Source organism: Peromyscus eremicus, chromosome 14 (genome assembly GCF_949786415.1).
Source record: "Peromyscus eremicus chromosome 14, PerEre_H2_v1, whole genome shotgun sequence".
In the NCBI taxonomy this organism is placed as follows: domain Eukaryota; kingdom Metazoa; phylum Chordata; class Mammalia; order Rodentia; family Cricetidae; genus Peromyscus; species Peromyscus eremicus.
Window position 1 is genome coordinate 48,616,926 of NC_081430.1, and position 244,976 is coordinate 48,861,901.

The 244,976-nt window shown below is 49.3% G+C and overlaps 3 protein-coding genes across 3 annotated transcripts; 1 reads left to right on the plus strand and 2 right to left on the minus strand.

Annotated features, from left to right (window-relative positions):
• The first annotated feature begins 30,461 nt into the window (after window positions 1-30,461).
• On the plus strand, window positions 30,462-69,248 carry Dglucy (D-glutamate cyclase). Its single transcript, XM_059279387.1, has 10 exons — window positions 30,462-30,670; window positions 33,678-33,828; window positions 35,076-35,198; window positions 38,340-38,540; window positions 46,673-46,933; window positions 49,491-49,590; window positions 53,206-53,354; window positions 54,777-54,896; window positions 62,014-62,165; window positions 68,262-69,248. Exons 1-10 carry the CDS (start codon window positions 30,563-30,565, stop codon window positions 68,409-68,411), a joined length of 1,515 nt encoding a protein of 504 aa, XP_059135370.1. The 5' UTR covers window positions 30,462-30,562; the 3' UTR covers window positions 68,412-69,248.
• A 7,684-nt stretch (window positions 69,249-76,932) lies between these two features.
• Gpr68 (G protein-coupled receptor 68) lies at window positions 76,933-78,131 on the minus strand. Its single transcript, XM_059280024.1, has one exon. It carries the CDS (start codon window positions 78,058-78,060, stop codon window positions 76,933-76,935), a length of 1,128 nt encoding a protein of 375 aa, XP_059136007.1. The 5' UTR covers window positions 78,061-78,131.
• A 31,962-nt stretch (window positions 78,132-110,093) lies between these two features.
• Ccdc88c (coiled-coil domain containing 88C) lies at window positions 110,094-237,103 on the minus strand. Its single transcript, XM_059279014.1, is given in 31 exon segments — window positions 110,094-112,284; window positions 116,612-116,901; window positions 118,357-118,425; window positions 121,384-121,452; window positions 123,047-123,194; window positions 123,196-123,236; window positions 128,667-128,905; window positions 129,950-130,039; window positions 132,675-132,820; window positions 134,681-134,867; window positions 136,613-136,756; window positions 140,457-140,734; window positions 141,875-142,036; window positions 143,498-143,686; window positions 144,606-144,747; window positions 145,449-145,576; window positions 148,418-149,479; window positions 150,859-150,996; window positions 154,302-154,486; window positions 159,056-159,200; window positions 159,786-159,932; window positions 169,498-169,656; window positions 169,933-170,014; window positions 170,948-171,132; window positions 171,524-171,664; window positions 173,687-173,770; window positions 174,636-174,694; window positions 186,912-186,981; window positions 229,810-229,918; window positions 236,404-236,504; window positions 237,006-237,103. Coding segments are annotated over 31 exon segments (6,048 nt in total). The 5' UTR covers window positions 237,066-237,103; the 3' UTR covers window positions 110,094-111,285.
• Window positions 237,104-244,976: the final 7,873 nt, after the last annotated feature.

The following is a 244,976-nucleotide window of genomic DNA, read 5'->3' on the forward strand; positions in this document are numbered from 1 at the left end:
TGTAATTTGTTTTATTTGTCATCCATCAGTATTGTTTTCGTTGCTTCTGCCTTTGGGCCCTAGTGAATGATGCTGTTAAGAACACGGGTGAGCCGGGCGGTGGTGGTGCACACCTTTAATCCCAGCACTTGGAAGACAGAGGCAGGTGGATCTCTGAGTTCAAGGCCAGCCTGGTCTACAGAGCGAGTTCCAGGACAGGCTCCAAAGCTACACAGAGAAACCCTGTCTGGAAAAAAAAAAAAAAAAAAAAAAGAACACGGGTGCATAAAAATGTGAATTTCCTGTTCCCCATCCTTTGGGGGCACAGACTTGAAATGGGCTTGCAGCAATCATGGTCATTCATTGTTTAACTTTTTGAGGAAGAGCCATTGGATCTTCAAGGAGGCTCCACCATTTCACACTCACAGCAGGAATGTTCAAAAGTTTACCTTTCCCTAAATCCTGGCCAACTGTATCTCTGCTTTTGCTTTTGTTTTTCTCAGTAGACTCCCAATTGTTTCCTTGCGGTTTGATTTACACTCTGCGATGGTTCGTAGTGCCAGCCTCTTGCAGCAGCTCCTTGATTTGTACATTTCTTTTGGAGGAAGATTTTTTTTTTTTTTTTTGCCCACGGTTTAATTGGGTTATTCATCTGTTGTTGGTGTTGAGTGGTGGGAGTTTATATTGCTCATTCTTAATCACTGTGGTTCCACGAATCTTGAGATCTAGAAGAGGATGTGTCTGGGGTTTTGTTGTTGCTGTTGTTTAGAAATGATATGATATTTCCTGGCCCTTTGCTCTTCCATGTGCATTTTGGAATCAGAGCCAGGCATAGTGGCACACACCTGTAGCCTCACCTACTTAAGAGGCTGAAGAAAGAGAATCACCCAAGTTCATGAGTTTAAGGTCAGCCTAGCAACATAGAAAGACCTCATCTCAAAAATAAATTTGAATTGGTTTGTTGAGTTCTTTTAAAATAAAATAATAAAATATTTCTAAGCTGGGGAGATTGCTCCATTGATAAAATGTTTGTTCTGCAAGCATGAATACCTGAGTTTAAGCCCCAGAACCCATAGGGGGAAAGTGGGTGCATATAATCCCAATTCTGAGAGGGTGGAGACAGGTGGATCTTGGGAGCTCAATGGCCACCAGCCTGGCTACTTGATGAGTGCCAGGCCAGGGAGAGACCCTGCCTCAGTAAAAAGGTAAAGGGGGTTAAAGGTGATACTCAACATTGTCCTCAGGCCTTCGTGGCCACATGTGCCTGCATACATATGTGAATAAACACACATATACAGTACACACACACACACACACACACACACACACACACACACACACTAGGACTTTGGTTGAAAAAACCCAGAATGCATGTGCCAATTTAGAGAAAAGTGACATATTTGTGGTAACAAGTCTTTCTGTCATGAATAGAACTTTGTCTCCAATTATTCTTCTTTGAGTTTTCTTAGTAAAGGTCTCTATAACGGGATCTCACATGTTTGTATCTGTGAATTTGATATTGGCTGTGCTTCAGTGGCCTCAGGCTGTCCCGGCTTAGGGCTCACTCTCATCGCTCACCTCTTTCACAGGCCCACACCTTTGTGTTTCTTCTATGCCTTGTCTTTTCTTTCTGCACAGAAAAAGAGTGTGTGTTGATATAATGACAGGAAGACTCTTGAGATAAGGTCAATGTGGATCAGTTGAGTGGCCTCAAGTCCAAAGGGCAACATCTAGAAAGGTTTAAGACTGTCCCTCCCGTCCCTGCTGGGGCTGTCAGTCTAGGTGGTCAATCAAATAATCCTGCCCCTTCCTCATGAACATCAAGTGTCCCCACCCCCTGCCCAGTACTGGGGGGTTGGACCCAGGGCTTCCTGTGTGCTGAGTAAGTACTCTACCATTGAGCTGTTCAAATAAATATCCCATGTCTTTGAAATTGTTATTTGCAAAGACAATGTAAGCAGGGGCTACCAGTGGTCATTTCTGTCACCTCATGGAAGAAACTATGATTGCAGAGAATACCCATATCATCTACAACTAAGTTATCAAAATTCATAATAGAATTCAGAAAAAAATTTGACATAAAATCAATCCCTACAAGTCAATTGCATGCTCATTTACCACTAATAGTTAGAGAATACAGTTTTGTAAGATACTGAAGCTGGAACATGTCAGAAAGGAATATTCCAGAAGCCTGTAGAGGACTCCTGCCTTCTAGAACTTCTAGCTAACACATTTCTGGTGTTTTTGATGTGACATGTGATGTGTGGCAGTCCAAAGAAGCCATTACATGCCCAGAAGAATTTTTCTTATGTTTTTGATTTATTTATGAGTATGTGGAAGTCAGAGGACAACTTTCGGGAATCTCTCTTTTCAACATGTGGGTCCTAGGGATCAAACTCAGGTTGTCAGGCTTGGTGGCAGGGACCTTTGCTTGATGAACCATCTTGCCAGCCTCACCCAAAAGGTTTGTGACAGGGTCTCTCACTGGACCTGGGACTCTGGCTGGCTGGCCAACAAGTCCAAGGTTATAGAGAGGCTGTGCTGTGGAATAATGCTTTTGTACGCTGGTTTAATAAAACACTGATTGGCCAGTAGCCAGGCAGGAAGTATAGATGAGATAAGCAGACAAGGAGAATTCTGGGAAGAGGAAGGTTGAGTCAGGAGACACCAGCCCGCTGTCCAGGGAGCAGCATGTAATGGCATACAGGTAAAGCCACAGAACACATCGCAACATATAGATTAACAGAAATGGGCTGAGTTTAAGTGTAAGAGCTAGTCAGTAGTGAGTTTGAGCTAATGGCCATGCAGTTTTAATTAATATAAACCTCCGTGTGTTTACTTGGGTCTGAGCAGCTGTTGACCGGGTGGGACACGGGAAAACTTTCAGCTACCAGGCTGAGAAAGTATGACCATCCTATCAGGAGTGAAGAGATACCAACTGTCAGACAGTGAGCCCCAAGGAACTGGGATTTCTCCAGGAGTCTGTCACTGGAGAAGGAAAAGGCTGGGCCCTGATGCCAGTCACAGGGGAGCCTGTGTCCCAGAAAGAGATTTTGCATAGTGCTGACACCTTGCAGGACAGACCACAGACCTTGTGCCAGGAGCCCAGACAGGATCTCCTCAGAACTACTTAGTTATTCACACCCCTTATTACCCCAATTTAAAGTTAAACCTCCTATCAGCACCCAAAGATGGACTTGGAGGGTCACTGGTCCCTTTTATGTGTTCCTCTTTCCACTGTGGCCAATGAACAAATCCCTCCCTGCTTCTCACTATCACTCTCCTCTTCTGTGTCTGACCTAGGGTGGGTCATCAAGCCTTGCTTTTTAGGGCTTCCTCGGCCCAGGCTTTGACCCTAACAACTCCAGTAACAAAGAAATTGAAAGCAGCCAAGGACTTAGCTAAGCCATACCAGAGCAAGAGAGCCAGGAATGAATGCTGAGTTCCTCCAGGTGGCCAGAGAAGGAGCTAGGAGCTCAGTTTCAGAGCTGTCTGGGGAAGGGGCCCCCATGACAGGCAGTTTCTGAAGTGAAGTGTTAAGCAGGGAAGCCATTGCTGACTGTCAGCCTGGACATAGGGTGACAGGTTGGTCAGCGGTGATCTGGTGATGTATGTACCAAGTGGTCTGAGGACTCATTGGTGTGTCCTCCCTTTAGAAATTTCAGGTGAGTAGATTGCACCGTTCATTGATCGGGGTGTAGTTCTTGAGTGTGTGCGTGTGTGTGTGTGTGTGTGTGTGTGTGTATACTTGTTTGTGTGTACACACACATGTTTGTGTGTGCGTACATAGAGATGAAAGCCAATGGACAATGTCAAGTGTCATTCCTCTGGCACTGTACACTTTTTTTTTTTTTCGATAAGATTTGTCACTGAACTGAAACTCTCCAAATAGGCTAGGGTAACTGGTAAGTGAGCCCCCAGGGAATCCTCCTGTTTCTACCTTCCCAGTGCTGAGATTACAAGCATGTGCCACCACACCCAGCTTTCTGTATGTGGGTTTTGGAGGTCAACCTCAAGTTCTCATGCTTGCCAGGCAAGCATGTCACAACTGCGTTATCTCCCTAGCCCCCCCCCCACTCTTATGGTTTTGATAAGTCTGTGTGCTCCTAATTGAATTCAGTAAGTGCAAAGGTCACAGCTTTTTATTAGTACAAATCAGTTATTTATTATCTTGCACCTCGTGGCTGTGCTGGACAGGTGGTGGCTGTGAATTTGCACACATGAGATGAGGAGTTCTGCCTTAGTGCCTACATGCAGGGGGGATAGCCCAGAGGAAATGGCTGCTTTACACAAAATGGAGCGACTGAGCACAGTGATGGACAGCCAGAGTGCCACTGATCTACAGAAAGAGTGCAGCCTGTTCCTCACAGCCGCCTGGGTGCTGCTGGGGAATGCTCTGTATGCTGTGAATGTGTGTGGCTCTGATTGGTTGATAAATGAAACGCTGACTGGCCAGTAGCCAGGCAGGAAGTATAGGCGGGATAAGCAGACAAGGAGAATTCTGGGAAGAGGAAGGCTGAGTCAGCCCGCCGTCTAGGGAGCAGAATGTAATGGCACACAGGTAAAGCTATGGAACATGTGACAACCTGTAGATTAACAGAAATGGACTGAGTTTAAATGTAAGAGCTAGTCAGTAGTGAGTTTGAGCTAATGGCCATGCAGTTTTAATTAATATAAGCCTCTGTGTGTTTACTTGGGTCTGAAAACTTCCAGCTACAGGGTGTCTTCTACCCAGGTGATAAAACTGAGGTCCAAAAAGGTTAATTAACTGAGGTCCGAAAAGGTTAAATAATTAATTAATTATTATGCTTATGCCTAAGGTCCATAAGGGTAATAGCAGATCTGCATCTTGGATTTTAGTCCATATTCATCTTACCTACATGTGTAGGTCTTTTTCTAAACTGAGAGAGAGAGAGAGAGAGAGAGAGAGAGAGAGAGAGAGAGAGAGAGAGAGAAAATGTATGTGTGAGTCTGTGTATATCCATACTTGTGCGTATGTGTGTTTGTGTGAGTGTGTGTCCATGCTTGTGTGTGAGTGTGTGTGTGAGTGTGTATCCATTCTTGTGTGTGTGTCCATTTTTGTGTGTGAATGTGTCCATTTTTGTGTGTGAGTGTGTATCCACTCTTGTGTGTGTATGTGTCCATTCTTGTGGGGGGGGGATACTTGGAGGCCAGCCTCCTTGTTGGTCCTCCCTTGCCCCTATGACTGAGTCAGGGTCTCTCTTTTGTTGTTCGCCATGGTATATGTCAGGCTCTCCAGCTCATGAGCTTTCAGGGATTCTCCCATCTTCATCCTCCAGCTCACTATAGCAGTGGTTCTCAACCTGTGGGTCTTGACCCCATTGAGCTCGAACAACCCTTTCATGGGAGTCACCTAAGACCATCAGAAAACATAGATATTTACATTGCAATTGATAACAAAATTACAGTTATGAAGTAGCAATGGAAATAACTTTATGGTTGGGGGTCACCACAACATGAGGAACTGTATGAAAGGGTCGCAGCATTAGGAAGGTTAAGAAACACTGGCACTACGGGAACTTGGGGATTATAAACACACACTACTGCACTCAACTTTACAGGTAAAAGTTTGGGGGCTCAAAATCAGGCCATCCCTCTTTTACAGGCAGTTCTTTACCCATTGAGCCATCTCCCCAGCCTCTAAACATGCTATTAAATGCTACCCACTTTTCCGTGATTCATGCAGCAAAAATGGCATGAAGCCAGAAATGTGCATGTTTAGCGAGTGCTCCAGGATTCCAATTCGGGCAGAGAGCCACACTTTGAAAACAGTGCTTCTAGTAAAGAGAAATTGAAATGCTTCTCACAGAAAGACGGAAGTATTCAACAACAGAAAACCTCTGGGATGGAAGCCAGGCATGATGGTGTACATACCAATATACCAGCATTCCAAAGCCTGAGGCAGGAGGATCGTGAGTTTGAGGCTAGCCTGAGCTACATAAGGGTAAACCTTGTCTCAAAAACATACACACATAAATATATTTTTTAAAAATCTAAGCTTTACTCTTCATATTTGAGGCTAAAGGGGTTATGAGATGGAAACAAGCCACATTTCTTCCTATCCCTTAGGGCTAGGTATCCTCACCTAAACCCCAGATAAGTGCAGCTCACTGAGCCTGCCCTAAGGAGGCATGGCCTTTCCCCTTGCTAACAAAGACCCTTGAGCAAAACACATACTGATAATTTGATTTTGTGTGTGTGTGTGTGTCCATGTGTGTCCATGATATGTGTGTAGGTATATAAGATGACAACTTTAGTAGACTCATTTCTTTCCTACCTTTGTTTGGATTTCTTGAAAAAACTAAAATCTCAAACTTACAAAGCAAGCATCTTTACCACCTGAGCCATCTTGCCAGCCTGTGGTTTTGGATGTTTTTGAGACAGGGTTTCATGTGTTTTACTCTGGCCTCAAAGGATGACCTTGAATTCCTGACCCTCCTGTCTCTTCCTCCTGAGTGCTGGAATTCTATGACACTCAAGATGCTAGTGAATGTTCCGAGGAACCATTTCATCCCTTGATTGAAAATACATACTGAGCTCCTGGCAAATCCCTTTCTGCTTATTAATAAGTCAAACCTGATGCTCAAGCTGTCAGATCTAGAAGTGTCCATGGCTTGCTAGGCCGAGACCAGAGTAAAAAGACTTAGTTGTCATCTAAACACTGTGAACTTGGACGTGAAACAAAGCGGCTCCAGCCGCAAACACTTACGGAACCTCCATGGCTCTTCAGGAGCGAATCTATGTGTGACAAGGAACAAGATGAAAACTTTCTACCCACCTGGTGGCCAATGTTTTCTTGAGCTTCTGTAGTTTATGTTGGCTCCTGGGAAAGGTTGGCCATCGCCTGTGGGTCAGGGAAGACATATGCATTTGAGGGCCAGCCACATGCCTGTGCTCAGCACAGACATCTAATGGGATAAGGCCATGCCTGGCATTGCTTTTTGGTTGTTTGACTTTGATAACTTAATCTCCTGAAAGCCCAGGGAGATGTTGAGATTATTATATTTATTTGATAAATGAAGAGACTGAGACACAAATATGCAAAGCAGCTTACCCAAGCTAACCCCACATGATGAGAGCCCTTACCTCTTTTCTCTGACCTGTATTCTGGGAGGGCCACTGCTCTCTGAGTTTGGTCTTCTGTGTAGAAATTTCTTCTAGGACCAACAGACTCCACTCATTGACCTTCACAAAATACAAAAACAAAAACCGTAAAAAGAACAAAAACATTGGCCCTTAGGTCTAAAAATAATGTAAATACAATGAACTATTTTGTTAAAAAAAAATTACATATGTCAAACACTTAGCCTGGTGCCTGGTATTTTTTTAAGTACCCAACAGTCAGATCCTTGAGGAAATTTTAGTTATAGTAGCTCCATGTGCCATTTGATATGAAGAGTAATTGAGGAAAATACCAGAAATGATATCTGGTCTCCACACAACATGAACACATGTACATCCCCCCGACCCCTGCACACATGTAAGTAAGAATATACAGCACACATTTAGAAAATATAACTTTGGCCACTGGAAGATCAAAGTAGGAAGAAAAATGGAACCTTGTGGTCAAGAAACATATACTCCAACTGGGGAGATGAAGCAACATAAGATTTTAAAAAGAGGGCCAGGGAGATGGTTCTGTTCTTCAGTTCCATGCTGAGCAAGCATGAGAACCCTAAGTTCAGATCTCCTGCACCTGTGTCAAAGGTAGGTGCAGCAGTCTACTCCTATAACCTAAGGGCTGGGGGTACTGAGACAGGAGGATCCCTAAAGTTCATTGGTCAGTCAGTTTAGCAGAATCAGTGAACCATGGGTTTAGTGAGAAACCCTGTCTCATGATCATGATGATGGTGGTGATGGTGATGGTGATGGTGGTGGTGGTGGTGGTGGTGGTGGTGGTGGTGGTGGTGGTGATGGTGGTGGTGGTGTGATGATGGTGTGGTGGTAGTGGTGGTGGTGTGGTGGTGTGGTAGTGGTGGTGGTAATGATGGTGGTGGGGTAGTAGTGGTATGGTGGTGGTGGTGATGGTGGTGGTGTGATGGTGGTGTGCTGGTAGTGGTATGGTGTGGTGGTGTGTTAGTGGTGATGGTGGTGGTGATGTGGTGGTGGTGTGGTGATGGTGTGGTAGTGGTAGTGGTGATGGTGGTGGGGTAGTGGTGGTATGATGGTGCTGTGGTGGTGGTGGTGGTGGTGTGATGGTTGTGTGGTAGTGGTGTGGTGTGGTGTGGTGGTGTGGTGTGGTGGTGTGGTGTGGTAGTGTGGTAGTCGTTGTCGTCTTTGTTGTGGTGGTACAGAAAGCAATTGAAGAAGACACCAGAAGTGACCTCTGGTCTCCACACAACATGAACACATGTGTGTGTGCACCCCCACCCACATATGCAAATAAACATACAACACACGTTTAGAAAGAGAAGCCTATGAGTCATGAGGGCTGCTTTCCAAATCTGACCTTAACAAATTTTAAATATGTAGCCATAGAGGAAATGTTTCAGTACGTTTGGGGCTTCAGTAGTCTTCCTGAGACAAGTGGAGACTCTACCGATCTCCAGCCTCACTGAGGTGTTTGTGTGTGTGTATACTTGTGTGTGCATGTGGTCAGGAGGGTGTGCACACATGCACAAGCACGTGGCAGCCAGAAGCCACTGTCGAGTGTCTTCTCTATTGTCCTCTACCTTGTTTTCTGAGACAAGGTCTCTCACTGAATCTGGAGCTTTGTTCATTCGGTTAGACTGGTTAACCAGCAAGCCCCTGAGACCTGCATCCCAAAGGTGGGATTGTAAACATGTGCCACCATGCCTGGCTTTTTACTTAGGCACCGGGGATCTGAACTCGGGTCCTCATGCTTGTGTTGCAAGCATTTTACCCACCAAATCATCTCCCAGCTCCTCAATGAGGTTTACTGTTAGGATCAAGTACTTGGAAGGCACTTGTTAACGGCACGTGGATCGTACAGAATGAGGAAGGAAATGAAATGGAGCAAAGCAGCAGAAGGACGGATGTTGGAGTTGGGTTTTAATGTGGCGAGGAGCCTGGACCTGCAGGGAAGAAGCAGTGTCCCACTTGCTTTCAGCATGACGGTACAGAAGAGCCTGCTTGAATTGCTTTAAACATTGAACACGCCCACTCAGGCAGAGAACTAGTCAATTCTGAGGTAGGGCTATCTGGGTACTCACAATGGTGCCATGGCTCCCGCTGCAGCTCTTCCCAAGGTTTCCCTCTACAGGCAGGTTTATGCTTCTGGTTTTGTATAGCATGGTAAATTGGCTGGACCAGATCCATGCCTTGAACCCATAGCCCAAACTCATTTTTTTTCACTTGAGGCATCCTGAGAGTCATTTTAATTCGGTGGTTCTCAATCTTCCTTATGCTGTGACCCTTTAATGTAGTTCTTCATATTGTGGTGACCCCCAACCACAAAATTATTTTTGCTGCTACTTCATAGCTGTAATTTTGCTACTGTTATAAATCATAATGTAAATATTTTTGGAGATCTCTATTTGTCAAGGGGGGTCAAAACCCACAGGTTGAGAACCTCTATTCTAATTGGGCCAGCCTAGACTACATTGACCAACTCCTGCATGCAAGATGAGAGCCTAAGTCACGTTCTGTCCTTAAGTAGAGCCTTAAGTAGAGTCTGGTTCCTTAGAAGCATGTGGATCCCCTACATGGAAATCCAGGCTTCTTGCAGAATTAGCCAGAATGACCACAATATGGGGAGTTGTTTTTTAAGATTTATTATTTTATGTACATGTCTGTGCCTACATGAGTTTATATGCCCCACATATATAGATACAGGACCCCACAGACACCAGAAGAGGGCATCAGATCCCATGGATCTAGAATTACAGATGGTTGTGACCTGCCATGTGGGTGCTGGGAACTGAACCCAGACCTCTGCAAGAGAAGTGAGTATTGACTGCTGAGTCATCTCTTCAGCCCCAGGAATTGCCTTTATAAAATAAAAAGACAGGAAAGAGTGAGCTGCACAAGAGAACAGCCACAGAATGTCCTTTGTTCTTGAGAGTAAGTTGTGAAGTGTGGAGCCTGAGAGACAGGATAGGCATTGAAAGTGCCTGGTGTGAGCTGGGAGTTTCAAGGCAGAGTTTACCAGCACACTCAGGAAGCAGGCCTCTGTTGCTCTGATTGGTTGATCAATAAAATGCTGACTGGCCAGTAGCCAGGCAGGAAGTATAGGTGGGATAAGCAGACAAGGAGAATTCTGGGAAGAGGAAGGCTGAGTCAGGAGATGCCAGCCTGATGTCCAGGGAGTAATATGTAATGGCACACAGGTAAAGCCACAGAACACGTGGGAACATATAGATTAACAGAAATGGGCTGAGTTTAAATGTAAGAGCTAGTCAATGGTAGGCCTGAGCTAATGGCTGAGCAGTTTTAATTAATATAAGCCTCTGTGTGTTTACTTGGGTCTGAGCGGCTGTAGACTGGATGGGACACAGGAAACTTTCAGCTACAGGCCTCTTTCCTCCCATTACAAAGGCCTATTCCTTACTCACTTCTTGCAATGTTTACTCTGCCTTAAACTGTTCAGTGGAGAGATAAAAAGAGAAGGGAGCTCTCTGTCACAGGGAGGCCACTAGGTACTGACTCTGAGCAAGAGGCCTTATCTATGTTTTTTCTCTTGTCATAGACCCCATGTTCCTGAGACAGGAACTGTGACCCATTTCATAGATTGGGGAGATGAGGGAGGAATAGGAAGGGATGTAACTGACTATCCAGAGTCACTCAGTTAGTAAATGAGAAAGAGGGACTGAGATCCCTCATGACTATTGACTCTAAAATCCACACGCAGGTAGCTATGGTGGATTTGACCCAGCCCTTGAGGATTACTTTGTACAGTGTGTCACATCAAGCACCCAGGCTGATGACTCTTCTGCATGTTGTCACCTACTCTGAAGCATGAGTATGTCCTGTGCTACATGTGCTACACACAGACACTGATAAGTCTGGAGGCAGGGAGCAATCATAAACTGGAGCCTCATTTGTACCTGCTCCAGGGGACTAAGGATGGAAGTCAAGTTAGATAGGCAGCCTTTGAGCATCCTGTAATAGCAACACTCATTGCTTCTCACACCCTCGTCTCTAACAGGTATCATCATTGGCAATGCACAAGAGCGCTCTCAGCGCTTGAAGCAATTCCTCCCAGAACTGCCACCAAGCCCCTTTGAGGCGGGTGTTATTATTCTCCCCTTTTTATAGATGAGAATGGCAAGGACTGTGAAAGCTGAGGTCACAGCAGGCAGCTTGTCCCTGTGAGGTGTATTCGCTCATTTCTCTGACAAGGTGCCCAACAATATTGAATAGCTAGCAAGTGGATGAGTTGGGATTCGAACTCTAGTTCTGTCTGATTCTAGACTGTGGGCTAAGTACTTTGTTTCGGAGCAAACTTGAGGAAAACTTTCCAGTGAGTGATTTGGGCCTTGAGTCTCCTTCCCTGAAGAGAAATCCTGTTCCCAGGAAAACTCATGGTCCTCTTTGTTGGAATAAGCACATAAGGTCCTTCTTTGCATATCTGTGCATATTGACATCACGGCTCCTCTCCCCCACGCCTCACTTCTTTCCTGAACAAGCCACTTCATTCGCGTTCTTCTGGGGAGTGTACACCTGCAGCAAGTCTAGTGGGATCTTCTGGACCTCTGCCACATCACCCACATGCTGATGCAGAGGGTGTGAGCCTCTACACACTTAAGGACTCAGACAACAGAAACAGAACCTTGAAATGGAAAGGCCCATGTGAGCAATCACAGGTGTGAGAGCCGCTGCAGGAGAAGGTAGCTGTGGGGAAGTGGTTGCCCCCCTCTTTTTTAATGTTCCGTTTTTAGCTGTGTTTTTCAGAGCAAGTAGGTGCCATGGTGATAGGAGCCATAGAAATAGATGGAGCGCACCTCCCAGCACGGGGCTGCCGAGCCGTTCCCATGGAAATGCACCAGGGAGAGCTGGGGACTTGCCCCTGCAGCTGCCAGCTGCACACTGGGAGTAGGCCCCTGGAGGCTTCTTCCTGTCTTTCTGGGGTTGTCTCAGGGCCTGACGGTGTTCCCTTCCTCCCAGTAAACTGAGACCATCCCTGAGTCTTCCCAGAGAACTCACTTAAGGAACTTGATTTTCTTCGGCATGGCCTTCTTGCTTAACAGTCACCTTAAACAAATCCTATGAGACTTCCTGTTCCCACAGTTGTGAGCATGTGTCTAGGTCCTGCCTGGATATAGAACTGGCACTGGGTTCACACAATGGATAATAACGAGTTTAGGTATGGGGACTGAGTACCGAACACTTGGTGCTCAGGGATACTCATAAAATGAAATCTCAGAAGAGCTAAGCCAGTAAGCCAGGTGGGGTAGGAGTGATCCTACTTGAGACTGGCACTTAGTCTGTGGAGCCTCACTGGAACACAGGGAGGCCTAGACTCAACTGTTTCTGGACGCAGCTTTAGTGGACTCAAAGAGCCTTTGAAACAATAGTGGGAACCCTGGCATCCCACTTATGTAACCGAATCTTCAAGGCTGTGGATGTGTGTAGAGATGAACCTGGTCAGAGCTCTGCTGTCTTTTGTTTGGATTTAGTATATGTCTTCCACAATGTAGCCTGTGGATAAATAGACCATTCAAACATAACTGCCTTATATTGGGTCAAGCATAAAAGGATTAATGTTAGAGTGTGTTATTGCTGTCTGTTTCCATTAGAGGACATTAGAGGACACTATTATATGCATATTATGAACATTTCTTTCCATATATCAGCACTCTCAGGTAGCACACGTCTTCAGGGGCAGGGTAAGTGCAATCCTGGACTAAAGTATGGTTCTGAGACTACATACTTGCCAAGGGAAATTAATTTTACTTTCAATTAAGGAAGCATGTACATGCTCCTAACAAAGGAGGGTTTTTTTTAATTAGTAACATAGTCAATTCACAAACAGTTGCATAAATAGAAACTGTGAAAATTATAGTACTGGAAGATGCTAAGGAAATGTCTGTCCTGGCATGTGTGGCATCTGAGTCCTTGCCACTGAAGTCCTGTCCTAGCAATTGAAGTGTTTGAAGCCTCCAACCCCTTCAATCAAGGAGTGTTGTGTATGGAAGCCTTGGCTTGCAGGGCATACCACTAAAGTACATAGTGCAAAGCTAGCTAGGCTTCATTAAAGCAACTGCCTGGTTTAGCTTAGGACTTCCCCAAGGAACCATGGACTTGGCACTGACCACTGGCAGCATCTACATTCAGACACCATGTGGATTCCTGGGTCATATTTCGTGGTTACAAGAATGTGGCCTGATGGAGCCACACAGAAACTCCATCTTAAATAAGCAAACACGTGTGCTCTAGTTTCACAGGCCAAGTCAGCTCTGATGCAGAAAGATGCTTTTCTTGCCCAGAGCAGTCATACCCCTTGGTTGGGTTACTCTACTTGGCTGGGCAACTCAAAGCAGATTCACTTTGAAGGATGTCCTCTCAGACATTCTACGACTCTAAACATGGACGTTCACAGTCGTGTTGGCAGAGTTACTGCCAGATTTTCAGAGTCATGCAGTGAACATTTGGTCACATGGAATATCCACACAAAACCTTCCCTTCCCAAGATAAGCTCCTTTCCGATAGGGTCGGGACAGGAACCCCAAGGCTAATCAAGACCCACAGGAGTCTGAAGTCGTTCTCCACACCTCTGATTTCAACTGAACAGTTAAAGTGAATGTTTAAGATTATCTATCCCAATTACTATTTTTAAATTTTAAATTTCAAGTTTCTTATAGTAAAATATATATTGCATGAACTTTTACTGTTGTTTACTATTTTTATGTGCATAGATTAGTGTCATTAAGATATCACCACCATCTTTTCCCAAAGCATTTCCATCTTCTCAAACTGAAACTTCAAACCCTATCTGCCCACTCTCCCCACTGCCAGCCCCTGGCAACTCCCATTCTCTGCTGTGTCTGTGAACTAGACTGAGCAGGGTTCCTCAAGTGAGTGGACTCACACAATATCTGTCGTCCTGTGTCTGGCTTACTTCAGTTAACGTAGTGCCTTCAGGCTTTGTCTGTTATAACATGTGTCATTAAAGATGAAAACTATTCCACTGTTTATATACTCCACATTTTGTTCACCCACAATATAATTTTACCATAGTTTATTTCTCTTCATCTTGTTAAGATTTCGAAAGAATCACAAAATGATGGAAATTGCAAGAACAGTAACCTCAGAATCTGTGTTATTTCATAGCATTCTCCAAATTTCAATGAATTTTTAATATCTGCATGAGATACAGATTCCTCTGTTACTGAGTTATAAACTGGTATTATTATTTCTATTTTTATTACATTTGATTGATTGAGTGAGTGAGTGAGTGCATGGCAGGGGCGCACATGGGCCACAGTGTATGTGCAGAGGTCAGAGTTGGTGCTCTTCTTCCACCTTGTGGGTCCTGGGGACCAAGCTCCGATTGTCAGGCTTGGAGGCAAGCGCCCTTACCTGCCAAGCCATATCTCTAGCCCATGTTCCCATCATTATTTTAAATTTTTATTTATTATATATGTATGGGTGTTTTATGTCTGTGCACCACTAGTGGACCTGGTGCCTGTGGAAACCAGAAAACGGTGACAGATCCTCTGGGAACTGGAGTGACAGACATTTGCAAGCCAGCCATTTGAGTGCTGGGAATCGAACCTGGGTCCTCAAGGAGAGCAGGCAGTGCTCTTGACTGTAGTACCACCTCTTCAGCCCCACGTATCATTGTTTTAAGGCTCCTCCTCCCCTCAATGTGACCAGTGAGAGTTCACCCTGTGTCCCTTCTGCATGCCTCACTGTTCTTTGAACACACATTTGCTTTCTGGACAAGATAGTTCAGGGTCATCTTATGGTTTCCTTGCCCCCAGCAATCACAGTGACTGATTGCATTTGTCAAACTTTAATTTCAACAATTTTACTATGGTTTCCTCAGTTTCTTTTCCTGTTATGTGATAAATAGCTTGACAAAGGCCATTGAAGGGGAAAAGGGTTTATTTCAGTCCATGATGGTGGCGAGTCATGGCATCAAGAGCTTAGAGCAGCTGGTCACATCACATCTCCAGCCAGCAACAGCAACAGAGCACAATGAATACAGGTGTTCAGCTGCTTTCTACATGTTACACAGTCTAAGATCCACTGGCCGGAGAATGGTCCTGCCCAGAACTAAAATGAGTCTTTCTACATCAGTTAACACAGTCAAGATACAGACATTCTCTGGGGCTGTCCTTCATCTAGATAGTCCTGACTGGTGTGCCCAGAGGCTTGTCTCATGGATAATTCTAGATTCTGTCAAGTTAGTGATACTGACCATTATAAATAAAACATACATTGAATACATTTTCCCATTTTTGCCATGTTTATATGTATAGAGCTGTGTCATTAAACATCTCTACTTTGTTTTATGTCTGTGTACCATATGTGGACCTGGTGCCAGAAAAGGATGTCAGATCCTCTGGGAACTGGAGTTATAGACTGTTGTGAACCACCATATGTGTGCTAGACATTAAACCTGAGTCCTCTAGAAGAGGTCATCCTTTCTCAGGATGAATTTTCCCAAGAAATCTCAATTCATTTTAACATTAAAAGGTGTTCTGAGCCCAAAAGTCCAGATATCATCAGATGTACTCATTCCTCCTGAGGTACTGCCTGCTCCCAGGCAGAACTAGGAAATACATACCCTCCTACACATACACACACCTACATTCTTTAAAATCTAGTTCTGCCAAGCACTAATCTAATCTCAGCATTTGAGAGGCAGAGGCAGGCAGATCTCTGTGGGTTTGAGGCCAACCTGGTCTATATAGTGAGTTCCAAGCTCACCAGGGCTATAGAAATGAGTCATAAAACAAATATCTAATTCTAGGCAATACTAACCACTATTCACATGATGAGTACCTCCTGAAGCAGTTCAGAAACTCCAGGGTTTGCTACAGTTTTTTCCTTACTACATTGGACCCCCTGGAGAGAAGCAATGTTCTTGGGATACTAACATGTTGACTTTTTAGATACAACCAAAATCTGCCCCCGACCCCGCCACCACCCCCTTCTCCACATAGCTGCTCCCTCGGTCTGCTTGGACCCTCTCCCCTGCAGGCCAGGTCTGGCCAACACCCTATAACCACCTCAGGGACACACTTGGAGCTGAGACACCGCAGCCTAAGCCATCTTCCCTAGACTGGCCCTCTTCAGCCCACTTGGGCTCAGATACGCTGCTTTGGGCCACCACGACTTCCCATCCCCTGCCCTGACCTTTGGCTGCTACCTCTCTCTGTTCCACCCAAAGGGTTTAGGACTGAATCTTTTATCAAAGGGACAGTGAAGAAACCACTGTTTGTCTTGATGGGAAATATTTGTTTGTTAACAATTCTTTTCATACTGGGAGCACTCAAATCTGACCTATTCAATAAACAAATGCTAATTATGACTGCCAGTGTTTCCCTGATCTTTTGTCTCTGTTATTGTCATGACATTTTTAATGAAATGTTTGTACAGTTAGGATGCCTTCTTCCTTACAGCAACATTTATTTTGCAAATTTGCAGTTGTATTTAGGCTACCACCAGCAACTCTCTTGGCAAACACTGAGCAACTCCCACCACAGAAATTAATGAGTAGAGACAAGGTCTGAACACCTACTCGTTCTGTTTGCCTGTTGTCACGTGGAGGGACTCTGGGGAACTGGTCCAGGGGACAGCTATGGAAACCAGATATGGAGTTTTGTAACACTGCAAATTCTTAGTTCTTGTAAACAAGTCTTCTAGGTTAGCCTGAGCATCCAGGAAATGACCTGTGTCTCCTAGTTTTTGCATGGGACCGCTGAGGTCCCAGCTACAGTTCTACATTGATATAAGGGTCCTCTGTGTTTGCTGCTGGCAGAGCATGATGAGGTGGTGTGGGAAAAGAGCATGCTATGACCCAGGGAAGGCGTGCTATGCTTTATAGTCCCTGACCTCTCTGAACCACTGGTTTCTCTGTGAAACACGTGCTGCCTCAGACTGCTCAGCACCATGGCCTCTCTCCTGCCTCTCTGGCTGCCTCCTCTCAGGGGTCCTAGTGAGTGATGCTTTCTGTACCCATTCTCCTTGACAAGAGACACAGAGTAAGTGCTTCCTGTGTGTTGGGTGCTGTTGCTGGTGCCCCTGCTCTTGCCACCCAGCCCCCGCCAGCACATCAAATACAGATGCACAGAAAGCTGGGTCCCTCCATGAACTTCTCTACTACCGTCTCTTCTGTCCACAGGCTGAAAAGGTCTTTCATTTTTATCAAGGAACCCCCTACTCACCATTTTGGACTCAACTTCTTTTCTAGCTCTAGTCCGTGTAGCCTAGGAATGCTAAGCACATCATATTGCAGCTAACTGTTTACTTTTTTTCTCTCCACAGGAGACAGACATGATGGTAATTATGTGTTTAATGTCTGTCTTCTGGGATGGTAAATCCCTATGGGCGTAGGTTGTGGCTGTTGTATTACCACAGTGTCTCCAGCACACTGCACACAGAGTAACAAATGAAGGCAATGCTTCTGCAAGGCTAAATGGGAACCAGGCCAGGAAGTGACCCAAGAACCTTATATGCGCTAACTCATTAGGTCTGAGCACAGCTACTGAAGATCATACTATTAGTAATCCCAGGGAACTGATGATAATACAGATAAGAGAGATCAGTGATTCCCCCGTAAGTGTACAGCTAGGGTCAGAATCCAACCTGCCCTCAGTTTGCAGTTTCACCGTGATAGTTCATGCATGGATGGATGGATGGATGGATGGATGGGTGGGTGAGTGGGTGGATGAGTGAATGAATGGATAGATGAGTGGGTGGATGGATGAGTGTTTGGATAGATGGGTGGACAAGTAGGTGGATGGATAGGTGCATTGATGGATGGATGGATGGATGGATGGATGGATGGATGGATGGATGGATGGCTAGATGTACTATGCTTGAACACTGGCACAATTTGTGTAAATATAGACTGTAGATAGTTTATAAGAAAGAATTTAAGATTGGGTCACAAATATTGCCCATCCAACTTCACTTCAGAGCACACTCTAGGTCACTGTGGTGGTTTGCATAAGAATGACCCTCATAGGCTCATACATTTGAATATTCAGTTACCAGGGAGTGGTACTATTTGAAAGAATTAGGAGGTGTAGCATTGTTGGAGGAAGTGTGTCACTGAGAGTGGCCTTTGAGGTTTCAAAAGCCCACTCTAAGTCCAGAGTCTCTCTCTTTTTGCTGCCTGTGGATCCAGATGTAGAACTCTCAGCTATTTCTCCAGCACCATGTCTGCCTGTGTGCTGCCAAGCTTTCCATCATGACAATAATTGACTAAACTTCTGAAATCACAAGCAAGCTGGTTAGTTTTAAAAATTTTTTTTTTAAAGTTTTATTTATTAATTATGTATACAGTGCTCTGTCTGCGTGTATCCCTGCAGGCCAGAAGAGGGCACCAGATCTCATTACAGATGGTTATGAGCCACCATGTGGTTGCTGGGAATTGAACTCAGGACCTTTGAAAGAGCAGCCAGTGCTCTTAACCTCTGAGCCATCTCCCCAGCCCAAGCTGGTTAGTTTTAAATGTCACTTTATCTAGAATAAACTGGGAAGAGTCCCAGTTGGAGAGTTATTAGATTAGATTGCCCTGTGGGCATGTCTGTGGGGGGTTGCCTGGATCTTTAATAGGCCCAGTTCACTGTGATGGAACCATTCCCTAGGCTAGACCCCAAACTGTACAAATGAAGAAAGCTAGCTGAACAGCAAATAAGCAGCATAAGTGCATTCATTTCTCTCTGCTCTTGATTGTAGACGTGGTTGACCAGATGTCTCAAGCTTCTGCCTCTGTGACTTACCAATGATGGACTATAACATGGAATAACAAGCCCTTTTCTCTCCCTAAATTGCTTCTTGTCAGGGAATTTTATCACAGCAACAAAATGAAACTACATTACCTTCTGAAGTTGACAAACTGAAAATTTAATCTCTCAGATTGTATGTTAATGGTATTTGAAGACAGGACCTTTCTGAAGTTATTAGGCCACCATGGTAGCATTAGTGGCTTCACAAGAAAAGGAAGAAAGGCCTGAGTTAGCACATTTTCTCTGTCTCACCACATCTGTAGTTGATAAGTTTTTCTTCAGGTCCACCAAGCTCCCCCCCCCCCCAGTTCTGCGGCCCACTTATAAAATAATCACTCAGAAGCTCATATTAATTAAAATTGCTCTGCCATTAGCTCAGGCTAACTATTGACTAGCTCTTACACTTAAACTCAGCCCATTTCTGTTAACCTATATGTTGCCACGTGTTCCGTGGCTTTACCTGTGTGCCTGTTACATGCTGCTCCCTGGACGACAGGCTGACATCTCTCACTCAGCCTTCCTCTTCCCAGAATTCTCTTCTCTGCTTGTCCCACCTATACTTCCTGCCTGGCTACTGGCCAATCAGCACTTTATTTATTAACCAATCAGAGCAACGTATTCACAGCATAGAGCGATATCCACAGCACACATCTCTGCCCTGCCATAGGGTAGCCTCTGTCCTGTCAGAGTGCATCAGGAAAGTCCTCAGCAGATGCCATTGCAAGGTCCTGGGCCTCCAGTCAAATAAGCCTAGATTTCATTTTGCTTTTTTTTTTTGTTTTTTTTTTTTTTGACAGAGACAATCTGGCTACACTGTCAAGGCTTGCCTCAAACTCATTATGTAGCCCAGTCTAGCCTTGAATTGGCAACCCTTCTGCCTCAGCCTCTTAAATGCTGAGACTAAAGATATGTGCCAAATTCCTGACTATTAAACTTTATTTTTTTAATAAGCTATTCAGTTTGGGGCATTTTGTTATAACAAAAAAAAAAGACTAGGATAAATGCATACATAATCTCTAATATAACCAGTCCTGGGTGTGTTCAATTAACTTTTACTTAGTTGTCTCTAAATTATTTATATGACAAACTTACTGCCATGTACTCTGGGATTTTATTTGCTATTTGAAAATATCTTAGGATGCATTCCTAGAATTCAATTGCTTGAATAAAGCAAAGGCGTGGCTCTGTGCAGGTGGAATTTCAGTCATCTACCATAGGGGTGGACCAGATATTTTTACTCTGGAGTTTGGATGTGTCAGACCCAGCTGAGAGGATGATTGTCTTTGGGGCCCATTATTGGCATCTTTGATGCCAAGGAATAGTATTTGTTGATTTGATGGTTTGTTCTTCTCTAAAAGGAAAAGAGAGTTCTTGATAGGAAGGTGGCTTCTTGGAACTCAGCCCAGACTCACTGTTTGGATCTTGTCTCCTCTCACTTCTAGAGGAGGATACTGAGAATGGAGACACCTGGGACATCCAGCAGTGAGTTTACCAGAGGTCATGATGGAAAGCCAATGGAGTTCGGTATTCAGTCCTCAAAGAAACACATGGACTCTGGCCCTACAATCATGTTGTGGTTAATAAGGGAATGGTCTGTACTAAGATACACAGATTCTTAGTACCATGGATGGATGGTTGGGTGGGTGAGTGGATGGATGGATGGATGGATGGATGGATGGATGAATGAGGATGGATGGATGATGGGTGGATGGATAGATGGATGGATATGGGTGAATGGATGGATGATTGATGGATGATGGATGGATGGAGGCTGGATAGATGATGGGTAGAAGGATGGATGGATGGATGCATGGATGATGGGTGGATGGATGAATAGATAGGTGGATGGATAGATGGATGGATGATGAATGGATGGATGATTACACAGATACATAAATACATAGATGTGGGTAGGTAGTTATCAATAACTCATGAACTGAAATCTGGTTTGGATTAGGTCTCTACCCGTTAATTATGGGACTTTATGTAACTTCTTGGACCTCCCCTTAGCCTCTGTTTCCTTGTCTACACTGAGTTTAAGAGTACCTTTCTTTGGGGGTTATTGTAAATAGCCAATAGATGGTGCCTGGCACACAGTAGGTGCCCAGGGCAGCTGCTATCATTTGTTGTGAGTGGACAGTCTCTGGCTGTTGAACCTGTTCAGGGAATAACCCATAAGATAGGAAGTTAGTTGCCAGATAGGACACTGCTTTCTTCCTTCTGGCTGAGTGTGCTTTTCACGGGACAGGTTTCTATCTACCCATATTTATTTCTGAGTTGGGAGATCAATCGAGGACCTGCTTATATTTCTATTAACACGATAGAGAAATAAAGAGAAGGAAGGCTGGCTGGGCGGTGGTGGCGCACACCTTTAATCCCAGCACTTGGGAGGCAGAGGCAGGTGAATCTCTGTGAGTTCGAGGCCAGCCTGGTCTACAGAGCGAGTTCCAGGAAAGGCGCAAAGCTACACAAAGAAACCCTGTCATGAAAAAACCAATAATAATAATAATAATAACAATAATAATAATAATAATAATAATAATAATAAAGAGAAGGAAGGCAACATCCCCCAGGAGCTAGACTAAAGCTGTAACTGATTTCTAACCCAGCTTTCACTTGCTGTCAGGTCTCATGGGAGTCTTGCTTCAGGGGGGTTTGATACACAGTCTTTCATCCTCCAGCTACATGGAGCTGAGACCAGAGGCTCTGGCTGCCATCTGCAGTGTGGTAATAAGTCTTTGGCCTTTACTGAGAGCCAGATGGAGGTGTTAAGTCCCCTGCAGTGACTCTGGGAACCACAGACATCTAGGACTTCAGCTGCTGACTGGCTGCTTAGGCTGGAGTCTGGCCTGCCAGCCCAGGAGACAAGCACTGGTTCAGTCTGCCAAAGCAGCTGCCTTAGGCCTCAGCTTTGCCTTGCACTGGGGCCTGGAATTCAACCTCACCTGACCCTTTGGGCTCCCTACCCCAGCCAGGACTGACTGTTCTCTTCTCTGCGTCCTCTTTGTTTGCAGCTATTAAAGCAAAGTACTCAAGTCGGTTTTAAATGCACCTCTCTCCTTCCTAGAGCAATCTTGTTCTTTTGTTTGTTTGGGATTCTATACAAGCCCAAATCTTTCTTAAATTAGACCTGAAGCTTACTTACATGGCTTTCTACCTAGGAGATTGGCTAGAATGGAAAACACAAATTGGTGGTTTTGAATCCCACTGAGTATATCTCTTTTGATAGAAATAGTTGTGGAAAATCAGGCTTATCTAAATTCCTCACTGTAACACTGCTCTCGAGCCGTGGGTTCTTCCATTGTGCACTCAGCCAGTCATCCAACAAACACTGGCTTTTGTGTTCTTATGCCAGGTACTTGGCCTATTTGAATAAAAGGACGTGGGCCAGAGGTCGGTGCTGGTAGTTAATCCATCTGAACACACAGTGCCACATTAGAAATCAACTTACAAGATTTCTTTCTAGGCACGATTTCCTACAGCTTTGAGACCATTTCTATGTTTTTAAAATAATTTTTAAACTTCATATGTGGTGTATGTGTTCGTGTGTATTCACACATGTGTGGGGGTGATGTGTGCACATGGATGCACGTGTGTGCATCAAGGCCAGAGGTTGGGTGTCTTCCTTAATCATTCTCCACCTTGTTTTCCCAGACAAGGTCTCTCACTGAACCTGAGATCACTGATTGGTGAGATTGGCTGGCCAGCAAGCCCCAGGTTCCTCCTCTCTCTACCTCCCGAGTGCTACACACACTTTCAAGCACACTCTGGTGTGCATGGCTTTTTACATGGGTGCTGGAGATCCGAACTCAGGTCCTCATGCTTTCACAGCAAGCGCTTTGCCAACTGAGTAATTGCTCAAGTCCCAAGTTTTAAACTTTTCATTGTAGTTTTAAAACATATTCTATATTTAAATTTTACAACATTTATTCATTTACCAAAACCCAAATAAATCACTGTGGGGAGAGGGAGGCATGAGCAACGCAACACCAAGTTCCCACCTTCTAAGAAGCCTGATCTAAACATCAAAAGTCATAGGTGATAGCGGGCGGAGCTGGAGTTCCATTTGCAGTGGTAAATGCCATTCCCTCATTTACTTGGTCCATGGAGAGAATTTGGGGGTGTACTGCATACTTGGGTTGTCATGGGTGCTCTGGAGACTGTGGAAGGACTCTAGGAGATGTCTCTGCCTACCAGAGTGGAGAGTGGAGTTCAAAGTCAGGTAGAACATTAGGTTGCTGTGGATCCAGTCCCACAAGACTAGTTCAAAGAATGTTCTGAGAGCAAGGAGGCCCTGTCCCAGCCTATTGGGTTCTGAGCTGCTTCTGTGGAACACGAAGCCCTCAGGGTGAGGTAGAAGACACTGCAGGGTGAGGTAGAAGAGCACACAGAAGTCACAGGCATTAGGGATTTTCTCACTGGACACTGAGAACTGATGGAGGCAGGGAGACTTATCCTCAACAGTGCTTGGCCGTAGATAGTCCAGGGCACAGCATCCAACACCAACTCTGCCTATAGGGAAACTGCCTCTAACCTCTTCCTCCATTGTACAGGTTCCCTGCAGCCCATTGGGAATGGTATGGTGCCCTTCTCACTTATCCTGAGGTCCTGTCTTCCCTCTGCCCTAAGGAGTCTACCAACGGCAGCACACATCAGAAACACAGGCAGCATGACTGAAGGTAAGCGGACTGGACACTTGGCTGAGTGCTTGTTTGTTCGGTTGGTTTTATTAAGACAGGGTTTCATGTAGCTAGCCCAGGATGAATTCAAACTCATTATGTAGCTGAGGATGACCTTGAAATTATGATCCTCCTGACTCCACTGCCTGAGTGCTGAGATTACAGATAGTAACCATGCCTGGCTACTCTGTGTGAGAGTGTGTGTGTGTGTGTGTGTGTGTGTGTGTGTGTGTGTGTGTGTGTTTGTGTGCTCGCTCATATGTATGTATGTGTGTATATGTGCACACACACATTCTGTCAGTCAAAAAAAATGTTATTAGGTTATGTCCTATCACTATTTAACTTCCCAGAACTTCCTACCAGTTTGGACTGCATTTGAGGTGTAGAAACCTCATGGAGGGGTCTAGGGCCATCCAGTTCTGCTTGCTTACCCAGCTCCATATCGAGAACTGCCCACAGACTCCAACCATAAAGTGATTTTTTTTATGCTAGGCATGGTGGCTCATGCGTGTAATCCCAGCATCTTGGATACTGGGTGGGAAGATTGCTGAGCGTTTGAGGCCAGCCTTGGCTACATAGTGAGTTCCAGACCAGCCTGGACTGTTTAGTGAGACCCTATCTCAAAACACAAAACAAAACAAAAGTTTGTCCTGCCCTCTCCCAGGGAAAGTACCACAGGCCACAGAGCCTTCTAAGTTGATCTTGATCGGGACCAAATTTCCCTACCCTTGGATGGCCTTATTCTCTGTGTAGTAGTACCTATCTTTCCACTGTCCTATAGGTATGACACCCAGCACTCCCCAAAGTCCTGAAACACACACACACACACACACACACACACACACACAGGCATTTGATACATCACTGACCTAAGTCCTACCAATATTTCACAATACAAACAAACATTTTAGGGCTTAGGATATAGCTCAGTGTGGTAGAGAATTTGCCTACTATGCTCAAGGCCCTGTGTTCTGTCCCTCGCACCACAAAACAAAACAAAATAGTCCATAGACTTCTCTGGTTATGGTACAAACACCAAAGGAAAAACCTATGCATTGTGCTTAGTGTGCTTAAAACAAGAGTTCTTTCTTATTTAGCAGACTGCCAGGCCAGGCCTCTATTGTTATTTGTGGGTGAATGGCTACCTATCATCACACAACAAAACACCCTAAAGAGTAATGGCGTAGAGCCGTAATTTTTACAAGTCTACAACTGAGGCTGGGCTTGGTGGAGTAGTTTCTCTGCCTGCACCGTCGGGCTGGACCATCCAAGACGCCTCCTCCCTCATATTCTGATGACCACTGGGGTGACTGGACCAGAAAGCCTGAAATTTCTTTTCGTGGAGTGTGGAGCCTCTCTCCACTGGTTAGTGTCCATTATCCACTTGACAAAGCTGAGAGTCACCTGGGGACAGGGAACCCTTAGTGGAATAATTTTCTCTATCAGATTTGCCTATGGCCACATCCGGAGAGGCATTTTCTTGATCGTTAATTGAGTTAAGAGACCCCAGCTCACTATGGGCAGCTCCATCCCTAGGTAGGTGGGTCTGGACTATATGAGAAAACTGGCATTCCTCCACAGTTCCTGCTTCAGTTCTTAACTTGGGTTCCCGCCCTGTCCTTCCCTAAATGATGAATTGTAACCTGGAAGTGTAACCCAGATTAAACCCTTTCCTCCTAAGTTGCTTTTGGTCACAGTGTTCACCACAACAAGAGAAAGGTAAACCAGAACGCTCTCCAACATGGTGACCAGGCTTCTTTCTTTGGTAGCTCAGGACTCCAAGAGAAAGCAGTCCACTAAGATAGATATGTAAGCCGTGGCTCAAGACTGTTCACACCACAGATGATGTCCTCTCAGCCAAAAAAAAAAAAAAAAAAAAAAGTCACATGGCCAAGGCCTGAGCCAATGAAGGTGGCCTATTAGTACACGAATGGCAGGAAGCAGAATTTATATAGAAGACTCCCAAGGTCTATCAAAGCCATCGTGCATCTTCAGCAAATGTGTCACCCCAGACAGGGACTGCTTCCTGGGACTTCAAGGAGGCTGTGGGTCTGAACAGCTCAGGCCGTGGGCCCCCAGGGTGGACAGTGAGAGCATGGATTTCCAGATTGGCTCCTCACTAGAGGTCCACTATGAGTCAACTATGTGACCTTACCAGGCTTGTTTCCAAATAAAAAATGGGACAGGCTCCTCCACAGGAGCCTTCTGGAGGGCTATGTGGGCTGGTGAGTTCCTTCCAAGACAACTGCTGCTGTAGAATAATCCATCAGGAGAAGGCGCATGTTCTAGCCTAGAGCCCAGTGTAAAAGGCTTTGTCTCATTAGGAGCACTAAAGGGGTCCCCCCTCTTTCTTCTTCTTGTTAAAAAATTGATTTTTGGTTAAAAGACTCCGAATAAATTACTCAGTTTCTCTTTACAAAGAGAAAGTGTCTTGACCTTCAGTGGAACCTGAGAGCTCCAGGGATGCATGAATCAGCACCCTCACCTAGAAGTGTGGTCTGCCTGACCACCCTCTAAAGAGGGACCTCAAGGCCTCTGTTCATATTGTGTTGCTAATGGGGACAACCCAGGACTTTTCTATTCATCTCCCTCAGTGCAGATGAACAAAACCTAAACTCGGCTCCCGAAGTGCATTTAATTAAAAAGGAAACAAAGGAGCTTTATTCCCTGATTTATTGCATTAAAAATCCAATTTGTCCTCACAATAGGCTTCGGAGGGAAGAGGCAGTGGAGAGCCAGGGAGGCCTTTAAGCTGGCTTTCTTTCTGCCACCTCACCACAGGTGCAGGTCACCATGCAGCCAAGCTAAGCCTGCTTGAAAAGTGCAAGCACACCCTCTTCTTCTGGGCTACTGGGGTGCCCAAGGCATTCTCCCTTGGAAAGCTTGTTGGCAACTCTGGCAGACACTGTGGGTTTTGAGGTGATGAGTGCCAACACCACCTCACCACTTGCTGGTCCTGGGCTTTTCCCAGAAGATGGTCATGTCTACTCCACCCCTCTCCTCTGAGGAAGTCTTGGATCCATCATACAAATGTCCAGAGCTTGTGACCCAGTGGGTACAGTGCCATGATGAAGAGTTCACAAATCACTTAGCACAGAGCAACCTGGACCACCGTAAGCACACAGTAAATGCCTGCTGATCGTGTTCTTGTAGACCAGAAATGTCTACGGGTTCATGGAGCACATCTGGCCATTAGGAAAATTGTTCCGAAGTTATCATCATGGGTGGCTGTGCCAATCACAGAGCCACGATGGGAAGTTGCTGGGCAATGTCCAGTAAAGCTGACTGAGTTTTTCTACTGTAAGCCCTGGTGAATGTCAAATAGGAGAGCACTGTATACTCCCCAAATGCATGCTCTATAACGCTCATGGTGGTGCCATTTGCAATAACCCAAGTTAAAGGTCCCTCCCCAGTAGACAAGGATCAATTCTCATTGTGTGAATTTTACCACACACCATAGCATGTGAACAGACTGTCACTAAATGCAATGATACCGGTCAATTCCTAGATATTAGTGAAAGAATTAGGACTTAAAATAGATATGGTATATGGTTCCATTATACGAAGTCCAATGATGGGTCATGTGTGGGTTAGAAGTTAGAATAATGGTACCATAGATGGGGCAGCCAGAGTGTTGACTCTGAGGCGTGAACTGTGCTGTCTCTCAATCTGGGTGCTTGCTAGGTGGATGTGTTTATTGTGTAAAAAGTCCTAAGCTGTATACTTTTTGTTTGTTTGTTGGTTGGTTGGTTGTTTGGTTGGTTGGTTGGTTAGTTGGTTGGTTGGTTGAGACAGGGTCTCACTATGTAGCCCAGGCTGACCTTAAACTTGTGATCTCCTGCCTCAGCCTCCTGAGTACTAAGATGATAGGTGTGCTCCTCCATATACACAGCTACACTGCATACTTAAGTACACTTTTGTGTGCATCTGAAACAAGTCAATCAAAGGTGGAATTAACAAGGATCTGCAAGCATCAACCAAGTGTGCCTTTGTCCCATCTCCCACCCAACCCAGGACTCCAACCAGCTAGTGTGGTGGTCCTACCCAGATCCCTAGCACCAGCCTTTGAAAGCTTCTGCCAGGCCAATCATGGTCCTCTGCCCCTGCTGGGCCGAAGTGAGCCGGAGAAGATACTGCCGCGCCTTAGCACTGTTCCAGACGGAAGGTAAGGAGCCTATGCTATGGAAGACACAAGTGTGGCAAGATGCTGCAGCTTGGGCCCTTTGTTCTTAGATACATTGATCCAGCCTTAGGGACCACGCAGGTCCCAGCATGGAGCATCACATGGCCACTGCTCAGGAGCAAGCTGCCCTCTCTGTCTTTCCTATTTCATACTCTGTCCTCCAAGTCCACACCTGCCCCTGCCCCTGCCCCAGGCCTGGAGAAACCCTGTGGGCAATGTCTTGTTCCATTTCCTATCGTTGTGATAAAATATGCTGACAAAAGCAACTGAGGGAAAAGGGGTTTATTTTGGGTCACAGTTTCCAGGGAAGTAGGGTGACAGGGGCTTGAAGCAGCCAGTTACATTGTATCCATGCCCAAGAGAAGAGAGCAGTAATTTTTTTTTTTTTTTTTTTGTGTGTGTGTGTGTGTGTGTGTGTGTGTGTGGTGTAATAGGAAGACCCATCTCCTGTGGCTGGCTTGGAACTAGCTGTGTAGACCAAGTTGTCCTTGAACTCATAGAGCTCTGTCTGCCTCTGTCTCCTGCATGCTGGGATTAAAGGTGTGTGCCACCATGCCTGGGCCAAGAACAATAAGCTAATGCATGCATGCCTGTGCTCAGTTCTCTTGCTCTCTCCACTTTCATGCAGCTCAGGATCCCCTTGCCTAGGGAATGGTGCCACCCTCAGGGGATGGGTCTTTCCACTTCAATTAATCAGTATCCTCTCCCAAAGACACTCTTACAGGCCAACCCGAGACTCTCTTCCCACGTGATTTTAGATAGTGTTGAACTGACAATTAAAATTCACTGTGACAGGCGCTGCCACCTGTCACTTTTCCATTCCTACCAGAAAGCCCTTGCACAGGATTAAGAAGAAAAGAACAATGCTTGCATCACTAACCCCCAGAGGAAAACATCATTTATATTGTGCATGTTTGCCCAGACCCTTAAACAGTAGATGTCCCTCTCAGCTCCTGCTCACCCTCCACAGTTTCAGTTACCCACGGGTGACCAGTGTCTAAAAATATTGCATGGAAAATTCCAGGAATAAATAACTCGATGTTTTAAATAACTTTTATGACAGTGTATCATTACAATTACTGCTAATCTGATTTATAAAGTAAACATCAGGTGTAGAGATACAGGGGAAAGAAGATACAGAGGGTTTGGGCCTAGCTGGTGTCAGGCGTCCACTGGGGATACTAGATGTCACAATAAGGGCGTGGCACAGCAAGCCCCATAGGTGGCCCTGGAAACCCTGCCTCAATGCCTCTCCACCATGCCCTAGCTTCCTTTGCGAGTCTAGCTAGGGCTCCACCTTCTCTGACCTTGACTGTTAGACACCGGAACTGCTCATCTTCCTCTCGCTGTCTCCTCCCTCTGTGCCCCCCTTCTGCTCACCCACAAAAGCAGCCTTTTCTAAGTCCACATCTGATCACGGGACTCTACTATTTAAAAGTCTCCCAGGCCTGCCTGTGCCTTGTGCCTCAGCCCCATCTCAAGACTAGTGGTGACCTGGCCCCAGCTCAGCTTCTGATACTCAGGGCACCCCCAGCTCTCTCCCCAGACAGAAGGCTTCCCACTATCATTCTGTAGACCCAAGGATGAGAGGGCCCCTCGAAAATGCTGCTAGGGCCTGAGCCAGTACTTCCTGCGTTACCAGCTTGGAGCCTCCCGGTGCAGACTGCCCATGGTTCCCACACTCAGTGCCTCCACACTTTGTACCCCCTCTGCCTAGGTGTGCTCTCCTCCTTATCCAATGAATAAACTCCTATTTATGCCTCAAGACCCAACACCTCCTCCCCCTTCGTGGGTTGTTAGATTTCCAACACTAGGAGAAAATACCCGAGACAAACATCATAAAGACAGAATGGCTTGTTTGGGTTGACTGCTTTGGAGCTTTGAGTCCATGGTCGACTGGCTAGTGCTTGGGCCTGTGGGCAAGGCAGCACAGCGTAGCGGGGGACATGGGATGGAGCAGAGCTGCTCACAAAGCAGAAAGACAATGGGAAAGCAGCATCCTCTTCTTCAAGGGGGATGTCCCCAATGACCTAACTTCCTCTCACTAGTCTCCTCTTCTAAAGATCCATACCTGCCACTACCACCACAGGCTGGGGTCTTGCATTCAATCCGTGGGCTTCTGGGGGACACTTGAGATCCAGACTAGCATAGTAGAAGAGGAAGGCTTCTCATTGTCCTGTGTCTCTCCACTATCTAGACACTTGCTGCTCCGTGTAGCAGATGTCGGAAGGTGGAGTCACAACATAGCCATCCTGCAATCCCACCCCCTGGCACGTGTGTGGAAAAGAGGGAGGCCTTGATAAATGATGTGGGGTGAGCAGAGGTGGGCCTTGTATCACGTGGGGCTTTCAACCTCACAGGAGAGTTCCCCTATGGAGGCCTTACCCTGTGAACTCTGACCTGTGAACTCTGAGAGGTTCCTTGAGGCCACCATCCTCTGTCTGGGTCGGCTAGCATTCCCTCCATGGCAGAAAGTCCAGCATTTTATTCTTATGGGTCTGACTGATCTCATGTTGAGGTTCAGGAAATTGAAGAAGGTGGGAGCCAGTGTGTGTTATGTACATGCAGATTCAGTAGGTTTGGTTTGGTCATGCTTTGGGGACACTAGCCAAGCCTGTAGGTGGAAACCAAGTTCCCTAGACATGTCAGCCTCAGATATCCTCTCCATTGCCCTTTTAAAAAGTGCATCCTTGGGGCACCACGATAAAGCCAGGGGCCTGTGAGCATTGCTTTCTGTCCCCAGGACCATCTGTCCACAGTTCCAGAAATATGAGTTTGGCACCTGCACAGGCATCCTGGCCTCACTGGAAGAGTACTCAGAGCAGCTGAAGGACATGGTGACCTTCATCATGGACTGTAGCTTCTCCGTAGACAAGGCCTTGGAACAGGCAGGGATCCCCAGAGGAGACCCAGCAGGTCCAAACCACGCAGGAGCATACAAGGTAAGGCCACACCCCTGGACAGAATGGTTTGAAAATGTGGATGGAGTTGTATTTTCCTGTAGTGGAGAGAGCATTGGTACAGGAAGCAGAAACACTAAGGTCAGCAAAGCTCGGTCTGTGTGTGTGTGTGTGTGTGTGTGTGTGTGTGTGTGTGTGTGTGTATGTGTACATATGTTTCATGCACACATGGGTGCACACACGTGTATATGAATGTGTGTTCAGGCCAAAGGTCAACCTGTGTTCTTCAAGGTCAGTACACCGTGTTTTCTGTGAAATTACATATATTTGGAGAAGGGATGATTCGGGTAGTGCAATTCACATGTGGAGGTTGGAGGACAACTTAAAGAAATCAATTCTCTCCTTCCACCATGTGAGTCTTGGTAACCAAATTCAAATCATCAGGCATGGCGGCAGATGCCTTACCTGCTGAGTCATTTCACTGGCCTGAACTTGGTTTTTGAGACAAGGTCTCTTACGGGACCTGGGGCTCACTGGTTAAGGCTGTGTGGCTGGCCAGAGAGCCCTGGAGATGCTCTTGTCTCCATCTCCCTGTGCTAGAACTACAAGCGCAGGGTGTCACCGTGCCCAGTTTTGATGTGGGCACTGAAGATTAACAGAGACAGAAGGGTGGCCTCTCCTGGGACAGGCGTGCTGTTAGGGACTGTCCGCGGCTGAGCTGATAGCGCTCTTCTTCCTGCTGAGACCAGTCAAGTGGGGGAAGACCAGTCCTTGCTCCGCTGTTTCCCTCCCTGGTACTGTTGGGACAAATCTGAGTGCCCACGGTCCATATCAGTAGTCTCCAGGCCTCCTGTGCACAGGACCAGTCTCCAGGCCTCCTGTGCACATGACCAGTCTCCAGGCCTCCTGTGCACAGGACCAGTCTCCAGGCCTCCTGTGCACATGACCAGTCTCCAGACCTCCTGTGCACATGACCAGTCTCCAGGCCTCCCTGTGCACAGGACCAGTCTCCAGGCCTCCTGTGCACAGGACCAGTCTCCAGGCCTCCTGTGCACAGGACCAGTCTCCAGGCCTCCCTGCTTTCAGTGACTGGACATTTCATCTTAGGCACTGTTTATTACAGTGTCCACCTTTGGCTCCTGTCTGAGAGGCCTGGATTGCATCAGGTCAGAAACAAAAGTGTCCACATTCTGCACTGCCCTTCAAGGAGCAATAGCGAAGGGTGAGGGCAGAGCCCTTGGCACTGGCTGGACCCCACTATTATTTGTAGCAGGTTAGAACTGGGATAGCCTCAGACTCATCAGCAAAGCCCCTCATTTGAAATGAAGGAAATAAAACCTAAAGGGTGAGAGATACATGGACTTGCCCAAGTCCCAGAGCCAACTGGAACCACACTCTCGGCTGGTGTGGTGACTGAATAAAGCTTTGCACAGAGGCTCAGGTGTCCACAGGAGATGTTAACAGCCTGTCATTTATCTATGACACCCCACTGCCCCCCTCCCCATGGTTACCATACAGCTCTCAGTCTACAGCAACCCCACCCGACCCCACCCCCCTTAGATCCCGAGAGAGGTGGGTACAGCCAACTTGAATTCCACTGACGACCTGGACAGGCCTAGACAGAGGTATCTCGGTCCCCAGGAGCACTGCCTGGCTTTGCCAGTGGCCTACATGCGGCCCCTCTCTGTCCTAGGTGCTTACATACAGGTTGGCAGCACACCAGAATTTCATCCTACTCTGGCCAGGGTGGCGATGGCAAGCCAGTTAAGTGGCAGCTGAGGCTGTCCCAATGGATCATGATCCCGGCTGTGTCCTACACCTGCCATCCGCCCACTGCAGGGGGAGAAGAAATGTGCCACAAGCCAAAGTCACACAGGTCACCCTGTGCAGACTCTGCCAAGGGAGGGCTGGGGCATCCGGGGACAGGCGCCTCCCCTGTGGAGTCTAGAAGTAGAGCCCACAGCAGCTCCTCCTGGGGTGATCTGCTCCCTTTCGCCTCTGATTCTGTCAGAACTTCACAGACTTATTGAGGTCCAAAACAAACAAACACACACACACACACACACACACACACACACACACACAAAACAACCCAGAGGCCCATGAGACTGGATGGGGAAGTGTGTGTGTGTGTGTGTGTGTGTGTTTGATTTTTCGAGACAGGGTTTCTCTGTATAGCTTTGCGCCTTTCCTGGAACTCACTTGGTAGCCCAGGCTGGCCTCGAACTCACAGAGATCCGCCTGGCTCTGCCTCCCAAGTGCTGGGATTAAAGGCGTGCACCACCACCGCCTGTCGTGTGTGTGTGTGTGTGTGTGTGTGTGTGTGTGTTATAAACCTCTGCAGAAATTTAGTATTTCCTTCAGTTCTGAATGTTGGCAACAGAGGGCTGTTGGATCGACAGATCCTGTAGCATTGTGGCTGACAGAGTATTTCAGACAGATTCGTATCACAGTACAGTTGTCAGACTCTCAAAGACATCCTATACACTGATACTCCAAAACAATGAAGATCTGCCACTCTGTCCTCTTCGCTGTCCCTGGGAAAGCAGACTGTTTTCCCCGTGGAACGCTCTGAACTACATTTGAACATCTGAAATAGTATTGATTTCTTTTGGCACATTTACTTTTCTTCTCTTCCCCTCACCTCTTTGCCCCCCACCATGTGTTTATGTTTTAAGGCAGGCTCTCACTGTGTAACCTAGCTAACCTTAAAACTCCCCATGTAGTCAAGGCTGAAAGTCTCCATTCTCCTGCCTTAGCGCCCCCTCCCCCGATGCTGGGACTACACACACATGCCATACATTTTCTTTTATGTGGTTAAAATACTACTCTGTCCAGCTTAGAAGATGCGTCAAATGTTGACAGATTAAAAAATCAGGATCCCCCCCCTCCCAGTTTTGAGTTACTCATTATCAACCAAGCACCCCATCAGTGTGGCTCCTACAGCAGCTGCTGGAACCTTCATGCAGCTTGAACGGCGAGGCCTGGGGCATGAATCTGGGTTAATTCCTGTTTTTTCTTCCCCTTACATCTTCGCTTGATTTCTCAGACGGCAGTGCCATGTGCCACCATTGCTGGCTTCTGCTGCCCTCTGGTGGTCACAATGAGACCCGTTCCCAAGGACAAGCTGGAAAGGCTGTTCCAGGCCACACACTCCTTGGGAGGACAGCAAGGACAACCCATCCACATTGGTGACCCAGGTCAGTGTCCACCCAAGTTGTGATTCCCACATGGGCCTGAGAAGCACCTAGGAGCTTATGCTGTTATTAGGGAAGCCTCAGAGGCGAGGGCCTGGGGTGAGGACCAGAGTGCCGTACCAGGTGACCTCTAGTCTAAGACACTGCCACCTTGCCCGACCAACAGGCTTCGTCTTGAGGATCTGTGATGCACACAACACTCCTGTGAGCTTCACATGACCCCTGGATCATGTTGCATGGGACTCTTTGTTTCAAGTTGTCCTCTGACCTCAGTATGCGTGTTATGGCACATCTGTTGCTTATAATTATGCACCCCTGTCTGTCTGTCTGCCTGCCTGCCTCTCTCTCTCTCTCTCTCTCTCTCTCTCTCTCTCTCTCTCTCTCTCTCTCTCACACACACACACACACACACACACACACACACACACAGGATAATATTAATAAAACTCAAACTTACATTTGGACTGAAAGCCATGAGTATTAACTTAGCCTGAGAGTGAATGAACAGATCCAAGGGTGAAGGTCAAAAGTCTGGATGCTGCCCAGGCCTCTTGGAGCTCCCAGAGGGCCTGAGGAGAGCTTGGGGTTGGCCTGGGTGAGAGCCAGGATCTGTGTACTTGAACTTGCCCAGCTTTGTAGTCAACAGAATCATCAAAGACCTGACATTCTATGAAAATACTATCAGCACTACTGGCCTTCCTCACCTAAAATGGTGTCAGGGCCACCCAGAGGATGTCTACTGACTTGTCTTATTAATGTGGGTGAACTGGTCCCGACACATCCATCTCTGCTGTCTTCGTTACCACCGTCGGCAGCAAGCCGATGACTGCTAGCCAGGCTAGGGCTGCTGATAGCAATAACAGAGGTTACAGCTGTGTAACTTAACCAGTCTGTATCAAGATGACACACAATGCTGGCTTTGTTAGGAATCTGTGCTACAAGGCCAGTACTGAGCTAGACGCACTGTAGACTCCCTCCAGAAACCACATCGTGCAGTTTGAGATGTCAGGCCTGATTATACCAGCCAATATGAGCCCTAAGTTACAGAACATCCTTATCTGTTAAAACTTCAGCTCCGAGCCATCATTATCTCTTCCTCCTCTTCCTCCTGTCCCTCCTCTTCTTCCTCCTTTTCCATCTAAGATAATGCTACAACCAACTCTCTTTAGGAGAAAGATCCATAAAGTACTTAGTGCATCCATGTGGATAGTACCAACCAGAGGAATCCTGTTTTCTTTTTCCATCTGCAGAGCTCTTGGGAATCAAGGCACTGTCCAAACCTGACTATGGGAATTATGTGGAGTGTCGGCCTGAGGATGTCCCAGTGTTCTGGCCTTCACAGCTGACCGGTCTGGAAGCAGTCATCAACTGCAGTATGTTGGGGCACAAGGGTACAACTACCTTGATCTCAGAAGCAACCCAGTGGGTCTGGAGTTCTTGAAAGCACAGGTTTACAGATGAATGACTTAAAAATAAACTCAGAAAACACAGGCCTTGAGTTGGGGATGTAGCCCAGTGGTAGAGCACTTTCCCAGCATGCCCAAAGCCCTGTGTTTGCCCCCAGCATTGGAAGACAAACACAAACATAGGCTAAGCGTCTACAGTGTCTCTCCACTTTCTCATTTAATCCCAGGACTGTCTGTAGTCTCCCCGTAGCAGCTGGCCTTTAGCACAAGAACCTTTTGATGAAATACTTTTCCATCTGCTGAAGCTTCCCAGCTTAATCTGATGGAAGAACCAATCTTCAGCTTGACCTTTTGAGATTGGTAGAGCCTTGGAAGCAAAATGATGAAGTCAAGAAACACAGTTGAATTTTACAATGAAGTCGTTTCACAGTATCCACTAGGGACCAGTCCCAGCACCTCTCAATCCCAAAGTATAGCTTCTCCCAGAAGAGGGCAGTGTTGACACATTGCCCGCCCTCCTGTACACTTCAACTCATTGCTAGAATGTATGTGATTCTTAATGTAATGTAAGTGATTTGCAAATAGACATTCTGTTGTGTTTTGAAAGATTTACTTATTTTATGTGTATGAATGTTTTGCCTGCATGTGTGTATGTGCAGCATGTGTGTGCCTGATGCCAACAGAGGCTAGGAGAGGGTATCAGATCCCCTGGAACTGAAGTTACAAGCAGCTGTGAGCTGCCATGTGGTGCTGGGAACCAAATCCAAGTCCTCTGCAGGAGCAGCAAATATTTTTAACTGCTGAGCCATCTCTCTGTGCCCATTATATTGTGTTCTTAAGGGTGAATGACAAGAAGAAAAAAACTATTTGTGTTCACCACAGGCACAAATATGCTTCTTTTTAATATTTTCAACCAGTAGTTGAATGGGTACTAAGAATTAAAAGCAGTATCATCAGCACTTCCCCACACCACACAAAAGGACTAGACTAGTGTTACAATGAACAGACATAGGAGGGCAGCCCTTGGTCCCCAGTAACAGGAATGTTATGGAAATACTGATAGTAGTAACCATTGCAGACCATTGTCATAGACACTGGAAAATTCTGGTCAGGTCAGCCATTCCACTACAAAGAATCCAGTTTAGTGCTATTTTATTTTAACAGCATTCATGAGAGCTCAGCTATCAGAATATCTTCCTGATATGGCGACAAGACGTAGATGGCACAATCCATGGGATTCTGCTGTTTAGTTAAAAGTCCATGCACTGAGTACCTACTGTATGCCAGGTATGAGCTCAGATCTTAACAATGCAATGCTGTGTACTCGTGGAGCTTGTAGTCATTTCTAGGTATGGAATAGGGAAAGGGGGCAGGTATGCACACTCCATACACAGGCAGTGTCTAAGTTAGGGTTTTTATTGCTGTGAAGAGACACCAGGACCACGGCAACTCTTACAAAGGAAAACATTTAACTGAGGTGGTGGCTTACAGTTTCAGAGGTTCAGTCCATTATCATCCTGGTGGGGAGCATGGTGGTGGTGTACAGGAAGACATAGTGCTGGCTATATCTTGATCCAAAGGCAATAGGAAGTGAACTATCTCACTGGGCATGGCTTGAGCATATATGAGGCCTCAAAGCTCACCTCCACAGTAACACACTTCCTCCAACACCTACTCCAACAAGGCCACCCCTCCCATTAGTACCACTCCCTTTAGGGGTCATTTTCTTTTAAGCCACCACAGGTAGTAAATATACCCCAGCACAGCAGGATCGCTGCTCTCCTGCCTTCCACCAGGGGATGTGCCTGTAATGTAGATCTCACAGCTGGGAGCATCCCAACACACCCTAGCCCTCTTAAATCTGACGGTGTGTGGATTGTGGATGAGAAGACGCATCATCACCGGTCAGAGACAACAGCGAATCATTCTCACACCTCAGCACATACATTTTATTAGCAATGGAGTCACTGCTGCATATCCCATACAACCGATGAGGGCAAAGCCTTGCACCACATTCTGAGCTGGCTGCTCTTGGGCGTACCGGGCTGCCAAGTGATCACTTTTAGGTGCTGTCTAAGACACACACACACACACACACACACACACACACACACACACACACGTAACCATTTCTCAGAGTCAATAATTGTACCCTTTAGAGGTCACAAGCAAAGCTTATGTATCTATCAGTAGATGCTCCTGTTGAATGTTGGCTGACTCTGCCTTTCTATTAAGTCCAAGAAATTTTACAGTTTCTGTGAAATCTAATTTATCATTTATTCATCTCACATGGACATTTATTTAACACGTACTATGTACAAGGCATTATGTGGGAATCTGCGGTCGAGAACAATGGTGCCTCATCTTGAGGAGCACACAGCTGGGTGGAGGTTAAGTACTCCGATACAACAGTGATACCAAGGGAGGCAGATGGAAGAAAGTCAATGTACCAAGTAGTGAGCACCCAGAAGCCAGGCACAAGGACAAAGATGATTCAGTGCCTGTCTCACTAATGCAAACCATTACTGGGTGCTTACTCAGTACCCAGCACTTTGCTAAGCACTTGTACCTGTACTTCCCAGCTCAGTACTGACCAACAGACAAGGCACAGCCATTATTTGATAACATAACAGATATGCGTAGTGAGGGTAGAATCCCACCTGAAACTTGAATGCATTGTCCATGCTGCAGCCACTTCTGAGGAGGATGCTAGTGTCTGCTTAGGGCTGTAATCCTAGGGAGCGGGTTTTGTTGTTGTGAGGAAATGGAAACTCGGTACATTACCATCTGCTACAAGGGACAGGGAGTGGCTTCACACTGAAGGGTTCAGTCAGTGCTTCCTGATATCTGTAACCGTGATGGACAGAACCTCTGAGCGCTGCTGCTCCAGCTGTGGCTGCACCTCGCTTTTTTTCCATACTCACCTCCACTTTCCTAAAAAGTGGAGGCAATTGTTTAACTAGAACTTGGTCTAGCCATGAGCCAGTGCATTCTGACCTTGGCCTAGCGAATTCTGTGGAGAGGGTTGGTGCCAGGGCCGTCTTCCCTGTCCACTGTGGATTGGGCTTGGTGGGGTGACATCACAGCCCCACCTGTTGTGTGTTCCAGAGGCTCCACTGGCTTTCACCAGCACTCCAGGCTGCACGGTGATGATCCTGAAGGACCCTGTGTCTCCAGCCAGTTGTCAGACTCCTGAGATGGTTCTGGAAGTCCACGCCATTTCCAAAGACCCTTTGCATTACAGTATAGTGTCAGCCGCTGCTGCTCAAAAGATCAGAGAGCTGGAGTCCACAATCGCCATAGACCCAGGTAAGAACAAAGTGTTCAAGGCTGGGGGACGGCTCAGTGGGAAAGTGCCTGCTGCTCAAGCATGAGGATCTGAGTTCAGAACCCGAGAACCCATGCAAAGGTTTGGGCAAGGTAGTACACATCTGTAATCCCAGTACAGGGTGTGTGTGTGTGTGTGTGTGTGTGTGTGCCTATGTGTGTGTGTGCGCATATGTGAGTGTATGTATGATTTTGTGTGTGTGTCTGTGAGTGTGTGTATGTGTGTATATGAGTATGCATGTGCGTATGTGTGAGTGTGTATGTATGTGAGTGTATGTGAGTGTGTGTCTGTATGTGTTTGTATGATTTTGTATGTATGTGTGAGTATGTGACAGTGTGAGTGTGTGTGTGAGTGTGCGTGTCTGTATGTGTGTATGTGAGTGTGCATGTGAGTATGTGTGTGTGAGTGTGTGTATAAGTGTGAGTGTGTGTATGTTTTTGTATGTATGTGTGACTGTGTGTGTGAGTATGTGAGTGTGTGTGTGTGTGTGTGTGTGTGTGTGTGTGTGTGTGCTGGGGCTTATAGGGATAGGTAGATTCCTGAGCTTCTTGCCACCCAGCCTAGCCAAATCAAGGAGGTCAAGGTTCAGTGAAAGACTCATCTCAAAAAATAAGGAGTTGAGTGATTGAGGAGACATCCAACATTGACCTCTGGCCTCCATACATACATTGTACACACATCCATATGTACACCTACATATACCACACACAAAATAAATATATAATGAATAAATAATAAGTAATTAAAACATTTATACCTACTGACTGAAGGCTTCCATGAAAAAGACAAGATATAAACTGTTCAAACTATCCACAGCATAGTGTACTTACACTAGCCTACAAGGTGTCTCAGCTGATTAAGGTCCTTGCAGCCAAGACTGACAGACAACCTGAGTCCCATCCCTAGGACCCACATACTGGAAGGAAAGAACACTTCTACAGGATGCCCTCTGACCTCCATATGCATAGCATGGCATGTGTGAGTACACATGCATGCACACATACAAACACATATATACATTTTTAAACTTAGAAGAGTTTTTTTTTAAAGCTTGCACCATTCCCAAATAGACCAGAAGCAAATTCACCAAAATACTGACTTTGAGGGCCTATCTTAGTCACAGTTCTATTGATATGAAGAGACACCACAACTGAGACAATCCCATAAAAGAAAGAATTTAATTGGGAGCTTGTGTGGTGATGTATTGTATACCCTAATAAAATTTGCCTGAAGATCAGAGAACAGAACAAGCCACTAGATTAAACATAGTGCCAGGCAGTGGTGGCACTCACACCTTTAATCCTAGCACTTGGGGGGTAGAGATCTGTCTGGATCTCTGAGTTCAAAGCCACCCTGGACTACATGAGATTGATTCAGTCTAGGAGAAAAACTAGACAGTGGTGGCACACACCTTTAATCCCAGTACTTGGGAGTCACACACTTTTAATCCCAGCACTAAGAAGGAAGCGATATGGCTGGGTGGAGAAAGGTATATAAGATGTGAGGAGACAGGAACTAAAGCTTTTTCCACTGAAGGCTTTGCAGGCTGAGGAGTCCTAGAGGTGAGACGTGGCAGTGGCTTGTTCCTTTGTCTCTCTGATCTTTCAGCATTTACCCAACATCCGGCCCTGGGTTGTTTATATATATATATAGACCTATTAGATTTCGAGTTACAAGCTGGCTTACAGTTTCAGAGGAATAGTCCATTATCATCATGGTGGGGAGCATGGCATCAGGCATGGCAGGCATGGTACTAGAGAAGTAATTTCGAGGAGGAGGGCTAGCATGGGCTATTGAGACCTCAAAGCCCACCCCTAGGGACACACCTCCTAATCCTTCTAATCCTTTCAAACAGTTCCACTCCCTGGTGACTAAGCATTCAAACACATGAGCCTATGGGGGCCATTCTTATCACACCATCACAGTCTGTAGGTAGGGGGGGCATTATGGGTGACTTTGGTTTTCTTCATGGCCGCCATTTTTCTAAATTTCAATACTAAGCATGTGAACGTTATTAGCTGGGTGAATTGCCACCCAGAATCAAATGGCCACATGAGAGGAAGTAACAAGGGCCTGGGGTATAGTTCAGTGGGGGAGTGCTAGCCTGGAACACACAAGGCCTGACTTCAGTCTCTAGCACCAGAAAAAAAAAAAGGTTGTTAAAGGCAAGAGAGATAACTGATAACTCAGCAATTAAGCATATTTGCTGCTTATGCAGGGGACCAGGGTTCAATTCCCAGCACTCACGTGGTGGCTAATGACCATCTGTAACTCCAATTCCAGGGGATCCAGCACTCCATGGGCACAGCATGCACATGGTACACTTACACACACTGCAGGCAAAACACTTATACACATAGAAGTAAATATATCTTTGAGGGGAATCAGACAGGAAGGTGGGTGTTTCTAAACAAGCAACTACCATTGTTTTCCAGAAGTTGTCAATATAACTGATGCATGTCTGGAATCCCAGTGCTTGGGAGATGGACACAGGGGAATTGGGAGTTTAAGGTCATCCTCAGCTACATAGCAAGTTTGAGGCCAGCCTGGGCTACAGGAGACTCTGTCTCAATAAAACAAACAACAGCAACAAAGTTACAAGTGTATTTATTAATATCCCCAATTCTCTCCTTCAGTGCCAATGCCCTGGGAATATGGATGTGTGTGTGTGTGTGTGTGTGTGTGTGTGTGTGTGTGTGTGCATGTTTTAAACACTGAGTGTCAGGATTGGGGGCATAAGATTACTTTTCCTTTGGGGAGCCCAGTGGTGGGACCAGACAGCTATAACCTCACAGCATGTGTGGCCTGACAGTATACTGTATTTGTATCTCAGGGAAATAACTGCCCTTGCTCTTCTTCAGTTTATAGGGCACCAGTTTCCTTCTTTCCTTCCTTCCTTCCTTCCTTCCTTCCTTCCTTCCTTCCTTCCTTTCGTTCTCTTCTCCTTCTCCTTCATTTTGTTTTTTGTTTTTTGTTTTTTGTTTTTTGTTTTTCAAGATAGAGCTTCTCTGTGTAACAGCCCTGGCTGTCCTGGAACTCGCTTTGTAGACCAGGCAGGTTGTCCTTGAACTTACAGAGATCCATCTGCCTCTGCCTCCTGAGAGCTGGGATTACAGGCATGCGCCACCACCACCACCACCGCCCACTTTAGCCACCAGCTTTCTATAAGCATGGGACAAGGCTGGTGGGACATCCTGGGAGCCTATTGATTCCAGTTAGGAGGTCTATTTCCGGTGGGTCTGCATTTGGGAGATGAAGTTCTAATCCCAGGTAGCCAGTAGAGGGCGCTGTGTCCCCCACTGTGATGCATGGTACAGATAGTTCAGTGGCCCACCCTCATGCGACAATTGCTGTATAGTTCTGCCTCATTTTCCTCGTCAGTGTAACAAGACTACCGACAATCACACCACCCTGCCAGGGTTGTGCTGAAAAGCAAGAACATTAGTTGTGCTACAGTTTCTCCCTGCTGGGTGGGCATCAGTAAATGCATGTTCCATCTTAGAAAATGCTCTAGTGTCTCTATGAGACAGTTTTTAGTAACTTCAGTTAGTAAAAGAAACCAAAGCATATAAGGTTAAGAAATACTCAGTCCACATTCCCAGGAGATGGATGGAGTAGATATTGAACCCTTGTCCACTGACTGTGTTGGCCATGGTTTATACATGCTGTATAAATTAGAATCTTTAAACAAATGGTGTGTCATTTCTCACCCGTGCAGTTAAAAAGTTCTCTAGCATTCCTTAGAATATTCCATTCCTCCTGTATCTTCTCATGAATAATGCTCTTAGATCTGGAGGGTAGCCACACCTCCAATATCTGGCGATGTCTGGGACTTACATGGTCTTTCCCAAAGTCCTACTGATTCCCATTTTCCAACACATGTGGGGATCAGTAAGAGTGGACCCAGGGAGCACAGAGGGGTTAGGCTAGCCTTCAGAGGAGACTCCCTGGGTCAGACTCTCAGGAACCACAGAGCTACCTCTGAAGAGTGTGTAAAGAGAGCAATGACCCTCCCCACGGTGCTGTGAAACAAACCCCTGGGAGTCTGACGACCCCTGCTGGCCAGCCTGAGGACTCAAAGTAGCACACTTTAGAGATGGCTGCTTCTGTCCCCTAGGGCTGGAATAATGATAATTGTCAAGTTTCCTGATAAACTATCCAGCACGGGTTTTTTGGTGTTTTTTGTTGTTGTTGTTGTTGTTTGTTTTTTGCTTCGTTTTTAATTTGGAGAGACTGATATTTACATATAAATACATAGTAAATTCATCACATATGCCTACCACAGAAACACCTCTAAGGACATGCTCATGGCAGGTGCATATAGAGTCCTATGTATTCTTGCCTGGGCAATTAAAAAGAGTGTTCCAGGGTTAGTGAGATGGCTCAGTGGCTAAAGACACTTGCTAGCAAGCTAATGACTTGAATTTCACCCCCAGGCCCCATGTAGTAGGAAAGAATCAACTCCCAAAAGTTGTCCTCTGACCTCCACATGCATGCTACAGCACACACATAGGCACATGCATGTGTGTGCACACACAGACACACACACACAGAGTCACAAGTAAATACATGTAGTTTTGTTTTTTTTTAAAGAGTACTCCCACACTGTCCTGGGTAGATATTTCAATTTTTTTCCATAATAATTTCTCCCTTCCAGACAGTCTTACCCAAGCTGGTGGCGTCCCTACTTAACACGGCGTCATGAGGAAAGATGAATTATTAACTCTGAGATTAGCTCTGAGTTTAAATGAAGGAGTTGACAGTAGATTTACTGCCCCCTCGGTTCACCCATTGCCTAGTATGGGTGAGCAGAAAGGTCAGCTGCAACGCCTCCCATAGGCCCTCCTGCAGACTGGGGTTTGAGGCTTGAAGCGTGAGTCCCAGAGGAGGCAGATTTATGACTGTCTGATGTGCTGATTTCATCTGTGAAAAACCATCTTTAATCTGCAAGAACAATAGATGATTTTGATTCCCACTCAAATAAGCAGATGTAAGATTAATGACGGTGTACTTTGTGCTGGGCATTACTCACTGAGCTTATTAATAGAGCCACTCAGTCATTTTAAAGAGGACATTGACTTGCATTTGAGGTGTCCGGAGGATATGGAGGGTGCAAGATTTATAGTAATGGTTTTTGCACGGGTAGTAAAATCATCATACACACACAGCTTTCAGTTGCCCAAACTCTCTCCTCTTTCTCTTTAGTACTCCTCACACTCCAATAAACATGTTATGCCCAATTTTGTTTTATAAAATGCTGTTATTCTTCTCTATCTTGTCAACAATGTTATTGTAGGAACATCAGAAGACACTTGAAAACAGCCATGATGGTGGTGAATGCCTCTCACCCCTGTGTTTAGGAGGCTGAGGCAGGAGGACCATTAATCTAAGACCGGGGTTTGACCCAGTCTCAAAAATGAATCTAATTAATTAATAAAATTAAGTTATAGAAGGAAAGTGTATGGACGTGAAGAATCAATAAAAATGACCAGAGTCCTGGAGCCCGAGGAGATGGCTCAGTTGGTTAAGGCATGCTGTGTCAGCAGAGGGGGGAGCTGGCTTCAGTCCCAAGCACACGTGTAGGAAGCAGGGACATCAGTGTGGGCTTGGAATCCCAAAAGTAAGGAGGCAGACAGGTAGATCCTTGAGGCCCTGGCCAGTCAGCCTAGCCACATCAGTGAGAGACCCTGCCGAAAGAAAGAAAGAAAGAAAGAAAGAAAGAAAGAAAGAAAGAAAGATAGGAAGGAAGGAAGGAAGGAAGGAAGAGAAAGAAAGAAAGAAAGAAAGAAAGAAAGAAAGAAAGAAAGAAAGAAAGAAAGAAAGAAAGAAAGAAAAGAAAGAAGAAAGAGAAAGAAAGAAAAAAAAAAGAAAGAAGAAAGAGAAAGAAAGAAAGAAAGAAAAGAAAGGAAATGGAGTAAGCAATCAAAGAAGACACATGGCATCAATCTCAGGCCTCCATATGCACATGTAGACAAGCACACATGCACAAGAACACATACAAACACACACACCTACCCACACGCTTTTTAAATACCAGAATCCATCACAATCAATAAATTATTAATAGGCTTGTATTTGCCATTAAAGTCCTTTTCTTTGGTCTCAGATCTTTGCATACAGGAATATATGTAATGGAATCCCACCATGATACTATTTTAGGACTTTTTAATTAACTTTCTGTATCATGAAATGATCTCTACAACATCTACATACTGTCTGTCTGTCTGTCTGTCTGTCTGTTTGTTTGAGACAGAGTCTCACTTTGTAGCCCAGGCTAGCTTTGAACTCTCTGCAATCCACCTGCCTCAGTCTCCCAGGAGGAGAGTTGGGATCACAGGAAAGAGCCACCACATCCAGTTCACGACATTCCTTTGATTGGCTAAAATTTCATTGTGTGAGTATGCCACCATTTGACTAATAATCCATTATTGGATACCATAAACAATACCACAGTTTAATTTTACACATACCTGTGACTACTTTATTAGGGATGCCAGAGGCCAGATGAGAGAATTGTAAAAAGTCTAAGAAAAAAAATCATCTCCCAGGCCCCAACTTCTAGTTCCCACTCCAACAACCAGTGGTTGAGAGTCTCTTTCCCCAGAGTTCCCCCATCTCGCTGCCTGCCTCGTTTTTCATGTAGGAAAACCCAGATAGAGGACGAAGGACACACAGCTATCATGTGCCAGGTCCTGCATTGGAACTGTTCCTGACTCAGTCTGGAGTGGTGCCTCCATAGTGGGGATGCAAACCCAGCATCCTTAATTCTCTCTGTGAACCTCAACTGCAAGCTGATGCCCCTTCCCATCCCTTTGGCCTGCTCTGAGGCAGCTCAGCTCGGGTGGACATGCTGAGTCACACTCTGCCTCCGTATGGCACTCGTAGGGAAGAGACATGATGGTGGACAGAGGCATGCCAGTAGGGACAAGAGTCAGGAAGTGGTGTGGCTCAGCTGGGCCTGGCTGGCCAACCTTAGCACTAGCTGCTGCCCTCATCTTTGTTGCCTTAGACTGAGCTCCTCTACAGGGGCGATGGGTGGCTCCCCATTTGCTTGACTCCTCCACTAGAGGACAGTCTACCTCTCTCTCTATTATAGGAGGCACAGTCCAATGAGTGCAATGAAGTTCCCCCCAACAGGGGACAGAAGCCTGTGAACAAGTGGGTAGCCTCTGGTCCTCTGATAGGGCAGGTCTAGGGTGCATCCTCCAAGGCTTCTTAGTGGCTCTCAAGCAACACAGAGTTCCAGTTGCCTTAGGGTTAACTGGCTCACTCTCAATCCTTTCGTGGTTTTCTGGGTCTCATCTTCTGCTGTGTTTTCTGGAATTACGGTCTCCTGGAATAATAGTACCGCAGACCTTGTCTTGGGCTCGTGGGGAAACCCCTCAATGAATGCATACCATTTCCTGTCCTCTTTATACATTCTTCTGTTTGTTACGTTTTGCTAAACTAGTCTAACAAATGAGCCTCAGCCGGGCGGTGGTGGCGCAGGCCTTTAATCCCAGCACTCGGGAGGCAGAGGCAGGCGGATCTCTGTGATTTCGAGGCCAGCCTGGGCTACCAAGTGAGTCCCAGGAAAGGCGCAAAGCTACACAGAGAAACCCTGTCTCGAAACCCCCCCCCAAAAAAAATAAAATAAAATAAAAACAAATGAGCCTCAACAGGCTACGTTCAAATGCTGTAGAAGGTTGTGCTGCCTCCATGTAACAGCACACAGCAGGTCTTCAGAGAGTTCTGGATCAGTGGAGAGGGTCACTGCTCTACTCAGCCTCTTGGGGGCCCGGAAACTCTGCCATCATATCATGCTGTAGCGATCAACATTTCAGACAAGAAGAGGGCAGGTGTGCTTGGAGAAACACATGGGAAGTACAGAGCCAGGCTCAGCAGGGCACCACTGTCTCCTCGAGCTCCGTGAGACTGAGTCAGTCTTCTGACCACCCTAGCTAAGAGAGAGGTGGGAGGCAGAAAGACCAGAGATGGGAATGCATCCCTATAAACAGTTCAGTCTGCCATAGCCCTCCATATGACTACTTCTGAACCAAAACCAGCCCAAACTATCAGTGTTTCTACCTTAAACACAATCATCTAGCTATTTTGCTTTATTTTTTGATTTCAGGTAACCGAGGGATCGGGCACCTGCTACGTAAGGATGAGCTGCTGCAGGCCGCTCTGTCACTGTCCCATGCCCGCTCAGTACTAGTCACCACTGGATTCCCCACGCATTTCAATCATGAGCCCCCAGAGGAGACAGATGGCCCGCCAGGAGCCATTGCTTTAGCTGCCTTCCTGCAGGCTCTGGGGAAGGAGACCTCCCTGGTGGTAGACCAGAGAGCCTTGAACTTGCACACAAGGCTTGTTGAAGATGCCGTTAAGGAAGGTGAGTAGGACGTGGGCTCAAGCCACTTCCGTGAGCAGGTCTTTATCGGCAGAGGCCTGAGGAAATCAATGTTTGGACCTTCAGCCATGTACCCAGCCACAGGATGTGTCCTTGTGACAGGCTGTTTTATCTTGAAGCTCAGAACAGCTTTGATATGAGCAACAGGGGTCTCATTTTATAGAGTGAGACACTGAGGTTCCTGGAAGTCCTGGATCAAACCAATCACTGTTGTCCACACAGTGACCAGTTCCCACCACCCGTCAGTGCCCTGAAGGATCAAAGCTATGTGAACCCATGCCACCTAGGACAGCGGGGGTAATTGCCCCCATGACACCCTCAGCCTATTAGGGACAGGATCTAGAGGCTAAGTCCCCTGCCTCCTTGGAGATACACATATCTTAGTGAACAGGAGATGCCAATTTTAAAAACAGTGATCCTGAAAACTCACACCCCCCTCCTCACACCCCCTGTGCCTTCCCTCAGCTTCTTGGCACCGTCTCCCAAGCAACCACCTGCACCCCATCTCAGGTCTTGGCTGCAGGGCAACTGGACTGTTATGAGTAGAGGCAGGTGTCTGGTCTATGAAGAAGGAAGTGGAGCCCAGTTACAATGGTGAATTCTACAGTGGAAGCTCTCAGGGAGACCACTGGGGGGATAAGCAGGGACAAAGGAGCCAGGGTTGCACCCTGTGGCCTCTCATCCAGAGGACAAGAAGAAAGGAGACATTAAGGAATCCTAGACGGATCAGAACAGGAAACCGAGGGACAGGCAACCATGTCAACTCTGCTCCAGGGCCAACAGCAGGTGCCATGTGACACTCACCAGGGCTGGGTTTAGCATTTATTCTCCAGAGAGAGAGAGAGAGAGAGAGAGAGAGAGAGAGAGAGAGAGAGAGAGGGAGAGAGAGAGAGAGGGAGGGAGGGAGAGAGAGAGAGAGGGAGGGAGGGAGAGAGAGAGGGAGAGGGAGTTGTGTCTTGTTCCTCTCCTGAGATCTCATCTGGATGCTCTCAGGGACTCGGAACTGTCTGGCCTGCACCATGCCATGGAGGGCATCATTGCGTCATTGCTTTATTGGATTCTGCAGAACTTTTGTTATATTTGGATGAAGCAACTGGACCTGTTTGTGAAACTACTTTAGTCTTTTTGCTGAGGCCTAGGAAATGACCTGGGGGTAGGGGGGAGGCATAGTCCTTTCTCCGCTCTCGTGGACGCGAACCCAGCAAGGTTTGTGCTCCGAAGCTCACAGGAGGGAACAGTGTCTCCCGATCCACCTCAACAGAGGTCTTGTGTGTTCTTTCTCAGACATGTGGCTCAGGTGCCTGCCCGGGCTCCCTGGTGCCCACTCCCCTGACTAGAATCTGGCCCCAGTGCGGCCAGGGAAGCGAGGAGTGCCTTTACTTAGATCCACTTTGCATCAGATCCCAGCCAGGTAATTGACAGGTAACAAGGCCATCATAGTGCCACCCCAGCAAAGTGAGCAGGTGGCCGTTACTTCACAGAGGAGGTGCTCAAGGAGTTCATGTGGCCTAGCCAGAGTCACATGCCTCTCAGTCCTGGGTCCAGGGGCACTGTACAGGGTACTCTGTTGGCCATCCTCCTTCTGCTTGACGATTTGCCCTGGGTCCGTGAATAAGCCAGGATCCTTCCCCAAGGGGATAGATTCATGAAAACCAAATGAATTTCATTTGGGGGATATGTATATATTTTCCACATAACCTACAATAATGTGTATTATTTGTGTAATCATAAAACATTGTTTGAAGAATCAGTTTCAGTTTGTAAACCACTGCCATACAAGAACCTAACCTGAGTCTCTGGACTCTACTTCAGCTGTTATTGGTCTCCCCTGAAGGAATGCTCAAATGCAGAGGGAACTGGTAAGATCTGGGGGTAGGAACTTAATGGCTGGTTTTAATGTCACTTTGCCACAACCTAGAGTCACCTGACAAAGGAGTCTCAATTGAGGACTTATCTAGATCAAGCTGGCCTGTGGACTAGCATTGTCAACTGAACTAACCCTTTCCTCACCTTTGGTGGGTGTTTTATCCCAGTAACAGAAATTAAACTAAGACAGACCTGGAGTTGTGATACCAACATATATACTCTATCTGACCCTGACCAACTTCCTTAGTGTCTCCGAGCATCGGTTTTCCTCTTCTCTAAACTGGAAATAATAATCACTTTATAGAATAGGATTATGAAAATTAAATGAGAGCATACATGTAAAGAGCATGGCACACTGTCCTGTGGGCATCTAAACGAGTACACGACACTCTTGCTGGCAGTGGGCCAGAATTGATCTTCCATTGACATGGTCTCATGGGGCATCTTACACATCACATACCCCAGGTCTATACTGGTCCATTTTAACCCTCCATCCCTTGCCAACTCTGGAGTGTAGTCGGGACTAAAAGTAAACTTACCAACCTCTAATCCTAACAAAGTGTTCTAGGAAGGACACCTCTCAATAATGGTTACACTACTGTCCGAAGATGCTTTCCACAAGCGTGGTGCAACCCTAGCACTGATGTGGCTGCCCTTTGTCTTTATTCTCAAGGTGTTCTGAAGACACCAGTCCCCACACTAACTTACCAGGGTGGATCAATGGAAGATGCTCGGGCATTTTTGTGCAAAGATGGGGACCCCAAGTCTCTGAGGTATGTATATGGTACCCCAGATTGAGTGCATGGGGTTGGGGAAGACCACATCCTTGTAACCTTGCTGACAAGGTTTCCATACAACTCATCCTATGGAAGAAAAGAAAGCCATCAGCCCAGGAATCCAGAGTTCTGTATTAGCCATGAGGCTGGGGATATCAGGGTCTACTTAGGCCTCCATAGACCATGTCTGGAAATATATCCATGCCAGCAGGGAGAGATAGCACTCATATATGACAAAATAAGAAAGTGAGTTAGCAGTCTCTCAACAATGGGGTCATGACAGTAGTCAAACTTTTCAACTGGAGGTAGCCAACACTTTCAGGAAACAAAACAGAAATAGCATTGTAGAGTGATGGAAACTGCCCTCTTAAAATACTTCCTCCCCGCCTCCCTCTGCTTTCCTTATCCACACCCCACCCCAGCCTGTGTGTGTGTGTGTGTGTGTGTGTGTGTGTGTGTGTGTGTGTGTGTGTGTATGTGTGTGTGTTACTGTGTCTTGTGGTCATTTTGAAAACCCCCTTTTGTGGTACGTTTCAGATTTTATAACTTGTACAGTACTTTGCGTACTTTTTAAACAACCCACAACAACACATTTTGCATATCAGTACATGTGTATAACTGAGATAGACATTTAAAAACCAGTGTTGACTCTCAGTGTTACAGGACTCAGATGGGCTCTATGTGCAATGTACTCTGGCACTTTCTCTTCCGTTTTGTTCTACTACAACCCCCCCCCCCCATGTCACCTATTCTGAATAGTGATGCTCAGAACAAGGGCACATAAGCATTTCTTTATGTCCCTGTTTTTAGTTCTTTCCAGTGTGTACCCAGAAGCTGAATTTCTGCATCATATGAGAAGTCTGTTTTTAACATTTTGAAGAATGCCCATGCTAGTCCATCATGGAGTTGAGATTTTGAAGAAATCCACTGTGGGTCTTTTAGAGATGTGAAAGTGCCAGTTTTGTGTTCTCACTTTGGATTGTCAAAACAGCATTTCTGCTAACAGGGCTGTAGAGAAGGCTCTGCAGTTAAGAGAACTTGCTGCTCTTGCACAGGACCTGGGTTCAGCTCCCACCACCCACACTGGCTAGCTCACAACTACCTGTAAATCAAGTCCCAGGGGATCTGACACCCTCTCCTGGCCTCCACAGGCACTGCACACACATGGTTCATATACAGACAAGCAGGCATACACACACATACACAAAAATAAAAGTGAAATAAGATTAAAACATTCCTGATAATAAAAACAGCAACAGCAAGCCCAGCTGACACTTTCTAAGCTCTAAGTAGCTTCAGGTTCCATGACAGGCACCTTCTTTAACCCCATCAATGCTGTAGATGTACCTGTAGATGCATGATGTCCTACAGATGTGTGATGCCCTGCAGATGTGTGATATCCTGCAGATGTGTGATGTCCTACAGATGTGTGATGTCCTGCATAAGTGTGATATCCTGCAGATGCATGATGTGTTGCAGATGGAAAAGGTGATGTGTGGTTAGAAAGACCAAACAACTCACCCAAGGCCAGTGACAGGAAGACCCAGAGTGTGACCTACATGAAAGGACTCCACAACCACTTGACCACCATGTCATTTATGCCCTTATTAATCTATCTCTTTGTCTCCTAAGGAGTTCATGTCATGTTCCATTCATTTTTTTCCCTCCTTTAAATTCATTCCTAGTTGTTCAATGTCTGCGGTGTGAATGAGAAGTGAAAAGGTGTAAAATGGGTCCATAGTAGCCAACACTTAGTTCCTCTCCAACTGGACCCTGCTGGTTACGGGGCATTGGATAGAGTATTAGTGTCTCTCAGGACCCCCAGTTACCCTGACCATCGGCCTCCCGACCTTTCAGCTTCTGACACTGTTAACCTGAAGGAGATCCAAATGTCTGTTTGTTAGAAAGGTTGTTGGGGTAGGATAGAAAGATGGAGAAAATTAAGGGGCATGGGAAAGGAAAGCAGCCCTCATTCCAGAGTCTCCCAGAGAGAAACTGAAAACAAGTGACAGAGCCCAAATGGCTCACACTGGGGCTGAAGGGATGGCTCAGTGGTTAAGAGCATTCGCTGCTCTTGCAAAGGATCCAAAGTTGGTTCCCAGGACCCACATGAGGCAGTCCACAACCGCCTATTCACACACACACACACACACACACACACACACACACACACACACACACAAACACACACATATGTGTGGACACAGATACACATTGATAATAATAAATAAGTAATTTGTAACAGCTCAGGGGCCTGCAAGATGGCTCAACTGGTACGGGTGTTTGCAACCAAGCCTGATGACCTGAGTTTGACCTCTAAAATCCCCATAAGGTGGAAGGAAGCTGTGTTCCCACCTCCACACCATTTGCTGTGGCACGTGTGCATCCACACTTCATCCATACACAATCATGGTAGTAATAAATTTAAAAAAAAACAGTAATGAAACTACAAAGTCATCCTTAGCTGCATAGCAAGTTAGAGGCCACCCTAGGCTACATGAGACCTTGGCTCAAGGAAGAAAAACAAAAACAAACCAAACAAAAGGCTATGCTTACTCAGGGCCAAGATGTTTGTGAACTTGAGTCTATATTAGCAATCCCCTCAACCCTTCAGTTCATCCAAGCAGTATATCTTACAAAACCATCTTACAGTTTTCACTTACCAAAGGAATTTTTAAAAAAATAAGTAAACCAACTCACATCTTTGACTTAACTTTTAAACTTTGCTAATCCTACGGCCTTGCTATAGATTATACTCTTTGAGCTCTATCATTTGGCCACAAAATCATATATATCATATATATCACCACTAAAAACACCTGAATCCTGTTATCCCTCTTGAGAAACCTACATCCATGCCTGGGATATGTACTGTCCTTTTCGTGTGTATGTGTGTATGCATGTGGTCTGCATGTGTGTGTGTGTGTGTGTTCTGCGTGTGTGTGTGTGTGTGTTCTGCATGTGGTGTGGTGTGTGTGTGTATGCATGTGGTCTGCGTGTGTGTGTGTGTGTGTGTGTGTGTGTGTGTGTGTGGTCTGCATGTGGGATGTGTGTGTGTGGTGTGTGGTCTGCATGTGGTGTGTGTGTGTGTGTGTGTGCACCCACACGCACGTGCACATGCACGCGCACACGCACGCACGCATGTATATGAGAGAGAGGTGAGGAGGAGAGGGAGAGTAAATGCTCCTAGTTAAATCTGAAGCATGTACTGTCTCCTGTCCCCGAATAGACACATACACACACACACACCACACTTGGCCTCTTTCTGACTTCTGAAATTCTTTTTGTGATACAGTCAGTGTAGTGAAGGACCCAGCTTTACCTGTGTGGAGGTCCCGGGAACACCTCAGGCTTCTGGCAGCAGAGCTGGGCTGTGTCTCCCCACCACCAACAATGTAGTGAGTTAGTTCCCTGTGATGCCCACCCCCCATACTCACCCCCCCACACACACACCCCTACACACACACCCAGCACAAAGCAGGCCTCAGTCAGGCTCATAGGATTAAAGGAGTCAAGTTAAGAAACCAAGGGTCGTTCACACAGACACACAGGTTAGAGCCAACGAAGCTGCCATTTTCCCCGTGAAGACTTACCACCATTGCTTCCGGGCAGATTTGACCATCTGGTGGCCATCGAGCGTGCAGGAAGGGCTGCTGACGGCAATTACTACAACGCAAGGAAGATGAACATCAAGCACTTAGTTGACCCCATTGATGACCTTTTTCTTGCCGCACAAAAGATTCCTGGAATCTCATCAACTGGTAAGTGGGGCCGCTAAGAATTCAACATGAACACGTTAGTGCTAAGCATCTTTTATTAACCATTGCGCACAGGCCAGGAAAGGGTTACATGCTCAAACTGGGCTTTGTTTATTTCAGCCAGTCTAGACACTAATGACACCATTATTAAGAAATGCAACATTCCCTGAGGAGAAAGGGAAGTGACACACACAGAACATACTCCATTTGCTCAATTCAGAAGTAATTAAACTCATCATGAAATATTAACAAGAATGAAATCGAGACATGGCGTATCGTTTTGATCATACAGGCTGGACTCTGTCGTGTGTCATCTGAAGAAACGCTTCACTTTTTAAGTGTATTAAATATGAGATGGGTAAATTATTATTAATAATAATATACTGTGATAATTTGTTTTGGTACTGAACTTTATACTTTTCCAAGAACTTCCATAACCATTACATTGTCTATCCTGCTCAAAAACCCCTGTGTGATAGGAAAGAAGTAAATGGGGAAATAAGGCCCAGTGAGGTTGAAATGGCCTAGCTAATTAGCATTGCCAGCAAGATTTTGAGCAAAGTGCAGCCCCATCCCTGCCCCACCCCCCTAGTCCCTACTGTTAAAGAATCACCTCACTGTTGTGACTGAGCAGTCCCCCAAGGACACCAGCTCTCCTTCTCCCTGGGAGTCATTAAAGTCTGTCTGTCCTTCTGTGCCTGTTACTCTCCAAGCCTCCAAGTGTTTCCCAGACCCATTAGTCCCCTCTGACTTTTGAGGTTTTAAGGAGTCAATGAAAACCTTCTGGGTTGACTAGAAAGTTTCTGCAAATCCCCAGATTTTCCCAGAAGAGGCTGTGGGTGGGGCACACGCAGTGTGGTCAGCTTGGTTGATTTCTCACTTCCTGTCACTCTGGGCTGGGCAGGTAAAAGACCCACCGCCTGCAGGGAGGTGTCACCCAGCACAAGGAAAGAGTCCAAAGGAGCAATTAGCTGGCAGAGCCTGGGAAGCTGCCAGGGCATCCTTTCCCCCACCGCATGTGTCCTGGCCCTCCCTGGCATCTAACATTCCCTTACACTTGCAGGTGGTTGGATTGTTTTTGTCATTCAATTAGGCTGTCACTAATGTAGAAACTGTTCTGAGAAAAGGGAGCCACTGAGTGTCATTGTACCCTTGTCTCCAGTACACCTGGTGACATGTCAGAACTGAAGACATCCCACCTGTGGTTGGATGTGAGGACCCTAGTAGAAGACAGGATCCCACTCCAGTGAGCTCCAAAATCAGATCCACTCCCAACTACCGAGGTTTCTAGAAGACCAGAAGAAGACTCTGCGTCTGGTTATCAGAACTATTCAGAGCCAATCACTGACATGTGGGGTGGGGCTGTCTTGTTCTCGGTCCCTTTACCCTCATCCTGTGTACTGACTCTGTTTCTCTTCCCTTCAGGAGTGGGTGACGGAGGCAATGAGCTTGGGATGGGCAAGGTCAAGGAGGCCGTGAAGAAGTACATCAGAAACGGAGATGTCATCGCCTGTGATGTGGAAGCTGACTTTGCTATCATTGCTGGTGAGTACCTGCGTGCCTGCGAAGAAGCGCCTGGCTGGCCAGGGTAAGCGACCTGGCCTGAAGCTTGACCAGGCGTGTTAAACAGTTTTTAATCACTGTGACAAGCACCTGAAAGAAACAACTTCAAAAGAGGAAGGATGATTTGGGCTCACGGTCTCAGAGGGTTCAGAACACAGCTGTGGTTTTATTGGTCCTGGGCCTGTAGCAAGGCGGACCGTCATGGTGAAAGGACTGCCTATTCCATAGTGGCCAGGAAACAGAGCAAGAGACCTTGTGTTTGCCTGGCAGACTACTACTTTTGACCTCCCTGGGTTTGTACCCTATTGGACAGTTCTGCTCACACTCAGGTACCATCTTCTTCCCTCGGTTGCTGCCCAGCATGTCAATCTTTTCTGGAAACGCCCTTGTAGACACACCTGTGTTGACTACTCTCCCAGACACCTCTCAATCCAGTCAAATTGACAATCAAGATAACCATCACACCAGAGCAGAAGCTTTTCTTCTCTCCAAGGGGCTCTAGAGGGCCCCAGGGTAGGGCAGGGCCCTGAGTGGGGATTCAGCCATTAAGTTCAAATTTACAGTGTGCCAGGCATTGTTCTGGGTTCTGGGCAACCGCAGAGATGATGTGTGCCAAAGAACCTTCTTTCCTGAGTTGAAAGACAGTGACCCAGATGGATATATATACCAGGTGATATAGTGATGAGAGGTTTGAGGGCAATAGGGCAGGTGACAGATGAGAGAGTGACAGGAGGGCCACTTTGATCAGTGGTCAGTGAGTGCCTAGGACATGGTGAACAGGGGAAGGCTTTCCCACAGCTCCTTTTACCAACTTCTGCCTCAGGCTCCCTGTTCTCCCTCATGGGACCTCAGGACCAGTCTTTCTTGTATGTCCAGATGTTTCAAAGCTTGGCTTTCCCTTAGCCTCACCAGAAGTTTCTGGAAATACTGACACCTGAAAAAGGCTCTCTCCTCTTCATGGTCAGAATCAGCCTGGAAAGGAGCAAACACTCCCCAGGATGGAAAACTTACTGGTGAGTTGCTGGAGGCTCACTGCACAAACCTGTAAGTTCAGCTCCCAGGGAGCCAGGTGTACACCTTTAATCCCAGCACTTGGGGGGCAGAGGTAGTCAGGTCTCTATGTGTTTGAAGCCGGTCTAGACAGTGAGTGCCAGGGTTCCAAGCCAGCCAAGCCTATACAGCAAGACCTTGTCTTAAAAATCCAAAACCCAAATCAAACAAACAAACAAAAACAATTCCAGGGGATCATAGGGGACAACCTTGATTTGGGGGGGGGGGTTTACTTCTGGGCACTCAACTAGGTTCTCAGTGAATATCAGGGGAAAATATCTTCTGCTTGTGGTGGACCTAGGAAGAAGGAACTGTTCAGAAATACACCATCTTGCTCCGTTCTGAATAAGATCTGGCCTCAAAAGAAACCACAGCCTGCTATGGTGTGAGCAAAGCCATACTTGCCTAGGAGAAGGGAAATACCCAGGTCCAGCCCACTGCCACCTCCCAGTGAGGGAAAGGAGATGCCCAGCTCTAGTTCTATGGAGTAAAAGGAAAGAGATTAAGAAACTAAATATAACACTAACCAACACAGAGCAGACTTCAGAACAAAGGAAGTTACCAGGAATAAAAAAGCACATTCATAATACACAAGGAAGATGTAACAATCCTTTGTGTATATGTATCTAACACCAGAATGAGAATAGATATACAAAATATACAGGGGGAAAAGATCTGCAGAAATAGACGATTCAACTATTATAGTTGGATATTTTAACATCCCTGTATCAGAAGTGGACAAATACAGCAGGCATGACATTTGTGAGGACACAGTTGAACTCAACAACGCTGTCAATCAACCAGATTTAGTTGACATCTGTATTAGTTCCTTTTCCATTGCTGTGATAAAACGCTATGACTAGAGCCATGTAGAGAAGAAACTGTTCATTTCGGCTTGTGGTACCAGAGGGTCAGAGTTCATATGACAGGGAGAGTGACAGCAAGCAGCATGGCCGTGGGAACAGAGAACCGGGCGCTCACATCTTGATCCACAAGCACGAAGCTGAGAGAGCCGACTCTCAGTAGACCAGGCTTGTTCCTCTCAAAGCCCACTCCCAGAGATGTACTTCCTCCACCAAGGCCATATCTCCTACACCTCCCTCAAAGAGCACCACCAACTGAGGACCAAGTAGTCACATGCTCGTGACTGTGGGGGATGTCTCATTCAAACCACCACCAAATGCATATATTAGAAAATAAATAACTGACTTCAGTTATCTTAGCTTCCACCTTAAGGAAAGAAAACTATACATAGTTCAATATCTTTCATGAACATGAATATAAAAGTGACAGGGCTGGTGAGATGGCTCAGTGAGTTATAGCATTTGCCACCAAGTCTGATGGCCTGAAGACCCATATGTGCACACACACACACACACACACATGCACAAATATATACTTCATGCATGTACACATACATACATACATACATATATAAACAAATAAATGTAAAAGTCCAAAAATACTCAGCAAATGTTAAGAACAGACTCCAACAATATATAAAAGAAACATATCACTAACAAACTAGGATTTATTTCAAATAAGAAGGAAGATCCAATAATTAAAAATTAATCATATAATCCTAGATATTAGCAAACTAAAGAAGAAAAATTACATGATAAGGCAAGAAATACAGAAAAAGTATTTTTAAGAGCCCCACCAGGAGTGGTATGGTAAGGCTGTCCTTTCTCACCAGCTTTTCAGCATCCTTTTAGAAATCCTAGTTAGTGCAATAAGAAAAAAAGAAGAAGCGATAAAAAGCATATGGGTTGAGAAGAAAGAAAATAATTATCTTTATATATGTCATGTTCATCCTTATGGAAAATCTACAAGAATAAACAAAAGCAAACTCCTGGAACTAATAGATTACAGCAGTCTTTCAAGATACGTCACTTTTCAATACACTAACAGTTTGCAAGAGGAATTTGAAATTAAAAATACGTTACCATTTATATTAGCACTTCCCAAAATGCAATACTTGCCGGGTGGTGGTGGCACACGGCTTTAATCCCAGCACTTGGGAGGCAGAGCCAGGTGGATCTCTGTGAGTTCGAGGCCAGCCTAGTCTACAGAGTGAGATCCAGGACAGGCACCAAAACTACACAGAGAAACCCTGTCTCAAAAAAAAAAAAAAAATGCAATACCTAAATGTACAGCTAGCAACATGTCATTACTATTTATATAAGGAGAAGCATAAAACTTTGACAGAGGATAGCAAGTAGAACTAAATAATTATAGAGCTATCCCATGTTCATGGATGCGAAGACTCAACAGTGTCAGAATGTTAGTTCTCTCAACTGGACCAAAAATTCAATGCAAAATAAATGAATACTCCTGGGAGTTATTTCATGGATACTGTATTAGTTGTTTTTTTCACTGCTGTGACAAAATGCCTGAGAACAGGAATTTAAGGGGGGAAGGTTTATTTTGGCTCACAGCTTGAGCAGATATGGCCATCGTGGTGCAGAAGGCCTGGCAGCCGGAGTGTGAGGCCACCGGTCATATTGTATCTTCAGTCGGGAGGTAGGAGGAGATGAATGTTAATGGTGAACTCATTTTTTTTTCTTTTCTTTCCTTCTTTCCCTTCACTCATTCGTGTATATGGTATAGATCCTCTGACCTCCATCTACAAACCACAAAGGACACAAGGAACTTTAAGAACATATTACTAAAGGAGCAAGCCAGTTTGAAAGGGCTGTGTGATCTGAACCCAGCTATATACAATGTTCTGGAAAACGTAAAATTATGGAGACAGTGAAAAGATCAGTGGTTGCTAGGGACTAGGAGTTCAAAATTTACTGTGTGCTCATCTCACATGGGGCCTCCAGCACATGACCTTAAATTAGCTGCCTTTCATGGTCCCCTCTCATCTCTCCCATCCCCCACCATGTACCCTATGATCCAGGTATGATGGCTATGGCCATTGCTTAAATATAGCATGGGTTTTACGTTTCGTTAATTGAAAAGATGATGTCATAGGGAGACCAAAGGCATTCTTAAAAAGGAGGTAGTACAGGGTGATGATGGGCACGGGCAAAAATGTGCTCTGTCATCCCACCATGACACAGTCAGCAGTTTTAGCTCACATGTCAGCTTCATCCTCAGTGCATAACCATCCTATGTCATTTTAAACTGGTGAACAAGGATTTTAAATTCTGCCTTTTCCTTTGTTACAGCTTCCCAAATATGTTTTTTTTTCCTACGTTTGCACAGAGGTTGAGGATGAGCTCTGAGTTGTACCATGAAAATATACTTAACACTGCTCATCTGTACTCTCACAAATGATGTTATTTTGGATGAATGGATCAATAGATACTTAATGCTATATAATTGTACCTTTAAATATGGTTACGCTGATGAACACAATTCCTATATATCCTTTTTCTTTTCCCCCCAAAGGTCTTACTATGGAGCCTTACTGGTCTGAAATACACTACATGGATATTTTAGATAGACGTGATAACTAGATAAAGAGAGATAAGAATATATTTAACACTACTGACTATACTCTTAAAGATGGCTAAGGTGGTGAATTCTAGCATGATATTTTTAGATAGATAGATAAATAGATAGATAGATGATAGATAGGTAGATAGATAGATAGATAGATAGATAGATAGATAGATAGATAGATAGGCATACAGATAGACAAATGACTGACTGGTAGATAGATAGATAGATAGATAGATAGATAGATAGATAGATAGATAGATAAATAGATAGGTAGATGATGGATGGATGGATGGATGGATGGATGGATGGATGGACAGGTAATTTGCTTGTTTTCATCCATGGATCTAGGTTCATATGGCCCGCTCTCCAAGGCAGACCATAGAAACTAGAATTTCTCTTCCTTGAAGTGAGACTCTACTCCCACTTTTAGACAGCCACACAGAAATTCTCCAATCTGCCCTTGTCTGATAGGTCCTAAGACCAGCCTCGATCCAGAGGAATCCTGCTCCCTACCCAGGAAGAAGGACGTTGCACAGAGTCCAAGAAGAGCCCAAGGAAGCAAGCCACCCTGTCTGTTAACATAGACCTTCACCAAAGCCAAAAAAGACAGAGTTCAGAGCGCTTCCAGATAGATAGACACATGCTGTCCCTGGAGGGCAGAGTATCCAGGGTGAGCTCCAGGCCCCTTCCTGGGTGCCTTGCCCTTATAACTCTTCATCTGGATCTTTCCTAACATCCTCTGTAATAAAACAGTGTGTTCTCCCCTGTGGCTATTGAAGCAAATTAATTCGATCATACAAGAGCTTTCAGGAACCCTGGTATACAGCCAGTCAGTCAGAGGCTAAGGTGAGCCTCCAGGCTAGCCCCTGACATCAGAAGGGAAAGAGGCAGTCTAGGAGATGGAGACCTCAGGCCAGGCCATAGGACCTTACACAGTCACAGTTGATAGCATCAGAACTGAATCAGATTGGAGCGCACTTGGGTTAGGTATCTGCTGCTGCAAGACTGTTAGATTCCTGGCAGAGAAAGACACCCATGCCCTCGGTGATCACAATGACCTCTCTGTTGCTGGTGTGAGGACAGTGAAGGAACCGTTCGTTATTCCCACATTCATGTCATGGAAATTTTAACACAATTAAAACTTAAAAACTAATTCTTAAGAGAAAAGGAATGTAGGCTCTGGAGGGAATAGCCTGAGTTATAACGTATGTCTAATTATTTGCTGTGTGACATTTACCCCTCTGTGTTTGTTTCTAAGTTGCTCACGTGGCGATAATGATACTATGCCTCATAGGCTTGTTTTAAGGACTCCAGGAGCGAAGTCACACAAGAAATTTATAACAGGATGGCAGACTGAAATATTCAACCAAAGCAAGATAGTCTTTTCCCTTGAGTGTACCATTGATGACTCAGGTTGCCACTATTTTGTATAGGACTAATAAAGCAGCCGGTGACCAGCTATCAGCAATGACCACAGACACTTGCCAATTTCAGTTATGCAGATGTAACAAAAAGGTATCTTAGAATCATTGACATACAATCTGGCAGTTATTGTCTGGTCTTCATTGGCTGTGTTTGGCTGTATCCCTTTGTGCTCACTAGGGGTTGTCTGTGACTCTTTCCTGAACCAATCAGAATGACCGGTTTCTCTTCCGTGTTCCCATAATCCTTTGGAAGCATCTCATTGATTGATTGACTGTCTTCCCCTGAGGCTGACGATGTGTACACTTTTCAATTTGATGGCCCTCTTCCTTTATGAGAAATGTTTATTTAGTGCGCTGTGTGTGTGTGTGTGTGTGTGTGTGTGTGTGTGTGTGTGGTCAGAGGACAACTTGCAGGAGTCAGTTCTCTCCGTCCACTGTATAGGTAGGTCTCTCCGTCCACTGTATATGACTGAAATCAGGTCGTCGAGCTTGGCAGCTAGTTTCCATCCACTGAGCTGTCTTACCACCCCCTCTTCCTTGATAATGGTGCAGCGCCTAGAGTTTAACAGTCCTCCATCAGTCTTAGACAGGATGGAGAACTCAAGCAGGTGTTGGAGAAGAGTAGATGAAATCATCTCTAGCCTAGGGAATGGGCCCCGGGGCCTGGCTGACAGAATAGGAAAGGAAGTCTAAAGGTGACTTAGGAATGGTCTTCAACACATAAGGGGTGACAAAACCTCCTGTGATGGGCTGTCCACTATATGCCCCAGGGGACAGGCTTCTGTGTAGCCCAAAGGATGGAGACCAGCCCTTGGGACCGTTCTTCAGTGTGGGGAATTCTGGAATGGCTTTCTAGGTACAGTGCCTATATCTTTTCCTCTAGCGGTCATTAGCAGTATGTAACCCAAATAGCTTCAAGCCCCCAAACTTTAGCTTGAATCAAACTTACCTATGGGGCTCATTAAAACTCACCTGCTCCCTAACAATCTTGCAGAAATTCTGATTCAGGAGGTTTGAGCTGGGGCCCAAGAATTTGTAACAAATCCCCAGGTGATCCCAGTGCCTGCCGTCTGTGCCAACGCTCTGAGATGGCTTCTGTGGCTTGGAGGCAGCCAGTGGACCACAGGCCCTTTACAGTTCTGTGATGGATTTTTTTTTCTTTTGCATTCTAGGTGTTTCTAACTGGGGAGGCTATGCCCTGGCCTGTGTACTATACATTCTGAACTCATGTGAAGTCCATGAGCGTTACCTGAGGAGGGCAACTGGGCCTTCCAGGGTACCTGGGGAACACAGCTGGACTCAGGCCCTGCCATCTGTCACTAAGGTAACACACTGCAGCAGGCCACTGGCCCAGATGCAGCTTTCTTGTTTGATGAGAATTAGGTAGGCCTGAGTGTTCCAAACCACATGACCACATCAACCACCATGCTACCCATGAAGCCAAAGGCAAAGCTACCTTTGAGGGACTATCTCCCTGTTGGGTCAGGCTGGAAGACAAAATCAGACAACTCTTTGATCTACTTCTGGTCCTGGGTCCTAAGTAAAACCCATTTGGAGAGATCCTGTCCTTTCTAGTTCGACTTTCAGCGAGTTGATTTTCCTCTCAGAGATGAGTCTTTGTCTGTGAAGTGGGTACAATCAGCACTGTTGGAAGAAGGGAATGCCTGACTGGTGGAGGCCATCATCTGGGTTGCAGTCAGAGTCGGGGGTGGAGTTCTTACTGTTCTCTTCACAGAACTGATGACTCAGTGAGGGTACTTAAACATCTTGGGTAGCCCACATGCTTACGGGTGGGGGCAGATTAGGTGGGAAAGGGGTCCTATGGGTGTAGACTGGAAGGAATCTACCAAATGAGGAGGGGGGGAAGGCACGCATTCCAGGTGGGAAGTCGTGAACAAAGGCTCAGTTTCTCCCTGGCTGAGTGAGATTGCTCCTAGGTGGAAGATTGTAGACTCAGGTGTGATGGGTGTCAGAGGAGGACTTCTGGACCTGGGATCCACAGTGAAAGACTCCAAAACAGCTTTCAAAATCATTCCCATACATGTGTTTTTCAAGCAAGGAACTCCGAGCCCACCGTAGGCTTATCTAAGCACCTCAGAGTTGGCAAACCCAACCCCACCTTCAGTTCTAGACTCATCTTATAGACCAGGACAAAGGGCGGACAGCAACCCTTAAACATCTTAAGTGAACTTGGGTATGTCAAGGGGCAGCATGGGAAGCAAGCCAGCCCTGAACTCAGTGCTGAGCCTGAGTAGTGACGGGGCAGCCTCATGGGCTGCCCCTCCCTCAGCCCTCAGTCCCTGTGACTATCCTGGAGCCATCCTCCTCACCAATACTGATTCTAAATCCAAACCTCTCCTCTGTGGGTGCTTCTTGAAGGGGTGGGACCTGCCCTACCCTGAGGAGCAGCTGGTGGGCCAGACTTAGAGGACACAGATAAAGTATTGGGTAGTCTCATGGTGAATCTGAAAAACAGTAAGTGGGGCCGGAGTCCTGGCTAATGTATTAGTTACTTTTCTGTTGCTGTGATTAAACACCATAATCAGGGTAACTTGGAAAAGAAAGCATTTGCTTTGACCGACAGTTCCAGAGGGATAAGAGTCCATCATGGCGGGGGAACATGGCAGCCAGCTACAGGCGTGGTGGCTGGAGCAGGAAGCTGAGCGCTCACATCCTCAACCACAAGCCACAGGAAGTAGAGAGAGCAAACCGGAAGTTGCTTGTGAAACCCACAGTGCTAAGCCTGTCTTCCTGGCTCCTGACTGGGGAGGTCTCAGGCAGGCCAGATGAGTGGAATTCCAGACCAGTTCCCTGGAAACTTGCTGGTCACTGGCTCAGTTCCTAGGGCTGTGTATCGTGTAAGAAGGGACAGCCCCGATTGTGATGTCTCCCGGGCAGCCAAGGGCTGGTGGCCCTGCACCCCAGTTCCTGGCAAACCTCCATCTATGGAGGCCCTTGTCTGGTAGCCTCTTTTCTTTTTTTCCATCTTGTCTTGTGCATTTTCTGTTCCCTGGTTCTCTGTGTCTTTCTTCCTCCGGCCTCCCGCCCTGTTGAATTCAATTATCTCTATGGGTTAGCATTATTACTTCCACAGAGGAGAGAGCTGGTGGGCTCTGGGTGGTGGATAGTACCAAGACCACCCAATAAGAGGCAGAGCTGAAATGGGAGTTAGGGTGTCTCTGATCCTGACTCTAGGCTTTCCTTGGGTGGCCCAGAAGCTTCTCAGGCCCTGAGAATGCTGGGGCAGGGGGGAGAGGTGGGTGTGGGACTCAAGTGACATTTTCATGAGGGATACAGTCTTGTCTTCCTTGGGGGACCTAGAGGGCCTTCTGTTCTTTCTTTATGCTTCCTGCATCTGAACTGGAAAACATGGGGGGCTGCCTCCCACATGACTCCTGATTCACACAAACACAAAGTGTGAACCCCGCCCAGCCAACCCCCGCAGCCTCACACTCACCCTCCAGGGATGGAAAATTCTCCTCTTGGCATGGATGCCCAGTCTTTCAGAAGTGTATTAACAATGCCTCAGTCTCAAGGAGGAAATGGAAAGGCATGCTTCTGAAGCAGAAGCAGAAGCACATTTGCGGAGCCCCTCCTGGGGGCCAGGCCCAAGCTTGTTCTGGGAAACAGTGAGGAGTCAGACATGGCCCCTGGGGACAGAGCTTGGGGAACACGGCAGGGTAACATGGACATCCAGATGGAAGTCTCTCTCTCACTCTCTCTCTCTTTCTGTCTCTCTCTCTCTGTCTCTCTCTCTGTCTCTCTCTGTTTGATCTGAAATCCTAGCTCAAGCAACCCTTGCCTCAACCTCCTGAGTACTTAGAACTATAGGTGTGCCCGACTTCCTGACTCATTCTTATTTAAAAGTTTTTTTCCAACTTGCTTAAAAATAACATCTTTTTCCCATAAATATCAGCCTGCCATGCCCCAGAATTATTAGCAGGCCACCACCTGCCTCTAAGCCTGGAAATTACCCTGGGACCTCTTTCCCATCCACCTTGACTCTGTCGGGAGGTCGGCCTCGCTGTAGACCTCCTTCCCCCTCCCCTGCCTCTGACAGCCTCAGCCTGGGTAGCACCCCTGCTTCCAGCTCTGCTCCGGCAGGGAGGAGCGGCCCCCTCCGCTTGGTCTCTTAGAACATGTTGTGGTCCTTCCTGGAAATCTGCTGGGGGTGGCAATTGGCCCAGCTCTTAGGGACCAGACAGTTGGTCCCTGTGGCTCTCAGCGGCTGAGTGCCAGCCAGTTCCTAACCTGTTGGCTCCTCACACTCACCCTGAGGACTCCACGGTCCTCTCCATGTCCCAGAAGGATGAGAACAGTGAGGGCAGACAGCGTGCTGGGAGGAAATGGCCCCATGGTGCCACGTGTATTGCCCCATAAAGAGAGGATATGAGTAATAAGGAAGAAAAGCGGGAGAATGGAACCGAAACAAAGGGTGGAAAATGCCCGTCTGGGCTGGGTAGCCCCTGGCCAGGGGCTCTTGACAAAGACTTGTGTGGAAATGTACTTGGACCTCCCTTTCACAGGGCGGGTCATCTGCCTTCACCCACGGGCAGAACAGAAAGACCACTGCAGGAACAAAGAGAGAGCTTCCCGGCAACCTCTGCCAGTACTTCCCCGTGTGTGTGTGTGTGTGTGTGTGTGTGTGTGTGTGTGTGTGTGCACATATCCATGTGTATACATGTCTGTGGTACACTTACATGTGTATTCACATATATGCAGAGGCAAGAGGCTAACATCCAACGTCTTTCTCAATTATTCTCCCCCTTATTTTCTGAGACAGTTTCTCGATAAATCTGGAGCACACCAATTAGGCTAGAATGGGTAGGTAGCAAGTCCCAGGGATACCCTGTCTCTGACTTTCCGGCTTTTACGTGAGTGCTGGGAATTGGGGTCTCATATTTATATGGCAAGCACTCTACTACCTGAGCCAGCTCCCCAGCTCCCCATCACAATATTTGAAGTTTTGGGTGAGAGTCTACAAGGCCCTTTCCTCGGCTTATTTCTCCTCTTTAATTTCCTCTAATGCTAGTTGCCCTGTGTCTAAATCAATGTAGATCGCTCTAACAAAACACCATAGACTGGGAAGCCTAAACAGCTCATTCTTAGTTCTCACAGTTCTAGAAGCTGGGAAGTCCAACACTGAGGTGCCAGGAGATTCAGTGTCTTGGTGGAAATGCTCTTCCTGGGTTGTAGATGGCTGGCCTCTCACTGTACCCTCGTGTGATAGAGGCAGAAAGCATGTGGCCCCTCATCTTTTTATAAGGGCACTAATCTTATCATGGGGGCTCCACCCTCATGACCTCATCGCAACCTTATTCCCTCCCAAAGACTCCATCTTCAAATACCATCATATTGAGAGCCATGAGTTCAAAGGGTTACAAAGCTTCAGTCTATAATAATTCCCCGAAAAGCACTCCCGGGGCACCCTAGTAAACTGAGTTTGATGTTCTGTTCTGTGCCGTGACTCTGTATATCCTGTGAGTCCCTGGTCAGTCATCTAGCTTGGGACCACCTTGGGGGCTTGAACCTGTCTCGCCCTTGAATCTCTGGCTCAGAGACTGTCACAGCAGGTGCTCGAGAAAACAAATGCCTCATCCGGAAGGTGGCAGTCCTCTGATGTCTACATTTCCTGCTCCAGATTCCTTTGGTTCCGTCTTACCGTGGAGGAAGGAGAGGGGGTTTGATCGGGCCCCTCCTGCCTGCTGCCTCCCTCTAAGTGCTCAATGGGGACAGCACATTAGTGGCTTAGACAGGAGGTTCTTTGGGACCTTATTTTTGGAGGGGAAGGAAAGGAGGTGGACCAGCTCCTACCCCTTAAGCAGCAAGTGAGGTAAGGAAAGCAAGCTCTGGGCTTTCCTCACTGCCGTTGACAACCAGCGTCACTCCTACTGTGTGCCAAGGGCCACACTGGGTGCTTTACTTCCAGTATCTCATTTAATCCTCAGGCAGCCCCTGAGGGCCACGCTGCCACCAGCATCAGCAACACCCCCACCTGACAGATGAGATTTCCAAGACACAGAGAGGCTGAGACAGTGCCAGGAAAGCCCCACATCAGATGTGTCTAATCCCAAAGCCCTTCTGGGGCCCAGCTGCTTTTTCTCCATGGCTCTGCTCCCTCCAGATGTTCCCATACCCTTGTTGGAAAATGGAGGCAGCAGCAGAATTTAGTGTTGTGCTTGCTAGATTTTTTTTTTTCCTGAGGGTGGTCAGCATGATACAAGCTAAGGTTATCTGGGAAGAGGAAACCTCAATCTAGAAAATGCCTCCATCAGATTGGCCTGTAGGAAAGCCTGTGGGGCATTGTCTTTATTGATGATTGATGTGGGAGGGCCTGGCCAATGTGGTGGTGCCATCCCTGGGCAGGTGGTCCTGTGCTGTATAAGAAAGCAGGCTGAGAAAGCTTACATAGAGAGTAAGCCACTAAGCAGTACCCCTCCATGGCCTCTGCTTCAGTTCCTGCCTCCAGGTTCCTGCCTTGAGTTCCTGTCCTGAGACTTCCCTCAGTGAGGGAGTGTGGCCTGAGCGCTGTAAGCTGAAGTAAACCTTTTCCTGCACTACATAGCTTTTAGTCATGGTGTTTATCACAGCAGTAGGAAGCCAACTCAGGAGGCTAACAGTGGGGTCTCAGGAGGGCCTTCTGCCACAATCAGACCCATGGGAGCTCATCCATAGCTGTCTAGAGACTGAGTTGGTGGACGATTGCACCTCCGGTATGCTTTAGGACCATACAGGCCTCCACCAGGGCATGAAATTCGGTCACATGATGTTAAGTGTCCAAAGAAACAGCTGATCTGTTTCAATCCTTTGCTCTTGTTTGAGACAGGGTCTCACTCTGTAGGCCTGGCTGTCCCGGAGCTCAGTATTTAATCCAGGCTGGCCTCAAACTCACTGTAATCCTCTTGCCTCAGCCCCACAAGTATTAGGATGACAGGTATGAGCCACCCCATCAAGCCCTCAATTTTCATTTTCATAAGGAACTTTCCAGCAAGTTAATATTTTTACCCCAAATTTTACTTTTTAAAAAGAGGCATGTTCCTGGGTGTTGTGCCACACGCCTTTAAGCCCAGCACTTGGAAGGCAGAGGCAGGTGGGTCTCTATGAGTTTGAGGCCAGCCTGGTCTGTGTAGTGAGTTCCAGGACAGCCGGGGTTACAGAGACCCTGATTTTAAAAGGAGGAGGAGGAAGGAAAAAGAAAAGAAAAAGAAGAGAGAAAGAGACAGAGACAGGAAGAGAGATAGAGAGAAATACAGAGAGACAGAGACAGAGAGACCAAGAGGAACAGAGAGGGACAGAGAGGGACACAGAGAGATGACGAGATCTCAAGCCCAGCTCTTTCTCTGCTTAGAGATTTATGCATTCTTTTCTCCCTTCCCCCACATAACTTTTCTCTCCTCCTCATCTTTTTTTCCTCTTCCAGGAAGAAAAAATGTTACGCATCTTGGTGCAGAACAGAGTCCGGAGTGGAGTCTCAGGCATCGTGGGCATGGAAGTAGATGGGCTGCCTTTCTATGGTGTTCATGATGAGATGGTTCAGAAGCTAGTGGATGCCACCACAATGCACATGTGACCCGCGCATTGTTTGTGTGCAGAGTCCATACCCGATGGCCATCCTGTGTCTGGTTCTGGAGTCATTGCTCTATCATCCTTCATCCTGGCTTCTTCAGGCCACCCTTGTGGTCTGCTCTGAGAATCCTTCTGCCTGCTACTTCAGAAATAACTTGTGAACAGTTAACTGTAGGGCAGAGTATAAGAATAGGCGTTGCCATGACTTGGGCTAATTAAGAAAGGCTAGAGTCTTTAACACATGGAGTGTTGGGTTAGAACACTGGGGCTTTGTACTCACCATGACCAGCAAAATACTCATACTTTTGAAGTGCTTTCTTTTTCTAATAGTATTCCATGTACTGTTTGAAGGGATCTCCCAGAAGGTCCCTCCAGGCATCACATCCATTGTCCCTCACCTCCATTTACCCCGACATTTCTTACACATCCTTCCCATCTGCTTACTCCTACCCCTAGCCACACTCGTTGCCCTCTTTATGTGGGAAGGAAGCCATATTGCCAGTAGGGCCCAAAGGTGAGTTAGGCCTGCCCAGGACTCAGGCAGATGAGCTCATCCTGATCTTTTATGACCTTCAACTCTACATTTCTAAACAAAATCAGAAACTGAGCCACTGACCATACTCTGTTATACACTTAGTCCTGACATCAGTATGACAGCTTGTGTGGGATCTGAGCCTACTAAGTGTTATTTCATTTCTTTAAACACATCTGGTATGGTTCTTTAAGGGGTGTTCATTGTGAAGAAGGAACACATGGTATAGATTTTACACTCCAATAAATCAAGGGTAAAGAGAAAAGTAATTTTAATATAAATTTTAGTGTCTGTTCTCCATTTGTTATTTTGTCCAGGGCTCATGCCTGCAAGGTTCTTGCCTGCAGGGTTCATATCTATAGAGTCCAAGCTTGTGCTTGTGGGAGAGACTCAAAATGAGGGCCAGTCCTCCACCTGAGACCTCACAGCTCAGCAAACACACACACCTTGGCTCTGCCGCCTGACTGCCCAAGTCTCTTTGAGTTATCGTTTTTGTTCAGTACGAATTCCACACCATGAGGAGCTCTGATAAAGAGGATACCCTGACAGTTAACAACAAAAGTAGATGACTGCTAGGGAGACTGCCATCACTATGGAAAGGCCGCCAGCAATCTTAGGATTCATGTTTGGGGAAGATATTCGTGGATTTGGCTTTTGCAATAGTAATAGCAGAATTCTCCTCCAGCACTGAGCAAGCTGAAGAGTAGATGTGTTGTAAGCCATGCTTGCTGTGGGAAGAAATGTATGGGGAGGTGACTGAGCTATTTAAGAAAAAGGCTAAGACCCAATTAAGTTCACAGAAGGCAGAGAGGGCTTGTAGACTCTGAGTGGGGCACCCAAATGCCATCCCCTACAGGTAGATACACTTACAGCTGAGGCTGAGGTACAAAGGAAGGTGGGGGAGACCCCTTCACAACATCCAACTCAAGGGCTGTTGCGGTTCCACTTCCCAGGACCTGACTTTCGAGCTTTTCCGTTCCACATTGTGATTCCCACTCGGCCCTTGTTCTAGTCTTGTCCGATCTTAGGAGACAAGTCTGTGTTCATGTCTGTGATGGCTACCACCTACAAAAGCCAGTGACAGGAGAACAAGAGATGGGCCTGCATGGAACTGTGGTGTCACCCAAAGTGAGATCCGGGCCTGGTTCCAGTCATTGCTAGGTAAACGGAATCCGTGGGCTTTTTAGGATGCTGTGGAGAGGGATCCTGGGAAACAGGACAGAGGACACAATCACAAGCAAGCTGAGGAGCCTGGCTCACTGAGGTAGCATGCTCAATTCAAGTGAGCCAGCTCCTTAATCCCTGGATGAACCCTGCACAGCTGACACCCTGTTGCTTAGCTAGGAAAGGCGTTCCTCTGAGGTCATTTCTTGCCTCCCATTGAATGCCAACCCCAAGTTGGCCCAGCCCATTGCATCTACTACTTCCTGCCTGTTACACATGGCTTCTGCTGGCCTCTCCATGCAATTCATTGCTCTCTAGATAGGGTGGAGAAGGTGTGGCTTATTACCAAATTGTGCGTTCTCTACATCAGTGATGTGATGTGCTTGCCAGAAGTACAGAAGCAGAGAATGTAGTCTTTGGGGCAAGGTAGATGATGTCATGTAGGTTCTGATCCAGACAGCACATTTGAAGAACTAGATCTTGTTCAGATGAGAGATTAACACCTAAGCAGAGGGGACGTGAATTGTCTATCCGATTAGCCAGAGCTCACCAATTTCACTTCTCTGCTTGTCACTTAGAAAAACTACATTTCCCAGCCTCTCATGCAGCTGGGACCCATGTGACCAGGATCAAGCTAATGGAATATGAGTAACAGGGCTATCAAACACTTCCATACTTGGCCATAATTGCAAGTGGGGTGTTCTCTCTCTCTCTCTCTCTCTCTCTCTCTCTCTCTCTCTCTCTCTCAACTTTTTTTATTAAGAAATGTTTTATTCATTTTACATACCAACCACAGACCACCCTCTCATCCCTCCTCCCACTCCCCCCAAGCCTTCCCTCCCAGCCCACCTCCCATCCCCTCCTCCAAAAAGGTAAGGCCTCCCATGGGGAGTCAGCAAAGCCTGGTACATTCAGCTGAGGCAGGTCCAAGCCCCTCCCCCTACATCAAGGCTGTTCAAGGTGTCCCACCATAGGTAATGGGCTCCAAAAAGCCAGCTCATGCACCAGGGATAGATCCTGATCCTACTGCCGGGGGCCCCTTCAGCAGACCAGGCTACACAACTGTCTAGCTTATGCAGAGGGCCTAGTCCAGTCCCATGCAGGCTCCATAGCTATTGGTCTAAAGTTCATGAGTTCCCACTAGTTTGGTTTGGTTGTCTCTGTAAGTTTCCCCATCATGATCTTGATGCCCCTTGCTCATAGATCCCTCTTTCCTCTCTTTAACTAGACTCCTGGAGCTCGGCCTGGTGCTTGGCTATGGATCTCTGCATCTGTTTCCATCAGTTACTGGATGAAGGCTCTATGATTACTGTTAGGGTATTCACCAATCTTATTACAGGGATGGGTCAGCTCAGGCACCCTCTCCACTATTGCTAGTAGTCTAAGCTGGGGTCATCCTTATGGATTCCTGGGAACTTCTCTAGCACCAGGTTTCTCCCTATCCCCACGATATCCCTCTATCAAGATATCTCTTTCATTGCTCTCCCACTCCGTCCCTGTTGCAGTTCGACCATACTGTTCCCTTATGTTTTCATCCCCCATCCCCTCCCCTCTATTGCCCCCCTCATCCCCAATTTACTCAGGAGATCTCATCTATTTCACAAGTGGGGTTCACTTTACATTTCTTCTCTTACCCGTGTAGATGAGCAGGGGAAATCCCCCAATTGTGGAACTGCTACTGGAAAATTCTGGGGTGTCCCTTCATAGTTACCAGATGATCTCAGGGAAATTGGAGTCCCTTCTTGGGATTCTTAGTCTTGTTGATAAACGAATTTAATGGAACAGACTCAAATGGAAGCTTGAGGCTGGTGTTATTGGACATTAACAGGAAAACTCCATGGCAGGAAACCTGTAAATCTCAGCAGGTGCCCAGAGAAAGGATGGAAAAGGTGAAGGGGAGAAGAAGCCATTGACACTGGCATTAAGCTGGCATGGAGGTCACCCACACGGTGGCAGGCAGACACTAGGTGGTGACGGGAAAGTGAGGGGGGGGGGTGTCTAGAGATAGAGTAAGGAAGCCTAAAGCAACAGAAAAAGAATGTGTAGGTCTAGTCAGCATCTGAAAGAGAGACAGAAAGAAGGAAAAAAGGAAGTTGTGTCATTTCTGAGTCAGAACTCGGAAGGGTGAGCAGAGCCAGCTGGACCTCAGGGCTGCTCTTAGGGGACTGTACTAGGAGACAGGAATTCTAGGAAGGAAAATATACAGGATCTCATTAAAGGGATAATTATTCCTTTTATCCCTTTAGCATGGGTTAAGATGGGCACATCTTCCTAGGAGTGATCCCAACTTCCTGAACTGCCCAGCTGGGTTAACTCTTCAGGGAAGAGGCAGTGGCACATCTCTACCAATCTTTACGGTAACAGAAACCATAATGGGCAGATTGAAATCTGTCATCACTTGGGAAAGGACTTGCCAGAAAGCAGCTTTCTACTGAGCTTTAAGAAAAAGGTGTGCGTATGTGTGTAGGCATGTGTACATGTGTAGGCGTGTGTACATGTGTAGGCGTGTGTACATGTGTAGGCGTGTGTACATGTGTAGGCATGTGTACATGTGTAGGCATGTGTACATGTGTAGGCGTGTGTACATGTGTAGGCGTGTATACATGCATGTGAATGTAGAGACCAGAGGTTGACATTGGATGCCTTCCCCAATAGTTCCCCACTTCCTTTTTTGAGCTAAGGTCTTTCCCTGAGCTTGGAGCTCACTGATTCAGCTATCCTGGAACTCATGGATCATCTTAGTTTCTATTGCTGTGAAGAGACACCATGACCACAGCAACTCTTAGAAAGGGAAACATTTAATTGGGTGGCTTATAGTTCAGAGGTTCAGTCCATTATCATTATGGTGAAACATGGCAGCGTACAGGCAGACAGGGTGCTGGAGAGGTAGCTGAGTTCTGCATTTTGTGCAGGCAACAGGAAGTGGTCTGAGACACTGGGTGTGGCTTGAGCATATATGAGACCTCAAAGCCCACCTCCACAGTGACACACTTCCTCCAACAAGGTCACACTTACTCCAACAAGCCTACTCCTCCTAATAATGCCACTCCCTTTGGGAGGCATTTTCCTTCAAATCACCATATTGATCCAGCTAGACTGTCTGGCTAGCCTCTGGGATCTGTCTCTACCTCTCTAGACCTGGGCTCAGAACCTGGCTGGTTTTTTGTTGTTGTTGTTGTTTGAGATTTTTTTTTTTTTTTTTAGCTTAGTTTTGTTTTGTTGAGACAGGATCTCAATATGTACCCCTGGCTGTCCTGGAATTCATTCTGTAGACCAGGCTGGCCTTGAACTCACAGAGATCTGCCTGCCTCTGCCTCCCAATTGCTGGGATTAAAGGCATGCACCACCACTGCCTGACTTTTTTTTTAGTGTGGGTTCTAGAGACTGAACTCAGTCTCCATGCTTGCACGGCAGGCACTCTCCTGATGACGCCTTCTCATTGGACATTTTATGAACATAAAATAAACCTGTATTGGTCACTGATGTTTGTTTTTATTTTTATTACTTGGGGCCAGGGATTGAACCCAGGGCTAACCATGAGATACGCTTTTGCTCCCCACCCCGTTTTATGGCACTGTGATTTGAATGGGGGTTACTTATTGCTCCAATTCAATCTAGCTTTGACTAATCTGAGTTGGAAGGTTCATCACTGAGAAGTATCTTCAAACAACTGCCCCCTAAGGGTTACAGCCACAGTCAGAGCCAGTAGATAAAGTGATACTACTTTGGGGTCCTTAGGGGTTCAGATGCCCCTGGAATGGCTTGTCTGCATAGAGGTGAGTTAGCTGCCACTGCTGGTGTCTGTGGAGGGTGGACTGAGGGACCCAGAAGAGGGACTTAGCAGTGAGGACATTGGGTATTGTGACCTACCTCTCTGCTATGTTCCAGCACGGATAGAGAATGTCTCGTATGGCAGTATTCCTCTGAGAGTTGCTAACTGAAATCTCACCATTTCCCCCAGAGCCCTGGACACAGAGACCGGATGAAGTCCAGGAATGGAAACTCCATCCCCAGATGTAAAAAGCAGTTGGGTCAGATTCCGGTTTTCTCTAGAATGCACAACCGGATGGCAAGCAGCAGATAGGGTTGTATTCTGTAGTGAGGCTTTCTCCCACTCTTCTCGGGCCAACCCACAGGCCAGTGTGTGTAAACAGGAAGATGGGCCTTTGTCTTACTAAACAACACTAGTGAGTAGGAAAGGAATTTTTTTTTAAATTTATTTATTATGTATACAGAAGAGGGTGCCAGATCTCATTACAGATGGTTGTGAGCCACCATGTGGGTGCTGGGAATTGAACTCAGGACCTCTGGAAGAACAGTCAGGCTCTTAACCTCTGAGCCATCTCTCCAGCCCCGGAAAGGAATTTTAATGGCTTCTGTCACCTTCAGTCCAAACCAGATGGACTTCTCCTCCCAGCCCTTCTCTTAGGAGAGAAAGCAGTATTATTCCTTAATAGTGTTCTTGCTTAGTCTGTTTGGAAGAAAGATCTATTCTTCCATAACATTCCAGAACTCCAGGAGCCTGACCCACAGAGGGATTAAGTGGTAAAAATTACAAGTATGTTTCAATAGGATGTGAGCAATCCTTGGTGATAAACATGGAGTTGAGAGGATGCCCAGCAGACAGAAGTTGTCAACAAACAAGGTGGGCAGTTCCAAACACAACCCGATGATTCTGGGGAAATGTCAGAGAGATGAATGCAACAAGCCCTTCTTCTGGTCTGATGGGGGCTCACCCTCACATACAGAGTCCCATGTGGTCAAAGACAGAGGGAGTAGCATTCCCCAAAACACAGGGCTGGGTTTTCTCCTAAAAAGTCTCTGGGTGGATTTGTAACAACACCCTGCACAGATGCATCGGGGTAGATTTGCAACAACTCCCTGTACAGATGCATCTGGATGGATTTGCAACAACTCCCTGTACAGATGCATCCGGGTGGATTCGCAACAACTCCCTGTACAGATGCATCCGGGTGGATTTGCACCAACACCCTGCACAGATTCATCCAGGTGGATTTGCAACAACACCCTGCACAGATGCATCCGGGTGGATTTGCAACAACTCCATGTACAGATGCATCCGGGTGGATTTGCAACAACACCCTGCACAGATGCATCCGGGTGGATTTGCAACAACTCCATGTACAGATGCATCCGGGTGGATTTGCAACAACACCCTGCACAGATGCATCCGGGTGGATTTGCAACAACACCCTGCACAGATGCATCCGGGTGGATTTGCAACAACACCCTGCACTGGTACTGCACTGACCCTTGCCACAAGGCAGAAGAGAAGACCCTACTGCGCTCGATGGCTTGGACTTGACCACTTGGTGGGTGCTCAAGGGAAGCCCCCAAGTTGTCCTGGGTTTTCTCCAAGGTCAATCCCTGGATCTTCCTGAATATTTGGGGCCTTTCAAGGACACTTTGGACCTCCCTGGTGTGGGTGGCATCCCTACCCATAAGGATTGCACAAACTCTGCTGTGATTGGTTGCTTTGTTTTATTTGCAGACTGAAGTCACTACATAAATCCACCTCACAGTCCAACACAGGGACACTTGACATAAGGGAGAGACAATACAAAAATACAGCTCTCCACAGTAAGGGGAGCCAGGCTCAGCTTGTTCCAGTCCAAGCCAGTAGGAATCCAGAGTTGCAGGTCAAAACAGGGGGAAATACTGTGGAATGAAGAGGTGCAGAACACTCAGCGGTCACCATTGCCCCACAAGGTCCTAGGCTGGGGTAGGTGTGGGTCTCTCTGACGTGCAGCCATCTCTGGCAACTCTCTTACAAGGACTACTTATACCAGAGTGGAGCTTGAGCCCAGACCTGTGGTCAAGAGACATGACGATGTGTATGTTTTGTTAGTTTGGTTGTACCTAGGGACTCTGGGAAACTGCCACACTCCTCTCAAAGGCTGCTGGATGCTCTATAGTGTGTGGGGTGAAGGGTAGGAGTTACTCGCAGCAGTCACATGACCCGGGTAACTGTCTTGGCACACAGTTGCCATGGACACCCTGCCATTTGTGTATTCTCCCTCTCTCTCTTCCCTGGGGCTCTCAGGTCTAGCACTCTGGGCAGATGGAAACAAAAAACTAGTTAAGAAAAGCCCACATCAGGAACTTGGCTAGGGACACAGCTTCAGGCCCAAGTCCTCTTACTTGAGTTTTAGGATGACATTTGTGAAGGGCCCCTGGCATCTCCCCAGGGAGCCCTGAGGTTTGTCTATTTGCCATCAGCCCTTGGGGTTGGTGAATTTGTTCAATGAGCCCTGTAAAAGTGAGATGTGTCTGGCCCTGGGGCTTCTCCCCGACTGCCACTCTGCTGCTATTCCTGCCCTACCCACAGCAGTACCCCAAGCCCCACCCCCATTCTTCACCTTAACCAGTCTTCCGTTCTAGCCTTGTTATAGAGGTGAGCTCAAGCATTAGTAGTGACAACACAACTTCCTGTATCACCCGAGACCACAGCACATTTGGACTGGTATCACGTGTGACGACAGGGGCGCAGGAAGGCTTGGCAGGTGAACACCCTGGTTCCTACTCTCCTCCTCCATGCTCCAGCCCCGCTGCTCTTTGCAAACCTCCTGGGAGTGACAATTCTGACTCTGTCCCACCTGTAGACCAGGTGACAGCAGAGAACATGAGAGCGGACAGGGCTTCCATGGGCCAGGGGGCCCTGGCTGTGGCCCAAGACCACATTTCCTTCCTGAGGAAAGAGGCACCTGTACATGGCAATGTGGGAGACAGCCACCAGGCAAGCTCCAGACCACAAGGCCTGTTGGTGATAGCTCAGGCCTACCCAAGCCTCACATAGAGATGACTTAAGTTAGGCCAACCCAACTGTGGGCGACCCTCCCCCTCCCAGTGCGTTAGGGGTCTGGAAGGCTGAGTGGAGCCTGGTTAACAATTCAGGCTCTTCGCCCTGGGCCCCACTTTTCCCAGAGGCCTCGGGGGCACCCAGAGGGTAGGCCTCCCTGGCCCTGCTTGTCCTGGAGCAGGTAAGGAAGGCTAGGCAAGCTCCTCGGAGGCGGGCTAGGTCCCTGTGAGTGGTCTCACTGACGAAGCAGTACAGCACCGGGTCGGCTACACAGTTGAAGCTGGTGAGGAGGAGGGAGAAGTGGTAGATGTTGAAGATGCTCTTGGCAAACTCACAGCTGGCCTCCCAGAGGCTGCGTACCAGCAGCAGCACGTGGTAGGGCAGGAAGCAAGCCAGGAAGATGACCACGGTGCTGAGCACCAGCCGCTGAATCTGGTCCTTGCGGCTCTTCTGTGTGCCGTGGCTACGGCGCACCGCCCGCAGGATGCCCTGGTAGGAGGCCAGCAGCAGACAAATGGGGAAGAGGAAGCCCACCAGGAAGCGGTAGTAGTTGATGCCACGCTGCCAGGACTGGATGGGGTAATGCTCAAAGCAGACCCGGTGCCGGTCCTCGTCCTCGATGACTTCCTCGTGCTTGAGGAAGTAGATGCTGGTCAGCAGCTCCTTGGCCCAGATGAGCACGCTGACACCCACGGCCGCCTTCAGGGTTCGGAACTGGTGGAAGCGGAAGGGGTGGGCCACAGCCAGGTAGCGGTCGATGGAGATGCAGCAGAGGAAGCCCACGCTGATGTAGATGTTCTCATAGAGGAGGATGCCACACACCTGGCAGGAGAGGTCCCCATGGGACCAGTTGTCGTGCTGGAGTACGTACTGCAGCCAGAAGGGGAGTGAACAGATGTAGAACAGATCTGCAATGGTCAGGTTGCACAGGTACACTCCCAGCTCATTCCGGGCCTTGATCTGCAGGTAGCCGAAGTAGAGGGACAGGCAGTTGGCCGGGAAGCCCACCACCAGCACAGTCACATAGACCACCGGGGCCAGTGTCTGGTGGATGGTGTGGTCGATGGGGCAGGTTAGTGAGGAGTTGTCTGTAGTGATGTTCCCCATCTTTGGGCCAGAAGGGGCCTCAGCCTTCATGGGCTTGGAGATGGAGTCAATCTCTCTATTGGCATCTTGTGTCTAGAAGGTGGACTCAAGTGTATCAAGATCTGTTCATCATTGGTGGTAGGCGAACCCCTACAAGTCAAGGCAGAAAAGGCTTTAAATAGTCACAGCCAACATCCATGTAACCTACTGTATGCCAGGCACTGTTCTAGGTACTGTATTCATTTAGAAGCTGTACTAGCCAAGCAGCTCCACTACAACTGAATGAGACGTACCAAAACACCGAGGTGTGGCTATGGCTCCCCATCTCTGGCTTCCCTTATTTATCCCCTGTCCCTTGTTTATTTTCTGGTCCCTTGGTGCAAGCAAGGGAGGTAAAGAGGAGATCTAGGAGCATAACTCAGCCTGGTTCTCCAAAGGAGGCTGGAGGCAAGAGTACTTCCAACCTGTCTGCAGTGTGAAGGTGCCATCATCTTACACAGCAACAATAGTCTGCTAACATTATAGGACTGTAGTGACCAGGCCCAACACTGAGGCCACAGCCACTCCAGGGACCTCTCCATATGGCATCGGAAGAGACACTCCCTGGTCCACATCTTTCTGTGCTTTGGCAAGAAACAAAGGACAGATTCTCGTCACCGGGCCCTGTCCAGGTCCCTGCTACTCCTCACCAAGTGTTACCTCTCTCACCTCCCCGATGGATCTTGGGCAAGGCTCTGCACTAGGGATCAAAAGCAGCAAAGGTCAGGCCAAGTGCAACTACTTGCCTAGGTTTGTGAGTCTTCCTGAGCCTCAGTTTCTTCATCTGGAATTCGGGGATTAAAACCACCTTCCCTGTTTGGTCAGGACCACATCAGATGGCGGCTGGGTGGTTATCGGGGACAAAAGGGTCAAAGATGCTCCACTTCTTCCCCACATTAGCGAGATGACCGCATGGAGAATGTTTGTTTGTTTGTCTTGTTTTGGAGACAGGTCCTAGAACTCGCTCTGTAGACCAGGCTAGCCTTGGACTCACAGAGATCTACCTGCCTCTGCCTCCCAAATGCTGTGCATTGAGAATTTAACAAATGGAACGCCAGGCTACAATCATGTCTAAGGGTAGAATGCAATGTTTGGTTGCCAGCGTACTTGATAAATTGACGCATCAGAACAGTAAAGGCTTGAACTGTTCTATCGATTTAACCCTTCTGTCTCAGCTGGAAAATCTCACCAGGGTTACATCAGCATTTTTCTTTCCTTCCTCTTTTTATTATTTGTTTGTTTGTTTTTGGAACAGCTTTGTCTACACATGTAGTCTCCTCAGTGCTGGGGAGACAATGCCCGCCACCTGCCCTGCTCCATTGGCATTTTCAAGCCATTTTTGCATTCCTTGAAGAAGCTGTTTGAGGTACAGTATTTGCTGTCTCATGGTGAAACTTACCGTCACAGGTCTCCTGCATGTTTATGCTGAGGTCATCTAGAAGGTGACACGATGCTGTGATCTTTCAGATATTTCTTTTTCCCACTCTACCCCTAGCCAAGAACTCTTTCCTCCCCCTTGAGAACCTACAGTCTACCCGATTGAAGATTCTAAATTAAGCTGTTTTGTGATGCCTGCAGATCAATACTGGCCTTTGTGCTCTCTTCAGAAAGCTGAGGGCTAGCTGGGCTCCTGAGGGAAGCCTCTTAGAGGCCATGACCAAATCTCGGCAGACCGCAAGACTCCAAGTTCCTACAGCTCTCTCCAGAGCCAAGCCTCCCCGTCCACCCCAGCTCTCCTCTCCACCACTCCCTCTTATCTTGCCATGGTTCCCACCTGGCTCAGGACCACCAGAGCAGAGATAGGTAGAGGAGTTCACAAAATCTACCGGGAAGGGGCTCAGAGAAATCTGGACCCCGCAGCTCCAGTCCCAGGGTCCCTGAGGACTAACACAGGGAATTTCTCTGAAGTCACACTCAGTCTTGTAGATAACTACGCACAGTCACCTGCTCTGATCTGTGGTTTCTGGAACCTTGCTCTCAGCTACCCAAGGTTAAATGTGGCACACGAATATATTTTGAACTTGAGAAGCTGAGGCAGGAGGTTTCGATGCCACCCTGAGTCATCTGGTCACTTAAACAGTAATTAAACAAACACTACTACCACATATATTATATAGACACATATGTATGTGGTGGTGGTGGCACATATCTACATATCTGTAATCTCAATAATTATAAAGCAGAGGCGAGAGGATCACTGTGAGTTCAAGACCACCCTGGGCTAATTGCTTAGTAAAATTCTGTCTAAAAACAAAATGATATTTTGAAAGAGAGAAACTATATTCACATAAATTCATTACAGTTTACTATATAATTATTCTTTTTATTACTAGTTATTGCTCACATCTTTCTATGTATAATATACAAATTAAACTGATCATAGGTACTGGTGCATACATGTTTGATAACTCATGGAGTAAATAGAGGTCAGTACTACACACCTGTGGTTTTAGGCATCTGCTGGAGGTGTTGGATGTGTGCCCTTGGGATAAGGTAGACCACTGTATAGTCAGTTTTCCTGGATAAAGGGACCAGGATTCTCATGTGGGTTTTTTTTGTTTGTTTGTTTGGTTGGTTGGTTTTTTGTTTTTGGTTTTGGTTTTGGTTTTTCGAGATAGGGTTTCTCTGTGTAGCTTTGGAGCCTGTCCTGGATCTCATTCTGTAGACCAGGGTGGCCTCGAACTTACAGAGATCCGCCTGGCTCTGCCTCCCGAGTGCTGGGATTAAAGACATGCGCCACCATCGCCCGGCATTTCTCATGTGTTTTTAAATGAGCAGGGGATGATGGGTCTGGTCCAAAGCCACACTTTCTCTCACCTGGATTCCAGCTCCTCCTAACTGATATAAAGCCCAGTCCCCTCCTCTGCCCAAGCTCTCTCACCCTAACCAGCTTCTTTGCTCAGAAGCACCTCCAGCCCCTCGCCACGCTCTACCCTAGCTCTCCTCTCCACCTCATGTCGGCTTCTCCCACCCGCATCCCAGCCCTCCTGCTCCGGCCCCGTGTCAGTCACAGTCACCCTCCGGAGAAGCAGCCGGACCACCTCCTTGCTTTGCACACTTGGAAGCAGCTTCTCTCACACCTAGATTGAAAGCCAAGTACCCCCCCTGGTACTAGCTCCCTAACCTTGCCTGCCGCCTCACCTGGTGGCCACGCAACCAGCCTCCTGTGCCTCTGTCCCTCTACCTGGATCTTGCCGAGCTACTTCTTCCTAAAGTTCTCCTCACTGTGGTTCCTGCCCCACCCACAACAGCACCTGTTCCTGCTCTGCTAAGATCTGCTCGACTGTCACTTCCTGGAAAGGCTTCTCCTGGCACCCACCACACACACACACACACACACACACACACACACACACACACACACGCCTATCTCCATCTCATCATCCTGATGGACTGCTTCACAAGCTTCTCAGATTTATGTCTTCTTTATTTAACTTGTGTGACTGTTGACGGCCAGTCTCCCCAGGGATGCAAATTCCAACATAGCAGAGGTCTTTCCACCTGTCACTGATGTCCCCCCAGCCGTGTGAACTATTTAGGGACTTCTTGAATGACTAAGTAAGAGTCATTGCTCATTTTCCAGGTGAGGAAAGCGAGGTCCCAAAGGGGAGCCTTGGACCAGCGAGCTGGCTCAGCTGGTAAAGGCACTTGCCACCAAGCCTAATGGCCTGAGTTCGAGCCCCAGGGCCCACCCAGTGGAAGGAGAGAACAGAGTCCCACAAGTTGTCCTCTAACCTCCATACATGTGCCTTGCAAGTGTAGGTAACAGAATTCAGACCCCTAGAACACACGTGCATGCCAGGTGGGCATGGCAAACCAGCTATAATCCCGGCTTGGACAGTAGAGATAGGGGGTCCCTAGAACAAGCTGGCCAGCCATTTCAGGGAGTCCTGGTTTTGATTGAGAGACCTTGTCTCAGTGAATAAAAGGGACACGAACTGGAAAAGAAGAGCGGGGAGCAGAGGCCCCAGGCTTCCACAGACCAGAGCAGACGAAGCCTCCTTGAGGCATGCCCTGTCAGGTCTTGGAAATTCCCTGATAGTCACCAGGCCCCAAGTCTGTTGTTTACTAGTGGTGAGTGTATGGACGTGTGGGGTAGGGCGGGGTGAGGTTTGTAGCTTCCTCTTTCCTAAGCCAGCAGCAAGCTACTTCTGGCAACCAAAGGCAGAAATACACAAGCCTGTAAAGCCAAGTAGCAGGGCTGAGCAGTTAGGTTGAGGTACCTCCCACGTTCACTTTGGAGCAAAAAGAACAGCAGTTCTTGAACTGGCTGCACCCGAATCCACTAGAAGTTTAAGACATTGCAGAGGCTCCTTTCCTGAGTTTCCAACCTGGCTAGGTCTGAGAAATGGGGCTCTCGAGATTTTTACATTTCAAACAAGCTCCTAGGAGATGTGGAAGATGTAGGTTTGCTGGACCGTGGATCATACTTTGAATAGCAAGGTACCAGAAGTGTCTAGAAGGTCATAGGCTCAGATTCTGAGCATGCCCCCTTTCATGAGTTCCTGAGGCAGGGAGCAGATGCAGCTGGAAGGGACTGAAAACCCAGCAGGAACTTTGGGCAGAACAGGGGCCCAGGCCCTGGGCATTTCCAGATTCCCTCTGCAGGTAGGGACTCCTTGGCCCTCATGGTGTGGTGACTGTAGGCATTCCTGGGTCTACTCCCTTAGCTTACAAAATGTTTTGCACCTCATTATGGTTCCATGTCTGTTCTCTGGTTCCACCATCACAACCCTGATTTTGTTTCTAGTTAAGACAAAAGGCAACCAAAGAGACAAAGCAACTTGCCCAACAGTCCAGTACTTCCAAGTTTCATGGAAAAAGTATTTGTGGGACATGTACAGTGTTCATGGGGCCAGGCTACATACATGTGGAACTTAAGAGATAAAGCAAGAAAGAGCTCCAACCCCCAGGGAACCTCCAAGCCCAGAAGTCAGGAAGGCCACATGCACTGATCATTGCCATGAGAGGCAGCGACTGGTGCACGTATGGGCATCTCTCACCCATAACTTCAGTGTTGGTTCACTCTGGTGATTGCAATCCCATTACAGTCTGATGGCCCCCAGAGCTCCCCCTTGCTGAAGGCTGCATATAAACCACTCCTGCCGCTTCACAAGACATGCTCAGTGGGGTCCACACTAGGTCCCACATTTTCTCCACTAATCTGTTCTTAGAAAAGATGTTCCCACTTGCCCAGTTATTCACCTTGAATGGATGGCCTTTAGCTTCGTTCCTCCTTCACGGCTTTAAGTCAACTGCCAACTTCTAGAATTTCCAACTCCTAGGTTTTTGAAAGCCTCGCTCCTCTCTTCCATTCTCTCACCAGCACCTGAGATTGGCTTGGTCAAGACCTCCTTCCTGAAGTCAGTGCAATTGCCTTAAGTTAGGTTCATGTCTGTGACTCACCACCTAAACACCATCTTCCAAAACACAAATCTAACCAAGTCATACAGGGGCTGTCCAAACATTCACCAATCCACCCACTCACCTATTCACTCACTTAGTCATCTATCCATTCCCTATCCACCCATCATCCATCATCCATCTACCCATCATCCACCCATCCATCCATCCATCCATCTACCCATCATCCATTCATCCACCCATCATCCACCCATCCATCATCCATCCATCCATCCATCCATCCATCATCCATCCATCATCCATTCATCATCCACCCATCATCCATCCATCCACCCACCCATCATCCATCCATCCAGCCACCCATCCATCCATCATCCATCCATTCATCATCCATCCATCCATCATCCATCTGTAGCACAAATCTTAAAGGGTCTTATTAATAAAATCAAACCTGAAGCCAGGTATTGGGGTGAGTGCTGGAAGATCAGAGAAGCAAACCAAGCCACAGCTTCCTCACCTCGCAGTTCCTCAGCTGGTCCTGTTTCCTCAGACTGGAAACCTCTGAGTCCTCATCCAGAATGGATCTCAGCTGAACTGCTTCTCGAAAGCCTGAAGCTTAACCAGCTAAAAGCTTCTAGTTTCTGGTCTTCATACCTTATATACCTTTCTGCTTTCTGCCATCACTTCCTGGGATTAAAGGCTCACTTCTTGGGATTAAAGGCGTGAGTCACCATGCCTGGCTATTTCCAGTGTGGCCTTGAACTCACAGAGATCCATGCCTCGAGAAGGCTAGGATTAAAGGTGTGAATGCCACCATTTTCTAGCCTCTGTATCTAGTGACTGTTCTGTTCTCTGACCCCAGATAAGTTTATTAGGGTGCACAATATTTTGGGGAACACAATACCACCACATCCATCCATCCACCATCCATCCACCCATCATCCATCATCCATCCATCCATCCATCATCCATCCACCATCCATCCATCATCCATCCACCCATCATCCATCCATTCATCATCCATCCATCCATCCATCCACTCAGCCTCCCACCCATATCCATCTATCCAAACATTCTTCCTAGCGCAGTCACTGAATGTCCATTGTATGGAAGGCATTACACTATACCCTGGCTCTAACAGCCAACTTCGTTTTATTCCCATGAAGAAGAGCAGATCAATGAAGTAACCTCCTAGAAGAGCACGGGATTTTTGTGGGAGTTCTTTGGAAGTAGCCTAATGCAGTGAGGGAAGCTCTCTTGAGCAGCGACGGCCAGACTAAGGCTAAGAGAAAGAGGAAGCGCTGCCCAAACAGTGGGGAGTTTCTGCCTGTGGAAAATGCATGTGTGCCACTAAATGCAAGAGGGAGAAAATATGAGTACCTTTGGGGAACTCAAAGTGGCTTGGCATGAGAACATAAGTATGAGGCAGACACGGCCAAAGAGGAGACAAGAAGCTGTATAGAACGCCAACAAATTAGAAAGGAAGTGAAAGACAAGGGAAATGGAGAGGTTCTTCAATGCCTGGTCCTCAAGCCTCTCCAAAAGTACTTGTTAGATGGATAGGTGGGTAGAGAGCTTAGTGAGTTGAGTGCGGGGTGGGAGGCAGATGTACAGGTAAATGAATGGATGGGAATGTAGGTGAGTGGGCAGACAAATGAACAGATAGATCTATTGAGGGGTGTGTTGATGAGTGAGGGGCAGGTGGAGAAGGAGACAGTTGGAGAGGATGCGTGGACAGGTAGATGGGTGTGGATTTTGAGGCTGGGTGCTGGAGCAGTGAGGTCACTAACAAAAGTAGGGAAATGAAAAGGAGGAATCTCTGGGGCTGCCTTAGCGGGATAGTGAGTCCCATCACAGCCAGCTCACACTCCTGCCACTTCTGAGGGTGAGCAGCCTCCAGGGGAAGCTGTGTCTTTCCAGGAAGACATCTGTCTACTCATCCACTGGAATCTCTCTACCTGGAGTCCAGAAGAACTTTCATCATCACAAGCTGAACAACATGTTGCACACAGAAGTGTTTTGAGGTGGAAAAGCTGAGGCACATCTGCATGGAGCTCTCTGCTAACCAAGCACAGTTCTGTACATACATTCCATGTCACCAATGAGAACACCGAGGGTCAGCGATGAGCCAGCCTCCTGGAGAGGCCACAGCTGGGATATGGCAGATCGGGCTTTAAACTTTGGTCTCAATTTTCCTTTATCCATCACTTTCCAACCATTGGTCAGGGTCACCCCTGAGCAACCAGGTGCAGCCTCCAGGCCTCCAAGATGCCACCACAGGGGCCACTAGGCTTTGCTGTGGGCTAGCCCCCTGCTCCTGGAGGGTGTTTCACCAGCTTACCTACTATGCACCCAGTCCTTGGTCTCCCATGGTGGAGAGACGTGCAGAAAGCAGTGGAAACAGCTATCATCTAGCTGAAAAGCTAAGAACTGTACACAAAGCGTCACAACACCTAGAAGCAGATCCTTATACACATGCGAACCAGGGTGGAAGTCCCCAAGGGTTTGAATGACCAGGAGAGATGAAGCCCTGACAGGGAGGAAGCACCTCTCTGGCGGAAGCTCGTTCCAGGTAGAAGAGACAGAGAGTTGGATCTCTCCTGATGCATGAATAATTACCTCCCCCAGCACCCGCTCTTCATGCTGTACTCGGCATGCACCCAGACAGTGTCTCCTGGTGCCAGGGACTGCTCGCAGCCTCAGACCACAGAGCTGGGGGTTTCCTGAATGCCTGCTTCCCTTCCCTCAGCTGACCAACCATCCAGACATTTACACAGGCTCTTTCCAGAGGGATTAGGGTACCCAACTGTCCTATGAAGGCTGCTTTCAGAGGAAGTTTCCCTGGTGAAGGGATAGAAATAAACTGTTTTTTCCTTCTATTGTTACCTTTCCCCCAAATTTCCCCCAAGTTCCCCCTGCAATGAAAAAGATAATCAAGTCTTATTTCTAATGTCCTATAACAGTTGCAAAGTCAGTCCAATTTAGGCTTGCCAAATCCCTGTAAGTTGGGTGGGGCTGGCACTGCTAACCCATTTCACAGAATCCGAAGCCTGGGGAGGCTGAACCAGTTCCCAGAGCTTACACAGTAAATCAGGATGGATCTGGATCCAGAACAAAAGCAGCTAGGCATTCAATTGCTACCTTAAAACAATCAACAAAAACAAACCACAAACAATAGCAAGAAATACGCTTGACAGTGTGGCCCTGTACACACACACACACACACACACACACACACACACACACACACAATGCTTACCTTGGTGCTTGTCATACATGCTGGTATTTTCTACTTCATTTCTTGTATACATAGGTCTTGGGCTAGTAGATTGATTTTTGTCCCACAAGTGGGTCAGTTTGGAAACTATCTAATCCCATACCCACGCCTGAATTTTCTAGAGCCTCCTAGAAAGACAGAGAATGGCAGGGAGGTGTCTACAGCCAGTTGAGGGACAGACGGAGAGCCAGCAGTGAGGTCCAGCCTCAGCAGTCCCAGGAGGCCTGTGCAGAAGACCCCAGCAAGAGTCGACTCTGACTCAGCGTATCTACCCCCAAACCTCAACGACAGCTCAGCTTGGCAGTGCATGGACAACCCTGCACCCGGACGAGCTCTCCCTCTCTCAATTCCTGCCGAAAACCCTCCCAGCTCATCGAGAAAATCCCCAGCTGGAGGCTACCCATTCCTGAGCTGAGGCAGAATCATGTGAACTCCAATCTGGTGTCAGGCTGGGCGGTTGCCGAGGAACCGCCCGCCAGCAGGAGGATGAGGGTGGCGGCAGCGCGGAACCCTCCACACACCCTCCATCCTTTAGGCTTTCCACATGCTCCAGGTGGAGTCAGGGAGCAGCCTCGATGGAAACACTCAGACTTGAATTAAGGCTGGTGCCCTGGAGTGGGGGCTTAGAAAGAATTGGGCACCTTAATTCCGGCTATCGCCACCTCGGGTACATGCTAGACACCAGGAGACAGAGAACATTGACCCTCTTTCACTGGAGCCCCTCAGGTCTGCACTGTGGCCGCTGACTCAGGGCCATCAGACACAAGGACAAACTGGCAAGTGGTAAAGGCAGGAAAACTGCCTGCACTTCTAGCCTCAAATCCTTTGTCCCAGCAACTAACATCTGGGTTAGTGAGTCTCAGTCCTGGCTACATTTGTCAGAAAACACTTCGGAGCCTAATAAAAAAATATATATGAATGACAGGCCCTATCCCAGCTCAATTAAACTGCCCAAGCATCAGTGTTCTGCCAAGTTCCCTGGTCAATACTAAAATGGATGGGTAAATGGTACCTCCTCCACAGACCCACAGAGCAGGGGTGTTAGGGTCAAAGCTCTGGGCAGAATAGGGTGTGTGGCCCCGAGTGTCAACCAAGTGCAGGACCCTGCCGTGAGCTCTTCCTGCTCCCGAGAGCCCTCATGAAACCTGACCAAGCTGTAGAAAGTTCTTCAGTCCAGCCCCTCAGTAACAAGTGGGGAAACTGGACAGAGCCTAACCACTAAACAGATGACTGAGCTGTGACTGAAGCCTGATGCTGATGTCAGGGGCCTTGTGCTCTTGGCTTAACTACCTCCCTCCAAAGCAGGGTCCTCCGAAGCCCATCACAAGGTCCACCTGGAGCCTGAGCACAGCACACCTAGAGGGCCCAGGGGACAGAGCATCACTGTGATGTATGAGTCCTGTCTTCTCCAGAGGGCAAACTGCTATAGGACAGTGTTAGCGGAGGATCCTTCCAAGAAATGCCAGCACATAACAGGCCTTTTTCAACTGTCACCCGTAGCAATTGCTAGTTGGAGGTCTTATGTTACAGGAAGGGCTGCCACTTGTTCTGGGGCAGCCCTCTGCTAGCATCAGATGTTATGCCTGAGGTCTAGAGTGTGCTTGTCTTTCCACGATCTCACACGGGGCAGGGCAGGGGGAGAGCATAAGACTGCCTGACTACCCCCAGGTCACAGAGAGCACCTCTGACTCTCCCTTACAGTGGGGCCCAGCTTAATGGGACCTTTAGACACTGCACCCACACCATTACCGTGCACATCTTCAGGAACCAGTAATGACAGTGCGAACTCTCTCCAGGACACCAGGGACCAGAAAAAAAATGTCCTAGACCTCTGCTATCAAATGCACAAATCTTCACCTGGCACCCCCAGCAAGCCTACTGAGCCTCGGGCATATTGATGGAGGGATTTCTTAGTCCATGCCCTCTGCAATGCCCATGTAGTAAGAGAAAACAGAGCCATTGCTGGGTCTTTGGCGCTGGGATTTTTTTCTTCGGTAGTGATACTACACAGTGGCCTCAGGAATCCTAGAAGTCCCATAAGCCTGGAGTTAGAACCTCCTGTCCCACCATCTGATTACCCAAGCAAACCAAGGTAGAAACTGGGCAGATCGGCCGGGCGGTGGTGGCGCACGCCTTTAATCCCAGCACTCGGGAGGCAGAGCCAGGCGGATCTATGTGAGTTCGAGGCCAGCCTGGGCTACCAAGTGAGTTCCAGGAGAGGCGCAAAGCTACACAGAGAAACCCTGTCTCGAAAAACCAAAAAAAAAAAAAAAAAAAAAAAAAAAAAAAAGAGAGAGAGAGAGAAAGAAAGAAACTGGGCAGATCAACTTGGGAAGTGGCGATGGAGCACTGTCTATCACCATCAGGGTTTTGAGGGACTCAAATTGCTCCACCAACTTGAAGCTAATGATGGTGGAGGAGCTGAGGGGCTCCCCAGCGCAATGTAAGCAATGCCTGTAACCAGCCATCTGCAGCTTGACTGCAGGGAGCCTTTCCTGGACTGTGTCCTCAGTAGCTGTGTATTAACTAGCACACGCTTACAGCCAAAGAGACTGTGTAGGTCACCGGGAGTCCTGGTGGGGCCATGCGTGTGGCTTCAGGATGGCTCTGAAGATTAAGACTCTTCACTTCCCATTGTGTCCAGCACCAACACCTTCTGGAAGAACCTGGGGTACGTCAATATCTACAGTAGCTACTAAGGATGTGATTATCAACCAATGCATGCTCCAGTTTTGAGTTAAAAAAAAAAATGTGTGCATGGGTGGGCACATGGACCACAGCACATGCGTGGAGGTCAGAGGACAACTTTGTGGCAGTGATTTTCTTTTTCCACCTTCATGTCTGTTCTAGTGACTGAACTCTGTCACCAGGCCCGCCCAGTAAGTGCCTTTCCTGCATACTCTATTTCAATTTTTTCTTTTTTTTTTTTTTTTTTTTGAGACAGGATCTCTGTCTACATAACTCTGACTGTTCTGGAACTCACTTATGTAGATTAGGCTGGCCTTGAACTCACAGAGATCTGCCTGCCTCTACCTCTCAAGTGCTGAGATTAAAGGTGGGTGCCACCGCGCCCTATTCCATTCTTGTATTGACCCTGTGCTACAGGGTGACCCTTGCCTTATAGGTGAGGGAAATGAGACTCAGACAAAACCAGTTTGCTCAGGGCTACACGGCCGGGAAGCACAAGAGCTAGGATTTGAACACAGGGCTGTTTGATCCCACGTAAGGCTGTAGACCAGGGCTTTCCTGGTCCCATTGCTATTAAAGCAGATTGCTATGGAGTTGCTTAAAATCAACACACATCCTCATCTTACAGTCTAGGGGTCCAAAGTCTAATGTGGATTTTACTGGATTAAAATCAACCTGTCCCCAGGCTGTATTCCTTTTGAGGGGGAGCTCAAAGGGATCATCTCATCTTTTTCAGCTTCTAGAAGCTTCCAGCATCCCTAGGCTGTGGACGTCTTTCCATTTCTAGAACTTGCAGTGGTGGGCTGAACCCTCTTCGCTTCGCCTGGCTGTCTGTTGTTCCTACCAGCACGTCTTCTCTCTCCTCCCTCCTTTCCCACTTTCAGGGACCCTTGTGACAAACTGGCTCCACCCAGCTGGTACAAGAAAGTCTGTTTATTCAAGGTCAGCTCACTAGCAACCTCAGTTCCTTCTGCCCGTGACCTTAAGTCTCTGCATAGGCAATACTGTCCCAGGCCCTGGGGGGTGAGGAACATCCTGGGTTGGGGAAAAGAAGACAAGAGACCTGTATGTTACCCTCTATGCCCACCCCAATCAGGACAAGGTCTAAAGCAATGAAACAAAGTCACAGGGACCAATTCATCAATGTGTGTGTACGATGGAGCCTCTGGGTGGAGATGAGCTTGAGCTGTGCCCTGAAAGGGTAGCGAAATTCTGGAGAGTGAAGCAGGGAGGGAGATTCTTCAGTCTCTTAGCACCCTGTGCTGCGTGACCAACTTGTAAATCACCCTTTTCCCAACTTCTGCTCCTCCTCCCCAAATGCCCCTTACCCATTATCTCCATATTCTTCTCCCCAGTCTGGAAGGCTACTCTTTCCCAGGTACTCAAAAGCACTGCTTTTGACCTTTGGGACACCTGTATCAGTAACCCCTGGGTGCCTATTGAATGCAGATTCCAGGCCCTGCCCCAGACTTACAGATTCAGAATCTGGTAAGGGCCTGGAGAGATGCCAGTGGTTGGGGGCACTTGTGCAATCGTGAGAAGCAGAATTTTAATCCCAGAGCCCATGCAACAAGATAAGCATCTTGCGGGGCATGACAGCACATGCCTTTAATCCCAGAATTTGGGAGGCACATACAAATGGATCTCTGTGAGTTTGAGGCCACTGGTCTAACAGTGAGTTCCAGGAATCCTGAACTACATAATGAGACCTTGTCTCAAAAAACAAACGAACAAAGGCACAAACAAGCAAACCAAACCAAAAAACGAACCAAAACAACCCTGGACCCTCAGAAAGATAGATAGCCCAGCACTTAAGAGCAATGGCAGCTCTTCCGGGGGACCCAGCTTCAATTTCTACAACCATCTGCAACTCCAGTTCCAGGCGATCCATACCTTTTTCTGGTCTCCAAGTACACCAGGCACAAACCCGGTGAACCACATACATTCAGGCAAAACTTCCATACACATAAAATAAAAATAAGTATTTTCACATGGAAAAAAGTAACAATGACAGCAAAAGCTGGGTATCCACAAATACTTGTGCAAGAAAAATAATAGGGTCCATTTTCAGAACAAAAGTACCTTGAGGCCCAGCAACAAATGAACAGAAAGCTCTGGTCCCTGCTAATGCCAGCAAGTCTAGCTACCCCAACTTAACTAGACATTTAGAGTAGAAAATTAGCAGCAGCCAGACTTTCCTCATGACCTGCAGAGGTCATGTCCCTGAAAAGCTAAAAATAAACGAATAAATAAAATAAGCAGAATGTAAAATATCGTGATAAACCCACTTAAGGCCTTCACTGAGAAACAGGCAAGCGTAAGTGGCAGATGACATGCTAGACCATATCCCCCTTGCCCCCAATTGCTCAGCCATTGAGGACAATGAGGAAGGGACCCATGTTCAGGTTATTAAACCTGTTCTCTGCCCTCGATTGGTGCACTGGCCGCTTACACTTCTTCGGGTTGGTACCCAACATTGCAAGGCTGTAATATAAACCGCCTCACTTTCAGTATTCTGGTCATCAGGGCTTATCACGATGAGTGGGAAGTCTTTGTTCCTCACAACCTGTAACTCCAGCTCCAGAGCTCTGATATCCTATCCTGGCCTCTGAACACACACACACACACACACACACACACACATACACACATACACACATATACACATACATGCACATTCACACACACATGTGTGCACACACACATACACATATACACATACACGCACACACACACACACACACACATACACATACACACATACATGCACATTCACACACACATGCATGCACACACACATACACATATACACATACACGCACACACACACACACACACACACACACACACACACACACACACACTCTTTAAGGGATGGAATCTGGGAGGCTGTGTTTCAGCAAGTCCCCTCAGTGGTTATGACACATACCTAAGTTTCCTGCCTGAGCTTCGATATCAACTTCTCTATGCAACCCTTCCCGAGCCCAGAGGGCAAATCAATTTCCCCTCCACTCCTACGCCATCCACTCCACCCTTCTCTGAGACTGCTTTGCCCTTCCCTGGCTAACCTGTGACTCTAAAGGTGAGTCTGTTCTCTCATGACTGTGAGAGCTGGGCCAGGGCCCCTCACATAGAAAGAGGTGTGGCAGGGAGTTCCAATGACAGGTGAGTGTAAACTCAGAGCACACGGGACGGGTACCTGCATGCCTTGAGCCACAACCATGTGCCAGGTGCTGGACTTCCCACAGGCTGTCTATCTGTGGGGAAGACATGATCATCCCAGCTCTGCCACCAAAGTGAGACCCAGGGCCACACAGCTGGTAAGTGATAGTGCTGGATTCCTGCTGAAGCCCAAGTCCAATACATTTTAATGACTGCCAGTATCGTTCCTGGGACTCTGCATGGTGACTTCTGGACACTCACGTCCTCCTTCATTTCTTGTGTGCTGCTGGGCACTGATGCCACACCCCTCACATGCTAGGCCTCTGACCTCTACCTCTGAGCTCTGTTCTCGGCCTCCCACCTCACCCTTGAAGAAAGAGGACCTGGGTCACTCCATTTCGTCTTCCACTAAGGGAATGTACACTAACTACATCAAAGGCATTTCTTCCACAGCCTGTCTGAAGTCTGGCGTGGCTGAAACGGAAGTTAGAAGTTAACAAACTGGGGGAGACAGATAGGATGTGGATGAGAGAACAGGAAGAGGGCAAATTTTATTCTGAACGTGTCGGAGTTTGGCTCTAGATAAATATGAATCATAACCCTGCAGCCCAGCCAGAGACTTCAAGCCAGGAGGGTCTGCGGTCTGAGGAGCTGAAAGCTGTCTGAGCATCCTTCTTGCTTCAAGGCCAGAGTAACCCCAGGCCTTTAGGTTGCCATGGTAACCGAAGTCTGCTGCACTCTCCCCCTACACTTCCTGCCTACCCACCCTGAGAGCTCTCTGCCATCAATTAATGATCCAATAACGTCTGACAAACAGTTATCCAAGCCCCGGCTGCAGACCTCCTGAAAGCAAACAGACTTCTCCCGGGGACTGTGAGCCGTAGAGATGCTCACCGCACTTGACCTAGGGCCACCTGCTAAATTCCCTTTTCCCAAGTCGAGGTTACTCTTTATCTTCTTCCTCTTGATTTTGAAGGCATGTGGTTGCCAGAGGTGGGGACTGATACCTTAGAGACCTCCTGAGAAACAGATGCTGGAAAAACCACCACGCAGGACCCTTATTCCCTCAGCCCTGACTCAAGACTAGAGACACCGACTCCCATAGTGTCTTTGACGTGGACTTGTGTGTCACTGCTGGTCCTCACCTGGAAGAGACCCTTCATCTTTGCACAAGATGAATTAGCACCCGGAAGAAAGGGAAGGAGGGAGGGAGGGAGGGAGGGAGGCTGGAGATCTGACTCAGCTGGTAGAAAAGTTACCTAGCACCTGCATATCCTGGGTTCATCCTTAGCCCTGTATAAGACCAAGCACAGCATCACACAGCTGTAATCCCAGTACTGGGAAGACATAGACAAGAGGGTCAAAGCCCAAGCTTATCATCAATTACACAGCTAGTGTGAGACCTGTTATGGAATAGTATTTTAACTAGGCAAAGATGTTAGATTTGTTTATGCTGTGGAGTATTTAACTATGTGAAGGTGTGTTACATTTGTTTCTGTTGCCTTTGTTAAGGACATTTATTATGTAAAGATGTGTTGCACTTGTTTTATCTTGCCTGCCTAAGGCACCTGAGTGGTTTAATAAAAAGCCAACAGCGAGCCGGGCGGTGGTGGCGCACGTCTTTAATCCCAGCACTCGGGAGGCAGAGCCAGGCGGATCTCTGTGAGTTCGAGGCCAGCCTGGGCTACCAAGTGAGTTCCAGGAAAAGGCACAAAGCTACACAGAGAAACCCTGTCTCGAAAAACCAAAAAAAAAAAAAAAAAAGCCAACAGCTAGGCAGGGCTGGTGGGCAGAGAGAATAAACAGGAGGAGAGCTCTAGGATCGAGGGGGAAAAAAGAAAGGAAACGGAAGAAAACGAGGAGAAAGAGGGACATGCCCAGGGCCAGCAGCCAGGCAGCTGCCAGCCAGACATAGAGACAGCAGGAAAGAAAGGAAGGAAGAAAGGGAGAGAAGAAGAGAGAGAGAGAAAGAGAGAGGAAAAGAGAGAGAGAGAGCAGTCCCTGAGTCAAAATGCAGATAAAAAGAAACAGATAAAAATAAGAGCTAAGATAAGGCTGAGCATTCATAATTAGTATTAAGTCTCATGTCATGATTTGGGAGCTGGGTGGCAGCCCAGAAAGAAGAAGCCAGGTACGGAGACCAGCCTGGGCTACATCAGACCCTGGAAAGAGAAGGGAGTAGGGATGAGGAAGCCAGAGGAGACGGGAAGAGAAGAGAGGCATCAGTGTTGTGGTGAGTAGGAGCCTCTCTGGATCCTGGTGGGCTCTGGGATAGCCTGACCAATAGAAGTGAATAGAAGTAACACTGTTTCAGCCCTGGGTCCAGACTAAGAGGACAGACAGCTCCCACTCCCTGTCTCTTGGGATAGTTGTTCATTGAAACTTAAGTGCTAAATTGGAGGGAGCTCACCAACCAAGACAAGGGCTGACAGCCCCAGATGAACCCCCAGGTGACAGCTGGGATGAGACTCCTGCTCTACAAGTGTGTGACCCAATTGCAGACGGGCCATCCAGCTGACAGACCACCCAATGCCTCTAAGCCCTTCCTAAATCACAGTCTTTTGAGCAACATAAACAAGTGTTCTGAGCAAATATCTTCTTTGTTTGTTTTTCTTGTTTCTTTAAAAATGAATGAGGGCAAGAGAGATGGCTCAGAGGTTCAGAGCACTGACTGCTCTTCCAGAGTACCCAGGTTCAATTCCCAGCACCCACATGGCAGCTCACAACTGTCACTCCAAGATCTGACACCCTCCCACAAACATACATGCAGGCAAAACACTAACACAAATAAAAATAAATAATTTTAATATATATAATGAAGTTCTTTGAGAATTTCATTCACTGTATTTTGATCACATTCATTTCCACTTCCCACAACTCCTCCTGAATCCACCTCCACCTATCCATCTCTCCCCCAACTTCCTATCCTCATTTTTTATAACCATATTGAATCCAGTATGCTGCCCATATACTCCTGGGTGTGGGGCCACCCATTGGAGCACAGTTGACCTACCGTGGGTCACACCCTTAAAGAAGACTGACTCTTCCTCCCATCAACGGTTTCTAGCTGAGCTCATGCATTTAAAGTGCTTTGCTCTGCGGCAGTGGCTAACAGGAATGTTAGTATTACTGTCTCCCAAATCACTTGAGGGTCCACCACGTACTGGGTTCATTTGCATGGTTATTTAATTGCAATTTTTGTATTGATTCTATCACGTGAGTATTATCATCTCTATTTCCCTGCAAAATACCGAAGTTCAGAAAGTGAAAGGACATCAGTTGGGGTCAGCCAGCTGAAACAGGAGTTTCACTAAGCCCCTGGAGATTCCCCTTTAATTGTCCTTCCGACTCAATTGTCCTTCTGACTCTAGTCCCCGTTGGAGAAATCTCTTCCTATACAGTGTGCATTTTACCCAGAAAGTGCAGCAGAGGCAGGTGGGGTGGGGTGTGTGTGGGGGGCTATTCTCAGAGTTGGCATCTACACCTTGGAGGTCAGAGGTGCGTGGTCTCATCGATCCACTAGAAAGTGAACTCTAGTGGCAGGTCCCTTTCTCGGAGGGGCCCACTGAAGTAAGGGTGTTTTGGATTAGAGATGTGTGTTGCACGCATGCAGCCCTCTGGGGAACAGGTAGGAGAGAAAGAGTGAAGAAGAAGGACAACAAGGAGGAAGAGGAGGAGCCCAAAACTCTAACAGAAGAGGTGGCTCTGAATGAAGCCATGAAGTTCTGGAACTGGGCAGACAACTCAAGGCAATCCATACATACAGCCCCCTCGGCATTGCCCACTGAGTTGGGAATTTCCCCTCTCTCCCTCTTGGACGCTCACCTCTGAATGAGACGTGGCGATGGGGGTGGAGGCAGAAACAATGAAGCAAGTCTTTGTTGTCTCAGATTTGTGTCATTCCAAAGGATCGTCAGACAAGAGGGCAATCGACTGCTTCATGTCACCTCAGTAAACTCTGGGGGTTGAGTCATCCATCCACAGGTATCCCCTTCCCCTTTCACAGCAAGACATGCCCAAAGCCATTCGGGCACATTGGCACCAAGACAGTGCCCTTTTTACCCAGTGCTGAGCCCCAGAAAGCTTGCTTCCCTTCGCGTTTCCTTGGCTTTTGTCTACCCGTCCCTTCATCCAGACACAGGACCATTTGATTCCCAGAGGGGATTTAGGGGTTCAGACCAGCAAGTGCTGGTAATGCTCCTGCTAACTGGCTTTCCCCTCCCTGAGTGGAAGGTGAGGACATGGGAACTGCTTGGGTTTCTGTCTGAGGTGTGACCAGAGCCTACCGGAAGAAGGGACACACAGATTCAGGGAAAAGACCCCAGTGCAATTTTTGGATCACCAGAGCTGGGGAAATGAAGGGTTAAAGGTCTCACACTTTTTTTTTTGCGGGTGAAGAAATTACCAGGTGGCCACGGAGCCAGCCGCGGGGGTGGCTGCTAAACCCAGTGGCGGCCACATAAGGAGACACCCGACCCAGGAGAGGACCGGGAGGCGCCAGCGCTTCGGGGCAGACACCACCGGTCCCAGTCAGTTCTGCGGGTCCACCGAACGCACACGATGCTGTTTGGGGGTGTGCCCGCCTCTGCCGTGCACACGCGTCTGCGTGCGGCCGCTCCTGCATCTGTCGCCGCCGGGGAGCGGTTGCACGCCCGACCCTGCGGTGTGTGTGCGCTCCCGGGCAGGACCCACAACCCACTCGCAGACCGCCCCCCCCCGCCCCCCCCCCCGTGCTTCTCCCGGCCCTGGCGCACCAGCGACCTGGGACTGTAGCAAAAAGAAGGAGCTTGGCTCGCGAGGGACACGTACCTGCGCGGCGACAGTCTGGTACGCGGGCCTGCTGTCCTCCACGCGCCGCCCGGGAGAGGCTGGGGACTCCTCCTGCAGGCAGGCAGGCAGGTCTCTTTCTCCTAGCCAGCCTGGGCCACGTTGTGCGAGATTCCTCTGGCTCCCAACCCCCGTCAGGCACAGCCAGACCTGCCGGCCCACGCCCTGCAGTTCACACTGACCGCAGGCCACAGGCGAGGCGCCTCCTAGAAGGGCCGAGGTGGCTAGAGCGCGCGCCGGTCCAGAGGTGCAGCATCCCCCGCCCCCCACGAGCATCCTGACCCAGAGACTTGCTCTGCGGAGGAAGCCTTAGCTACTGAAGGGCTAGGGAACTTCTTGAGCCACAGGAACTGCCAGGGGCGCTAGAATCCAGAAGCCAAAAGGAAGGTAGACAGGGTATCAGTGGTACATTAGTGACCAGTCAGTAAATGTGGTGGGTGTCACAGATCTGAGACTTTCTCTACATGCCCTAAGTCTGGATCCCAGACCTGGTGCTCCCAGAGCCAGCGGGGTGGCCAGGGACTTCATGAATGACCTCCTCTGGTTTTATGGAGACATCAAGGAAAACTTAATGCCCTTGGCCCTACATGCTCCCAAATAACACTAACAATAAATAGCCACAGTTTGCATTGCTATAAGCACCTAAACATGTTGATTTGATTAACTCTAGACATATGCTACTACTATTTTCTCTATTTATATGGGGAGATATTGAAACACGGAGAGGTCAAATAATTTGCCCAAGGCCACACAGCTATTTAATGCAGACTTTGAGATTCAGATTCGCGTCCCACCCTATGCCAACCATCTTATGTTTCCTAGCTTTATCACAACTGCATACTTGGGCTCCTGTGGACCACCTCCTCTTGAAAAATTCCCTGCCTCTCATTTTCTGAACTTTCTTAGTTTGGGCTGGCATCCCCGCTGTTCTATTCCCTTCCTGACAGCCTTTGCCCTGCTCGATGGGATCGGTGGCATGCAGCTGCCTGTCTGCATGGCCCTTGTGCTGGACCCACACTCCCATCTATGAAATAAGCGTCTGCAACTAGTTAGTGGTGAGTTTACAAAGTTCTTGTCTGAGACAGACAGACCATTAGGTAGAGTGTAGTGTAAACCAAGGCGCAGACTGGCAAGGGACAGAGAGGAGCCATCTCAGTGGCTTCCAAGCCCTCTGGGTAGCCCAGAGTGCTAGAACGTAATCTCTAGAGCAGTGGTTCTCACCCTTCCTAATGCTTTGACCCTTTAACACAGTTCCTCATGTTATGGTGACACCACCACCACCACCACCACCCAACCATAAAATTATTTTCTTGCTACTTCATAGCTTTAATTTTGCTGTTATGAACTGTTAATATCTGTGTTTTCTGGTGGTCTCAGGTGACCCCTGTGAAAGGATCATTGGAACCTCCTCCCCAAGGGGTCTCGACCCAGAGGTTGAGAATCACTGCTTTAGGTGGAGGGAGCCGTTTGTGGAGCTCATGGAAGGAGGCAGAAGGCACAAGAGAAGCCAGAACGGGAGGGAGGATGGGTCTCTGCTGGGTCAGAGGCTGAATCAGCCAGCTGTCTGGTCCCCATTGTGAAATCCCCCCTTTTTTGCAAAATCTTCACAAATGGAATTTTCCAGATTAACTATCTGTGTCTGAAAATGCACATCTGATTTTTTTTCTTAATTTTTATTTTTGTGTGTGAGCGTAGTGTATGGTGTAAATCTGTGTGTTGGTGTGCATGCTTGTGTGTGCTTATGTGTGTGGAGGTCAGAGGCTGACATCAGTGTCTTTGTCTATTCCTCTCTCCACCTTGTTTTTTGAAACAAGGTCTTTCCCTGAGGCCAAAGCTCACCAACTTCTAGGCTGGCTGGCCAGAGAGCCCTGGGGATTATCTGCCTGTCTGTTGTCTTACCTCTCCCATCGGCTAGGTCACAGATGCATGTGACCATGCCCAGCTTTTGTCGTGAGTGCCAGGTATCCAAACTCAGGTCCTGATGCTGGCCTGACAGGCGCTTACTTACTGACCGAGCCGTCTCCCCAACCCCTGCTTGGTTTCTGTTCATTTTGTTTTAAATTGCCACTCTGAGTGTAGTTAAGAGTTTGGGTTTGAAAGCCAGAGCATCCGAGTTTAAATTCCAGCCCTTCTTTCTTCCTGCAGGGTGACCTTCGATCAGTCTTTTCATCACCTTGTGACCATTTCCTTGTCTGTAAAATGGGGACCCGACCTAAGAGTGGGATCGTACATCACATGAGTTAAACCAAGTGACGTCTTCTCAACTCAAGGCTCGGCACACAGTCAGGGACGTTCAACAGACGTCAGTTGCTGTTACGTTTTGGATGCTCACTGTTATCCTTAGAGCTCATGCCTGAGTTTTCGTTGTAATTAGGTTTATTCTCTCCATCTCACAGATCAAAAAACTGAGGCACTGTGAACTGCCTAGGTCCACTCCATTTCCAAGGGACCCAGCCAGGACTCTTAAGGGAGTTCAGACCCTGAAACTGCTTCCCTCAATAATTATGCTCCACCTCTGCCCCTCCCTCCCTCCCTCTCTCCCTCCCTCCCTCCCCGAAAGAAGAGGGCTCTTCTAAAACCCACTGTTAGCTTGGTCATTGTGCTTCTGACTCTGGAGTCCAGCCAGGCTGTGGTGACAGTTTACTACAAAGTCAACCCCATACTGCTGTCATGACCAACAGTTCCTGTGGTGCTGTGGAGAATCTATGCCATAACCTTTGGAGGCCCCTGGCTCTGGGTAGCTCTACTTAGTGGTCCTGTCTCCCTGTTTCTAACCCATAATCTCTGTTTGCAGATGCCCAAATAGTATCTTGTGCCTCTTACCACCTAAATACTCTGTAGTGCTGGGAATTGAACCCAGAGCCTCTACATGCTAAGCAAGCACTCTGTCCCTCAGCTACACCCCTAGCTCCTAAATGCCCTTGAATTAAGCCTCCTATTGGTTTGTAGCTCATCTTGTGGAGACAGGAGGATGGCCCTCAGTTTCTCAGAGTCTCAGAACTGGTGATACTGGTACAGGTACAGACAGGGCAATTCTGGCTTTCTCTGCCATAAGAAAATTCTAGATTTGAAGAGGTGAGCCGGGTGTGGTAGCAAACGCCCACGCCTTTAATCCCAGCACTTGGAGGCAGAGGCAGGGGGTTCTTTTGTGAGTTCGAGGCCAGCCAGGTCTACAAAGGGAGATCCAGGACAGCCAGGGCTGTTATACAGAGAGACCCTGTCTTCACCACCACCCCCAAAAGGCAACTTATCCCCCTGCCCACTGTGCCATCTTTTGGCCAGGCTTTGCTGAGGTTCTCTGGGGTCAAGGTCTTTGGCAGGGGCAGTAGAATTTGTTCTACTGAAAACGAAACCTGTCAACAACCTTACAAAGAACACACAGCTGGCTAAGTCGAAAGGAAGTATGTATCATCTTCCAGGCGCTTCCTGGGCCTGGAATGGTAAATGCTCCTGGAATGCTGATTTGGAATACATCTTTCATGCTCACAGAAATCCCTTCCCACGTGGCCAGGGTTCCAGAGACAAGGCCGGAAGCTCTCTGTCCCCAGAAGGTACCGTGTGCTGCAGGTCTTCTTTTCCAGCCTCCTGTGGCTTGGGGTTTTCTTGTTTGTATGTTTTGTCTTGGCATTTTCCCTAAACACCGTCTTTACAGTGAGTGCAGAGACAATGGGTTCATTGTTGTTTTCAGTATCAAATGCAGGGTGATGCTTTGCAGAGGTCCAGAAAACGGCAGACATTGGACCATGTGCGTGACACTTTCAACCAGGCAGGAGTTTTCTGTGTGCTCTCCTCTGCCTGTCCACACCCACTCTTCACCCATTTCTTGGAGGACTGAGTCCTGGCTCCCTGTCTTGGTTCCTGTGTTTAACCAATAGGAGGAAAATGGGGACTCATGGGATCTAGTCCCTCTCCCAGAGTGGCCTTAGGTTGGCTGCCCCCTCTTACTAAAGGGGTCAGCTCTGTTTCCTGCTCTTCTCTACTTTCCTTCTGTAGGCCTTGGGGGAGCCCCTGGCCCCCAGACATGCTAGTTCCATGTGACCACCCCTTGGGTCAGTCTTCTGGACCCCGCCACTCGGGTCTCTGCTTCCCACTGGGATTGGGACTAATACAGAAACAGTGGATACACATGGAGGACAGAATGGGGAGTTAAGAACGAGCAAAGATTAACTACTTTTAAAAGTGACCGTTTTCCCCATCTTGTTCTTCCAGTGCGCGCAGCTGGCCAGCCTCAGAGCAAATCTCTCTCCATTCTCCAGATGGAAGAACGGACAGTTAACTCCTCTCCAGTCTCCAGCGTCGGCTCATTTCTGTGCCTGCTCAGCCCCATGGTTCCCATCACTGCCTGCCCTGCCTTGTGCCTCCTGTCACCTCGGAACATGTCCTAGGCAGGGCTGATGATGCAAGTGGATTAGATAGACAACTTTCCTCCTCAGAAATACCCACCCTTGCTGAGTCAAGCACCTTCTAGAATAGTCTGGGCGGCAGGAAGCTGGTTGCTCTGGGAATGATCATTTCTGGCATCAACCACACACCAGCAGGCTGGGGCCTGAGCTGATTCATCAGATGGCCTGGACAAGCAGAGCACCACATGGCTGTCTCTGCTCCTACCTCGATAATCTGAAGGCTCTCAGAAGACTGTGACTAATGGGGACATCTGAAGACAGGAGATGCTGAGGCTGGTGTGTGTGTGTGTGTGTGTGTGTGTGTGTGTGTGTGTGTTTTGGTGGGGGGAGTCAGCTCAAGTCCAGATGGAGTATGAGCATATGCATTGAGAGGAGCATGTCTCAACCTGTGGTTCATGACCCCTTTGGGGATCACATGTCAGGTATATCAGATATTTACATTATGATTCATAACAGTAGCAAAATTACAACTGTGAAGTAGCAACAAAAATAATTTTACAGTTTGGGGGGTCACCACAACCTGAGGGACTGTATTAAAGGGTCGCAACATTAGGAAGGTTGAGAACCACTGATCTAGAGGGCTGGCCTTGGGACTCCAGGGAGAAGCTTTCAGGCTGGATTTGCTCAAGTTGAGCTCCTTGAGAAGGGGAAAGTGCAGAGAACTTTCAGAGGTCTGATGCTGTGAAAACTAGGCAGCTTCCCTGGGTCTCAGTTTCTTCTCTAAAATGGGCTTAATATAAAGGACAGCCTACGGATCGAATATAAGGGAACCCTCACTTCTGATTGGCATGGAAACCGGAGACCAGATGAGTGTGCTGGTGCAGGCCTGTGATCCCAGCTATTCCAGAGGGCAAGGTGGGAGGGGTACCAGTTTGAGGCCCCTCCAGCAATTTCAAAGCCAGCCCAAGTAACTTAGTGGGACTCTGTCTCATAATGAAAACAAGAGTTGGGGATGATGTAGCTCGGTAGCGCTTGACTGGATTCCCAGTCCAGGAAGAAAGGAAGGATGGAATTGAACTTGCAAGGGGTGTGAAGAGAGCAGGGGAAGCCAAGAAGGCACAAAAGGGGCTTTGCTGGCTGCAGTTTTGTGAGCCAGGTTGGGGCTGCTCAGCCGGCATAAGCAGCACCTGCCTTGGTTCTTCTTCTTTTTTATTTATTTTTATTTTATGTGCATTGGTGTTTTGCCCGTGTGTATGTCTGTGTGAGGGTCTCCTGGAACTGGAGTCACAGACAGTTGTGAGCTGCCATGTGGGTGCTGGGAATTGAACCTGGGTCCTCTGGAAGAGCAATCAGTGCTCTTAACCACTAAGCCATCTCTCCAGCCCCCTCCCCCCACACCTTGGTTCTTGTGGGGCACGCACCAAACCCTGACTTCTCCACTGCGCTCTGCGACCTTAGGCAGCCCTCTGTGTCTCCATTTTATTTGTAAAATGACATCGCTAACAATGCCTCACAGGGTTGCAGCAAATGCGTTAATGAGTCTAAAACTCTTAGAACTCTGTCTGGCTCTAACAAGTGCTCCTGAACGTTAAGCCATCCCTGCTCAGCCCAGCACCCACGGAAGGCGCCTGTGCTCCGCTCTGGCTCAAGTGTGCAAGGCTTCTTCTTTGTGGCAAGGAGCTGGGTACAGGGAGACCGATTTTGTTTTGTTTGGTTTTCTTTCTAGAAGAGTTGCCTCCTCTTGGGTCTTGTCCTTTTGGCATATGTGAAGAAGGAGGAGGACACAGAGCCCTTAGAGAGAGCCACGGGGACTTGGCATGTGATACCCACATGTAATCGCAACACTCAAAGTCTGAGGCAAGAGAAACAAGAGTTGAAAGTCAGGTTGCATAGTGAAGCCCTGTCTCAATAAACAACAAACAAACAAATAAACAAACAAACAAACGGGCTGGGGCTACGGCTCAGTAGTAGATTACTGAGCTAGTTTGCACAAGGCCCTGCGTTCAATCCAAAGTATCACAAGAAAACCGACCAACCAATAATCAATCAATCAATCAATCAAACAATAAAACCATCTATGGGAAGCCCTCCCTCGAGTCTTTGGGGACCATGGTTTATGTGCCTATTATGGGGTGTGGGTACTATGGGAAAGAGAAGATGGAGGGTTAACAACAAAGGTAACCTAGACCAGGGCCTGACCAGAGAAATCCCAGTGACAACTCTCCCCCTGAATTCAGTCAGCTTTAGTTTTTGCTTGGTCTGAGTCTGAGGGTGTGGGGAGCAGCAATGGTACCAGAGAGGTGGTGTCACCTCAAGGTCAGAAGGGGTGCTCTAGAGTCCAGCTCTGCCACCTGCAGAGTTCTAAAAGTCCTAGTGCATCACACGTACAATGAAGATGTACGATGGCGCCATCTTCCCAGGGTCCATGCTGTGACCGTCCAATGTCAGCTGCTGTTAACACAACCCTGCCAAGAGGTTCCAGGGACAGTCCTCCAAAGACGTCTATGTCCTCGTCTCTGGAGCCTGTGAATATGTCATCTTACATGGCAAAAGGGACGTGGTAAGTGTGATTAAACTTGAGATCTTGAGCTAGGGAGGTTATCTGGGTTATCTTAGGGGAGTTCACGGAACAGCAGGAGTGAGAGAGGGAAGCAGGAGACCCATCAGCCATTGTCCGTTTTGAAGGAGGGAAGGAGAATGAGGCAAAAAATGCCGGCAGCTTGTAGATGAAAAAGGCTACCGGAAGGACGTCCTCCCGGAAGAGCCTTCACAAAGGACCCCACCCTGGGAGCTCTTGGATCTGACCTTCGAAATTCTGAGATTATAGCTCTGTGCTGTTCTGAGACACTGTATTTGTGGTCATTTGTCATACTGGCGACAGGGAATGAGTCCAGCCACTGAGTCCCCACAGAGCAGTCTCCTTGAAGGACAGACCAACTGAAGGAGACTCCACAGCATTTACTGAGCACTGTGGCATTTACACCGTCCATCATCTCCTCTGTATAGCTCCACAACCGAGGCCATGGAACCGAATGCCTGTGGTTGGGCACTACCCAGGGATGGAACCTTCCAGGATAGAACTCAGTTTCTAGAGAAACTGGGCTCTCATTAGGCTTTTCTGTAGGGATCCTGAAGGATGGAAGTGTGGGTTTAGACGAGGAGCAGGATGGCAGAGAGAAAGACAGGACATCATTGGAATGGGACCGAGAGATCATTCACCTCTATCTTCCACACCCCAGGGAGGGGCGCCTGGATAGTGATGGAGACAAGGAAATACTTTTCGTGATAAATGGAGTAGCAAACAATACACCACAAGAAAGCAGGGCCGAGGCACAGTGGGAGAGGTAGGGCCTCTTGATGGGTGCATGTCGGGTGGCTTCCTGGAAGAAGCATCCCTCCAGCCGCTGCAAACAGGATGAAGTGAAGTGCTCTCTACCGCTCTCAGCCCTGTGAAGCGCAGGTGCCGACTGGAAGCATTTAGTGATTTCTCTTGTTATTCTCTCTCGATTTCTGTTGTTATTCTCTATCTGGTTCTCTTTTAATTTGTCTAATTATAGTGAGGAGGAAGTCTCTGCTGGGCACAGGAGTACCTGGCATGCCGCTAGAGTTCTGTTATAATGTAAGACCAGCTCAGGCTGGTCTGCAGGCAGCAGGTGCAAGGCTTAAGTGCTCTGCTCAGCTTGTCCTTATTTTCATTTTTTGTCTGTCTAACTACTTTCCTTTTGTGTTAGGATACTGGTTTTCCTTTTCTGGGTACAGAATACAGTTTCTTTGTATAGCAAGGACCTCTCTCGATTCCTGCCCGCAGTGGTTAGTTGACAGGGAAGAGCTCCCTTCACCTTGGGACAGAGCTCAGCTCAGCGGTGGGTTGGTCCATGAGAATGAATGAATGAATGAATGAATGGGAGCATGAAGAACTGAAAAGAATGGTAAATTAGAACTCAACAAATAACCCTGTGCCCCTCCCTTCTCCTTCCTCTCCCTGGGCCAGGGGCCACCCTGCGTTCCTCTCCATTGGCCATGCCACTGGTGGTCCCTGGTCTGCTGCCCTACACGTGACAAATAGGAGGGTCAGGACATGTCCCAGCAGCCTGGGCAGGGCTGGATTTCTGAGACCTGCTCCCTCCGGAAGCCTAGGCCGGGGGACCTCTCTGATCTGCTGACCCTCACACAGCGCGGCAGGTCTCATCAAAGCGGATCGGATCGAGAGAATGACTGCGATCTCCCAGCCCTTCTCCTCTCCATCTCCGCCCCTGGGCCTTTATTCAGGAGCTTGGGATTTGAATTTTCCGCTGCTGCCGGAGCCAGAGGAGTCCAGGAGCGTCATTGCTGAAGGTCAGCCGTCTTCCCCTAGTGCCCGCAGCCGTGCTTTCCTCCGTGTTATTTCCCGGCTGTACCCACCCCCTTGAGCCGTGGAGCCACTCACCTCTCCCCGGTGGGCGCGGATGGTACGCAGCTCGCAGGGCGGGGGCGTGGCGCGGGTCCGATGGAGGCTTGGTGCCCATCCGCACAGACCCGACCCCGGCAAGAGCAGGCCCCAGGCTGACACGGGGAGGCGCTGGCTAGCTCTCCCCCCACCGCCCCGCAGTGGCCTGGGGAGGGTGCAGTCCCACAGCCGCTGGAGATGGAGGGACCCAAATCCCTTCCCCGGTCCTTTTGAGGTACTTGGGGGCGGAGGATGGGAGGGTGAAGAACAGGTGGCTGATATCCCCTGGCTAGGCAGACTGACTAGGATGAGGTGGACTTACTGGGATGGGTCGCCAGGCTGAGCCCAATCACCTTCCTCTCCCTCCTTCCCCAGGCACTAGGTGACGACAGTGGAGATCCTGTCCCCTAGCTCTGGCTGACGTCCGGCTGCTGCCAGGCAGAGCCTCAGTGCCAAGCTGGCTTTCTGCGGTGCTCCCCGGAGAAGGGAAAGAGTGTAGGTGGGGATGGGCCCTGGATCAGCCCGACACAGGTTCTCAAACCCGGGCTCCCCAAGGCTGTCTCGGGGCAGCTGAGTTTGGAATGACCTGCCATGTCCACCGTGTCACCTGAATCACCAGATACTGAGTGGGTTCCCCTGCTTCCAGGTCAGCCTTAGGGCTGGAAGGACTAGGAAGCCACTAAAGAAGAGCCGCTGTGGGAGCATCTACCCATCTCAATTTCAGGTTAGGCCCGCCAGCCTCACTTCCCTTCTGCTCTCTTGATGTTTTTTGGTTTTGGCCATTTCTTCTCGATCTTATGTCTCTCCCTGCCGTAGCCCACTCCTATGGTGAGGAGTCGGCCCATTCTGGCTCCTGAGAGCAGAACACTGAATTGTGCAAACCAGTTGTTAAAAGAGGCCATCACCAGGAGGGGAGGGAGGGGAAACTGTAGTCCAGATGTCGGGATGTCAAATAAATGAATAAATTTAATTAATAAAAACCAAGGTGGCCATTACCTAAGATGAACTTATGTCAAGCTATGCTCAAACAACATAATAAAAACAAGGATCATAAAAACTCAAAATTCATCCACTTCTGCATTATTTTACTAGTTCTATACCTTCAAGGTTTACACATATTTTATCTGTATAGTGGGTTTTACAGTGTGTGTGTGTGTGTGTGTGTGTGTGTGTGTGTGTGTGTGTGTAGGGTACTGCACACCTTTCTTCCTGACCCATGTTCTATTACACCACGCAAGCAGCTTGAAATCAGCCAAGTTTTTACACCACAGAAATGGGCATGCTGCATTCATGGCTGGATTTGTGGTTGGCTTTTTGGTTTGGTTTTGAGACAAGGTTTCACTAAGTAGTTCAGGGTGGTCTGGAACTCAAGATCCTCTCTCGTCTCAGCCTCTTGAATGCTGGGATAAACCGGCATGGCCTGTGCCACTGTGCCAGTTCAACGTTTGTTTCCCACTCTCTGACTTAAGTAAATGATGAAGACAATATGCTAGCGCTATAAAAGGATGTCTTGGGTGAATACTGTCGTCCCACCTTCATTTTAAGTAAAGCTAGCCATATCGGAGATCATTACCTCCTGAATAGCACTAACATGGAGGAGCTCTCCATGCAGCATCCAGAAAGCACTACCTGATTTAGCAGGTCACTCACAGGTCAATGAAATCTGACTTTACTCTTTGACTAGCTACCCCTTTGTCTTGCTGACAAAGTGTCAACCCACATTCACTTTGGAACTACAATCACCTGCCAGCCATGTACAGGCTGACATTAATACATAAGCATGGTAACCATGAATGAGAACATTCTATGACAATCAGGTGGCTGCATGGACTTTGATAAGATTTTATTATTTGTAAATATTACACATCCTTTACACCAGTAAGGTTTAGATGTATGCATTCATCCCTGCCAGACCCAGGTATTTGCCAGGATGATCCCCAATGTTTGTTCTGTTCCAAATGTTCTCTCTAAAGCCTCTTGCCCGAAATCTTAGACCTCACCTAATGCTGTGAACATGAAGACTCATCTTGTCACTTGAGTACTTTCCAGACACCAAAATATAAGTCAGTGTAGAAGGTGGGGCATGGGACCTAGGAGGGGTTAGTACTGGGACATACTCCTTAACTACTGGACCCATGGTATTGCTATAGGGATCAGATGCAGACTCATTTGAGTTGAAACCATCTGAAGGAAGGGACATGGGGGAAGGTGAGGGGATGTCAAACACCTAGGCATGAATTGTCCTACTCTGGTGTTTGGGGCAGATGTGAGTTAGATTCTAGGCACCTTAGGGACATCTCAGTCATGTGTGTGCAGACCTAGAATTCCAAAGGAGATGGGGACCGAGGATGTCAGCTCTGTGCCTCCTGGGAATGGCCTGTAATTAGAATTGTGGGTGTGTAGGAGCTTGTCAGGGCGTGAGGGGTGATGAGAAGCCTAGGTGTGCCTCGGGTGTGCAGGACTCAGTCTGCAGAGTGCAGGGTGTGGCTACTGCAGAGACCTGGAGAGGGGAGTGTTTCAAAAGGAAGGTCACCTGGGGTCAATGCACCAGAGTGACCAGACTACCTTTGGCTTATTAGTGCCACTGGTGACTTTAACAGCAGCCTTTATGTTAGACAAAGCTGGAGTGGGCTGAAGAGACAAAGGGAGGCCGAGAGACCAGAACTAGGGCCCCAGCGCTGGAGGATGAAAGAGCTAGCCAAGGCTAGGGTAAGGGTCTAGCATGATCTCTAAATACAGTTGAGAGGAGGGTATAGTGGGCAGCTGTTCCAGCTTTGACCTGGAAGTACTACTCCCAGTGAGGTAACTGTCACACCTACCTATGACAGGCCCCTGAAGCAGGGCAGAGAAGGGAGCCCTTAAGACCCGAGATCCAGATGTGCCGGCTTGCTTGGTTCCTGGTGTTCCTGGACTCTGGATGCTAGACCAAGCGGAGTTCTCCAGAGGACCCAGCAGGACTGCACCTCACCTCTCCCGGATCCTGTAACCAATCCCTTTACTAGCTGTAAGTTACCCCCCAAAATAAACCTCCTTTTTAGCTACGTGGAGCTGCCTTACTAAATCCTCCAATAGGAGGGTCCAGAGCAAACCCGGGCTTCTATGATGGCACAACAGATGGGGTCAGCTGAAGAGCTTGGGGAGATGAGCTGAGAGGTTAAGTGCAGGAAGGTGGGCTTCACGCCTGAAGCTTCTGGAAGGTCTATGTTTGCGAGCGCAGGGGAGGCGTGTGGAAGGAAGAGAAGTGGTTGAGGGAACCCAGAGCAGCCCACAGGCTCTCTGCGGATGTGTACGTGTGGGAAGTCTGTCCCCAGAAGGGACACAGTCGTGAGATAAAGACTGCCAACAACACGGCATGACTGGCCAGGTGTCAAATCCGACAAAGGCCACCCAGAGTGAAGCCTGCCAAGTGACTACTCCACAGACAGCAGTACCCACCAAGCAGCCAGATCCAACAGACTGCAGATCCTCGGGAAGGAAGGGCAGGGAGGCAAGAGTGGCTTACACAGCAAGTCTGGAGAGGGAGGAAGAAACTGGAAACACCAGGTGGACTGGGAAACAGGACAAGGTTCAGTCACCTGGGGAGATTTCTATACTTTTTCTCATCCCATCCATCCACCCGATTTAAACATGACACCCTAAGAGCCAAATCCAAGACCTTGACTTGGGAGTTGTGTAGCTTTGGGAAAATCAAAAGGGGATCCTGTGCTGACTGCACTCCCATGCCCAACTGGGACTCACCTGACGGCGACTAAATGTGACACAGACCATGGGGTGGCTGCTGGCACAGGACACTTCTGCTCTTTACATCCGTCTTGCTGGCTGTGCTCCTTCATATACCCAATGACTCGGCCAACTATGGACTCCCACAGCTGAGGAGGAGCCTAGGGGTGGGAGCCCTAGTTTGTGGTAGCCCACTGCATGCAGCCATGGTGCTCACTGAAGAAAATCAGGACTCACCCAGGTTCCAAACCATTTTATTACGGCCCAGCCTCCTCTTCCAAAACGAATGGCCATTTAACACATAAAACCCAAACACCCTTCCCACGGATCTTGTTAACATCCAGAGGTCTCCCCGGTTTCTTTCTCAGCACATTACATCAAAACAGAAAACCAATCATTTAGTCCATCCCAGGAAAAGCACCATTACAATAGGAAACAAAACATGTCAGGAATTGGACCAAATACACGAACAGCAGGTCAGACCCTGAAGAATGAATTCCAACATAACAGGAACATAAATAGACCCCTGAAAGTATATATATATATATATATTCATGTGTGTCCATATATATTAAAGAAATTTGGTTTCTACCCCAAAGTTATTCAGAAATAGTAACATTCCCTCTGCACTAAGGAAGGCTGGGTGCAATGGCCACATTACATAGCAAGTGTGGCTTTGGTCTTCCTTCTGTGTACTAATTACGCCTGCCAGACAGTCCCTCTCTGGGACACACATAGGACACCTTTTTGCTTCACACCCTAGGCCTAGCAGATCCAGTGTTTGTATGAAAGTGAGCCTGGGAAGTCCCAAAAGGCTCATCCCTGGGTGGCCTCAAAACCCACGAAGCAGAGCCCAGACCCTGTGGCTGATCCTGAAGCTTGGTCTTGCTATCAAGGGAAGTGCTTGGAGCCCAGGAACGGGATGGCGATGGTCCTGGTTTTAACAGCCAGCCCTGCTCTGGGCTTTTCCCAAGACCAATGGCTTTTAGGCGGGAGTGGAGTTTCCAGACCGACCCACTGTCGGGACTTAGCTCTGTGAGCCTGGTACACATGCGTGTATCCACATGCGCGGACGCTCTTTAACGGAGGTTGACAGGTTGTAAATGAGTATTCCTACTCAAGTAGTGTCTGGTTCTGCGTAAACTGGTTTTGCCACTGAATTCTAAGCAGTCCCCGTGCTAAATAGATTCGTCCATAAGACAGCAGCTGCTGGAAGCTGTAGATATAGAAGATAAGTTACAGACCCTGGAGAGTAATCCTCTTAGGGCTTGGCACAGTGTTTCCATCGACCAATAGGATGACTGTGTGGGAACCCCTTCCCTATCCCATACCCTTTCCCGGCACCATGGGCACTCAGGAGAAAAGGCTACTGCAATCAGAAGGCGCACAAGTAGTTCAGGGTTCGCAAGCTGCAGATCCAGTGCTAAGAGTCACACACAACCATACTCATACCACACTGTTTGCGGGTCCCCACCTGGCTCTGGGGACGCCGGTGTGCTCTCTGAGCGGCTCCCTTGATTGAAGTCATCAGGGCCCCGGCTGACGTGAGGAGCCACATCAGGAGATCTACCAGGGCTTTTGGTCAGGAGGCCCTCGCTGTAGCCATGCCCTGGGCCCCCGTCTCCTTCCGAGGTGTTGAGCCCCCCCGACCGCACAGGAGCGACGGTGGCTACCTCCCCTGAGTGTGGTGGCACTTTGGGTTTCGTCCTGACAGCAGGAGCCACAGTGGGAGAAAAGTGCTGGATCGGGGGGTTGCTACCACTGCTACCTCCAGTGGCAAGGGCTGGGGCTGTGGCAGACTGCTGCAGGGGGGCCAGCCTCTCCTCCTTTGGGGGGGCCAGAGAGAAGCGCCTTGTGTCCAGTGGCCGGCCACGAGTACCTGGGCCTGGAGAGGAGCTGTCAGCTTTTCCTACCAGTGGAGTCCGCTCCCGGGCCAGACTGTGGGAGCCCTGCAGGCTGTGGCTGCCTGTGTCTCTGGTTCCTGCAGCCTCAGGACAACACCCTGACTTCTGAGGAGACTCTGGCCTGCAGGCTTCTGGCCCACTGGCCCGGAGGAGGTCAGCCGAAGCCAGGCTGAAGGTTCTACTCAGAGATGCACTTCGGCTGGCAGGCACGTGACAAGTCGAGGGCATGGTGGCTTGTCTGGGTCTACCCAGAGACAGGCTTTGGGGAGGCTGGACCTGTCTGGAAGGGACCCCAGCTAGGGCCTCGGCCTCAGATGGTCTCAAGCTGGGCTTTACATAATGCCCTGGCTTCAGCTGCTGCCCCTCAGAGGTGTTGACTGACATCTTGATGGGAGCCACAAAGCTGGTGGGCATCTTGGCTCCGTCTTTCCTAGCTGGTGGTCTGGGCTGGCCTCCCGTGGCTGGAGGATCATGGGCCTTTCGGAAGTAATCACTAAGAAGGTCATCGCGGCAGTTGGGAGTGTCCTGGGGAGAGGAGAGAACAGAGGTGGGAAACTGGGAGTCCGGACTGACATTTCTGTCTCTCATGGGCTTCTTTCGGGCTTGCCCAGGAAGCAGTCTGGAATGAGGGGCCAGGAGTACAGAGGTCATTGGGTGAAGAACCCCAGACACTAACCAGACAGCTCAAGCAGACATGGAGGGAAGTGACTTCCCCCAAAGCCACCGATTTTAATGTTGGTACTGAGACATTTAATGTTGGTACTGGACACAGCCCTTTCAGCCATCTCCCTCCCCTACGGTATAGAGCAGGGTGAGAAAGCTTTTGGGGATGAATTAGCCCTTCTTTCTCTATCCATCCCACAGGCTTGGGCACTCACGAGGACAGGAAAGAAACACGACGCACACCAGAACTGGCACCGCCACCCACATCTTCCTCCCGAGAAGGGAAGCGAGGTGGGATGGGAGGGGGAAGCCAGAGAGGTAGAGGGCCCAGAAGTGGAGAGAGCTCATCCTAGGGCTCCACAAAACTGCTTCCCTAAGGCTCTGCTTTTCCTATCCAGGAGAAGGTATCCTCTGCCACCACCCTGGAAACAAGCAGATCTGTCGGAGGCAAAGGTCTATGATGCTGCCAGGGTCGGTAGCCATTAGTTAGCATCCCAGGGGCTGGCAGAGGCAGCAGTCAAGGTGAGGGCTTTTTCCCAAGGCGGACAGGAGGAGGGCTGCTAAGACGACTCAGGGGGGTAAAAATGCTTGCCACCAAGGCTGACAGCCTGAGTTGGATCCCCAGGACCCACTGATGGAAACAGAAAACCAACTCTCACAGCTATCCTCTGATGCCCACGTGTACCACTGTGCGCGTGTCCAAACATACACACAACAGATAAATCCAATGGGAAGAGGACAGACTGGAGCCCAGACAGGATGTAAGGGTCAGGGGCCACCAGATCCTATTGGAGGTAGACCTTGGCCTGCTGTGGCCTGCTGTGGTGTCAGACTGAAGGACGGACCGGTGGCTCAGGAGCCATCGGGACCCTGTTTGGCAACCCCAGAAAGGCGGTGCTTTCTGATGTGATCTGCTGTGGGCACCCAGGAAGAGCTGTGACTGTTAACGCCCACAGGTGTCATTTATCACCTGTGCCACCAGGCCCTGCTCTAGGCTTCATCTACCAAAAACAAACAAACAAACAAACAACACCCCCCCCCCCAAACCCCACCTCACCTGTTGTGGAATATTCCTTTACACTGTGTGAAGATGTGTCACTGTGATTGGTTTAATAAACAGTAAACAGCCAATAAATAGCGAGGCAGGAGATATAGCAGGGACTTCTGGACAGAGAGAGCTCCGGGAAGAGGAAAGGGCAGAGTTGCCAGCCAGACCCAGAGGAAACAGAATGGGCAGTACAGAGTAAAGGTAACAGAGCCACATAAAAGAACGTAGATTAAAAAAAAAATATGGATTACTTTAAGTTATAAGAACTAGTTAGGAACGAGCCTAAGCTAAGGCCAAGCTTTTATAACTGATAATAAGTCTCCGTGTCATTTTTTTGTGAGCTGGCGGCCCAAAGAAAACTCTGTCTACACTCACCCAATTCCCAAAGCAGCTTGGCAGCGTTTGGTTCAAGCTGTGGAAAAACTACTTATGACAGATAAAGAAATGAGGTCAAGCAGGCCATAGAACCTGAGATGGCAGGGCAGGTCTGAGGTTAGGCCAGGGCTGACTCCAGGGCCCATCTCCACACCAGTCCCCTCCTCTCTGCATGCAGTTTCTGTTTTCATTCAGTCATTTACTTCTGCCTGTGTGCAGGTGAGGGAGCTGGCTCTCACCTTCCACCTGCTGTGGCAGGGCCTCTCACTTCTGCTGTGTCCCTGCTTGCCCAAGGCTAGCTGCCCTTAGGCAGCTGTGGAAACTCCCATCTTCTATCTACCTTCCACCTCATTGGAAGAGCACTGGATTACCAATGCACGCCACCACACATCCAGCTTTTTGTGCAGGTTCCGGGACTTGAACTCAGGTTGTCAGGCTTACATGGTGAGCATTTTGTACTTGCTGAGCCTCTCCCCCGACCCCTCTTGTCTTCTGTTGAACTGACTTGTAACTGCCATTTAAGTCAGGGTACTTGGCCTTCTACACAGGTCTAAACACCCTAAAGCATGCATACATTCTGTGTTTGGAATCTCCAAATGCTTCCCTTCCAGCTCTCCGGCCACTGGAACTCACTCCTTCTCTATCAGTTTCTTTTAGCTTCTGCATGAGTAAATGTGTGGCATCTGTCTTTGTGTAAGTGAATTTCTAAGTCTTGAGTACCCACGTTCAGAAGATCAGCCTTCCTGGCTACCCCAGGAACCCAACATACGCCCCTCCCCGCCAACCCCAGCATCAAAGGCTTAGGTGGGGACCCTACTGGGGAGGGTTCTACTGGGGTTCAAACAACTGAGCTGTCCTAGGCACTCAAGGGGGGTGTGGGAGGCTATATGGCTGCCCACATCAGACTCCAACAGAAATGGCTACAAAAGGCCTCTTATCAGCTGAGACGAGGTGGGGGAGCCTGTAAGGTCTGAGGCTCTGTCACTGACAACAGGTCTGAGCAGAGGAGAGGCCCTCATCCTTTCTCAGAACCTGCAAGGGGAGAGGACACACTGTTGTGGACACCACTCCAGGACCAAGAAGGAAGGCTCCAGCTGCAGGCTCTCCCCGACTCCTGGACTATGCCACTGTATCAGCAACTCATATGATGCTCACTGACATGAGCACTGCCTCCGACCCACCCAGCCAGAAGCCCCAGTGTGGCGTGTGTTCTGGCAACCCTACCAGGCAATTTGGACCTACGGTAGGGCCCAGAAACCATTAACAGGAGACACCAGCTTCCCAGGGTACTCTGTGCTTCTCAGCTGGGGACCTCCAGCAGCTGCCATGAAGCCAGCACAGACAGACAGAACACAAGCACAGGAAGGAGACCAGGACCACATTCCATGTTTCTCTCCTGGGCTGACCATGAAGCCAGGCGCTGGGCAAACTTCTGGAGGAGCTGGTTGGCTTTACTTGTGGAGAGCAGGCACCATGCCCACTGCCCGATAGATACTAGATACTCAATGAACACTCATGAGCAAGTATTTAATACACCCCGTGCCTCTGTGCTCTCAGTACAAGCCGTGGATTTTACTACATGCATGAAATCTGTTTTGTTTAAGGGGAGTAAGGGAGAAAAACCGAAGCATTAACTCAACAGTCTTCAAGGCCAAGATGGTGTATTTCAGTCAAAAAAAACCCAAGAGATCACATTACAAATTTCAGACAGCACACTACAGCCTATCGGTGGACCTAAGATGTGTTGAGGCCCTAAAGAGCACAGGAGGGTCTATCAACAGGTGGTTATGGAGGTGAGACACTATTGAGGTAGGGTGTGTGTGTGTGTGTGTGTGTGTGTGTGCGCGCGCGCGCGCGCGTGCGCTTGCATTGCTAGAGATTGAACCCAGGGTCCGGCCCTACTAACTACACCTCCAGCCCCTTGCAGCCTATTTTCACAATGTGTGAGCAAACAAGTCTTTGATGGATGGGTAATGCACGTATGAGTGTGTGCCTGTATGCAATGTTGCAATGTGCAGACATGTATGTGGAGGCCAAAGGAAAAACCTCTGATGTTGTCTACCTTGTCTTTTTTTTTAAGACAACAGTCTTTTTCTGGCCTGAAACTCACCAATTAGCATAGCAGGCTGGCCAAGGAGCCTCAGGGACCTGCATGTCTCTGCCTTTTCAGTGCTAGGATTCTAAGGGGATGACTACCACCATGCCCAGCTCCAAGTAAGTTTTCATGTTTCTAAACAACTGAACAAAAATATCAAACACAAGCAAACAAGAACCCAAGCAGAACGAGGAATGGCACAAAGCCCTGGGTTCAATCCCTAGCACCGCATGCACGCACCCACACACACGCACCCTCTCTCAGTTACATCACGGCATGTGAAAACCACACAGAATTCAAATGTCACTGCGTGTAAGCAGTTGTACCAGGCCTGGCCGAAGTCTGCATTCTCTACAGGAGCAGGGCAAGATGGCTGCAACACAACTACCACAGGGGCCCAGGAGTCTAAAATGTTTACTCTGCGGCCCTCTGAGAGCCCCTCCGCGCTTGCCCATGGCTGCTGGAGATGGCCCTGGCTAAGCAGCACTCAGAGCTCGGTGGTCACAAACCCCGGGCGGGTGCTGGCCACAGACTACGCCAGCTTGGTTCTAAGGGCCCGAGGCCAGCTCACAGCAATCCTTCGGCTAGTGGCACTGAATATCCTGACACGGCCCAGCCAGCCCTGCTGTCCCTCCCTCCCACACTGGCTCCTGCTGGGCCGGAGAACTCACGTGAGTGGGAGAGCCTCGGTTACTCTCCTCCAGAAATTCCTCCAAGGTGACCATCTCACTGCTGGGTGAGGCCGAGCGGGACCGCCCCCCAGTGTGGGCTGGAGCTGCACCCCTCTTCTGGACACTGTCCTGGGGGACAGGCCCATTCCGGAGCGGAGGGTACTCATGGCGGCTGAGAACACCACGTCCTGGGGTGCCGGCATCCCGAGACAGCGTGGAGGGGTCCCTGCTGGGGATCAGGTCTGCACTGCTGAAGCTCTCACACCGGCTGTGCAGACGGTCAGAGGAACCTGGGAGGGCAACCGAGGGGCACGCATCAGTCTCGGCTCTCTCTTGCTCCCTGCAGCTCACCTGAAACCATCCCAACTGAGAAAATCTGTCCCCAAGCCCTGGGTACTCCTGCTGCTCAGCCACAATTGCTTAGGCAGCCATTAACACCATACTTTGACTCTTAACAAACTGGTAAAAAGTAAAAGTAGAAAACTTTCACTAAAATTTAAAAATGAATATAAAATTTTTTCCCATCTCTTAGGCAGCAGACAATATTCCTCCATGTTATATTATTTTTTATTTATTTATTTAGTTAGTTAAAAAAAAACAAAACAAAAACTCTGTCTCATGTTGCCCTTGCTGGCGACCTTGAACTTCTGATCCTCCTGCCTTTACCTCCCAGGTACTAGGATTACAGGCATGTGCCTAGTGTATGCAGTACTGGGGACGGAACTCGGCTTCATGCACGCTAAGCCAACACTCTATAAATTGAGCTGTATCCCTAGTCCTATTTCTCTCCTCTTAAAAAAGGAGTGCATCTCCCAGGATAACAACAATTGTCTTTGTGTCACAAAAGACAGAAACTGCAGATGAAGTGTGTGTGCTGAGAAGGTTTACACTGGAACAATAAGCCCAGTGCAGAAGGACTGAGCGCCTCACGGCTCCATCAGCTTACACATCACCCTTGCTCAGGAACCACGCCGTTGACACTGTTCCAATGTCAGGATGTGTGCTGCTAAAGCCAGCAGTAACGTTCAAATCACTAACCCTGACACGTTCATTCATTCACATAATAAAAGCTCACTTCGCACCCACTAGATGCGAGGTCACTCTCGCAGGGGTCAATCATGTAGAAGGTTAAGAAGAAAAATCTTGATAAACTTAGTCTCAAGCACTAAGGTCATGTGACAGCGTATGGCCTCTTCAAATGCAGGGGGTATAGGGTGGAGGGGGTCCAAACATGGAAACAGACCATGAAACAAAACCCTTAAAATATAAAATTTCTGTTAAAGAATCCAGTTCGGCCTGGGGACGTACCTCAGTTGGCAGAGTGCTTGGCTAACATCCTGGGTTAGTGTCCCAGCCCCACACAGACTAGCATGGTGACACTCTGGCCTTGGCTCTAGAGTGAGCTGGAGAACAGCTTGGGATACAAAACTTGTTTTCAAAAGGAATCACATTTGTTCTCAGTTCTGAGTGGAAAAGAACATTGGTCCCTATCCCTTTTCCACCCAGCTTGGACCCAGAGGACCTGTGACTTACCCATGTCCTCAGGGTAGGCAGGGGAAGAAGGGACCTGTCTCTAATCTGTTCAGAACTCCCTAGCCTATGCTTGAAGCCTTGGTGTATGACCCACCACTGCACTGGAACGTGTCTCAAGCCCCACTAAGCAGAGCTGAACTGTAAGAATGGTAAGAGCCCAGAGCAGAACGTCCCAATAAATGTTTGCAAGTGCTCCATGGGAAGAGCCTTACCCTTGAGGCTCAGCGGCGAGCTGTTGCTGGACGCGTTCCTGCTGCTCTCCAAGCTGTTCGGCCGCGACACTGGGAAGGAACGACTGTATTTAATACAAAGGGCCAGTGACCAGGTAGATCCCAGGTTAACAGCCTGACTCGAGGAAGAAAACATCACCAAAGCAATTGTACACCAGTTCAGACCAGTGTTTTCAGCCAGGAAGGTCCACAGGATGCGGCATACACTCTGCTGAGGCCACTGGCTTCAGCAACAGAGAGCTACACATGGCACTCAGCAGGCTAGCCGTAACTGGCAGAGCTGGGTCTCTATTCGTTCCCAGGTCTAGGCATCTAGTTTCAAACAGTAATAGAACAGGTCACATCATAGAATTCCAGTACAAAAAGTTCAAAACGGCTCCTCTGGGCAAACCCAGGGTTGGAGCATAGAGACTACCTCTCTTACTACACAGAACTTTCCGGAACACATGCAAACAGCCCTTTCCAAAACAGCAGTGAGGTACTGTCCACGGCAGCAGGCGCACACACGGATGTGCATGCAGCAGTGTGTGTCTGAGTGCCTCCTGTAGGTAATCACAGGAGGGGACGCCAGGATGTCAGGAACAAAGCGGCTGCTATGCACACTGCTGCTTTTCTTTGGCTCTTTACAGTCACTTGCCTCAAACATTCATCTGCTCTAAACTGAAAACTCCAGCCTCCTACTAACACAGGTAGAGGGACCCAGCCCTTGGGACTGTGAGTGTCAGCCTGGGCCAGTCTGCAATAATCACCCTGCTTCAGATGCAGAAGGACAGCACATCACTCCTTGCCATAGCTGGACCATCCCTTCTGAGGTCCGCAGACCTCTCCTGGTCCCTCTGCAGTAGCCTGTGCCAGTGTGAGGGGAGCAAACACCTCTGCTGCTGGGCTCTGAACCCCGAGGGGACAGGGGCAGTATTACAACATCCCTAGCTCCGCAGCAAAGTGTGGCTGTGGAGCGGCACTGGGCAAGCCTTCAGAAACACTAGAAGGCCCTTGGCTTGCTGTCCCCAAGGAGCTCAGGTGTCTACACAGGCCTAAGTCCCAAGCATGATAGGCTCTGCACAGAGCAGGTGCCTGGAACACACTTGTTGGTAAGGTGTTTAGGGATGAGCCAAAGAAGACTTGGAGCTTGGGAAACAATATTGGACCAAGACCCTCCGTGGAGGGGCAGCTAGAAACACAGGCTGTTCTGTAACAGGCACTGGGCGGCACTAAAGGAAAACATTCATGTTTGCTGTTTAATTTTGGTTTTGTTTTGAGTTAGTGCCCTACTAGGTAGTTTAGAGTAGCCTTGAACTCATAACCCTCTGGTCTGAGCCTCCTGAGAGCTGGGATTACAGGCCTGAACCACCATGCCCGCACACCCATGTTCATTAAACAATTCTTTTCGTTCCATATGCTGAACAGAGAAGCTGGAGGAGTCGGGAGGTGCTTGAAGAACCCCCTGGCCAGGCAACCGGACGCCAAACAGGCCACTCAGTGAGCTGGTGTACTTGGAAGGGCCCCTCCTACTATAGGGCCACACTGTGGGTAAAGACAGAAGGGTCCTGGCCAGGAGGCCTCATTAAAGAGTCTGTCTTCACTCACAGACTCATAACTAACGCCACCACCGTCTGACTCACTACCCAGCGGGCAGGAATCTACAATGCTGGATCCCTCGACTACTCCAGCACATCAGACACAAACCGAACTCATGTAAACCTCCAGTTTCCCTTTTGAGGAATTTCTTTCTACCCTTCTAGGGTTTACTTAAAAACAAAACAAACAACAACAACAAAATGTTGATTTAGTGTGTGTTATGTGTGAGAGGGCATGTGCAGAGGTCAGAGGACAATTTGCAGGAGTTGGGTCCTGGAATTGAATTCAGGCCATCCAGCTTGGTGGCAAGTGCCGTCAGCCACTGAGTCATCCCGCTGGTCCACTGCTTTTTATTTTTTAAAACATTCATTCTTGTTGAACATTTATTTATTTACTCTGTGTGTGTGTGTGTGTGTGTGTGTGTGTGTGTGTGTGTGTGTATACACGTGTGTATGGAGGTCAAGGGGCAAATGCAGGAGTTGGTTCTCTCCTTCCACCGCATGGGTTATGGAATCAAATTCAGGTTGCCAGGCCTGCACTTGGCAAGTGCCCTTACACACTGAGCCAATCTGTCAGCCCCCTAGAATCACTTTTTAAAAACCGAGAACTGGGGGCTGGAGAGATGGTTGAGCGTTTAAGAACACTGGCTCTTCCAGAGGACCCAGGTTCAATTTCCAGCATTCACATGGGGGCTCCTAACCATCTATGACTCCAGTTCCAGAGAACCTGACAGTGTCTTCTGGCCTCCAGAGGCACTAAGCATGTAAGTGGTACAGACATGTACACAGGGAGAACATGCACGCACATAGAATAAACCTAAAGGTTGAGATTCGGGGTGGCAGCTCACTGGTACAGTGCTTGTCTTGCCTGTGTGAAGGCTGGGCTCAAGGAAGGAAGGTGCATGGGAGGGAGGAAGAAACGAAAAAGGAAACCAAAGCACCTCGTAGTTCTGAGAAGCCTGGGAGGCTGTTACCTGTTCTCTCGTCTGCAGAAACTTACAACATCCACAGCCAGGTGAGAAGCATGTCTAACACTGCGATTTCATACAACTCGGTGTTACCACAGGCGAGCAAGAGAAAAGTGCAAGCCTTCCTAAAACTTAGTCCCTGCATTGGTCACCAGGACTCCCTGGCACACCTGGAGGTTGCTGTACAGCAAGGCACGCCAAGAGTTTTCTGAACCGGAGGCTTCTAGGGGGACAGTGAATTCCTTACCTGTAGAGGCTGCCCAGTAGGGAACTGTGAGAAGAAGCTCCTGGGCAGGGCAGGAAGGCAGGCTCAGAAAGGCTCCAGCCCCTGCATCCCCACGTCCATCCTAACAATTCCACCCTCACCTCTTTCGTGTGTTAGGTTTCCATGACATCCATGCTGCTGAGCTTGAACTCAAAGTGCTACTGATAAAAACCCACCTGATACCACACCAGCCACTCACCTGGCTGCCTGGGGTAGGGGCCCTCAGGCTCCATGGAAGGCTCACAGAGGTTGTCATCTGAATTACTACCTAAGGTGAGAATAAAGTTAATGTGTTGGGGTTCTAGAACACCCATAACCCACAAGGAAAACTCTGGGATCCCTGGCTGCATGACCATCTCGGCCCTTTGTTCAGCCCCCTGAATCAAGGTAAGGTCCAAGTCTTGGTTAAGAGAGGGGGTATAGATGGTGCCTCTGCTCATCTGTCTACCTGGGAAGAGGAGACAGGCTAATGCATTGGACTGATTCCATCTACTTTCGGTTACACTTTGTGCCCATGCATGAGGGGCAAGGGAGCTCTGGCCTAGGGGCCAGGTAAAGGAGCGGAGTCTACTGCCCCGGGAACCCTTCCAACCCTGAAAGCCAGGAGCACCAAAGGCAGAGGGTGTGGCAACAACTCATCTTCAGGGGTCACAATGCCATCAGGTGGCAGGAGGGAAGGAAAGGAAAAGGAGACAGACGGGACCCAGCACCCAAGAGGAGAGGGTGAGCAGGCCTAGCACCCTCAGCCCCAACAAGGTATTAGTCGGGGAACCCTCCAGTCAGCCATCAAGAGGCCTCTCCAAGCTTGCCAGTGTCTCTATCTAAGCACTAAATGTGGGGTCGCCTCTCAAGATCTCCATGTTGAAATCAGTTACCTACCCACCGGCAACAAGTGTCCAGACCGTGAGCGCAGGGGCCCATGAGTGTTGCTTCTGTTTTACTTATAGCATCAAGGCTGTGCAATGCCTAAGCCTTCCAAGGCTGAGTGTGTAGGTCCAGCCCCGAAGAAGCAATCATATTCAGCTGTTTTTGTTTTTTCTTTTCTTTTTCTTTTTGTATTTTCATCTCTCTTCAACTATATGGATGGCAGTTTTAGGCATCCCTTCCCTTCTGTTTGCCTATTTTAGATTTTCAAACGCTTCTCTCTTGCCATCACTTCTTTCATAGCATCCTGTTCTTGTTTCATGAGCACAGGAACTTTTCTTATCACCGTTAGGCATTGTAACACTTTCATCTCAATGCTTCCAAACACCCCCGTTTATGCCAGGGACTTTTGCATTGGCTTTTCCTCTGTTTGGGGCTGCAGGCTCTCCCCGGGTGTCCACAGAATCCTTGAAACTCTATGGGGCTTTATTTGACATCTGACCAAGCCATTTGGCTGGGAATCTCTTCAGCTAATGAGACCCAAGGACTATTGATTTTGCACCTGAGGTGTGAACACATATGGCCACTGGAGTTCTAGTATATCGCATATCTGCAAACCCTTCGCTGATGCCATTGTTTTCAGCATGGGACATCTGTCCTCGGTTCTGTCAACAGACTTCTGGCTTAGAGACCCTCTCATTCATCTTTTCTAGAGAACGTATCTCTTGACTCCAGGGAGTTGCCTGGTATCAGCCCAGCCTTGGTGCCACCAAAGCCTGAATGCTGCTGCTGCTGCTGCTGGGTCCTGAGGTTTTTCTCGTGGTACTTAGGCCTACTGATGGTTGAATTATTTATCCAAAGTCACTTGGCTGATAAGTAGAGACAAGGCTTGCACCAACTTTGTGACTCAAAATCTTCATCAGTGTTTCCCCTCTGCGAGTACCTCGGTTTTAGAAGGGCCGCAGGCCCAGAGATCATCATCTAGAGGTCTTACTCACCTTTGGTGCGGCCTGGGTGCTTGGGGACTGGGGTGGAGCTGGAAGGGGCTGCCATGATGGCTGAGGTTGAAAAAGTCCAGGAGCCAGGCTCTGAGGGCCAGGACTTCACAGCTGGGTCGGTGGAGGCATCTGTGCGGTCAACACTGCCCTGCTCGAGGGGACCCTCGCTTTGGTTTCTGATCCCCGGGGCCTGGGGCAGAAGACATTGAGAAATGAGGTTGTAAGCCCATGCCAAGGCTGAGCAAGCACATGGAGGCCCAAAGCAGGTGCGGCGGGGCACACAGACCACAGAGACACAAGCTAGGCGGCCCCCCAGCTGCGGCTGAGACGAGGCGGCTACCACGAGGCTAGCTCAGGGTCCAGTGTGGGTCACATGGTTGGCATCGGGGGACTGGCAGGGAAGAAACAGAACTCAAGAGGAGAAATAAAACGTTGGTGACGACCCAGAAGTCAGCCTCAGGGTACACTTCCTGCGCTCCTGTACAGAACCCCAAGTCCTGTCTCAACAGCCCAAATAAGTATCTGCAGATGTCCTGCCAACTGGGTTCCTTGGAGGTGTCAAAAGGAAGTTCACTGACAAGCTCACAAGAGTTTATTCTTAGAAACAAAACAAAAACACCCAAAACTTTAATCTCTGCAAGGTGGTTTTCCCCTTGTAGCTTAGGCTTTTAAGCAGAGTTAATTTTCTGCCATAAACATATATACCTGTTGAAATTAGGTAATATGTTTGAAAATCACCCCCTCCAAAAATAAAAACAACAACAACAAAACTCACCTAAATAAACAGAAAACCAAATAGGAGTGAGTGTGGGACCTCCAGACACAAGACAGAAATGAGCAGGGAGGGCTGAGGACAGTGACATGGTACTGTGCCTGCATCACATGGGTAAGACCCAGGGTTCGAACGCCAGCACCTCAAAACAACCCCAAAGAAACAAAAGAAAGAGTCAGGAGCATGCCTGACAGCTGGCCAGGCCTTCTGTGTAAGGCCTATGCCATATGCCCAGGTGCCAGGCTGCAGCTGGAGGTCGCTCTTATACAAAGTGGACTCTTCAGTCCTTCAACTTCAGGGCTCTTCTCTGTGTGGTTTCCAGGCCCAGAGCCTAGTATCTGAACCGAGGGGCAGACTGGATTTTGGATGATAACCCTGATGAGAAGCAAGAGTCAAGTCTGGTAGAATGAACAGTGATGGGGCCTTTCCTGTGGGTCAGGTGAAAATGAAGGTCCAGAAGGGAGGTGGAGATGGGCAAGCAGTTAGCATGAACACCAGACAGAGACCAGCACAATTCCAACAGCATGCGAGGAAGACAGACTCTGGGGCCAGGCACCATGATGGCTTGGTGTTCTTAAAGACAGGGTCACAACTCAAGTCAGTGGCAATGATAACCAACCTTAACGTTGTCATAGTTACAGGTTTGTATTGGCACCTGATTTCTTTTTTCTTTCTTTCTTTTTTTTTTTTTTTTTGGTTTTTCGAGACAGGGTTTCTCTGTATAGCTTTGCGCCTTTCCTGGATCTTGCTCTGTAGACCACACTGGCCTCGAACTCACAAAGATCTGCCTGCCTCTGCCTCCCAAGTGCTTGGATTAAAGGCGTGCACCACCACTGCCCGGCTGGTCACCTGATTTCTATATCCTGACAATAACCTTTCCTTTTTAAGATAAAGTGAACTGCAAACAGTGAGTCATTTTAAGGGAGACTATGTAATAACCATATAGGAGACAGGGGCCATGGCCCAAATCACAGAGCTGTGATGTGAGATGGAACCATGACAGTGGTGGTAACCTCTCTGGTCAGCATCTCCCCCTGCTCTGGGTGTGACTTATGTCCTGATATATGTTCTGTCCACTATGGTTTTGATTTCACCATACACGATGTCAAAGAACCACAACACAGTCATAAAACTTGCCTCTGGCTGGGCAGAATCAGCTCAATTATTCAAAATGCTCAAACAGAGCAGGTAATCCTTCAAAACACAGACTAGGGGCTCAGGAGCAGAAGCCAGTAGCTCTGTGTGCTGACAAAGAGCGGGGGACAAAGTTGAGCTGCTTAGAAATAAATCTTTAGGAAGGCTGCCTGCTCGCCGGTGGGTATTTCAGGAAGCAATGACAACTGGCCACTCCCGCTTTGCACGCGGGCACGACAGAAGCTTGCAGATGCAGGGAGGGGGAGGAACACGAGGCCTCTTCACTTACTTAGCACGGGTCTCCTGGCCCAGGGATAAGTAAACGCACGTACATCCCGAGGGTCCCCTACACTGTGCTGTGCTGAAGAATGGTCCAGGGAGCATGACAACTCATCTTCTATTTTGCGATCAGGATCCATGATGGCTACTTTGTGACTGGGGTGAGGTACTGGGGTCCACTAGGGACCGCGTGGCCTTTAGGGACTAACTTCCTTTGGTTGGTAGTTTGAATTTTAGAAATGAAGGAGGGACACATGATGCAGACAATGGTAAAGGAGGGGGTCAGAAATCCCCAATGTCTGAGAGACAGACAGACTCGCTGGGAGAGGATGGGATGTCAGAGGAAGACCAGAATCGCAGGCGTTTAGAGAGAGCTGGGTGGGCCGACGGAGACTTGTCTTTATCCTTGCTTTTGCTTCTCAAAAAGGGACTCTTTTTGCGCTGGGATGCTACACGGTTATCATTGTGATAACCCAGAAGAAGAAAAACAAAAAAACAAATGAAATGAACAATAATCACAAATGAGTCCAAGCTAGCAAAAGGTACTTAGGAAAGCAGAGTCCTGTCCAACCAATCAATACCCAATACCCAGGCCAGAACCATTCATGCTCTGCTTCAATTTAATTTAGTGGCACCCCGGTGCCAACCATTACTCATGAAGCGCCTCAGGAGAACTATACGCTGCCCCAGGAGCTGCCCGCCCGCCTGCCCGTCGGTTTAGATGATTTTTCAGTTTCAGTGTGTTAAATTATTAAATAAGAATGCTTATTAACATGGAAGCCAGCTTCTCTTACTCATTCCTTTTAATGACAGGCTCCCTCACAACTCATTGGACACACCTAATGACATGCTGGCTCACCGTCAGAGCACAGTCTACCTGAAGCACTCACCGTAGGCTGTAATTCTGGAATCACCTCCCTTGGCAACATGAGTTTAGAAACACGCAAATGTCTTTCTCATTACCCCAACCCCCCCAAGACCTGGGGAGATTATTTCCTTTCAGACCACGCCCCCCCACGTCCTGCACTTGGCCTTTAAAGTGGAGGCACCACAAAGCAGACAACCAATCTAAGCTCCCGAACATACCTTTCAGGGGTATTAACTGACCCGACAGACTTCTGCTTTAGGATTAAAGCCGAGACTCGAATCTCTACTATTTCCTTTGCCACAGCACCACCTAGTGGTCAAATCCCACACCATAGCATAAGGGTCCTAGGTTGGTGACCACAGCAGAGGGAGGGAGGCACTGAACAGAACTCCACAGCTACTGCAGGCAGCACCAGCTCAGGAGCCAGAGGCTGAGACACCAGGCTTGGATCTCTATTACTATATCGGTTTTACTCCTCAGTGTTGCCTTCATGAGACCATCTTCTAGCAAATAACATAAAAAGTGGACAGGAATAACGTCCACCTCACGGGTTGTTAGGGACTGGATGAGACAGAGAACACCCAAAGCAGTTCAAAGGGTACTCAGCTCCCAGCAGCAGTTTGGACCAGGTAGACACTCTTTCTCTGCAAGTTTTCTTCCTTGTTTGCCTTTTTGAGACAGGTTTTCTCTGTGTAGTCCTGGCTGTCCTGGAACTCGATTTCTAGACTAGGCTGGCCTCGAACTCCGAGACCACTTGCCTTTGCCCCTCAAGTGTTAGGACTTGAGGAGTGTGCCACCACACCAGGGCTTCTGAAAGTCTTCTTAACTCAACTAAACTAAACACAACTAATTCATTCATTCGACTTGAACAATATAGGCTGAAACGGGAAATGTTCAAAAATTGCCAGTATGGAAACTGGAAGCCACAAGACCCTCTCTGGCTATAAGAAATGTTAAGCTAATGTTTAGAGCTAGTTAAGAGCTGGGGTGTGGTGGCTCTCTCCTGTTGTCCCAGGACTCAGGAGGCTGAGGCAGGAGGATTGCCATGAGTTCACGGCCTGTCTGGGTTATAGAACGAGTTTAGACAAGACTGAGCTGCATCATGAGCCCCTGTTCACTGTTGCCTCAGCACTGGCTCACCTTTACCTACTCCCATCCGCATGGAGAACGGAGATGCAGCTGACAGGAGCATGTATACTCCTCACAGCTGAAGACGACCTGGGTACTTGGAGTGGCGAATGTGACACAACCCACAGAGGGCACCTGTTCCTCCTTCTCGGTGTTCCATCAGCCCCTGAGAGCCCTGGGTTCACTGACATGAGTTCAGAAAGTTCCAGTGTCTTTGATAAAATTTAAGTTACTCAGAGTGAAGGTCTGGCATAAATACTGTGCCCCCCCCCCCCCGAAAAAAGATAGTGAAAAGTAAACTTGACCGTCTTGAAATATTTAAGGTAACTTGTATTTCAGACTCTATGATGGTCATTTTGGATACCATAACATCTGAAATTTGGACCGAGCTCTGAAAGGGTTCAGTCACTACAGACCTGGCAGTGACTGTGATAATAATGTCTGTATCATGCCAACCTGCCTTGCCAACCTCTTCCTTTTGTATGTGTGCACAACAATCCATCTTGTTTAAAAAAATAAAAAGAAAGAAAGGAAAAGAGCTGGATGTGGTGGTGCACACCTTTAATCCCACTTGGGAGGCAGAGGCAGGTGAATCTCTGAGTTCAAGGCCAGCCTGGTCTACAGAGTGAATCTCAGGACAGCCAGGGCTACACGGAGAAACTGATTCCTGGAGCTGGAGTTAGACAGTTGTAAGCTGCCATGCGGGTACTGGGAATCACACCCACGTCCTCTGCAAGAGCAGCCAGCTCTTCACTGCTGAGTGTCCCTCCAGCCCCAACACTCCATCTTCTAGATGAGATTCTGACTGCACGGGAGTCTGGTAAAATGGCTCAGTGGTAAAGCGCTATGAAGACCAAAGGCTGCCATTCACTTCCCACCCACGACACAGTCATGTGCAGTTCATCTGGTCTGAGATGCCGACGAACTACAACACAGACGACCAGTTCCTGTCGTCCTTCAGAGCCCCTGGCCAATTCCAAACGCCAGCCCAGTGTCCCAAGACTACAGGACCCAAGGTTAGATCTGTGTGGGGAATAAACCAAGGTGCTTTTCAAACGATGAAAGACAACAAACAGCCACTCAGGACTTTCTGAACCTGGGCACATGGAAGGTGTGGTAAATACACGTGTACAGAAAAGAGCTAACCACAACCTTTGACACACTGGAGGGAACCCCAAACACATCTGCTGCTTTTCCTCCCTAGGGTGCCTGCCCAAGCATCAACTCCAGATGTTCAAATAACCACGCAGCCCATGTAATAAACGGTGCTTCCTATTCTAAAGTAACAACACAGCCACAGCAGAAACTGGCTCGGTGCCGTGCCCAGGTAGGGGACACATATACCGCCACGTTCCCATGGAGGCATGGCACACCCCATCAGTGAATGGATCTTTCGGAGCCTCTATCCTTACTCTGCCACATCTGGCAGCTGCACCTACCTTTCCCCACAGGCCCGTTGTGGGTGTCCCGTTCTTCTGCACAGTTCAAACCGGATGTGGGGTTGTCGGAGTTCTCCGTCTGTGATCTGAGATTCTGGGAGGCAGATGGTGAGGCGGGTTCTGAGGGCCCCAGCTGCCAGGGGGGGCTATCTGTGGTGGATTTTAACCGTTCTCTGGAGCCTTCTTTCTTTGGCTTGATAAGTTTGACTAGGGCTTTGGCTCCGATCCAGTGGTTCTTCCTAGTTAGAAGATGTTTAGAAGTCACAACCCATGCTCACAGAGCCAAACAATGGCACTGGGCCGGAGGTGTGGCTCTGAGGCAGGGCTCTAGCCTAGCATTCACAAGGACCTGAGCACGATCCCAGTAACCTCAAGAAAAGAAGCTGGTGTTTATGAACATCGTCATGATCTTATTTATACCCCTGAGTCCTGGAACTGAGAAGCCTAACTGTTGGGTACAGGCTATGCCGTAGCAGAAGGGTATGTGAGATCAGAAATCCATGCCAGTCTCTTAGAAGAAAAACACTTAAAATGTGCTGTTTGTGCAAGAATGGGGCTGTACAAACTAGCTGGTTTTGTCATTTTCAGGCATATTACCTGCTAAAGGTAACCACTGACATGTTCACTGACTGGCATTCAGCAAGCGCACCAGGGGCACGGGTGTCTGGGTTAAACGGTAGTTAGAAATACAAGGCCAATGTGTACACCACATTTGATAACTGTGGGGCCCAGCAGGCATTCTGCTCAGGCTCCCTTCCCCTCAGAGGACCACGGCTGTGCTGTCCACATCATGTTAAAACTCTGACAAGCCAACCATGTCCATATTTAGCTTTAATGACTCCGACTCACAACTTTCTGCCTCTTATCAGGGCTCATGGGTGAGTCACCCTGGTGTCTCATCAGGGCTGGCTGGCATTTGCCACCCTCACAGGACAAGCTGGGGTATAAAGGGTGAGGCTGGGAGCTCTGCTTTGCCATAGGGCAGTGGTTCTCAACCTGTGGGCTGTGACCCCTTTGGATTGCGTATCGGATACTTATAATTCATAACAGTAGCAAAATTACAGTTATGAAGTAGCAACAAAATAATTGTATGGTTGGGGGTTATCACAACATGAGGAACTGTATTAAAGGATCGCAGCATTAGGAAGGTTGAGAACTACTGCCACAGGGACACCTATAAGTGGGGGTGCAGGGCTGGTCGTCTACTATGGCTCCCAGGCTGCCTTGTCTCTCAGCTAAGATGGCTATGATCACTGTGTGTCACTAATCTTAGATCCACTCACTTCTTTGGAGCAGGGTCATAGAACTTGTACTGATCCATGATTTTTTCTTCCAGTTTTTCCTTGTGTCTCCGTAAAGCATTTAATTTGTCTCTGTGAACAGAGGGAAATCGATCAATCCAGTTTAAATAAACAAGTGGGTGTACTTAGCAGTACAATCTAGATCAGAGATCAGTGTCTGGATTCAGACCTGAAGGTGTTCAACCCCACACTGGTCACTGAATTGGAATCTATGATCAGCAGTACCAGTTATGAATCTAGCTGGCCTTGATGGCTCACTCCTTTAATCCCAGCACTCAGGAGACAGAGGCAGGTGGATCTCTCAGTTCGAGGCCAGCCTGGTCTACAGAGTGAGTTCTAGTCTAGTCAAAGCTACAAAGTGAGATCTCATCTCAAATAAATCAAAGCAAAACTCCAGCTATCCGTGCTTTCTGAACACCTGGGACCCAGCTAAGCAGGCTTAAGAGAGCAAACCTCTGACCACCTGAGAACTCACGCTTGGCCAAACTGTGTAGGGCACCAGGCACCATCGGCCTGAGGCAGACACTCTCTAATGCAGCCAGATCACCAGGCACACTAACCCTTGAACACTGAGGCAGCAAAGGCACCCTGGGGCCTGGTAACAGCTTGTGAGGCAAACTGTTCTCCGAGGACAAGCAGAGAAGTTAGAAGGCCACAGAGTGGGACCTGTGGCAAGCCTGAGCACGCCCTGGGCAGCTAGCCCTAGCAGAGCAGCCAGGCAGGAAGAAAGCAGCTGGGTATGGTGACCGTGTGAAAAGCCAGAGCTCAGGTCCTGAAGCAAATCTCTGCTTCTAAATGGTGGAAAACGGCTCACACTTTCAACATCACAGTAGCGACGGGCAGCCCCAGGGCCTGTTTCCTGGGGTGTCTGCCATGCTTGCTGAACTCACGGGAAGGTGGGGCCCCAGGCAGTGACTTGTTCAGGTTACTTCACTGTTGAAACAGAGAAGATCCTGTCCATGCTGAAAACATTCCCGAGAGCCCACTGGGAAGGCTGCACTCTGGGAAAAGGCACCAATGGGGTGCACGCTGCTTGGACCAAGCTGAGAGGTGTGCCAAGCCGCTGGCCTGACACAGACACCCTCTAATGCAAAAGACATCACCAATCATCTCCCGAGGACCAGGCTTCTACGCTGCTTCGTTAGCACCTGCCAAACCTCGGCTGGAGATTCCACCACATGGATTACAGAGGGTCAGCTTCAAGCAACTGCCACTTAGATCCCAAATTACAGTGTGGGCTTCCACGTGAGTCATCCGAAGTAGGTGGCCAGCAGATGCATAAGGCAAAGAGGAGGCGCAGAGTTACATCAGAGAGAGCTGGGAAAGCACTGGGGGTTCAGGGACCACACCCCTCCATAAACATGCCACTTCCTGCCTTTTTGTTTTAAGACAGGTTCTCTCTATGAATATGCTATGTAGACCAGGCTGGTTTCAAATTACCAGAAATCCACCTGCCTCCGCCTCCTGAGTGCTGGGATTGAAGCCACGCACCACCATGGCTGGCTCTTCTTGTCTTAAGCATACTCGGGCCAGGAGCACAGGGCTTGCCCGAGACGCTGGTCATGAGGAGGGACAGGCTTAGTCTAGCACGATACACCTCGGATGATCCAACTGCGGGTTTCCAGCATCAGCGTTCTCCCTCACATTCACTACCTCTGTCATGTGCCCAGGCCGGGACACACATCCCTTCAAACATGTCCCAGGAGATGCAGTGTCTAATTTAGACAGGCAGCCCTCTCTCCTACATTCCCAGCACCTACATCACCCACCACACCCAACTCTCCCCATCCAACCTGGCCTCCTCTCATCTCAGCAGCAAAACGACTCCCTCTACTTGTCCTTTGGGGCCTCTAATCCCAGTGGGAGGGGGCACAGCCCCTGTCACCCCATGGTTCTAGGCTCCCAGGGTCTACATAAGGCTTGAGGAGGAGAGGTTAGGCAAGGCACAGAACAAACCTACTTGCTACAGTCAGGTGAGGGAGAAACTGATTCTCAGCTCTCAATTTGAACTTGTTCCCTGAGCTACAGCTAGTGCTGGCTGCCTCTGTCTACAAATGAACTCCAGTCTAGAAGTAGAGAGAGACCTTTCCGACGGTGGATAATACTTCAGAAAAAGCCAGTGAGGGCAGAGGAGATAACTCAGCTGGTAAAGTAACTGCCATGGAAGCATGAGGGGACCTGAGTTCAATCCTCAGAAGCCACATAAAAAGCCAGGCATAGTGGAGTGCCCTTGTAATCCCAGTGGGGAAGAGACAGGAGGATTCGGGGGTTCACTGGCCAGTCAGCCTAGCCTAATCAGGAAGGTACAGACCAATAAGAGACCTTGTCTCAAATGACACTCCGGGTTGACCTCTGGCCTACACACACACATACACACACACACAAACACACACACACACTTGTACCCCCTCCCCACACATATACATGCACACAGAGAGCACATGGGATCAGGAAACCTCACACACATGCAAGCTAATCTCTACCTCTCAGAAATCTAGAATATTCCATAAAATGGTATAGCTCCATCTCTAATCCTCCAAACCCTAATGGCTAGGGGCTGTTCTCTGTCTTGAAAGCAACAGGTATATGGTGGAGGAGAAGACAGGGTATCAGGGGCCGGAGTGAGGCCTGCACACTGTGGGGGGCTGGGGACAGTAGTCCAGAGGCCCCTTATGGACATGCCGCCCACCACGGCCCACTCACTCACATGTACTGCTTCTGCTCCTCATGGTACTGCTCCTTGTTCTCTATATTCTGCTCCAGCAGCATCTGGTTCTGCTGGCTCAGCAGCTGGATCTGGCTCAGCAGGTGATGATTCTCCTCCTCTAAGTTCCCCTTGAGACGGGAGAGCAGCTGAAACACAGACCAGCAACGGCTCAGATACCCTGTGACCCCTGATGCTATGCTGGAAACCCGGCCTCTCAAGGGAAAGGAACACTTGCACAGGGCGTCCATCTTGGTACTGTCTGCACTAGTGAGGACCTAGGAAGGGTCAACCAGCCAGGAAGGTTGCACTTCCTATGCACACACCACACGACCCAGCAGCCAGCTGGCAGCTCGTGGCTGTCGAGAGCACAGACCAGCCATTCTGGTGGAGGTGTGATAAAAGCAAGATACACAGCAGAACACAAGATGACATATGAAATATTTTTGATCTACTGGTTAAATATGTTACTACAATTAATTTCACTGGGGCCAGGGATGTGTCTCAGAAGGCTGCCTGCCATTACCAGCACTAAAAAAATAAAGAAAAATGTATTAATCTCATTGAAAAAAAGAACTGTTTTGAAGGTGGCTACTACCAAGTGCTAAGCTGCACTTGGAGCTTCCGCGGATTTCAACCGGAAGCTCTGCTGTGAGAGAGAGCTGCTTCTGCCCAAAGCCAGAGACTGGAGACCGAGGGCCTTCCAAGCCGTCTGGTGTCTTGCGCCCTGTGTAGCACAAAAGCAGTCATAGATAACCTAAGAGTGGCTGTGTCCCCTCAAAACTTCACTCTCACCCACACTGACAACAATTTCATGTCATTTTTTCCCTAGCCACAAAATAAATATCTGTTTGTTTGCGTTTTAGCTTCAACCATTAAAAACATCAAGAGCCATTCTTAGTTCGTGGGCTGTGTGAATGCAGGTGGCAGGGAGGATCTGGCTTGAGGGCTGAAGCTCACAGACTTTTGTTTTAGAACAGCACTGTGGTGTAGTGGGGAGGCAGAGACTGGGCTCCTATCCATCATGTACCTCACTGAGGATGAAGTAAGTTAACAGGTAAGCCATAGTGAAACACCCAGCATGCCACAGGAGGGAAACATGCTCCTCCCTCACTCCTCTCTACCCCACAAAGCTAACTTCACCATTAATTGAAGGATCGAAATCTACCTTTTCCTTTTCAATTATTTTACACAACTTATGTGTACGTGACGAGCAGATCTGGAAGGGCCAAGGTTAGGCCGTTTCCTTTGTAGTACCACTCCTTGAGGTCCAAGGAAGTGGCTGAGTGCACAGAAGCACTAGATAGTGCAAGCAAGTGCGCACATGAGCACACGCACACACATCTGTATACAGACAGACGGATACAAAGAGATAGAAACACACACAAAAGAATCCCAGTGCACCTCCTGTAAGGGCAGTCCCCAGTGGATGTGAGCGCCTGGTCAGTGACACCCACACCCAGTAGGGCACTGGGCCAGGGTTTCTCATCCTCCATGGGCAGCTCACATCTGGCTGGGTGACTGGAGACTAGTGTCTGGGACTGAGGTTTCCTACTTGCCTACTTGTCTCCCAGGGGTGTCTCAGAAATCAGGAGGGACCCACCTCCTCAGACTCTTCCTGTATAGTGGGTCTATCTGAGATCTACCTAAAGGAGGGCTTTGCTTCCCACAATGGCCATCTCTGACCCAGCTCTGGGCCACCAGCAGCTGATCACCCAGCCCCAGGACCTCAGCCAGGCAGACACACTCAATCCCAGGCCGTTTTGCTCGTGTAGCTGTCTACTGAAAAGAAGAGGTACAGACGATGACGGTGCCACCACGTCCTGAAGGACAGACAGACGCCACTGTTGACTTCAGGGAGCAAATGTCAGACAAAGTGGCCTCTGCGATGTTCCTACCACAGGTGGCACTCTGGTCTCACCTTGGCTCCAAGGACACCTCCAGTCTCAGAGAATCCACCCAGGAGGGGGGGCCAGCCCCTCACAGACCTGCCCGAAGGCACGCCTCACCTCACAGTGGTTGTCCAGCTTGGTCAGTGAGATGTCCATGCTCTGGTGCTGTTCCTTAAGCTCGTCGAAGCGTGCCTGCCAGCGGTTCAGCTCCAGCTGGGAGTTGTTCAGCGATGTTTTCAGCTCCTTGGTGTGGGCATGCAGCTCTTCATACTCCCCTTTCAGCTGGTGGTGCAGGAAACTGACCCTGGGGGAGGGGAGCCGTGGGCAAGGGGGCTAAGAAGCATTCCAAAGGCAGAAAGGCCTGCAGCTGTGGGTTCGGTACCTGTTCTGACAGCAGCAGACTCTGCAAGCTGTCGGCCTCCTGTGCGTGACGTCAGAAACTCTGAGAAAAGTCGCTGCTTTTCAGACTGTGTTCTCTGGGGCTCTAGGAGGGCATCCCTGAAGCCATACTGGTCTGGGTGGGGGGTGAGGGGGACAACAGGCACACAGGCTAAGATACTGGCCTCAACAGGACATCACGGCCAGTAGCCTCCTACATTAGTGTTTAGGCATTCTGGTATAAGCGGGAAAAAGAGCTGTGCTTTAAAAAAATTTTTTTGGAGAATATTCTTTCTCTAAAACACCGTGCCCACAAGCTTCCAAAGGAGAGAGGAAACCAGCAGTCCCACTCAGCCACGATGCCTAAGAACCACATGAACCACCAGCACGTCACAATAGCCCTACAGGCGCAGTAGTGGTGCCTACTTGGCAGTAACCAACAACTCTCTAACTGGACTTAAGACTCACCCAACAAGAGGGAGAACATGCCTGGTACTGGAAACCTAGTTACCTAATCGGAGCTAGTGGAATCATGGCTATCGGAGGAGAATCTACAACCAATAATTTACTAAACCAGCATCATCCCTAGTAACAATCTAAAAACAGCTGTCCTTATACCCACAGGTAAGTGTAGGTTCACCCCTCATCAAGGAAACTTCCGTCTGCAACAGAAACTACTACAGAAACCCACAACCAATCGATAGGCAGAGACATGGAGCCCGGTCCCAACGGATACATCTACAGAACATTCCTACATCTCAGGCTCAGGGAACATTGCAGAAGAACCAGGGAATCAGGGACTTTACTGTGAGATTGTCTCCTAGTAACAGCAGAAGCTACACCCATAAAGTCTCACCCACATGACTGCTCAACCATGAACTAAACAAGGACACTGATCAATATGCCAAACAGCACAGGGAAAAGCCCACGGGACGTCAGCCCTACCCAAAGAACTACAGGCAACTGAGGAAAGCTGGGAACAGGAGGTGGCCTTCCCCAGGAAAAGAGCACACCAGCTAGCTGTCCAGTGCCCAACAGTCAGGCCCGAAAACAAAGTACAAGCCTGCAACTCTCGGCAGGCGAAGCTTATCAACACAGGTGTTTTCTAGGCACATGGCTGCCACTCTGCACTCAGGGACACTGGCTGCACTTGGGCACTATGCCTGGGGCTGTTTAACCCAGCAAGACGAGGACTCACACCACTCAACACTAAAGACACGGCACAAACAGGTCCTGGAAGGACTTCGGTCCGCAGCAGGAGAGATGAAACAAGGTAGCTGAGTGAGCCCGATGACTCAAATACTCTGTGAACTCCGTGCATATCCACAAAAGACCCACGAATAGGAGTGAGATTCTGATTATAAACAAGCACCAGTGAGCAGGTGAATCTGTTGAATAAGGAGGACCACAGTGGCTCCTGAGGGCTGGGCTTACATCTGAACATGACTACGCCTGTACAGATACATAATCCACGTCTCCCTGTACCGGCTGAGTACCACCATCCATGCCTCCCTAGCACGGCCGGCCGTCAGCTCCTTACCTGGGCAGCGGCATGCAGCTCCTGACAAGGAGTTCACAGGCAGTTTTCAGTGAGGACTGCTCTGAACAGATTAGATTCCTGGGTCCCTGCCACTTCTCCCTGGCCCCGGGTGGGCATGCCTGGGTGCTCACCTGTCCAGTTCTCCTCGCAGCCTCTGGTTCTCACTGGAGGCCACGGCGCTGGTCCTCTGTTCCCGCTGCAGCGCCTCCCGCTCAGTGCTCAGCACCTTCTCCAGCTCCTCCAGCTCAGCTTTCCGCTTCTGTAAGTCTCCGTGTCTGGTGGAGGAAACAGCCACTGAAAGCGCAGCCAGGCTCCATCTCCCACAAGCAACTCACACCCCAGGAGACTGGAACAAGCCCTCTCAGAAAAGGGGGGTTCCTCTGAGACCTGTTCTCTGAGGAGGGGTGAGAGGCTGGACAGCAGGGAAGCAAGATGAATGCTGCCAGGGGGGTCAGTCAGCACCTCCCAGGGCCACAGTCCTCTTCCATTCTCTGCTCCCTTGGCTTCCCTGTCACAGCCAGCCCCTTCTGTAGGTCACCTGACAGCATAAGGGCCACACTCTACACCCTTTTATTTTAGAGACTCATGTTACAAAGTGGTTCACTAAGAACCAGTAGGTCTAACTAAAGGAAACCACAAAATAAACAGCTAAATTCCACAGTATAAAACAGCTAATCCCTGCTCACACCCTCCTCACTCTATGAAAGCCCACATCCCTGTTCCCACTGGCATTGGGGGGGGGGGTTTGAGGTCTCTCTCTCTCTCTCTCTCTCTCTCTCTCTCTCTCTCTCTCTCTCTCTCTCTCTGCTTGAATTTTCTTAATCCCTGTAGGCTGCACAGCTGTCGCTGGAGGGCAGCAGAGCACAAGGTGGAAATGACTTGACTTTTGTCCCTCTCTGCTGATGACCCAGGATTAGTCAGTGAGAGAGGAGTGGTCTGGGGCACGTTTCTCAACCACCCGACTCAGGAAACCTGGGAGCCCCCTTCTCTTCTGAGTATGTAACACTGCTGCTGCCCTACTGCTGGGGTCTCCAGTCTCCCCTCTAACTCCTACCCTCCACATCAGAGGAGGAGCCATCTCACTGCATCCCCATGTAAGGGATCCCATTAGGAAACTCAAGGCCATTCTCCAAAGTACAGAGGCCCCACACGGTAGGGCATAGAGTTAGGATGAGGGGATCTGTCTGGCTTCCAGAGCCAAGTTAGTGACTGTGGAAGAATTATCCAAGTTTGACAAAGACTGCAAACTGACCAGCAGGGCCTTCCAATTCCTGCTCCCCTGTGTCACTTCAGCCAAGTATACAGATCAACTGACAGCCCGCAAGCCTTTGGAGTCTTGCTTACCAGTGAGCCCTTGACACGACAGAGTAACTATCTGGCAGGAGTCCAGTTAAGTATCAAAGGAAAAGAATCCAGACCTCTGTTACTCCTGTGTGACAGGCACTCAAAGCCCTAGTGCACAGACTGAAGACTGTGCCTCCAGCTGTGTGGCCAACGAGCCAGAGATGCTAAGTGGCTGACAGATGCTAGACCAAGCCAGGGCCTTGACCTTCAGAGTCAGTCACAACTCCATCTACAAAAACCTTCCTCCTCTGAATGGACATTAGACTCTAAAAAGAAGGGAGAGATGGCTCAGTGGTTGAGAGCACTGGCTCTTCTTCCAGAGGTCCCGAGTTCAATTCCCAGCACATCCATGGTGGCTCACAACTGTCTATAACTGTAGTCCTTGGGATACAACGCCCTCTTCTGGTGGTGCAGATGCACATGCAGACAAAACCACCATACACATAAAACACATAAATAAACCTCTGGTGGAGCACACCTTTAATCCCAGCACTCAGGAGGCAGAGGCAGGTGGATCTCTGAGTTCAAGACCAGCCTGGTCTACAGAGTGAGCTCCAGGACAGCCAGGGTTACACAGAAAAACTGTCTTGAAAAAACAAAACACACAAAGATCTTAACAAAAAAAAAAAGAAAAAAAAAAAAAAAGAGACTCTAAGAGTACCAGGAGGTGGTGGTGCACACCTTTAATCCTAGCACTCAGGAGGCAGAAGCAGGTGAATCTCTGTGAGTTCGAGGACAGCCTGGTGTATAGAGCGAGATCCAGGACAGGCTCCAAAACTACAAAGAGAAACCCTGTCTTGTTTTTTTTTTTTAAAAAAAAAAAAAAAAAAAAAAAAGTACAATGTTTTATGATGCTTGTGTAAAGGCTTGTGAGCAGGGGTCACGCTCACATTAGTGTCAATGCTGTGTGTTCCACTGTGTTAGTCTGTCAGTGGCACAGCGCCTTTCATGGTTAGACATATGGAGTATAGGTCCAGTAAGTGCTGCATGTAGAAAGGGCTGGAGGGGCAATGCCAGGGGATAAAGGACCCAGAGGCAGAAGCTGTACCATCTGATGAGAAGAAAAAGTCACACAAAAGCCAACATCTTGGCAGCCCTGAAGGACGGAGATGGGAGACTCTAGACGAAGGCCAAAAGGCCATACTGGGTAGGAAAATCTGTTGTCCTCACCATTCTACCCACAAGTGCCATCGGCGCCCATACATGGCTTTTCTGGCTCAGTAACATTCGTAGGTCCCTGCATCGGAAATTTCCTGCACGTCAGCCACTCCCACCAGACATAACTAATATATCAGGTGCCCAGCTGCTCTGCTGAGGTGGACTGGACAGAGATGCTGCCAGTGGGGGCACTTCGCTAGCACAGGAAGGGGATGCTGGTACTCTCCTGTCCCGTTCCTGTGGGTTCCTTCTTGGGACAAGCTTCCTTCTGATGCATATCTCACCGATTCTCAGGCTCTGGAGACAGAACTCCAGCCAGAGTTCTGGAACTCTTGGTGCAGGGGCGGGAGCTCAGCCAACAGTGGGTGACTTTAATGACACCCCCCCACCCCCCGGGACCTGGGACTGCCAAGTGTGAAAAGTGAACATTTATGTATTTCAACATATGAAAAATTTACCTGAAGACAAGAAAAAGCGGCAGGTACAGATTAAAGGAGAAGGGCAGTGTGGGTAACTGTGGGAGGGCACCGGGGACTGAGAGCAGTCTCCCGCTCCCTCACCCCGCCCTTCTACCTCCCAACTGTGCCAAGATCACAGGTGTGGGGTTCCTTTGTTGTATGCATTCAATATTTAACATAATGGGAGGATTTGGGTTTTGAAGCAAACACTCTAGACTTAGACTTGGAAGAGGCAGTGTGCACAACCCTGCACACAGGTAGCCACAAGTATTTTCCCAGGGGTTTGGGTCAGGAGAGGAGAAAAAGGGGGTGAGGAAGAAGAAAGAATTCTTAGAGAACACGTCTCCAAGTATGCACACTGGGTCACCCAGAGCCAGGGTGAGCCACGGCACCCCTTTGCCCCTGTGTCCCCTGCCACAATCCCCAGCTGGACAAACAAAAAGGAAATAGAAATCGCTAACGGTTCCATTTCCTTCCCTTTGGGAAAGCTCAGGTGCACCAACAATGAGAAGCAGCCCGCCAAGAGGAAATGTGGGGGAGAGACGGAGGTGCATGCAGGCCTCAGGAAAGTCCCAGAAGCTCTGGGGCAGCCTAAGGGGCTCAGCACACCAGCTGCCTCCTCCATAGGCTGCATCCCTACCCCCAAGCCTCTCTCAGGTCTCCTGTCTATGTACCCAGCTTCCCTGTCCCCAGGCCCCTGCCCTCCCCTGCCCCACAGGCTCTACCCCTGCCCTCCTCTGCCCCACAGGCTCTACCCCTGCCCTCCCCTACCCCACAGGCTCTACCCCTGCCCTCCCCTGCCCCACAGGCTCTACCCCTGCCCTCCTCTGCCCCACAGGCTCTACCCCTGCCCTCCTCTGCCCCACAGGCTCTACCCCTGCCCTCCTCTGCCCCACAGGCTCTACCCCTGCCCTCCTCTGCCCCACAGGCTCTACCCCTGCCCTCCTCTGCCCCACAGGCTCTACCCCTGCCCTCCTCTGCCCCACAGGCTCTACCCCTGCCCTCCAGGCCCCACCTCTCCCCAAGCTCCTTATGCTCCAACTCCAGGTTCCGGTGCAGCGTCTTCAGACAGCTGTGCTGTCGGATGAGGGCCTCATACTCTGAGGACTGGCGCTCGTACAGGGCACCCAGGTGCTCATGGTCCTGAAGCAGGGCCTCATAAGCAGCTGCCAGTTGCTCCTGCTGCTGCTGCAGACTTTCATGTTCAGCCTCCTTGGCCGTCTGCTGGCTCTGTAGCATTGTGTACTGCGCACCAAGTGCTGCATTCTGGGAGCTCAGTGTGGAATTCTCCACCTGCAGGGAGAGCAGAGCCTTGTGGGTGGTGAGCAGGCCAAGGACTACCAGCCACAGACAGCACCAGAGGGACCTCAAGGCAGGCCAGGCATGGGCAATGCTACCAGAACTTGAGAACTTGGTGCTGGAAGTGGGTGGCAGGGGGACGGGACACACAATATGGCAAAAACTGGCTATGAAAAGATAGCTATGAACCATCTCTAGAATTCCTCCTAGATAAATCCCTCCTTCTAGATAAATCCCTTACATGTCATTACTGATTCTTTTTTAAAGCCTATTTTCTAGACCAGCCAACGGAAAATCTGTAAGGCTAGAGGATCTGACAATACTGTCTGTCTACTGATTGATTTTTACGTATTTATTTTTGTTCTGCTAGGGCCGCACTGAGGACTTTGTGCAAGCTAAGCATTTTTACCAGTGGGCCGTATCTGAACCCCTGATGTTTTAGAGTATTCTAACATAATCCCAAAATATTAGAAAATTGAACAGGGGCCAGAACTACTCTGACATTAAAGCCAGACAAAGACTTTTTCCAAGACAAAACAAAGCAACAAATCAACATCCTATTTTCTTATTTTAACAAAAACAAACCCAACCTCTTTGCCAAATACGTTTCCTGTTTATTGTCTCTGTTCCATACGTAACTTTCCAACTTTTCCCAGAAATTACATTAATGAGCAATTTTTCATTTTCCCACCACCTACTAACCACAAATAAAACTACGTGATAAGTGGGCTGAGAGGCTGGCTGCTTCCAGCAGATGGAAGCCAGGTCACAGCCCCACTTCCCCTCTGTCAGCTTAATACAGCTCTGCCAGGCTGCATGGTACAGAAACTGTTTAACCAAGCTTACTTACTTCCAAATCTCCCTCTCTTTTGGTGTGTGTGTGTGTGTGTGTGTGTGTGTGTGTGTGTGTGTGTGTGTGTTTGTGTAGTGGTGGTGGTGGTCACTTGTATAAACTGAAAAGCAAAGAAATGAAGTTTCAGCCCGGCACCTTTAGGCCCAGCTGTAGGAAACGTCTCACGAGCCACCCTACTACCTCCCTCCAAAGACTCCTGTCTACAGCAAGCCTCTTAACAACCACCCAGCCCCCAGGTGCCCCCCGCTTAGCCTTGCAGCTCCCCCTGAGGGTCCCGCTACCTGCAGCTTTGCGGTCTGGGTCTGCAGTGCGGTGGTGTGTTCCTGCAGGAAGGCACTCTGTTTCTGTAGGGTCAGGATCTGGCTGCTGAAGGCCAAATTCTGAGTCTCCAGGTGCTGTAGCTGCTCCTTCAGCAGGTGCTTCTCGGCCTGAAGAGCTGCGTTCTAGAGGAGAAGCACGCACCAGTTACGCACAGCATGGCTAGCTCTCTCTTGCACAGGCCCTGGGGTTTAACTGAACCCTCAAGGGGAGATGCAGCCCAGAGCTGGGGGGATGGGGTTTCCTCAAGCACAGGACGTTAATGGTTTCCTTCTTGGAAACAGACAACTAATAGAATTTTCAAAAAGAAGATAATGCATTACAAGGGGCTGTGGCCCAGGACCTGAGGCATATGGGCATGCAAGCCACTTTGCTGATTCCATTTCTTTCCTTTGGTATGATCATCTGAAGAGTACTTTCCTGTGAGCTGAAGTCACTCACCATTGACCACAGAGCTCAAGTCATCAGCAATAGCTGTCCCTACGTTTGCGACAACAAGTGGAACAGGGTACTTAAGAGTGGGAGACTACGGCTGGAGAGGTGGTTCAGGGGTTAAGAGCACTGGCTGCTCTTCCAGAGGACCCGGGTTCAATTCCCAGAACCCACATGGCAGCTCACAACTGCCTGTAACTCCAGTTCCAGGGGATCTGACACCCTCACATAGACACACACACAAGCACAACACCAATGCACATAAAAATAAAAATAAACCATTTAAAAAAAGAATAGGCCGGGCGGTGGTGGCCCACGCCTTTAATCCCAGCACTCGGGAGGCAGAGCCAGGCGGATTTCTGTGAGTTCGAGGCCAGCCTGGGCTACCAAGTGAGTCCCAGGAAAGGCGCAAAGCTACACAGAGAAACCCTGTCTCGAAAAACCCCCCAAAAAAAAATAAAATAAAAATCATGATAATAAAAATAAAAAAAGAATAGACTAACAGAGATCATATCTATTATGCCACTAACTAGGCTAGGAGCCAGGACATGAGCTGCAGGCTTGTGACCTTGAGACAACCTCTAATGTTCTGTCTCAGCTTGTCTACTGAAAATCATCACGGTGGACTTCAAAACGTCACTGTTGTGAATCAGTGGGATAAGCATGCACTGGAGAGCTTTTTCTAGAAAAGGCCAACAGTAAATACTTGCAGGTGTGGTGGCCATATCATCTCTATCCCAACAATGAAGGCCGCCACTGCAGTGGGACAGCAGCCCAGACCACATGTCAACATGAAAGGTGTGACTGCGTGTCAATAAAGCTTCGTTTAGATACAGCCTGGGCCGTGGGGCTGGGATAGAGCTCTGGAAAACAGGACACTATGGGGACGAAGCTTGGTGGACAGTCTGGGTTTGTCACAGCAGGCAGGGAGGTCAGCCCAGGAGACGGGGTGTGTCCCTTGTACTAGAAACTCTGAAGGAACTACAACAAAAGGCACCTAAGGGACCAGCCAGGCCAACCCAGGACAGTGTCCTACTGGATCCAACAGCCTCCATGGCCTCTGCCACCCCATATTCTTTACAGTGGCTTCACTTCTTTACTATGGGTGCAGCTGCTGATAGGACGGACGGTCAGTTCATGGGCAGCCCACTCACACTGCGCTCCAGCTCGATGGCCCGGTCCTTCACACGGAGTAGCTCCATGGTGGCCTCTTTGTGGCTGGGCTCCCAGGCCTCTTTCTCTTGGTGACTGCTGACCACCTTGCTGGCAGAGTGCTTCAGCATGTTCTGTGCCTGCGTTCTGTCCTCCTGGGTCTGCCTGAGCTGCTCCCGCTCGTCCTTTACCTGCCAACAGCATTGGGAAGCAGACTCAGGCAGGATGGAGCCACGCAGGAGCCCCACTAATGGGTAGGGAGGCACCCCTCACCAAAGCCTCAGATACCCACTCACCGTCCCTGAGGAGGGACAGGCCAGACGCTCTTCTTTTGCTATGTGCTTCCCCAGACAGGACAGCAAAGGCGGGGATGTGAACTTACGCCTGCCTTAGTCCCCACCTTAGCTATATGAGCCTTGCCTGGGCCTCCAGTCTACACCACACAACAGAGGCAAAACCGGGCACAGGCAGTCATATATCTCACAGAGGCCCTGCCAGCCCTGCATCTGCCTGACTGCAGATCCCAAATCGACTCTGTAACCAAGGAATGTGCCACGTGTTCAAAAACGGAAAACATACGTGTGGTGTCAGTCCACCCATAGATGGAGACTAAAGGCACACAAAAGTGTGTGTGTGTGTGTGTGTGTGTGTGTGTGTGTGTGTGCGTGTGCGTGTGCGTGTGCGTGTGTACGTGGAGTACCTATTGACGTGTGGAAAGTGTGATTGAGGGACGCATGTCTATATGCATGTCGATTGTGTATGTGTGCTCCACATGTCGTCTGGATGTATGGGAACACGTGCTTGTATGTGCCCAAGAGCTGACACACATATTTGTATAAGGTCCTGTCCCATCTAAGGGGCCTTATGAGCCTACAGGGATTTGCTTGGTCTCTGGGCTGTTCCCACACCTTACCTGGAAGGGTGGAACTGCCCTGAGCCACAGCCTCCTCCTACCATGCATCTGGCTGTCGTGCCCAGTTCCTATACCCTGAGGTTGGTGTCCGCAGGACACCCTACAGCTCATCCTCATCTGTCCCGGAACACTGCCCTGGTTGTCCTGGGGAGGGTATGGCAGAGGCCTGGTAGGTAGGACCGCAGCCTGGCCCTCACCATCTGCAGTTCAATCTGTAGTTGGTGATTCAAGCTTTCCTTCTCTTCCACCTGGGCCTCCAGAAACACTATCTTTTCTTCTTTCATGGCCAGTGTTGTCTTCAACGCTAATTCATTTTTGCCTTCCAAAATCTTGCGTTTTCTGAAAATTAAAGACACAATAGTATAGTTTTCATCTACTTCAGCCCTAGTCCCATCTCCCTGTGGCTAGCACACCCTTCCCACTAAGCTGGTTTTAGGTGTTCCAGGGACCCACAGCCCTTCCCAGGGTTCCCTGGCTGACATCCACAACACTATCACACAAAACACCACCACTACACTGTATAGCTACTCCTTGAAGAGGTGTTTATAGATGGCTTTATATCACCTCAGCTATTGGGCCAAGGTCATGACGCTAGGTACATGGCAGGTCTGCGGCCTTCCCATTGTACCAGACATGTCAAAGCAGCCATGGGAGTCTTGTTGATTACAAATCCAGAAAAGGGCACCATACCAGATTTCTTAGAAAAGCCAGGCTGTTCAAGAAGACACAGCTAGGAGAAAAACTGCAATCATCTAGTTAAAAGAGATGTGGGCTCTTCCTGGGTGCAGGTCAGTGCAGAACCTGTCCAGCACGCAAGAAGCCCTGGGTTTAGCTTCCAGCACCATAGCCGTTTTCACACAAAACAATCTCCTTCCCTGCCTCCTTAACTCTCTAGGGACAAGACCTGAACTACAGAGGACAGACAGAAGGAGTCACACAGTGACTCCAGCAGTGAAGAATAAATCAAGCCCTCAGATAGAGACCCGGGAGCTCAGACTCATAGGAGAGCACCGTGCTAGCACACAGGGGACTGTCCTTACGTGTCACCGTGACTGTTATCCTCCTGCAGCAGCAGCTCCTTGCTGAGGCCAACCTTCTCCAGCTCCTGGCTCAGTTTGTCCAGCTCACTGGTCAGCTGCTGGCTCTTCAACTTCTCCAGCACCAGGTCCTACGAGACAGGAAACATGACTGTGGGCAGGAGTCTGGCAGGGGCATGGCAGGGAAGCTAGGGTCTCATGACGGTGTCACACCTTCCAGCCACCTCTTCCCCAAACCTGGATGTTTCAGATGTTTCAGGCAAGCAGGCTAGGTGACGAGGTGGGCAACTCCAGGATGCTCCACCAAAAGAAAAGGGATGAACACCCTTTCCCAGCCCTCCTGGTGCTGGAAACAGACCACATGACAAGACCACATGACAACATAGAGGATGGACCCAGAATGTTCTCCTTTTTCAAATACGTCAGAAATACTCCACTGTGTTGACTTTCAGTAGTGAGAATAATCTACACTAGTATGATTGACTTTTTAAATTACAAATTTAGCAAGTAATTAAACACTCAATATTGGCAACAGAAAAAAAAAAAAAAAGCCAAGAGAGAAAGATGGTTTTTGTTGTTACTGTAACTCAGGGTGGCCTTGGACTTGTGCTGTGTAGCTGAGGATGATCCTGAACTTCTGATCTGCCTGCTTCTCCAAGTACTAGGATTACAGGTGTATACCACCATGCCCAATTTTATGCTGTGGTCTCAACCTAGGGCTTTGTGCATGCTAGGTGAGCATGCGCCCAACCAAGCTGCCTGTCTTCACGCCCGAAGGAGTTTATTTTAAATCCTGACTTTGGTTGACTTTTCGGAATGTGGGCGATGAGCTCAAGGTTCATCTCCCTAATCCCTTTTGCTTCCATTCCCACACAGCTCTCTGAGGGTACCTATTATCTCCTGCCTGGTGCCATAGCTATCCTTCCTACCAAATCATAGGCAGGATGGTATTCCCACCATCAAATTTCCCTGCCATGCTAGCAGTTCTGGCTGTGAGTTATGGGTTAGAGTAAAATGGATCTGAATGAAGCAGAGAAAAACTAGCATTTTTTTTGGGGGGGGCAGCCTTCTAACATGTCATGGCTACTGCCCAAGCCTAGTGTTGAAACGGTGGAGCTCTAAGTCAAAGTTGCTTGGAGCTGGGCATTCAGGAGGCTGAGGCAGGAAGTTCAAGAGTTCCAGGCTAGCCTGGACTATACAAGGATTCCCAGACTAGCCTGAGCTATATAGCAAGATTCTGTTTTCAAAAATAAAAATAAGAGCAGAACAGCATCTGGGATTGCTAAGTCCCAGGACAGACAGTAGGACTGTCCTGCTGTGGTGAGAGGAAAGTGCATCTGTGTAACAAGCCCTGGAGATCCCTGGGTAGTTGGCAACTGCATCATAGCCCACACTGCCTGCACTGTATAGATATGGACTGTGGGTGGCATGCAGGGCTTGTGTCCCTCCCTGACTCAACCTACACCAATAGTTGGTTTTTTTTTTTTTTTTTTTTTTTGGACATTGTCATGGCTCTGGGCTCACTTAGAAATCATATCCCTTCTCTCAAGTAGGTATATAGCACCCCGTGGCCACCTCAGGCTGAGCTCCAGAGGGTCGGTCTCTCTCTCTTGATCTCTTCTTTGTCTACCTGCCACATGCTGATGAGCCAGGATACTCCACTAGGGGATAGTTTAGTCACAAGCTACAAGGAGCCAGGTACCCCCATCAGTGAGCTGACCACTACCTGGAACACAACTTGGGATGACACCCACAGGTTGGGCCACTCTCTACTAGAGCCACACCATGATGGACAAACCCACAGCCCAAGAAAAGGTACCAAGGGAAGTAGAACAGATAACCCAGGAAGCAGAAAACACAAGAGGCTAAAATGGCTACACACTTTGATCCCATCGCTCCACTTCCAGAAACATGGCCTTTAAAAACTGTCTGATGGTATGTATGCTCATGGACAGGGACATGCAGTACCACTGAAACAGTAAGAACTGGATGCTGCTCAGTGAGTGTGCTCAAGACCATGGGTTCAATCCACAGCACCAAAGAGGAAGAAAAAAGGCCCCAACCCAAAACAAAACAGTGGGAAACTCTGAGCTAAAGGGACCTACAATCATCAAAGTCAATCTACAGGCTTAAAAATCTTGCCATCACAGAGCAATTGGGGTTTTGAAACCTAGTCAGTGTGGGGCCAGGGAGATGCCCGTACAACTAAAAGCTCTTGCTGACAAGCCTGGCAACCTGAGTTTGATCCCAGAACCCAAAGGGTGGAGGGAGAGCAGACTCTCAGCTGTCTTCCAGTCTCCACGTGTACACTGTGACACACATGTACCTATACATATACCAGATAAATAAATGTAAGAAAACCACCACCCAAAACCTGAAACTTACTTCATGTGGAAAAACATGAAAACATAATTCAAAACAAAAACAGAATAGCTTACCCGTAAGTAGTCTGGTATGGAACAGCCCTCTGATACATGACTGATTTATGGTTCTTTTTAATTTATGGTCAATTTGGGGTAATTTTGATTTTTATCCCAGGCTAGCAATAGACATGATTTAATGCTGTCTCTAAATGCTGGGCAAGGGCAGTGAGCTTGAGTTAAGTCAGTCACTGGGTGAGGAGGGGAATCAGAGGCACCCTGGAGTGCTGTGTGGCGAAGCGTCTACATGCAGAAGATGGGGTGTGTGAAGAACATCTACCACTTATGGTATGCACTCTACAGTGAGTGATGGGGACACCACCCTTTCATAAGTGTGTGTGTGTGTGGGGGGGGGACACAGAGTAAGAGGAAGTGATTACCAGGGGGTTGTTAATGAGCGGTGAGACCACCCCATGCCTTTTCTCCCCAGGCTGCTGACCATTAGCTACCTGTGCTCAGCCTCAGGGTAGACACCAAGTTCCCCCTCTCCATTCCAGAACCTCCCATTCTGGAAACAGGCCCATTTCGCCACCGCCCCTGGCCGAGGCTCACCTCTCTCAGGGTGGTCAGCGTCTTCGTGTGCACGGTGACCTGCTTGGTAAGGTCCCGGTTGTCCTTCTCCAGCTCCTTCAGCTTGCTGGCCGCATCCCTGCAGCGGGCCAGCTCTTTGTCCAGCGCACGGCTCTCCTTCTCGGCCGCCGACAGCCTGGCAGCGCTGTCATCCAGGACCGCGTCCTTGAGCTCCACCTGCTGCCACAGGCGTCTGGTCTCCTTCTCCAGCAGCTTCTTGTCCTTCTCCAGCTGGGCCACCTCCTGCTCCAGCGCCTTCCTGTCCTTCTCGGCCCCCTCGAGCTGCTTGCTGGTGAGCTGCAGAGCCTCCAGGTCTCGCTTCAGAGACTGGCGCTCGGCCTCCAGCTCGCCCAGCTCCCTCTCGAGGGCCTGGGACTTGTGGCCGCTGCTCTCCAGGCTGCGCTGCAGGCGCAGGTTCTCGGCACTCACGCTCTGGTAGCTGAGCTCCAGGCGCTCCGACTTCTTGCTTAAAGCCTTCAGTAGCTCCACGCTCCTGCGCAGCTCCTCCTTCTCCTGCCCCAGCTGCTGGTTCTCCGCCTCAATCTGCGCCATCTTGGCGCTGGTGAAGTGCATGGCCTCCACCATCTTCCGCAGCTCCAGGTTCTCCTGATCCAGCTGCTTGTTGTCCCGCTCTAGGCCCTCGAGCTGCACGGACACATTCTGCAGGGTGTCCAAGGACTTCCTCAGCGTCCGGTTCTCCAGCTCCAGACCCTGGCTCTCATGCTCCAGGGCCTCGACCTTCTCGGTGACCGTCTTCAGGGAGGTCACCTTCTTGGCCAGCTGCTCATTCTCCTTCTCCAGACGGTGCAACTCCTTCTCCAGCACCTCCGCCCGCTCTCCCTTCTCCTTGGCCTCCTCCAGGTCTCTGTGCAGCTGCTTCTTCTCCAGCTCCAGCTGGCTGACTTTGCTGCCGGCCTCAGTCACAGCCTGGTGGAGGGCCCTGTTCTCCTTCTCCACATTCTTCGAGCTGTCCACCGGCGGCCTCTCCCGCAGGGACCACACAGCCTGGTGGAGGTGGCCCTTCTCCTGCTCCAGGTCCTTTATCTATGAGCAAACACATTAGGCATGACCGGGGCTGCGTGCCGCAGGAACCCACACCAATGATTGGGGTTCACACAGGGGCTGCCAAGTCTTCAACAGCTACGCATCCATGGCTCATCAAAACACACTCCACACAGTGAGCATGGTCTTAAACCTAAATGACACGCCTCTTTCTTGAAAGTGTTAGCGATTCCCGTGGTCCCCTCTGTCATGGCCAGCAGGACTCGGTGGACACCCTGCCCGCCTCCACGGCCTTCTCTTGGGCAGCACTTCTGTCTCCCAGCTTCTCCCTACTGTGGGTACGTTGGACAGCCTGCTGCTCTCTGTGCCTCGGTCCCTCCCGTGTCTTCCCCTCCTCATGGTCAGTGCCCAAGCAACCTTGCACAATGGCTCTAAAGAGGCCCTGCACCCACTAGCCTCCCCCACCTCCACCTCGTCTATTGACACAAGATCCCCCGTGCCCGTTGCCTTCCAAGGTAACCTCCACGGACAGGGCCCACATGTCTTTTCAGCATGAGCAGTGCCAGTCTGAACCTCCTCTCCCTACCTGTCACACATCTACAACACAAGCTAAAAACCTAAACTACCAGACACCCCAGCCTTGCTCTTTACCCTCCAGTTCTTTCTGTCCAGACCTTGGAGCTGTTCAGCAGCCTTAGAACGGCACCATTGAGCTACTCCATCAGTACCCTGGGACTTCCTAAAGTGGAAGCAAGCAGAACCCTGCAGGTTTGCCAAGGTCTCTGCTCTGTCACTAACAGGCTATCAGAAATGGGCCATTGTCCTGGGCACTGCAGAATGTTCAGTAGCCTCCACCCTAGTTAGCTTTAACCGTCAAACTGATACAGCCTTGAGCCACCAGGGAAGAGTCTCAATTGAGGGACTGCCCAGATCAGACTGGCCTATGGCAGACTGTCTTAATTATTTATTGATGTAAGAGGGCCCAGTCCACTGTGGGCAGCACCATTCCCTAGGCAGATAGTCCTGGGCTATATAAGAAAGTTAACTAAGCGTGAGCCTGAGAGAGCCAGAGAGCAAGCATCCTCCTCCACGGGTCCTGTTGTACTCCCTTGGCTGTGAGTGAGTTTCTTGGAAGTATGATGGGTGGAGTACTCGCTTCCCTGACTTCCTTTATGATGTACCTGCAAACTGAAATAAACCATCTCTTCCTCTACATGGCTTTAGGTCATGGTGTTTGTCACGGCCACAGGATGAAACTAGAGCCACTGTGCCAGGGACTCTGGTCTTTTCCTTCCCAGAGTCAGAACAATCAGAACTGTCTGAAGACACTGACAGAGGGGTGGAGGAGACACAGCCGTGCTCCTCAGCTCCTCTCCTGCTAGCATGAGCAAGTGAGGTGGTGTCGGCGACGGCATGCCTACCTGCCTGGCCTTGTCAGCCTTCAGGGCCTCCATGTCACTCTGCAGCTGCTCCTTCTCTCGGATCAGCTCCTCACTGAGAGTCTCCAGGTCCTGATTGCTCTGTTTTTCTCTCTCCAGCTGCGTTTGCAACTTTTCAATCTGCAGATTTAAAGATGCAGCCTGTGTGACGTCAGTCTAACCAAGTGAGCTGTGTTTCCACAGACAGACAGACAGATCCTTCTCTGCCCAGGTTATCCCCACAGGCCCTTGAGAAACAAGGTGTTAGTGTCACTTTGCAGCAATAACCTCCCTCCCTCCCTCCATCCATCCATCATCGACCTGACATCACCTGCACTTCCTGCTTGGGGTAAGAGAAGTTACTCAGCAGCAGACTGCCCTTGTCTGTCCCAGGTTACCCATGCTGCCTTGTCTAATCTACCCCACGGCTTGCTTTTTTTCTTGACCTCATCTACTTCCGCTCTGTGTCAGACCACATACCCCAACACCCAGTGCTGGATTCCCCACAAGGACTGTGTGGCTCCTTTCCTTCCTTATGCTTGGGGAAAGCACCCAGATGCTTAGGTTTTATCACCCACCCTCAGGTAAACCTGTCATCAAGCCCTGCCCCTTCTGCCCACTCTACTTGCCCCCACACTCCATGGCTGCTGCCCCAGACCAGACTCTATCATTCTGCCTGGACAGATGATAACCCTCCCATTAGCACCTGCCAACACCAGGCTCTGAAGGGGATGCCCGTTAGGACGCAGGCCCTGACTCGGCAGGGCTGCCAATCCTGTTCTCTGGAGATGCCCATGATATCGTCTACTCTGCCGAGGCTTCAAGTCCGGGCTGTCTCTACCTGCTGTCACCAAGTATATTCAGCATGAGACGCTGAGGCTGGTCTCGAAGTGGCAAAGAGTCAGAAATCATGCTCAATCATGACACCTACTGACCACAGGTAGCTGACCCTCCCTGGAGACTGCAAGGCCCACGCCCACTTTCTGACTCAATGGGTCTGGGGTGGGGCCTGGAGGTCTGCATTTTATGTCATCTTAGTGTGCCTCAGGCTGCTGGTTGGGGGTCATTGCTCTAAAAGTGATGCTGAGAAGTATCTGAAGCTCGGCTGAACCACCACTCAATCTGAACCTTTAAGGGAGGACCAGCGATGCCCAGGGACCCTGAGAGCATAGGGACTGAGCAGTGGCTCTCACTCGGCTGTCCACACTGAGGTGTTGTATGGACAGAGGAGTAAGCTCCCGCAGCTCTAAGCATCCTTGTCTATTGTGACTCTGCAGCAATCTTTCTCCTGATTGAGGTGCCACCCTCTACAGGAGAAGCTGGGGTCCACCAGTGGGAAAGGTGCGGCCAGTAGAGCTGTGCATGCATCATGGTTGTTAGGAGTCCAAGCACAGGACCCTAGAGCAGGCGTGACTCATCCAGCCATGTTGGTTATGGCTTTCCAGAAGGGTGCTATGATGTGTCACACACAGGTCTTTCCCCAAATCAAGACCTCCTATCTCACGGTATCTCTGTGCCATTCCTCACCCGAGACCTGATACTCAGAAGGGAAGCTGAGGTGGTTCAGCACAGAGCAAGCTGCGGGGCCAGAAACAAGAAGTGCGGTCACAGTTAGGGAAGAGCATTGGCCCGCAGGGGCCAGTGACTGGCCCCACACCTTTAAGAAGGGCTGGACTCCTGTCCCTCCTATGCATACTCCCAGGCCTGTGGGATGAGACCCCAGCTCTGCCCTGAGCTATGATGAAGACCACGCCTGTTGGCCTTCATCTCACTCCCCAAAATATGCTCGACCCCACTCCTAGAAAACTATGCCAGCCTTTGTGTCTGATGTTGCCGCTGCTACCTACACATGGGATTTTCCCGTATCCTGCTTGACCCCTCTGGATAGCCTCCATTTTCTCCTTTCTTAGCTCTCTGTTCCATACTCTATTGCTTACTGAAGACAGCACACACACACACACACACACACACACACACACACACACACACACACACCCCACTCGCCCACCGACAAGCTGACTGTTGGGCTGAGAGCTAGCTGCAGGCCCGTGAGCCTGAGAAAGCTCTGTCCTTACAGTTGGGGCTCAGACATTTCAGACAGCTGCTCCTGACTTCTCGCGATGGCCCCAAAGCAGGCATGGCCCCCCACCTCTGATAATATGGAATCTTTTCCTATTTGTCTAAAGGAGCTGAACCTTGGTGACACTGGTATAAAGTTACACAGACAGAAGGGAGGCAGTGTCTCAAGGACCCAGGGAAGTACGAAGAAGAACATGAGCTCTGAGAACTCAGATTTCCACAAAGACCTCAGACCTAAACAGGCTGCAAGGGGTGAGGCAGGGGAAGGCCAAGGACTCCCAGTGAGCCCTACCCCACAGAGGACGGCTGGGGTTGGAGAAAGGAAATTAAGGGGAGCTGAGCTGGTTGAGTATGACCTCCTCCTGGTGCTGAAGTGCTGACCCATCAAACACAGGGAACTGGGACAAGTCAGTGAGACCTGTATAAAGGACGCTGCTGACTGGGCAGACTGCTGCCAGGTGCAGGGCGCTCTACGTACGGGCAGGACACAGGACAACTCTGGTCTGGGAGAAGCAACCTCTTTCTAGTGCCTACTGCTCCCTAGTTACTGGGAACTGTGGGAAGTCATGGCTTTCTGGGGAGCACAGCAGGACAGGGCTGGTAAGAGGCCACAGAACAGCTGAGGGGAAGCCGGAGAAGGTAGGACTGGACATGGGCAGGAGCAGCCATGCTGATGGCAGTGCCCACTGCACGTGTGTACACAGAGGACAGGCTATAGGGCAGAGGTGACCTACACTGTCCCCAGTCCAGTAAGAACCCACAGAGTGGGAAGGTTTCATCTTCTTTTCTGTCAGCTCTTTTTCACTTGGTCCAACACTGGATGCCCATTTAGAAAGACATCCCCCGCCCTGGGACCACAGAAATCTCAGAGACCAAACCATGTGCTCAAGTCTGCCATTTTCTGCTTTGCACCAAAAGAAAAGGCACAAGAGAGGGGTGTCACCTAGTGTCCTCTAAAGGAAAAACAAGTCATTTGGCAGCTAAAATGTCACATGACACACAGTACTTCAAAGGACCACAAAAGGGGTAAATACAGCTAGGTGATCCCACAAAGGTCCTATTCACAGCAGGAGGGTTTAAGCTGAGCGCCCTGCCTCCCCCCAGAAGAGAGAAAGCAGCAGAGGCAGGGTCCTAGGGGGCTGGTCTCCTCGCAGGAGACCTTGTCCCCTTGCCCCTCACTGTCCCAGGTGCCTTATAGGGGACTGAGCAGCAAATCCAGGGAATGCAGACATGAGACACAGGTCCTACAGGAGAGCCACCAGTAAGGAAGTGACGGCTGTCTCCCTGGAGTCTGGTTAAGGGCCCCAGAGACATGGAACTTCCTGCGATGCACACTGGGTGCCCCTGTGCCAGCCCGGGGAAATCACCTTCTTGCCAAGCTGCTGGTTCTCTTTCTCCAGCTCCCCACATTTGAGGCTGCTCTCCTCCAGTGCCAGCGACGTGTCCCGCAGCCCCTGGATGGTGCTCTGGAGGCTCTGGTTCTCCTTCTCCAGCTTCAGGATGCGGCTGGAGGCACACTCGTTCAGCTCGAACACGAAGGACTTCCTGGAGGCTGAAGTGCGAGTCAGTCAGGGCCTAGCATTCTGGGAACCCGCTTCCACCCTCTGACACAAGCCGAGCTGTAGTGGGTAGCCATTCCAGTTTTGATCTGGTAGTTCCAACCCCCATTGAGGCTTCGGGAACTGTCACGCCTACAAGGTGGGGCAGAGAGAGGACCCTGAAGACCCGAACCAGGATGCGCCGGCTCTCTTGGTTCCTGGACCCTGGACCCTGGACGCTGGAGGCAGACCGAGCAGAGTTCTCCAGAGAACATGGCCGGACTGTGCTACACCTTTCCCAGACCCTGTATCCTATCCCTTCACTTGTAAGTTACCTCACAAAATAAACCTCCCTTTTAACTACGTGGAGTGGCCTTCATAATTTCACCAATACTGAGCCCTGAGAGCTAGGTACCCCTCTTGCTTTCCATTCTCATCCCAATGGGACTGCTGCTTCAGCACCCAAGAGGGAGAGCCTCTGCTGGCAGTTGGGTCTGCTCCATCTAGAGCTTAAGGAGGAACTGGATGACAGTGTAGAGCCAATCGTGGGACTTAGGGGAACCTGCATCACCACACTGCTCACGTGACTGACTCAAGGGCGGCAGGTATTTTCTGTGTCCACTCCAGGAGCGTTGGGCATCTAGGCTGCTGAGCAGGGAGGGCAAAGGGACCAGCTGATTGTGAGTGAAGGAAAGTGGTACCTGTGTACACACGTGTACACACACACACACACACACACACACACACACACACACAGACCAGCCTGGGCTAGAACCTTGATAGGAGAGATTTCCTCTAACTTCACAGTTACGTTGAAGAAAGTCAGACATTGGATGCAAAGTTGCTTTAGATATCTCAGTGAGATGAGGTACATGTTTTAAAAGGCATCTACTTTGCGTTCACATAACCCAGCACTTTCTTGAGAGTCAAGGACTAGACTTCTTGATCTTTCCTCATACAAGCAGGTGCAAGGCTTCAGGTAGGTCCCAGAGCTTCTCAGGAGGAAAGCTGCAGGCCTGAAACACCCTAAAGAAACAGCCAAGGCTGTTCCCCAGTCCCTCCTCTGTCTGCTCACCAACTCCAGCCTCATCACACTGTACTGCTGATGTTCTCTGCCCCTCCACTCCTGACTCTTACTTATCACCCAGGGTCTATAAGTAGAGAAGGTGCTGAGGTCCTCAGCAAAGCCATTCACGTATGTCCAAACCCAGCCTGTGATGTTGCCTTGGGCAACTGTAAGCACTGAAGAGTTTGTGTCCTCTGCTGTGTAATCACCGACCAGAGCAACAGCACAGACCCAACAGGCCGTCTTAGAGACTCAAATCAACAACGGCAGCAACGGGAGGGGCTGTGATGACCGCACAGTAGGTCCAATCTCAGCATCAACACAGGTTCCGAGACACTTGGGAGGCCTCCTCTCAGCTAAAGAAAGCAACCTAGCCATCACGGATCCTGGAGGAGAACCAACAACCATGCTTTACTAAACCAGCATAATGTCTAACCACATTCTAAATATGTATCCTGTGTAGGACCCACCAAACTGAGGGAGATCGTGACAGAAAACCTCAACCAATCAAAATGCAGAGAACAAACCACCATGTGGTGCCCAGCCCCAACTGATACGTCTACAACACAACACCTGCACCTAAGGTCAGGGGTCACAGCAGAAGAGGGGGCGAGAAGATTGTAAGAGCCAGAGGAACAGGAAGTTGGCTGTGAGAATTAATGCCCTAGAGTTGTCAAAAAAAAGCTACACCATGAAGTTTCCTCATCATGGCTGCCCAAACAAAACCAACAAGACAATACCAACAGACACACTAACATGCCACAGGGAAATCACATGGGATCTCAACGTAGGCAAAGAATTACAGACAACTAAGGAATGTTGAGAACAGGAGAAACGGTCTTCCCTAATCAAGAGCTCCCAAATTGGTTATCCAATAACAAATGACCAGCCCTGAAAACACGTACATACAAGAGACAGTATATAGACGGAGTAGGGTTTATTTATATATTTAGCTCTCTGTCTCTGTGTGTGTGTGTGTGTGTGTGTGTGTGTGTGTGTGTGTGTGTGTATACACATACAGTTATACAGAGGCCATGAATTTGAGAGAGTGCAAGTGGGGTACATGGGAAGGACTGGAAAGAGGAAGGGGAGAAATGATATAACTATATTTTAATTTAAAAAAAAAAGGAACCTAAGTAAAGTACCTGGCCTAAAAGTCCACTAGCTCAACCTGTGGCCATTACTTCTTCCTGTTGGACAGTACTTCTGCAACATTTATGTGGAGGTCATTTTTATAATGGTGAAATCTACATAAATTTAGTATTTTAAGTGTTAATTCTTTATTACAATTATTTATGCGTGTGTGTGTGTGTGCGCGTGAGTACATGGAAGTCAGAGGACAATCTGCAGGAATTGACACTCTCCTCCTATTATGTGGGTTCTGGGCATTGAACTCAGGTCCTCAGGCTTGGCAGCAAGCGCCTTTACCTGCTGAGCTGTCTCGCTGGCCTCATTTTGGGTATTTCACTACCATCCATGTTTCTGCTCCTCCCATGCTGAGACTCAGGACAAAGTGACTTTCAAGCTTCTACAAGTTCAACACCGGTACTGAGTGCAAGCAGCTTATCAGCAACGCAAGCAAGCTCCACCCTGATCAGGCACAAAGGCTTGTTCATCAGACCACCTAGCAACCGGGACTCACAGGTACAGTAAACATAAATGGGGCCAGGTAGGGCTAAAGCCTCAGTCTCCTCCCGTGAGGCTGAGGGCAAGCTCGCTGCCCTCATTTTGCAGATGGGGAGCTCAAGTTTAAAGACATGGTATTACTCCAGGTCACAAGCAGAGGGGCCAGGACTCTAAGCTGTGTCTTTCCAAGTCTTTCTGTCTTTCAGAGCCCACTAGAGAGGCCAGGGGTAGAGCTCAATGGAGATGTGCTTGGTAAACATGAGGCCCTGTCTTCAATCCGCAGCCCAAGCACCATCTTTTTAGGGCCAGGCACAGTTTAATCCAGCCACTCGGGAGAATGGAGCAGGAGGCTCACCTGAGCCCAGGAGTTTGGAGCCAGTTTAGGCAACATAGTGAGACCAAATGAGACCAACCAACACTGTCACTAAGAATAAATCACAAGCCCAGAGAGATGGCTCGGTGGTCAAGAGCTGTTCTTGCAGAGGACCTGGGTTCAGTTCCCAGGACCCACATGGCAGATCACAACCACCTATAACTCTAGTTCCAAGGGATCTAAGACCCTCTTCCGGCCTCCGTGGGCACCAGGCATGCAAGTAGTACAGAGATATGCATGCAGGCAAAAACACCCATACACGCAAAATCATGTGGCTAATAAGATGGCTCAGTGAGTAAAGGTACATGCCACAAAGCCTGATGACCTGGGCTTGGGTCCTCACATGGTGGAGGAATAACCAATCCCCACAAACGGTCCTGACTTCCATGTATGCATACACATGTAAATAAATCTAACTTTTAAAATTAAAAAAAAAAAGAGAGAAGAAATCAATCGGGGCCGTTGACCTTAAAGGGTTCATAAACTATATACTAAGCAGTGTGAATGGATCAGGCCTTTGAGGTTGGTCCTGAGCCTGCACCGCTTCTCCAGTCCACCAGGGAGCAGAAGTTTCTCCTGGTGGACTTGAACTTCATTCAGAGGCAGAAACAATGCCTTCTCCCACCCTGTGTGGCTCCCAGGCACCCCAGCTGGGCACACAAGCACCGAAGCAGACACAGTTCAGTGTCCACAGAAACGAGTTAATTCAACGCTTTCACGTTCAGGGCTGGTAAGAGCACTGGAAGAAACGACCTGGGTAGTATTCTCAGGGCGTTTTTATCGGTATCTTTCAAACCTAAACCGAGCCAAACGCCCAAGCCTGCTCGGTCAAGCGCTAAGTCAGTACTAACTTGGTATGTTGGGTGCATGGGAAAGGTGAATGTGGCTATTTTCAAACACAGGAATTGGCTTATTGTTTGCTGGGCGCTGGAGCTTCCTGCTACAGTGCTGACTGGGGTCCCCCACCCTTCCCATAATGCACACCTTATCTCAGGGTGCCGGCAGAGGGCAGCAGTGCGTGCCAGGAAGGAGGACTCCCCTCCCCCTCCTCCCCCAGGAAGATCTATAAAGAGCCTGAGACTGGGGACCAACAGCCACTTATCATCTCCACCAGGGAGACAGGACCGGCTGTATCCATCCTGCCCAATTATGCAAATGAACAGGGCAGATAATGTCCAGGGTCCATTTATAATAAGGATTAGTGATCACTGGGGACACGTCTAGTGTCAGGGCTTTCTGTCATCAGCAAAGAGCTGTGATCTGGAAGCTCCTGTGTGTCCATATGGGAAACCAAGAAATCCCAACACTTCATTTGTAGTTTACTTCCGGGCATCCGGGCTGCCAGGCCACTCACGTTTCCCCTGGGGACGACCATAATCAAACAGCTCCAAATGGCACTTGAGGAAATCACATTTACTCGTGGAGACTAGATGGGCTGTCAGGAAGACGCAGACTCAGCCAAGGGCTCTCTCTGCTCCTGGATGAGCAGTGGCTACGGCGGGGCTGGGCGCTACCTACCATCAGACAAGTCTGCATTCTTGGACAGCTGTTCCAGCTCCCAGCCCAGGTGGGCCGACTCGTTCATACTCTGCTTCTGTGCGATCTCCAGAACCATGTTTTCTTCCAGCAGCTCCTCGATTCGTTTCTTATCTGTGTCCCGATCCTAGGGCAGAAAGAGGGAAAGTGTGAGAGGTCTAACTGGCCTCAGACACAAGTATCCACCACCACCCACTCAGAAGGACAGAATGCTTCCTTTCAGACAGAGAGGTGTACAAAGACACCCCACTCAGGGCCCCACTGCAACAGGGACCCCTACCTGACAGGTCCGTGGCCTGACTAGGTTAAGAAGGAAGTCCTAAGGTCTCAGTGAACACTCTGAACGTAGGAACACAAGGAACAGTGCTTTGCAATATTACACTGCGGTGATAGGCAGCTTGTTGCCTCTAAAGCAGGTCTCTGCAGCCTCAAAGGCTGTGACAGGGATGACACGCCAGTGCTCAACCCACTCAAGAGCCATTGAGGACCCTTGAGAAAGACATATGTGCTCATCCTTGCAGAAGCAACATACAAGTCAGGTCCTAGCTGTTTCGAGGGCAGTTAAGTGTCCACTTGAGGCACCGAGCTTTGCAAGCTCTTAAGTCCGCAAGCTGCTGGCAGGCAGCAAACTCAGAAGCTGACACATCCGAGGAGCTTGCGTCTCCTACAGCCCCGCCGTCGCCTCTTTACATGGCACCCGCTACATTCCTACCAGTTCCAAGTCATGGAGTTTAGATTTTAGCTGCAAGTTCTCCTTCTCCAGCTCGTGGACTTTATCACCTCGAGCCCGGGCGGCGGTCAGTTGCTCCTCCAACATGGCCTTGGTCTCGATTAAGATGATGTTGTCTTCTCTCAGTTCCTGAAGAGCAAACACCAACAGGAGAGCCGTCAGATAAAGGCCAGGGTCGTGACCACAGGACTGCCAAACAAAGTGCTTTCAGACCCTGGAGCCAAGCAACCAGCCGAGGGACACAGGCGGTGGGAAGCTCTGCATCTAGTCCTTGTTAGCCTCACCGGTTCCCTTGAGGCCAGGCAAGTAACTCTCGAAGAAAAAACTTCAAGAATCAAGAAAATGTTTAATGGTGCTGGGGTGTAGATCAGCACAGAGCGAATGCTTAGCGTGCACAAGGTCCTAGGGTTTGATCCCCAGCACAGCAGATAAGGAGGAACTTTGGGAAGGCAACCCTTCCTGGAGGTCTTCCACAGCCAGATGAGCCTCAACTTGGACCCCACTGGAAAGTGGACTCTGCTGACAATGAGGGTCACCGCTTGCCCGAGTTTCCTTTAACAAAGGGAAGTGAAGGGAGTGGCTGAGAGACCAGAGGGGACAGAGCCCAGGACTAAGTCGGATCCTCTATCCAGTATTTAGGCAGACAAGAAGGGGACAGTCAAGTCACAGCACAGCAAAGCAGGAAATACGAATCCCAGACAGGCACAGGCAGAAAGTGGCCTCTGCAGGCATCACAGGAAGAGGCCAGTCTATGGGCCATGCCTATCAGACCTTGTCCTGAGCCTCTCATGTCCCATGAGCCCTTCCTAGCAGCACTTGGTGTCCTGGGTGGGAGGTGGGGTGGCTTGCATGTCTCCTACATCCTCACAGTTTATAAACAGTGCATGCAGGGAACTGCCACCTTCCTGGGTGGGGAAGATTCCCAAGACTTGTTGCACTCACAGACTGCAACAAGGACCAAGGCTGGTGCTTCCACGTACCCACCGTGTGCTCATTCTCCCACATGGGCCTGAATCCACGCTTCCTGGTGGAGGGAAGCACTCACGGACATGGGCTTGATCAAAGCTGGCCCCGGGAAGCAGCTCATTGATTTTAGAGTCTCCCGTTTGTCTCCGGAGACTCCATGCCTGACAAAGACCACATCACTGTGGCTGGTCCTCCCTCATCTGCTCCTCACAGCCCCCCTCCGAGGGCAGGCAGGTCAGGGTCAGTCTCTTCCTATAGATGAAGGACCAACTCAAGTGCATTAAGGAAGGCGCCCAAAGTCACAGGCCTGCTGCGGGCCGAGGCCAAAGTTCCCACTTAGGCTGCAGGCTAAGACTTTTCTCCATGGCCCTCCACTTCTCAAGGGCCTCTGGTTAATAAGAGGCCCAGACTGCCACCAATGACATAGGACAGAAAACAATCAATGAGGGTCTCAAATCAGCAAAAGGGTTTGTGGTGATTTGTGGTCTGTAGTGATAGAGTGTATACCCTAATAAACTTGCCTGAGGATCAGGGGACAGAGCCAGACACTAGATTAGACATAGAGGTCAGGCAGTGGTGGCACACACCTTTAATCCTATCACTCGGGAGACAGAGAGCCTGGATCTCTGTGAGTTCAAGGCCATACTGGACAACATGAGATTGATCCAGTATAGGAGAGAAACAGGGCTGGGCAGTGGTGGTGCACACCTTCGATCCCAGCACTTGAGATCTCATGCCTTTGCTTGGGAAGCACACATGCCTTTAATCCCAGGAAGTGATGTTTGGGGAGAGAAAGGTGTATAAGGCTTAAGGAAACAGGTTGAGGATTTTGCAGAGGTAAGAACTAGTGGCTGGCTGCAGTAGACTTGGGAGTCTACTTTGTCACTAAGTTGGGTATTTGGGTTTCCATCCTTCCCTGCTCCTGCTCTGAGGTAATGGTGGCTGTCCTGTCCTCTTCCCCCACTCTGGGAACTATTGGGGACAGGACTGTTACACTTCTTTTCACTGAGTCTTGTAGCAAGGGGGAGCTAGAGGTGGCCTATGCGGTGGTCCTTGGAGGACTCAGATCCTCTGACAAGCAGGACAGCACCAGCACCCAACAGGATCATCTCTAAGCACCTTTCAAACTGCCTCTGCTTTGGTCTCGACGTCCCCAGTATTAGGTTATGACATTCCACCCTGCTCCGCACCTCTACGACCTCACAGGGCAACGAGCAGCATAGCAGGAAGGGTGCTATGCTCCAGCTCCTACAGACCAAGGACTCCACTAGTGGTCTGTAGGGGTGAGAAGGCTGACTCCATTGCTCTGGGCAGCTATCTGGAAACCTATCTGCCCTAACCAGGAGGCTGTTATCAAGCCCAACCCTGCCCTGTCCACAGCTGGGGTGTTTATACAGCAATAGGTTAGACTAGAGGTCCTGTCCCCAAGCGACTTGAAAGTCCACTCCTGATCTGCCATTGTGACTTGAAAGAGTGCCTCAGGGGGCGAGTGGGCCAACTCCATTTCTACTATGAACTGTAGCTGTAGGAACTCCCAGGTTGGATAACAGTGTCTAGGTGAAAACATGGGTTGATAATGTGCGTACAATTCCCAGTGCCCAATGTCTGAACTCACCAGCTCCAGTCAGACACTTCCCACCTGGGAAGGACAAAGTTCAACCCAGCACTCACCCACGAAGCAGCTCCCTTGTCAACAGACAAAAACTGTTTTGCAAGGGTTAGGGGTGTTGCTGAACAGTGGAGGACTTGCCTAGCATACATGAGGCCCTTGGCTCCGTCCCTACCACTAAAAAACAAAGCAAAGAATAAAAAATAACTGGTTTCCAGGAGTGCCTCTTGACCCCCCACGAACACCAAACACCAGAGGGGATGTGGAATCAAAGAAAGTCTCTTTTCCAGTGAGCTTGGGATCATAACACACAATGGCTCCTGGCGTCCACTGCAACAGAAAGCCCAAGAGTGCTGAGGGAAGGAAGAGCTGGGCCATGGACCCATAGCAACAGGCCTCTCACTCCTTCCTGCCCTGTCTCTATCCCTCACCCAGTGCCTCACCCCTCAGCCATGGAGAGTCAAGGGCAGGGTATGTTCTACCCTGACCCTGACGGCCGGCCTGCCTGCCTGCCTGCAACATGGCCTGACCTGAAGAAATGTAGGGACTAGACTAGAAACCAAAGGTCCCCTCTACTCTGTTCAACTCGATAGATCTCATCACAGTCCCCAGAAGCAACAAAGGAAACCCCAAGGCAGAAAGAACAGAAGACTACCCACCCAGCATCTGAGTTCCCCTCGGCAAGCTCCCTGGAACTTAACATTCTTCACTTGGGACATGATTGCTCAGTTGGGCATGAACTGGGAGAGGCTGGGGTCTCTCTGTAAGTACCTCTAGTTCTCCTGTACCACCCTTCTAGCCTTAATGGCCAAGGCTCCCCCTCATTCTCTGGCAGCCAGTCAGGGCTCTGGAGACTGCCAGCCACATTCTTATCCCAGACCACTTGCTTAGCAACTGTGATGCCTTTTCTTGTCTGGAGAAAGGAGGTTGCTACACCTCACAGGGTCACTGTGGGCCTTAGATGCTATGGTGGACCTAGAGCTAAACACAGTCCAGGCTCTACAGTCACTACTGCTCACTTAAAGGCCTCACTGTGCACCTGCTCTGTAAAGGACCAGAAAGCAATACTCTCTGTTGGGGTTAGAGGATGGGGCATCATGTTCCAATACAACTGTACCCATAAAAGCCAACGATGGGCTGGGTTTAATCTATAGACTATAGCTTGCTGGCTCGAGAGCTGAAAATGTCCCTGGCACAGAGGCCTTACTATCAGAGAGGCACATACTATCTGCCTGGGCTCAGAGTCTGGTCAGGAAACAGACAGAAACACACAGTAATATCATATATCACAGTAATACCATATTTTATATACTGCCCAGAAAGATGGGGGAGGGGTGCTTATAAAAGAAACGTGAAGCAAGAGATTGGGGACATGGCCTGCTGAGCTTACAGACCCAGCCCTGCTTTCTGGCCCCAAGCGGACAACTCCTGAATGAATGAGCAGAAGGAGAGGCAGGCAACCTGTAAAGTCTGCTGCAGAGGCCCCGGGGTAGAGCAGGGTGGGGTGGGGTGTGTGGAAGGGGGGTTGCCAAAGGGCCCCAGCACTGAGTGCTGGACAAAGGGAGAGCATGGAGTCATTCCCCCAATAGAGAGGTATGTGAGAGACCACTGGAGAGGGCACCCCAGGAGCAGGCCAAGGGACTGAGCAGCACCGTCAGTTTAGATTCAGGGAGGGCTTCTGTGTACAAGCCATGGAGTAACCAGAGCAAGCCAGCAGGAGGCAGCCAGAGGCGTGCACAGGCTTCAGATACCTCCCGAGGACAGCAACATGCTGGGAGGTTGGGTGTAAAGGATGGTGGGCCCCTAGGCCTGATCCACGTGGGGTGGGGTGGGGTGAGGTGAGGAGAAAAAAGAGGAGGTGAACCCCTGCACAAGTGCAAGGAAAATGACTGGACCCCACAGTCAACAAAGGCCAGTATAGAGACAGAATCACAAACAGTGACTCTGGACGCATTAGCTGAGACTCCTCCGGGATGGAGATCTGAGAGCAGGAAAGGAGCTAGCCCAAAGCCCAAGGCACCGGGCGCTTACCATTACTGAGTCCTCGGCATCTCTCACTGAAGGTGACAGGCACATCTACAAGAGCTAGGAACCTCAGGGTACAGGGGAGCGAGTCGGCCCGGGATCAGGGCAGGACCATCAAACTCTGTCCCTTCCTGACCCTGGACCCTACTACTGTCATCTTAGGGGTGTGATCTTGGAATGGGGGTTGTCAGGTACGAAACACGCTGGAACTGGTCATTAACCCAGCTCCTAAGGGCCGGGGCCTTGCCAGTGACCCACCCATCTCTCTGGCTGCCTCTTTCCTGAAAGACCTGTTCCAGGGCTTTCATCTCCACTCAGGGTTCTCTACAGAGAAGGGCTGGCTAGGATAAGCTCGCTGCAGGCATGCCTCTGTGCCTGGGATGCCAGGGCAGGACACACCCCTCCTTTCATAACAGGACAAGACTTACCCAGCACTTGGCAGAATAGTGTACTGCTGGGTCTCTGCCCCTCTGATTAGTTTGAAACTAGCACTTTCTAGAAGGCTGTTGATGACACAGCACAGGGAAGACCACTGCCACTATGCCCAGGATGCATACAGCTTTCGGTCATCTGCCTTTTGCCCTAGGCAGAAATTTTAAGCCAATCACAAAATACTGAAAAAGAAAACCTTCCAGGCTGTGTCTCTTCCCGACAACCCTGACTGCAACCCTCTTGCCCCAGGCAGTGCCCCCCCATCACTGGACTGCAACCCTCTTGCCCCAGGCAGTGGTCCCCGAGGACCACCGTTTTCAAAGGGAAGTCACATGGTCTAGCTCTGTACCCACTCCACACTTTTTCCTGCCTCTATACTGCTCCCAGTTACACAGTTTCAACCCTTCTGTGAACTAGACCAAGAACCACAGAAAAGCTGTTGGCGTTTAAAAACAAACTGCAAACCTGTGGTCTGCATTGTACTAGTGAAAGGCCACTTGCCCTTGGACCTGAGCCCTTCCTTTATCTCCTCCTCCCACCAGCAACTGACACACTCTTCCTCTGGGGATCTGCACTGGTGTCATCAGAGAGGATGTCCCGGTCACCCCACCCCCACCCCAGCACTGTCACCTCGACGTGTCACCAATGTGGACAGCTATATATGCGAAAGCTATAGCCAGACTCTTGCTCAGATGAGCCTGCTCACCTGCCCAGCATAACTAACTCCACTCGCTCCAGTCTCAAAGAGAACGAAGCTCAGCCTTCTCCCCTGCATTCTCCCCAGAGCACAGAACTCCACATAGCAACGGCTTCTTTCACTTGGTGCAGGGGTTCCCAAGAAGCTTGTGCCTTCTGCCATGTGAGGTAGAATCCCCAGCCAGGGTTGGAAGCCCACATGGACAGAGCTGACCACAGACGGGTATTGAGTTCTGTAATTCTTGCCTGTGCAAGTGAGCAACCTGCAGCCTACAGAGGGCCTCTGTAGGAAAGAATGCACGGTAGCACACGCCTGTCATCATAGCATGTCAGGAGGCTGAGGCAGAAGGATCAGCCTAGGTTACACTGTGAGGCCCTGTTTGAAAACTGGCAAAGGTCCACCAGCATGGGGGTGCAGAAGTACCATCTACAGAAATGCAGACATCTGAGGCCTGCTCCTTAGGGACTCGGGAATGCAGGAATTCAATCTGTGTGTGTGTGTGGGGGGTGGGGGGGTGGGGGTGAGGTAGAAATCCATGTGTCAAGAAGGCCAGAGGTTGGTGCTGAGCATCTTCCTCAATCACTTTCCTACTTTACTTTAAGAACTCACTGACTGGCCAGCAAGTCCCAGGGATCCCCGATACCTACCTCCGCAGAGCTGGGATCACAGGAGCAATCTGAACTCAGGCCCTCCCGCTTGTGTAGCAAGCACATTACCAACTGAACCATCACTAACATCCACCTTCGAAGAAGAAGGTGTGTGTGGTTTTTTATATGTATAGGTGTTTTGCCCACGTGCATACCTGGGCACCGCGTGGTGCCCAGAGAGGCCAGAAGAGGACGCTGGATACCCTGGAATTGGAGTTTGACAGTTGTGAGCTGTCATGTAGATGCTGGGAGTTGAACCTGGGGCCTCTGAAGATCGACCAGTGTTCTTAACCACTGATGAGCCATCTCTCCAGCCTGAAGTACGTGTTCTTAACAGGCCCCTCAGCTGATTTAGACCACAGCTTGAGAAATGAAGAGCTAAGATTCAGGGAAGGAAGAAGTTTCATAGCTTCAAACTCATATTTCTGTTTCATAATTAAGTTGATGTGGTCAACCAGGTTTGCACCTATTCAAAGGGGCTGATGTCCTTTTATTAGACCATCAGCTGTTTTAGACAGGCAAAGTAACACAGCTTCACAGAGTTAACCAAATGCAACATAAAAGAATGCGACACATCTTTGCATCATTAAACAAATGTAAAACATCTTAAAAAATATCCCACAACAAAAGGGACTGGCAGTGTCCCTGTCATTCCTACGACTGTCTCCACATCAGTCAACATCACCACAAAGTTAATCTCATACCAAAAAGTGTGTCAAGTGTGGAGAGGCCAAAGAAGGTATCATAACTGTTCTTCACGTTCTCCAAGGGGTAAAGACACTCACACGGCTGTTGGGAATTCCCAATCCAAGGAGCAGCCAAGTACTGTGTGCTCCACCATTACCTGAGTCCTGGGGTCATATTCCAAAAGCACAAGCTTCTCTCAGGCCCAATTCACCAAGTGGCTCTGACCCCACAGTTTCTGCAAACCCACACATGCATCATTACCTGCCCTGAAAGGTCTCATGTAGACAAACACATTCTTTCTATTACTAGAACGAATGTGAACCCTAAAGAACTACTTACTTCATGACGACTTATGAAATTAATAATATAAAAAGTGTTGCTGTACTAAACTGAGTCAGGTGTTGAGAAAATGGGAGGGAAAGAGTCTCCCTGCAAACCTCTTTCTACGTCTACATATTCCCTTTTGCAGTGAGCATGACTCTCATATCATTATCATCATCACCATCAGAAGCAGCAGCAGCAGCAGCAGCAGCAGCAGCTCCTAACAGAGTAGATTGTCTGCATGTTCCAGGGAGAACATTGGGACAATGTTGGAATGAATGTGGAGTCTGGATCTGGGACCCACCCACCTCAGGAGAAAGAGTACTGGAGTGAGTCCTGGCCATCACACTGTATTCCCGACCCTGTCTGGCAGGGGGACCTTTCGAGATCACAACTTCAGGAGCTGCTGAGGCAGCAGCTTGGGAAACCTGTACAAGACTGTGCCTGAGGCTTCACTGGTGGCATCTGAATAAGCATCAAAGCCCAAATGGTACACACACTCCACCTAGAGCCTTTCAGGCCAGAACTTACACCTCTCAACATGGGCCGAGGCAGTGAGCCACGGAGCTGTTCCTAAGACAGAGGAAGGAAGGCCTGGGCCCCTGCTCCTTGCCCAGAATCCAAGGTGTCTTCTTAGCAGGGAGCAAGGTGAGTCATCCAGACACTCACATTCCTCATGGGGACACTCCCTGAGTGGGTCTGAGAAGCAGTGCTCAGCCATATCCTCACCTCAGCAACCCTGGCTGAGCAAGAAAGGGAAGTCCCACAGCAGGGATGACAGGGCTGCTAGACCTGTGCTCAGTGACCCCAGAAGCTACCAGGCCACCAAGAAGAAACACCAAGAAGGCTGAGGCAGGACAGCTGGAGCCCAGGAATTCAAGGCCATTGTGGGCAGGATAGCAAAATCCAATCTCAAAAAGAAAAAAAAAAAAAAAAAGAGGGGAGCAGAGAGTGGGTGAAAGCACCTGCTATATAAGGTTGACAAATCAAGCTCCATCCCTGGAACCCACATCCAAACTAGACACAAGGGGGTGGAGAGGTAGGCTCAGTGCTTAACAGTTCCCAGCACCTCTCTCTCTAGAGCAGCTCACAACCACCTCTAACCTCTGACCTCTGTAGGAACCTGCACATACACGCACACACGCATCCCCCACCTGCACAGACACCATTAAAAATAGGGTTCATCTTTTTTAAAACTTTAAAAAGCCAGACGCGGTGGCACACAGTTGTCGTCACAGCACTCTGACAATGATGTGGGAAGCAGAAACAAGAGAACAGGCTGGGAGCTCGTAGGCCAGCCCCTGGAGTCTGCAGCAGCATCGCCAGAGCGACAAGGTGGCTCTTTTGGCCTCAACAAGAAAAGAGAAGGACAATGAGGGAAGGTCACCCCGACCTCCACACACATACTGTGTGTGCCCACACTTACAAACACAATGGGTAAAGTAACCATGATATGCTGGCACAGCCTCCACTGCCTGTGGGTAGACTAGGGGACCGGCACCCCACAGTGTTCATCTTTAAAACTTCATTAGCAGCAGTATTTTTATTTTATAGATACGGAAACTGACACCCAGCCAATAGCCCAGAAATTGCAAACCTTAAGAAGCAGACCAAAACAAAACAAACAAAAACAAAACAAAACAAAAAAATAAAAAACAGCCCCCCAACTTCCCCCCACACAAATAGAAGTCAACATTATGTTATTGTGATGACTGGTTTTATATCAACTTGACACAAGCTAGAGTCATTTGGGAAGAAGGACTCTCAATTGAGAAAATGCCTCCCTAAGACTGGCCTGAAGGAGTTTCCTAATTAGAGACTGATATGGGAGGGTCGTTGTGGGTGGTGCTATGCCTGAGCTGAGCAAGCCAGTGAGCAGCCCTTTTCCATGGCTTCGCCATCAGCTCCTGCTTTGAGGTTCCTGCCCCGACCTCCATCAACGATGAACTAACTACAAGCTGCAATATAAAATAAACCCTTTCTTCCCAAAGTTCCTCTTGGTCATGGTGTCTACCACAGTAATAGAAACCCCAAGACGGGCATGAAGCGGAAGAAAGAAAAACCAAAAAGCATGGCTGCCCTTTATCAGCTGACGCTGTTCCCCCTCACCCACCCGACATTTGGAGACAAGAGAAGGATTAGAAGGCGACCCAGGAAGAACCTAGGCAGGTGGGCTGTGGAGGAGGCAGCTGTTGGAGTATGGCTCTCTGCTCAGATCCTCCAAGGACACGTGCTTGGGAGGCTGTGTCCAACAGCGCTGGATGGAAGCCTGTCTGGCCACCTCACTCTATCTCGAGGGTGGCCGCTTACCTCCATGCGAGCCTTGTAAAAGTCCACATCGTGCAGCTTCTCCTTACATCGGATTAGTTCCATCTCCAGTCTCTCCACACGGTTAGCCTTTTCCCTCAGTGAATCCAGCTCATCCCGATAGGCACGGGCTGACCGGGCATCAGCCGCCAGCTGGATATTCTGTAGGATTGGAGAAGGTGAAACCCCAGTTTAAAGCCCTCATCTGAGGAGGAAGAAAGGGTCGAATCCCTATAGCATGGGATCTCCGTGTCCAGGCCACCCTGTGGAGTCTCCCACACTTTCACTAAGATCATGGTTGGCACCCCAGGAAGCTCTCAGGACAACTGTGGACACCTTTGCTAGACAAGTCCCATGCTACCTCCTGACCCCCTGGGACCGGTTACTGGGGATCCCCAGCCTCAGCCCCTGTATGTGCAGGCCAGGCCTTGTGCTCACATCTTGCTTGGCCTTCTGAAGCTCCAGGACCAGCTGGTCTACCTCGTGTCTGGTATCTGCAAGCTGCTCCGTCTTCTCCTCCCTGCACAGGTAATTAGGAGAGAGTGTGAAGGGGAGGATGTTCCCTGGCGGGCTCTGGGAACAGGCTGCTACTTCTAGGACCACAGAGGGGAAAGGAAGGCATGCAGGCTTCTGGGAGTCTGTGAAAATGTTTGTGATGTTTATTCTGTGTGTTTGTACACACATGTGCATGTGCTGACTGGTGTGTGTGTGTGTGTGTGTGTGTGTGTGTGTGTGTGTGTGTGTACCCGCTCACTTGTGCAAGTGCATGAAGTACCCATAGATTTGATAGTCCATGTCTTCTGAGACAGTCTCTCGTGGAAGCAGGGGCTTGTTTCAGCTAGACTGGCTAGCCAGCAAGTCCTAGGGATCCTTCTGTCTCCACCCCCAGTGCAGGGTTACAGATGTGGTATTATGTGGGTGCTAGGATTCCAAACTCTGCAAGCACTGTACCCACTAAGCCAGCTCCCCAGCTCGAAATTCTTAGCTTTTTAACATGCACCCTTAACCCAGACCCAATCACCACCTATTGTCCCCATGTGTACAAGACAGCCCAGCCGTAACTCTGTGAGTCCACAGATGGCTCTGTGACACTAGACATGGAGAGGTAAGGCTGAGCAACTCCCCAGATGAACAAGCCACATTCACAACTTCGAGAAAACAGGAAAGAACCGAGAGCCAAGAAAACACTCTGTTCATCCCAGCCCTAAACTAAGCCTGCATGGATAGCAGCCTACTTTGATAGACAGTCTGGCTGGAGCCTAAGCCCCAGGAAGCCCTCCCTACAAGTGCAGGCCTGCAGAGGGCTGGTGATGAGCCTTCAGCCACAAGGAGCTTGGTCGGAGCAGCCCCGCCAGCTGAGCTATCCCACAACACCACACGTGCAAGCAAAGTTCACGGGAAGACCCATGTTTGGTTCAAACCACAGCGAAGAGGAAAAAGCGGCAGGACTCACAGTTCCTGCCTGACGCGCCGCAGCCTGGCCTTAGTGTCAGCCAGCTCCACGGCCAGGTGCTGCTTGTCCTCGCTGGACAGGCTGCTGGTGGGGCTTGGTGTGGAGTCTGGGCTAGAGAACTTGCCGGGGCTGGGAGGGTGCTGCGCCTGGAGGTAGTCCCTCTCTTGTGTCAGGTCCACGATCAGCTGCACAAAGACAGGGAGAAGACGGGGATATGCAGGTTCACTGGTGCTCCCTGGACTGGCCCAGTGTCTAGGCCCAGACAAAATGAAGAACCACTGAGACAAGAGACTGAAAACCAGGAGCGGGAGGTACTACTGAGTGTGAGGAAAGAGTAGCAGTGGAAACAGACCCCACCCATGCTAGGCACCCTGGTCAGACCCTTCCTGTGGGTGTCTCTGCTAAGACCATTCACCACAGGGGCTATACCCAGGGGAAATACCAGTGTCCTACCCCAGAGAGCCTGACCAGCAGGCTGGGAGGCATTCAGACCAGAGAGAGAGAGAGAGAAAAGCTGAAGGAGAAAAGCCACGTCAGGGACCCATCCGGCCAGCCACAGCTGCCCCACAGGCACACCTCAGTGCACTCGTCCCGTTCGTCAATAAGTCTGCGGAGATGGAACACCATGTTTCTGGAGAGGGCCTCCAGCTCCTCTGGGGCCACATCTGGCAACTCCAGCCACTGCAGGTCAAACACATTCTCCTGGTTGTGGGTCACCTGTGGGAACATGGTCCAGGACTGCAGAGGCTGCTGTGTTTGGCTCCGGTATTCCTGAACACCCAGGGCCATGTGGTGTGTGACCCAGGCAGAGCCAGAGCCTACCCTACACCTCATTCCCATACAAGGAACAGCAAATTTCTCCCCAGACCTCATTAAGCCCTCCGTGATAAACTTCCCATGCCTAGCAGAGGGGCTCCTTGAGTCAGTTCAGAATTCAGGCATATAAACTGCTTCCCCTTTCCTAGGATGACAAGACACATTCTCTGGGACGCTGTAAGCTGCATTAACTCACAACATAGAGAAGGTGAGCCTTTCAGTGCGAGGACGAGGAGCAGGTCTTACCTTATTTCTTAAAATAAAATCTAATGCAAACAGAACAAAAATGTTAAGCCCCTTAGTTCAGAATAGCGCGTACACAGTGACCTTGGTCTCTTTGGGGGAGCTATTTATGGTCTAAGGCGATTTTGAGGCCTGAGTCTCATTCCCACAGACCACAGAGGGCAGCCTGGCTTTACCACTCTCCTGAGCAGAGAGCCGAGGATCTGCTGAGCTGCCCTCCTCTTGTCGTCGTCGGAAGAGAAATAGAATAACACACGGGTCTCATGGGGACGGTAACACCAGGGAAAGAGAGGCATCCATTGCAGAAGCACCCAGATGTCTAAAACTGAGAGAAATCTTATCCCGTGGTACCCTGAAGCCAGATTCCGAAAGCCAAGCCCTCAGCCTGATCTGCGTTAGGGCTGGGGAGACCCTGAGTCTCAAGGCCATTGTGGATGGCTTCAGGGTCTCCAAGCGGCACATGGTCACCTGCTGAACTTTTCATTACAGGCCCAATCTCCTCCTCCCTGGATTCTAACAAGAGGCTCCACAGCAGATCCTGGGCATGTGGGCTTTTAAGAGGTACCCAATGAATTCCTAGGCCAGCTTCCACAATTGCTAGTCTACACAAGCCTCTTTGGTTGTGTATTTCTTTTCTATTTTTTTAATATCCTGCTGTCTGGGCAGGAAGAAAAGTGAGTGGCAAAGAACTGACAAATCTCAATGACCTAAGTCCCTAGACACACATATTTGCAAAATACAACACCCATAAGGAAATTAAAAGGCAGACTACTTCTTAAAACTCCAAGGAGCACAGTGATGGTTGAAAATATGTATTCAATACTGACTTTCTCCTATGGCAGCTTTGCTGGGCCTCCTCCTACTGCACACAATGAGTGGTGTGGCATCGATCTCCTACTTCAAATCCTGGCTTGAAGCTCTGGATCCTGCAGTGCCCCAGCCACTGTGCGAGCCCGGTACCCCAGCTACAGCCATGTCACCAGCACCTGCCAGGAAGGCCCTGTGTCTGGTGCCTCTTCAAACTGCACAGTGGCTCTCGCATGGTCCCGTTCCTGCGTGTACCTACTTTGTCTAATTAGAGTGGGTGCCGAGCCCTAACCAGGCACCTAGCACCAGGACAAAGGTTCATCCCGGGTGGACATCCACCCCACCAGGAAGCCACCTTTTCAGAGGAGACCATCTCAGTCAACCTCAGGCAGAGGGACAGGAAGGTCTGGCTCCTGAGGCTGCCAGTGTTCTCAGGACTTGTGGGCTCTGACATCTCACTTGGTGGCAGCTTGTTTCCTTGTGTATCACTGACAGCAGCAGAGACTCTCTATAAAGATCAACTGTTCAGAGCGGGATGACATTTGCCAGAATACATTTTCAGGGCCTATAAATCAAAGTCTGAGCCTAAACCATTTGACAGCTCTTAAAAATAGTCTGAGTCCATATAAGGCAAGAAGAAGCAGGCAGAAGATGACTTGATTGAAGTGTTCAATTTTTTTTTTTAAACCTCTATTTTATTTTAGCTTGCTGGTGGCCACCTTTCCAAACAAAATCAATGTGTCTGTGGTGTTACGAAACCTAGAATTAGCGGAACCACTCACAGTGGTGTCATTCTCAAACTTTTCCACTACGGAGATGCTGCCACTTGCTATAACCCCAGCATCCATGGCCATCCCACCCCCCAGTGCCTACCTCCTGGATGTGAGCCACAATGCCAGCTTGGGTCTCGATGTCCAGCTGTTTGATTCTCTCAATGAACTCCTCTTTTCTCTCACACTGTGAAGGGTTACACAAGTTAATGGAGGTATTCATCCAGGTACAGAAAATGCAGGTGACAACCACACTCACGCCGGCCTGGGGTCCTTGTACCCTCCTCCCCCCAACACACACACCAAGACTGCACAAAGCTCCTCTGGCCGCCTACAGGAGACTGGCTTCGGAGGCTGGCCTTTGATCCCTCCCAGGTAAAAACTTAGGTGGGACACAGAAATGCTTGCTTCACACAAGCTCTTCACAAGTAGAGGAAGCATACCTGACTCGGGGTGGGGGCAAGCACACTCCGACCGTGAAAGGCCAGAGGGCAACTGTGTCTGCTTGGTGGTACCGGGGACAGAACCCAGGGTTTTATACAGACTAGCCAAGCGCTGTTACTAAGCTTGGTGCCAGCCCTTTTTTTTTTTTTTTTTTTTTTTTTTTTTGAGACAAGGTCTCTGTAGTCTAGGTTACTCTCAAATTCACAATGCTCCTGCCTCAGTCCCCAAGTGCTAAGATCACGGGTGTGTACCGCTACATCCAACTAGACGGTGATAGTTTTACATTTCCCGGGCTCAGGTGTGTATCACTACATCCAACTAGACGGCTCCGTCACAGTTCCTCAACCCTGCCACCACAGCTGGAAAGCATGCGGTGAAAATTGCAAAGACTGGAGTGTGACAGCAGCCCAGTGAAACCTACTCACAAAAACAGGTGCCTGGGATGTGGCCTACCAAGCTGCAGGGAGCACACAGTACATCATCCTGGCCTGAGAGGTCTCCACCTCAAGGCGCCTGGCACCACAAACAGTTGCCAAACTGTCTCCTAGCGACTCCTGTAATGATGAACTGGCCACCAGGAACCCTCTCCACCCACTGAGCAGCCCTACCTGAACAGCACAGCCCAGCACCAACAGCAGCACCTTCTTAATCTCCTCCATGCTCTTTCCTGTGTCAAAACAGCAACAGATTTAATTAAATTTAACTGCTTAAGAAAGTCCCAGGAGATGTTTTTGCTTTAAGGAGGAAAAACAATTAGATAAAGACTAAAATAAAATCCCAGTAGCCACTTCTACGTGCACACTACACAGGAGTTCATTTATTTATTATTTTTTACCATGTGAGAATTCTGTGCAGAACCATTTGAGCCCTTTACCATTCACATACCTTGTAAGTCTCTCCCCATGATAATTAACAGACCTTCCCATCAGCAAAAATGTTTAGCATGTACTATAAGCAAAGTCCATAGAAGACATCTATGGCTTTGCCTGTTAGCATGTAAGATCTGAAACGCAGCAGGCAGAACAGTCTAGCAAACCCACTGTACTCAGCTTCATGCTGCCAATACTCATGCAGCTCACATCCCCTTCCCCTCCTTTGGTGAAGTTCAGAGTCGGACTAGAGTGTCCTCATATAACCCACAGAAAACATACAGATGTCATCTTTTGTTTTTTGAGACAAAAGCTTACTATGTACCCCTGGTTCACCTGGTCCTTGTGATTTTCCCCCTTATTGAGCACCCCAATTGTGGCATTATAATCATGCACCCACACTAAATACACATTATGTTTTGATGGTTACCATATCACTTTGCACGAAGGCCCAAACATCAACCAACAGCCTTCCAGGGGTCAGGCTGTCAGTATTTTGATCTAAGACACTGCAAAGAGCATCTCAGTGACTAGTTCTCTTGAGCAGCCTTACTTACTTTCTTGGGGAAGAAACACTTTACACTCGTCATGTGGTCAAACTGTCCTACAGACAGGCTTTTCCATTTTGTCCTGTGAATCATGGAACAGTTTCTACTTTCCAACCCTTGATCAACACATCTGGCTACTCTCTTGATTTTGCCACTAGGACAGGCTCCAAACTGTACTTCATTCAGAGTTGTATGTCTTTAACTGTGCTTGGGGCTGAGTGTCTGTCTCAACCACCTAACCTCACCAGTACCCGAGGACCTGGGCTCTTTCCTACTTCAGTGAGATGGAGGCAGCTGCCCTGGGTCATGAATAGGGTTTCCAGTAAGGTTTGCTAAAAAGCAAACGAGCAAAAAACAACAAAAAATCCCCAACACTATTGTTTTCTGCCCTTTTTGTCACATTCTGACATACAACAGGGAATGGTGTATGACAAAAACAGAGCATCATTTTCTCAAGACTTCTGACTCCCTATCACACTGTGCCATAATGGCCCCAAGCATCAACTGGAGACACGTGTGAGGCCACCTGTGACTGTCAACTTGACTGCATCTGAAAGCACCTAGGACACCTCTGTATGTGTCTTTGAGGCCAATTCTCGAGGCTTGACCAAGGAGGGAAGACCAACACTGATACAGATGGCACCATTTCATGGGATGGGGTCCTGGACTGAAGAAAAAGGAGAAAAGAAGAAGCCTGGTAAGTGCCAACATCCCCCATCCTGTCCTGACAGAAGCAGAACATGAGGAAATGTGAAGAGTCCTACACTCCCACCACCATGGACTCCACATCTCTCCCCACCATGACGAATCCTCTTAGTTCAAGAGCCAAAATAAATTTATCTTCCCATAAGTTACTGCCAGGTATTTTATAACAAAGAGAAAAGTAACTGATATACTGCATAAATGAAAAACCCAAACCACACCCAGGAACTGTGATACAGACAAGGGGTATAGGCAGTCACTTGTGAGAGCCTGCTAATTCCAGGCCAAGACTCCACTGAACTGGACTCCATGGCACTGGCATGGTTGTCAAGCCTCAGAACGGGGAGCTGGGAGTTCACTCCTCTACACCCGAAGCACCTCCCAGCCTCAGGTGGGGCCTGAGGCCATCTCCTTGTTCTCAGGGACACATCAGAAGTTGAGGTCCCGTGATGTGGATCCGTATACTATGGCCTCCTTGTTGGCCAAAGGATCTAATCCACACATTACCATGTTCCCTTCTTATCACCGAGAAAAATTAAGGCTTCCACGGTTGGTTTTAATCAGAAGAAATGGGAACTCCAAGTGCTAACAGCCTCAAGTCAGGCCAATGGGCTGCTCGGGGGCATCCCAGTCAACAGGTACCTCCTTCCCCTCTGAGTTTCACTGATTACTGGCAGGCAGGAGGCCCTCAGGTGCTGCTGACTCCTAGCCCAACAGTGAGCGATGCATAGCCTCTGCTTCCATGCTTTCCTGCCCCTATCACTGCATCTGAGACAAGAGAAGAAAATGCTTCTAGAGCCTGAGCTCATGTAGGAAATCTTTATGCACAGCCAAGGACCAAAGGCTCTATTATAGCGTCCTTCAGAATAACTGGAGCAGCCGACTGAAACGACAGGGAGAGGTGGCCTCGAGGAGTGAGTGCCCACCAGACGGCAGGAGCGAGTGCTGTGTCCCACCAAGTGTTCTGCCAGCAAAGGGTTTAGAACCCGGCACAAACGTGAGGGCTCAAAACTACACTGAAGGGGCTGGAGAGATGGCTCAACAGCTAAGAGCACTGGCTGCTTGTCCACAGGACCCAGGTTTGATTCCCAGCACCCATATGGCACATCGCAACTGTCTGTAACTCCGGTTCCAGGGGCATCCACTGCCCTCCTCTGGTATCTATGGGTACCAAGCACATAAGTGGTGCACAGACATACGTGCAGGCAATACGCCCATACACACACAAAATAAAGAAAATAAACAACAACCAAACCCAACGAGGTCAGCAAAATTGCAGGTGTGGCACTCCTTCAGCACCCTGCCATCACCCCTGTGCCACCCCGGGCCACTCATTCACTCAAGAAGTCACCAGGAGTAGGAAAAAGCTAAGAAAGAGCGAGGCATGGTGGCACACACCTATGATAGCACTGGGGAGACTGAAGCAAGGAGGATCGTGAGTTCAAGGCCAGCCTGGGATACATGGTAAGGCCTGTTTCAAAATAAGACAATACAGGATCAGCAAGATGGTTTGGTGGGTAAAGTCACCTGCCACGAAGCCTGATGGCCCAAGTTTGATCCGGGACCCACAGTTTGAAGGAAAGGACCAACTCCTCCAAGTTATCCTCACACTTTCATACCGTGTGTGGCACATTTCATCACACGAATGCACACACACAGAGACAAATAAATAAAAATGTAATATAAAAATTTAAAAAGACAAAAAGGCTAAATGTTCTCTCTATAGAGCACTGTTTGAAAGATAAGGATTGTTTCCCCCTTGTAGCAGGGAACAAAGGCTAAAAGAATAGAGAATTAAGCATAGGAAAAAAAACCTCATAAAATAGACAATGGAAATAAACCTCCACTGGAGATAAGCAGGGTCCTGACCCTCGACCCACACCCTTAGTCCACCTGGCATTCAACGCTCACAGCCTATGTGCTTAGACCTGGCAGATTCCTTCCTAAAGAGAAGCCCGGAATGAATGCCCGAGTCCACTCATCCCCACAGCCTGTGAAAAGTAGATGCCTATTTCTTTCCAGATCCCACTAGTAAAGAAAAGCGGCTATTCTCCTAAGTCTCCCAGGCTACAGGCCGGACTCTCCTGAGTCCCTGCAGGCAAGCGGGCTGGGTAACTCAATCAGCACCCGAGGACAACCTACTCCCTGCCAAGCACCTACTGTGTGCTGGAAGTATAATGGTCAACAAGTCCTTTGAATGCAGACAACGTGGACACAGATGAGCATGTCAGCAGTTTCAAAGACCTAACGGGCTAGAGAGATGGTTCAGTGGTTAAGAGCACTGGCTGCTCTTCTACCAGACCCAGCACCCATGTGGTAGCTAACCACTGCCCATAATTCCAATTCCAGGGGATCTGACACTCTCTTCTGGCCTCCGTGTGCACTGCACACATGTGGTATACAGACATACACACAGCCAAAACACACCTTACACACATGTGCACACGTGCTCATGCATATATACACACACGCACACACGCATTCACTCACGCACTTTCAAGACCTAGAAAAAAGACTTCTAGTTTTGAGGGTGGGGCAAGGCTTCCAGGCAGACAACAGCATGCAAAGATCCAGAGGTAAGAAAGCATGTTTCTCAAATTCTGAATGTTTTGTGGTTAAGCTTACTGGAGCTGGTTTCCAGAGAGATGGCGCTGGGGGTGAAACAATGTCATTTTCTAGGCCAGATGATTCACCAGCAACCCCAGAGAGCGAAGTCAGAAAACGCCAGACACCCACTCTACCTTGTGTTTTGTGCAGGGAACCCCAGAGAGTCTGAGTCAGTGGTGGAGTCTTCTAAGAAAACCCCACTAGCTTGCTTACAGCCTGACAGTCACCCACTTCATCCAAACCTGAAAGATGCAGACAGCACCCAGCTCCCAGTGCAATGGGGGAAACATCTGCTCCCACCACGGCGTGGGCACACGATGGAAAGTGGCAGGGCAGCTATACCATGGAGCTGGGCTAGCTCAGAGGACGCGGTGTGAGGTCGGGTGGAAAGTGGCAGCCTCGGGGAAGGCAGGAAGGGAGCCCTGGGGATCTGGAGACAGGGGCAAAGAACAGTAGGGCAGCTCAGCCCGGTCTTGCTAACTCAGCAGGCTGAAGACCTGCAAATCCACCAGGTTTGGGGCCGGGGGGTGAGGAGGTATACCCAAGAGTACTGGCCTGAGCCTGCAGAGACATGCCATGGCCACTATCACTGTACTTGAGTGCCATGTGCTATGGCTACCATTTGTGCTAACCCCAAAACAGTCCTGAAAGGACAGCATCATCTCCTCCATCTTCTAAACAAGAAGATCGAGGCTGAGTCAGAGCCTCAAGGCTGCCCCCAGCCTGCTGCTCCCTCCACCCACCTCCTCCTTAGCACCCCAGCACTCCCCATGTAAATGTTTCCCCTCATTTGCTGACTGACTGACGTTAACTGCTGCAGGAGATCAGCTAAGATAACAGTTTTGGTTTCCACAGATAGATGTCTTTCTTAGTAATTCTATGTTCTGTTCTCCTCTGACTTTACATGCTAGGGTGGGACCACGAACTCTGCTTTCCCTGGTTTTCTGTTTAAAAACGGGTCATTTCATAAGCGTGATTACAGGGCTGTCACATTTGTGAAAACAGCAGTTTGAACATACTAGCAGTGGTCACCCTGTCCATCCAGGGGCTCACCCAAGAGGCCAGCTCTGGAACCTTCCTGGAGGTTCTGCCTAACATGAAGACAGTGGTTTATTATTATTTATATTATTTAGACAGTCAGAATAGCCTTCCATGGCACTACCATGGAATCATGTACAAAACAGCTCATGTGTGAGAACATGGGACAACCTCCACTATCCATGCCCCACCTGACAGGTAGGAAGCAGATTCACATTCTGGGATGGGGTTTCGTTAGCTTTCTTACCCACAGAATGTGATCACACATGACACCCACCAGGCACTGAAGTAATCGTGCAATCCCCTATTTGTTTATTTAGCCATTCAACAAACATTACCAACTATACATCATCATGGAATGGTGCAGGGGTGCTCCAAGTGCCCCTGACTAGCGGCACCATCCCCCATCCCAGTGTCTCCCTCCCTTCCCTATCAAACCTGTCCTATGCCTCTGAATGCCCTGATAAAACCACACAGAACAGAAGACGGCTGTCCCCAGGTTATGCACAACAGTTTGTAACCACAGGGGCCCTCAGGACACCCTCACCACCCCAGCCTGTTCCTACCAGCCCAGGGCCGCAGAAGTTGACAGAAAATTCACCAAGCAAAGAATAAGAGGAAAGACCATCCCCACGGTTTGCCCAGGAGAAGAGAGATGAGGGGCTGTGCCCAGGAATACATCCAAGTCGAGGGACCTCCCAGCACCAGACACGGAACTCTAGGCCCAGACATCGGGGAAAGACAGCGACCTTTGACAAACAACATCTCCTCCTTCAGTCTCCTCTTCCGACTCGGCCGGCGGCAACCACAGAGAGTAGAACTTCTAGAAGCCATGGCGGTGGTGGCTGAGGCTCTCTCTGGGCTCCACCACTCCAGGAAGTTTACTAAACAAAGCCTGGTTTCCAAGCAGGCCCTGCTGGCCAGAGGGCTGGCCCTGGACTACTGCGCTGGCCCCGGGGGTTCTGGGAACCAAGTTCTATCCGTTCCTAGGAGGCATGGCATGGGCTTCTCAGGGTTCAGGCCACCAAGCCAGCAATGCAGCCTGGCAAAGGGACACATCTCTGAACTAGCAGGCAGCACGGAAGCCAGGAGCAAGCTCACAGACCCTCAGGACATCAGGAAGCTATCCCGAACTGCTCTCAAGAGTCAAACAGGGGACACCAGGATGATTAAAACTCTGGTAAGAGTGGGGATTTTAAAAACTTACCATATTAGCTATTTTCTCAGTGCTGTGACAAAGCACTCGGGGAAAGACACTTGACAAAGGGTGCATTTAGGTTCGTGGCTTGAAGGAATGTGCCCCATCACGGCAGGGCAGGTGTGGTGGCCGGAGGAGGCGGCTCCCATGCTGCATCCGCACTCGGGAAGCAGACTTTATTCAGTCCCAGACTCCATCCCATAGCATGGCACCGGCCCTACTCGCTCTGAAAATGCACTCACAAACACACGCAGGGGTTTCCTAGGCGGTTCCCAATCTAATCAAGTTAACAAAGATTAACCATTAACTCTTACACTCTCTCTCCTCGTTCAAAGAACTTAAGGTTTTTACAATCTACGGTCAACAAGTAAAGGTGCCTCTCACCAAGCCTAACAAGTTGAGTTTGATCCCTGGGCCCCGACATGATGAGAGGAAAGAACCGACCCCTTAAAAGTCATCATTGGATCTTTACATGTACACTGTGGCACATGGACACACAAAGTAAATGTTATATACACAGACAGGGTTAGAAGGAAAGGCCTGGATGGATGAAATAAAAACATGGGCAGGCTGGCTAAAGGACAAGGGAATGGCTTGGCAGCCCCATGGAGAACTCTAAGCAGCCCCACCACCCCACAGCAGGACCACAGGCCAGCAGCCAGGAAGGAAGAGGGTCCTTTCGGTTCTGAGGAAAGCAACCTAGGGAAGAAAGCCAATGGTGACAAGCAGAGCCAGGCCCTTGCAGGGTTGCAGGAGGCAGCCAGTGAGCTAAGCACACCTGCCTCACTAACCCAGTTGGCTGTGCAGAGCTGCTCTGTGTAGGCTGTGGCGGGGGTAGGTTTCCGTAGGATCCAGGAACTTCAGGGCTGTCCCCTGAGAGGGTAAAGAGATGCAGCTGCTCCAGAGCCTGCCTCCCAGCAGGGCTGCCTCCCACACATCTCCAACCCAGAGCCCCTCCCACCTCTGACACCCCTCTTCACCTCTATGGTCAGGATGGAGAATGCCCCCCCAAAGGCCTGTGTGTTGAAGGGCTGACCCCAGAGTGGAACTGCTAAGAGATTTAAGAGATGGGAGCTAATGGGAGCTCTAAGTTAGATCACTGGGCATGCCTTGACCCTGGTCACTTCTTCCTCTGCTTCCTCACCCTAACTGTGGGCAGTTCTGCTCCAACATATGCTTCAAGGCCTCAAAGCAACTGAACTAAGGGCTGGCTCATCCCAACATCATGATCCAAAACAGACTGTGCCCCTCTCTGTATAAGGTGATTGTCTCAAGTATTAGTTCCATGACAGAAAGCAAGCACAACCTGCCTTCTCTACTAAGAGTTCACCAAAGCCTTGCCCAAACACCACCTCTCCCAGGAAGCCCTTCTGACTTGCCTGGGTAGTTATGCCCTCTGCACACAGAAGCACGCTGGCATGACGGGATACCCATCATTATGGATTCTCCTCTATCACCTTCCTGCTCAATAAACACTGGAGGCTTTTTTTCTATGGCTCCAGGGCCCCTGGATCCAGTACAGGGAGCATCTGAACAGCAAATGCTGAAGAACAGGTTTGGGCTGAGCTGCTTCTGCAAGGCTCCAGCCAAGGGGCAGCCAGCCAGCCAGGATGAAAAAAGACTCAAGGGCATTTGGGTCTTCTTGGGAGGGACAGAAACCAGGCCTCAGGCTTCCCTAACCAGAGCAGCAGACACCACAGGGTCCTACGCTTGGCCAAGGAGTGAAGGATAGGTACAGATTGTTCTGAGCCTTCCAAGTGCTCAGCTGCTGCTGGAGACCTATCTTCAACCACCATTCGAGGAACACTTGGGACCAATGGCCAGACCACGGACAGCTGGTCCCAGGAGTTGCAGCTGTATTCAGACGGGTCCCTGCAGAGCACACATGTGGGGTCACCACCTCTCCCCCCGAATCTGAATTGACATTTAGAATGAGTTTAGGACTAGTGGTGGCCACTCCTGCTTGGAACCTATGGCCAAATACTCACAAACATAGCTATCTGCATAATGTATGGTTTTAAACATTTTGCCTAGGAGACCCCCATCCTGCGTGTCTCTCTCTGAACAGGGCCTCTGCACCTCTACGGCTCCTTCCCTTCTATTCTAGCTAATGCAGATGCAATCAGCAATTTATGAGTATGTTAACCACCGCTGCGCTTGGATACAAGCCTTGGAAGGAAAAACCAAGCTCTCTTCCAGACCGTTCTGTGCTGCGTCACAGAAATTAATTTGCTAACACTCTGGCTTCTTGTCAGACAAACCCCGTCTTCTGTGTGTGTGGCACAGTGACAGGCCTAGCTGCCGAGATACCAGAAGTGTCGTACACACCATGCTACCTCATCTTACAGCCGGAGCTGATGCGGGGCCTTGATCTTCACAAGGCTTCTCCAGAGCGCTCTCACCGGCAAACCAAACAATCGGGCTTGATGGCTGTGCAGCTGGCAAGGCGGTGTGGCTCTCTCCGTGGGCCATCTCTGGCCCAAGGAAGACACAGCTGTTACAGAGCAGGGACTAAACATCACCCGGACGACCTTTTTTAATGTATCCAAGTCTGTGGTTAAACAGCTGTAGGAAGCGGGGCTTAAAGGAGTAGCGTATGGAGAGACAGGAAGAGGGGGGGGGGCAGGCCTCCAGCACACAGGCTGTGTTCGCTGAGTGCCTATTTCATGCCAGACCCTCATCTAGGTACTCATATAAGAGACTGTCTACTCAAAGGAGCTAGGGGAAAGGGGAAACAGGACGGGATAAATGGGACAAGGAGGCCAGGAGGGCCTCGCTGAGGAAGCTCAACAAGCAAGCAAGGACTTGACAGGCTGCCCCCATGGGTGCCTGAGAGAGGAGGGTAGCGGGCAAGAGCGGAGCCGTCCGTGGCGCCAGGAGGGTATGTCACAGTGGATTCCACACTATTTGGGATCAGAGACCTTGCTCCACTGTGGCACAGGCGCCAACAACCCAAAACTAACCTCGAGCAGCAGAATGCTATGATCAACAGTGTGGCATGAGCCTCTGCCAAAAAAGCCTCAAATGTGCCCCTCATTAGATGCAGGAGACAGAATGAGCGGAAAAAGCAATTCTCTCCACCCCAGGGCAGCCACACAATTTTAAAAAACACCAACTCTGTTCTTCATTGAAAACGAAACATAAAATGCTTCACACATCTATTTTTAAAATTTAAAGCCGAAAATACGACTCCATAAATAACGTCTGGGATTTGTGTTTGCATGCTCTTGCTGGCAGATGCCTCCTGCCATGCCCCCTGACTCTCAGAACCCCTCGAGAGCCCTGTCAAACCTACCCATCCATGCATCGTGGGGAGGCCACGTCTGCTCTCAAAGGCAGCCTGCTGAGGCCCCTGTCTAGCATGTCATTCAGCCCTGCCTAGGCCGCCGAGCTTTACTATCCGATGCTCAGTGTGTCACCTCATCACATCCTTGGAACTGGAACCAGAGCCTCTGAAATGGGCGAGCACTGATTTTGGTATCACAGTGGGGCCCTGGAACCACTCACCTCCCCGGCTGACAGACACTGAAAAGGAGCTACCCCTGATGGACTGAGGTGAGGGTTACTCAATTTTGTACGCTTGTGGGGAAAAGCCCTGACGTAAACTTTACAATTAAAATTAGGGGGGGAATTCAACGGTATGCAAATAAAGCCGGGTTTTGGTTTTAAAGTAGGGCTGACAAGATGGTTCAGTATTTATCACCGAGCCTGGTGACCCAGGTTGGATCCCTGGAACCTATAGGGTGGAAGGAGAGAACCAAATCTTACAAATTGTCCTCTGATATCCACATACACATGCCATGGCACATGTGCCTCGGCGGACCCCCACTCCCAAAATAATAAATAAATAAATAAATAAATAAATAAATAAATAAATAAATAAATGAATGAATGAATGAATAATGTGATTTACGAAGAATCGACTTTTCTGTGGGGGTATTCTGGTTCAGTGCCACACAGGAACGAGAACTTGCTTTCCCTGACATGGACAATCTGTCTCTGGCAGGAGTGAGGGACCCTAAGGAAGAGAGAGAAAAGGCATCCAGACTTGGGGACAGCAGAAAGAGGAGGAAGTGGCACGGATGACGGGGTGGTTGGGCAGGTCAGGAGAATGTGTTTATTCCATTGATCCATTCACCGCCGACATTTTTCTCAGCAGCATGCTCCAACTACGTGGTCCAAAAGGGTTGAATGTTGGCAACTGCAGAGACAGGGTGTGTGCTATGGAGAGGATCTCAGGCCCCAGGGAGCCTGCGCTGCCCATCAGCTGCTCTGCTTATCAGCCTAGTGACAAGGGTGTGTGCATAAATAAATTCCTCACCTATAAATGGGAATGACATCGACACACCCCAGAAACACTGTCATTTCCACACTTTAAATTGCGTTCAAAGGCTGGCACAGGAGCAGGCATTCTGTTCTCCAGCTCCTCTGCTGCCCTCAAAGCAGACAGAGAATGGCAGCCCTTGCTGGCACAGCCAACCTTACAAGGTATACCCCTCTATCTCCCGGTTAACACCAGCCCTTCATCAACCTAGAAAGCAACACAGTTCTCAGCAAAGCAACCCTACTTCCCCAGCATCACCATACAAGTCTCAATGGACCCAACCTTCCCTGGGGTCCAGGGGTGGCTGGACGGACTGCAGGTGGCCTTCTCCACCTCTTCTTGGAAGGCCGTAAGATGGATTCAGAGCTGGGGTTTGGGGAACCAAACGCTCCTGCTGCTGATGCAATAGAGAAGGTCCTCACAGGCAGGAGCCACCAAGCAACCTGGTAGACATGGAAGGACCACCAGATCATGCTGGTGATGAATACTCATGGGCTAGTGCCATGAGTGTCTCTATTTTGGTGTCCAAAATAAATAAATAAAAAGAAAAGAAAAGAGGACACATTTCAGCTGGAGCCCAGAGAGAGTGTCCTACCTACTTGTGCTGTACAAAGCTGTCTCTGCTGACTCCCAAGGTCATGCCACCGAGCAAACTGCTCTTTTAGAAGTCATGCCCTTGGCTGGTCACTGGGTTTACTTTTCCTCCAGTCTCATGGCAACTTAGGGACTGTCCCAGTCAGGAGGAAGGAGAGCTAGACCCCAGGGAGGCCAAGGAGCAACCCGCAGAATGAAGCTCCTTCTGTACAAACTGCTGACTCTCAGGACCCCTGGCCTCAGCCCATTCTGCAGGTGTGGCTCCCTTGTTTGTCCTAACACCTCACCTACTCCAGAGTTCCAAAGGACCAATGAACAAGGAGCCAGCACAAGGAGCTCTGACCCCCCGAGTGCATCCTGGGTGCTGCAGAGTGTGATCACGTGGAAGGGAGGCCACCCACCACCATGCCCTGTCACCTGGGAATTACCTGCATGCAGGAGTGAAGCTGTGCTGTGACAGAAGGTGCCTGGAGCATTGGCCACTTTTTAGACCTACTGAGTCCCAGATCAGAGGGTCTTAGAACCCCGGCCCACCAGGTGCTCTCAGTCCAGTGAGGGACATGGGACAGGAACCACTCATGGAACATACACAAACATCACAGGATCCCCGAGGAGAGACACTGGCTCCCCAAAAGGTCTTGTTTTCCAGGGACGCACCCACCACAACGGAACCTGGTGCCACGGTTACAGAAGTAGAGCCTGCAGAGCCCATCACATTTCAGACTCCCAAAGTCAGACCCACATTCTCAGAAGATACAAAGCAATGGCCCTGTCTGTCTTTGCACGCACATCTGAGGATGGAGAGATTCACTCTCTAAGGGAAGAAATGCACGCTTGGCCTAAAGCCTCAGGACGGTAAGCCACTTTTTAAAGCCTCACCAAAACCATCACATGTCTCACTGTGCTGGCTCCAAGCTGGCAGCCAGCGCTGTGGCTAACAGCTGTCCAAACTGATGGCATTGCCCAGGCACTGGAGGAGGTGGGGGTGGGGCGCTTACACTCACCAGACAGTGGGTCTTTGCCAATCATCAAAACATTGGGCAAATTCATTACGATCAGCTGCTGGAGAACTTCCTGCAGAGACAAAGAGAGAAGGACACCGTTAAAGAACAGGAGACAGGAGTGAAGAGCCATTAGGTAAATAACAGCTCATCAAGTCACTAGAGAAGTGTGCATCCACTACACGGCAACCGTGAAGGTCCTAAATGACAGGACGAACCCTTCAACTCGGAGTGAAATCATTCTGTCTTGCTCGTCAAATAAAAATGGCGGCTGCATATGCAGAAACTTGCAGGGAAAGATAAATGACATGCTAGGATTAATAAGCTTCTTTTTAAAAGCTGTACCGAATTATTTTTGTTCTTATAGTTGGTGCAGTTAAAACTAAATAGGGAATAAACAGTGAGATGCTACAGAGCCTTTATGAGCTGGGGACTGAGGATCTGAGCACGGGATGAGGCTTTGGGACAAGTTCTAGAAGAGGAGATTTTATTTTTTCACAGGGAGTGATCGTCTAGGAGAAGAAAATGTCTGGCTGCTCAGCCCAGTCAGAGAAGATGGCCTTGGGGACAGCTGCCTCCTAACCCTCATACAAAGGCCCCTGAAAGAAGGTGGGGCTAGGCCAATGGTTACAGCCTCTACCTGTAGGTCTTTCGGGAGTTGTGTTCTGGCCAGTGGTGGCAGCCCTGCCACACACAGCCCTGGTCATTCCCCAGGCTGGGCAGGGCTGATCTTCCTCCTGGCTTAGAACTGCTTTTCACAAATCTAGAAAGAAAAAAAAAAAAAACCCAACTTGGGGCTGGAGAGATGTCTCAGCGGGTAGAGTGTCTGCCAGGAAAACGTGCAGACCTGAGTCTGGATCTCAAATACTCATGTGAAAAATTGAGGCGTGGCAGAGAGGATATTACCACAATGTGTGTGTGTGGGGGGAGGGGGGGTGGGGGGAGGACGACGACACAGGACAGCAGTGGGGACGACAACAGATGAATCTTCAGAGACCACCAGCCAGCCCAGTAGTGAGCTCTGGACTCAGTGAGAGACTCTAACTTAAAATAATAATAATAATAATAATAATAGGTGGAGAGTGATATCCAATAGACCTCTGGCTCCATGTGCATGTATGGGTGGACACACATGCATGCGCGCGCGCACACACACACACACACACACACACACACACACACAAAGAAAATTCCAGTTTTGTGGAAGACTGGTGGAAAGGGGTGGGTGGCACAGCAGTGTGATGCCTTGTGCCTTTGAAAAGGGTTTCTCCTGAGACGTAGCCTGAGGCGAATTTCTCTGTCGCACAAATGGGAGGCAGTGGCTGTGTTCAGCAGGCTTCCCACTGGCATTCGAGAAACAAGCTCAGCACCTAGTGGGCTAGTCTCACAGCGGAGCACCTCAAATCATGAGGGGAGACACTGGACAGCGGGGACTCTCTAGCACCTGGGCTCACATGTCACCTTGCCAACCACAGCTATGTCATCTCAAACATGCCTCAGGTGGCAACACTCAAAACTCTCCCAGCACACGTCCAAACAGCACATCTGGAAAATGGGGTTCTTGGGATAGCATGTTCATCCTTTTAGGCAGCGCCCTCCCCGAAGGCCCAGCATCAGGCTGCCCTGGGAGAGTAAGACCACCCCTAACAACGGCCTGCATCCCATTCCGAGTCCTGATGGCTTTCCTGCCACCTTGTCCAAATCTTCGAGCCTTCGAGCGCCCTTCTATAAATAAGTATAGGGAACAATGCTTGCTTCCCCATTGTCAAGGCAATCTGTCAAATCCTCCAGAAGTTCTACTTTCATGCTAACACTAAGCAAAATATCATTACAAAGTACCGTTAGGAAAGCTGTCTTTAGCTTCATTTAATCAGTACTTCCTAATTTCCCTTAAGAAAGGTGTTATTTATGCAATGGAGAAAAAAATGTTTCATGTCACAGTGGTGCAGGCCAATAATTTTAGCATTCAAAAGGGTGAGGCATGAGGGCTGCCGGAAGTTCCAGACCAGCCTGGGTAACACGGCAAGATCCTGTCTCAAAAAAAAAAATAATAAATAAACAATATTTATAAACAGGCTTTTAAAAAGTGTTCCCCGTAAAACACCAGGAGTCTTCTAAAACCTAATTCAGTGGGGAAATGCTAAAAGGCCATTAACCAGTTCCCCTAAAGGACCATTCATCACATTACAGCAAGAGCAAGCTCAGAGGTTAACACTGCCAGTCACATGTAACTTGAGACAAACAGTAATTCCAATTTTTCTAGAAGCCCCCTTTAAAAAGATAAATAAAAGTGGAGGTATTTTCATAATACTTTAAAGCCACTGTATTTAAAACATTAAGATAAAAATTATTATTGAGTCATTTTATATTTTTTCAAGGGATCTTTGAAATCTAGAGTACATTTTACACTTAGATCACTCCTCAATTTGTATGCACTTTGGGAAAACTGGAATTGTACATAGATTTCATGAATTTTACAGCTGAACAAGTAGATTTCAATTCCCTAGTTGTTCCAAATGCACTTAAATGGATACCTGGGTTTTTTTTTTTTTTTTTATTCAAATGAACTAAAATAGCAATTCGTATCCCCAGACATACCAGCCGCATCTCCAGGCTCTGACAGTCATGGGTGGCTACAGGACACCCACAATGGGTGGCAAGGTACTCGGTGGCCCGTGAGTTCCCTTGCACCTTTGACCTCCCCCAACAAAAGTCCAGCAAACATGTCGAGGCTCCTGCAGTGAAGGAGCCTCCCTCCCGGCCAGGCCCTCAGCCTAGTGGGGACGTGAGCAGGGTGCCGACGAGAGGCCCCTCTGCCTGGCACTCAGAACAGAAAGCCACTGTGAAGTGGCTGCCACAGTCTGCCTGGGACACCTGGTTCCACCCAGGCTGGCTGTGAGGAGCAGGGCTGGCTGGCCGATGCTGGAGTGCAGCCAGTGCTGAGCTCTCCACAATCCCCCAGACCCAACCACCGCGAAATACCACAGCTGCATCCTGATGTGGGGATGAGGGACAAGCTTTAACAAAGGCTTGGGCTTGACAAGTTGTCCTTCCAGAAAGCACCCCTGCCCCACGACCCGTTCAGAGGGGCGGGTACGACTTGGTACCCTCTGCACTGCATTTAGATCTGCCATCACAGCCCTGCATAAGTCCTTTTCATAAATGAAAGTGGACTAAATCCAATCCTGGGATGGCCCACTGGCAGTTAACCGCTAGAAACAATCCCCCAAATCTGGGTCAGAGGAGGGTGTGTTTGCATCCTGCAGAGGCAGCCTGAGCCTCCTGCGGGGAGTGGGGGGAAGGCAGGAGAGTACTTAATATTCTAATAGGTACCCTTTCTACCATCCTATTCTGAGCTTCAGATCCAAATACAGGCTCTCATCAAATGCTCAAGACCAAGGGGAGCAGCCAAACCCTCTCCAGGAGTGTCTGTCACACCAGGCTTGATGGGCCCCAGGGCAGCAACTGGGCCTGCACTACAAACAAGCCAGAACCTCGGCCTCCCTGACTGTCAGGAGGCATAAGGTGGCTAGTCTAGGGTCTGTGGTTTACAGCAGTCCCCGGAAGAGTTAAGAATACACTAGGCATGGTGGCTTAGGTCTATAATCCCAGCCCTTAGGAGGCTGAGGCAGGAAAACTGCCATGAGTCTAAGGCCAACCTAGGCTTCATAGCCAGATCCTGCCTCAAACAAAGAGTTCCAAGAACTGAATGAAAGAGTAAGCCGAGGCAGACAGTGGTGGCGCACACCTTTAATCTCAGCACTTGAGAGGCAGAGGCAGGCAGATCTCTGAGTTCAAGGCCAGCCTGGTCTACAGAGCAAGTTCCAGGACAGCCAGGGCTACACAAAGAAACCCTGACTCAAAAAACAAACAAACAAACAAGCCGAATGCACATCTAATGAGTGGATTCTGTTAGATGCATGTTTAGCAGATAGATTAAAAACCTTAAGAGAGACCCAAATACAGAATGTTCCATATTACAGCAATCAGGATTTCACCAAGTTTTCCCAGTATTTTCTAAAGATTCCACAATACTTACATCAATTAAAATAATTTAACCCCCAATGTATAGCTTCTCATGCAGAAAACATACCACAAGAGACATTCATCTACCAGGCATTTGAGCTATGTACCTGCCAGACCCAGTGAAAGGAAAAGAAGTTATCCATTATCCACCCGTCCTGAGAATTCATGTGCATCGAGGTATAGATGGGTTTGAGCTGAGTCACAGGATGAAATGCATTGTCAACAAACAAATTACCATGGCACCTCAAGCCTCAGTTAGAGCAAATGCTGGCTAGTTCAGGAGAACCTCAGGTCCTGGAGAAGAGGGGTCCTGAAACCAGGGATGGGGCAGGTGGAGGCTCTAGGGGAGGAACCTCCCAGGACACAGACAGTTTGAAGGCAGGAGCTTGTGGGTGGGGAACCCCAGAAGAGCACTACGCACTGGCAGAGGCCAAGCTGGAGTCTCCCTGTGAAGTTTAACCAGGCTTATCAGTCTTTGCCACACATCTGGATGGGAGAATCCTTTTCTGTACAGGTAGAGGAAATGTAAGGTACTGAAAGAGTCAGGACAGCACCAGGCCAGGCATGGTGCCACTTGCCTGAAGTCCCAGAACTCAGGAAAAAGAGACAGAAAGATGAGCACAAATTCAAGCCCTGCCTGGGATATATAGTAAAGCCATGGCTCAAGAAACCAAAAACCAAGCCAGGCGTAGTGGTGCACACCTATAACCCTAGCATTCGGGAGGTACATGCCTACAACCCCAGCATTTGGGAGGTTGAGGCAGGAGGATCACTGTGAGCTTAAAGTCAGCTTGGAATTCACAAGTGAGTTTCGGGCCAGCCTAGGCTATAAATAAGACTGTCTCTAAGAAACAAAACGAGGAGAGGGATCAGGATAAAACTACTTTTATATGCATGTGTGGAGGTTAGTGTGGGATTGCTAGATCAAGAACAATGATTTCGGCCAGGGTTTGGTGGCCCACGCCTTTAATCCCAGCATGCAGGAGGTAGAGGCAGGTGGACCTCTGTGAGTTTGAGGCTAGTCTGGTCTACAGAGCAAGCTCTAGGCCAACCAAGACTACATAGTGAGAATCTGTCTTCAAAATCAAACAAAAAAGAACAATGATTTCACGAAAAATGGAAAGAACAGCCCACAACCACCACCAGCTGAGTGAAACCTTTTTTTTTTTAATGTGTATGGGTGCTTTGCCTGCATATATGTATGTGCACCACATGCATGCCTGGTACCTGTGGAGACCAAAAAGAGGGTGCCAAATCCTCTGCAACTGGAGTTAGAGATGACTGTGAACCACCATATATGGGGTGCTCACAAAGAACTTGGGGTCCCCTGAAAGTGAGTCAGTGCTCTTAAGGGCTGAGCCACCTCTCTAGCACCCTGAAACTGAATCCAGAAGGAAAAATAAGAGCTGCTGAGGCTAAGGGCATGGGTCTCGAGCTCACTCTCTGTAAGAAGGGAGATCCCAAAAAGTTAAACACCCTGCACGGGCAGCAGGAAAAAAGTGATGTTCTTGGTTGCCAAGGAGATGAAGATGGTTCATGCCGCAAAACAGGGGCTTTCTACAGAGGCAAAACAAGACCACAAAGAATGTTCACATTGACCTACCCAGACTCTCAGTCAGAGTCAAGACTAAAAGGCAGGAACATGAATGGCATCAGCTTTGTGCGAGCTGCTTGTACGCCCTGCAGGTCTTGTCTGAGTTCAGATACTCATAGGACACACACTGCAGACCTGGCTGTGGCTGAGAATGGCAAGTAGGCAGTCACAGCAGAACAAACGGAGTGCCGTCAAGGCCTTCCAGTGGCTGGGAGCTTCTGGCCTAGGCTGAGTGGAGGATGCTTAGGAGCCTGACAGGTAAAGGACCGGCTGAGAAACATCTAGATGTTCCAGGCAAGCAGCAGATCAAGCCCCAGGTTACTGAGCAGCACATTAAAGGATGCACATGTTGCTCTTCCACTGAGATACCCTTCTACACAAAGCCCAGCAACACTGGCCAGGGCCCTCTCAGCTTCCAAACCTCAGCCAAAGCAGCAGTGCCCACGATCACATGCAACATTCTCTCTCTCTCTCTAAATTTATTCATCCTCCACTTCCATGGGACTTCCACATTTACTTGTCAATCAGCTCCCCACTCAGGCATCAAAAAGCCTCTAATAGTGGCAGTTGGGAAAATTGAATCAGAAAATATTCCTAAAGATTTGTATTAAGGCTCCCTTACAAAGCCTCTTTTATGTAGGTGTCTTCTCTCTCCCCCATACTGATGAGAAACCAAACCCCGAAGACCAAATGCTTCCCTCTGCAGAGTTATCTCCCATGCCTTTCAAACCTGGCACAGTCTCACACTGTTTCCTTAAGATTCACAGCTTGCAACTGTCAGCAAAAGATGAACTATTTCAAAGTGGGAGGAAAAAAAGGAATAGTTCAGAGTGTTTTGTAATTTTCTATGAAAACGTCTATATGTGGAATACTGAATATAAATGTGAAAGATACGTTCCAAAGTGAATCTATGATGCGGGCTCGAACATACTGTGCTAACTAAACTGTAAAGACCAAGTGTGATTATCTTAGGAGCAAACTAAGCAAAACAAAGGTTCCTCCTCAATTCCCAAACCACAGTGGTGACAGCCCACAGGAAAGGCCTCATTAGTGTCAGATGTCTACAAACACCATCAGGTTCCACCAGGAAACTTCTCTAGGAACTACAGGACACCAACTCTACCCAGTGTGGCAGGAACAGAGCCCCAGAGAGACCCTGAAGTTGGGAGAAGTATGATATGGGTCTTTTGTGGCCTGATACTTGTGCCGCCAATTTACATTCTTCCGAGTGCTACATCTCAAAATCTCTCACCTGGAGTTAGCCAAGATAGTTCCCGGAACACACTTCAACAACACTGTCCAAAACAAAAGCTGCCCTTCCAACATGGCTCTTGTACCTTACCAATCACTTCATGATTCTTACTAGAAATACCCAGCCATAGAGAGGTTCCTGTTCCTCTTCCCTCCTACCATTCCTACGTGGTGTCCAGGACAGGAATCGCCAGCACACACAATCTGTGGGACCTGCTATGTGGTGTTGCTCAGGTATTTCATTCATGGGAGGAACCAGAGTGAGTGGCAGGGCTGTCCCACATCACAGTCTCCCCATGGCCCAAACCAGGGCTTCTCCGGCAGCTGACACCTGCTTCATACCTTCACTACTGACTCATGACATTTCCAGCCTGCCATTTCAGCCCAGGCCAGCATGCCCCCCACATTGCGACCCCTGAGAGGGCAATAGGGATTTGACCCCAAAATCGTGAGCCACAGAGAGCTTTTGGGGACTGTTACCGCTAGGACCACAATTTTCTAATTTAACTGCACTGAAAAAACATAAAATAGTGATTTATCCATGACACCTGCTCAAGGCATGACCCAGGGGACCAGGAGCTTGTAATTCCATCTGCTCAGGGGCCTCCAGTCCTAACCCAGCCCCTGCTGACTGGGGCAGGAGTCCTGGTACAATCAGTGGGTAATGAAGTGCTTTAGTGTGAAGAGGCTGCCATGGAGCGCTGCCGATAGACTCAATCCATCTGTTCCGCCTCGTTTCAATTAATCCAGGGTCCCCAGGGCCTGAAACCAGCCCGATCTGAATAAGCATGGCAGCACAGGTTTCCCTAATTAGGCCAAGCTGTGTTCTAGGATAAGGCAATTTTAAGGCCTGTCTGAGGTTACCAAGTCACCAGAAACCCTCCTCCAACAGAACAGAAACAAACGCCAGCTCGTTCCCTATGGACAGAAAGATAGACAAATACCTCTGAGCTGACTGAAAAGGAGAACTGTGGGGGAGGAGGCCCCCCCCCCCAAAAAAAAGCCAGCACCACCAAGAAGGGCAAACCAGCTCCTCTCTGAGCCACACTCACCTACAGCAGAACAAGACTCCAGCTTCTAAGGGGGGGAAGGGGGGACACTGGATACACAACACACGGCCCAACTTCCTGCATCAGGAGCCCAGAGCTGCCTTCTATGACAAGCAAGCAAGTACACACACACCAGAAAGAGCCCAAGGAACTCAAGATGGATGGGCCCAGAGGACACTTCAAATAACCCCAAGAAACACCTGCCCTTCCCCTTGGCTGCTCTGTGGGCAGTTGTCTGTCAATTGCCGGGGGGGGGGGGGGGGGGGGGGGATCAGGACAGGGTGAAGGTGCCTGGGGAATCCTGTATGAGACGAACACATGTCTGGTCATGAGAAACCAGAGGGGGACTTTGGGGACCAACTTCTCTAATGATGTCATTAGCAACCACAAGTGTAGGGGCGGCGGCGGCGGGGGGGGGGGGGGGTCTCATCCATGCACAAAGTCCAACCAACATCAGGAGATAGGAAGAATTGACTGTTTTTTAAAAGTCTTATTTTTAATTATGTGTATGCATGCTTGTGTGTGGCCAGGCGCCTATGGAAGCTGGAGGTGTTGGATCCCCTAGGGCTGGAGTTACATGTACTTGTTAGCCACTGGATGTGTGTGCTGAGAACTGGACTTGGGTCCTTCTGCAAGGGCAGTGCCCATTCTTAACTGCTGAACCATTTCTCCAGCTCCAAGAATCCAGAATCAAACCACAACAGCCTTATGGATTACCTATAGAGCCAGAAAACAAGCCCAGAGTAGAAAAAAAGGGAGGCCTAGCACCACATTTGGGTCTAGAAGCAGGTCCCACTGGACCCTGCCTTAGGGCTCTTTGTACCACACCAGAGCCTTTTGCTCGCTGACAAGTGAGTGTCTGACAAGGGCCCACTTCGCATCAGGACCAGCTTCCTGGGAAAGGGAGGAGGACTTCCACAGCTGAGACGAGAGAGCTGTCTTATACTTCAGGGTTGTCCCGTCCTCTACCCACCAACACTTCCACTGTTAGCTTACTGGACAGCATTGCAGTACTGGAGCTAGGACTAACATAAGGAGCCCAATCTCAGAAGCAGAAGGAATCTGACTGCTGTCAATCAGGTCGTAGAACTCCCTTCTTTGGGCTTCCGGGAAAGGCCCAGACTTTTCCTGGTGAGAAAGCAACAGAGAAGAGAAGGCAAGGCTTCCTGGAGACTGGATTGTTACGATGAGTGAGCCTGGCCCCTGTCAGGGAGCAATGCAACCTGCAGGGTGGGCTAAGACAAGCGTGACACATGCCATCGGGTGCTGCAAGGTGGTGGCCAGGCGCTGCAGCAGTACCTGAAGAACAAGGCACTTCTCCAGACCTCTAGTCTCGTGGGAGGCTCCAGGCTGCTTTCCTGGCAGGAACCTTCTACCCCAGCACTCCACTAACCAGAGCTCAGTGACTGAGGCATGGCCTTCCCCCATCCCAGCAAGTGGCACCTCCCCAACTACTGTGTCCCACCATACCCGGCACACTGCCCTTGGTTCCTTCATTCTTGGGGTTCAAGTCAGAGCAAGAACAGCAGAAAGTGCCCAGGAGCCTCCAGCTGCAGATGGCAGCCCACATCATGCAGCCTGCCAGGACCTGGGGGCCCAAAAGCGAACTGGGCTGGGGGCAGCACACAAATCTACCACTCCACACACCAGGGCAAGCTTAGGCCTTGCCATATGAGTACCTCAGGACAAAGGCCACCTGTGGTTAGCAGTCCCCTGACTCCATCACCCCAGGGCAAGCATCTAGAAGGCAGGGAAAACTAGCAGAAAGACCAGAAATTGTGACATATGTGATTTTATTTAATGCCTGCCTCTCTGCTTTCCTGGTGCCTCCTGGGTGTCACATGCTGCACCTGTTTGGAGATTGTGGACCAAAACAAAAACCACACAACCTGCAGGGAGAAGGCAGGCCAGGCTGAGTGTGTGGATGGGCCTGCTCTCAGAGCCCACGGCTGGGAGGAGGCAGTTCCTCTCCTGCAAGCGCAGCATCCTAACAAAGACAGCTGGCTGCTGAGCAGGGGATCCTGCTAGGCTCTGGATATGGTGTGCAATCCCCAAGGTTCCAGCGTGGCAATGTTAGGAGATGGTGAGACCTTTAAAAGACAGGGCTGAATGGGAAGTGATTAGGTAGTTCTCAAAGGACCCCTAAATCTCGGTTGCTTTCTGCCTTGTTATGTGAGCTCTTCTGCACCCACTCCTGCCTTTGTGAGTCACCCCCCCCACCTCCCCCCCCCCCCCCCCCCCCCCCCCCCCGTCATCAGGCCCTCCAAAACAGCTGCCTGATCTTGGGCTTTCAGTACCACAAACCATGAGCTAAATAAACCTCTTCACAAATTACACTGCCTCAGATGCACTGTTACATAACATACATAATAAAGTATACATAAAGTATAGGCTCCACAAGAGAGATGGTCCTGATGTGAAATGATAAAGAACAAGGAACAGGTACCAACGAAGATGTGCAGGTATGTGCGCTGCCTGGGTCTGAGGCAGGGGAGGTGGGAACACAGACCAAACCACCTCCTGTCCTCCAACCCCAAGGCTGATGTGGTACGTTCTCCTCCAGATTCCCAGCGTGACAACTGAGAACCAGATGTGCACAGAGCCACTGCTCAGGGAGTGACTCGCCAGCGAGTGCCCAGCTATGATTTTAAAAGTCTCTACCAGCTTCGGAATGGCTGCCAGACAAGCAAGTGCTCTCCCTAACCCACAGGCCACCAAGCTCTATGGACCTGGTATGCAATGCAGCCCCCAGCCCGTGCTGGCTAAACCCATGCTGGTGCCCTTGGGCTTTGCTAGGTGTCATTCCCAACATGCTTAGGGGCTACGGATGTTCCCTCCTTCCTACACTGACTTAGAAAAGCCCAACTGTAATGAAGACCCAAGGTCATAGCCCCAGAAAGTGGAGCCCTTGGAGAAATACAGACCACAGCTACTTTTGCATAGGGAGAGGCGGGTGTCAACTCCACTCTAGAGGCTTCAAAAACAGAAATGCTCTCTTACAGCCTTCTCCATCCCTCTGGGCCAGGCACAGGAAGGAAGGAGGGCTAAGCAGGATCATCTGCTGGGATACACACACACACACACACACACACACACACACACACACACACACACACCTGCCTAAAACATCAAGGGTAGTTTTTTTTTTTTTTTTTTTGAGACAGGGTTTCTCTGTGTAGCTTTGCGTCTTTCCTAGATCTTGCTCTGTAGACCAGGCTGGCCTCGAACTCACAAAGATCCGCCTGCCTCTGCCTCCCAAGTGCTGGGATTAAAGGCATGCGCCACCACGGCCCGGCCCAAGGGTAGTTTTGACTCCCCAGGGCTAGTGGTAATACCCACTGGGAGCTGAGGAGCCTGGTCTGGGCTCAGGGGGGGAGGGTGCAGCAGTGGCTGAGCAATGCCTGCTGGACTCAGCCTGTGCCAGGGAGAATGAACGACCAAGGCTGTACAGAGAGAGAAGCAGAGTGGATAAACGAGCAGGATTATGCGTCCGCCTCCCAACAGCCCCCTCACTGTCCCCTATCCTGTGGGCAAATCTCTGTCAATCAGCCACTTTCCACAGAGATAGGAGTCTGTGGCAAGAGATGACACTTCACCTAGTTAGCAAGAAACCTCCATCCCCAAGAACATACTCTCTAGCAGGAAACTGGAGGAAGACAGCTCAGGACGGGGACGTGTGTGTGTGTGTGTGTGTGTGTGTGTGTGTGTGTGTGTGTGAAGAAACCAGTTTCACCAGTAATATCTTGGCAGGAAGTGAAATCTCAACAGATGTTATCTGCTCTAGGGCTGCCGTCCCGGTTAGGGGTGGAGTGAGGGTTGGTTGGGGGTGGCTCCACCAACAGTGGCCACCCATCACTTGCTACAACCTGCTATATCCCGTGACACCCACCTACCACCACGCCTGCCCCTAACCCAAGCCATCCTAACTCCTCTCCGGGCTGTGATCATTCCCTGTGTCCCCTGCACAGATAACCAAGAAGGTCTTAAGTGCTAATCCCTGGGAGACACCTACCAAGGGCTGGCTGATCGGGGCTGGCCAAAAGGAGGGTTGGTCTAGTGCGAACAGAGGCCGCAGGACCTCAATGAACACTGCCCATCTCCAATGCAAAGGATCCTTTATTTTGAACAATCACAAATCAAAGGGCCCGCCGGGCGGTGGTGGCACACGCCTTTAATCCCAGCACTTGGGAGGCAGAGCCAGACGGATCTCTGTGAGTTCGAGGCCAGCCTGGGCTACCAAGTGAGTTCCAGGAGAGGCACAAAGCTACACAGAGAAACCCTGTCTCGAAAAACCAAAAAAAAAAAAAAAAAAAAAAAAAACCAAAACCAAAACAAAACAAAACAAAACAAACAAAAAAAAAAAACAAATCAAAGGGCCCAATAAGCCAGTAACTGGCCAGACACTGCATTACCTCATTTAGTCCTAAACCAGGCAGGTGGAACCAGAGTTAGGTTCTCTGCCAATAAAAGATCCACCCCTTTAATCCCAGCACTCAGTGGACAGAGGAAGGTGTATCTCCGAGTTTGAGGCCATTCAGGTCTACATAGTGAGTCCCACACCAATCAGTGCCATAGAGTTAGACAATGTCTCAAAAAAGGAAAAAAAAATCCACTCTATCCACAGATCCCCCTGATAGCTCAGGGCTGGGGGTGGGAGGGTGTTGTGGAAAAGGAGAGAGGTAAATATATCTATGTCATGGATATCAGGGCCTTGGAGGAAAGGAGGACTGAACAGGACAGGGGAGCGATGTGAAATGTGAGCCAGTTAGAGATGCAGAGTGAGAGCTGCAGGCAAAGGGAAAATGGAACAGGAAGAGCTCAGACAGAAGATGTTTCTGGAAGCCCCTACCTTTGCCTTGGGCTGCTGTGGTCAGATATCCCATGCTGAGGAGCAAAGACCCCTCTCAGCTGAGCAAAGATTCCCAAGGGGTTTTCTGTCTGGTTTTTGGGCTCAGGTGTCTGGCAATGGCCATCTGGAGTGCTGCATTCAGACGGATCCTGAGTGGGGCTGGAGAGACGGCCCCGCAGTTCAGAGTATTGGCTGCTCTTGGAGAGAACCTGGTTTAGTTCCCAGCGCCCATAGGGCGGCTCACAACTGTCTGTAACTCCACTCCCAAGGAATCCAACATCCTCTTCTGGTCTCCTTGGGTACTAGACACATGATGCAGACATACATGCAGGGGAAACACCCATACACATAGAATAAAAATTTTAAATCTTAAAAAGAAAAAAAAAAAAGAGGGCTGGAGAGATGGCTCAGCAGTTAAGAGCACTGATTGCTCTTCCAGAGGACCCGGGTTCAATTCCCAGCACCCACATGGCAGCTCACAACTGTCTGTAACTCCAAGACCTGACTCCCTCACACAGACATATATGTAGGCAAAACACCAATGCACATAAAATAAAAAATAATTTTTAAAAATGATTCAAAGGTCAGATCTGAACTCAGAAGCAGAATGTGCCATAGTTGACCCAATGATGTCTGCGCCTGGAATTAAGGTGTGTTGTCACTCCTTCTAGGTAATCAAATGTGACAGGGGACTATAACTGTGTGGAGTACTGACTGCTAAGGGAATGTGGCCAAGAGCGAAGGCCATTGGTTACAAAGCCGGGCAGTGGCCTTCCTGGCTCAACCAGTCTCATCTTTGCAGTCTCCTTCCTGGCTTGTGGGCTCCTAAGGGTGGCAACGGGGCTGTGACTTCCCAGGGCCCAGCACTCAAAACAATCAATGACACTTGCAAATGATCTAATTCAGGGACCACAACTCCCCAGGAAACATGGGCACCCTCTATATGAACAGCCTGACAGTGGATCTTACTGACAGGGACAAAAACTGCCTCCCAGCCAGGCACACCAAGTCAGCTGAAGACAGAGAGCCTTTCCCATCCCTTCCTGTTTCCAAGCAGGGAAGCTGTCCAGCTGGGAGCAAGGTGAGCGTGAGGCAGACAGCCAGGGTCCAAGAGCACCTTCAAGGAGCTTGGAAATCAGACCAGCAGCCCTGACGGTCCCACAGCCAGCTGAAGGCCTAGTCATCCACCACAGAAACACCGTGTCTGCTTCACTGCAGCCAGACCTACTAGGCAGGAGAAGGCAGTCTGCATCACCCCTGCTACGGCAGCAAGTGGACTCCTTCCTCCAGCAGTAGCCCAGAGATGCCATGAAAAGACCCAACAACACAATAACTGAGTGCTTATCACATGAGCACCTGTGAGGCATGGTGTGGATGGCCAGCTCACTCCAGCTACACATTCTACTGCAAGTTTGGAGGAATAGATGAAGACACGAGCTATGAGCCTGGGGCACAGCTAGTAACCCCCAAGTGGGGCTCGACCTTCCAACCTTAAGGTCACGATATGCTTGGTGACAGGAGGCAAGAACACAGTGAGCCCCTGGCCTTAAGTCCCCACGTGTCCTCCCAGGGATCCAGAGGAGTTGGTATGGGGACAGGTGCCAGCCAAGCCCATCTGGATGACACAAATCTGGGGATCCAAGGAAAGGCAGATGCATAAACATGTTGGGTTTCTCTGGGGCAGCTGCACCCCATGTTCCCAGATCCTCCCAAGCCTAGGCTTTCTCTCAGGACTTCTGTACACTGGGCTCTTAAAGCGGCCCGCCTCCCCGCCTCCCCACCTCCCCACCTCAGTCTCGTTTTCGGCTCTGCATACTCAGCCGCGGCTTCACTTTTAGATTCCTTCAAGTCTTCATTCACTCAAGTGTATCTGAGCTTTTTCACAGCGGGGGCACTAGAAGCCAGGATGAGAATGTGATGAAACATATAGTTTTCCTGCCCTCCAGGCACTGATTAGCCCTCCCTACCGTGAGCTCAGCGAGGAACCCTGCCTGCTGGGCACAGAAAAATAGAGACCTGCTTGTAAAGAGAGAGGTCAGTCCCAGTCATCCTGAACCGCCTCCCACTCGGAAGGCGGAGAACAAAGTAATAAAAGCGGGGCCTACTCCACCTACAGGGCCCTGTTCTCCCACATCAGCCACCACTGGGTAAGCCTTTGGCTCAGCCCCCAGCTGGCCACTCACAGCAGCCCCAGGCCTACTGAGATGGCTAAGGCTTTCTCCCCACAGACTGCAGAGGCTGGCTGGCCATGCCCTGAGGTTAGCATTCCAGAACTGTGGCTGCTGCCCAGCCAGAGGGTGAGGCTGTGCTGGCCTCACACAGGACTGCCCGAGGTGGCAACCCTACACCTCCCCAGCCAAGCCACTCCCTCCCTTTCCAAGAGTGGCTATCATCCTGTGTCCATCGAGAAGTGGACCAAAAAAAGGGATAATAAAGACCCTGTCTCAAAAGAATAAAAAAAAAAAACACCAAAATTAATTAATTAAAAAGAGACACTGAGAGCCGGGCGGTAAGGGGCATGCCTTTAATCCCAGCACTTGGGAGGCAGAGGCAGAGCCAGGCGTATCTCTTTGAGTTCAAGGCCAGCATGGTCTACAGAGTGAGGTTCAGGACAGGAACCAAAACTACACAGAGAAACCTTGTCTCGGAAAAAAAAAGAGAGAGAGATTGAAATCATAATAAAATGCCCACACTTCCAGCCCCACAATCCATGCTGATTTTCCTCTAGGGAGGAGACAGGAATGGTGGCAGACGGCTGGCAGGGTCAGGGTAGGAGAGCTACCTTCAACAGCGGTGAACTGTTGAGAGATCAGCCATTCCAGTGCAGAGATGGCTGGGCTCTGGGCCTGTGGAGCTGAGTGCATGCCCCTGTGGTGGGCCACTTCCCTGTCCCCCTGCCTTGAGGACAACAGTACATACCAATGCCTGAGCACAGACCCCATGGTTGCAAACGGGCCGACTGACGCAGCAGGTACCTTGTTAACTCAGAGAACTAGTGGACAGATGGGGTTTAGGAGTCGAGAGAGGCCCAGGTCAAGGGCCAAAGGAGTCCCTGGGGGTCCAGGTCTCAGGGTGAATGCAAATGAACTCAGAGTCTGGAAGTCAACAGGTGCCACAGACTATTAAGTCGTTGGGTTAATAATGGTCTACTCATCCCGTATCCAGTAATACTAAGAACAAGTGGAGGGATATGAGACATACCAGAGAATTATGCTCAACTGTGGTAATAAAGTCTTGAAAAGTAGCAACTCAGAGAACTCAAATTTATGGGAAGCCAGGTGAGCCCCAGCACAGGGTGTTGGGACCCTGGGTGCTTCTGATGTCACTGCCCTTCGGGTGGAGGCTAGAGCCATGGCCATTTCCCTGCTCTGCAGGAAGAAAAGAGAAGGAAAGAAGGAGGCCACCTCCTCTCAGGAAGGCTTTCCAGAGGGGCAGTAACTATGCTACACGTATACTTCACACGGCCAAATGGCCCGCCTGACTATGCAGACACAAGAGGACTTGGATTCTGTTATCTCAGGGGAAGGCGTGAGCAGGCCCAGAACTAAGGAGCTATCCACCACAGAAGAGGAGATAAAGGCTGACCTCTGCCCTGTGGGGATTACCATCTCATCAGAGACCCACAAGAACACATGTGGGAACGATTACCCGGAGAGGCCACACATAACAAGGTACTAATTGTGTGACACAGATAGGAAATAAGTAGTTAAGGAAGGGAAAGTCCCAAGCTGGCTGAGGTCACAGTAGCCAGCAGGCATCCCAGAAAGGAGACCTGACTGGATGGACAGGTGCTGACTGAACAGAAGCAGGGGGAGGGGAACCATGAAAACACAGACTCCACCCCAACCCTCAGCAGACAGATGCTGGGCCACGGCAGCCTTAGTTAGCTAAAACCAACTCCAGCTGTAGGGCTGTTGGCCTGACATGCTCAGAACGGGGTTAATTACTGAGCATAATCCTTCGCCCCTGATGCTCATGTGGGTTCGCACACTTGCATTTAGCCTCATTCCACAATGCAATAACCACCTGCAAAGCCTCCACGTAAAACAAAGGCCAGGACCCCGACAGAACCGACAATTAGCCAGACCCCCTACTCCCAGATTTCAGAACCTGAAAATTCTGGCTAGCTCCCTTAAATACTTTTATTGTGTCTGTAAACACGCCTAGTGAGTATGTCACCTTACAACAAAGGAATAGTGCTACATGTGGTGTCCGGGAGCCCGCTACTTTTACCTAATATTTATTATGTATTGCTAGAATTCATCTTCAGCGCCGCATGCCACTGTACGTAATTTGTTTAGACAGCTGGGTAATATTCCATTGTGCAATCGTGTCTTAGTGTATCCAACCGTCCTCCCACTGATGGGCATCTGGGCCGTTTCCAGGTTTTTGTTATTGTGCACGAGAGTACAGTGGGCATTCCCGTCCGTGTCTCCTAACGTCCGTGTGCTAGTTTCTCTCGGATGTATGCCTAGGAAGGAAGCCAAGGTGGGCTGTGGGGTGTGTGGCACTGACTCCAGACAATGCCAGACACATTTTCCAAAGCAACTGTGACAATTCACGCTCCCAACAGAAGCAGATGAGAAACAGAACAGTGAACACTGTCACAGGAGCCCACCAAAGGTCTGATCCTTCCCAGGTTTATGGTGTCCCCTTCACAGAAGCAAGCAAACCCACCACAACCCAGCATTACAGTCTACTATGTCCGAGAACTGGGTCCTGACCGGGAGCCAACCTGACTCTGAAACCCTGTGTTCCAGCACCCACGCCTCCCACCGACAAGTACAAAAACACCAGGTTATCTCTTGCCCAAAGCAGTAGTTCAGACAAGGGTTAGATGACACTAACACCTACACAAGGCTCAGGTGTTGAAACACAGATAAGACACTTCCAGACCGGTCTGTGCGAGATCAGGCCACGGCCATACAGGATGGCTCGGGAATGGGCTGGGGGTATGTCACTAGGAGGTCTAACTGGTTTTCTACGTCCAGCGTGTCTCACACTCTCCATCATTAAGTGCCCTGATTCACATGCCTCCTCTCAGTCAGCCCCCATGTGTCCACAATGAATGGATACCAGGAAGACCTTGCCTCCCTCCCTGGCAGCCTGGCACCTGCTCTCCTTGACAGCTGTCAGCATGTAGCTCTGAACAGCTGGCAGCCATGGCCTACCTCAGCAGGACCTGGCCCCCCAATCAGAGTTCTTTATGCATTCCACCTTCCCCGTGGTGGGCCTGCTGGAAAACATTAACTGTCTGTCCTCAGGAGGCTGGGTTCCTGGGAAAGACGTCAACTCCGAGAATAGGATGAGAAGGAGCATTTCAGTCAAGGCAAAGACTGGGGCTGAGTACAGATGCCACGGGGCTGTTAACAGCTGCTAGGGGTTCGAATGAGGCAAAGTTGTTGGGGCCTGGCCACACCCACTGTGAGGAAGCCCCTCCACGCTGTGAGATAGGACCCTACGAGGACCCTTCCTTCTCCTGGCACCTTGGCTTCAGTGAGATCCTGGGAGGACCAGGGCCTCACACCACCTCATTTTCTTCCCGCTACTGTTTGTTCAATAAAAACAAACTCACATTACTATTTAAACAAGGGCACTATGAATAACCTTTGCAAACCTGCCGAGGATGAGGTTTCTGTCATTTGAGGGAGCTCTGGGTGTACCACAACTTTTCAATAAAACAGTAATTATATAAAGCTCGACAAGGACGAGGAGCAAAGACACAGGACAGAGCAAACACAGGGCTACGCAGCAGCTTCGCTGGATCGGTCAGTTTGACAGTGAGGCCCCAACAGAATGCCACACACATTCTGCAATCCTTCCTTCCTCCCTTCCTCCCTCCCTCCCTCCCTTCCTTCCTTCCAATTACATTTATAGGTTGGAGATGGCTTAGTGGTTGAAAGCATGTACTGATGCTCTTGCAGAGGACCTGAGTTTGGTTCCCAGCACCCACATCAGGGCTGCTCACAATACCTGTAATTCCAACCCCAAGGTTTGTTTCCAACATCCTCTTCTGGCTTCCATGGGCACCAGAATGCACATGCGAGTATGTGCACACATACATACACAAATAAATAATGAATTTTTTAAAATAAATGTTATTTATTTATGACTAAGAGAGGCCAGAGGACAATGTGCAGGAGTCAGTTCTCTCCTTCCACCACGTGGGTCTTAAAGATCAAACCCATGTCATCAGACTCAGCAGCAATCACCTTTACCTGCTGGGCCGTCTCAGGAGTATTTTTGCAAGCCTTTTTATTGTGAATGATCATAAATAGAAACACAAAGAGACACACAGTCTGCCACACATGCCCATCCCTCATCAAGGAGCAAGAGAAGTTTCACCCATCTTCTGTCCATTTGCTGAAACACGGGAAGAATTTTAAAGCAAACTCCAGCATGATACTCCACTGTCCATCAAAACACACTTCCAAAGAATACTGGAACTTCCTTAGACCTCAATCACACAGGCCGCATGTCTCTCTTGCCATGTCCTTCATATGTCACTGTAGAGGGGTGGGGAGTGAGAAAGGGCCGGCCAGCATGGTTACAGCATCTGCGGTGGTGACAGCTGCAGTCTCAGGACGGCAATGATCCACACACCCGGGCAGGCCTGCTTTCTTCCTTCCGTGACCACGACTGCCAGCCACTAGCCCCGAAGAACGCCAATCAGAGGGTGACTGTGTGGCCCACCAATCCCATGCAAGGAGGATGCAGTAACATTGCTGGCTGGAGAGATTAGGCGACTCTTCGACCCGCCGAACTAGCTCCTCCTCTTGTAAGAAAAATGAGCTACTGGCTGGAGCCATGTGTGCCTGCTGAGTGCAGCTCCTGTGAGGGACCTGTCACACGCTGCTCATGGCTCCGAGATGCTCCTGGGTAAGTGGAAGAGAAGGGCACAGGGGCTTCCCCTGTGGGAACTCCAGTCTCTTGTCCACGAACGATGTGTAACAGAGACTACGACCCACCAGATCCATGTTACGTGTGGGGTGCAAATACGGTCTCAATTAGAACACAGAGTACTACAGATACAAGAGGTGGGCCCAAACTGCCAGCAAGCACACAAGAATTGTGTCCTCTTCACTATACCACAGAATTTTCAAAGCACAGTGGAGTATCCCTCCATTTCCCTCCATCACAAGACAGCTCCAAAGAGTACCAGCACTTTCTTATATGACCACACTCACATACTTCAAATACCTTTCCCCATGTGCTTCATAAAGGAAGGCTTTGCATGCATTTGGAGGCCAATCCAGAAGTGGCTGAGTGGGTGGGGCTCCTGACACCACATTCTCCCTGCTGCTGAAGGAAGCTTTAAAACCTTAGCACCAGGGGTCCAGGCAGCAGCTTCACCCTTTCTGCCCCAGGCACTGAAGGGGATAGAAAATCCACTTTCTACACCAGACAGGCTTCCCTTACAAGAGGCGGCTCTCTGCCCTCTCCAGTCTGCAGCCCTCTCCCGGTCTCCTTCTACAGTGTACTTCAGCTACAGCCTGCTGCTACTTCGCCCTCATCTCTCTAGGTAGGATGATTCCTTAATGCCAAAGCAAGAGAAAGGGCAATGGACTAGAGTCAGCAGCACTGAGTTCTAACGCTAGGTCCACAATCCAACACAATTTCCCTGGGCCGCAACTTTTTCATGATACTCCTCCCCTTGGTACACGGAGTGATCCCAGTGATCCTCCTGCTGTCACAGCCAACAGACTGAACACTTTTCCCCAAGATCATGGTGGAAGACTTAAAACCCAGCCAGAGCTAATCAGCCTGCACACAGGAGTAAACCCGTTTGCCACTCCCAGGCCTAGAAGGTCTCTAGGAACACTGTAACCACGGTGGGGCCACAACACAGCACTGGGTAGGAGAGTGTGCAAATGTGGGCACACAACGAACCCTGCCCTAAATGAGCTGTACTCCAAGTTGGCCTCCTCTGTTAGAAACGGCAATCTGGCTGGGGGGTGGGGAGTGGGGGGGGTGGCGGGGTGGCGCACGCCTTTAACCCCAGCACTCGGGACACAGAGCCAGGTGGATCTCTGTGAGTTTGAGGCCAGCCTGGTCTACAGAGCCAGATCCAGGACGGGCTCCCAAACTACACAGAGAAACCCTGTCTCAAAAAAAACCTAAAAAAAAAGAAGGAAGGAAGGAAGGAAGAATAAGAGAAAGAAAGAAAAAGAAAAGAAAGAAAGAAAGACATGGCAATCTGAAGAGCTCTTCAATGGGGGTCCCTCAAGAGCTGCCTGTTCTGTGTGTTCCCTAGAGTTCTGAGCCAACTATAGCACGAGGCACACTTGTTCATCTTAGGGCCCTAGGCTGAGCCAGGTCCATGGTGGGTCCCACAGAACCAGAAGACTTACCTGCCCCCGTCTCCCCCACAGAGGCTGTAAAGGCAGGACCACAGCTCACCTACTGGAAGCCGGGGCTTCATGCTGGTCAGGCAAGCACTGGACATCAAGGCACATCCCCTGGTGCTCTTTTTACTTTTGTTTATTTCTGGTTGCGATACTGGGAATGGAACCCACAACTTCCCACAGCCCAGGCAAGTGGCCTACCACGGAGCATATCATGCCGTTAGCCCTCTTTTTCATGTGTGTGCATGGGAGTGGGTGTGTTTGCTGTATGTGCATGTGTGTGTTGTGTGTATGTGTACTGGCCCCCTACGCGCATGCAAAAGCCAGAGGATCCCCTGTGTGCATGCAAAAGTCAGGCATCCTGTCTGTCACTCCTCATCTTATTCCCTTGAGACAGCCAGTCTCATTCAACCTGGAGCTAGGCTAGCAGCCAGCAAGCTCCAACAATCCTTCTGTCTTCCCAGACAGCACTCAAATTACAGGTGTGCGTGCACCCGTCAGACTTTTCACGTAGCTGCAGGGGATTTACCCTGAGGTCTTCGCGCTTCCACAGCAAGCTCTTACTTGCCGAGCCATCTCTCCAATCTGTTTGTGCGTTTGTTTGAGATGGGGTCTTGAACTCCTGCTTCTGACTCCTGACCATGGGATAACAAGCCCGAGCCACCGTGCCTGGTTTAGTGTGGATTTCTGTATTACAGAGGACTGTGCATGCTAAGAAACATTCTATACTGAGCCACACCCTCAGCAGTACTGGAGCTCACTATGTAGACCAGGCTAGCCTTGACGAGGGCCCAGGACCTACGCTGTAGGGCCCCCTTCTCAGTAACCTCCAGCTGCGGCCTCTGCCTCTCTGCCTACAGGCTCAGGGGGGACTGCTCCTCACAAGTGAGTCATTCCTCCAGTCCTGGCTACAGTGCCTGCTGCCCCCCCAGGCAAATCACCTCCCAGGCCGGCATTATTTCAGTCAGAGGTCCAGCTAGGAACTCAGGGGGGCATGGTCTGATCTGCCAGGCATGACTGGTTTGTAGCCTTTGATCTAGGCTTCCACCTTACTGCCCAGGAAGGGGAGGGCTCCTCCCTCATTCTGCTTGAGAGTTCCATCCCAGGAGAGACTGTCGGAGAAGGGTCCAGGAGTGTTTGCCCTCCTCCAAGGTCGGCCATAACTTACTAGCTGCCCATTTTCCTGGCTGGGGAGATCGAGCTAAGCTGTCACTTTATAAAACCAGTTCTCCCAGATCAAGAATAGTGTGGGGCTTGGTGAATGGCTGGTGGGAAACCAGACACCCCTGGGAACAGCTTCATTCTTGATGAAATGAGGTGCTGGGAAAAAACATGAGCACTCCTGCAGGTTATAAACCATTTTATTGTCAGCTGCATGCTGGGACAGAGAACTCGACTCTCCAACAGACAGAACACAACACAGTAACACAATAGCTTCAAAAAGAGGAGGCGGTTTTTCTCACAGCGAGACAAATAAACGCATCTGTGTATAAACCTCTACAGAAGTGGGGTGACCGTTACAAGGCTGGCAGAAAGGCGGCCTCTCTCTGTGCCCTTGACAAAGGCCAATTCTGCAGCCAGCACGAGGGCGGGACAGCGTTCCCCAGCACCTCACTATGCACTGGTACCACAGCACACCAAGTCCTGGGGAGGGAGAGTGAAGGTGCCACATCTGGATGCCAACAGGATTGGTGCACACCGGTAAGACCGAAGTGAGACAGCCAGAGCGTCACAGTCCAAACCATAAGGACCATCCATCCAGTCTCAAGAACATGTCACGGGAGGAGGCGGTGGCTCGCCCAACCCCCCCCATCTCACACCTTCTAACACCTAAACCCCAGGTCTCCTGCCTTGCAGCTGTTTCATGGCACAGGGCTAGATGGTGAACTGGGCACGTCATGGTGGGGCTAATGAGCTACATGCAGGACTCAGGTCCTGAAGTCCTCACTTCCTTCCCTCCTTGGACAGAGCGTCCTCATAGTGCACCAGAGGAGCCCAGAGGAGGACACAGGAGCACATCCAGTGATACCTTAAACCTGTCCCTCAAGCCCATAGTAAGGGGTGGCTCTTAGGTCCCTAGCCACCCAGCATCAAAGTATAACACAATTCCTATCCTCCTAAGAGGAATACTCCATCCTTTCCTGGTATTCAAAGCCACTTCTCCCCTTGAGGCAATGTGCTATGGCCTCTTCAATTACCAGGCATCTCCTAATGCACCACACCGAGGACCAGCATTAACACTCCTTTTCACTGAGCACAGCACCCCCAGGCTTTTGTTTTGAGGTCTGAGTCCTCAAGGCTGCAGGACCCAAACCCTCAGAAGTACAGCTGGGAAAAAGTATAATCCGTGGGCCAGCAGCTGCCCTAAGGAGTTCACCAACAAATGCTAGCACCCAGAGTCAAGGCCCCAGTGAGCGTTTTCATGTCCTCCCAGAGTCAGTTTTCCCGAACCATGAGTGACTTCAACAAAAATTCCTGTGGCTATCCTTCCCCGCCTCCCTCCACTGCATCAGGACCATGATCCATGCTACCACCAGTTCCAACGGTGTGGCAGCTTGGCACAGACCCCACCTAGAAGACTGAGAATTCCAGGCCAGCCCAGGCTAGGTAGTAAGACCCTGTTCCCTTTCTCCCTGAGGCTGCTACAGTCCCCTACCTTCCTGGTTTTACTGCATACCCTGCGCTGGCTTGGAATTCTCAATCTTCCAGATGCCTGAGCACCAGGATTACAAGCATGCCCTTCCACATTTTGCTCCTACTGCACTGACAGCTCGTTTTTGTTCTGAGCAGGATCTACTCCCTACAGCACATCTCCACCACTAACAGAAGTAACCGCAGGAATGGTACAGAAAAAAACAATGGGCAGAGAGCAGAAAGACCAGGGTTCTGAACCCACTGCAGACACTCAGGCCAAACACAGTGGTGCACACCTTTAATCCCAGCACTAGGGAGGCAGAGGCAGATGAGATGGATCTCTGTGAGTTCCAGGCCAGTCAGGGTACATAGTGAGACCCTGTCTCAAAACAAACAAACAAATAAACAAACAAACACCCCCCACCCCCACTCCACTAGGTATGGCCCCAGGGCAAGCCATTCCGCACTCCAGGGCCTCATTTTCTCATCTGTGAGATGAGGACAATAATTCCCAAGCCATCTGCTTCATACTTCTTAATGGGATCTTTGTTGACTGGGTTTTCTCTTTCTTTCTCCTAGGACAAATCTACAATTAAAAAGTAAATCCATGTCAGAACCAATAAAGCAGCATATACAACACCAGGCATGCGTGCACAAGCACGCACCCACACACATGCGCACACATACAGATACGTACAACTTTGAGGTATATATAGCTTAACCACCATCCTCTAAAGGCTGACCAAAAGTCTCTATTCTAGGGGCCAATTCTCTCTCCCTCCCTCCCTCCCTCCCTCCCTCCCTCCCTCCCTCCCTCCCTCCGTGTGTGTGTGTGTGTGTGTGTGTGTGTGTGTGTGTGTGTGTGCGCGCGCGCTACTTTTCCAGGGGATAAGAGCCCATCATGAAAAGGAGGAGGTATGGCAGCAAGCAGTAGGAGTGGTGGCTGGAGCAGGAAGCTAAGGGCTCTCACATCTTGAACCACAAGCATGAAACAGAGTTTACATTTCCAAAGTCTGCCCCCAGTAACATACTTCCTCCAGTAAGGACACGCCTCCTAAACAGTGTCACCATTTGAGGACCAAGGATTCAAATGCCTGAGGCTATGGGTGACATTTATCATTCCAACCACCACAGTGTGTGTGTGGAGGGGTGTTACTAGCACACTTCAGACTTTCCCACAACACAACTGTTCAAATGGGAGGGAAGCCTCACCCATTCTCTGATGGGCCAGCATACTTCCTCTTCGTGCCTGGGACAACCCCAGGGCTCCGCTGTCATCAGCCGGGAACCTGTCTAGACCCATCTCAAGAGCTTAAAGCCAACTATGGCAGCCAGAACTGAGTGTATGAGCCACCTCTGAGCGTTCTGGGTGTCCTTGCATCAGGAACGGCAGTGGTGACTGTTATATGGACTCTGTGATAGACATCGTTCTAAGTGTTTTAACTAGACTGACCCACGTATCCTTAGCCCAATCTACTGTTAGTATCACTTTGTAAATAAGGAAACTAAGGCACAAAGATGTGGAATGACTATCTAGCCAAAGAAAACTCACAGCCTCAAGCATTAACAGGGTGCCGGAGAAAGAATGTGAATGGCACGGTTTTGAACACTTGGAGTCCCGCAAAGCTAAGTCAACTCCTCTGTGGACTGTGCAGCTGGACAGCATCTACTCCACAGCTGCTGCTGATGTTTTCTATCAGCTTAGGTCCTGACTCTTCGGGACCTGTAGGCTGGCCATCAAGCTGGCTGGGCACATGCCAATGGCTCTATGGAGGGGAGACCCTGGAGAAGCAGACAGCAAAGATGAGTGGGGGTGTCCAGAGTGCTTTGAAAATGCCTAACACAGGAAAGACCAGCAGACCCTGACACCGGACACTTTGGAACCATGTCCCTTGGTTGAGGCTTAGAATGGAGCGTGGTTACACCAGATGGCATCCAAGCCAGGAGCATGCTCACCTAAGACAAACTCCCAGAGACCCGTCACCCACCTTAAGCCGCCAGATTCCAAGGTGCACAACCCCAGCTTTAATACCTCCATACACTCCCAGATGTGGTAACTGGAGACAGGGTGCAGCCCATGCAAGTCCAGTGGACTGACTAGCCCAGAGGATGCCTGGAGCTGCAGCACCTTCCCAGGGCCTAGCTCAGGCCAGGTGGCTTCTTTCTGCAGAACAGTCTGCACCATATAATCGGAGATGACTGAACCTAGGAAAGCATTGATGGCTACAGTCCCCAAAGTCCTTTCTAGATCCCCACACTTCCAGTCAGATGCAAACTGTAGGGCCTGCCTTGGTAGAAGCTCCGGGCAGTAAAGCCACACAGGCCTTCCTTAGTCTAAATGTCCACAGAAGCCGACAATAAGTGGCAGCTGCCTAGGGACTTTCCGCAAGGATTTATGCAGCTTCGGGAAGATGCCAGGCTAAAGCCTGACAAAGAAACCAGGCAAGCAGGGGAGGAAGCAACCGGACGGACTGGAGTTGAGCTAGGAAGCCTGGACTCGGCCGCTGCTGGCTTCAGATGGCTAAGTGTAGCAAAACCACTGTGGCCCATTGCTCTGCTGTCTCATATGCTAGACAAGGAGCAGCTTAGAGGGAGTCTAGGCTCTCAATGCGTGTCCAAATCCTCTAATGAGAACTATCAGATACATGTCTCAAACAACACTCGTTCCCTAGATCATCAGGCCAGCTAACTAACTGGTCTCTCACTGGGGAAGCCGGTCCGGGTCCCCATGCATCCTTCAAAGAGGCTGGAAGTGAGAGCTGCCCCACTGGGTGACCCAAGCCTCTTTCACAAGCTTCTGTTTTTCTTTTGTTGTTTTTTGAGACAGTGTTATGTGTAGTCAAGGAAGACCTTGAACTCCTGGTCCTCCTGCCCCACCTCCCCAATGATGGGATCACTGGTGTGTGTGTGTGTGTGTGTGTGTGTGTGTGTGTGTGTGTGTGTGTGAGAGAGAGAGAGAGAGAGAGAGAGAGAGAGAGAGAGAGAGAGAGAGACCTTGCCTTGCTAACGGCATCTGTCCCATCTGACAGATGATGCTAGAAACTAAACCCAGCGCTCATTCTATGCAAGCACCCCAACACTAAGCTGCACACTTACTACCCTTTCTTTTTTTAAAAAATATTTATTTATTTATTTATTTATTTATTTATTTATTTATTTATTTATTTATTATGTATACAGGAGAGGGTGCCAGATCTCATTACAGATGGTTGTGAGCCACCATGTGGGTGCTGGGAATTGAACCCAGGTCCTCTGGAAGAGCAGTCAGTGCTCTTAACCTCTGAGCCATCTCTCCAGCCCTGCCTACTACCCTTTCAAGCTCTAACGTCTGACCGATAAATGGCCACTATAGTCGTAGAAACACTAAGGAACGTCTGTCAAGCCCCAGGAACATCCCAACTGTTTTCAGTCAGGAAGTGGATGAGAAATGGGGTGTTCAAGTGAGTTCTAACCAATGTGTGAGTTTATGTACAGCTAGACTTCTGACAACTCTATTATGTGGAGCCATAGACAAGCTCTGCTATTCATTTTGCATGTGTGTGTGTGTTGCTGGGAATATCTGAAGTAAGTACTCTACCACTGAGCTACATCCCTATCCCTGGTCCAACTATTAACTCATTTATGTGGTCTCAACCAAGTCCTCACCTATGTATGGTAAGAGGGTTGGGCTGGGGCTTGCAGCTCTGGGTGGCCATAACCCACTCTCTAATGCCCTTGACATTGACCCTGACCTCTGAGCTCAGGTAGTCTGAGGCCTGGACGGTACCCTGCTGCATTTGCTTAGGAAGTGTATTAGGCTATGGAGTGGGATTATGGTTGTCTCTAGAGGCTCTAGATGCTGGCTGAGCCACGTTCTTCCTACATAATGTAGACGAGAGGCCCGGCAATCTCAAAGATCAGACAAGAGAGTAACTAGGCCTGCTGCTTAACTCACAGTTCACAGTAGGAGCTCACACCGATATGTAAGCAAGAAACACACATGGCAAGCTGTCAGCCTGTGTGAGACACTAAAAAATGACTAAAAAAGGATTGAGACACTCAAACACATGCCGTTCCCACCAAATAAAGACAGATCTGTTCCAACAGTGGGCCATGACTCAGAAGCACACTTGGAGAGCAAGCTGTTAGCTCCTCCCCCGGGGATCCATCAAAAGGAGTTCCCCGGGTATTAATAACCCTCAGCTGTCAAGGAAGCAAGGAAGCCAGAGATTCCCTTCCCAGGGACCGGCTGCAGCCTCAGCAAGACAGTGAACAGTGAACCACTTTAACGTGCTGAGGCTGCAGGACGGTGAGTGGCGGGTATGTGTCTTCTCGCCTTTCATTATGACTGAGGTGATAAAAATAGAAGGCCAGCAATAAAGCATCCAAGTTCCCGAATCTGCTCAGCACAAGACATGATCCTGGTCCTGACCCTACAGCAGCACTAGAGCCAAGTAAAGGCCAGGATCCCAGGCTTTACACACACCTGCACTGGGATCCAACCCGTTCCTGTTAAGGAAAGCCAGCCAGGGTCCCAGGCTTTACACACACCTGCACTGGGATCCAACCGGTTCCTGTTAAGGAAGGCCAGCCAGGGTCCCAGGGTCCCAGGCTTTACACACACCTGCACTGGGATCCAACACGTTCCTGTTAAGGAAGGCCAGCCAGGGTCCCAGGGTCCCAGGCTCCGCAGCTAATCACCAGGCGAATTGGGAAGAGAAAAAACATGACACAACCCACCCTCCTTCCATTCTCTCAAGACAAAAGGGAACAGACTGATGCTCCTGACCTCAGTGCCACCTTCCTCTTGGCCCTCCAAGCCCCACCCTCTGCCAGTGAATGTCACTCATTTCTCCTCTAAAAGCGAGTCCAAGTTCAGATCCAAGGTTCTGAGTGGCTCAAAAGGCTTCAAGTGGGGGAGAGATACTTCATTGTCTGCCAGGTTAATTCTGGATTAATTCAAACATGAACTTCTAAAAAGTCCTCCATTGAGTCAGCAAGAAGGCTCAGTGGATAAAAGCCCTGCCTGGCAACCTCAGTTTCAGCTGGAACTCATGCAAGGTGGAAGGAGAGAAAGGACTCCACAAAGCTGTCCCCCAACCTCCACAGGCATGCCATGATATAGGTGCACACACACACACACACACACACACACACACACACCCCGCACAATTATAATAAATAAAATGCTAATAAAAATTAAGACTACCCATCAGCCACAGGGGCATCTCAGCTGCTTGGATTTAAGATTAGTTGTCTTGATGCAGAAAAAGCCCTAAATTGTCAGAGAAAAGAGGAAGTAAGGAAAGGAGGGCGGGAAAGGTTGACTGAACGGCCTAACCAGTATGGTGGTTTGAAAGAGAAATGTCCATCACAGGCTCACCTAGGTGAATACCTGGTCCCTAGCTGATGGCATTGTTTGGGGAAGGTTATGGCTCCCTTAGGAGGCAGAACCTTGCAGGAGGAGATAATTCCCTGGGGTTTGGACCATTTATAGCCTTGACCTACTTCCACTTTGCTCTGCTTCCTGCATGTAGCTGAAGATGTGATTTCTCTCTGCTTCCTGCTCCTGCCACCATGTCTCCCCTATCATGTTGGGCCCTTATCCCTCTGGAACTAGAAGCCAAGGTAATCTCCTAAATTGCCCTGGTCATGATCTTTTATCATGGTAACAAAAATTAGCTAATACCACCAACTATGATTATCCTCTTTTAAGGCTGGGGCATATGTTTTGATTAGAAGCCCATTTTATGCCTTCAAAGAGATCTGACACACAGCCCCACATTCCACACCAACCTATCCTCCTAATGTATGCCTGTGGCATCTCCATCTGTTTTGGACACAGCACCTCAGTGCAACACCTACAGCCTGCCACAAGCTACATGAGGAATATGCAAGACGGCCTCGGGGCTGTCACAGTCCTGAAAGGAAGCCTCTGGCAGGAAAACCTTAGGTGTGGAACAGAGTACTGGCAGGCGTGAACAGGGTCCTCTGAAGTTCACTGTGTGGAAACTTGAAATCCAAGGCAACAGTGCTGTGAGGTGATCAGGGCCTCAGGGCCCTGCTCTCAAGAACTGATAAGGGCCCTTATCATCACAGGTCTCCCTCTTATCTAGGAGTGATCCTTTCCCTGGCCCTCCCCTCTCCTTTTACCACATTATGCACAAAATGATGGCCCTCGCCAGGTGCTGCCCCTTGGACTTAAGACTTTGGAGCCTTCAGAACTGGGAGTGGAAAAAAGCTCTTTTGGGTATATAAAAATAACCTTGTCCAAGGCCCCTGCTGTTAGCGCTACAGAATGGACTGACAGAGAGGTTGTGCAGGGTTTACCAACTGGCTACTCCAAACCAGCACTGCTGGACAAAAGACAAAGCCACGGTCAACCTGCCATGCCCTCCTGACATGGAACCCAGTCACCTGACAAGTGCCATTCAAGAAGCCAACCACTGGTCTCACTCTGTGTCCAGACTGCAAGGCCAGAGTGTAGAGTGGGAGCAGTCTACTTCCTTCACAACAGGGGAGCACAGAGTTCAGGGCCCCAAAAGGGAAGGAGGTTGTCCTCTGGCATGGCCACTTAATTTCCTAGAACTCACAACCACCAGGATCCTTGGTTTCTCTAAGCTGCCATTTCCTCATCTTTGAGACAAGAATTCGTGTCTTGGGAGGCAGAGGCAGAGGCAGGCATGTCTCTGTGACTTCTAGCTAGCCTCATCTATATTAGGAAGGTCCAAGTCAGCCAAGCCTATATAGAGAGACCCTGCCTCAAACAAAACAAAACTTACATGTCATAACAACAAAGAAGAAAGAAGGTACACAAAGACACCACACCACAGACCCAAAGCTCTCCATTGTCAGCACCGAGCAACCAACACAACAGACGGTATGATTTAGAACATTCTAGAAGCCTCAGAAGTCAACCTGCCCATTTTCTACACGCCTGTGTGTCACTCAGCTCTAGTTTCACATCCTCACAGTGTAACTGTCTTGCTGCCTGCCCCTCCCCCTAAGGAAAAAAAAAGTGGTGGCGGGGAGTTCCCTGCTTTTGTTTCTGAATTGCAATAATATACTTAACATCACACAGCACTTGGCTCTTCGGGCATACGGTTCAGTGGCGCTCATTACACGCGCTGCTGTACCGCCAGCCCGCCCGCCCTCCACAACACTTTTCATCTTGCAGAGCTAAACAGTAACTCCCTGGGCTCTGTGCTTAAGAACTAATGACTTCTAAAACCAGGCAGCCTTCTACAAGACTGGCACTGAATCTTCTGGAAAACTATATTCCTTTCTCTTTACCCTTTAAAGCTCTGTCTCTACTCAGGAACTTAAAAAACCTCATTACTCCTCACACCCTCTGAAATCTTCAACCCTGAACACGCACTTGGATTTCAAACCATATCATAACTTCGTCTTCTAACTCCTGACCCTGAGCTGTGGAACCATTCCCAGTGGATACTGTTTCCACCAACCTAGTGCCTGGTGGTTGAGCTCTTGCCTCCCAGACCCCGGTCGCAGGAGACATTCAAATGGACTACAGGATTTAGAAGACCTATAAACCCTGGCAACAGATTGCCTCTTCCTCCCACGGCCCCACAAATCCCGGCCACTAACCCTGGAAGTAAGGAAGGCTGTGAACACAGAGGACAGAGGTCCTGACCCGGACCTCCTATCCCAGGATGGAGCCGGGCAGGCACCTCAATCAGTCACAACAGAAAGAGATGTGGAAGCTTCACTGGTCACATTTCTAATTACGTTCAGTTAAAAACAGCAAGTTTAGAAGGAGGAGATCAAAGGGCCTGTCACGTGACTCCGCCTTGAGAAATCACCGTAGCCCACCCTTTGAACCTCCGTTGATAATAAGGCTCTTAGTTTCAATACAGACAAAAGCGGAACCATCTTGGTCCGCCCCCACCTGCCTGCGGACCTCTCTGCCAGCTCCTGAGCTAGGGTGGGAAGCTGCTGGAGCAGCTGGGCTGCTTTTAGGAAAGCATCAGTCAGAAGCGCCAAGCAGAGCCAAGCAGAGCCAAGCAGAGCCACGGCAAGTAAGAGGGCGGCACCTGGCACCAGAGTTCCTGCCCTTGGGACACAGAGGCAGGGAGTGGGTGCAGGGACATCGGATGATGGTGATAACAAAAACCATTAGCTGGCTCAGGAGCCTGTGTGGGCCTTCCAGAGGAGGCCAGTGAAAGCAGGCATGGGCAGGAGGGACAACATGGGCAGGAGCCGGACATAAAAGCAGCCCTGTTCACTGGACCAGCTGGGCAGCAGGATACAGAGGTACCCCTCTGTCTCTGAATTGGCCAAACCCAGGGAGCTGAGGTTACCCCCAGAAGTTACCCCCACTGGACAGAAAAGGAAAGGGCTTGGAATCCAGCAGGGATTTCTGCTGACTGCCATGGCAATAGGGAACCCTACAGAGACTGAGCAAGGAAGACAGGCAAACCCGAACGTAAGAACCAAAGGTAAGGGCAGGAGAGGAGGGGAGAAAGCCGCAGATGGGAGCAGCAAGGACTCCTCCGGGTGACCCACACCTCACCCAAGCCGGTCTCCCAGGAAGGTGTGAACATTCTAGCCCGTAAAGGTCAGCAGAGCAGGCTCGAATCACCAGAAACCATCAGCTCTGACACCTCAAGCTTGGGACACCCACGTCCATGACTCAGTCCACTTCTGTCTGAAAAAGGCAACTCTTCCAGCTCCGTTCATAAAACTCACATCACACCTCTTACCCTCTGAAGTCACGGGGCTACAAGAGCACCTGAGGGCACAAAGTGCCAAGTGGCCTCAGAGCTCTGGGCAGCACTCTGTACCTCCCTGGATGCTGACACTGATCTGAGGCAGAAAGAAGAGATGAGTCTGTAGGCCGTAGGTTTGAAAGGGAGGCTTAAAAAAAAATTCTTTGTTCAAAGCTTAAGGTCATTCATTAAGTTTAAACCTTAGAAAGCTCAGGGGAGCCAAGCTGGCTAGACCAAGTTGAAAACAATCAATTTAATTTTTACCTTCCAGGGCTTGGGGCTCTGAGTACATATGACATGTGGCATTTCCATCAACAAAGCACAGAGAACATGAAAAGCCTACAGGCCAGTGAGAACACAGCAGGGGCCCTGGAGTGGGATTCAGACTCTAGGGCCCCTCAGCACTGTGCCTCAGTCAGTTACCTCTGTGCAGTCAGGGTCCGAGCCCCTGCCCTGTGTCAGGCCGCTGTCCACCAACTGTTCATCAGTCCAGAAAGGGCAAGAGGTCAGGGGCTTTGTAGGGTCACTGTGGCCTAGAGCTAGGATCCCTGTGCAGGCCCAGAGCAGGCCACCCTCCAGTTCAATTAATGAAATGATCTTATCTGAAGTATTTACTTCATCAAGCAGAGCTTATATTGCTCATGTCATTAATACACACACACACACACACACACACATACACACACACACACACACACACACGCGCGCGTGCGCGCGCGCGCGCGAAGGCAGCCATGTCTCCACGTGGTGAGGTGAGACAAACAGAAAAGGACTCAGTGCCTGGTTATAGTTTTGTTGCTGGTGTCAGGCCAAACTGGGCAGCTCCCTTCAGGGTGAAAGTGTGGAAGCCACTCAGCACTCTGCACGTACCCAGAAAGCATAACACAGAAAGATCAGAGAGGAAAGGGGCCAGCAAGGCCAGAGACAGGCATACACACGCATACACACTGCCGACCCATGAGTCAGAGCGGGCTGCCCTTGGAAGGTCTTTTGATCCATTCTGTAGGCTGCCTGCCCACGACACCTCTTTCAGACCAGAGGGCAGCCCAGCCACCCACTGAAAAGACCCACGGGGTAGCATAGTGATAAGGCCCTTTCAGCCCTCCTGGGCAGGCACTGCCCATCTCCCTTCTTTTCCGATAGGAGGGGACTCAGGGAGAAGAAGGGAGCAGCTCAGCCTTGGCGCCTGCAAAAGTCGGAGATTACTTTTCGAACTCTTCTGTACGGCTTTGCGTCTCCTGACTCCTGCCTTCTCCATCAGCATGTCCGCCCTGTGCCCTCACCTGCAGAACATAAGCATTCCCCTACAAGTCAGCCTGGAACAGGAACTATGCTGCAGTGGTACACAGACCCCACATATTCAGGTCATTTCGTTAAGCCTTCCCATAGCACATGTTACATCTTACAGACGAAGCCAGAGTTGCTTCGTGAATCTAAAGTTGCTTCATCTGTTGCTAGGAATGGGGTCCCAGGAGTTCCCAGACTCAAACAAATCAGGTAATAGATCTCTCTCCCTCGTGGCTGCCCCCCACTTTTCACCTTGTCCCTCGGCTGCTGGTTTCACATTCCTAGCCGGTGGAATCCTGATGACTCAAGTCAAGACCACGCAAGGGACTGCTCTCTGCAGACCTCTGCTTTCAGAGAGTACCCCGACATCCAGAGTGCCGCCCATCAATCTGTAAGCTACTGAAAACTCAAGCCATTAGACCCCTGCAGTGGACATACTACCACAGCCTCTGATTACTTCCTTGAAATATCTATACTCCAAACTATCACCAATAAACTCAGAATCTGGGGTGGGGTGGGGCCTGTCCAATCCCTCTATAACCCTGGCTCCTCTTATGGTTACTAGAAACATCAGATTGAAATTATCTGGGAAAGGCCAGGGTTCTGAATGCCTTGGCAAAGTCACAGGGGGAAAAAAAAAAATCTTGTCTTTCCTAAGCGAACAGTTCGAGAGCAAAAACTGTTATTAGCTTGGCCGTGCACCAGGCAGCCGGCTTTTGGGAGCGACCAAGCTTGCCTGGGCAAGTTCTCGCTAGATTCCAGTTACGACATCAAACATGCTGACCTTGGCATTGACTCCCACCTCAAGGAAATACGGAGAATCCCCCCCTCTCACTTCAAAATTGAGAACTCCATTTCCCGTATCTGGTCACAAGAGAACCGGCACCTCTTTCCACCTCCAACTGGATACCAGCCACCGGCGAACTAAGTATTAACTGTCATTCATTCCCATCATGCTCGAGTCTCGAAGCCTGAGCGCCCAGCACCACTCACTAAGAGCTGAGCAGTGACCACTGAAGACCAAGAGGCTCAGGGGCTCTTGGTGTTTGAAGGTGTAGCATGTGTGGTTTTAGCTGTAACTTTGTGGGTAGCCTGAATTTAGACCTCTTGCCTAGCAATGGAGGATGACCATGGCTTCCACGACAACAACCTCCCCACTCCCGTCTGTACATCCACCACAAACGAGGGACTCACAAACACAATTCCTCCTAAGACCGAGCCACGGTAGAAAAATCACACCTTGAGATAGTGAAAGAATGCATTGGAGATCCTGGACAGGGAAGCAGGCAGAGAAAAGAGAAGCAGGGGTCTCCGGGCTGAGGCAGGGGGTGGACAGAACAGACCAATGCAGGAGCCACCACAGCACTGGGGGATGGCATTCTCCACACCTGGGAACAGAGGACCAGTGGCACAGGCCAGCACACAGCTCCAGGTATCCCTGGAAAAAATCCTGGCAATTCAAGATCTGGACTTAAGACCAGGGAGGAGCCCACAGGAACAGCCCAGACTTATACATATGCGAATGCACACACACACACACACACACACACGCACACGCACACGCACACATTTACACTTGCACATAGTACTCATGTATGTGCATGTAGACAGACACATGCATACTCACTCATATTAACACACATATGTGCTCGCGCTCACTCAAGCTGAGCTCCCTCTGACTCGTGATAAGCCTCCAATGCCCCTGGCAGAATCCCAACTCTGCTAATTACATCAGACCCACCTTTCACCCCTCCCACCAGCTGCAATTAGCCCCATATCTTGACTTCCTGCTGCTCTGGGGTGAGGGAAAAAGCCAGCTGCTCCCTCAGTCCAACCCCGGAAATGCTGGTTTCAGAGGTGTCTCAAGAAACCCAGCCCCTGCTTCTTGGGGCTCCAAGCCGACAGGAAGCAAGAGCAGCCCTTTCAGGATACTCTGCGAAGTGACACCCCCAGCCTGGCCCACTCCGCTCAGCCCCCAGCTTAGCACCTAGCTGCACTTACACTGATCTACCTAGGGCAAGTCACCTCCCTACTTGGACTCCAGAAGCTTGGCTTTTTGAGAAAGAAGTTTCTCTAGGCAGCCAACAACTAAGGAAAAACACGCTGCTTTGTGGGGCTGAAGTTTCCTCCTTCAGAAGTCTCTTTCTTAACCTGTAAAATGGGCCCAGCAACTTCTTCCTCTTGAGGATGTGGCTATAATGAAGAATGAGGCAGCCCTGGTCTCAAGGGAAGGCTAAGCTCCCTCCCTCCCTCCTGCTTGGTCTCAGCCTTTTGATCCCACTTTGATCCCACATTCCTGTCTCTATTCAATATGCCCTGACAACATTTGGGCTGATGAAAAGGTGAGGGAAAAGGAGAGGGGGGAAGGGAGAGAGATTGAAAATCAAATTCCAGGTAGCCTCACATCCGGCCTCCCCAGAGGTTTGGGAATGTGGCAAGTCCCCAGGGCCCCATAACCTCCACCCCTGGTCAACCACAGAGCTCAGAAGATAAACTGCAGGGACCAGCAGGCCAGGAAGAGGGAACACCAGAGCAGAGTCATAGGAGAAGGCGGCTTCCTGTGGCCTTGAATGCAAACACCTCCAGCCTTGCCCTCACACAGAGACGGCACAGATCCCCTGCAGAGTATAGCTTTCTTCAGCTGGAAATCTCAGGGGAGCTGGGTCCACAGCCCACAGCTGAGGAAGCCCATGCGTTAGTCCCCTGTGATTGCCCTCTCTGCTGACCTCTGGTTTCCGCTGTACCTTGGGGCTCCCTATCTTCACATTGGGGAGCCCTGCTTGTTCCTCCTGCAGGCTGGTTCTGGGCTTACTGTCACCTGGTTGGTTATCCCCCTACGAAGCTCTGATATGTGACTGTGGAACCCCTCACAGCATCCTGTGACTCCCGGCAGGACTGCTCTGTGGACTCCAGACCACCTGTCCAACAGGTCTGAAACCGGAGCTGGCCTGCCCTCCACCCTGGTTCCAAGGCACACACAGCAACAGACCCCAGGTGAGCACCAACCACAGAGACCTGAGTCCCAGCAATCCATCACCTTGTCTTCTGCTCTGGCCTTGGTGTAGGCCACATGATCAACCCCACCTCTGCTCCCTGCCAGGGCCAACCCATCACTCATTCTCCACATGGGTGCCTGAGTTTCATCTCAGTCCTGTTCCTTTCTAAAGCAGGGAGGGAAAAAAGCTCCATCCTTTCCCTTTTCAAAGTTCTAGGTGTGTGGGTTGGAGGGGTGCAACTCAGTGGTAGACTGTGTGACGAGCATATGAGGTCCTGGGTTTGATCTCTAATAAAACAAACAAGCAAAAAACACCTAAGACACCCAAATCCATCAGTATGAAGTTCACATTCACTAGCCTGGCACCCCAAGTGCTTCATCTCAAGGGGCCCCACCCTTACCCCTGCTCCAAATCCCCCGTCTTCAGCCTGCTTCACATCCATCTTTGTGCCTCCCAGGACACCCCTCCACTAGTCTGGCTCCCTCAAGGCATAGGTACACAGGCAAAGTGCCACCCCCTAAAGAAAGCTGTCAGTCAGGGTCCTCATCCTTCCTGGCTCGTGTTCCGAGACACTACCATGTCCTGTGACAAGCTGCAACAATGTTGATCTGATCTCTCTCCCATAGTGTCTGGGGTATGAACAACAACAGCCTTTAGACCCAGGAGAAACACACAGCAAAGAACCCATCACACACACCCCAGCCACACCCACCTCTGGGCCACCAGGGCTTCCTGTCTTGCATTTCATCACTCTGCATACACCCGTGGGGGAGCAGGGGGCAGGAAGAGGAAAGGAGGGGCCCCGTGCAGAGTGCTGTCCTCCACTCATTTCCCTAGATGCTCTTGAACTTTCAGCTAACTGCCAGTATTCACACCAAATCCCACAGGTAAACAAAGAGTTCTACTGACCACAGGACAGAGCCCAGTCCTGCTGCCTGGGACCCTATCATCTCTCCCCTCCTCCACCATCCCCAAACTGCCTTCAATGGGTTCCATATTAGAGAGGGAGTCCACCCAGACAGACTGGCAGGGACCAATCTCAGGCACATGGTGTAGCTCAGGGGCAGTGTCTGCCTAGCATGAGTGAGGCATCAGCTTTTGCAAAGTGAGCAAGCAAACAAACATACACCCAGAACTTTGGGGTTGGGGTAGGGGACACAGATATCTTCAGTGTTTAGCAGCAGCAGCACAGAATGCTGCGTCTTTCAAACAGGGCGGTAGCCACAACCGTGAAAGGCACAAAAAGGCAATTCACCAGGAAAAAGGACAAGGTCTATAAATAGGGTACTTGTAGCAATAAGGAGCAAACACCCCTGAAGTGTTCATGTCCTTTGACCCAGCAACTCCCAGACAGGAATTTACCCCGAGGAAATGAAAAACAGTTGCTGCAACATTTATGTTCAGGGTGGTACTGCCCATAATTCAGAAACAGGGATCTCGAAAGTGTCACTGACAGCACAGCCACATAAAACATCACACGGGCGCTGATCCTCATACAAATGAATGTTTAATGGAATGGCAAGGGGAAACACTCACTCCTCCACAAACAGAAGAAGGGAACAAATAGGTTAGACACAGGCATCATCGGGAATTACGAACCACACAGACAAAGAAAGCGAAGGGAAGCACCAAAACGTTGATGGTGGGCATCCCCAGGTGGGGAGGAGACAATGGACGAACTAAACTCCTTTTACATTTCCTAACCTGGAGTAAAGAAACATTTTCAGGATCAAAAACCTTATCTGTAATTTCCTCAGCTGTAAGACGAGAGTTGGCCAATCAAGAGGACAAGCCTCCTCCTTAGTATTTCAAGGCGGCCAGCGGGGAAGGTAATTTCTCTGCAAAGCCAATGTAATGTGTTATTCATGAAGCAAGTTCTGTGTGTGCCTGGATTTCTCTACCCCTCAGCCAGCTAAGGAAACACTACTTTAAGATCCTAAGCCACACAACACAGAACTGAGTGAGATTAATATGCTGCTGCCCCCAACAATGCTGAATATATATTGACTTCTATTCTTTTGTATTTTGTTTTGTTTTCGAGACAAGAGTTTCTCTGTGTAGCCCTGGCTGTCCTGGAACTCACTTTGTAGACCAGGCTGGCCTCGAATTCAGAGATCCGCCTGCCTCTGCCTCTCGAGTGCTGGGATTAAAGGCATGTGCCACCACAGCCCAGCCTTTCTGCATTTTTTAAGACCAAGTCTCCTGTAGCCCAGGCTGCCCCTCAACTGTCTATGTAGCCAAGGATGCTCCAATGCTTGCCCCGCCCCCTGTGCTCCATCTCCCAAATACTAAGATTATAAGTGTGGACCACCCTGCCTGACGCTGATTTTACTTCCGACAATGTTTCATTCCAGCCAGCAAGATCTTGCTGCCAAAGCCTACCCACATGGTGGGAGGAGAGAACTGGCTCTCAGAAGCTGTCCTCTGACCTCCCCACAAACTCTGTGCCACACGCACGCGCGCTCGCGCGCGCACACACACACACACACACACACTAACTTCAGAAAAAAATGTTTCATTCTTCAAACTGTTCACTTCCTCGAGACACTTCTCATTCACAGCAGCTGCCATATGCTTATCTAACATAACCACCGAAGAGCTGGCTGGGGCAGAGGTGGAGCAGCACCTGCCGCTTGGCATCTAGTGATTACAGAGGTTAAAGGTCACACAAGGCAGGACAACTGCCTGGCATGGTCAAGGCCCTGCACTCAAGAAACCAGAGCTACAGTCAGCACAGCCACTGGGAACACTTGCTGCTCTTGCAGAGGAACCACAGCTGACACCCAGGGCCCAAACGGCCACTCACAAAGTCCCTGCAACTCCCCTCCCAGGGATCCAATGCTCTCTTTTGGCCTCCACGGCACCAGGCATGCATGTGATGCACTGTCACACACACAGGCAAAACATCCATACATGCAAATAATAATTGTAAAAGGTATCTTCCCAACAGCACCCCTTCCCCCACATGCCGGGGTGACCCCTCTCCCGCCTGGCCACCCCAGACAAAGGAAGGAGCAACAGTTGTTCTTGGTTGGATGGCTTTGTCAGCCAGTCTCGCTGTGAGGCCTATGCTGTCCTCAAACTCTCTGTACAGCCCAGGCTGTCCTCAAGCTCTCCATCCCCCTGCTTCTGCCTCCCCAGGGCTGCAATCTCATCACTGAGCCCAGCTGGGAATGGCATGTGGGTCATTCCATCCCACTCTATGGCTACTTTCCAACAGGGAAGCTGGGCAGTGGTTCCTTGGGAAAATGCTCATTGAATACCCCCTTCACATCAATAAGCTACAGCACTACATCAGAAGGAAAAGGGCAGGATGTGCAGTTATACTTATGGCATGCCCATGACGGCCCAAAACAAAACCCATTCACCCAACGACATGGAGGAAACACTAAACGCGGTCGGTGATTGTCTCTGGTAGAGGGCTGACGTGCTGGCTGCCTTCAAGGTACTTGTTTTTCAAGCTCTTTATACAGACCAAGTATTCTTCTAACGTGAGAACCAAATTTCTGTTCCCCGTAAGTCAGAAGGAAAGAACACACAAAACACTGCGCCCAGGTAACACGCCAGCCACGAATGCACACATCTCGCCAGCTCTTTCCAGGCTGGCAGGACGAGGGGACGGTGACCCTTTGTCGCTCCCAGCAAGTGCTTATGAACACTTTGCTTAGCTGGAGCTGGACAGTCACCCAATGCCATTCTCAACTCTCAAAGCACTAAGAGGTGACAGGCACACAGGGCCCTCTTTCCCACCTCCAAGTCCTTCTGGTTGCCCAGCTCTTCCTTTGGGCAACAGTTTCTGGAACTCCAAGCAGCAACCACCTCTCAGTCATACAGTCTTAAGACCTTTTTTCACCCAGCCCAGCCCTGGTCCCTCCCAGCCACTAACCATGGCAGCGGGGAGCCCCCTGGGCAGGAAGCTGCTGCACCTTTGCCTTCAGAGACCATCCTGAATCCTGACTCTGTCTCCCTCACACTCCTGCTGCTCAGCTGTGACTCACATCAACTTTGAGATGCAGGGTCACCTTCCCAGTAAATATGCTCCCAATAGTAAGGGACAGAACTCTTCAGAGTCTCCAAGACCGGCTCTACCCAGACTCTGTTCCCTCCTCACCACCTTCCTGGGACTCCACGAACTTGAAAACTCAGTCACTCAGAGAATTCCACTCGGGTGGCATCTCCGCCAAGTCTCCCTACTTCACATCACAGACTGGGTAGGAACCTTGTCTCTGGAATGCTTAGTACCACCTGTTTCCTCTGGCACTGCTTGTTACAAATGGCACCTGCAGACACTGACTGTCTTGTCAGCCAGTGCAGCCCCCAGGCCTCTCAACACAGATGCCAAGTTCACAGAGAGCATCATTGCCTCTAACCAGCTGGCATAAAGACGCACGAGCAGAAACGCCCCTGCTTACAGCACACCCAGCCACAAGTGGAGCTCCCATTAGCCCAGAGAACCCACCTTGGCCCCTGCTGGGTTCTCAGGCATCTCCCTCAGCCGCTGGCCCCTTCCTTAGACACCTGGAACTGAAGGGATGGGACCGGTTGGGAGCCTCTGGAAGCTATGCTCAGATCTCAGAGTCAAAAATGATGCTCTGAATAGTCCTGTGTGTGTGTGTGTGTGTGTGTGTGTGTGTGTGTGTGTGTACACCTAGGGGCCAAAGTCAACCTCAAGTCAATCCACTTTGTTGAGACAGGGTCTGAGTCTGGGATCTCAGGCTCACCAATGAGGCTGGGCTGGCTGGCCAGTGAGTCCTAGGGATCCTCCCATCTCTGCTGCCTCAGTACTGGGATTACAAGTGCCCACACCATCATGTTTGGATTTTTTTAAACATGGAGTATAGGGATCAAACTCAGGTCTGCATGCTTACTCATGAAGTATCTTACTGAATGAGCCATCTCTCCACCCCATTCTTTTTGTTTTGCATGTGACAGGGATGTGGTATGCATGTGACAGGGATGTGGTATGCTTGCATGTGTGTGCGTGTTCACAGGTGTGGGGGTGCACATGTGCCACTGCAACATTTTTACAGTCTGTGTACACGGTACAGCTCACCTCCCCGATGGGAGGACAGACACAATCATGACAGAACACCCAAGACACTGCCCACTTCTTCCCTCTCCCAACCCACTTCAAATCCACATGGAAGAGAAGCCAAGGATCCTGCAACACCCACCGTCCCTGGTAGGCCCTGGGCCCAGGGCAAGCCCAAGCCACGGCACCTCTGCCATTTGCCTCTCGGCTGGCTCGGGTCAGCAGTCGAGGCGGAGGGGAGCCTTGGCTAACACGGGGTCCTTAGGTAGACAGAGACCTCACCACATCTGCAAAGACCCCTGATTCCCAGCACCAGGACTCAGTACAGACCAGGAAGCTGAAGGGGCAGAGTCTGGTCACAGGTCTGGTGAAACCCTGGCACAAACAATGGTTCTCGAACCACGACATTGAGAGTGACTGGTTTTGCCTGGAGTGTCACGAGGTATCATACGTCAGAAGGCGGTTTCACTGCTAAGCAGAGACTCAATAGCCAAGGGTCCGAGGCCCCCAGCTGCAGCTCATTTCCCACCAGTGCTGGCCATGCAGAAGAACTCACGAACACGCTCAGAGTATCAGCCACCTGACCCAGCCAGAACATCTGATCAAGCACAGCAAGCAGTGTAAAGTGGAACCGTCCCTCCATAAGCCCAGGTTCCTGCTGGCCTAGAGGCACAAGAGTTCCATTTCTGGCCCCTATGGCCCTCTGTGGTTCCTCTTCTTCCTCAGCTCAAGTGGCTCCTGCACAAGAGCCACTGAGCCAGAGGCATGAACCATGTGCCCCTTCCAGAGAGTCTCCAAGTGACACACAGGAACAGGCTGTGAACCAAAGCCCTCCAGGACCTCATGACATTCAGAATGAACCAATCTGAAATGCAAGAACACCCCCCTCCCTGCCCCGAACTGACACCCCACAGCAGGGCTAATGCAGAAGCACCAAGGGTCAGCAGCCAGCAACCACTTACTCTGGCTTCTTTTGGGAATCCATTTGAGGGGCCCCACTGCAAACACATAGGAACTCACTGAAGGGGCCTCTGTACACCTACTTGAGAGGCCTTTCTGCACACATGTGGGAACTTGAGGGGCCCCACTGCAGACTTGTAGGAACCCCTGGGACAGCAGAGCAGCCTCACCTGGTAGTAGGTCTTGATGTTTCTCACCAGGATACTCAAGTTCTGGATGCGCAGGTTCACGTCATTGTTGACATGCTTGTTGATACGCTGATTGTTGGGCCTGGGGTCTCTAGAGTAAGAAACAGTAAAAGTCACGCCGGGCAGCGGTGGCACACACCTTTAATCCCAGCACTCGGGAGGCAGAGCCAGGTGGATCTCTGCGAGTTCGAGGCTAACCTGGTCTACAGAACGAGATCCAGGACAGGCACCAAAACTACACAGAAAAACCCTGTCTGGAAAAACCAACCAACCAACCAAACAAACAAAAAGTCACACCTCCAGGCATTCACTATACCCCCTTCCCCAGCAGAGAACCAGTATTCTGTATCATGAGCATAGTTATTCCTGTGGTGGCCATGAGGCTGTGACTCCATAGTTCAAGTTAAATCCTAAGTCTTCTCACAGTTGTGCCAGAACCCTATATGACCCATCATCTCTGCTGCCTCACCCAAGCCCCTGCCAAACATAGCCCTTCTCAATACTGTTCCTGTTTCCACTGTTGGAAGCACCACAAGGGCCGTCCCAAGTGTCAACACGGTAAAAACCAACAAACAGATATATAAAAACCAGTAACCTATCCAAAACTGTATTTTAGCATTAAAAAGCCAAGCAGAGAAGAATACGTGAAATATCAAGAAAAATAGGGGCTGGAGAGAAGGCTCAGCAGTTAAGAGCACTGGCTGGTCTTCCGAAGGTCCTGTGTTCCATCCCCAGCACCCACATGGTAGCTCACAACTGTCTATAACTGAAGTCCCATGGGATACTCTTTTCTAGGGTGCAAACACACATGAAGATAAAACACCCATATACATAAAATAGATCTTTAAAAAAAAAGGAAAGAAAAACAGAAAACAAGGATGTGTGTGTGGGGGGGGGGGATGGGCTGGCAATGTTTTGTGACCTTAAGAATCATGATCCACTCAGCACAGGTCTGTCTCCCTGTCATTTGGACTTAGGTTGGTCCTGCTCATGATTTGCACTCCAGGGATACAATGATGTCGTCACAACCTGACGTTCAGGTCTAGGATATGACTGGGGTACCATCACACCCCACAAGAAAAGCTAAAGTGTGGGAAACCCCCACATGTCACTCATTTTCCAACCTCAGGCGAAACTCGGTCTGGCTGTGAAGGAACTAGACGTCAGCTCAAGTGATTTACAACTTGGCTCATCTACATGCAGGACAGTCCCCCAAATCCTCAGTGTGGGAAATGTCTGTCAAGAAGAGCGAAGTGGAAAGGGGAGCCTGCTTCTCATAGCAAAGACCTCCCTTCCATCCGCTGTCCCAAGGCACAACCAAGGACAAAGGGCAGGGAACTCAAAGGCCAGTCTTCCCAGTTTCATCTGTCAGCCAAGCCCTGTGATAAAGACGCAGAGCCTCCTCGGGGCTGGTGGGGAGCTACAGAAACAATTCTCAGGGCTATCTGGTTCATTCAGGCCACATTAACAGAAGATGGAGAAAGAGAAGGAAAACCTTGAATCATTTCAAATGTCATTGGAAGCACAAGGCTTTTTTGTAAGGCAAGCTGTTTAACGGTCAACCTTTGAGTAAATATTTGACATATCCTCTGTCTCCACCATGCCCTAAGCATACGAACATTTCCACATGCACTCAACAGCCCCTGCCTCATATAGGCCTTTCAAAGCCACTTACACAGCCATGTGGGTCCCCTAAGGGGAACCAGGCAAACCGTTTTCAGCTGTCAGGTGACAACATTCCTCAATATCCCCACACCATGATGGAGTCTGGTGAAACCATTTACCCCACTAGGCTTCTTCTAGGGCCCTTCATTACCAAGGAAATAAAGGCCTAGGGCCCCACTGTATTTCAACTGTAAAGGCATTTTAGCTCCTAATGTGACAAAGTAAGGCGCTATCTTAAGGAATGAGCAGTGGTTTCACAGGACCAAACACATGAATCTGTGAGAAGCTGCAGGCCTTCCTAATTTCTTGTTTGATGGGAATTAGGGAATGAATCTGAGGCTGCACACGTGCTTGGCAAACACTCACCACCAATCCCTAACCCTTTTTTTTTCCTTTTAACTTCTGAGACAGATTCTCATTATGTGGCTCAGGCTGGCCGTCAACCTACAATCTTCCTGCCTCAACCTTTGAAATAACTGGGACTGTGGGTGTTAGGATGTGCAACAGTTTCATTGTTTCAATCCTGAACTTCTTTTCTTTGAGACAGGGTTTTATGTAGCCCAGGCTGCCTTAAACTTCTGATCCTCCTGCCTCTATTTCCTACCAAGATTCCAAGAGTGTGCCACCACACCTACTACGTGCAATGCCAGGGACTGAACCCAGGGCATGAGAATACTAGGCAACCATTTACCAAATGGAGCTACATCTACAGCCTCTTGATTTCATCTACATCAGAGGGGCCAGCTCAGGAGTACCAGGTACCCAAAGCGTCAGTATGTACCACCGACAGCCACTCACTTGCAAAGGCTCTGCACACACCCGGGACCTGGGATGCACAGCCATGTCTGCTTTTGTCTCCCCAGGCATGGGAAGAAGCAGCTAATTGATGGAACACTGGAAAAGAACCCTGACATTAGTTATATGACTAATTAGACTAATTATCACGATCATTAGCCGTCCCTCAGTTAACCAAGTCTCTCAGGGTAAAGAGCACTTATTAGGAAATAAACCAAAAGTTTCAGCATTGCTTAAGGAAGGCAAATCTGCTTTCTACCCACTCAGTGCCCCACACTGGCTGCTAGAAATGGGGGTCAGACGCCCAGGGGGTGACAAGAATCTGAATAAGCAATAGGCTGTGGTGAATTTGCCACCATCCTAGCAAGGGCAAAAGAAGTCAGCAGGCAGAGCCCTTAGTCCACTGAGGCTCCTTCACAAGCACAGATGCACACCACCATGCGTAGACAGACAGACAGACAGACAGACACACACACACACACACACACACTCACACTCACTCCCAGCCCTGCTTCACTCATACCACACTAATGACATCCGGACATTAATATGCATCATCTTGCTTAACCTTCCCCACATCTACAAAATTCTACCCCCTTATCACAGATGAAGAAATCGAGGCTCAGGGCATGGAGCAATTTGCCCAGTGTAGCAGAACTAGTGAGTGGTGGAAGCTAGCTAGCACTGCCTGAAGCTAGCAAGACTTCGAAAGTTTCCTATCAGTCCTCACAGACACAGTTTGCGCTGCAGACCACTCAGGGGACTCTCCCACTCAGGAATTAGCCCTGGGCCTCCCCCGAAAGCTGAGCCTGTAGGGCTTTCCTGCTTCCAGGTGGGCATGATGTCAGGGAGGCCAGGCCCAAGAGACTACTCCAGCCTTCTAGGGTTGCCATAGACAATGGCCAGGTGCAGTCACGTGACCACAGCCAGCCTCCAGATGGCACTGAAGTATTAGGTAACAGCCTCTTATCTCAGCCCACCCCAAACCAGTCAGCCACACTGCTCCGCCATTTCCAAAGGCCACCGCCTCCCAACTGGGGAGAATTTATCAAAAATAGCACAGCAGTGGTCTCCAAGCACCCAGCCCAGGAGGTAACACCTACCCACTGATCACTACCCGATCACTGACACTCCTCTGCTGGGCAGAAGCGGGAGGCTAAGTGTTAGTCAAGTGTTAGGATGGACCTTAGACTCCGCCAGGAAAAGACCAAGGCTGAGAATCGTGTGGTTTTTAAGAGACTGAACACAGGGAAAGATTTGCAGAGGGGCTGGTGAGATGGCTCAGCAAGTCAAGGCACTTGCTGCTAGGTCTGAGTTCAATCGAGGAACCACATCGCTGAAGGAGAACCAACTCCACAAGCTGTCCTCTGACTCCATGTGTGAGTGTGTGCAAGCACACTGTATGTGACTGACCTCCAACACCCATTCCCAGTACCGAGCTAGGTACCAGCACATCATCTCATCTAATCCCCAGGACCCACTCCTTAGGGCAGAACTTTACTTCCCGGTTTTCAGATGAGCAAACTGAGGCACCAAGCAAGAATCCCAATGTCACACTGATAGTAGGAAGATGACCGTGGGCTCAAGCCATGTCTGACCACGTAGGATGCCTAATACTCGTTCAGGGTTCTTTGTTTTTCTATTTAATTTTATTTTATGTGCCCATTTGTCTGTGTGAGGGTGTTGGATCCCTTGGACCTGGAGTTATAGACAGTTGTGGGTGCTGGGAATTGAACCCAGGTCCTCTGAAAGAGCAGCCAGTGCTCTTAACCATCCAGCCATCTCTCCAGCCCTGTCTGTGTTTTGAGAGAGGGTTTCATATAGCCCAGGCTGGCCTTGAACTTTCTATGTAGCTGAGACTGGCCTCGATCTCCTGACCAAGTGTTAGGATTACAGCTGTGAGCCACCACATCTGGCAGAAGAACTCACCCAAGGTTCTTTTAGTTACTGCTGTATGATATTTTGTGTTCTGACAAATAAAGCTTGCCTGGAGATCAGAGTGCAGAGCTAGCTACTTAGTTAACCACAGAGACCAGGCAGTGGTGGCATACACCTTTAATCCCAGCACTTGGGAGGAGGAAGAGGGAAAATCAGGAGTTCAAGGCCACCCTGGGCTACACGAGATTGTTCTCTCAAAAGAGAAACAGAGCCAGCACTAGGGAGGTGAAGACAGGGATATAAGGCGGGTAGAGACAGGATCGCCGCCCCCCCTTGTGGTCTGAGGATTCGTAGAGGTAAGAACTCTCCAGTGGCTGCTGCTCTGCTTCTCTGCTTCTCTGATCTTTCAGCTTTCAACCTCGATATCTGACTCAAGGTTTTTATTAAGATAATTAGATTCACGCCTCGTTACCCACATTTTAAGGTGGCAGGTATGGAGCCCAGGACCCTAGATACTCCAGGTAAATACTAGAAAACTGCAGACGCCCCTATTTGTGTTTTTAGAGGTCACTTTTACAAGGAGTAAAATGTGCACATCTTAAGTCTCAGCCTGGAGTTTGGGAAAATACATTCCAGGGAGCCATTCCACAGGCCCCTTGGCCGTCAAGCCCCACACACCAGAGGCAAACACATTCTGACGCCTGTTACCTGGCACCACGTTATGATTCCCTAGAAGCAGAAAATTATGATTGGCAGCTCCTGTGCCCACCCACTCCTGCCTGTCCTTCCTGGTACAGGAAGCCACTCATTGTCTCTGTGGCTGTCCCAGGACTGCTACATACCTACCGGGTCCTTCTTCCAGAATGACGACACTAGCATATCATAGAGGGAAAATTAACACCGAAAACTGCCAGGGAGGGGAGCAGCCGACCCTTTGACAGAATTTAGCCAGGGCCAAATGCAAACAAGTGATGAATTGGCATTTCTCAGAAAGGTCCAACAGGCTTCCCGATTTACAAGCAAGTGGTTGAGGCTTCAGGAATTCCAAAGGTCAGAGAAGAAAGAGAACTGGGCTCTGGGCTTTTGTTCTCCCCTGTGCCTGGGTGGAGCTAAGGGAGAGCCTGGAGGACACTGCTGTGTTTCTTAATTAAACAGCCTCAAGCTTCACAGGGATAGGCTGAAGTTCTGATGGTCCTTATACCAAGGGAACCCAGCTATTCTTGGGGTCTGACAGAATGGGAAGAGAGTGGCCAGAGCCCAAGCCGGCCTCGAGGCAACCCCAGAAAAACCCATTTTCATCAGAGTCCTTAGAAGCGCCGCCAAAGCCACCAGCAAATGTATCTCTTTAGAATCTCGTTAAATGCTGAACACTCAAGACTGGAAGAAATTTTTGAAAAAAGGATGACAGGGTTTCCACCACTGTGACATCAAATGTCCTATGAAACAAGTGGAGCCATCTAATTGGGAAGCCACCCCCAATCTGCTCCCAGCTACAAATAGAAGCTGTTTTTTAATTAGCTAATGGATTACTGAGTGTGGCACCTCCATCAGTCCTAGGTGAGTGGGTAAATGTAAAGGCAGGTCCACCGTGCACACTGAGGTATTTTTATTTTGCTCCAAGTGCCTGTGATTCATACTGACACTTCCAATACCATCCCTGAAGCTTCTAAGTTAAACACAGAATGCAGGAACAGGAGCCAACACCTACATGGTGGTAAAGATGTCAGACACAGGCTGTGCAGAACTCAGCAACGGATGTGGTCAGAGGCAAGTAGTATATATCTAGGGAGACCCCATTTAAGGCCAAACGGTCCAGGCACAGCATGGCTGCCTGTGTGCCTTCTAAAGGAGACTTCCGAACCCAATTCACACAAATGACTGCCTCTGTCCCAGCAACTGGCAAGAGACGGGAAGAAGACTCAGAAACTCAGTTACTAAGCCACAGTGAAACTTTACAGCCACACTGAGATGCTCCACACCCTCCGGACATTTCCTGTAATCAGACCCTTATTACAGTCGTGTGCTCCCCCCCCCCCCCCAAAAGAGGCTTTTAATGTCAATGCTCAGACCACCATCAAGTCCTTGAGTTTGCAGATGAGTCAGTTCCAAATTTCCTTAATTGAATAAGCTGCCGGGGAGAGTCCAAAGGCCCACCTGCAAGCACCCCTCCCTGGCCACTCGGCATTCACACTACAAACTCAGGCTTCCAAAAACATCCTCTCTGAAGAGGCAACTTACATTTGCAACATGATTTGGTTCAAAAAGATGCCGTCCACTAAATCCATGTACAGAGTCAAGTTGTCCTGGTGGCCGCTTCCAAACGGGCCAAAAGTTTTCACCTGCGGGGAAGCAAAGGCACGTCAGTCTGACGCTGGGAGTCAAGGGGGGCCACGGAGGTCACCCACCACCGCGGCACCCTTGGCAGGCAGCAAGCCCACCCTTCCCGAGCGCTGTCCCCTTCTCGCGCCAGACAACAGACGCCGGACAGGAGGAAAACTTCTGGCTACTTTTCTCAAGTGTCCCAGAGCGCGAGGAAAGAAAACAAACAAACACACACAAAAAGCAAATAAAAGGGACTTTTCAACAAATTTCTCACGTCTCAGATTCACTGGAAAGCAGCGCGCCCAGCCCGCGGGTCCGCGTTCCCACTCGGCGTCCCCAGCGGGGGGCTCTGGACTTCAGGAGCGCACCCCCCCTCCGCACCCCCCCCCCCCCCGATACCCCGAGCGGGAACAGGTGCGCGCTCCCGAATGCGAAGCCCGCGGGACGGCCACCCGACTCGGAGCCTCCCGGTCCCCAGCGCCGCACGGGGTGGAGGAGGAAGGCCAGGACGCGCTCACCCAGGTCACCAGCGGGCTCTGCAGGAACAGCTCCACGAGCTGCGACACCGTCACGTCCATGCTGAGCCGCGGCCGCGCCGCACAAAGCGGCTCTGGCAGCCAGCGGCGGGCGCGGGAGACAAAGGCGGGGCGCGAGCCCACGGTGCGCGGCTGCGGCCCCGCCCGCCCGGGGAGAGCGAGAGGGTGGAGGCGAGGAGGGGAGGGAGGGGCGACGCGGTCCCTCCCTGGCCGCCCGGCGCCCTGCGCAGCCTAGCGGAGCGGAGCAGAGCCCAACGGGGCGGGGGAGCGCGTGGGGAGTGGGGAGGGGAGCGGGGCGGGGCCACAGCACGTGGCGGCCCGAGTGCGCGGGCAGGTGCAGCCTGCGCGCGCAGACCTGGGTGCGGTGCTGGCCCGGGTGGGAGAGAGGCCCGGTATTATCCTCAGGCTGCAGGATCGCGCACCGGTGCATCTGCTCTGCCGTCTCCCGGGTTCCTCCCTTCCAGAAGTTCCTTCAGGATGCAGGCGGTGTGGCCGCTTCACCCGTGTGCGCCCCTGCTGTGGCTCTACCCTCGCTCCACCATTGCACCCAGGGGTGGAGGGCCTGTCCCGGCCGCAGGGCGCCGTAGCAGCTTTGAGGCAGGGTCCCCAAGCACGATGGACGCCGTGCCCCCTGCTGGCAGGGCTGTGTGCTTGGAGGCTTCGCAGCCCCACTCCCTCGCCACTTCCTGGAAATAACTTCGCTCCGCGAGCTGGGCCGTTGTTCGATGAACACTGTATGACTGACGTACTGAATCCTCCCTGAGTTGTGGGAGTGTTAACCCGAAGCCCCTGGTGAATACACACCAGGTACTCAATGGCTGCCCTTTGGCTAGCAATTTTGCAGCGTGGCTTTGTCACATATTAGGGCTGCGACATCTGCTGACGACATGCAGTATTACAGTTCCACCTGGCTGGAAAGCATGTTAATAGACTAGCCGCTAGCCGCTAGTAAACGGTAAGGATCTCAGAATTATAGAAGTCAGGGTCACAACAACAACAACAACAACCAAAAAAAGTGGGGGGGGGGGCAGGGAAGGGGATGTCAAGGATTAGGAGTACTTGCTACTCTTCCAGAGGACCCAGGTTTGATTCCCAGCACCCACAAGTTGGTTACACCACCTGTAAGTCCAGTTCCAGGGGATCTGATCCCTTCTGGCCCCTGTGGGCACCAGGCACACATGGTGCACAGACATTCATGAAGACAGAACACTAAAACTCATAAAAAGTAAAATAAATTTATCCAAAAAAAAAAAAAAGGTGGGGTGGGACTTCTGGGACGAGCCTGTAATCTCAGTCCTGCGGAGATGGAGGCAAAAGGATCAGGAGTTCACGTTATCCTTGGCTACATAACGACTTCAGGGCTAGCCTGGGCTCAGTGACGTCCTGTCCCAAACAAAAAAACAATGGCAGTCCTGGTTTCTGTAATCACAGAACTTGGTGGGGCTGATCCAGGAGGATCTTGAGTTCCAGGCTAGCCTGGGCTGCATAATGAGCTTGAGGACTTCAGGGGTAGGGGTCAGCACAGACCACCCTGTTTGGAAAATAAGGGCTATTTTTTGAGTGTTTTTTTTTTCTGTACCCACCCAATTTTTTTAAAGATGAGAAATCCTTCCAGCTCTTCATAAACAAGCATATTATTTCAAACCAAGAAATGCATTGAACAAATGCTGTTACTGTTTGTAAGACGTTTCATTCTAGTGTGGGAATAATTTCTCCCCTGGGGAGGTTGACAGTCCTTACACAGCCACCCTGGGGAATTTTCACTTTGGGTCAGTTATATACATACATAACAATGTCAATGAAACAGTATATATGATTAATGTACCACAAAATTCACTCCACTTTTTAGCTGTACATACAATGTAAGCTCATATCAGGTGACACAGAAATGGTCTTAGTTACTATGTAGCTGAGGTGGCTCATGATCACTGATGGACTTGGCTAAGACCTCTTCATCCAGACTGGAAAGATTTACCCCATCTCCCTGTTCCCTGTGGACAGCTGTGCAGTGAAACCCAAGGGTGGCCCATTTATGGTTAGAAAGGCTTCAAACGATGGGGTGGCCTGGGGAAAGCAAATCCTGTTCACAGATTTTTACAAGGTAGGTTGGAAGTTCTGGGTGAGACACGTAACATCTTTGCAGCGATGTGTAACCACCGTGTCTTCCTCGTCTTTGCCCCGATCTGCTGCTGTTGCTCTAATGAGAATTGTTTGCCCTAAGCTCCAGGCTGGGGCTGAGCTTCAGGGAAAATTGAACTGCCAAGTGGTGTCCCTCCACCGGCCTCTTTCATTCCAAAATGTCTGTTCATTTCTTGATATAAATGTGTATGTTGCTTTTACAGTTCTTGATTGGAAGAAGGATTTCTTTTCCAGACAGTCTTACTGTCTAGCCATGGCTTACTTAACTTGTTATGTAGACCAGGCTGCTCTATCTGTCTGTCCCTGCTTCCCAAGTGATGGGATCAAAGGCATGGGCCACCATGCTCTGCAGGAACCAGGTTTTTTGATTTTCTCTTTTGGGGGGTATTAAATGGGGTTGCTCTGCCACTTGAACAATACTGTCATCCAATGTGTGTGAGGTATCTTGCACTTATTTAAACATTTTTTTAGTTTCATTCAACAATATTTCATATTTCTGAATATGGATATAAATCTGGTATTTTTGTTGAATGTGTTAATCCTTCCCCATTTTTCTTTTCTCTTTTTTGTACCTCAAGAAGTACAGCATCACACAGATTCTGTGTCCATTGGCCTTCCACAGGCAGATTATTCCAGTATTTGGCATAAACTAGAGCTGTAGAGATGGCTCACTGGTTAAAAGCACTGGTTGCTCTTGCAGAGGACCTGAGTTTGGTTCCTTGCACACATATGGTAGTTCACAATCATCTGTTACTCCAGTTTCAGGGGATCTGACACTCCTTCTGGCTTCCAAGGGCACTAGGAGGATACATGGTACACATATATGCAAGTAAAATCCTCATAACATGTAAGTAATTTGTTTTGTGTTTTCTGCCTCATTCCCTGGGATTAAAGGTTCACTTTCTGGGATTAAAGGCATGAGTCACCATGCCTGGCTGTTTCCAATGTGGCCTTGAACTCACAGAGATCCAGAGGGATTTCTGCCTCTGGAATGCTAGGATTAAAGGCACATGCTACCACTGCCTATCCCCTATGTTTAATATTGTGGCTGTTCTCTTCTCTGACCCCAGATAAGTTTATTAGCATGCACAATATTTTGGGGAACACAATACCACCACATAGACTAGGCTGGGCTTGAATTCAAAATTCCACCTGCTTCTGTCTCCTACTGCTGGGATCAAAGGTGTGTGCCATCACATGCTAGCTTTAAAAAACAAATCTTAAAAAAAGTAAAATTCTGTGGACACAAACCACCTTTCCCCAGATCATTTTGGCTTTTTTGGGGGTGCTGCTGGGAGTTTCTGCATTGATCTTTGCTTTTTCCACATTAACATATCTCCTGTCCAAATAGAATTATTTTATCTTGGACAAAACATTCAAATTTAAGATCTGTGAGCTCCAGAGATGTCCTAGTAGGCAGCCTTGCAAACGTGTTTTAGAAGTTCTGTTCCTGGCTGGAGAGATGGCTCTGAGGTTAAAAGCACTTGCTGCTCTTGCAGAGGACCCAAGTTTGGTTCTCAACACCCATGTCTGGTTGTTCACAACTGCCTGTAATCCAGCTCCAGATCTGTTTTCTTCTGGCCTCTATGGGGCATCCACGAGCACATGTGCATACACAGACTCAGACACACACACACACACACACACACACACACACACACACACACACGTTAAAAAAAAGAAAATATTGGATCTCTGTGAATTTTTTGTTGTTTGTTTTTTCGAGACAGGGTTTCTCTGTGTATCTTTGAATCCTGTTCTGGAACTCACTCTGTAGTCCAGGCTGGCCTTGAACTCACAGAGATCCGCGTGCCTCTGCCCATGGAGGCCAGAAGAAAACATCAGATCTCCCGGGTACTGGGATTAAAGGCATGCCCCACCACCGCCCGGCTCCTAAATGTATTTTTTAAAAGTTATTTTTATGTGTATGGGAATTTTCCCAGCATGTATCTGTGTGTGTGTATGTGCGCGCATGCGCGCTGTATCTGTGTATGTGTGTGTGTGTGTGTGTGTGTGCACATGCGTGTTGATACCTTGGAACTAGTCACAGATGATAGTGAGCCACCATGTGGGTGCTGGGAATTGAACCTGGCCCTATTAACTGCTGAGCCATCTCTCCAGACTCCCTAAATAGATTTGAGTTTAGTAATCTAAGGTGATTTTGTTTGTTTGGTTTTTTTTTTACGATGTATACAGTGTTCTGCTTTCATGTATGTCTGCACACCAGTAGAGGGCACCAGATCTCATTACAGATGGTTGTGAGGCACCATGTGATTGCTGGGAATTGAACTCAGGACTTCTGGAAGAGCAGCCAGTGTTCTTAACCTCCGAGCCATCTCTCCAGCCCAGTAATGTTTTTTTTTTTTTTTTTTTTAAATTGAGCTGCTGCTTTTAAGTCATGAGTGCTTTTTTTTTTTTCTTCCCTAAACTCCCAACCAAGTATGGCAGAGGCCTCATCTTTCAATGCTGTTCTGCATCATTAGAACTACCTCAAGGTTGGCTAAGGACCAGGCAGTCAGTGGGTAGGTGGAAATGGGAGTGAATGCCACCATTCTTATCTGAGACTCATGTATAGATGTAGCCCTTTTCAATATGCCTTTGATTCTTGAATTCTGAAACTGGTTTTTTTTTTTTTGGGGGGGGGGTACTTTACCTCATTTAATGAGATTTACAAAGTTCTCTCCATCATTTCTAGTATCTATTTTAACCAATATACCATTCTTGCTGCATACTCTGAATGACTAAGAGCAGAAAATTTCAGTTATAGATGAAGTATTATAGTCATCTCCCTCCAGGTTTTGACTGTATCAATATATTTAAGGGTGGGGATGTAGCTCAGTGGCTAAGTCAATGTTTACCAAGTAGGAAGTCCCAGTTCAACCCACACTGTATACACACATACACACACCATCTTTTGCAGTGCTGACGTATTCAATACTCCATTGGTAGCATGCCATTGGGACAGCTATTTCCCACACACCCTTTTCTATAGCCCTCAGTTACTTTGTAGTTTTCAGTACAGGTAAGGATCGAGAAACTTAAAACTTCCAAGCTCTTGCCCTTACACTCTTGCTGGGACCCGAATCCATGGTCTCCCACATTGCAAGCCAGTGTGGTAACAACACTAAGCTACATCTCCAGCCCCTACGTTCCATCCATAACGTTTTAATTACCAGAAATCAGTCAAGAGTAAGCTGACCAATCAGTGGACAGATAGGACTTACATACTATGGCTTCCTGAATGCTCATTCAGCCTCTTTTGTTTGTGGCCCTCCTTCTTTTCCTCATCCTTCCAAAGGTGGGCCCTCAAGAACTTGAGTAGCAACCCTAAGAATCTTAGAACATCCAGTTTTCCTGTGTTCTTACATGTGAAGTCTGTACCTCTCAGAGCCACCCCATTATGACCATTATGGAGGCTGTTATATCCTCACCTTCCTCTAGAGTAGTGCTTAAGTTATGAGAGCATATAAACTAGTTATTTCTGGTTGCATTTTTAAAGTAAAATTTACCTATTTTTTCTTTATTAATGGAAGTTTGTGCCTATATGTGGGCAGTGGTGGTGAATAAATACAATGCTAACCTGAACTAAGTTGTCAAAATGTTTGTCTCAAAACCACCCAGAAGCCAGGTGCAGTAGAGCATGTCTGAAGTCCCAGCCACTTGGAAAGTAAGGCTGGCTTGCTTGAACCCATGCCGAGCAGAGGGTGGGGCCAGGAAAGATTAGATTTTAGTAATTAAGTAACTCCTCCCCCTCCCCCCAGTCAGAGTTCCTCTGTGTAGCCCTGGATGTCCTGAAACTTGCTTTAGACCAGGCTGGCCTTAAACGCAAGAGGTCAGGCTGCCTTTGCCCCTGGGATTACACCATGGGCATACACCATCACATCCAGCAAGTTAGTAAGACTTACCCAAACACATTAACAATACCAATACATTAGAGTTCTAGTTTTATAAAACTTCTCTGGAGATCAGGATAAAGAAGAGGTTTGGAGTCCTCCATTTCTATCCACCAAAAGGGGAAAATTCAGAGTTAAGAAACTGTTAACTATGTAAGCCAGTTTGCAGAGTGAGCACAGATGGGTCTTTTCTGTACTGAGCGTTTCCAGAGAGCCACATGTAGGTAGGTTGCTTGGTGTTAGGTGTTGAAGATACAAAGTTGAAACAAGATAGAACTTTCCTTCAAGGAATAGACAGGGTGTCTTGAGTAACAAAGATCAGAGAAATGTTCTGATGAAATTACATACAGGTTCTGAGTACATCTGGGCAAGAAATAGCAACTAAACACAATCCACTGAAAACTACCAGGGTAGCATTTGTGGAAGTATGGATGGCAAAATGTTTCCTGGATTATAAGATTTCATCACTTCGAGCAAGTTTTTTTTTTCTTTTTTCTTTTTCTTTTTCCCCACTCCAAACACTACAAAATGAGCAATAGAACTTATTGCTATCACTGAGGTGAAAAACAATTTATATTATATTCATACCAGCTACCAAGACTTGGGTTTAGGAGTGTGGACTCAGGGCTATGTAGCTCAGTGGTACAGCATGTGTTTTGGGTACTAGAGTCCAGGGCTGAATTCCTAGAACATAAACAATACTGTGGCCTTTTAGTTACAACTTGAGGGCTTGAGTATCTAGTAACTTCTGGCTAGTGGTAGGTCTCCACCAGAAGTTCTTTCTGACTTATTACGTAGCGAATCTTCATCGTTTGCACTAAGAGTTAAGAAAGCAATAATCTGAAAAGTGTGGCCAAAGGTTAACATAGATTTCTTTAAAAATAACTAGATGATTTACGAAGTGATGTCCTCTATCCAAGCATTCCTAGAATATCAAAGCAAGTGCCCAAAAAATCATTCTGAAAAGATCATGAGTTCAGCTAGAGATGCTTAAAAAAAAAAAATGTTTAAGCCACCATCATTAGTTGACACAAAATGTTCTAACAGTAAAGACAGTATTTGACTTAGACCTTACTCCTTTCTCTATATAAACAAGTTGATTCAAGTATGGTGAGCACATACACTAGCATTCTTTTTTTTTTTTTTTTTTTTTAAAAAGACTTATTTATCTATCATGTATACAGTGTTCTGCCTGCATGTATGCCTGCACACCAGAAGGAGGGCGTCAGATCCCATTATAGATGGTTGGGAGCCACCATGTGGTTGCTGGGAACTGAACTCTGAACCTCTGGAACAGCCAGCACTCTTAACTGCTGAGCCACCTCTCCAGGCCAACACTCTAGCATTGTAAGAGGCAGAGGCAGGTGGACCTCTGTAACTCTAGTTGACATACTGAGTTCCAAACAGCCAAGGACATAGTGCGACTTGGTCAAAAAAATAAAACATAACAACAAAAAACAAGATAGGTGTTAGTTAACTTCAATTAACAGCCAGAATTTCTGACTCAGAAGTAGCTCTAACTGTGCTGCTATCACCTGGATAAAATATAAATCTTTTTAAAAAAGCAGATCTATAGTGAAATGAATTAATCTTTTATAATTTATTATACTCTAAAGTTTCTTCTTACAGTGTTGCCTCAAACTCAAAGATTCACCTGCCTCAGCTTCCCAAATGCTGGGATTATATGTACTACCATGCCCAATAATATTCTAAAGCTCCTGATCTTACTAAGGAATAAAGCACAAACTGCTTGGCTGGGTACAATTATGTCCTTTCCTGGGTATGAAATTTTACTCATTTGCAACTATAAAGTTCCATTTTTTTCCACTTTAAAAAAGTGAGGGTTTTGGAACCCTGACATTCTCATTTCCTTGAAGTCATCTTATTATGTCTAACAATAAAGACCCTATTCAAGAACACA

What these genes read in the sequence shown, in the direction of transcription:
- Dglucy (XM_059279387.1), top strand. Translation starts at nt 30,563, where the DNA reads ATGGTGACCTTCATCATGGACTGTAGCTTCTCCGTAGACAAGGCCTTG. An exon ending in GGGGACCCCAAGTCTCTGAG is followed by an intron (nt 49,591 to 53,205) that starts GTATGTATATGG and finishes GCTTCCGGGCAG; the next exon opens with ATTTGACCATCTGGTGGCCA. An exon ending in CCCTGCCATCTGTCACTAAG is followed by an intron (nt 62,166 to 68,261) that starts GTAACACACTGC and finishes TTCCTCTTCCAG; the next exon opens with GAAGAAAAAATGTTACGCAT.
- Gpr68 (XM_059280024.1), bottom strand. Translation starts at nt 78,060, where the DNA reads ATGAAGGCTGAGGCCCCTTCTGGCCCAAAGATGGGGAACATCACTACA.